Source organism: Chamaea fasciata, unplaced genomic scaffold (assembly GCF_029207755.1).
Source record: "Chamaea fasciata isolate MVZ Bird 193981 ecotype frontalis unplaced genomic scaffold, bChaFas1.0.hap1 SCAF_2, whole genome shotgun sequence".
NCBI lineage: Eukaryota > Metazoa > Chordata > Aves > Passeriformes > Sylviidae > Chamaea > Chamaea fasciata.
Genome location: NW_027094087.1, coordinates 102,009,559 through 102,295,634, shown reverse-complemented (window position 1 = coordinate 102,295,634; position 286,076 = coordinate 102,009,559). Strand labels below are relative to the sequence as shown.

The window sequence follows — 286,076 nt, the reverse complement described above, 5'->3', positions numbered from 1 at the left end:
ATGCTACCAGCTTTGCCAGATCTACTAGTTAAAATTTACCAGGAGAAAAGTGGAAACAAATGTGTTTCTTGTACATCATCGTCATCATATTTCAGTTACCAAAAACATTTGGGCAACTAGAAATTTTACACGATACAAAGCAAGAGAATATGACTTTTGGGTAATAGTGGTCAAAGCTATGATGTTCTAGAATTTATATGGGTTATATTCATAAGGCAATTTTCAGAACTTAATACAAATTCGTGGATGATGCTAACAACTCTATTAATGATGCTGTAACTCTGAAATTCAGAACAAGGTCACTGCGAGCCTTTAATGAGACCATCTCCTTAATACAAGGCTAATTATTTCTCTGTGGAACAGTCTGTGATAATAATCATCATGCTTTTCTGTGGAAAAGAAAGAGAGTATGCAGGAGTTGAATTAATATTTAGCAGCCCAGAAATGCCACAGAAACAAAATCAGCTAATTTAGATATGTTTTGTATTTGTTTCCTGCCTACTAGATAACAGCAAACATTTTTGCATGCTATTTTATGTCATTATTTAAATAACTTCATGTTATTTTTGTTGGCATAATATACAAGTAGAAACTCAAGAGCAGGTGCTTCGTTTTTTTCTTGATATTAAGAAATGGAGATTGGGCAAAATGGGAAGACATATGCAACCAGTAGATGATACTTCCTCAAACAATTTTTCTTCTGAAAAAATTGCTGAGGTTTGATACTCTTTCTACAATCAATGATTTAGAGCTGCTTTCTGTTAAAATCAAGCATAGGAATGGTTTGTGATGCCTGGTAAAATTGATAGCTCCACTGTATTTTAGATTTCTATTGTTCTGTCTGACTGCATGTGACTTGGTACCATTGCTAAAAGTCTCTGCCTTTCATCAAGTCTATGTGCCAAGTCATAATTACATGGATGCATCTTTACTGAGGGGAAGGAGCCCAAGAATAAAAATAAAACCTGAGTGAGTTAAAAAATGGATGCTGAGTTTGTTGGTTTGGGTTTTTTTTCAGGATCCTCTGTATAAGTCCTCTGATAAATCTATCTGATAGCATTTTACATCTTAGCCAGTAATTTCAGTTTGTTGGCTAAAGAGAATCATTATACTAGTTAGACTGCAACTGTAGTTTGCATATTCTTCATTAAAAATGCAAATGAACACAAAAATAGGAATTAATTAGCCAAATACTTAATATCGTGGACCCAATATTCTTACCTGATAATAAACTGTAATTTATGGAGCTAAGATTAAGACAGAGAAGCAAAGCTTTACATTGCTAAAGATTACATGATAATCGAAAGCAAAATTCCAGAAATGTATTTTTTAACTTTTTGCTTCCAAGAACTCTTATTTCAAGGGAGCTGAGGTTGTGACTTCTTGTGTGTGGATGTGCATTTTCAACTGTATTACACTGTTTGCATTGCACTAGGACATTGTGGACTGCAATGGGAAAATAAATTCTTTTGGGATGCTCAGGGAAGTTTTATCTATGCTCGTGAGGTTTCTCAAAAGGCAAAACATTTACGTAAGTGTATTAAGCAATGACAGCTTTAAAAAAACAGTTATGACATTATGCAGTGAAATATCTCAGCAGAGAAGTAAGACACATACACATTTCTGTTAACCATCAACTTCACTTTCAAAACTAGTAAGTTGTGCCAGGAAGCATGTTAATTAGACAAGCTTCTAGCAATGCCACAAAAGTCTATTTTTAACTGTATTGGGATTTTACACTTCAAATAAATGCATTTCTACTATATCATTTGGATCTCTGTACACGAGACATAATATTTTTATGCCATGTGTGTCAATGTACAGGGTCCTAACTTGCCAGACACTGAATCCATCATCTGAAATGCGCATATGCCTCCTTATTTACTTACTAATTCATCTGCTGCATGTATTTTTACCAGATGACTCTGCAAGTCATGGGGCTGTGCATCCCAGAAGTTATCCAAAGGCAATGATATGCTGCAAAATAATGCTAAGAGTGACTATTTTCGCCTTCAAAATCTACTCAGGTCTGGATTTTCTGATATTAGTGATAAAATTTAAGTTTACTCCTTTTATCCTCACAATTTAATACAGTTCAGGTGTATTAGTTACTGGGTGTTAGGTATGTTAGACAGACTCTTTTCTTGTTTACATATCACTGAGACTTAAATTACTTAAATTATGAAAATTTGTTGAAGGGAACAGTGTTGAGCTGATACTTTTTAGGCATATTTTCAAGATCAAGAGATTATAAAATCTTAACAATGGCCCACCTTGCTTAATTAATGGTACATGGAAGACAGAGTTATGTATTCAAGAGCTAGTTTGTAATATTACTACTGTGATATAAATTGAAATAAGTTAATGTACAGCACATGAAATAAAAATATACTGCCTCTGGTACTTTTGTTGTAAATATGAACCTTCAAAAGGAGGTATGTAGAGTCACTTACCTGATTCTGGCTTTATTTTAATGTGATCTCAACCACCTGGAAGGCTGGGCCTTCGACTGACTGCAGACTGCTCTATTCTAGCCAAAGAACAGCTCTGTGAACCCTCTTGGGAACTCCGCCACATTTCAAGTGCAGTAGTCCTCTCATGCCTCAAAATTTTTGGCAACAGCCTTTCTGAGGAATAGAGGTCTCCTTGGAAGGAGCTGATTGCTGTGTGTACATCCATCAGTCCTGACCTACACAATGCACATCCTGGTTCTGTGCCATCCATCTTCTTGTGGCTACTTGGGTAGGGGGTGGCTGTAAGTAGTCAGCACTCTCCCAGAACAAGTCATCAGCTTTGTCAGCTTCCAGATGACAACATTTTTGGGAAAGAGGGCAGTGGGGAGTGAGTCACAGGCTTAATGGAGCAGTCTGCATGGCCACCTTCCTCTCTGAGATACTTGAAATGAAAAGGGTCGTTGGTCAAAAGAGTGAAAGTCAAGGGAGATCCTTGAGAGTTACTGCCCATAATGACGCTGCTCTTGTGACCATTACTGTTGTGGGTCTGGTGGAGATCAGGCACAGCCGAGAAGTGAGGAAGAGGGAAATTCATTCTTGTCAGGATGCACAGATGACCAGGAATCTGCACTTCTGCAAGTGGAAACTTGAGGATATGCCCCACACACGACTTATTGTGACATCTCCATCAGTAGTCCTCACTAACACAATACTCCAGCCAGCATGAGCACAACTGTGTAATGTTTTACTTCCCTCATGAGCTATAACAGCTCTTGCTCTCTCTCTCGCTCTCGCTCTCTCTCTCTCTCTCACACACACACACACACACTCACCACACACTCCTCCTTTGGCTTTTCTTCATGCCGATGCCTGCAGGCTCAGCAGCTGGTTGCTATGGCCTTGCATGCACAGGAGCCCTTCCCTGTGAGCAGGGCTGTCCTGCAGGGGGAAAGGCTCTGCCAGCACCCCAGGGCAGCTGCTGTGTGAGTTTGCTCCCAAAGCAGCAGCAATACGGTCAGGTTGGTGTGTCATTCACCTCCCCGAGATAGTTCCTCCGAGCTGACTTCTTCATAATTATGTCTTTATAATTATTTCCTTCTCTGTGTGGCGTAGGGAGGCACACACTGCCCCAAATGCCATGGAAGGAGTTCTGTGTTACCTACTACCGCTGTATGCCTGGCACTTGGGAAAAGCCTGGGATGACAGGGAGAGGGAGAGGAGAAAATGGACCTAAAGGTGTGTTTCTTCAACACCTCCTGCTTGACAGTTGAGCCCTGCTTTTACCATGGTCAAGTGTCACAGGGGACCAAGTTACAGGGTGAATCAAACTCTATATTTAGGAATAACAACTGGAAGCTATGACAGGAATTCCCTTTTACACTTCGCTTCTCTGCTGAGTCCCACTCCAGCCTGGAGCAGCACTCAGTGCCGTCCAGGCTGAAAGCATCGGAGCTATTTCAGACACATTAAAAGGGTCACAGTCAATACCTCAGCTGGTAGAAGAAGGTACCTCTTTCAGCATCAAAAGGAGGTGTGCATACTCACTTGACGGTTTGGAACTTTTTTTATATAAGTAAATAAGTTAGCTAATCTTGACGGGGTCAATTGAAATCTTGAAAGACCCTTGTGAAAACTCTTTAGTAATTGCTGTGAGTTTACTACAATAGTTGTGGGTTTCTGCCTATTTTAGTGTCTCATGCATTGTATCAGAGTATTCAGAACAGATTACTATTGCTTCCTATTCTGTGGGGATCTAAAGATTTAAAACAAAAAGTCACTTAAATACCTCATGACTCATAAGAAGTGTGTCTGAGTTTAAGTATTGTAGTACATAGGCAGATGGTTATTGTTTTCTAGATGTTTTTTATAGTTAGTGAAATATTACATTATGGTTTTGATATAAGAGAGGTTTCTTTCACTAAGCTTAACAGGCAACTGTAGCAAAGATTATTGTGTATGTGTTACAGAAAATGTGACCACATTTGCCTAGAGCTTGTAGTAAGTTTTCGTGTAACAGGCTGAAAGCTGCAGAGTAGGGGTTTCTCTTCTTTCATTGTACTGGCTGGGTCTCAGTCATGTAGTTCCTGTCAGAGCCTTTTAATAAGATAATACACTGCAGTTCTGTCTCCAAAATGCCCGTTGTGCCTGATGCCGTGCATTCAGTGGGGGGAGAGGACAGCTTCCAGCTGGGGCAGGGGGAGGGCTCTTGCTGTTGTCTGTGTGCTACTGTACATCTCTTGTGTGCATTACAAAAGATGGCATTATGATATCTCATAGTATTTAAAGCAAATTGAATAAAACAGCTTATTATCTTGCTGCAGCCCTGTCAGAAATTATTTTTAGCAGAGAGATAGAAGATAGGTTCCTTTGTTTTACAAAGTTTCTCTTCAAAACACGAATTTCTTTCACTGCTTGTATTTCACAAGTAGTCGTGCTCATGACTACTTTCACTGCAAATCGAGGGAATTTGCAAGGGAAGGCTGCCATAAACCAGCTCCAAATTGAACTAACGTTGCCATTGCTTTCTAAGTTTGGCTCAGCATGCAGCCCATAAAAGGTAAAAGGTAAGGTGTGGGGAGGCTAAAAAGACACCGGGGGATACAGGCTGCGTGTCTGCATTTCTCTGCCTGCCAGAGATGTGAAATCCTGCTGTGGAAATGAGGGTGAAGTGGGATTTTTTTCAAGTTTGCAGAGCTGATTGGAATACCAGAAATAACCTAATACCATCAGTGTAGCACTCTTGACTGTCTCTGAGACACATGGTGAAAGAACAAAGGAATTTAGAGAAACTAAGTAATCACTTCTGTAATGGATGCTTCTGTAATCTAAGGTTTGTTGTCCTGTGATTGATGGTCAGTATTTCTTTGTAAGGAAATTCAGGGAAGGGAGGGAAAGGGAAAGAGCCAGAGATCTATTTTTACTCAGTAGTGTGCTGTTGTCCTGATTTCTGTGGCGGTAATGAGGACAGCACGGTCTGGTAGGAAAATCACCTCCTCCAAAAGCAGTCCTACACAATTGTATCATGCATCCGTCTTTAGGAACTGGTGTCTGATTGCAGTAATTTCAAACACCGACTGCTTGTGAACCCAGAGCACCTCACTGAGGAGCACTAATGCTGTGCTTGTTTTAAAGCTGAGGTTCAGGGTAAATCCTTGCCATTTATCTCTAAGTGGCCCAAGAGGTGTGTATGGGTGTTTTTACAATGCATAGGCATGCACATCTTGGCAAGAATTTCTTTGTGACAGTCCTTGGGAAGTAGATCTGCTGTGTTTCAAAATGTTTCATGTTATTTTCTGGTGCTTTTGTTTCCATTTTTCATTCTGATTAGAAAGATGAGAAGTTGATTAAAAATTAATTCAACATTCTGTATTATGACTCCTATCTTCCCAGTCAGTTGGAGGATTGTTTTGTTTATTTTGGAATACACTCACTGATCAGTGGAACAGTTATTTATACGCCTAATAAAGATTTTCTAAAATAAAGGACAAAGAGTATAGTAAATCCTTTTGTGTTTTTGAAATCTGTTTGAGTTTTGTCATGAACATTAGTGGCTGAGATTGTTTTGTCATGAACATCAGTGTCTCGAGATTGCATCCCCTAAAGTGAATTCTGAAGTTTTTTAAACTCCCTCTCATTTTAAGATTGTGTATATAAAACCACAATATAAAACTCATTAAAATAATGTTTGCTTTATTTTGCACAGTGGGATTTTTTCTGATTCATTAATTTAGTGGAAGCAATTTAAACTCAAGGCAATTTATGAACATGATTTTGCTCTGACTGAATGCTGGGTTGGTTTGGACAGCACTTTTTGCAGCTGAGAGTGTTACCAGAGGGAGACCTCTAATGGCAGGTCATTGTACTTTTAATTCTTAGTATCGTACACAGATCGAACGGATGTGAGAATATACAGGAGGAAGTCTTCAAGTCAGTCCCAAAAATATGATTTCAGGCTGATATTGCTGATATTCCAAGTTGAAGCCAAGCTATAACTCATCTATATGTTTTTTGGGGGGATTGTCTCATGTGGCAGTTATACTGTTTGGAGTACCCAAATCTTTGACACACTTTTAATTTCTCAGTGTATTTCTACTGTTCTCTCCTATACAATTTATTTCTGTTCTCATTACTTCCTATCTAAGGTTAAATACAGTATCAAAAATGTGCTGTGGTTTGGTGGTGATCAGTGACTTCTTTGGTGAATTAATTTCTCAACTTTTAGAATTACCTTATTTTATATTATAATAGTTAAATAACAAGACTTTGATGAAAGTCTAGTTCAGTTAAAATCTAACTTCTCAATGAGAGAACAAAAGACTGAGACATTGTTTCAAATAATTTGCTAATAAAATGTCTTCCTTTTTACTTTGGTGTATTTCCCTTTGCTGTTGTATGTTAATACTGAATCAGTCCGTGTTTCTCCACCTGCATAAAATTATATGGAAAAATATGTTATTTTATCAATTGCTAAAGAAAATTGATGAATCTATATGATCTAAAACTTTGAAGGGAGGCTACTTTGTGCACTTAGCAATTGTCAAGGAGAATTTTTCTGTTTGACCATCTTCATCACTTTCAGTCCACAGACATTAAAGGTTTGCAAGGATTCGAGTGTCAGAAAATGGTTATGTCTGCATTTATCAATATTTTCTAACAATTTATGTTTTATTTGAGAGAAGGCTTAAACTGAAAATTCTAATAATTCCCACATACATACTGTGACAGGGCTAATCATACACTGTTTATCCTCAAAAGCTTTCCTTAATTCTTATTCGTTTTACAGTGCTGTTAAGGTTTGAGAGATTCCTTATCTCTACTCATTATTGTTTTTAATGTGAAAGAGATAGCTTCATTTGTGGCTATGAAAGATTAATTGGTGAAGCTCAGGTGTTCTGTCTCCTTCTGATATCAGAAGGAATAACTAAGCAACTTGGAAACTGAGATGGAAACAGGAGCTGGGCAGATGAAATGGATGCCTGTCAAGAGGCAGCATGGGTTAAGTTCTAGCTTATCTTCCATAGCTATCAGAATGTCAGAGCCTGTAACACTTTCCAATTTTGCTTGCAGGGATAAGCCTCTGTCGTAAAAATGTCAAAACAACCAGCATCACATGTCAAAGCCATTCAGGTAAGAGATAGCATTTATGTTTTTAATATAATAAAATAATAAATCCCAATCTCCATTGCTTGGCAGACTGCATTTTTACTCAGACAAGGCACCACAGGAGTGCTAGCTGGGGTTATTCTGTTAAAGTGAAAAGCTTAGTAGATATGAAAGCACTGAAAAAGTGTGACCTGGGGATCATTTTTTGATCTGAGCTGATAAAAAATCCTGGATCAGATAGGTTCATTAATCACTTGTTTGCATGGTCTTTGCAGTGTTAGGTTATGCCTGTTGGAGGATGATCTAAGCAAAACATGGTAATGCATCTGTATAACTGTTAAGTAAAAATAATTCCTGCAACCATTAGATTTTCCACAAAGCCAATATAATGCTGGGAGAATTACAGGTTAAAAAGATAACATGGGTATTGTGAAGTTTTTCATGGTTGCATTTCTAAAGGAGAAAACCCCTCAAGTACAAATAATTGTTTAAGAAGGGTTATAAGAAGCTAAAGGAAAATGAAAGAAACATTGATCTTTTAATTTGAAAGGTTCTTGTCTGCCACATATCTCTTCAATGGTATATGCTTATAAGGATGGAGTTGATTGATGCATACTTGTAAAAGAAACAGCTGGAGAATTATCCCAACATCATCATGAAGTAATGTCATGAAGAATGTGTTTAGTTCATGTTACTAAAAGGCCAAAATATCTTCTGAACTGAAGAATCTTAGAGAATTCTAGTGTATTTTGTAAAATGCACTTCCAATGAAATTTTACGACGAGTTCAAGTTGCCTTACCTAAGAAAGACAAAACTGAATCTTTGAAGTCTTTGTTCTCTGTTTTCTTGAGATAATACTAATGTAATGGACTGAAGTATCAAGATTACTTACCCAGGAGCTAGGCAGCATACTGAAGATACAAGGCACTGTGAAAATGCAGATTCTCTTTGTCATCATCATCATCACTATCATCAATTCTACTGAAATAGGCATGCAAACTACTGTGCTCTAATTCTGTAGAAATTAAAAAAAAAAGTGCCATTTTGCCAGAATTGTGCTTTCACTCAGTTCAAATTTTCATCTCTCTTTTACAATGACTATAGAAATGTTTGTAGGATTAATGAAAAAATATAGATCTTTAATAGCCGAAAAGTATTTATTTACATTTTGCATTTAAACTCCATTTTTCAGGAATTAATTGGTTTACATTTTTTTCATAAAGATGTAATGATAGGCTGCATTTTATTTCTAGGATGACTTCCAACTTCTAAATGTAAACGATGCTCCTAGGTTGTTCATTAAAAAAATGCATTAAATATAAGCACTAAGTTTAATATTTTAAGAAACTTTATTTTTTGCAAAGGTAACTTGAATTGTGAGGAAAATTACAGCAAAAATTTAAAATATATCTATTAAGCATTGTGCCATGGGTGGTTCTAGTAGGGAGACTTGCACTTGAGTTGATGCTTATTACGCTTTAAGCATAAGAACTATGACTCAAAATGTCACATTACTTTTATACATTGTGATTCATATATTAAGATCCCTTGCTATTGTATGCTGGTATAATAGGACTGACATGCCCTGGGGTATGTACATCATGCTGCAGCAATGATTGTAATGGCACCTCACTGACTGAAGTGTTTCAGGGTGCTCTGTGTCTGAAATGACTTTTTTCTGACTGTACTAGATATAGACAAAAATGTTCACTTCTCAATAGCTACTAAATACAGATGTGTGAGAGTTAAGGGCAGCAACTGGTTCCCAAGAGTAGTTTGGGGCAATAGAGGACCAAAATATGTTAACTCCTGGAAACAATTGCTGACCTCTCCTTCTCAGTGTGTAAAAGGCTCTGAGCAGCTCTGACTGAAAGTTATTCTATCTTTGAACACTCTTGACTTTCTCCCGAGGTAAGGGTAAGGAGGTTTCTAGGGTTTTTTGTTTGCTTGTTTATAGATTTCGTTAAGCTTTTTCTACAGCTTTCTTTCTTTCTTTCTTTCTTTCTTTCTTTCTTTCTTTCTTTCTTTCTTTCTTTCTTTCTTTCTTTCTCTCTCTCTTTCTCTCTCTCTCTTTCTCTTTCCCTTTCCCTCTTTCTCTCTCTCTTTCTCTCTTTCTCTCTCTCTTTCCCTCTTTCCCTCTTTCCCTCTTTCCCTCTCTCCCTCTCTCTTTCTTTCTTTCTCTTTCTCTATCTCTCTTTTCCTTCCTTCCTTCCTTCCTTCCTTCCTTCCTTCCTTCCTTCCTTCCTTCCTTCCTTCCTTCCTTCCTTCCTTCCTTCCTTCCTTCCTTCCTTCCTTCCTTCCTTCCTTCCTTCCTTCCTTCCTTCCTTCCTTCCTTCCTTCCTTCCTTCCTTCCTTCCTTCCTTCCTTCCTTCCTCCCTCCTCTCTCTTTCTTTGCCTCTTTCTCTTTTTCTCTCCTTTTTTTTTTTTTTTTTTTTTTTTTTTAATTGAATATGTTTGTACAGAAATGTCTTTCTGGATTACTCATTCATCCATCTGGACAGCCAGGAACGGCTGTGATGCTGTGGAGGACTTACCCATAAAAATCCTCAACTCATGCACAGCTGCATCAGTTGTATCCTAATTTTAACACCCTCTCTCTACTAAACAGAAATAAGAATACACCAAAAAAACTCTAAGTGCAGGTTCAATTGAGTCAAGCCAGTAATATATTAGCATGTCATTTTTACAGGTATTTTTCCTTTGGTCTGTTCAGAAGGACCCCGGAAGAGTATATCAGTGCACATACCTACCCAGTCATTGCAAAAACTGCAATGGCACACAGTATGGTAGGTCCTTCAAACAAAGGAAGAGGCAAACTCAGTAGTTTTCATTATGGTTAAACATAACAATCACACCTAGAATGTCTGTCTAAAGAAATAATAATTTAGGATTTTCAGAGTCTGAAACAGAAAATTTCCTATTTAACATTTTACTGGATGGAGATCCCCTAGGGTCATATCTCGATCTCAACTTACAGGCAACAAAAGCCTTGAAACATACTTTTAAAATAAAGTTGGGTACTTGTGCTGATCACAGCAGAAGTCCTTGCAGAGCTATGCTGGTGTACAGGATTTGGCTCACCCATTACAGAGCTGCTCATCTGCGAGACAGGACCAGCATTGGTTTAAGAGAGATTTACAGCTCAGGACTTTGGTACCTATGGTCAGGAATTATTTGGAAATGTCATATTTTCATTTCATACTGGAAATAATTTAATTTACAGTATGTGTTATCAGATCCATACAATTTTTAACTATGTCTTAAAGGATACTCATTTTACCACATTTTTATGTCATGACTGCACACTTCTAGACTGAACTCTGATGTGAATGTCCGTACTGCAGATAAAAAAGTATAAACTGCTTTCATGTGACACAGATTACTGGGAAAGTGCTGAAGCAGACCAAAGAGTGGTTTATTGAATTTAATTAGCAGCCTGGGACTTAGTGGTTAATTTTTTGCCTTCTGAACCACTTTTAGTCACAGTTGTTCTGTCAGTCACAGTGGGAAATGCAAGGGCTGTAGTCTTTCGTGGGAGGCTGGCTTCTGCTTTGGCTGCCTCCAAGAGGAGGGAATGTCCAAGTTCAGGATGTGCACCACAAGGAGAGTTATCTCCTAAAGTTTCAACTCTGCAAACTTGTATGACCATGCTAGCTGTAATTTGCAGACAAGTTTCCCATTCCAGAAATCGAAGCTGCCTGGAGATACCAGAGTCTGGTGGGGCAGTTACTTAAAATTAGAAATAGCAAAGCTGTTTTCTTTTCCATTCATAAATGAAAGGATGAGTTAGGAACTGTGAAGCTGAAAATGCCCTGTCTCCTGGGAACTTACAAAGCGCAGGTGAAAAGTTTCACAATATCTAAACTAATGCCCAGTGAGAAGGCTTTATGAAACAAATACCTGGTTGTCTGTGAGCTGCAGGTATTTGGCAGCCCCACTGAAATTACAGCATCATCTTGCATAAATAAGATAATGGGAAACAGGTAAGTAGAATACAGGGAAAAGCGTTCATTTCTTGGCAGATAGATTCTTAATCTGCACGTCATTTGATTACAGCTGTCAGAACAGTTGTTGTTATTTAAAACTGTGGGCTGTTTTCCTGTGGTTGCCCAAGTGGGGCACTATCTGCAAGACCATTCCTTGAGCAGAAGGATGGGATTATTTGTCTTCATTTAGTGCAGATCAGTCAGATGGTAAAGGACGAGAACAGAGCTTGCTGTTAGAAGGTTCTCTGCTTCCGCTCCATAACATTACCAATTCACCCCCTGGTTTTATCAGTGGGAGTCATGATATTTTGATGACATTTCCTAAGAGCAGCTTCTCTTCTCAGATCACGAGATAAGAATAAGTATAAATTGTGCATTTAGTTGATCATGCCATTTGACTTTTAAAATAATCTTGGCTGGGTAACATTGGAAAGTGGATACTTTTCAGCTGCTCTTTCCTAAGCAGAGTTTTGTGCCATTCTATTCCCCAAAATCTTTACTTTTAAGATATCTATTATCAGCCCCAGTTATGTTATGGCCACTAGCTTTCTGCCCCAGAGAAAAGATGAGACTGATGCAGTTGTGTGAGTATAATTCTGGAGGGACTTTGCAGAAGCCAGGGGCCAGTGGTCTGCCCAGTGCTGGTGCTGGTTTAAGTATTTGCAGTTCGTAGCAACCGTGAGTAAATTTTGTTGTTAAATCACATTTGAAATACTTATGGCTTAAGCTGACTCAGGGCAGGCTTCTCTTCTAAGGTACCTGTGATTAGGTGAGATGAAAACTGGTGCCATTGGAGAATGCAGAGTGGTCCAGTGATTGGTTGTTATTGAAGGATTTGCATGATTTACACTTAAATGTCACTTTTGGCACTCACTTTCTGTTTGACCTTGATCAAACTGAAGCAGACCCAGGTGCCTAAAGGCACTTTAGTGTCCAGTACGAGTTTGTTTAAAGTCGAATGAAATCAGGAAGCATTAGTCTAAAATGCAGAACTTCAACAGCTTTCTAGTTTGTTTTTTTCAGTTTCACCCTTTAAAATGGAGATCAAAACACTTCTTGATCCACAGGAGTGGTGTGATGATGCATACAATGAAGGCATAGGTGCTTGAAAACCATGATAATGTCTATATGCTTGTCCCATTCCTTTTGAGTTTTGCCATTTACCAACTGTATTTATCAGTCACTATTATATGCATCACAATTTCCTTCTCACAGGCTAATATTAACATCCCAATGGGAGCATTTCGACCTGGTGCGGGCCACCCTCATAAAAGAAAAGAATTTACACCTGAAGAAGTGGAGGAGGTAAGCAAACAAGGTTTTTTGATTTTTTTTCCCCCCGAGGAGAATCCCTGTCATAAAATGGAAAAAAGCCTTGAAAAAAAAAAACCTCTGCACATCAATCTTATGTACCACAGTTGAACATACACTGATCATTCATGGAAATAAATGGCAACTTACTAACACTTAAACTGTGTAAATTGTTCTGCTTTTGGTGCCAAGGCACCTAAAGGAGTATAAACTGTTTGGAAGGTGTGTAGTTCTGCTTCCCCAGCAGGATGATATCTGCTGTCAGGAGAGAGAGCCAGGATTTCACCAGCAGTATTTGTCTAGATGGGAACTGATGAGATACAGCAGGAAAAGTTTTAGCAAGGCTTTGGAAGACTTTGCTGCTACCTGTCCCCCTGTGGTGTGACTTATTGTTACATTTTAACAGTATTGGAACAGGTTTTCAAACACAACCATTTTTGGAAGGTTTATCAACAAGAAGAAAATTAATGTGAAGACACTTTCAAGTTAAAACATTAATTCTGAACCCATTTACCTGCCCAGGGGTGAAAATACTCCATTTTAGACTGAGTTCTCTATTTTCATACGTGCATGTTACAGGAAGTGTTTAACACTGAGTTTTGAATATGAAATTCAATTTATACTTTAACTAACATTGTTCACAAAGACTATGATTAAACACAGGTATCATATTTCTGAATTATTTTAAAGTTTCTTATTTACCATTAACTTTGATAATAAATGAGACCCTAACACCAACAGTGGAAGAAAAGGTAGTGGTAGATACTCCAGGCAAGATAAAAAAAGATGTTGCTCCTGAATTCCTGGCCAGTTTATTTAGTTTGGATTCATAACCCCACAAGAGAACTCATCCTGCTGGGCCAGAGCTCCCGCTGCTCCTCACAGCCAAGGGTAGGAAAAGCTATGTAAGAGCCAATTCTTCCTTTTCTGTCTCAGTCAGATTTTTTCCTGAATTTTGCCATATTTTGATATAAACCGTGCTCTGTTTATGGAGAACTTTCCTAAAGTAATCAAACCTAGGCTGACTTGGCTCTTAAGAAGATTTAAAAAACAAACATACAAAATTACTTTGAACATATATTGTGGCTTTCCCCCTTGGAAAGAAATCAAAGCATATCCTCTCTGCGATAATTAAACTGGTGAAGGAGTGCATGTTATTAGGCAGAAACTAATATAGCCTGTATGAATTCTAGTAGTGTTTGAGAAATAAAATAAATGACTAGTGCTGATAATTACATTTTTTTGGGCAATTGAATGTTGCTTTGTTTCTCAGCTACATGAATACTCTATATGAGACAGACATAATGGAAGTTCTTGGCCTAGGTTTTGTGGCCAGTACTCAACTAAACCAATGGGATCAAACAATACAGAAACGGATCTTGTTATAGGAATAGAATAAAAATGCTACCAGTAAACTTGTCATTTCAATTTTATCATCTTATTAAGTTTTGCCATAAGTTATGCCATGCAGCTCATGATTTTTCAGAGCAGTTTGAGATGAATGCAACTTTTGATAACAGTGCATAATCACTGCTAACAGTGCATTTTCCACTGTGTTTTAAAGCCTTGACATAGGAGATGAGAGGAATATGGATTTTACTCAAAGGGGTGGTGGAGTCAGATAGGAATGTATATTTTTGAAGGTCAGTGGAGCAGACATGTTAGCATGAAAAGAAATGGAGGGAGGGAATTACAGAGAAGAACTCTTCTTCAGTCAGAGCATTCCCATGCTTGTATTTTTTAACCCTTTTTGTATATCCTAGTCACTCTTCAGGCTTCCTTCCATAAAACTGAAGGCCATAGTCTAATCTCAGCTGTGTGTTGCACAGGGAGTGAGTGATACAGAGAGTGGTGAGGTCATAAATAGGAAACACCTGAGGCTAGAAGAGAATGCCGACAGCAAATTCTGGAGCACAAAGTCTCCAAAGTGTGGGAGAAGTTTGCACCACTTGTTCTACAAGAGGAATGGTATTGCACATGACTTGAAATGGTATTTTTTACATAGTTTCTGCTATGTACTAATAAACTCTATGGGGTTCAGGGAGTGCTTGTTTACCCTGATTATTCAGATTAGCTAGGAGAACTGTCAAAGAAAACATTATAAACTCATGGCATCTTTGACTGCTGATACAATTTTGTGCATCCTTCCAAACAGCTTCTGTATCAATTTACTTATTCTCCTGCTGTGCTTTGCTACTTTTTCAGGATGTTAGATCATTAAACCAGATATCAGGCAGTACATATAGTACCTGGGGCTGAATTACTGGCTGGGATTTGAAATGATCTAGCGAAAACAATAGTGTATTGGCTAATAGTGTATTGGCTAAAATGTGAGAAAAGATAATACAAGTCTATTGAGACAAAAAATAAAATCACTTCTGTTTTCTTATATCTGGTGATCTTAAGAAAGTCCTTTTCTTATGTCTGGTGATCTTTAAAAAGATCAGATAGGAAGAAGATATCAGTTTTTTACAATACCTTATCTGTTTGCTACTTAACATTGCAGAGTCTTCTTCCTGATTAGCACGTAATCCATCACTCAGCAGAGAAAAAAAAGTGGCCAATAATATTTGACAAGTAATGTTGGACTTTTAAAAATTAAATCAAGTATTAAGAATTGACTTTTCACAGTTAATACACCTTTTCAAGAAGGGTGGCTAATAAATCTAAATCATGATTGAAATCTAAAAAGCCCATGACAAGGGAACATTCACAGATTAATCAAAAATTAAAAATAATTTAATAATTTAATTATTTGTAGTAAAATATAAATTAATCTCTAAATGTACTTGAGTCCTCCTGTATGCCAGCTTTATAAAATAAACAACAGGCTAGAACAACAGTAAACTCATGTCTGGAAATCTACTCCTTCAAAAGATTACCCAGTCTAGAGCAGAAATGCTCTAAAATACCTGCTCCACTCATCTAGAAGCAATAGTACAGCTGAGGAAGTACCAAGGACTGAAAAACTGTGGTCCATTGGGAAATTAGCTGAGTTGCTCACTATTGTGTAATTGCTGTTATTTAACTGGCATTTTTACAGTGTCAGCAAAATAGCCATGCAGTACTACCTTAATTCAAACATAAAATGACAAAAATCCTTCTGGTCTTGTAACTGAGGTTATGAAAAGTTGAATTTCAACTCATGTTGATCTTGCATAGAGCTTTTGGAGTCCATAACCTACTATCATATCTCTTCTCCAGAGCTGCACAAGTGCATGATGATCTTCCTCTCCAAGTGTCTGGCAACTGTCAAACTCTCAAAGGAATTAGATAATGAAAATGGTTCTTCTACTTTTTTGTCATCTAAAATATGAAGGACTAGAAGTCGCCTTTAATTCTCCAGTCAATTATTTTCTACTAATTGCCTGGCACTGTAAATTCTTACCCAATCTAAACCTCATTCCTCTACACTGAGCATCTTCTATTCTTTTTAGAATGTTTTTAGACATTTTAGACAACAACCAACAAAATAACCTATCTCTTCACGCCTCCACCCCATTTTCCAATGGGATTGCCTTTAGTATAAAAATATGATTTCCTGTTTTTCAAATAACTGATCTGTGCTCGTGTTCAAGAGATTGCTATTGCAGCAGGAAGATCACTGGTGTCCTTTTCTGCAGAATGTTCCTGCTTCAACAGAGGAGGAGAAAGAGAAGAAACTGCTCCCAGGAGCTAAGAAACTTCCAGGTCCTGCTGTCAACTTGTCAGAGATTCAGAACATAAAGAGTGAGCTGAAATATGTCCCCAAAGCTGAACAGTAGCTGGAAGAAGCAGGTGAGTAAAAGAGAGGTTCTCTGCATGACTCTAGGAGAAGCAGGCTGATCCAGAAACCTCTCTAATAAAGGGATGGCTTTTCAATTACTTCAGTGGACTTGGAGTCACACCCCATAATTCAAAGAAAAAAATATTAAAAGTAATAATTGGGATTTTCTCTTATTTCAAACATAGATCATGTTGGAGACTATATCCAATTATATATGGCACCCATCAACCAGCCTGAAGTAGTCTATTCAGCATATTAAGAATTCAGTGTATTTGGAATATTGAAGCCGCTTTAAAAAGAACATATCACTTCATAAGCAAAAGTTCCAGTTTTGCAAAATATAGAGCTTGTATTTTTACAGTCTAATTAGAAAAGAATGTTTTACAATGCAAATAAATGTATTGCAGTGATAGACAAGTAGGCCAGTATTTTTAAAAAGCTCCTTTGGAACATTAGTTATTTGATATTAATTTGTTTATGTAATTAAAAATTGACATGCTAATGTGTCCATGTATTTGATCACACAAACATACGAATGCTATTTGTGGCACTCAAGGCCTTGCTGTAGTCCAGCACAGGAAGAAAATGGACCTGGTGGAGTGAATCCAGAGGAGGGTCACAAAGGTGAAGGAGAATCTCTATGAAAGACAGACTGAGAGAGTGAGGTTGCCTGGGCAGACCTCACTATGACCTTTCAGTACTTAAAGAGGGCTTACAGAAAAGATGGGGGCAGAATTTCTAGTAGGTCTTGTTGTCACAGGATAATGAGTAATGGTTTTAAACCTGAGGATATTAGATTCAGACTAGATATAAGGAAGAAATTTTTTACAATGAGGGTGATGAAACACTGGACCCGGCTGCCCAGAGAGTTGGTAACTGTCCCATCCCTGTAAACGTTGAAGATCAGGCTGGATGAAGCTCTGAGCTACCTGGTCTACTGGAAAATGACTCTGCTTATTGCAGAGGGGTTGGACCAGATGACCTTTAAAAATCTTTTCCAGCCCAAACCACACTATGATTCCATGATCATTTTATTTAAAAGGAAATATTCAGCACTTCAGAGCCAACTTCCGAATAATTTATATCTGATTTCAAACAAGACTCATAAGCCTCTGTTGTTCTACATGCTGAAGCTTACAGAAATTAATGATAATTTCTGTCCATGAAATTAGCCTCTGATTTCCTTTGAAAAGCCTGAGTCTGTGAAGATGCATCAGGCACTTACAATGAAAACTTAGATGTACAGAGGAGTTTTAATACAAAAAAGTCCCCACCCTGGCTATGGTAAGATGGTCGTGTCACATAATATTCACCTGAATTGCTAGTTGTGCATGCTGATTGATAAATCCTTTTTATCCTGAAGAGAGGCAGAGGAGTTAAGCTGAGCAGGAGAAAATCATCTGGAATTTACTGCACAGAAATATAAATGAAGAACAGAGGAAAACAGAAAGCAATGCAAAGGGGTTCTGGGAATGCAGAAGTGCTAAGAACCAGGAATCTTAAAAGAAATGGTGTATAATTTGAGTGAATTACCCCAGTACACACTGCATCATTAACTTATTTTTTATGTACAGCATAAAAACGCCATTTGGAAGGAAAGACTTGAGTCTTTTCTTGCTTTTACCCTGCTGTGTCATAACGTTCCTGATATTTTAAAGATGCAACAGAGTCTTTCTCTTCAGGAAACTTAGGGGGGGAAATAACATTTTCTAAAATGTAACATTTTAGTCATTTCACTAAAGCACTGCCCAGAGAAATATGAATTTTTAATGTGAGGCTTTAAAGAGGTTTTTTCCTGTAAGAGATATTTCAACGTAAATTTAGCACCATATTTATGCTCAGATGATTGCTATTTTTAACATTTAAAAGTTTTTTGGTAGTTACCTTACTGAGAATCTGACAGAAACATTTAGGGCATGCTCAGATGTTCACTCTAAAGTTTTCTACAGAAAGGTCAGTGAAGGACATCTTGAAAGCAGTGAGGTAATTATGAAGTCATTTATGTCTTTGTCCTTCTTTTGATGTATTGGTTATCAGGTTCTGACAGTGGTACAGATTTCTAGATTTTGGGTAGCCCTGTCACAGGTCATATCTGAAAATTTAGTTTCTACAGGAGTTGCAGGTACAGAACAGGAGCCTGTGAGTTTGGATGTTGTGTAGAACTAAGCATGTGCATGAATTCCACATAAAATTGAGATGTAAATTAATCATGTGCCACATCCAGCAACCTTGAACGATATTAAATCTAAGGACTGTCCCCTATAAGAGGACATTCATCAGATCTGGTGTTTAAGTCGTGGCCTGTAGTCTTGTATAAAATGTGATATTGTCAGAGAGCTGTTTTATGATTGATCATGAAGATCAGAGAAGATTGTCTCAGTCTGCTAAAAGTTCTCACTCACATCTGCCTGATGCTGTGCTCCATCTACAAGAAGGGGTTAGAGATCATCCTTTGGATGTGATGATCTCAAAAGAGTGGTGAACTGACTGGTCAATAGAATATGCCTGTGCGGAGTGTGTACTGATAGATGAGGGTGTTCTTTGGTTTTCAGAGTCTGAAAATTTATTCTCTCTTATATCAATACTATAGTCTTCTCAGACACTCACTATTGTGGGATTTCCCTTTGATATTATTTTTTTCTTTCTTGTGGTACTCTGTAGGAAATGCCTACTTGAAACAGTTAGAATAACTCCAAATACTCTGGATAATTTCCATTATTCTGTGATCCTATAATATGATACAATAAAAAATATCAAAACTACACTTTACATGTCACAAATATCAAAGCTTTTACAACCACAGCAGTTATTTCCGCTTTACCTACTGTATTGTCAGATATCATGGTTAGTTTCAGTCAGTTGCAAGCTAACATGATTAATTTTGTTTTAATTTTGATCCATGTTTTCTTGCTCAGTTTAGCATGCAAACCCAGTGGCAAAAATAAGAAACTTGCAAAGCAGTAGGTTGGTTCATTATTTGCAAACCCATTCCTACATAATTTGTGCTTTAGAGTAACTTATGTTAAATATCTTTGGTCTTGCTCTTTGCCAAATTAGGAAACATGAATAGAATGCTAAGATCATAGTTGTGAATATAACAGTTTGTGGGAGGAATGCAATTAGGGAGATGTCATGAAGCTGGATCCACTGAAGGTCATCAAGTGCTCCTCAGTTAATATATTCCTGTAGTCATCCCTTATGGGGGTCTGGTCTATCATCTATAATTAGCTAATTAGCATACTCTACTTTGTCATAAAGACTTTTTTCTTCCACACCTGTAGATGATGTTTTAATATACAATGTGTGATATGATTCATTTCCCTTTTCTCCATCTACAATATTTTTTTTCTGCTCCCTTCACACCTGGACATTTCTACATGCACAGGAGTGAAGCATATGCAAAGTAAAATAGTAGAAAAATATCACACACTAAAAATATATGCCCTATTGAATAAGTAATGGTAAGGAAGCATTTAGTTTGTGACAAATGGAGCCTGCTGTGGCTGAGATTCATTGAGGATTGTTGTGTGATATCTCATGTGATAACTAGTATGGTGATTGTACTTGAAAATGAAGCACAAACTGGCATTTCACCTGGGAATACAGATAATTGCAGCCAGTTACTTCTGCAGCTCATGCTCATTCTTCATTCTATATCCCTTTGCTTTTTGAGTCCTGAAGTGTGGAGAGCTATGTAACAAATCTTTTTATGGTGAAGGGCCATGGAGTCTGAATTCTAGACTTTGGTTTCAGAGGACCTAAACCTTCAGCTAAAGCGGTCTAGTTCTTTCCTCTTGAGGAAGACTTTCTTAGTAGAAGAACTTCTCAAAAGACAAAAAGGGAAAATTACTGTCTTGAAGTTACAAAGCAGTCTGTCATGGACATTAGGGCAGCACTCCTAGCACCATGGTTGTGTTTGGAGAAAGGAATTGTCAGGATCCCCATCACAATGTTGATGAGATGGTTTCTCACCATCTGATGCAGTACTTGCAGATAAATTGTTGTCTTTACCTGGAGGTCTACTGGGGAGAATGGTTTGATTGTAGAAGGTAGTTCCATTGTCAGGTTACAGAAGCAAAAGAGCTGTATTTTGAAGGCTGAAGAACTAGCGAAAGCTTCCTAGGGCATCTTAGCCTTTGCATTATGCAGAGAAATCTGCCCTGCATAAAATGAGAAATCTTGCCAGCAGAGCAGCCTCTGAGATTGGCATCACTGGGAGAGAAAAAAAAGGGGAAAAACCCTAACAGAAGTCCCTTAGGGAATAAAGGTCTTATATCCACACACACAAGATGTTCCTTGGTGTTGCTATTAATTATTTACATAGAAAAATTTGTCAATTAACCCATGCTAAAAATGTACCTTATAACTTTGCCCACTAAAACTTTAATTATGGTTTAGTGCTATATATTGTATTTAAGCTGCCCCTTAGTTAGCAGCAGCCATTTACCTCTCCTGGTGTCCCTGTTCTGACACACAGTTTAGTGTTTGCATCTTATTCCTGTGCTCTCATGGATCTGAGGGGTACAGTTAAACTGCAGTACAGTTACAAGCAAGGTTATTGCTTTTTTCTCCAGAAACACAACAGCGCTTTGCTAGTAGAGGAACTCTGACATGCTGTGAGCTCTTGAAAGAGCACTGCAGTTTTAGGAAGATGTATTCATTTGATTGAGCCCCAGCAGCCTAAGCTTGTGTGAGAGAAGGGAATTCTGCATCCAGAGGATGCCAAGGTAGGTCAGGAGATAAGATCTCCTGGAGTGGGAACTATAGGGTGAAGAAGAAAGATGTCCATCAAGAATTTTGGCACAACCTCCTGCCAAAGTCAGAGGGGTTATGGGGGGATCTCCTCAGTGTGCAGAAGTACCTAAGGGCAGAGTGCAAAGAGGACAGAGCAAGGCTCTTCTTGGTGGTGCCCAGTGACTGGACATCCCCCAACATACTCATTGTGTGGCCTGTGTTAACTTCAAAGTGCTTCTTGTCCTCTTCTATATATGGTTTCCTACCATCCTGCTGTTCTTGATTCAGAACTCCCAGACCAGGAGCACTCGAGGATTTCATGGCTAGCCATCAATTTTGTCAGGTCCCTTCTTCTTGAAAAATTGTCCTAAGAAACTACGTAGTTGAAGGCTTGTAGGATTTTTTAATAGCATATTTAAAGTTCTTTCTGTCTGCCTTCCAGGCTTTTTGAGTCTACTTAAGATGTGCTTTCAGACTTTAACACAGAAGAGCTACAAATTTCTTTTCAAAGAGAAAAATGGAATGTCCAGGACATCATTTAGTATCAGAGGAACCTTTGCAATCCTGTTACCTCATCGAGAAAAAAAAAACAAAAAGCCCCCACCCCCAAAAACAAAAACAAAAGCAAAAACAAAAAAAAACCCACCAAAACTTATTCCTGTTTTTGCTTCCCAAAGTTTCTGTGATCAGCAGAAAAAAAATTAGCTCTCATAGTTTAACCCCAGGCAGCCTCCAGATACCACAGGCACTCACTGAACTCCCTCACCAGTGCTGGGCGGAAGAGAATTGGAAGGATACAAGTGAGAAAACTCATGGGTTGAGATAAAAACAGTTTAATAGGTAAAGCAAAAGTCATGCAAGCAACCAAAGCAAAACCAGGAATTAATTCACAGCTTCCCAAGGGCAGGCAAGGACTTCAGCCATCTCCAGGAGCCCAGGACCCCATCGCACATATCAGTGACTTGGAAAGACAAACTCCATCACTCCAAATATCTCCTCTTCCTCCTTCTTCCCCCTACTATATACTGATCATGATGCCATACTGTCTGGGATATCCCTTTGGACAACTGGGGTCACCTGTCCCAGCTGTGTCTCCTCCCAACCTCCCACACACCCCAAGCCTCCTCACCAGCATGGCTGTAGGAAAAGGAGAAAAGGCCTTGGCTCTGTATAAGAACTGCTCAGCAATAACAAAAACATCTCTGTTTTATCAGCCCTGTGTTCAGCATAAATCCAAAATTTAGCCCCATACCAGCCACTGTGAAGAAAATTAACTCCGCCTCAGCCAAATCAGCACAATTTTCTCAAACGTGGCCTGCAGCTGCCTGTCCTGAATTGAGTTGCTGCCCCTGACACAATGCTGTGACCAACTCCAACACTCCAGTCCTTTGCAAGCCAAGGAGAGATTTCCTTCTCATTCTCAGGCTGAATTGTGGAAGAGAGGAGGGAGAACAGACGGGAGACAGTCTGCTTTCTAGAGGTCTAAGAAAGCTTGAGGTATGTGTTAGGAGGTTAATTTTGCCAAGTAAACAACAGGGCATATTCTTATAAACCAAAATGCTTCTACATAAACTAGTTAGGAAAAGATTATGCTTTGTGGTTTTGAAAACCGACTAATAACTTAAAAAAAACCACTGAAGAATCAGAAAACATTTTGCTTCAAAGCAAACTACAAGAACAGATGATTGTATTTTTTCAAAACAAAAACTATGGAAAAAAAAAATCTTTTATTTCCAGACTGCATATTCAAGCAGACCTCTTTTTATTATTATTATTACTGGAAGAAACAAGCACAAATTAATAACTTGAAGAAGTCTCCTAATTTTTAGAAGATGAGCGTGTTACTCTATCTACACCATACACAAGAGAGTTTGTGGACATGTGGAGAAGAACAGGCCTCTACGCATAGGCAGGAGAAATATCTTCATTGACCTTCTCCCTTTAAAACATGAATGCCCTTAAAGTAACAAAATAGTCCCAATGCTAGCAATGTGGGCCCACAAATCTCTGCTCTGTTCTCAAGTGAGAACCATTTCTGGAAGAAAGGTCCAAGAATTTTGTTTGAAAGCCAAAAATTTTCAAGGGTCACTGCTATTTAATAACTGCTTCTCTGTCGTTATTCTGTTGATTACTTAGTCCTGAGTGTTTGCTAGACTCTTTTATAAAATAACCCCTCTCTTTTCATTGGTGCTGTTCTTGACAGATTTTCATAAAAAATGAACTTTACACTCAGTTGCCTGAGTGAGATGCAGTTTCTGGGGTGACATCCCTCAAAATGAGCTCAGAAAGGCAAGAGGCCTCCTGAAGATACCAGATGTTGAGGGATCAGTGAAGTGTGAAGAAGGAATACAGCCAACAGGCTTTTTCTTGCTTATCTCTGCCAGATGTGTTAAGAGTCAGCCCATGAACTACAGCATCTAACAAGAGATGGGATGTACTCCTCTTGGAAATCTTAGAACAGGATATCAGGAATTCCTAAAACTTCAGTTATTTGCTTTGTGAACAGGTGCAAGTACTTAGGAGAAGATGCTGTAACTTGAAAGATACCTATCCCAGGTCATATGCATGTAAATCCATGCAGAATTAGTTGTAACCAGGGAACTGTGGGCATTAGGAACTGGAGAGAAGGAGCAGGATCATACTGATCACTGTTAGAGAGGTATGAGTGAGATGAGAGCAATGCTGTTTCTCTGTTCCTGGGAACTGTCCTGCCAGTGTTAAGTATGCCTGGAGCAATCAGACACTGTAATGACAGAAATCATCAGAAACACAAAATAATAAACTATCCCACTAATTCCCACCTTATACGGTTCAAAATGTGTTCAGCACAAGGTTTTCAAGTGCTACATCAGAGTGAAAAGGCTAACTGCTTTGGAATACATGAAGTGTGACTTCCCACGTTAGTAACAGCTCAGATAGTTTTATCAAATCTACATAAATTGTAGCCAATTAAGCTGACAGTATGATCTGAAATATCTCAGCTCTGATGTGATAATCAAATGAATTTTCTTCTAAATTTAGTGCCTCATCATTTTGTTTTACAGTTTTTATTCATTTCATTTGATAGAAGACTACCTAATTATGTTCTCACAGCCTTGTGCCTAAAATCCCCATAAATTACTGCATTACTGTACTTTGTCATCTCTTGCAGAACTGGCTCGATGTGGCATGAGCCTTGTGACCCCTTTCCAGGAGCAGGCCATCTACAAGTGTCCCAAGCCCTGTTTTGTATTCAGGACTTCACCTGCTTTAGCCACCAAATTGCTCCTGGTGTGTCTTCTTTTGAAAAATGTAGCTTTTTTAGTGCCAAGGCTACCTCTGTTTCACACTTGTTTGAAAATTTCTTCAGAGAATAACATTTTGTACTGTTTGAGCTCACTGCGTGTTAGGTAGAACATCGTACGTAGGTAGAGCTCACCACGACACTGATCCCATGACCCATTGCCCCATTGTCAACACCGCTGAGGAAATACTAAGCTTCCAGTGTTGTTGGGTTTCGCTGACCCTATCTGCTGCTGTTTTAACCTCCTAATTCCCCTTTGATTTGCCAAAGGAGTCTCAAATACACTGTTTTTCCATGTGAACAAAGGACACAGCATAAATGAGCATTTTCTTGCAGAAATATGTATTCGTTTTACCCTCCGTGTCGGTCATAATTTCTTTTTTCAAATTTGATTTGCTGAGGGTTGTAGCTAGCTGAAAGGAGACTCAGCTGAACTAACCTTTACTTCAAGTTGGGAACAAGAATAATGCCTGTTTTTCTGTTTTGACATTTACTGGTTGTAACAGTAGGGCTGTATTTGCTTCTGACTGCAATTGACTGTGGTTCACATACAGACATGGGTTCCATAAAAGCAGAATACAGCCCTCAGCCTTGGTGCTCAGAACTTACTCCCCCACCTTGGTAAAGTTGAAGTAGCATTGCTTTCAATTTAATAATTCAGTCATTCAATGGATAAAATAAATAAATTGAGTCCTTCAGCTTTCAGCTCTTCCTGGGTCTTTGTTCTCATTTATTGCCTTGGAGCGCACCTTGTCTTAAAATTGCTGGTACTCCTAGGTGAATTTGCAGAGCCTTTCAGGGCACAGAAAGCAATCTCGGAGCCGATAATGGCAGTGGCCGTGGATGCACTCGGGGAAGGAGAGGGCGCTGGCCGGGCCAGGGAGCCCCGGCAGGAGCGGCGCCGTGCCCGCAGCCCCGGCGGCAGGAACGCCGCTCTGCACAAAGGGAGAGCAGGGCTGCTCAAATTGCTTTTACCGAGGAAACGTCAAAGAACAAAAAGCTTCCCCCAAAGCCGAACTGCTCCTGTTCTGAGGGAAGGATGATGACAATAACTGGGTACTCTTGTTTCAAAGCTTTGAAACGTGCTGCCTTTATACAGAAGATGAAACCAACACAAAGTATGTACTGAAATGGAAGAAGATGTATACCCAAAGACTTGAAACCAAATATTTGAGCTGAAATAGGCAGAATATGGGAAAAAGAACACCTTCAGTTTTTCTGTGTTTATAAATCATTCTGCACTTGAGTGCAGTATCCTTCCCAAAGATTGTTAAAGATGGAGTAGAGTATGTCCTCTGCTGAAATTAATGAAGGATCTCAGACCTCCATTAAATACTTAATGAAGGATCTCAAACCTTTTAATTTTGAATTTCTCAATTTCCTTGGTTTTGTGGTTTTGTCTGAAAAGATTTGAATTGATCTGTCTCTTCAGGCTTTGAAGGGAAGCATTTATTTTTGAAAAAGAATTCTCTCTTTTAGTTCTCAAGAAAAGAAGAGCTCTCTCTGTGAAGACAAGGCATATTTTCAATTTTTCAGTCCATTTTGCTGAAAGTAAAGTGAGTCCAGATAGGCATATCACATATGTACCCTTTTTTTAGTTTAAGCCCTTCATTAAAAAATTAAAAAAATAATGTACTACTGCACCTTTTTCTGCTTTTTATATGCTTCTAAAATTTTTATTCTGGAACAGAATTGATATGCTATCCTATATATAAATAATTACTCTGGGGCGAATTAATTCTGCAGCTAGATGTTGTCTGTCCCAATTACTACAGTTTAACACATTAGCAGACAACACCCAAGCCACTGCTGACGTTGTGAATGCTTCAAAGTCTGTCACAAACCGTATTTGTGTTCTGCCTTACATGTGTAGAAAATAAGAACCTGGCAAACCCGTGTTAAACCAGGCCACAGAACACCACTCTGTTGATATACAGTAGCTTTCTGGGCCATGTCCAAGTGTGAAGTTATCTGCAGTTTGGTTGAAATTAAAAAAACCTGAGGATGACCAATAGGGTGATCAGCTCCAACTTCTGCAATGCCTTGCTTTCACAGACACCACAGAGATGAGTGGAGGCTGGCCCTCGGAGAAGCTTGTGCTGACCTGGGGTCAAAAGCCTCATTTTTGAGCTAAAAATGAACCAACCTTCAGCAAAGTCAAGTCCCTGAGGCTCCATCTGCAGTGAGATTTTTGGCATCTTAGCCATTTTCATCAAGACAAGCCTATGGTATGAAAATCATGTGCCATGGCAGTAGAGTACCTTGAGCCAATGGAGCATTCCTTCACATCCTCCACAGTGTCTGGAATTTTATTAACAGCATGTGGACCACAGATCCATGTTGGGCAGAATGATGCAGGCAGCTCCAGAAAGCCATCAAGGATGGCAGAACAACACATTGCACTGCTGTGTTCTGATCTGCCCCAGTGAGACCTTTCACCTCTGTGTCTCCTAGTGCTCTTTGCCATGGGGGTGATCCTCTTGCATGATCTACCAGAGGGAGCAGCTGTCTCAGCTCCAGCTTCTGGAAACACTGACTTGCCGGCTTCGTCACTAAAAGGGGGAGCTGTTGTGCCTCAAACCCTGAGGGCAGGCAGGCAGGAGTGGAGGAGAGTTGGCCCACACTATGGCACTGCCCTCTGCCTCAATTGCTGTACCCCAAGGGATGGATGAAGGCTGGCATTGTCTTCCCCTGACAGGATGCTCGAGCATCGCTCAGGGATAAGTCCTGCTTCCTCCCAACAGGAAATTGGCTGCAAAGAGATGCACAAGGTTACAGAGAGAGGAAAATGGAGGTAGAGAGTCCTGTCTCACCCACAGTCCTCAGTGCCTCTGACCGCACAGGTCCCTTCAGAAACTTTCTGCCCTGCAGAAACCCACACTTCTGCCATCTCAACAAGAGGTTTTGCATGTGCTGTTATGAACCCTTGAGACTCTTCTGCAAGCAGCATGGTGAAGCTTGTGTGGAAAGCTGTTTAGACACAGCTAACAGAAAAAAAATTGAAAACAATCAGACTTTTTCCCCTGGGGCTTCAGCAATGTCCTCAGTAAAGCCAGGAGACATTTCCCATCACCCTGGATAAACGGTATGAACTGTCTCCTCCAGATATGCTCCAACTTTTTTAAAGGCAAGTAGAAAAAATTGCAAAGACGCAAGAGAAGGGATGTGCTGGTGGCCCCTCCCTTCTGCCTTGGCTCAGTTATTATCACACACATACACAGCCAGGAAGCATGAATAAACCAGGTCAGGTCCTTCTTTGCCTCAAAAGGATTAAACCCCACAGTTCTTGCTTCCCTGGAGACTGCAGACTACCTTGGCAGGGGGGCTCTTTCTAGACTTCAAGCTAAAGCTCAGCTGCTGTGCAGAAATGAATTAAAATTAATCTGTAGACAAGTCAGTCTGATGGCAGCTTAGCAATGTGGAGCTCAACTGGCAGTAGGGAAATTTGCTTCCATGTGCCTTAGCTTGTGGATTGCTGTGTACCATGTCTAAAGGCTAATTTGTGTAGCAACAGTCTCCTCAATCTGTGATTTGAAAGAAACCAGGTTGGCTGCTGCTGTTTTTTTGTATAGTCTGATGCAATTTTGTAGGTGCTGAGGAGGACAATTGCTGTGGAAACCCACCAAGCTTCTGGGTGCTGCTCAGGTTTACTCATCTCCCTGGTACTCAGATGAGCAGGGTTATTTAAACTCCGGTCATTTTAGATGGGCAATGGGCATGAGCACAGTTTGAAGTTACAGTGTAGCTGGTTCATGGTTTTCAGGACACAATTTTGGGTTTAAGTACCTGCATCCCATTTGCACCTGAGGGACCCAAATTGCTGGGACTGTCCTCCAGTGGTAAGGAGCTCAATCTCGAGGCCATTCAGTGAGAACTATGCTCATAAATCACTTAAGTGCATCTCAGAATCACACTCCAAATCTGAACCTTCACACTGCATATTGCTCACTGCTAACTATGAATGGGGCTCTGTCTCTACAGTCAGATCCAGCAGCTGTGCTGGTACAGCTGTGCTCCAGCAGGAGCTGCTGCACACATTCTGCGAGGAGCCTTTCTGCTGAGTTGAACAAAAGAAATCTTTTCCACAGAAACTGTAGATCATGGCCATGCAAATTCAAAACCAAAGTATAATTGGTCTCTGGTGCCTGTTTTTTAACAGCAGGTGATTCCTCTCAGCTTTTCCTTCTATTTCTCTGTGGAAACATATTTTCTTCCTTTTCAATTTGTTTAGTCAAAAAACAATTTTCTGTTTTGAAACATGGTGCCGTGAGAAACTTTAGTTCTCCCATATGTCTTCCAGTCAATCCTAATAACTCATTTCTAAATGCTCACTTGTCACAGATTGCAAATCAAGTATTATCAGGACAGGCAACATGTTGTAACACTTTCATTTATGCTTTGAAGAAACCCATATATTCCTTGGCAAAAGATGGGGTTAGCTTTCAAACCCTAATAAATGACAAAATCCTATAAACACAGCATATATGTGTGGGCATATACATATACACACACACACACATATATATATGTATATGTATATATATACTGGTTACTGATGTGAAAAAACTACACACGTACTGTAGATCTATGTGTCAAACACTAAGCTACTTGTCTAAAGGCAGAGACAAACTGCCCCAGTACCTGCAGTAGCTTTGAAGAAGTGAGATAATGTAAAGAATTGAGCATATCCTGCATGGACCAGATGTCAGAATACACAGTTTTCTAATGCAGTCAGTAACATGCCAAGTTAAATTAACAGCCTGTTCGTGATGTCTTGGCTTCATGCTTCTCTATCTCTGAGGAGATCCTCTGGGTTAGGTGCAAGACGGCTGTCAAATTTCCAAGCTGATTAAGAGCTCTCACTTTTCCATGGTAAAGAATCCATAAAACCTAGGATGAGACTTAAATGTGCAGAAGAGGCTGCAGAGAATGTGGGTTACGGAAAAACTATGTTGGGTTTTGAGTTGGCAATGATTTTCTTACCACCCTTTCCTTTTCCTTCCATTTGCTATATTTTTCAATTTATTTTGCTTCATACAAAGTGCAAAGAATTTCAGGAAAAGTATTTGCAAAATGCACAGAGACCACTAAGTCTCAATTTAAATGTACTGAATATAAAACCACAGTCAACTTCTGTCTCATCTCTGAGTATATTTGCAGGGATGTGAGCATTGTTTCAGGCCCTCTTTTTTATTGCACATGCCAGAGTTCTATTGAAAGAAAACAGGTGGATGATTAGTACCACATTCCGTTGTGCTGTGATATTATCTGTAGGCCTATCAGATGTACACTATATTTATATGGAACAACACTCATTCATACATTATGAATTCTGTGAGAAGAAGCCATATGACCAGGAGAAAGTAGCATTTTTAGAAGCTGTAACTAGCACAGAGAGTCAAATGTGGGTTATTTCCAGTACAGACTGGGCTGAAGGGGCAGAATTCATAATGAATAAATTGGACATTGCTGCCCAAATAGAGATAGCTGAGATTTCTATTTTCTTTCTTGGAGAGGAACTTCTTAGTGTCTTCAAGATCACAGAGCTTGCTGCTAATGCATTGAGAGAAAAGAAATGAGTCTTAGAGAGCTTAGGGATAGGGATTGCTTCAGGTTCAGCAGCACTTGGCTGGCCCCAGCCCCAACACCCCCATGCTGCCCATCCTTGTTCCTGCAGTGGAACTGTACTGAGGAGCCACCTGGCCCCACATCAGCCTCACGGTTGAGAAGAAGTAGCTTCCCCTGCCTTCAGAGCCCAGCAAGGACCACTGAATGTCACTCCAGCTGGCTGGGGTCTCTGGGCACATCTTCTCTTTCAGCAGCAGAGCAACACACAACAGCGTGTGCTGCTCTCACAGAGCCTCAAATTGTCCAAGTGCCCATGAAAAGTCCTGAAAGAGATGAAATTACAGCAGAGCTATGTTCCTTTCCTGAGGTTTCCAAACAAACACAGATCCTGGCAAAGCCCTCACTAGTGTTCAGCTCTAGGACATTTCTGAAGTGAATTCTCTTTGTAGCTTTAATTGCAGTTTAGTTTTAAAGTGGGGAGCACATCAGGCAGCGGCAGGGGATCATCTGCAGGATGATCCCTCCTCCCCAGGGTGGCAGGTCAAGGGTCAGCAGCTCTCTGCTCTGTTCAAAAAGGGTCTGTAGAGGTTACACTGCTGCCTTTTTTTCCCTTTAATTCCAATAGCAGAAGAAGGTAGGTTGTGCTGCTGCCCTTCTATGTTTCCCTGGCTACCACAGAAATGTGGTTGTTTTACTTTCCCCAGCCTCTCCTCAATAGTTATGTAAAGGAACAGTGTGTCCTTCAGCTGCTTCAGCAATCTGAAGTGCTAAAAATGCAAAAGACTCTTTTCTGACAGTCTTTTGTCTTCTCATGCTTCTGGGTTTGCTGTTAATAAAGACCATTTTTTCCCAAGCACTGATTTCCAAATGAATTGTGGTTTTGTCAACTCTATTGATAAAATGATTTAGTACAGAACATTGCCCAAAGGGTTAATGGTGAATCTAATTTATTTACACTGTTGATTGTTGGTAGGATGGGGGGTTTGGGTTTTTTTAATTCTATTTTATTTTTTTGGAGGAAAAAAAAAAGGGGGGGGAGGGGGGGAACTGTTACAGCGAGATAAATCCCAGTCAAAATACATCAGTAAATACTGCGTCGTGGCAGTAACTCTTCAGGGAAACTAGAGGGCAAGCTTCTAAAGTACTTTGAGCTCTGTAAACCTGCAATTAGGTATCTCCTCAGCTTCCCAAAGAAATGCTAAGTGCTTCACTCCTAGGGGCTTGCGTGTTTAATCAGCTAAATGCTTTCAAAACACTGCCCTGGGAGGGCTCAGGAAGCCTGCTGCATAAAAATAATAGTCGTTGCTGTGTGTCAGCAGTCAAGCAGCTCCTACTGCAAGTCTGCTGATTATTATACCCAATATAACTGAGCTGTCTTTTGCTTATCCTTCCATTTGTCTCGAATTTTCATGCCATGAATTGTGTCTTATTGTGTACTAGAAATCACTATGGGCCAAATAGGGTTTTATTATATTTGTTATCATTATTGTTATATGTGTGAGTACTGCTTAGCATCTACATGGGGCTTAGCTTCTGACCCATTCAGAAAAATAATTTTTCACTTCCTACAGGTCAGTCTTTGAGTCTGGGGGAAACTGGGTATGCAGCTCATTTTTAGAGCTTGTATTTGTCAAAATGAATCTTGAAGGGCAGCATTAAAGTGTTTGTCATCACACACCTGGATAAAGGTGCAAATCAATGCGACCAGAGGCTGAGATGAGGCAGAGGCTGTGGAACCAGTTTGGGAATGCCAAGTTTATGCTATACTGCAGATTTAGGCCCTGCCCTCAGTTGAACCACAAGGGAGCAGGAATAGCTGGGGTTAAACCATACTATTTACAATTGCAAAATCCAGGATATTTCTCCGCTGATTTGGGAAGCTGTGTCCAGCAGTTTCTGAATGTTAGGAGTGTTGAGCAGGGATTAGGGGTTTTGAGTCTATCAGACTTGAGATTGCTGACCCTTGGAAGCCCCCAAAGTCAAGGAGCAGCACCAGTCTCTTGGGCAGCTGCTGGGATACAAAACTGGCCAGATCAGTCATGCTCAGTGTTCCATGTTGCATCAGGAGAATTGCTGAAAGCCAAATGTTTCCATAAAAAGTTTTATTTTCAAAGCACAAAACTTTCCCAGTGGAGTAATGTTCCATCAGAAAAATGTTGGACCATTTTGACTCTTGGCATACTCTAAGGTACAAAAATTCATTGCATTTTAAATAAATTTCAGCAACCTCAGCCCATGCCAACTCTCAAGCAACAAATCAAGCAAACTGGTTTTTTCTCCAGTAATTATCCAACCTGATAATTCTCTTGTCATTTCACCTTTTGCTTCACTGAAGGAAGAAAGGGCATGTTTGGAGTGCACCAAGATACTGTTTGCTTCTATTTTCATTGCCCTGGAACTTGAAATTCATAAACTTTCATGATATAAATATATATATAATTTAAATCCCAAAGTAAGCATATACAAACAACCCCAAAAATCAATTACGTTCAGGATACACATGAACAGACTTTGTTTTATGAAACTTTTTTAACATAGTAATTTCTAAAATCAACATTAAATGTGCCCATTTTTCAGGGACTAACATAAGACAACAGTCTGCCTTGCCAAAGTTTGAACACATAGCTTTTGAAAGTCTAACCAGTCAACCCCCAGTGCTTAGACCTTTCTTCTCGACCATTAAAGTTGCATAAAAATAGAAAGTATTTGCAATAAAAAAATCAGTGGCAGAGCTAGGATCCTAGACAATATGTGAATTCTTATGGGTAATGAAATAAAAATCTTCAGACAATATTAAAGTCTGATAGGAAGTGAAAAATCAGGCAGTATGGAAGGTAAGGGTGAGTGTTTATGTGTTTATCATTGCACATGAATTAACATACTGTACAGTCTGCCTTATATTGTGTTGCCTGAATTTTATGATTCATAACAATTTTCCTCATACCATCTCACAGCTACAAAATTATGCGTGGGTACAAAACAAGCACAGCAATGCTGAATCATCTTTTCTGCATATCAGTAAGTCTCTGAAGTAGCCTACCTCACTTAAAGTATAGGAGAAAGAAAACTTGGTGTCGATATCTTAATATTTGAATATGAATAGCCACTATTAGGCTTCATGTTCAGTCTTCACTGATTAACTGATGCTTACATGAGTCATTTATCAACTCAATAATATTTTAATATGTGCCTTTTATCATTGAATTCCTCAATTTTTGGAGAAAGAAAAAGCCATTGACTCCACAAAAGTCAGCTGTAAACAAAGATCAGTGGCACTTTAGAAATCCTGTTAGTGATGGACTCAGGAATCAGCAGCATGCCAAATATTTCACTTTCCAATCTTTGTCCCTGCAGCTCTACCATCTCTGGCAAAAAAAAATTCTTAACCTTTTTCTTAACATTTTTGAATTTAAAAAAGACAAACAATATTCAAACCCTTCTCTGTATGTGAAAACCATGCAGACATGAAGCAGTGTTGCCTAGCACTGGGCGTGTGTCTCTGGAGAAAATGCCAGCTTATCAGGAGTTTTAAATGGCAGCCAGCGTGACAATAGCAAAAGACATGAGCATTCAGGTGTGAAATCATAGAACCTTTCCAGCAGCAGCATTTTGTTGTGTGATAGGCTGCATTTGGATTTCTGAGACTGTTTCATACATAATTTCGGGTAAAGCTTTAATATTTGATTGGAGAGTCAGCACAAATAAAGAGCCAGCGTAAAAGAAGTCCAAGGCCAGTGCCTTCCTCCAGAACCTCTTTTGTGCAAAACAAATTGAAAATCATTGTTCATAATTTAATTATGTGGGACAGCTGTGCATTTTAGAGTTCATATGGCATGAGGCAGCACAACCTTGAGGGTGATAGCCCATCCCTACAGTGGCTTTTATTACACTGTTTGAGGGACTACAGTAAGACTGCTGAAAGGATTCACCTGGAAGAGTCTTTACCCTACCATAAAAATGTCAGTAAAAATAACATCATCTTCCTCCAAATTTCAGCCTCCCCAAATCAAAGATTTTTTCTAGAAAAACAGGGTGGCCTGAGTTTTCCCAGAAAAGCACAGAATATCTGGGGATCTTCAGTTTCCTGAGAATGAATCCAAATTTTTAAACTAAACCACTTTTCTCAGGAAGCTTTGATTTGTTAGATTTCCAGCTTTCTGTCCACCCCAAATAATATTTCTAAGTACTTGCAACAGTTGTTGTTCAGCAGCTTGTTGTTCAAACCTTGATGCTGTGTGTCTGGTGCAGACACAAGCCATTAGGACCATTACAGAATTTCATGCCCAAGCAGCTGGAGGGTTTACAAGGCTGGGAGATGCCTCACCAAGCGTCCTGCTCCTGTGGCAGGCACAGCTTCTGCTCTTGGGTCTCTCTGTGCTGAGTGCCTGGCCAAGGCACTGCGGGAGACAGTGGGCCTGCCACGGGAGCAGGCAGAGAGGGCTTGAGAGGTGCAAAATGGCTTTGTTCCCCCTGATCGTGCTGTCCTACATGGGATGTGAGAGAAGGTCTGGCTTTTTGGAGCTGTAATGTTTCTGGTGGGCTCCCTCATGATCCAGCCCAAAGGCTGTGGCCCCCACACTCCCAAGTCTCTTTCGAAACAATCCAGGAATTACATGTTTTAGCTGAACAATAATTTGACCATGTTTGATCCAGGTTACAGGGTTCAGTACCAGTAATCATGTTCTCGCCTTTGTATTTTAGCTGCAGACAACCTCTGAGATATTTTCCCCGCATCATCTCTGTGGTGGCCTGCCAAGTGCTGACTGTAGGGAGCCTCTGCAGCAAGAGCACTCACCACCATATACATTTTCTCCTAGCTGGAAATTTTGTTTTCAGAGATATGCCCTGGCTGAGGAACCCCAGTCAGGCAATTAACTCTCAGAGGGTGAATCTCATGTTGCATCACTACTCTCAGTACAAGAAAGATGTCCCATTGTTTTAAATGTCACAGCTTTTTTTGACTTCCTCTTTTAATATTGTTATAGTTTATTTTGGGTTTTTTGTTTGTCTGTTTTTCTGTACAGAATATGTTACCAATCATTATTTTATTTGTATTAGTGCTTTTCCTGGTCCCTTCTGCGTAGATGTTTGTCTTGTAGACATCACAATTACCAGTCCATAAGGGCTCCTAGCAACCTCTTTTCTTTTCTATGCTATGCCACCACCCAGGTGCATTGCTACTGGCTGTTTTCCACCCTGTGCCTGCAAGCAGTTGAGTGGTTTTGGTTATCATTGGAGAAATCAATAGGATTTGTTGCACCTCAAAGGAGGTAATAAACACTTTGCAGGATCAGCCATTAGGCTTTGGCTTCCTTACTGATGAATTTGCTACAATAGTAATTACTGAAGTGTCACTGTCTGCTGTTATGGGGAATGAAAATGAAATACAACTAAACCGTCCAAGAAATCCCTCTCTAATCTCACCGACATAAACTTTTTGCTGCTTAAGGTCTTTAAGTCATTTGGCTTCATTAACAGACTATTTGGGTGTACTTGCTAATATGTTCAGGATGATACCTGACAGCTGTGACCAAGCTCTTGAGTGATGCCTACACAGGAAACAAATGCTTTTTAACGCAGAGATTGTATAGGTGAATGAGAACCACTAAACATAAACTCAGAGAACAATTTTCCCTATGTTGATAAATAATTGCACAGTATAATAATTATAGGCAGACACCTGCATGGAGTTGGCAGAGCTTACTTAAGTGCTAGAAAGGAAAAGTTTTGGGGTTTTTTTATCCTTCAGAAGACATTAATTTAAAAGGTAGAAAGTGCTGCAGCATAGTTCTCATTAACAGAGGTAAAAAGAGCCACTGCAGCTCCTTATCAACAACTTTAATCACAGCATATGGTATATGCTGCTTAATCTTTGCTAGCCATTATGAATCACAAATGGTCTCATACTGTCCCAAAGCAACTGAAGATGGGTCTGCCAAATCTTTTTATAGGGGAGACACTTCAAGTTATAAGAATTTGTAGTGAAAATGTTAATGAAAAGCAGAAAATTAAAATGAAAACTTGAATTTTATGCGGGGTAAGCATCTGTTACAGCCACTGTGCTTTAAAACCTGTACAGTATGGAGAAAAAATGTGAAGGGTAGCTCCAGAAAAAGTCATTGCAGAAGTAGTAATAATACCAATACCAGAGAACACCAGAATTTATATGGGGTTTTCTTTGCAATACCATTTCAAAGTGCTCCGCATAATCGGTCCTTTAAAATTGTCTCTTTATGAACTACTCAGATATGATAAACTCCAAGATATGCTTTGCCAGCTTAAAAAAAACTGTTGGTTTTTATCTTTATAGACAACGTATTTATATCAGCATTTGCAGTGAATCCATTAGCTAAAAAACCCCATGCTCATTAGGGTTCTACTTCATGTAAATGAGAACTGGCAGCCCAGCATAACATTTTAGGCAGCTTTCTGATCTCAGCCAAGAAATGCCCCCAAAAAAGTAAAATTATAAGTGGTAAATCTAAAGAGATGTGGAAGTTCAGAATATATTTCCATGCTCTAGAGGTTGTAGTGTTTGTAACACACTACAAATCCCCAAAGTTTGGAATTAGTGCTAGTCCAAAGGTAGGGATATTTGTTTGTTTTTCACTAGAAATGCTGATATCTGAGATGAGGGTTCACTTTTGAAACTGCAATTTATTGCAACATCTTGGACCACAGACATGTGGATCATCAGCATCTGGGTTGCACTTACATAAAAAAAAAGAATAAAAAATGACTAGTATCATATCTTTTTGGACATTAGGTCTTTCAGAGAACAAAAATTTAGAATTCATGTTGGTCTGAAAGACTTCCATTTGACAGCTGTCATTTCAGAACCATTGAGTAAAATTGTGTCTCTTTTGCAAGTTCCTTTGGTATCAAAGCTTTGTGTCGGTGCAGGTAACAAGAAATTTTGATAACAGTATAGCAGGAGGAATGTTTCCACCTGACTTTCCCTGACTTAAATAAAAGGGTCTATTGTGTCTGAGTAGACCTGCTGTTACACAGCACTTGGCTGCAGCTGCTTTGTGTGTGCACTACTGAGCTGCAAACAGTGAAAGGGTCCAAACTGTCCTTCACTCCCCATGTCACAGTGCCTGAACTGAGAAGCAAATTAGAGAAAGAACATATCTATGTCAAAAGGAACTTATGGCTTTCAATAATTTCTTCATAGTGAGGATAGCAGAGTTTGTTCTTAAAAAGATTCTTTTTTGCGTTTTGGTGGAAAATATTTTTTGCCTAGCATTCTTTGTCAGAAAAACTGAAAGAATAAAAATTCTGACCTTTCTCTTTTTGTTTCAAAACCCTGCATGTAGGTGTATGTGCAACCTACATTTCCATTTTCAACTGCTTTCTGACATATTTTTATTGACTGTAGGTTAAGGGGGAAAAAAAGGAGTTAAAACTAATTAAAAAAAAAAAAAGCATAAATGTTTATCTTTCCAATATTTCACAGGGACAATACCCAGGAAATATAAATGAGAGAAAATATATTTTAAAAGACATATGGTATATGCTCAGCTATATGAGAGTTGCTCTCATTATCCTGACAGAAATACAACGAATGTGTTGAAATATTTTTAAAAAACCATGTAGGAAAGCATAGTTTAATTTAAGGTAGGATCTTTCCTACCAGTTAGTCAACCAGATATCTTTGGAAAGAAGTCAAGGGATGAACCTCCTCTTTGCAACTTAAAACATCTCCCTGGCATTCCATCACAGTATTAATATGTTAACCTGGAGCACATTTGACTTCCTCCTGCTTCCTCTGACATCTGTGTGGACAGTGATCTCGATGTGTTATAAATATTAAAGAAGTTGCATGGGGAAGCTCGTTGTAGCAAGTGCTGCCCATCAAAGGGAAGTGAGGGGAGAGGAATAAAAGCAGATCCACTGGCACTCCAGGTCACTGTCTCCAAAAGGTCAAGGCTTTTACCAGATGTGTAGGAGAATTAGAGAGTCTAAGGAGATAGTCTGGCTTTATTTCACCTTGACAACTCACTAGAGCAATGAAAGGAGACATGTCCCTGGATTTACCTTTTGCCCAGGTTTTTACCTCTGTAGAGCAGTGTGTTTGTAATTCTAGGCTAATTCTGCTCCAGACTAACAGACGTTCATGACCTCTGTCCCCTTCTTACCTTACTGTAACTGATACCCTTTTCATTCCCAGTGTGCTGTTTGCTGGGAATGGCCAGATGTCTTTTAAATGACATAATGGGAACAAAACTCTTTTCTGGGCCTCCTAATTCCATAAGAAGTCATTACCTTCATTTCCCACTTGCACTTTTGAAGGGGCATTTTTTAGCCCTTTTTATCAATTTTTCCAAATGGTGCAGAATTTTCTTCAAGCAGCCATACCTGTTGTCCGTGTGCAATTCACATGGTATGTCATAAACCCTTCCAGTTTGGAATCTTTAGAGTGTGGATGACCTACATCATGATCCACAGCCTGGCTAAACAGAGTTGTGAATACAAGGGCCAGGTCTCCAACTCTGAACTCTCTGTCTGCTCCCAGATACAGAGCTCCTTGCTGCCTTTTTTTTTGAGGGTTGCATTTATGACTGAGATAGTGGTGAGTAAGAGATCTATAAATGGGTTCTGGTGAGGAGTAAACATCATGTGGTCCTTCACTTTGGAAGCTTGTTGAGTGGGAGGCATTTACTGAACCTTGGTGCACTTGCTATAATCATTGATCTTCTTTGAAGTGCTAATGTCTGTTTTCTCCTGTGTAAAGTTACTTCTCACAAAAGAGGATGCCTTAACAGAATTTTGGGGCTAAATATATAGGGCTGGGAACTATTGAAATGAGAAAAAAAAAATTATTTAGTGCCCAGGTGATTCATGCATGGTCTTTCATTGTATTATATTAGCACCAAATGTAGTAATTTTATTCTGTGCATGGAGATACATCCAAAATCTGGATGGATTTCATGTCTCTTCTTCTTTCACCTAGCATGCTCTCATAGAACAGAAAACACTAACAACTGGAATTACTAGTTTTTTTTAAGAATAAATATTTTGTCTGCTTGCTATTAACTAGTTGGGTGTTTTCAGAGAATAAAAGGGACATGCAGCAATTAAAACTGTAATTTTGAAAAAGGAAAAAAAATTGTGAGATTTTGCAATTTATTTCTTTATTTGCATTTTTTTTGAAGTTGCATCTGTGTTTAACAGCACATACATTAAATAATTTCCTATATAAAAACAGCTACTGCTTTTTTCTGTGGTCAGAAACCTCAAGGATCCAGTCTTTTTTATGTCAGAAGCTGACACTGGCATCCAACCGACTGCAATCATAGCCTTGCAGATTCTCAGTCAGGGAATGGAGAAGGTCTTGAGGGCTGAAAAACCCTCTAATTCCATGATTCAAAGTGTTCCTAAGCATGTGCTTATGTCCACCCTTAATCAGGACAACATTTAAGCATTTGCTCTGAAGTATATTCTTTTTTTAAATGGCTGAGTGTTGTTCAGTGCAAGGTTGATTGGAGCAGTGAGGGAGTCTGGTGATAACCTGCAGCAGCTGAAAGAATCACCAGAGAACATAGCTGTGAGGATTATTAATGTACCATAAGCAACCTATTTTTGAGTTTACAGGCTCCCATTGATCTCTGGAGGAGTTTGTGCTCTAAAAATAACGTGCCTTTGGGAGCTGGGACAGGGAAAATTGGAGCTGGCCAGTGGGAGGTCTGAGTGGATTAGAACATCACAGGGAGATAATAGAGGGTCCACTGACTGCAAAGGGAGCTCAGGTAGTAATTATAAGCAACCAGAGAGCAGAGAGTATACCTGAGAGAAAGATAGTACAGTTCCCAGGAGTTAAAATAGCACCAGTTGCAAGCAGCATGCTTTAGACAAAATTTGAGTAAAGTGGGCTTGATTTTCCTCAGCACCTGAGACCTAAGGAAAGATTTATCTTTGTGGCAATTTGATTTTTGCTTCTTTTGAATGGCAAGTGGCAGGGTTCCTGGGTTTTTGGGTTTTATTTCTCCTCCGCCTAACTAGCTACTCTTGTAGGCACATGGTCTCCTAGAAGGCTGGGTTTCCTTTGGTTAGAGCTGCTGTGTCCCAGTTCTGTCCCAGACTGAAAGAACTGGACACAGCAGGTCTTTTGTTCCATTGCCTAGTCAGAAGCCTGTGTCATGGAAGGAGGAAAGAAGGGAGGTGCTTGCTTGGCTGGATGGGATACAATGCCAGTTTGGACATTCCAGCCCTGGGGTCATGAAGGTATTCAGGGATATTTATATTGATTTCAATGGGAGCTGAAGATCAAAGGCATGGGAACTATGAAGAAACAAAGAAAAGACAAAGAAGTATTTGAAAAAATGGAGCATGTGACCAAAAGCAATCCCATCAGCCAGATTACTTGTCTTATTAGCAACACAGTAATATTGTTTATAACACCTTGCTGTTTTAGTTTGTAAACTCACTGATGGCTCCACAACCAGGCTAGGGCAAGAGGGACCTTGCACACGGCCCATGAATCCACCTTAGCCCTCATGAGTAGAGGACAGCTTCCCCTGGGACAAGCAAAGCCTCTGCCAGGCTTACAGACTGCCTGAGCCTCAAGACCACCTGAGAAAAAAAAAAAATCCAGTCAAATGTCCTGCTGACGCCATTGCTCAGGTCATTGCTCATGACCATGTCCAGTCAGGGTTCGAATACCTCCAAGAATGGAGTCTCCACAACCTTCCTGGGCAACTTGAACTAGTGTTTCACCACCCTGATGGTAAAAGAAGTTTGATTTCTTATTTAATGAAATTCCCTGCATTTCAATTTGTGCCTCTTGTCTCCTTTCTTGTCACTTGGCACAGTGAGGAAAGTTCGTCTCCATCCTTTTTGTACCCAAGGGCTTTGTATCCATCTTCTTTGTATTACCATGATCCCTGGGGGCTTGATGTGCCAAGCACAGGATGGTTGTCATTAGGAACTCAGGAAATAAGGAAAGGCTAAACTACTTAAAGAAGATAAGCATGGAGCTCCCATGCATGGCAGATGTCTCCTCCAGGGTGACACCTGCAGAAAAGGCAACCTTAAATCTAAGATGCTGAATCTGCTAGAAAGGTAAAAAAATTATTAAAAAAATTACAGCTGCCCATCATGCCACAGTCTGCCCACGATGTGTTTGAAGGCAGAACCTGTCACTGGCCTCTTGCAGCAGAAGGATCAGAAAACACTTGTGATGCTGAGGACCACACTGTGCTCAGAGTTGTCTGCTGTGCCCTGCACACTCTTTCTCCTGATCCCAGACTTGAGCCCTCGAGTTCAGTCATAGGCAGCAATGTTTTATTCACATACCACTTGAAAACAGCCACCCTGTGATACTCAGGAACAGGCACAGAAGAGTTTGAAAGAGAAAGGAGAATAATCCTGAATGCTGAAGCACATGGAGAGCTTGTGTAGGCAGGAGGTAATTATATAGGAAAGGATTACATGTACATGTGTGTCCCAGGGAGCCATCAAACACACCCCTAAAGCTGGATTTTGTTTGTGAGATCAGAAAGAGAAATACCTAAAATTACCTGACTGGAAGGAAATTTCAGCTGAAACAGAGCAGGTCATTGCCTTACTGAGCCCAGCTATGAGATGGCTACATGGTTTGTTTGCTAATGGCCACAGAGAGTGTTGGTAGCACTACATGTGGTGTTATGGCTGGTTCACTGTGGGCAATGACACCCTCTCACTTTCTTTCAAGACAAATTAATTAACATTTGACCACCTTATTTAAAGGTTGTCACCACTTTCAAGCAGTCAGTATAAGCCATCCAGGGTTTCTCTTAATAGCACCTCTCTTCTCAAGGGAAGAGTTTCTTCTGAAAGCTGAGCAATCACAGCCTTTTGAATGTCCCTCCACTGTTTGCTCAAATGTGCACAGCCTGCACGTGTTCAGGAGCAAAAACTCCCTTCGTGTAACACATTGTGAGATGCAGAAGGTGGTCATTTTTTGTTCTGTCCTGTGACTTTTTCTCTGTTTTCTAAGCATTTGTTAAAGGTTCATGAGTTCAATAAAACTTACCAAAAGTAGATATATTTCTCCACCTCAAATACTTACATCTTAGTTGATTGAACATATATGCTGAGAAAGTGTCTTGACCTTCTGAAAGTTAATTGCAAAACTTGTTTTCAGGTTTTCAATATTGCGCTGTCTGGAACTACTGATATCAATAGCAACCATGGTATTTCTAAACTTCAGAGGGAACAGAAATAGGCCCTAAGCTGGGTTTCAAACTATGCAGGAAAGAGTCACTGAGGACAGGTCAAAGGAAATTGCTCATCACTTCCCAGTCAGAAGCTAAGTGCCCCTCCCAACCTTGCTTTAGGTAAATAGATAAATCAGTGGGATTTATGAAAAGAACACAGAAAATACTTTGCTACTATGTCTAGAATATTGTCCTCAGTGCTGGTCAGTCATGAGAATTAAAGCAGAAACAGGGGAGAAGTGGAGCTGTGACAAAAGTTGTTACAGGAAGATATACGCTACCAAAAGAAGAGAGGTTGAAAATTCCCCAGGACTATTCAATTTGGATGGAATCTCACCAAACTGAGGACTCTAATGGCCAGAACAGAAAAGACAAGAGAAGATGATAACCAAAGCAGTTTAAAAAAACATTAAAAATCCACAGACAAAAATATGTACATATCCATAAGTAGTATTTAATGGTAAAATTAAATACCATTTTGATTTTTATGAATTGATGCATCCCTACACCCTGCAACATGGCCATGTGGCAGGATTTGCCTTCTGTGCCTGCTGAAGCAGTGGCAGGGCTTTCCTGGGGCTGGGTCCCACTCAGGGTCTGTGCAGGGCTGGAGCTCCCACACCCTGCTGGGTGGCTGGGGCTGAGATGGGCAGCGGGGTGGGGCAGAGCCCCAGCACCCTGAACCAAGGGCAAAACTCAAGGCTTTAAAGGCCTGAAGTCTTGACAGAAACATGAAGCTTCATCAGACAGAGGTCTGGAGAGTAAGTGGGAAAAGCTAGTGGATCACAAAGACTTGTATTCCCTGAGCTTGGCTGTAAACAAGTGATGTCAGCACAGGAAAAATTGCAGGTGTGGGGAGTGTCCTGCCCCTCACAGCTTTTCTGCATGATCTGAAAATACCCGTGGGTGCACTGATAATGATTAATTTCTGGTCTTGTATTTGTTGCACAGGTCTGACAAGTGAAACTGCATGGATTCCAATGAGTGGAGAAATATTCAAATATTTTATATATTTGTATGAAGACTATGAACTTCCCACCTCTTCAATACCCCATAGGAAGTATCTTCTTTGTACATTTATATCAATGCTTTCTTGTTGTCCATTTTGTTTAACATAGGAAAGTAGTGGTGAAATAAAACAAAACAAAACAACTAGCAATGAATATGTGTATGTGCAGGAATGATTTTGACCTGAGAGTGGGGAGTAGTGTAATTTGAAATTTGAGTAAAAGTAGAAAAAAGCTTTAAAAAATTACAACATTATTTTTGATTAATTTGGTTTCTTTATTTTTGAAAAATGTCAATGTGTACAAAGAGTTTTTAAATGACTTCTCAAAATGTAGAATAAATGAGGAATATAACATCTTTTGTCCTGTTGTGAGTTCCTAGTTATAGAAAAGGAATCATGTATCATGTGTAATAAAGGAAATGAAAATATCAAAAGCAATGGTCTTTCTGGTGAGCTGAGCTAAATTCTTCTTTTGTTGTCGAGACAAAGTGTTTCTTTTCCTCCAGAATCTAAAATGCACTGCTGTTCTGATACTTATGCATCACCTTTATACAATGAATATACAAGATGTGAGGTAGCTGACAGAAAACCTGCAACCTTTATTCAAATAAACAGTCATCCAGCCTTGATGGAACATGTTCATGAATATAGCTTGAAGGATCATTATCTTCAAAAGCTCAAATCAAAAGGGGACACTGGAATATGGATCCTGGACAAAAGTAATGTATGATCACAGCATCTCTTATGTGGAGTGATTAATCCTTGATGCTTGCATTATATGGACTGTACATAAAAGAAGACTGTTTCATGCATATTCTATTTTTGGAAATGAGATCTTATTGTTAGAGAAATTTAATACACTGTGTCTCCTTGGTCTCTTTTATGTTACTTACTGTAAAGGGATATGAGGAGCTGTTTTGAATAATATTCTTCTAATGTTGATTTAAACTATTCTACATAGTCTGAAACTCTCTGCCTGGCTCTTGTTTATTCAAATAAAATAAAGATAATTATTCTGGTTAGAAAACAGATTTCAAGTTGAATATTACTTACAATGACATCCATTTAATTATTGTTTGTTCTAACAGATAATACAAGCGCTAACTGAAATTATTTTTGGATTCTAAGTTTCCGTATATTTGCATTACTTTGTACAGGAAATTAGAAAGGAGCTGTACCTTCTGCAGCTCAATTAAAATGACATTCTTGTATTTTTGACTTTGAATATCCAGTATCAACATTGCTTACTATCCTGCTTCATCCTTATATGCTCTGATTTCCCTTAATGCATTTCTTGGAGGTGAACATCCCTGAAGGACAGGTTGAAATGGAAATGTCAAGAGATGGAATGCATCAGGAGCACCTTTCATTTACATCCCGATGAGATTAACATGTCTGTTCAATCGAAAATGAGCATTTTTTCCCAACACTGCATTATTAGTCACTGATACTGGACTGCATTGTTCCTACCAGTATGAAAATGATAAAAAGGTGAAAACACATAATCCCTTGATCCCAAACCATGCCAAAGGTGAGATGAGTCAGGGCCTTGGCTTTTCTTTACTCACTTAAAAAATACTTATGTCAGAGAACCGGGGAAAGGTAAAACCTCATTTCCTCCCTCCTTTTATAGTTAGGACACTTCATAGTGGAAATTCCAGGGGATGGAGAGAGTTGCTGCCACATCCCAGTCTTCATACCTGAATGTGTAGGTGAAAGGAAAAAAAAGCATCCCTGACAGAGAGGTGTGGTTCCTTTGCCAGATTTCAAATCCTTGTTCCAAATGGAAGGGTACCACCAGGGGCCACTGAAACATCTTCGGAGTGGGGAGGGACCAGTCAGAGGCAAAGAATACTTTTTCTAAGCTTTGTTTTTCTTTTAAATGAAAATTTTTACACTCCCTTGAGACTGACTGCTAATGGGGAGTGGGGATCAGTGAGAACCCTAAGTTAAGTCTTAGGACTACAAGAAATCCTTAATAAAACATGAAATTAGCAGCCAAGTACTAGGAAAAAAAAAAAGGAAGATGTGAAGAATCTCTGTATCTCAGCCAGAAAAAAGTTTACAACTGGTCTGAACCATCTTGTGCTAGTGAGGTTATTTTTCATCTAAGCCATATTGAAGGTGATGCCCTGGGGAGTCTGACCAGGAACAGAGACTAGACAGTGCTAAGAGAATAAAGTAGGTACTTATTAAAAGGCCTTAAAGGATACACTTTGGGCAGTACCAGAGCCTGGCCAGGGCTGCACCCAAGATGGACTCAAAACGGTCACAAAACGGACGACCAGTCACGAGGTCTCACACTTTTATAAGTTTCGGTCCATTTGCATATCAGGGTTTAATTACAGCTTTAGCTTAGGAAGTCCCATCCTTTTTGCCTACTTTCTTCAGTCCACTGTTGTTTATACTTTTGGGCCTGAAAACTTGGAACCATTGTCTTTGGTCTCCATCTGGGAAAGGATTTGCTTTATCTACCTACTCTGTGAAGAGAGCTAACACTTAATATGAAGCTCAGAACTACGCCCCTAGGCAGCACAGAAACTGAAAAACATGAAAGCTAAAATTTAAGGCATCAAAGGTTCTGACTGTAGGGCACACACAGACCAGTGAAAGATGCCCCAAGCAACTCTGCAGTCTAGTACTTCCAACATGGCAAGTTCTATCCCCCAGGTGTTAGATGTTGGCACAAATTTAGGGAAGGATTGAGGTCTCACAATGAAGAACAAGCATAGAAATACATAATAACAGATCATACTGAAATCATGCCCATTTCCTGTGGTCACATGGGAGTCTTTGTGGGTATGAGCCAAACTCGTTGGCAGGTGTGCATTAACACCTTGCTAATGACCACCCCTGGAGAGTGGAGCCAGAGGAATGGCTGCAAGCAAACACTTCCTGCTGAACCAGAGAGACAAGCTCCCCTCCACCCCTATCCCTAACCTGTTCAGGGCAAGACTCATGATACAAAGCAAAATACCTGGATTTCAGTGTCACCTCTGTGCCCTGGTCTCTGTATGGTGCTGGTGTGAGAGCAAATCAAAGGGACAGGACTGCCCCTTGGTGTCACCAAGGTGTCACCAAGCACTGGGCATGAAAGGTGACGGAGAGTTTCCTTTGTTTACTCCCTACCCAGTGCTCTGCACTGTAATTTTTTTTGGTTTTTGGTCCTAATGCTAAAGAAAGAGATATTGTTAGTTTAAGAGAAATTGCTCAACAATGTTGTGGCAATATGTTCTGTTAGAAAAAACAGAAATAGATATCATGCAGTGTCCACAGCAAAGGCTTTAGTCTAATGAGAGAGCAAGATCCCAACACATTTGGGATGAGAGTTTTGATCACTGGCCAGTCAACAGAATCACACTCTAAGGGTTTTTCTGATTATCTGCACAGCAAAATCCAAACACGTTTAGCTTAGAAGTAAAGATAAAGATAGAGGTAAAATCATAATAATTGTTACTGTTACCTGAAAATTTTGGGGAGTTTGAATATACGTATCCCCATTGGTTACTTTGGTTTAATCACTTTCAGTTAAAAGATTATATGGCTTCTGCATTTCTGAGGCAAATAGTGTTATTTATCTTAAAACTCTGGAGGCTTGGATTTATGTATTAATTTGAATTATAGAACTAAACTGGCAGTTTTGTGTTTTGTGTTTTCTGTGATGGTGTAAGCTAGTAGTAAAAGCAAGTAGTTAAAAAAAAAAGGCAGTAAAAGCAAGGCCCCACTGTACTGCTTTACATACTGTATCAGTAAAAGTGTAGTTACATGCAATTGTGTTTATAGTTGTGAGTTCCCCAAATCAAAGCCTGGAGACAGTTCACTGAGTTCAATGGCATGTCACCAGGACCATGCTCAGTGTACTCACAAGGGTGATAGAGAAGGTCCTTTTATTTATTTCTTGTTTTATGCAGTCTGTAAATTATTTATGAGAACACATTAAAAAATCTGGCACTTTGGCCATTTTTTATTATAAAAAATTGATGTTGAGAGAAGAGAATCACGGAAGGTGGTCCAAGGAAAATAATTCTATCTTTTCTTTTGCTTAAGGGGCAAAATATTGAAACAATTTTCTTTTGCCCTTGTGACTAAGTCCCAGTTTCTCTAATGTGTGCATATTTAATTTGAATGAGTTTTTGCAGATTAAATAATGCATTTGGAAGAAAGATCCTAATTTTGGTATATGGGCTGCCTGGTACTACTGGTGCATGAATAAATACAAAGAAAACTTTCCCTAAAGCCAGTTTTTCAATCCTCAAAAGATACTGCAGACCCAAGATAAAATATTCTGTAGAGACAAAAAAACTGAGGGTTGGCTATAAGATCAGTCAAATCTGGTAAAATACAGTTTTCCTGTATCTTTGGAAGAAGTTTAAAGCCATTTATAAAATAAACACACCTATCCATATGTTATATTTACTTCCCACTACATTACTTTGCAGTAATCTATGAGGTGGATGCTTTCAAAGGCATCCTGCAGAAGACTGGTGACTGACTGCAAATGAAGTGAGAGTTCTCTGGCCCTGATACCAACTGTGGGTTTCTTAAGCATTGGTGGATGCTAAATCTTGTCTGGTAACTAATTAAATTTGACTCTGTCTGGATGTCATACTGCAATAAGTGATTTAATCCTTTGCTGTATCTTTAGTGAAACTGGAATTAAATTTGTCTTTCTTACAGATGCTGCATGCATAGTAAATGTTTTTTACAAGTACTGCAATAGTTTCCACTGAGAGTAATCTTTATCTGATACACTGGTTCTTCATTTCCATCTAATACTTTCCTAGCTGAGCAACTGCAGGGTTTTAGTGGTCCATAACACGTCTCCCTTCCAACAGGAGATGACAATCCAAGCCCTGGCAGGAGAAGAAATGCAGAAGTCAGCATGCAGCAGAACTGAACACGGTAATGATGCAGTACATTATCTTCTATCCTTAACACATAGCTGTTGACCATGTGAGGCAAGTTTGGGCACAAGGGGCAGGATTCACACATTTTTTTGGGCATGAGGAGGATCCATGAGTAGATGTCATGGGGTGACACTGGCCAGATGCCAGGCACCCACCAAAGCCACTCACTCACTCTCCTCTGCAGCTGGACAGAGGAGAGAAAATATATTCAAGGGCTCATGAGTTGAGGTAAGGACTGGGAGAGATCACTCACCAAATATCATCAAGAGCAAAATAGGCTCAACTTAGAGATATAAAGAGAATTTATTGCTAACAAAACCAGAGCAGGAAAATGAGAAGTGAGGTAAATCCTTAAAAAAACCTTCTCCGCACTCCTCCCTCCTTTCAGCTCCACCTCCTACTCCAGCAGTGCAGGGAGACAGGGAATGGGGGTTATGATCAGTTCCTCTCCTGTGGCTTTTCCTGCTGCTCAGGGAGAGGAGTCGTCCCCTGCTTCACCCTGGGGTCCCTCCCACGGCAGACAGTTCTCTATGAACTTCTCCAACATGAATCCATCTCACGGACAACAGTCCCCCTCAAACTGCTGCGGCGTGGGTCACTCTACCATAGGGTGCAGTCCTCCAAGGACAGGCTTCTCCAGCATGGGAGCAGGGACCCTCTCTCCACAGGTCTCCCAAAGGATCACAGCCTCCTCAAGGCACCCACCTGCTCTGTGTGGGGCTCCTCCACAGGTTGCAGGTGGATCTCTGCATCCCCATGGCCCTCCAGGGGCTGCAGGGGCACAGCTGCTTCACCATGGGCTGCACCAGGGGCTGCAGGGGAATCTCTGCTCCAGCATCTGGGCACCTCCTGCCCCTCCTTCTTCACTGACCTTGGTATCTTTGGAGTTGTTCCTCTCACATGTTCTCACTCCACTCTTCTCTGGATGAAAATTACAACTGTACCACAACTTTTGTTTTGATTTCTTCTTAAATACGTTATCACAGAGGTGTCACTACCATCTGTAATTGGCCCAGCCTCAGCCAGTGGCCCATGCATCTTTGGAGCCACCAGGGACTGGCTCTGCCAGACATAGTGGAAGCTTCCAGCAGGTTCTGACAGGAGCCATCTCTGTGTCCCCCCTGCTACCAAAAGCCAGGCCATGCAAACCCAATAGAGTAAATCAACTCATCAAGTGCAGGAGAATAGTGCAAGTGGGATGAGTTCACAGAAAATGAGATGTGGAAGGTGGGGCTGAAAGGCAGAAGACAGCCTAGGTGTAGGTTTCTGCTTTAAAAAACAGGTTAGGGAGAAGAGTGATTTCAGATCTTCCATAAAGGCAGATGAAATATTCTTATAGGCAGCTGGGAGAAATCTCACAATCACTGGCCCTTTTTCTCATGGGGGCTGTCAACTTTCCAGCTGTCTGCTGAAAATACACCAGAGCAGAGAGGAAAGAGTTCAGGAGGTTCCTGGAGTATGTGGAAGATGACCTGACGCAGCTGGTGAGTGAGCTAACCAGGGGAGGTGCCCTGCTGGACCTGTGGCTTGTGGACAGAGAACTCATGGGTAATGTGGTGGCTGGAGGGTGTCTTGGGCAAAGCCATCACGAAACAATAAAAGTTTTTGATTTTTTGAGAAGGAGGGGGACCAGCAGAACTGCCACCTTAGACTTTCAGTGGACAACTGGTCACAAGTGGTAACCAAGGGCTCAGTTTTGAAGCCAGTCCTGTTTAATATCAACTTGGTCAGTTTGCAGATGACATCAAGCTGGGTGGGAGTATTGATTTCCTGAAGGGCAGAAAGGGTCTGCGAGGGATGTGGACAGGTTGGATTGATGGGCCGAGGCCAGTTGTAAGAGGTTCACCAAGGGGAATTTCCAGTTCTTTCACCTGGGTCACAAGAACTAAAGACAACATTCCATACTTGGAGAAAAATGGATGGAATGCTGTACAGTGTAAAAGGGTCAGCCTGAGGGTGTTGGTCAAAAGCAGCTGAAAATGAGCCAGCATGCACCCAGGTGGCCAAGCAGGCCAATGGCACCTGGCCTGCGTCAACAATAGTGTGGCCAGCAGGAGCAGGACAGTGATTGTCCCCCTGTGCTCAGCACTGGTGAGGGCACACCTCAAACCTTGTATCCAGTTTTGGATATCCCCTCACTACAAGACGGACACTGGGGGCTGGAGTGAGTCCAGAGAAGGGAAACGGACACTGGTGTTGGACTTAACAGGGCTGGGTTAAAGGTTGGACTTGGTGATCCTGTCTTTTCCAAACTAAACAATTCTATGATTCTGTGATTCTAAAATCCCTGCTGCCATACCACTTCTTTCTTCCCAAATTTTCGAACAGATAGCTCAGCAGGTTCACCTGAGCAGGTCCAGCAGGTTGCTGAAAGATATGTGCGGGACTGAACCATGAAGCTAGATATATCATACCATAAAGAGACATAAATACTTAGAGGTGGCCAAAGACTTGAGGACAAATCTTAAGGCCCTTTGTATCATTATTGTTACTGAAGTTAGGAAACCCATCTTTCTCCTTGCTTCCCCCAAACAGTCCTTGTGTGTGCTGAGGTGCTGATTTGGAGATGCTGGTGAGCAATGAAAGAAACAGCAGGATTTGAATTAATAGGGCTCTACTTCTCAGTGTTGCTGTCACCGTTGCTGAGAAATCTGGCCCTGGCCTGGTGACCTAAAATTAAAGGGTCAGGAGACTATCCAGATTTGTGCTTTCCTACAGAAACGAGGTAAAAAGCACAGATTCTTAAATGTCTTTTTGCACAGACAGGTAGCAAACGCACGCACACGCAAAGTCAAAACAAATAAAGTCCTCTGTCCTGTGAAGCACAGAGTGTCCTCCTCCTCCCTCTTTCCATGACAGACACGTGTCACTGGAGCTAGGGTATGGTTTACCGGCCCTCTGGCCTTCACAATGTTCCCAGCACTTCTCGCACACTCCCCGCATGCACATCCATATGCTCATCCTCTGTTTTTATTGCTGAAGGTTATTGAGGGCAAATGAAGGCCTCCAATGCCACTTTCTGTGGCCAATTTAGATCTCTCAGATAATCTCCTGTGAGGTCACCCACCTCTTCTAAATGTCATGTACGCATGTGATCTGAAGGCCTTCACAGTCTGTCCTCATGCCTGAATGACATCCCAGTGACTCAGCCACCAACACCTCTGAATGAGGCCATCCCTTAATTCCCTGCTATGGCTGTTTCTCCAATGAAATGTTGCTGTGCATCCTCACTCTAAGAGCAATTAAGTGGGGCAGTGCAAGGGGTATGAGCTCTGCGGAGATTGAGAAAATGACATTGGACGGCCCCACATAGCTGAGAAAATTCATTTGACATCAAATTCATATTGTCATGACTCAAATGGGACCTGTGGGCTCTTCCCTAGCACTTAAGAGGAGAGGAACATGCTCTGCCTTTGTGACACATCCAGCAAGGCAGCTGAAATCAGCTGTGTTCTGACCTAAACCCAAAGACCAGGCCAGCTGCAGGGGTAAGTGAAGCTCTGCTGGTTTGCACCATGGATTTGTCACCAGCCTCCACCCGGAAAAAAAGAGCCCCAGCAGACCATGAGCTCTGGAGGAGCCTGATTCAGAAAGACAAGAGGTGGGACCACAGCCTCCAAAACCCCTTCCTGCTGGGTTGGAGGCAAGCCAGGGAGGTTGCGCTCCTTCCCTCCTCTTCCCTCCAGCAAGACCCAGGCTCTGCTAGCCTGGTCTCTCCTGGGATTGCGCCCATCTAGCCTGCTTGGTTGAGGCTTTTTGCCCTACTGTCCTTCAGGGAGCCCCTCACATCTGTGGGGGAAGATCCCAGTGCCCAGGATTTCTAGTCCTTCCCCACAAAGCTGGGACTATCTCATCCCTCTGTTAGCTTCTTTAGTGTGACTGTGTTTTCCTCTCTGAAGTCATTCTGTCCTGCTGGAGCAGGAAGTGAACCAGCACATGAGGGAAGTGATTTTACATTGCAGGATTCCAGGAAACACAGTGTATGTCAATGTGGAGGCATAATTCCTCCAGAATTTGTCTCGTTGTATCCCAGCAATCTCAGTGGTGTTGCATCGTCTGGCAAACCTTTACCAAGAGCAGCTTCCAATTCTTCAAGGATGTCTCTCTTCTGCGTCTCTTTCAACTTGGTATGGTACAGCACGAATCATAGAGTAGAATATGGCTGTTGTTAGTCTTGCTTATTGGGTTTTTGTTTTTTTGTTTGTTTTTGTTTGTTTTTGTTTGTTTGTTTTTTTGCTTAGTGATATTTTGCATACCTTGCTCCTTCTCTTCAAAAAAAAAAAAAAAAAAGAGAAAAGAAAGTGGCATCCAGAAGTGCAAATTACTAATATCCAGAACAAAAAATATTTCTCCTCTACCAATCTAAAAAAGAAAACTACCTGTTTTATTTATCTTTATGCCATGTAGGAGAAAAAACAAGAGAAACCAGGCCTGACATCAGTAGTAGAGGAGTTCATTTCCACACTAGTGCATTCGGTTGCCAAAAATGCATTTTTTATGGCTCTATCTCAGCAGAAGTTCTCATGTCATGACATCCCTGGGAAGCAGCTTTGTAAAGAGCAGTGATGTTGGGCACTGACCTTCCAATGGCTCTCACTGTGAAGAGAGGCAGTGCTTTCAGGCAGACTCTTTGCATGCCCTCTGTCATGTACATTTTCAGCTTACAGACATGCTTAGTAAATTTTGCAAACAGCAATTATGAAGTCTCCAAAGCATCACACACCAGCATGCATCCCAGCCTTTCTCCTATTTAAAGCTTTTGTTTTTCAGTGAAGCACCTCTATTTAGAATATCGCTTGTGTGAATCACCAAGGCCTGAGGACTTGGTGACTGAACTGCTTATTAGAAGCAGAAGATCCTTAAGTACAGCCCTCAGAGGGATTCAAAATGCCATTTAGTCCATCTCTTTGCCTCCAGGCAAATTTGTAAGAAATATATTCTCTACAGCACACATAAAAGATGATGCCATGCATGATGGCAACTTCACAACCTCCCAAGGCAACTTGCCCTAGCCTTTTGTTATCTTTATTGTTAGAAACTTTTTCCTAATTTAAAGCTGTTATTATTGGCCTGCATATATATACAACATGTATCTGTGATATTACATGTTATGCCTCTGCAGGAAACATACAGCACTCAGTAGAGCAATCAAATTGGAAAATTATGACAACCATATCAATGAGATGAGAAAGCAAACCCTGTATTTCCCAAGACATGACTGACCTACATGCAAGGGGGGACTTTGGTCTCTTGTGATTTTTCTAGGTCAGATGACAAAAATAATGAGTCTTAAAGGAAAGTGAGCTGGTTCTTGCTGAACCCAAGCAAGAAGGATTGCACTCAGAACTAGTGGTTCTCAGTCCTGGGAGACTCCACCTTCTCTAATGCCACTAGAGGACAGACCAAAACCAAAACAAGGAAAAAAAGGAAGAGGATGGATGACTAAAAGTTTAAAAGTCAAACCCCAAACCACTGCACCATGCAGAAGGTGTAGCTCAGAACACATTTTATTATCTTCACAAGTGAGGACCCTAAATGAGTGATTGGTGTAATTAGAAATTATGCCATTCAAATGTAAAGAGTCATCATGGAAAGAGTCAAGGCACAAAGTTGGATTATAGCTTCCCCAGCAATTCTCCTGGTTGGAAATTTTGGTCACAATGAAATGATATCTAGGTATAAGGAATACTGGTAGAGATAATTTCATGTTTGAATAGTCTTAGGAAGTTGGGACAGGTAGCTGAGTTGAAGCTTTTCTAGAGCTACAGGTTCCCACAAATAGTTGTGTGGGGGACACAGAAGGACTAAAGTTGTTTTGGAAAACCGGAACCTCTTTTTCTTCTTAATAAAACTTTCACCACTAATAACAATCACAAGAAAATCCTTTTTCCTTCCCTCTATCCACATTTTTAAATGAGAATGTATTTCTAATTTCCTGGCAAACTATTAGCATCCAACACATCAAACCCATCCAAAAGGATAAGCAGAATGAAGACGTCTATTTTCATCACTGAACACATAAGCTATTAAAAATAACATGCTGAAATGGGCCAAGGAGAGAAGACCTTTACCCCTCCATCCTTGCACATACGTTCCATAGTGATGCCTGCTTTTATGGCAATGCAGGCTGCCACAGGAAGCCAAGGTTAAATAGTTTAAGGTTGAATAGCCTGGCTCCCCTTGGAGCTAGCATTTGTGACCTTTAGAAGACTGTGCAAACCAGAAGCTGGTAAATATTTGTTTCTAGGAGAAACCCAAACAATTAAGAGCAAAAAGATTTATTGACTGCAGTGACTCACAGAAGCGGCCTCATGGGAGGGCAGTTTCCAGCACTTTCTGAGTGTTTCAGAAATGCTCATTGCACACAGCACTGTCCTGAACAAATTGGACAGTTTGGTGTCACCTTGATAACAGAATCACTGCATTTTAGAAAGCAGGAAGGACATTGTCATGAGGAGCAATGGCCATTAGGATTGTTTAGCTGCCTGACGGGACCTCGGCTTCAACTGCTCTTTCTGCCTTTGAAAGTGACCCGAACACTTTTGTTTCTGATGTCTTAGCTATGCCAGTTTATCCTCTTGTCTTTTTAGTTGAGAATTTCAGTACACGGGAAACCACAAATGGCCTATAGAACCTGAAGTTCTCGGCAGTACTTTTTTTTCTGAACTTATGGCAATGAGTTGGATTTACAGAAGCTGTAGAAATGAAGTATTTTTTCCAGTAACTCTTTTCTGAAAAGATGAGGGAGATCAAGAGAATACCTGATCTGACTAGCAGGGGGCGGGAAATCAACCTTTTTATCATTTAATTAAACATTTCCAGAAGTGGAAGCAGTAGGAAACAATATTGCTTCTGGAGTAACCCAGGTAAGATCAGCAGGGGCACCCACATAACACTCGTGTCTGAGGACTCTGCTCCCTTAAGCATCACTGAAGGCTGCAGAATTGGAATATCCAGCAGAGATTATTGCTGCCCTTTCCCATTCTTGCTCACCAGGGTCTGCTCACTCCATACAAGACACTGGTAATCTCTACACAGAAAGAGTTAACCCATTAAAAATAAAGTGCTGTAGGTAGAAACTTACCAGACTATCTTCTATAGCAGATAAGGGGCTCAGCTGTAAAGGGTCCGATCTTTAAAATGATCTTTATTCTAACAGGACCATTGGGAGCTGATAGTACCCAGCATATCAGGTGAGAAAGTCAGCATATAAGATTGAAAATTTAAGCTGAGACAGCCTCCCAAGCTTCTCTGTGCTAAGAAAGTTGTGTTTCTGCTTGTTCCAGAGTTGATGGCAAAATTTCTGTTGGCTTTGAAGGAACCAAAACCAGTGTCTATTTCCATATAACTCTGTAAACTTTGGACTGAAAAATACTTATTCCACCACAAAGTTCATTTGAAGAAAATTGCAAAATATAGTTCCCTGCAGAAGATCTGTTAGACTTCTAACAGCAATTTTATATCCTCAAAGGCAGATAAACCTGCTTGGGGAAAAACAGAGGGGTGATTTGTATGGTGACTGCTTTCATATTCTGTTTATAATTTCAACTTACAGCCTCAGCCACAGTCAGGAGTAGTAGAAATATCAGGATGTGTGGTTTGCACGCACAGGCTGTTTATTTTACATGTACAGCTGGTGTGTGTCAAAAGTGAGTGGATATGGCTGTTTCAAGGTATGTCCTGAACCTGAGTGTTTTCTTTCCAGACAGTGTAATCTTCAAACCCTGGAAATTATGTTAGGGTGCTGATGTTGGGAAGTATGGGGGAATTTACTTAATACAATCAATTTTTTTAGAAGGTTTGACTCAGCTAGTGTAATGAACTGCTCTACCAGCAGCGCACAGTATTTGCCTGCATAATGATGAACTGAAAGTCTGCCTCCAGTCTAGTTTGTAAAGTTAATATTTTGATTTTTCTTTTGGTGCTTTTTGGTTTTGTTTTTTGTTTGGTTTGGTGTTTTTGCCAGGGCTGTAGGCATATTCATATGTTACTGTGAGCCAAATGAAGGTGCAGGCAGAGAGATTATCTACTGTTCTACATACATAAACCTTATTACCTTGTGAAATCAGGTTTCTTCTGAACACATTTGTCATTTTCACAGTGCAAATTCGGGAAATTTTCTTTGTGGTTACTTGCTTGTTGGACCGTAGTTCAGCAAAAAGGAAGACTGGAAGAGGATGAAAATAGGGAAGCCATAGGTGCACCCTTTCAAGATGGTCAAGTTGGCTTAAACTACTGTATTGCTGTCCTTGAATGACCTCCAGGAAATATGAATTATGTCATTACTTGTAAATTTTAAAAAATTGAGGCATATACATTTGCTATTAGTCTCTTCCTCCTTTCAAAGCTAGGGTATCAAATTGACACTATTGTGTGGTAGTTCCATTTAACCACATTTCTCACTGAACTTCAGCTCTCATTAGCATCCTCCCCTGGGACATGACTGCTGGGATCAGAGGAGGTTCCTTGACACCAGAACTGCTTTCTTAACCGGAGGATCAAGGTGCAACTGTACTGTTTCTTTGTGTGTGAGGACTAAGAATTTTCTGGCAGAACTTGTCATGCTGCTGTATTCCCCACCCTCACCCCCAAAGCCACTGTCTCTTTACTGCAGGAGGAGTTTTGCCAGTCCAGCCCAGGCCACCCCCCTGGCTGATTGAATTCCTGAGGTGTGTGTGTGCTTTCCCCAAGTGCACTGGGTGCCTCAGCAAGGCTGGAGTGGTGCATCCAAGGGCTGCTGAATTATCATGTCAGACAAGTCCCACAGTTCTGCTGAGAGATACCACCTGCCCTGCAGAGATGGGCCACCTGCAAGACCAATGGACAGGTAAGTCTTTGCAGTATTGGGAAGGTGTTTTGCTCTTAGACATTTCAAAGTTTGTGTTTCCCCCCAGAGAGTTTCAGGTCCATCTGTCCTCTTCACCTGCTTTTTCTTCACTTGTCTACAGTTTCCTTCCTTGGGTGTGACAGAAGAACTAACATAGAGCAATGATTTTCCTGCTTCAGGCAAAATGCAAAGGTCCCCTGAAAACTCTGCTGTTGTACCAGGAAGATGCTGCTGCACTCTCATGCCAGGTGCACACTGCTGGGACTCAGGGCATGAGTGGTCACTCCCTTCTAGAGTTGCTTATGTCAATCCATATCCTAGACAGATGAGGCCAAAATAAACTTGCTGAATATAGAACAGCCTTTCAAGCTGTTGTGGGCATACTATGTTTTTTTTTTCTGCGCAGGCAAAGCTTTGCACTTCCATGACGGAATCAATATTTGCATTGTTCCTGTCATAAGAACTCTGAATTAAAATTAATTAAAGTGAGGTCATAGTACATTAGTTCTTGGAGAGTGCCTTGGAGATGAGGGGTTTGGCTCAGTGCTATCCACAATTTATGTGCATGCCCTGTTGGCATCCAGATCTCACCAGGGAAAGAGGGGAGATAGTCAAAATCCTGCATGGTCTGCTAGGACTCTGACCTGGGGAAGAAAATTTGGCATACACAATTTCTGTGACTACCTAGGAATTTCTTTCAGGAGTGGAATTTAGAGACTATGTCTGTGTGGAGGGAGTTGTCTCTCTCCCTGTTTGGTGAGCAGGGCCACCAGTACCTTACGCCACTATGGACTGGCTCTGAGATCAGCCTGACAAGAGATCAGAGAGGCTTGCTAGTCACACACCAGTCAGTAACTCATGAAGGTTAGGGGGGTAAATAACACACATTCCATCAATGCCTTTGTCACACTCCAGTATGGCTTTATTCAGTCAGGAGTCACTGAGGAAAAAAAGCCCTCCAGACACCTGGTGGTTTGTCATCCCTCCCTCATCCTTTGGCACGTGCAATTAATTCCAGCTGCACTTCACCCATGGGTGCTCTCCCACTCTCAAACCTGAGAGCTTGTGAGTAAATGAAAAAGGATCTGCATGTTCAGGTGCAATCCTTTCAGTCCCAAGGATAGGCCTGAGACTTACATGATGTGGAAGGACAAGTCCAAGTCACCAGGTAATGTGGTAGTGCTGCTGACAGTGATCACAACGATGATGACAATAGTGTGCAGTCTCTAGGAGCACTTCTAGTGATCAGCTGAGTGTAGACATCAGGATCTCATTATCCCACGCAGTAACAGCAGCTGATTGCAGTGTAACCTTTACTTTGCTCACTAACAGTCCATGTCTTGGAGAGTATTTGCTTGAATGTGAATTAGGAAATTGAAGAGGATGGTAGAGCTGAATCCTAACAGCTTATGTGAAAAGCACCTTGGTTGCAGAGACATGCAGCTTCTCCAACACTGCAGTTTTACTTCATCTAAATGGTGTCCCAATTCAGGAAAATGTCAGTGTTCTCCTCTGTGGTCTCAGAGCACTGGTTGTTCCTTACATCCCTATCCCTATAAAAACTCGTCCTCATTCTAATTACAACTAAATGCATTCAAAGACCATTGAACTGTGGGAGGCTAGACCTATTCCCTTATGCATTTCCTAGCCCTGAGGTGTGTATGACAGTGATAGGGGTTTGTGCTGGATAAATGTATGACCAGGGAAATCAGGTCAGACTGGGCTGTGTGAGGCAGGGAAGCACTGGGAGCTCTGAGTGTGTGTCCATCCAGGGCAGAAGGGAAAGCCCAGCTCTCCTGCCATGAGGGCTCATACAGCCCAAAGCTGCAGCTCTTGCCACTACATCTACCCAAACAAAGGCTGGGAACCCAGTTCAACCAGCCCCAAGGTCTTTGGGAGGCAAGAATGACACACGGGGGGTCAGAAAGGTCCCTTTTAGAGCAGGGGGCCTTCCATACAGAAGGGACTCATGAGCAGAGCAGCTTCAACTAGGGCTGTAGATACCCATGCTGTGCAAAGTCAGCAGCCACAGGTGCCTGTGAGCATCTCTGAGCTGGATGCAGAGGGAAGATGCCCCTGGGCAGCGGTTGCAGGTCCCTCTCTGCCCCAACAACAGCACAGGCAGCACTGCTTGCCCAGGGGTGAAATCCAGGGCTCAATGCAAAACATCTCTGGTGCCACCTGACCATCACAGGAACACTGCTGTGAGACGCTGTGAAAGCTATTAGTGCATCTGCTCTGAAATGGACTCATTAAAATACACATTCTCCATCATTATTCTGTGGCTGCAGTGCCTGACTCATCCCACTGCAGTTGCTCTGGAATGGGAACCCAAGTTAAAAATTTTCCAACTTTTTTTTTTATTCACCACGGGAGCTCATGTCTAACCCACTGAGATGGCAGTGGAAGCCAGAACATCTGTCTCCATGGGAGGCAAACAAAACCTGAAAAGAAAAAAAGGGAGAGGAAATTAATGAAGCACTGTCTGATTGAAATTCTGTTATTTCATGTTGCCTTTCACAATTTGACACAGAATACTTTCTTGCACAGGTGTAGTTAGTGCAGGACTAACCCAACTGGGACATGGCCACTCCAGCCCAGGTGTGCCAGTGGTGTTTCCTCCTTTCCTCCTCTTTTTCCACAGAACTACAGAAGAGTGCCACACAGCCACATGGCTTGGCAGCCATGGTCCTGCAGCAGGCTTTGGCTGGGATCCCTGCTCTGACTCCAGACCGTACTAAACGTCTCTTCTCCCAAGAGGCAGACGGAGCCCTGCACTCAAAGGTTTTGCTGCCAGCACTGTCCCCAGACACAGACCCCTCTGAAGTGTCACGTGGATGGGTACAGGGTGCTGAGTGTTTGCAGAACTTCTCTGACAGGCTGGGGGAGGCACTGCCTTGTGCTGCCTTCCTGCTCCCCCAGCTCACAGGGGCAGTGTCCTGTGGGCACCACTCGGATGGTGCTTAAAGCCACAGGCAACCCCAGCCTCCCCCTGCCAAAATGGAAACCTCACGGCCTAAGCCCACTTCATGCAAGCTGGGAACCTTCTCTTTTGCTTTTGCACACAGACATGATCTCACCAGACATTGCTTCTAGCTGCAAGAAATTTCCCCCTTCTTACTGTTTTGCTCTTAAGGACTGCTTTCCTGGGCTAAACATCCTTTTCTTTAAATAGATGTGCTGACCCAAATACTACCGTGAATGATTATTCGAGGATGAAGAACAGACTGTAGTCCAAAGATTTTTGCAAGACAAATCAATATGATCTTTCTGATTAGCACTTCTAGGAAACCTGTATGGCTATACTCATTACTTGGCTCATTTTGCTGTTATTTGTTCATGTGGTAAATTATCATGCACCTGAAATATCTCCTCTGTTGTCCTCTGGACTCCACTGATTTCTTTTGGAACCAAATGTAGCCTGGTAATCCTCTGCTGTGGATTTTTGTAATGAATATTTCCCAGTAAGCCTCTTGTTAATAATGAGCCTAATATCACTTGTACAACTCTTTCAATAATCTTTACTCTTAAAAAATAATTGGCAAAATTTAAAATAATATTTCAATTGCTTATTAATTGATTGCTTACTAAACTGAGCATGTCATTGCAACTTGGGCCATTTTTCAATTTTGTATAGGAAAAAAACTCTGCATGGGTGGAAGCTAACAATTTTCACAGCACATATCTGAATGGGTTGTTTATTTCAGACTGCCTACTGTAGTAGAGCAATCACTTCAACAGAAAATATACTGAAAGCCTGAAATCTAAAACTAATTTAAAGACTAAATGATGCACATGATTAAAAAAATGTATTATCTACTCCCAACAAATCAGCATCATTAAATCACTAATATTTTCCTAATTTTAAGCACCATCTAGTGAGTCAGACATTAGATCTGATCTTCCAAATTATGCTTGAGGAAAATAAGATCCTGGTTTGACTGCATCCCACTTAGTGCTAGGTCTCGTGCTGAGATTTGTAAGTTAGCTGTTTAGTCACCGTCTGTTCTCTTACTAATGGACATTAAATATTCTTCCAAAGGTGCTGGAGACCTGAGCTGCTGCATGAAGATAATTTGCTTGTTGACAAAGGAGGGTCTTGGCTGAGCAGGCTCCCTAGTTAGGCAAGGTGACTGCCTGGAAGTGAAGCAGGGAAAAACCTCATTTTGATAATGATAATTTGGGGGTTTTTATCACTCCAGAGCAAGAGACTGGAAAGTATGTGGTTTTATTTCAATTATAAGCCAAAGGAAAAAAAAATCACCAGGCAAATAAACGGCTTTATAAGCATCATGATTCTTACTACTTCTATTAGCGGGCTTGCCATGAAGATGAAGTAGGTCTGAAAGGGAATAGCACAGCAAATCTGCATACAATTATAGGACCTGCTTATCTGGCACTGGTGTTAAATCAGTTCAGTTAAATCAGCACCAGCAACTGACCTGTATAAACAGCCACCCATGGATGGAATTCATTTGGAAAGCAAGTGATGCACAACCAGTTGGGTTAACGTGGAATCGCTCTGAGCACAAGCAGGATGTTCAGACTGAGCCTTGTTTGGCCTCTCTGAAATTACAGAGTTTGTGAGTGAAATTACACAACTCCAGAGTGGCTGGAGCTGTGCAGGTACTTTACACATGCTAGCCAAACTGGTGCAGGACTGGGCACTGCCTGGCCTGGCCTAGCTGGGGGTGAGGAAAAGGCACTTTGGCTTTCTCCTGGCAGTGCAAAAGTGCCTCCTGGGAGGCAGGAGTGTCATATGGGGCTCAGAAACCTGCCTTGGCTGCTGCTGGCAATACCCTCAGTCGGCCAAGTCCTACACTTAACCTCTTTATGGTACACCTGGATCCAGGGGAAGTGGGATTTATTTCTGTGTCCTCAGTCCCAGCTGTTCTGTGGTAGCAGCACACCACTTCAGCAGTGCCCTGGGGCTGGAGGCCCTGGCTCCAGAGCTGACCATCCCAGTTCTGTGCTGGGATCTCTCCTGGTGGGGCATCCCCAGCCACCCACCAGCCAGCGGGTCACCTCTGCTGTGCCACGTCTGCTTGGGAGGTCACAGAGTGAGAGGGGCTGACAACCTGGCCTGGGCCACAGAGACCTCTCTGCTGTTCTGGTTTGGGGTTTTCCCCATTTCTCCCTGTGCATCACTTCCTGGCTGTGTCAGAGCAGTTGTGGCAGCATAGACTAAGGGCTGGTAGAGGACAAGGACTTTTGGTGAGGAGGAGGTGATGCCAGGAGGTTCATATGCCAGAACTGCTGCAGGAACTCTCCTCAAAATCAGCCCTGTGCTGCAGGCACAGCCCCTGTGTTTGCCTGCCTTGCACCTCAGGCTCCCAGGGAAATTGTGATGGACAGAGCCCACCTGCTATTTCAAAACAGTGGAGGTTTATCTGTACCTTGTGTTACAGAAATCTGGTACCTGAAGGAATTAATCTGGGGAAAGCACTGTCTCTAGGAGTGGGAGCATTTAAGGCCTGGTCCATCATCACCAGGACTCATGTCTGTAAAAAGGGGACAGAGGTATCTGGTTTTTGGTCTCTACTTCCAAAACAGAGAAGTATCAAAACTGAAGCTTGGAATCAACTGCACATCTTCACTAACACCTGAAATACCTTAGAGTTATCCCAACTCAGACATAGGCAAAACCATTGGGAAAAAGAAACAAGCATCCCTTTTCTCCTTTATCCCTACTGCCCATACATGTCATGCTGCTAGCAAAGGGTAAGATCTTTTAGCAAGATCCTGATTTATGGTCTATAGTGTCATGATAGAAAGTGGATTCAAGCAGAAAATCAATTTTCAGAGCTATACAGCAACAAAAAAAATGATGTTTTTGGAGTCCTTCCTTACAAACAGAGCAGAGCATGTGCAGATATCAGTCTGTTTAGCAAGACAGTTTCAGCTCACTGGAACAGTCACACAGCATGCACAGTCCATATTGGGATCCAGTCAGCTCCAAACACTGCTCAGCTACAGGTGTAAGCCACAATTTCATGACATCACATAAATAACTATAAACAAATATAGTAAAAAGGTTTTACCTTCGGCTTAAGCAAAAAGTGAAATTTTCCAGTCCTGTGGGATCCTTCTCTGCTCCCGAGTCTGCTGGCTCACAGTGCAGCAAAATGATCAGGCATTCATCAACCCTGGTAAGGTCTGCAATTCCTGAGGGTGTTTGATTTGGAAAGAAAGGTGTCGGGAGGAGATTCCTGAACACCTCCACCCAGAGTTATGCAGGGGAAAAAAGGAAGAAATAAAAGCAACCTTTAAGAGGTCAGAATGTGTAGCCTGCCCAGATCTGTTATTCCTGGTAGAAATTAGACCCTGAAGTGCCCAGGTGAAAATCAGGGATAATCCCTGTATAAGTGCTTCTAATTGGGACAAACTGAAAGTGAGAAAGTTGAGCAAGACAGCTCTGGCTCATCCCTGGGGCCTCCGGGTTTGTTCCCAGCTGGTAACTGAGAGCACAATTATGCAAAGCCTCCTCTATAAACAGAATTTGGTTTATTAGGGCCAACCTGGGGGAATCTATTTTTGTCACCACTCTGTGCGAATGTGTTACCCTTGTGATTTCCAGCCAGGTCATTCCAAGTCAGCTGCTTTGGCTGTGGCTGTGACTGGAAGCTCCTCTGTCTGCCCAGTCCCTGGCCCCATTTCTCACCCGGCCCGGGGTTGGCTCCCAGGCAAGGGGGACGAGGGGATGAGCCTGTGGCTATTCTGGTAGCTGTGAGCTATGGAGGTGTCACGTGAAGCAAAGAGCCAGAAATGCATGTCAAATCCAACCAGTGACTAATCACGGTATTTTGGTTGTCTTAGTGGCTGCCGGGGAAAGATTTATGGGCTCAGAAAACCTCCCCGTAATAACCCCTGGGCGCTGATTTGATCTTCGGCTGAGGCTTCCCAAGACCGTGCGGAAAGAGGACGGAAAGGGGGCTGCTGTCCCAGAGGTGGTGACGTCTAAAGTGACTGGAGTTCAAAATACAAACAAGAGGAGAAAAGTCAGAGCTCTCTTCTCATCTGTGTCTGCTCAGAGCCACGCGCTGGCAGCCAGAGAGGATCCCTTTGATCTGCCCGTGGAGCAAGAAGGGCTGGGGGCAACGGCTGGGCAGACACGAAGGGCCATTAATTGGGATTGTCATCTAGCTCCCTCATCTGTCACCTGATGGCCAGCCAAGCAAGTGCTCGGCACAGCTGTGGACTCTTCATCCTTGCACAACTTGTGGAGGCAAGAAAAGTAAGCATCCTACAGCTGATATGACATTCAGCTCTTTTTTCTATAAAGGAATGAATTGAATTCACTACAAACCTACTAACTGTCCCCCTATGCCAGGCAAGAGACTGACTTGTTTTATTTGGGTTGGGCTTTTCTCTAACAGCTGGAGGTCTGGTGGGCATTCAAGCAATGGCTGTAGAGTAAGGCAGCTGTTTCAATATCTAATTGCATTTTAGCTCTAATAGCTCAAGGGGAAAGCATTGCATTGTCTGCCATGAGCTACTTCCTGTCCTACTGCAAAGCACACTGCACCGCCGTGCTCGCCCAATACCAGAGCCTGAGATCAGAGGGATTTCTCTGTGATATTTTGCTGAAAGTGAAAGAAAATGAGTTTCCTGCACACAAGTCCTTGTTGGCATGCTCCAGCGACTACTTCCGAGCCATGTTCAAAAATTATACCCGAGAGTCTAAAGCCAGTGTCATTCATCTACAAGTTGTCTCACCCACCGGGCTCCAGCACATCCTGGATTTCATTTACACATCCTTCCTGCCCCTTTCCTTTGAAAGCCTGGAGGATACCTTGGAAGCTGCAAGCTACTTGCAAGTGACTGATGCTATTGGCTTGTGCAATCAGTACTTAGTTAACAATCTTGCCTTGGAAAACTGCTGCTTCTCTGCCAACGTGGCCAGGAAGTTCTACCTGCCAGATGCTCTAGCGGCCACAGAAAAATACATTATCAAAAATGTCTGGAAGCTGCTGGACGTGGATTTGTCAGGACTTCTTGAGCTGAACTTCAGGTCTTTGCTAGCAGTGATTCAATCACCAGATACCCCCATGGTGGAAGAATGCCGCCTGTTGAATCTCGTCCTGCTGTGGTTGAAGCAAGATAAATCCAGGCTGGATCATGCAAGCAGCCTTTTAGAGAACATAAGATATGGTCTCATCCCAGTGGAAGAGCTGAGAAAAACCTACACACAGTCAGAAGTGTCCCTCTCAGCAGGCATTAAGTGCTTGATTATAAAAGCAATAAATTATCACACATCTGTATTCAAGCAGCCTGTCCTGCAGGATAAGTCCACCACACTGAGGAACCAGAAAACTCGGATCATTCTGCTGGGGGGAGGCACAGCAAGTGAGGGGCTTGTCACTGATGTGGTGGCCTTCGATGTTTACAATCACAAATGGAGAACCCTCACACAGCTGCAGGACAGGGTGCAGAACCACAGTGTGTGTGTGGTGGGGAACTTCCTCTATGTCTTGGGAGGGGAAATACAAAGTGGTACCCTGGGTGATACTAAAATTGGAAACACCTTACTGGTTACAAACAAGGTCCATCGGTATGATCCAAGATTTAACACATGGACCCAAATCACGGGCATGCTGGAAAAGAGATGCCAGTTTTCTTGCTGTGTCTTAGGCAAGGATATCTTTGCCATTGGTGGAAGGGGTGAGGACGGGTCGCTGCATTCATCTGTGGAAGTCTATGACATCAGCAGGGATAGATGGACGAAGGCCAAGGAATTGCCATGCAGGATACATGGCCATGCCAGTGCTGTTTGCAAGAACACCATATACATCTCTGGGGGCAAGTACTCGGCCCCAGCCAGCACAAGCAATGACGTTTATTCTCTAAGCTCCCGTGAAGGGCAGTGGGTGAAACGTGCCCCAATGAGCATTGCTCGGTTTGGGCATCAGATGGCAACAATCAGGGGATCCATATTCACCTTTCTGGGATTATATGAACCTTTCTCTGAAATAGAAAGGTATGACCCGGAACAAAACCAATGGACTCGGTTAAGACCACTGGTCTACGATCGATTCTCCTACGGCCTGGCAGTGGTAGAGGAAACAGCTCTTCTGATTGGGGGAAAGAAATGGCAAAACTCGCTGGAGGTTTCCACACAAGATGTGGTTGGCTATGACATTGACAATGATGGCTGGGAGGAGATCTGCAAGGCCCCTCTGCCGTGGTGTGGGCTGCAGTGTGCCGTGCTCCAGCTCTCCGAGGTGGCTGAGGAGCAGGACAGCGACAGCCAGCAGAAGAAGCTGCCCAGCTGCTGAGCTCCCATGCTGAGGAATATCCATCCCAGGAGATGAGCGAGCAGGGCGGTCCTGGAGAAGAAAACTGCAGTGACACTGAATGTGAGAGTGGAAGGTTTGCTTGGATAAGCCAAATGCTTCGTGGAAACAGGCAAGAAAATCTGGCTCCAGCACAGGAAACACATGTAGGATTTATAAAGCTGGAAGCTGATCTCACTGAGCAAGGATGTAGCAACTAGCACGTTTAGAGGCGATGAGTGAGAACTGTAATCCTTGACTTTTGGATAATACCTAGATAGCAATTAGTAGCTGCTGCAAGTCGGATTTTTCAAATATTAAAAAATATAATCCATCTTTTCTGTTTTCTTAATCAGAGGTAATTTTCCCAGCTGGTAAGTGCTATTGAGATTTTATGCTATGGCTAAGCAAAAGGAAAGAGAGCTGTATAAACACCAGAAAATTGATGCCTACAAGAATTAGTAGCAAGTATTGCCAAGGAAAAGGTATTATTTGATATACTAGGTGCTAGGTAAGAATGTCTCAGCTAACCAGCATGAAATTACTGGACAGAAACCATGAACTTTTTTTTCACTATGTAGACTCAGCTACAGCTGAAAGTTAAAACAGTGTTTGTTTGATAGAAGCTATTTTTCTCTCAGTGGCCTTTGTTGTAGAATACCTTCCAGATGTTTATTTTGTGTTATTTTAAGGGCGCACACTACTGGTGCTGTACATTTATTTTGTATCCAAACCCTGTGTTAGCTTAGATGGCCAGAGCTGAAGGGTATCCTTATCGTCAGCCTCCAAGATGCTTCTTACGAGAGTGACAAGCTGTTACTGATGCCTTGGCATTTACCTTGGCACCATATGCTGTTTTATCACACCTGTTCATAAGGGTAAAATGTAACATTGCTGTTGAACTGCTACATAAGAGAACCCTGCAGTCAAAAAAGGTTTACTTGCATCAAAGACTACAAAGGGGAGGGAGGTAACTGAAGGTTTTCAGAAGTCTTTGCTCAGTGTCTGCCTTCATACAAATCAGTAATAGGGTCACTCCCTTCTGGCCACACTGGCAGAGTCTGAAGTCACACAGGGGTACTTTAAGATACATGGATATGTGAAATGCAGACAAAATGGTCAGATGCCACAGAATCAATCTGGTATGGAGTAAAGTGAATCTTGAGCCATAAATGTTCATTTAAAAGCTAAATTTATTGTACTCCATTTTACAGTGTTCCCTTTCTAGGCTGAGAGATAATACAATAAAAATATATATAGAAGAACATTTAATAGTCTTAAAAGAAGGCAGCACAATGGAGAGGACACATGTTCTTTGTCACTAGACTAGCTTAAAAAACTGTAATGTTTAATTTTCACCTTTAAAGCAATCAAGCTAACTTTACTAATGTAAAGTGCAGGCAGAATGGCTGTTGCATAGCAACAGATCTAAGTCTTCTGAACTGCCTTGGTTTTGACAAGGAATCAACTACACAATGTGCATATACATCCATCAGATATAAAGAGTTTTTCATATGAATATATTTACTTTTGGTCCAGTAAAACAATAGCAAGAGAATCTAAATGCTTGGAACAATAGCACAATCCATTTCAAGTCAAGCATTTTTTTTAAAGAGAAATTTACAAAAACCTCACAAATTTAATATACAAGTCAGTACCCATGCAGTAAATAAATGTCCAGTTTATACAAACAGTATTCTTCTAATAGTACAAATCTTACACTGGATCCAGAATTCTATACAAACGTAAATACATGATTTGTCATCCATACGACTTGAATATAGGATCACTGAAAATGGGCTAGAGAAAGGCCACTCTTCTGTACAGTTGTGCAAAATCTGCAGAACATTTGCAATCCAAACGCAGTAACAAGAGAGAAAATAGGGGGTAGAAAGAGGAAAAGAAAGAAAAAGGGGGGCAAGAGGGACAAAGGGAAGGAAGGAAGGAAGGAAGGAAGGAAGGAAGGAAGGAAGGAAGGAAGGAAGGAAGGAAGGAAGGAAGGAAGGAAGGAAGGAAGGAAGGAAGGAAGGAAGGAAGGAAGGAAGGAAGGAAGGAAGGAAGGAAGGAAGGAAGGAAGGAAGGAAGGAAGGAAGGAAGGAAGGAAGGGAGAGAAAGAGAGATAGAGAGAAAAAGAAAGCAAGAAAACAAAAGAGAGAAAGAAAGAGAGAAAGAAGAGAGAGAGAGAGAGAGAAAGAAAAAGAAAGAAAGAAAGAAAGAAAGAAAGAAAGAAAGAAAGAAAGAAAGAAAGAAAAAGAAAGAAAGAAAGAAAGAAAGAAAGAAAGAAAGAAAGAAAGAAAGAAAGAAAGAAAGAAAGAAAGAAAGAAAGAGAAAATAAATTCATTCTTTCCTTCATTCCTTCATGGATATAACTTCCAGGAAATATCAGAGTTCGTAAAGTTTAAAGTACATTCACTGAGCTGTACAGGCAATAGTCTCAAGTTGGTTAAGAGTACAACTCACTAAAGTATAAAGGAAGATTTTCCTTTCCACATGAGCATTATTAAATCATGTCATGAGCCCGAACTCAAGCAGCAAAATACTGAAGAGCAGCAGAAATATTTTGTCATGCTCTTAACATTTTTCAGAACTAAGCCCATAAAAAGTAAATATATGATTTAAGAGTTCCCTCCCACTTTTATTTCAGGCATGTGCCTAACTCTAAGGAGCTATTTCCCCTCATATTCACTGGGTTGTCTTCAGCAGATAACAAATCTCATGGAAGTTTAAAACATTTTAATTGGCTTGTGAACTCTGCAGAGACATCGCTACCCCTTCAAAAGCAAACCACAGGCTTTTTTACTCCTTGGTTATTTTTCAGGTTCTGTGCTCAGCTCTGCTCTCATCACACATTATCCCTGCATACAATACAGCCTAATTTCACAGCTCAGAAAACACATAGGAAACTACTTGAAAAATCCTATTCACTCCTTTTCTATTGTGGGAATCTTCAAAGCATCTCAGATTTGAAGGATTTCACTGGAAACCTCTTCCACTGCTGCTGTTCTGGGCTAAAGAAATGCTGCTACCAAGGATGTTGAAAGTCTACATTTTCTCTTTTGCAAAATCTGCACATTATACTGATACCTTCAGTGCAAAAGCATCGTCAATCACAGTACCATGACTATATTTTTTTTCAATCAACCTAATGTGATTAAGAGACAACACACAATTTGGTCATAATTATAATACAAACCAGCATTCCTTTGCACTGGTGGTAAACCTTAGCAATAAGCTTTAAAAAAGCACAAGGAAATAAGACTTAACCTTTTGACACTTAAATTCACATTAGTCATTTTTTTGTCAGCCGATTTTCACCCTTTTAGGTGTTTGACAAAACTGAAACACAACCACTGCATTACACTTTTTCCCTGTTATTTAAGAAAACTCCTAGAGTTTCTCATGAAATATAAAAATTGGTTTTCTCCCACCACCAAAACAGTACCTGCACTCCAAAAATGCAATGCAATACTGGAATTATATAATATAAAATAGCATTGTAAAACTGACCTTTGATAACAAAAGCTTTAGCATGTGGAACTTCCTACATGAAGGCCACAGTCTTCCAAAAATGCTTTTAAATCCTTTTCTTCAATAGCTAAAGACCACGTTTTTTAATTCACAGAAGGTAAACACAAGCAGAGCATTGGTAGCATATAAAATATACAAATCCTCATTAAAGAAGTGGTATCATTGACCACTGAAGGTTTCACACAGCTGAGTAACATTAAAATATAATTTACTAGAGCTCTCACATATTGATATAAAAACTACTTTATGCACTTAAGTAAAGGGCTGGAGTGTAGCAAATGAACAAAAAGATAGACTTTTATACATGTGTTTCTATGTAGGAGTGAGTGTGTGCTAACGAAGCTATAAGTGCTTCAACCTCAGATGAGCCATTAACAGAGTCCCTCCGGGGGCTGCTTTCATAGATGTTCATGAAGAGATCAAGGTACATTTGTTTCCATTCTTGAAAGTCTCTGGATGTCAAGGCTGGATTATCCAGAATTTTATCTATAATGGCTACTTCTCCTTCCCTGGCCTGTGAGAGAAAAGGAACAAGCAAAGAGTTAATGCAAGAGATAAGTCACTGACAAAATCAATCACATGGGTGGAAGGAGAGAAGGGGGGGTACAAACACAAGCCTCGGAGCCCCTGCAAGCACAGGATCTATCTGCTCTATGAGCACTCAGAAACAGGAGCCCTTTCTACTGTGTCACACCTTCCCCTGTGGGACTTGGGCTTCCCTTGCCTTGCCCAGAACCCTCAGTAAGAGTTCCTATTCCCCCACCTGCCTCCTTGTTCAGCTCCAGAAAAAGCAAGGCCTGTACTGTTTAGCTTGCATTTCTCAGGATGGGTTTCACAACAAAGTGCCATCTGTTTGCCCTTGATCAGCATCAGAAATACTCTGTGGGTGTGTGGGACACAGACACAGACACGGCCTCCTGCCCGCCAGCACAGCTACGCCTCTTTCCCAGGCTTGTCATGGGCACCTGAGCTCTGCATTGCAAAGGCTTGTGCAAGGAATCCCATGGGAATGGCAACTCATCTTCACTGCAGATCTACTGCACGCCATGGGCTGGCTGGCTGCAACCTCTTCCTACCACTGACGTGGGAAAGAGAAGGCGGAAAAAGGGAAAATATAACAAAGCTGTTGGTACCTCCTTATGCACCACCGAGGCAGGGCAGTGACTGTACCATGATTCCTCTTTGGTAACTGATTCACAGTGCTGAGGGACACAGTAAGCCTCAGATGTACCCACAGCCACTCACGCTAGTTGCAAGTGGCGGAAGCTGGATGCCACAGCCATAATCCTTGGGAACACAGCTAACACACAGGTTTCCAGCACTGCTGCTCAGCACAGGAATGGCGTGGCCACCAGCAATCTCCCCTGCAACTTCCCTGTGAGATGGATTTCACACTCCTCATGGCTAACTCACATTTTCCATGTCTGTACTATGAGTATGTTAAATCTTTCTGGGTAGCATGGCAAGGGGAAATATCAAGCTGTGTATGATGGGACAGATCAGAAGGGTCAGAGACATCTTCAATAAGCAGAGCTTTCATTGCTGTGCAAACAATAGCAAATTAACACTACCTGCTAGAATACTCATTTTGAGAAAGAGAGGGCAAGCTGAGAACAAGCTGTGGAAACGAAACTATGGGAAATCCTGATCACCAGATCTCTGCTTTAGCTACCGTAACTTATTTCTCACAGATTGTGGCTGGTCCCGTACCTCTGCACTACCAGCCAGGCAGCTCATACTCAATGACAGGAGAATGATTTGCTGTTATAACAGAAAGGAGAGCACAGGGGTCTTTCATTAATGACTTAAAACATGGGCCATCAAGAGCTAGAAGCAGTTTGGAGGACTGTCCCTGGATACTATTATTTAGGATAAAATTCAAGGAGAGTTCAGAACATCAGTGCCAACAGGCCAGTGCAATTGGCTGCACTCAGGAAGGAGAAACCAAAGGCACTGATAAAAATAAAGACTAATCGATTAGGTAACAGCAGCAGCTACTGGTTGATACAATTGCCAATAGTATGGCAGAGGTGGAGCTCTGAGCTGTAATGCAGCCGGTCACAAGTTACCATGACATCACTGAAAACCAAGTGTGTGTCACTCTACACTGCTGCTCTCTGCAGGGAACAACAATTATCTGTCTTTGCTCCTTGCTGCCATTGCATTTTCCATTACTGGTCTCATGTACATAAGAACGATTTACACCAAACATAGTCCAAACAAGAGTGCTTGACAGACTTAGAAAATACAGCTCATGGACAGAGAACAAAAAGCTGTGTTTGCTTGGTCCAAAGGAAAGAAGTTCCAGAGAAGCACAAAAACAGGGACCCGCTGGATCAAGAGGCTGGGCTGTTTTTTGGACTTCCCTGAAGGAAAGCAATTTCATTTGCAGGAAGCCATTGGTATAATGTATCTCAGGTATCAATAAACACTAACTAAAGAGACAATCCAGCATGGTAGGAGGCTGCTGATGCTGAACCACAGCTGTGGTGTGTGACCCCATTGTAGTACGAAACCACACCTACAGCGTGAACCTCCTACCACCCCGACGTGTGTGAGAGCAGTGTGATTTTGTTTCAGTTTCTCATGCTTGCAGAAATCATGGACAGCTGTGAATGTTGCCCTTTTTTTGCCAGCCTTCAATCCTGCAAAGTCTCGCACGCCAAGATAATAACGCAGGTTGCCTTCAATGAAATGATAGAGTACAGAAAATTAAGCATGTGTAGGATTTTTTTCAGGATGGGAGCCCCACAGCATGAAAATAATATTGTTTAAATGCTTCTCTAGGTGATAGAAAACTAAATTAATTAATGCTGATAAAGCCCTCTTTGATGAAAGCTGTTACAAAATGCACTGTACAATTATCTGGCGACTTAAAATGTGGTAATTTAATATAGTTAACAGGGTCCCTGAGGAAATCCAGCATATTGTTTGCTGAAATCTCTATCAGGACAGAGCTGAAACTGCTGTAACAAACAAAGGAAGCTGACAAGGAGGCTAAATGAGCTGTGGTACATTTAAAATTACCATAAAAATTATCAAATCTATCCTTATCACCATCTACTTATTCAATCAATCTTACTGAATAAGTACAATGATCCTATCAGTTTACACAGAAAACAAGCACATAGTTTCTCCCTGGACAAGCTCATCAATTAGAAAACAATTAAGTGTTGCAAGAGATACTGTTCCCTTCTAAAGGCTGGCTTTGCTTAACTTTAGACTTTGGCAATTATAAAGTGAATGTGTTTTGGTAAATGAAAACGTTCAGGAACAAAAAAGGGATTTAGGTTTCCTTCAGTAATTTGGTGTCAACTTCTCTTAAACTGGCTGGAGGAAGAACTGCTGACTCAGATTAAATTCAAGAAAATAAAGAAATTAAAACTCATCCCCTGACTTTGACTGCTCTCCCAGGCACATTTTTCTCTGCTTTTTAAGCAGTGCTTCCCCATGTCTCCCTTGTTTGCACACTGGGCTCAGCCTGGACTCCAGCTGCACACAATAATCTCTGATTACAATGCAGCCCGAGCCAACCCTGGGGTAGGATTTTTTCCTCCCTGTTTTATCTCACCTTTAAAGTGCTTTTCAGAATTCGCAGCTGGTGCAGTTTTTCATTGACTACTGGATCGCTACATCTCTTTATAAAAGATTTCTTATACTCCAGCTTAGTGGAAATCCGGTGTTCTCCTAAAGGAGACAGGCTGGCCTGCTCCAAGGCTCTGTACAAATCTTGCAAGGAGTCTGCTGTTTTTTCCTCTATAGTTTCAACTGTAATGAGACAAAGGGGAAAACAAAAAAAGGAGGGAGAAATAGAGAAACCAACAATGTATCATTAATGTGATTACATGAAGACCTATCAAAAACCTTTGCAAAATGTTTAACAGGTTTAACTATACTATAAAGAGAATATTTCACACCCCTAACTTCCAGAAAAGTGTGCTGCAACTGCTCCTCTTGCTATTGCCTTCAGAAGAAACTGAGAAAAACTTTCAAGAATGTAAAATCTTGACACACAGAGAGAGGGGAAAAAAGAAACAGCACAAGGTGCTGTAATATTAGAGTGACTTACTACCAGAAATCAGATTTCTGGTATTGCAGTTACATAGTTCTGGTGACTTCCTTATTACAAGGAGAAAAAGCCCTGGAAGCATCCTGCCGAGGAACCCATCAGGGATCACATCTCAGACTGAAAGTGCTGATAACAGCGCTTAAGAATATGTCATGGTGGCCCTGGAATGACATGTCCTTTTCTTTCCTAGGAAAGTCCACTTATTTTTGTCTCTTATTTTTGATACTCAGCGGTGCTGTTCAATAGTCAGCAATGCTGTCACTTATGCTCGTCTGTTACTTTACTATGACCTGAAGGTTCAGCAGCAGACTACAGACTAAATATAAGAGCACAAGCTTGACCTGGCAACATGGAAAACCGAATCAGAGATGTTTGCATTATAGTTTGGTTCCAAAAAAATGAGTATTTATTATATACTATATCAAAATACACAAATATGAGAAGTATTTATTATAGGTTTAAAATATTTGTTCTAACTAGTATTGAAAGCATTTAAAAGGAAAAAATAAATAAAAAAGAGAAAGGTTTTGCTTCTTTAAAAACAAAACTGAGCAAAAGCTGGGGATGAAGTGTTACTCTGATATGAGCATTTGAAATGTTTCATTTAGGAAACACCAAACCACTTCAACCTTTCACATAATGTTTCCCCCAGAGGAAACTCTTCCTTGACTCCATGCTAGCTTTGCAAGCACCGGTGCAGTCAGGATTAGCAGAGTGGGGATCAGGATTAGCCAGGGCAGCCCTTGGGACAGTGTCAGCTGTGTCCCTTAGCCCTGTCCCTGCTGCCCCTTGCACACTGACACACACGTTCATGCAACAGCCAGACACTGCCTGTGCCTGGCCTCCTGGCTGCTTCCGGAGCCCTTGGGATCCTCCCAGACAGTCCTGGCTTTCACAGTGGTGCCTGTTTTCCCAGTTTAAGGTGTCTGTGTCCTCAAGAGGCTTTCCTAGAAGCTCCTGTAGGAAGGCTGCTTGGTTTCAAGCATTAGCTTTACCCTGTGACTGGCCCTGCCCCAAGACAGTCATTTCTACTGGCTGAAAGTTTACCACAAACAGAAGTGCCCTTAAATAAAGAACCTTAGTGTCCTTAGGTGATTAGAGGGCTGTTTATCAGTCACCCAGAGAGCAGACAGTTTGTGTTTAGAAGTGACATTTTTAGTCCATCAAGAGCTACCTGAGGCCACCTCCCAATTTGAGTCCATACTGTGGGCAATGACTCTCCTCAGGCTCAGTGAAGAACTTCAGAAACCCAGATCTCCTCACTCCATCACAAAAAGTGTTTGCATTTGTACAGATCTTTATACAATCCAAGAATTTTGCCATCAGCAACTAATCTAGCTTCATCTTTCATCAGTTTATTCCTTTAGCCTTTTAGAGGACAGCTGTTTAGAAAGCACACATTTGAATTTTTTTTAAGAGATATGGAAATGAAGAAGGGTTGGAGATTTTTTATTGATGGAAGTATTTTGAGTCTGCACAGAGCCCCCTAAATCATCCCATCCTGTGCTACCCTGCTTGGTGAGCTGGGTTCATCACTGTTAATGGTGGCCAGGACTGAAATAAAATGGAAATAAGATGCTTTTCTCTTGTAATTTTCCTTCTAATTAAAACATCTTATGGGCTAAGGGGAAAAACATTCAGTAGCTGAATAATTAGAGAGTGGCTAAAATCTTTTGTGGTCTTGATTTTTATGCTTCCTTAAGAAGTCTATGCAGCAATGAGATCAGAAGTTTGGGATCTCTCTATCAGCTCCTACTGCTGAATGCTGATGTCCACCGGTCTGACAGCTGTGGGAGTGATTTGCTAAAGGGCAAAGGGAAAACTCCCTCCTGGTCTGACACAGGAGTATCTGGCACCTGTTTCTCTCTCTCCCTCTCCTCATCTCTTGCTATGCAAGGCAAAAGAGATCTTTCCTCGGGTGTCTCTTCCCAAGCAGTGCTGCCAAGGTTGTACCCTGATGGGATTAGGACAGCGATGGCTTACTGAAGCAGCAGGCCAGCACCTTGACTCCACACCATCTAAATTTACTTTGCTAACGTGATCTAAAGTTTGGATTGGCAGCCAGTCACCACATCCAAGCTTGCCATCAAAAACCATGGCTTCCTAAAAACCAGAAACTCCTCATCAAGGCAAAATAAAGCATTTGAGTTCAACCCTAAGGTTCAATACTGAATGAGAAGTGTCTTTAATGAACCTGGATGGCAACATGGCCTCTGTGAGTACAAACTCTGTGCCAGGGGGCTTGTCCTGCTCTCCCTCCCCACACTGCTGGCCTGGGACCTGCATGGCTGGTGCTCCTCAGGGCTCATCCCCTGGGACAGGCACCCACAGCTCAGTGTGGGCCTAGAGGGAGCACGGACACCCTCCTTCTACCCTTGCCCAAATGGGAACAGCTCTGAGACTGCACAGGGAAGGCACAGGCCTGTGGGGGCAGGACACAGGCTGGGTTAGGCAGCAGAACACTGACAGAAGGTCTCTGGAACACATCAGCACATCACCTCCACACGGCTGGGGCTGCCTCCCCCACACTCTGTCACTGACTTGGTGATGTCACTATGAGCAGCACGTCAAAAAGGGGACAGGATTTCCTAAAGAGGAAAGAGGAGAGAAGGAAAACAAGTTCCTTAAATGCCTTACTGCTGCTGAGGCTGGGAAAGCTCTAAAGAGGGCAAGACGCCTTGTTCACCCATGGTGGGGAAGAGGGTGGTGGGTGTTATGCAAACACATCCCAAGCCCTTAATATTTTCCAGAGAAATGCTGAAGGTGGTGCTGCTGCTCTCAATGGCTGTCAGTAGGCGGGAATGAGATTACACACACATCTCCCCTCCCTCAGCCTTCTGCTAGAGCCTTTGATTGATTTCCTGTAGGTGTTGGTGAAACCCTTGGCACCATAAAGCATCTGAGGTATTCTGTTAGATATAGAGCAGAGCTTGGAACATATTTTCTTTTTTAAAATTGGTGGATTTGTATGCAAGTCATGCTATTCCAGCATGGCTGTCTCATTAAGGAGGAATAAGACCTCTGGTAATGTTTTGTTTAAGTAGAAAATGTGCTCCAGTAGGATTTGCAGGTGACCTTGGACCAGCAGCCAACACAACAGTTGTTTTTCACACTCACTTGGCTGCTGAGTCGCGGGTTGCATCTTTCCTGTTTCTCTGAATGCACTGCTAGGTCACAGTTTCCACATACTGCTGAAAAGCAGGGTCTCTTCTCTGAAGCTGCAATTTTGTGCCCTGCCCCACACAAGCCTGAACAACTCCGTAACTCAGGAGCAGAAATAAAACTGCACAAACTGCAACACAAGGGATCTAAATCTGGTGAGAACCCTCTCTTCCAAACGCAAGAATATACAGGCAGTGAATTTTATAACAAGCTCCTGCTGTCTTCAAGTGAATACAAAGCTATTTGCATTCAATTCTGGAGATAATGAATACATCTGTCTAGTAAATGTCATGTGATTATTTTTCACTATTCTGCTTTCCATAGGAAAATTTTCTGAACTTTTTGTACTTTGCCCTCAGTTCCTAGAATGCAGTAAATATTTGTAACTACTTCTACATTTTCTCAGGAGAGAAAGACAAAGATTACGGCCGAGTAGGTGAAACTCCAACCAGGTCAGGAACTGTTTGGGTTCTTGGCATTCAGGAAAAGCTGGTGGGATTTCTCATACTGTGCTGTCACTTCTGGTTGAAAAGAGCATGCAACAAGCTCTGTGATGTACTAAGTGTAATCACCTCCTGGTTCTGTTAGGGAATTCATCTTTCCATTATTTCCCTCTTTTAAACCAAGATTATAAGGGCGTAAGGTACTTATGTGAAAAGTGACCAGAGAGAAAGTTACCATTGGTATTTAAATGGATCAAGAAATGATTGGTCCGTGTAAACTGATGATTCAGGAAGATGGTACTGAATTAGAACCCTGCAGAAGGTCACCACTGCAGCCCAGCTGGCTAACACACTGCTCTCTGGACACAGACAACCTCTAGGCACACACCTCTCAAAAATCTGCTCTAAATATAAGGAGTAACTTCCAGCAGTTTTTAGTGGAGGTCCCTGCACTTCTGTGATTCACTTTTCTGCTAAAGCTCAAGCTGCCAAAATTTTGCATGGTTCTCATCTTTCAGTGAGGTACCAGAGGAGCTCATACTTTCAGGTGGGGCTGTGAGTGAACAGAACTGCCTGTGTAAGGACAGTTAATAAATTTTGTCACCTAACCTGCTGACAAGGTCATATTTTTGAAGGATCAAAGCTCTCCATTTGGGCCCCTTCTGGTCTTTGCCAATGCCTCCAGACACCACCCAGGCTCAACCCTGTTGCCTTTAGAGTTCTCATCCTGACTGACGGACCCCACTGCCACCCTGATGGAATTTTCCCACTATCCTCTTTTCTGTTTGCTGTCTTTACTGCTTAGTGACGCACTTTCCTTCGCTGCGCAACTCCTCTCACACACGCCCACTCCTCTCCTTGCAATCAGCCCTGCATTTGAACAGAAGTTCCACCCTCTGCAAATCCCCAGAAAGCCAAGCTGCTGCAAAGTCTGTGACAGGAAGCAAACAAGGCACAGTCAGACTGAAAGCTCCAGGCTCCACTGAAATTTAAACTCCCATTTTCATTGCTTTTGGTGAGCTCACTCCCTCTGGCAGAGGAACCAGCTAACCTCAGGTTTCTCAGGATATTAACAAGGAGGCAATTTTGTTAGAATACATCACTAATGACCTTATTAAACAGCTGCCATGTTATTTTATCCCTCCAAATCTCAAAGATTTGCTTCCAATTTGAGAGCTACACCTTTTAGCTTCACCTTTTGCGCAGGGGAGGCATTTACCTCATTGGTCCCAGAGAGCTTCTGAGAGTGGCAGTAAATGCAGTAAATAACTCCCCGAAAACAAGAAGCATCCCAGGCCTCTGGGAAATGGGCTCAAGTTAGATAAAAGAGCTTTGGGTGCACAAACCTCTGGGTGTTTTTTTTTCCCTTTGCCTTCCTGACCCTGACACAAGCTAACTAATAACTGATATAATCAAGGTAGCAAGAAAGCATTTGTAATCTTCCTATGCCTTAGCAGGTTCTCTCTGCCATGTCCAAAAGCAGGGACTATCAAACCCTGCCTGGGCCTGCAGTGGTTTCACTGACAGGGAGGTAGAGCTGCACACAGATGCCTGCTGACCCCTTGGGAAGCTCTCCAGGCTCAGTTCAGGCTGTGCCAACAGGCAGACAAGGGCTGTGGCCACAGTGTGAAACAGCATGGCTGGGCTTGTAAATCCCAGGGAACAGCTAGGAGAGAGACTGAAGGGGTCTCCCTAGACACAAGGTGAAAAAGGAGAAGGATGAAAGGAGATGTGGATGTGGATTTTAGCAGTGTTGCAGTGGAGGGGAGAAAAGAAATCCTCTGAAAAAGCAGTTGGTTTCTCAGTGCAAGGCCTAAATCCATCTTTGCTGCTGTTTGGGTTAATCAAGAATTCAAAACTGCCCAAGAGTGAGAACCCACACCCCAGTGCTTCTAATACAAAGATTCAGGAATTAATAATTTTAACACTATTTAGATGGCTGGCTGGCAGACGAAGCTATGTATTTCCTTTCCCCCACCACCTACAAGCTAAAAGGAACAAAGTGGTGAAATCATTGTAAGCTTTAAAGGAGATGGTGTCTGCACAGCTGTGGCTGTGCATGAGGCCACTCCTGAACAGGTATGGGGGGAGCCACAGTGATTTGGTAAGTCAGCTCCTAGTAGGAAAATGTTTCAAGTCACATCCCTAATTACTGAGAAAAGGAAGAAGCAACACAGTATTTAAGCCTGGCATGCTACAGCAGGCAGGAGGTGCAATAAAATGCAGGTCTGCATGGAAACAGCTGCTACTCATCTGCTCTGGGTAAGATAGAGCAGATTTCCCTGTTAAAGTACAAGCAGACCTCTATGCCATGTCCTATGCCACTTTAAAATCAAGGCCTGACTGGATTTGTGATTACACCTGTAAACACACACATATATTAATATATATATATATGTCTATACACACACACACATGTGCATCTTAATGCTCTCTACAAGTGAAGAAAAGCTTAAGCAAGGTGAACTAAAACTAAATCAAAAGCAAAATGTGGGCTTCTTGTGCAGTACCCAGTCTTTGCAACCCTTCTCTCTGGTATTGCCTCCATTTCCCTGCCTTCCTCTGATTCATGTAATCCTTTCCTTTCTGTCCCTGTGTATGTGAAAGTGCAGAATTTTCCCAAAAGTCTTGAATCAAGGAAGGGAAGAGCATTATTTAAAAACAAGCTTTGATCCATGTGTTTGGTGAAATATTAGTAGCTGGAGGATCATAAAATTTTATATTTATTGTATTTATTCTTATGTATTTATTCAATGCAGGTATTAAATCTGGATTTTATCCCATCATTTCCTCTAAAGTGGAAGTATTTTTGGGTTACCAGGATAGATGTACACAGTTTCTATTCTCTCCTATTATGTAAACCTGCAGACAAAAAAAGATACTCCCTGGAGAGGGTGCTCACTGAAAGCACCAACACAACAGAGTCCTGCACTTGCTGGAGTTTTACACCCAATGAAATGAGTCTGCTTCTCCTCTCACATGCATGAGCATAAATTTGGTTTCTTGAAATAAAGTGAATTGTGCAGGCAAGTGGAAAACTCATCTCCTAATGATAGATATCTGAAGATATTTCAGGCATTTTCCACTACAGCCAAGTTCAGTCTCAGAATCAGGTAGGTACCACCTTCTAGAAGAACTAGCCCTAGCCTCTGTAAGGCCTGACAGATGCCAAGCCTTTGCTGTGACACCAAAGGTCTAATTATTTTTGTGAACCACTTATGGTACTAGCAGATTTCCTTTTGGGTCAGTAGATCCCTGTGAATCTCTTTTCTGCTGAAGTCACCTTTCTGGGGATGTCTGAAGGACGAGCTGTGTGCACCCCGCCATGGCCCTGCAGGTTGCAGTGTGAGCTGGCTGCAGTGTGAGCTGGCAGGCTGGAGCATGTTTATATGTTCAACCTCCAGCCTTCATGGGACACTTGAGCTGGTCCTGCTCTGAGACTCACACGCACCTCAGCCACGTTTCTTCAGCCTTCCACGCAACTGGAATTGCTTACTGAATACAGCTGACACTAAACTGAGCATAAGGAAAACCCTTGATGTCTCTCCGTGCAGATCTGCGTTGCTGAGCTGACAGTAACACACAGACATTTCTGACATGCATTTAGCAGTGAAGTATAGGTGCCAGCTAATGGGTTACTGTGTTAGTGAGAAGGGGACACAAAGAGAATTATTGCCTTTTTCTGCTCACGCTGCCTCTTGATAGCCCTTGCACGCCTCAAATGAGCACCTGTAGCTCCCTCTTTGCTCGCAGTTCTGCTGTTTCATGAGGTTATATGGGTGGGCTGTGATTTCAGAGAGGGCATAAGAACGAAGTTACTCCAAAGCTTCCCAAAGTCAAGGAATTCTGATCAGTGGGAGAACTTTACTGCAGTAGGATTATAGTTGCATTCTTCCTTGGTTTTGGATATGGTACTCTACTCATTAAGCTGCCTATGAAGGCACCAGTTTAACCTTAATTTGCTGATTTTAGTGACTCTCTGGGAGAATTTCACACAATGAAATAGGATATCCTGACATTTTTCTGTGCCACACGCTGATGTAAGTGCTGTTTAATTTTATCACAAGCTATCAGTGCTGAAGTGAAATAAACACACCAACCACATTTTGATGGTACACTTCCACTTGGGCCCCGCAGTTCAAAAACAATAGAAAACTAGTATTTATGAGGAAAGCCAGGAGCTGGAGCAAACTGGGCAAAATTGCTAGACATGTGGGAATTCTGTAGCTTTTAAACACAATGAGGAGTTCCCTACAAATAATAATTCCCAAGTAATACACAGATGCAATTACTCCTTGAGGAAAATATTGTTTTTACAAACCTAAGCTGTTGAAGCAAAGCTGTGAAAGGTTAAGTGACAAACGATACGGACCCAGCGACATTACTCACCAGCCAGAATCGAGCCACAGTCACGCTCACACAACAGCAGTGCCTCTCAAGGTTTATGGGATTGATCCCTGAAAGCCAGCCCGAGAAGAGGGGGGCCTGTTCCTAGGGAGCAACACCCACCTGGAAAATGAACTCTACTTCAGGCTACATCTGAAATTGCTTATTTGTATGAAAATGCAGCACCGCGAGTGAAGTTTTCCAAAATGCGTCACAGAGGAATTGCAATCCTACTTTCAACATGGGAGAAACATTAGTGTGGGCAGGGGACAGGTTAATTGAATCTCTGCCTCAGTTACCTCTGTAACTCACTGTGGGGTCTGCTGGGGAAGTACTTCCCAAGGTGTTTCTGAAAGAGGTTTGAAATACTTCCCAAAATGTTATCCCAGAAGATGTCATATTTATTCGGATATTCAGATTTATTATTGGATTTATAATTGCACATTATGATAGCTGCACTGATTAGATTCCAACCTAATTAAGCTGCATCCTGATTTACATCTTATTTATGCAGGGCACACAACTGCCAAATCTTAGGCACCCCCCATCAGCTGCTGAATGCCCATCACACCCCCACGGTCTGGAAGCACCACGGAGCTCAAAGTACCTTTCAGAAGAAAAGCTATTGCTGTGACGAGGGAAATGCAATAATTCCATGTGGCTTTTCTAGACATCACTGATATCATCAGGTGTCAGAATGAACTTGTGAACATGGATGAACCTCAGCATAAAGTGCTCTCAAAACTGGCATGAGCGGTCACAGCAGAAAGGTCCATTCCCCACCCACTGGGCAGAATGTGTATGCCTCAAAAGGAACAAGAGAAAGGAACTGAACATCAGCCCTGACAGACGATAGTTACGCAAAAGCAAGACTGAAAATTTGCTGGCTTATTTCCTTTATTAAGCCCAAAATAACACCTTTAAAAAATCCTGACTTCATGAATAAATCAAATGCCTTCATTAAAGAAACATTTACTGCCATTTTCTATACTTTATTTTAAGGCATACAGAAAAATATTTAACAAATGTGTATGCAATTAAATGCCAGGGACTGCTAATTACAGCCCTTCTGAATGCCTCTGCAAAACAAAGATACTCAATACAATATGTTAGAAAGGGTGGGGAAAAGAAAGAGAGGAAGCTGAAGACAAGCTAATAGGCATTAGTGCAGATATATGCTGGCCTTTGGCTACGAGCAGCAAATAAGCCATCAATGTAACCCCAAATGGCAGCCAAAGGACATTTTAGAGTCACCCCCTTGCTTCTGCTTCTCTAATTCATTTCCAAAACATTTCACCTCTAAGTAATTATGAAATTTAATGACAGAATGTAAAGGACTGGCTGGGGTTGCAGGCCATTCCAACAAGGCTTTAATCACATATCCTTCAGGTTGCAGAATCTTTATGTACTTAGCAGTGATGTATCATTCCTGGCAGAGGCAGGTACTTCAAAGGCAACCTCATATAAAAAATAAATTCTGCCTTTGCCAAGCATTGGAAAGAGCACTAAATTAAATTTTAAAATCAATTCCTACAGACAAACTCAGTGGGTTTGTCTATCTGGCCAACAGGCAAAAAATTATGACAGTACAGTTTTGTAATCAATAATAGCAATACAGTGCATGTTTCTGATTAGAAAAAATTAAAGATGCCAAAACAACATTGCTAAATATTTAGGCTGTTTTGTGACAGTCCTATTGAGCAGAAACATAAAACATGCATTTTGATGAATTTCCAACTAGTTTATGTCATACTATACTTTTTATTTTTCAAAAAAGAATATTAAAACTATTATAAGCTTTGTCACCTGCTGTAAGGCAGAATGATGTTATTTTATTCACTGCACATTTCCTGTTTGTGAGGCAAAAAAGCATAATTTACTTCTTTATAAAAGGGAAATATATATATAACTATATATATATAATTTTATTGGTATTAACATAATGCAATACCATACATTGAGCAAACAGAAAGAAAACATTTCAAAATACATTTTTTAAAAGTATCTCCCCGTAAGATAGTATGAAATATCAAGTAATTAGCATTAACATTATTACAATACACCCTTAGCCAAATATATTAAGGAAAATCCACATTCTAATCACAGAGATAGAGGCAAACATCAACCCATAGGGGACTCAGAACATAATGATAAATACAATATCTGAATCTACTTCGAGTGACATCCAGACAAATACTGGCCCCAAAACAGCCCTCTGGAGTCTGGGTGTTACACAGAGAATACTTTGTGCCTGCTTGGCCAGGCAGCATCACTCAAATGTTTTAGTCCTAGAAGATAAAGAGGAACCGAAGAGTTTAACTGCAGAGTCTAATAAATCTCAGCGTGAGGTATCTTCTCCGTCATCATCCAAACGAGTGCCAGTGTACCCTCTGGGAATTCATTACAAACCATTAGATAAATGGAAGTCTCTGAAAGGTCTGTACATACCTCCACTTGACAGAATACACTTAGTTTAGCATGACACAGAAAGGAAACTTCCTTCACTAATGTGAAGCACGCTTAAATGACACGACTCTCTCTGGTTGGCCTGAATGGGTTCACTGGAGTTCAGTACAAGCAATGGGAAATTACAGTTACCATGGCTGAATCCCTCTTTAATTCCTCGAGGTGTGCAGAACAAAACTGAGTGACATCAAAGCCCTTCCCCTGCCAAGACCCTCTTCCCCTTCCGTTCTCCCGTGCGGGGGGCAGTATTTTCTGCAAATGTGCTCCATGTAGACTGGATCTGACTTTGTGCCTAGTCCCATTGTGGAAAGGGTGCATTCTTCAAAAGACTGGCCATGCCCTTTGACACCTTCCTGGAGGCCTCATATTCAGGCATGTGGTTGTCTATGCTTTAACAGGTCTGTTCTCTGTTATAAACATCAAAGTTATTCAAGAAGAACTGACTTTCTGAACGGAGGCCATTAGGTTGCTTGCAAGAGGCTGAAGTTGAGTCTCCGTCGTGCCAATTCTCTAATGAAAAGTTTATCAACCTTTGAGTCCAATCGGTTCAGTGCCAAGAGATGTGGTTCCCATTTGACATGGAGAGGTGCTACCAACTCTCGCAGTGTATTAGCCTAATATGATAAAGCAGTGATACAATATGTTGAAAGATCGGTGATGTGCCATTATTTCCATATCATATTAGTAAATTAGAAATACTATCATGCAAACAAGAGCAAATAGCAAATCTGGCATACAGTAGCAGCACTACAGAGCCTTTCTAATCTGCATGCAGCTATGCTCGTGAGGACAGAGACATGGCACTGTTCTGCTATTACACCTCACTCCATTAAAATATCCATCCCTGATGCAAAAGAGGTATTTAGGGCAGAAAGTTATATATTCTCTTTTTGTAGATAGGTTTTTAAAAAGAACAGAACAAAGACCAATTAAAAAAAACCCCAAACAACCCACAAATAAAACAAGAGAACAATACACATCCTAACCAACTTAGTTGGTTTTCTTCATGTTGAAGACACATTAGCTCATTTGGAAGCACTGGGAAAGGGTCACATGAATGAGGAGAATGGAAGCAAAGAATGTGCCCCAAATCCACCAAACGTGCTACAAACACAGAAAAATATCCTGGTGGCAACTTATGCATGAACTAGAAAAAGAGGTGGCACAACACAATCTGGCTCCTTTCGTTCTCCTAGCTGACAGTCCAGCGTTGTGCAATGTTGGGTGAAGGATAAGATACAGAGCTAGGAGACCATGTGATTTTGCAACCACACTGACATTACACACTTCCATAAGCTAGGGCTTGAGAACTCGAGAATCTTTGTGGACCTGTGTTAGCAAAGAAAAGAGAAAGAGAGAGGTGGAATAAACAGCATACAGCTAAATTGTTTACTTAGAGTTTCTGTGTGGATATGCAGTCTCTGCACAGGCAGTTTCAAAAGCCTGGCTGCTCTCAGTGCATTCCCTATTCTATTGCCTGCTACACTAAATTTTGCAATAAAAAATGAAACCCCATGGATCTCAACATCCATTGTCATTTTGAATCCCAGATAAAAAAACCTGGGGGATGTTTTGTTATTAAAAACAAACAAACAAACAAACAAAAATACTTTGGGAAAGAGTTCAACTGTGCATAATGTAAAGACATACAAACTCATTCCAATTTAACTACTGAGCTTTGTTTAACCCATGTTAAAGAGATTTTTTTTCCAAAAGACAGGATGGAAAGGAAGGAAAATATCAAGCATTGCCATTTTTATTCTTGAGCATATCACAAAAGGTCTGGAAAGCAGACAAGAAACGTTGTCTCAGGGACAGAAAACACAAGGTAGAAAGAATCCCAGATGGAAACATTGGTGCCATTTAGTCCACACATGGCAGCAATTGGAAAATGAGTTTCGGAGAGGCAGAGGGTGAGCAATGCTACACAGAACTCAAACCCAGTTCAGCCTCTTCTCTATTGCTGAGATTTTCTGGGACTCTGTGCATCAACAAGGAGAGGAGGAAGAAGAAGTGTGAGGAAAACAGTTTATATAACTAAATTCTAAGTATAGTAGTCAAGAGAAACTTTTACATAACCTATTGTTTAAAATAAAAAAAAAAAATTTGATTCCACAACCAAAATGAAAAAAACCCAAACCCAACCCCCAAAACCAACCCCAAAACCCCTGACAAACAAAAGGCCAAACCAGCACATTTCAGGACTCATGGGGTTGAGGAAAGGGAGACTTTATAGAGTACAAAAGGGAATGTTTTTCAGATTTCATCCTGTTTTAAATGACAAACAGTTGTAGCATTGAAAATAAGAGTCTTGGATTTATTCGGAAAAAGGTTTTAAGTGAAAGAGGATATTCCTGCCTCATCAGTATCAATCCTCCAGCTTAAGGAGATCCTGTCATCTTATGGCTGCTGTTCATACAACTCAATCACTAAGAATTCAGAAAGTTTATTTCAAAGGTCAGGCTTTGGCAAAAGAAACTTCCCTTTTTGTGAAACAAGGTGGCTGTGAAATAAAGGAGGGTTACCAAAGTTAAGGCAAGGCCATTATCTAGAAGATGTCTACACCCAGCTCTTCCTCACGCCCATCTGAGTGTGCCTGGGACATGTCCTCTATCTGTGGAAGAACTGTGCTACCTTCAACACATGGTGGGACAGGACCTGCCTTATGTACATAAAATTCAATTAGATTTTGCACTAGAAAACTATTTCTGAAAAAAACTTGCTAGTAAGACACACTTTTGTAAAGACTATTCAGTAATATTGCTAAGGTTTGATTATTATATAAACTACATAAATTATCACACTCTGGTAATTTTTCACTATCCCAGTTTGGATTAGTCTGTGCATGAACAGCCTTTCATTAACCTCTTAAAGTAAGTGGTAGCATATGCTGTCCAATTTATCTTAATGTGAATATAATTATGGGGCACTGGGGGGCTTTTCTAAGTAGATTTTCAGTATCACTTACTGATAGTAACTAAACGTTTAGAAAATCTGCTTTTTAGTAATGAAATTATTTTTCCTCATCCTTACAAACTCCACATTTTTCTTTCTGTATCACTAACATTAGCAAAATTATTTATGTAAAAAACCTCCAGCATATGGTTTTGTTTCTAGATAAGGGTTTTAAAATTTGTTTTAAGGGAGAACAAATACAAATAACAAAGAACGAGTAACGTGCTTTTGGACGGATACTTATTGACACTACAACTTATGAAACTCATGAGACTTGCAAACATTTTGAAAAATAAACCAACTGCCATTCACATACAAAAATGAATGTGACCCTGTGAATATAGCAAAGTGAACTTACTGCATTTATCAACCAAATCATGCCTGCATTATGAGAAGAGTTTTATGGTCAGTGACTTCCCCAGAATGGTTACAGACACAAAACTGTCTGCTGTAAATCTCTGCCTATTTCTTCCCCTGATGTGGTCATGTGGGATGTGAGGAACCTGATATCTGAGCAAACCTGCAGCAGTAGGAGGTACTTTGCCCATCTAAAATGGTAGAGACAGAATGCACCCGGGCTGGGATCAACCCACCAAACAGGAGCAAAGGGATGCCCTGCAACCCTTTCCAGGCCAAGTGTCAAAAGCCAATAAAAATGTAAGCAAAGGGAAGCAGTAAGTTCTCATGAGAGAAATATTTGAGTCACAATCAATAAGGTCTCAAAATGGCTATCACACAAGAAGTCCTATGTAAGGAAAGGGGCACAGGTGATACAAGTCTTTCTCTTTGAGACTGATTCATAAATAAATTTTGAAGAAACACCAGCAGTCACTAATGAGAAGATATAAAGTTAGGGTTTTCACTTTGATGTGTTTTTTTCATAATAAAAAGCACAAGATTTTACCACTGCCACTTAAGAGAACACTTTGTTATCAATCTTCACATCATATATTTTGCTTAAACAGATGACAAGATACCTGGTTATTAAATTGTATGTTTATGATAACTTTTCAAAGAAGGGGTAAGCTGAATAATAGCAGGTTAATAAGCTTACTTTTAAAATACATACTGAAGTTTTAGAAAATTTCAGACTTCCTATCTATAGTGACCAACAGTAAACTTGTACCTGCCTTTTGAAGATCTCCCCATTTCCTTAGTTTTTATCCTATTTTGTGTACATACTTCTATATCTACATGTCTACATATTCAGGAGAGAAGAACTTTGACCGGAAGCCCTTACCTACTATGCATTCCAATAATGAAGCGTATCTAGTTATGCATTTTCCCCTAAAGGTAAATACTTTGCATGAATGATCAGGCTGCAAACAAGAATGAATGTAAAGAACAACAGGAAAGAGAAAACCTTCCCCATGTGCCACAAACTGTGACCTGGCTCCTTCTGCTAGAAGCCCGCTGGTAGACACATCTTCCTCCTTACTAGAGAAATGGCTCAAGGCTCCTTGACACAGAGACCTGGGGAGGAACACTGGCAGATCTGCAAACTGTCTATTGCTCAATGGTGGGAAGCTCCCACCACCTCCAGGTCTCAGACAGATGCCATGGAGAGATGAACAGGAGCTGGTAGGAGCCTGGCAGTGAGACTGCCTGAGGAAGGAGGGTTTTGGTGATACATCTGGGGCAGACTCCCAACACTACTCCAAAGCAGGGCCACCGCACATTATCCTGTGGGAAGCCAGTTAGGTATGGAAGCAATAGCAGGAGTCACTCAGCACTCCTCTGGAGACTGCAGTAAAGGGCACTAAATCAAACGATTATAATACAGGAGTATGCTATCTGCAAATATCAAGTTTCAGCTTTCCCAGCATCACAATATATGCTTTAGTGTCCCCTATGTCCTCACTGAGGAACACCGAGAGCACAAATGTTCTATGGGAGAGCACCACGGTGAGGAACAGGGACAGGGAGGACAGATGGTGGTGTCAGCCCACATTCAACCTCCAGTGCCTGCTCCTCTGCAGGTGCTGCACTCAGTCCCAGGAGAACAAGGCAGTGGAAATTACAGGGCTCTGATCGGCAGGCATTTTTTCCTCCCACTTACCACAGTATTTCTAAATTGCAAATGTAACCCAACTCTCCAATGCACTTCATGTACTACAGCTATTGCTAAATAACCCTCTGTCTACTCAGTACTGAAGAACTAAATGAACTAAAATGTAGCACATTAAATTGCCAAATTACCAACTCTTACTATATTATTATACTGTATTATATTATATTATTCCTAATTCTGCCCCTATTTTGTCCCTCCATATTAGATATGTCTCATGGTTATCCTTATGCTGTTCAGATCATTACTAGAGTCTTACTGGAGTGACAGTTCGCAGCTTCAAGATGGAGCAGCTTGAGTGTGGTTGTGTCAGAAAATAAGGTTATTCTTCCAGAGTAGTTCATTTTGTAACCATTGCAAAGTAATACAAAGAGCTGCTCCCAGACAAAGGAAGCCCTCTAATTTGGGACAAAAACAGTGAGACACAGTTGAATAACCATGTTCAGGAAAAAAGAGAAAGAGCAGCTAGCTGAACTTCTCACAGTTTTATATACATTTAGAAGGCGTAGGATGTAATCACAACTTTAGCATCCCACTGGGCAGTTTATGAATTCTGATAATGATATTAAAATTTCCACATATTGGCACTCTAATTGCTGGATTACACGGAGACTTAAGTTACACAAGCCTATGGGACAAGCCTCACCAGGAGAAGTCTCTGTTACATCCCAAAGACAAGCACATGAGGCATGTATCTAATGGTGAGATTCCTTTCAATACAATGCTTAGTCCTATTGTAAGCTAAAATCAGCCAGGCTATGATTGTAATGAATATAAAGCTCAATTTAATCTACCAAATCTCCTGCATTGCTTATTCTGAAAACTGCTTGAAAAGCCATGTCCTTGTTTTCTGACCATAAAGCAGGAACTGTAGTTCAAGTCTTTCACCCCACGAAAGAGATAATGTACAACACAAAAATAGGAGATGTGTTTCCCGACTAATGCTTTGGACTTCAACCCTGAAAAAAAAGTAATGTTCTAATTTTTTGCATTGTTATCAACAAAGTTTTTAATAAGGAGTATTTAAGGAGAATTGGTCTTATTGTGGAAAGCTATTCTGAGTATTACTTTTTAAATTAGTTTTTCAAGCAGTGCATTTCTGGAATTTTTTTACATTAACTTGCTCGGGGGCTTTAAAAGCAGACAGAAATGTATGGAATTAATTATAGCATAACAAATTTAAATTTACAGAAACAAATTTTTAACTTCAACAGTAGATGCCCTTTTGGTCAAAGAAGGTTTTAACAGCCCATCATCAAGTAACATAATTGCTTTTTCTGGTGGTGCTTTCCATACTGACAACAAAAACATGAATATACTGACAAAATCCCTGGTGTGACTAAATAACACCCAGCCAGACTGTCATGTTCCCACTGCCAGGCTACATCCAAGGGCAGAGGATGGAGATGCTGCCCCTGGCACAACTGCTGAGAGCTGAAGCAACCTGCCAACCTGGCCTGGGATCCCTTCTCTGACTGGGTCAATAAAAGAGTCACAGATCACCTGAACACTGTAAGTTACTGACAGCCTACCATGTGGTTAAGGTAAAATGAACAGACTGAGAAAAAAGTGTTATCTTCTTTGTGCCACATTTGGCTGAAGTTTTTCAGCAGCTTCTGCTAAAACCTCCAATGGGGTGTCAAAATCTTCTCAGTTGGGGAAAATTGGGAGGGAAGATTATTATTACTGTTACATTAGTATTGATCATGTTGAGATACTTTAATTTAATTTGCAGTTCACTGGAGGGGCACACACACAAAACATGGACTCTACTATTACTCTTCTGGCAAGGTCAACAAGTGAAATGTTGGCACCACTACTGGCTGGTTGTGCTGCAACCAGCACAAAGGTATTCCCTTCTCCTCTCCTCATGCTCTAGCATGTGTTTTGTATGTCAATCCAACTTGCCTTGACTGTTCCCAGGCAAGTATTATTGTTCTGGTCCAACTCTATTTTTGACTCAGTCAGGTCTCTTTCAGGTTTGAGGAGGACCATATTTAGCAACAAAAATGCTACCAGACCTGAAATCCTCCCTCATATCAACAACTGCAAATACAGTGCACAAGATTAGCATATAAAGAAACTGCTTTTAGAAGTCTTGCTTTTAATTAGTTTGGTTCCCATAAAAATAAGACAAGAATCACCTTTCTTATTCTAAACAAATGACTGAGCTGCTTTCTTGGCTACCTATGGTGTCTTGAAAGCCCATCAGACCAACACAGAAATGACCTCCTTGTTTTCATGGAGGAAATGCATCACCTATTTGAGAGTATAAAATGAAGAATTACTGATTAAATGTTTCACACCTGTTGGATGTTGAAGGTATGTACTTTCATCTAGTAAATTTAAATTATTTTTATGAGAATAATTATCTCTATATAAAAAACTTGCACTGAAAGGTTTTATGCAAGATACTCTTCTGACAAGCCAAACATTGCTGTGCTGTTTGTTAAGAATTGCTTGCATATTTTTAATGTGGAAGAGCTACTTTTCAGAGGGGATCCAATTTTTTTTTAATAAAAAGTGTATCTTAAACCTATCATATTCCAAACAATGCTATCACTAGTGTAATAAGAGAAAATCAGGGTTGCATAGGGATTTCATTATGCTAAAGATTCCCGTTACAGGAGTCAAATGCTGAAAACCTCAGAAGCTCCTAACCGTATTTTAACTTTAAAGATAGCAACAAATAGCAAATTTTAAATTATTTAAAATCCCTGAACGTGCTAGACTGAATGAGATATAGCATGAATAGTACCTCTTGAAGCCTGCTGAGACAGTACTTCTGTATGCCCTTTAGGAGGGGAAAAATCAGCAAACTAATCAAGGGAGTATTCTGTCATATCACGTTATGATAGCACTTTTAACCATATCCTGGTTAAATATTCTTTCTGAAAACCACAAGGCTGCCATTCGTGAAAATGGATGGCAAAAGGGATTTGTCAGACTGGCCAGGAACCTAGACAAAGCTGAAGGATGCCATGCCAGGGTTTCATGATGCTGTGATGCCCAGCCATGCAGGAGTCCTTAGCCCAACTTCCCAGCCTTTTCTGAAATTCAGACACCCAACAAAGACCCTTTTGACAGGAGGACATGGTGCACTCAGTGGTTTTCAGGGAAAGATCCTGATAAGGTTCTTGGTTAACTAGTGATAACCAGTAAGGAGGTACATCTACACCCCCATGAATTCCTACTCTTCTACCGATTCCTCCACCAATTCAGGCGGTTTTTACCCTCAGTGACCTTTGCACAAAGGTACAAAGACCTCGGTGTGAAAATTGCTTCCCTTTAGCCTCTTCCTTCCTAATTCATCCCCAAGCATGTCCAAAACACACAAACGGCCCCTGTCATACACTGTTTGGTGAGGTGTAGCTGCCATACTTCTGTACTGACAGCATTGTTTCACAGAAAACATTAATCCTGCACTGAACATATTACAGCATCAATATGTGATTCAGACCCTGGTTCTCTTCCTGTGCACATCTGACCCCTTCTCAATGGGGAAGAGCAGAGCCTGCTGTCCTCCTGGAGTGATGGAGCAGTGCACAGGGCCCACCAGGTACCCATCTCCCCATTCCTAAGGCAGATCAAGATCTTCTACTGACAGAATCCACCAGAGTTGTGTTGGAGATGGGCACTTCTCAAAGTCTTTTAAGTTGTTAAAAGTGGTGGGCTTTTTTCAGGACAATGAAGACAGGATCTCTGCAGTTTTCAACTGGAAATGCAAGTGCCATCATCTTAGAATATGCATGACTACTTCCTAGCTTCTTCTGTCTCATCCAGATCTTTCGATCACAACAAGGGAAAAATACCTATAGTTTACTCAAAGTTAACAATATTCAGGAAAAGAGAAGTTTTATTAAAGTCAGGGCAGCTGCTCCCCAAAGAGCTGCCCCAGCTCTGGGAGCAGCTGGGCAGCAGGGGAATGGCTGGTGTGAGACAGTGGCTGATCAGGCTGAGGAAAAGGAGGTGGAGAAAAGCAGGTGCTGGGTGGAAGGGAGCACCCACTGCAGCTCCACCACTGACACCTGACCCTGGCACTGCTGCAGCAATCTGCTGGGAGATGGGGACACATTGCAGACATAACTAGCTTTACAAGAAACCTCTTGAACTAGGTGCTGATGTGGAGGGCTCAGCCTGCTCCCCTGGCAGTCCCCAGCAGTGCCAGTCCCCAGAGCTGCTGTGTGCTCAGCCCTTGGTCCTGCCAACAGTGGCAGAAAGGGCATCAAGAGGCTCAAAGAGAAAATCCCTTACTGTCCTCACAACTGGTGTATGCAAGGGAATCCAAACGCACCAAAACCCCCTGAGATGCTGGGGAAGGGTTACCTGTAAAAACAGCCACCTTTTGAAAGTAGTGGGAAAGAGTGCTCTTCCCTCAGAGGATGGTAAGCCATAGGACCCTTGTAAGGAGGGGTTTCTGTCCAGAGCAGTCACATGTATGAGCAAGGTTTCCCTGGACAAGCTGTAGCTCGACCCAGAGCTGTTATGCAGGGATATATTCCCAGCAATTTGCTATGCACTCCCGCTTTGGTTTGCTTAAGTGCTTTTCATCAAAATATCACCACTAAACAAAGAAAATATTAGCATTTCTACAGCCTGAAAAACACTGACTATCATGTAGCTGACTCTGTTCTTACCCTGTAACAGCAACCTCTCTTCTATGCATTTCTCAGTTAGCTATTGTCCTCTGCTATTTTCTTCAGAAGCTACATTGTCTTTTTTACTTTTCTCTCCTCTGCGGTCTTGTACATGAATAAGTATTACATGTCTTTTTACATGCATCACCTTTTTCTTTTTTCCCTATCAGGCAGAAACATTTTATACCAAACAGCTCCCTGTAGTTCTCTTCTTGGATTTCACTCATTAATTATATCAAATCAGCTTCAACAAAAACAAAGAGCTAGGGAGGTTTGGCTTCTACCTACATATAAATACAGGAAATAGTGTAGATAAAGCAGAAACAAACAATAAAAGAGACTCATTTGTAATATCTCACCTCAAAAAGCAGTACTGAAAAAGGCAGAGAAGGGCTGATAGGATTACTGTTGTGCAAAAGGATTTTCCTGCAAGGAATGTATAGTCTAGGGCTAATCAAGACTTCTCCCCTATAAACAAGGGGGATGGAACAGAAGCCTGCATAATTACAAGGATATAAATGCAGAGAAAAGGTTGATAATTGCCTCTTCGAGTAACAGAAACATCTGAAAGTTTGTTTGCTAGGTTTAAAACTAACTAGAAGAGATGCTTGTTTCTCCAGCCTGGAGTTAAAATGTGCAACTCTTTATTGCCACATGACTGAGCTCAAAGTACACCTGAGCTCAAAATCGATAAAACCATTTTGTGGAAGAATGATCCATCAGGGGTTACAAGCAAGACCCCTTTACCTCTCCCCAGAAATATGTTTTTAGGCATAGTTGAAGGCCGGCTAACTGGGTGAGCTGGGATATGGGGCACATCTCTCTTTGGTACAACCACTTGTTTTTGCAGGTGACTTTTTAAAACTCAAATAACTCACAGTCTAAGATCTGATATAGAACTAGACAAATCAATGTTTCAGACAATTTTTGCTAAGCTCACATCTGCTGTGCATAATAGAAATGTTAGATTGCAAGATTAAACAGTAAAAATAACAGGCTCAGTGAATTTTTAATCTTGCAAGGATTTGTTTTTTTCAGAAGAATGCAGACATCCCTCTTAAAGAAACTGTGCATCAGTGAGAGTAAGTCCATTAATTTTCCAGTATAATGCCAGGACTTGCCATCAGTACAACTGGCTATTCCAAAGAGTTACAGAGTACTCAAAAAGCTCAGTGTGTATTACATTATAATTTTTACATTTTCTATGAAAAAGTACATGAGAAGGTAGGACAGGCAAGAATTTATCCGTTCTGGTCACATATCTGGTAACACAACAGTTGGTGATGAAAAAAATGTTCGTGACCATGACTTACTTCTTTGTGAACTATAAGATACATCAAGAGCACAGTCAGCTTAAGCTGAAGATGATTAAAACAACACCTTAGCAGGTGTGTGCACAAACCTTGGGGGGATTTCAGAACCAGAAATCCACAGTTAGAAGTGTAAGTGCAGAGAACGATCTCCCCTGGTCAACCCAATCTGAAACTACCACAACCATTGGCCTTGGAAGGAGGAAACGGATGTCAGTGAAACCCAGGAGGGCCAGAGATGAAGATTTGGCTGTACACTTTTGGTCATTAATAACAGTGCTAAAGATGGGCAGCACCAGACTAGAGAAATGCAGAACATACAAGGACAAAATAAAGAAACAGCCTCATGAATTTGTCTCTTAAACATTTACTCTATTTCCATACAGTACAACTGAGTAAGCCATCTGAAGAAAAAGTCTCAGTTAGTACTTTCAGAAGACAAGGGCTAAGGGGCCAAAAATAACTGCTGCCCCAGCTAATTATGGACATTGATCTTACAGGGTTTTCACCTTAATAATGAGGTTATGCCAGAGTCTCCTCCTTGGAAGACAATTTGGGCTGAGAAATACTTCAATGCACTGGCATGATCAATGCACAGAACATGGGCCCAGCATAAAACCCATCCGTGTGGCTCACCTTGGCTCAAAACGCTAAACGGCATAAATCTTTGAAATAAGGGCTAAAGCAGCATAGGTGCATTTTACAGTAGGCTATGCTGCAAGACAAATGTGACACTGTAGAAACAAAATACTTTTAGCACAGTTTTTCTAACTGGGGAAAGATTTACAACACTATCATCCTCATTTGTGGCACAGAGAATTAGAAGCTGATGGGATTTCAAAAACCAATCACAACTTAATTAAACTCGTTCCATAGCCTATCCTCACCATTACAGATCTATGCCCCATTTCTAGTCTTCTACTTTTTGCTTCCGTTTCACTCCACTCAATTTTGCAATCTGCTCCCCAGTTACCTTGATGTTTCCAATTCCCAAGTACTACAGATCAGACTGCACAGTTTCTTTTTCAAGAAAAGGGGTAAATGAAGCCTCCACCACCTTGGGGGTGTGTGCTTTCCTTTGTTCATTGGGTTACTCTCAGCAACCTCCTACTCCCCATCATTTCAAGGAGCAGGGACACTCAAAAAATGCACACAGCCTTCTGACAGCCTTGGCAGCAAAGCCAAATCCATGTCGAATACAAAATCTTGCCCCTCCACTCTTGTTTTCCTCCAAGCAGAAACTACAGGTGTCTCAGGTACTGGCTGCTCAGGGCCATCCACCCACCCATCCTTCCACACATTAAACCTCCACCAAATTTTAGGAATAATGAAATCCATAAAGATCCAAGTGCTGTTTTCAATCCATAAAGATCCAAGTGCTGTTTTCAAAACAGAAGAGTCTAATTTTTCTTCAAGTGTCTTTTATACTCTCCTATAAATCCCGCTAACAGGAGATTCTGGCGTGGCCAAGCCCCTGGGTATCACACCAGGAGATGTTCCTGGAGCCTCCCCAAGCTATCCCTCCTCACTCAAAATCTGACCTCCTTTTAACCTTGAACTAAACGCACAAATATCCCCAGTTGAGTTTTCTTTCTTACTCCCATCAGCAGTGCTGGGTGAAGTGATGAGGGTAAACTTCCTGCCCTTGCCACTGCCTGATCTCTGTTCATCCCTGAATTTACAACCAGGAGAAATCTCCTAAGTGAGGCTTCCTTAATTTTGCTTCCTCCTTGAGGTCTCTAAATCACCTCATGATTAAATGAATATTTCAAAAACTGGTTGAAAGATGGTTTAAATTGAAGTTTTTTGGCAGCCTCTCTCCCCACTCTCTGATGGTGATAACAACTCAAACACTTTTAAAGAAATCAGTGGTGATATTTAATACTTCAAAAGCCCAAAGTTTACCTCTCTGGAATCCAGAAGAGAAGAAATAATTAGGTAGTATTATTTTGTACCAGCAGTATTCAAAATGTGAATCCAGAAAGCAAAAATTCTACCTAAAATGCAGCCATTTTCTTTATGTAAATGCAGGAAGATCCTGCAGAGAACTTGTTTCGTGCTTTGTTCACAAAATCATGGTATTTAATAGCAACATACTAGTACAAGGATGCTGGACTGTTAATCATCAACAACAGATTCCAAAATTTGCAAATTTGGGGCACAAAAGGAGACAAAAATATTTATCTTCTTGCTTTTGAACTATGTGTTTTAAAAACAAAGCTAGGAACCTATTAAATTAATAATGAATGAGAACTGCAAAATTGCCTGACTACAGGGCCTTTTATTTTTTTTGGTTTATTTGTTAATACTGTATTATCACATTTCTTTCAAAAGAACTGGAAATTCTTAATGTTAAAAAACAACAGAAGGTCTTACCAATTAAACACACATGGCTACTATGAACTCTGAGCATTAAACACTTTTGAGGGACGGATGGAATCCCAAGTGACAAAAGAATGAGCCTCCTGCTCCCCACTTATCTCAAGGTAACATCTTCCATGGCTATGTAGATGCAGAAGGTCTTTGACACAGGGAACCATCTTTTCCTTTGAGAAGTTCAGCTCTCTGAAGCGAACAATATTAGCCACCTTCCCTATCCAAGATGTCCTCTGATAGCAAAAGCCAAGCCCAGATGGAGGAGACACTCACTGTTAGAGGGAGGGGCGGCACTATGTGGGGTTGCCCTGAGGCTGCTGTGCATCCACAAACAGTCCCAGATGGCACTAATACCCTGAACAGTTCAAGAGAATAAACTTATTAAAATCCACAGGCACCAAAGTGTGAGGAAACATCTCCTAGACTGCTGGAGGACAGTCTCAGAGCGGGAGTGATCTGGAGGGACGAAATGCCTTGCCAAGTTTTATATAACAATATGGTAAATGTTGTGCTAACAGACACAGAGCCTGGCAAACACCACGTTAGTCTGCAAGACTTTTTTTTTTTTTTTTTTAACCTACTCAGGCTGTTAGTTCTACAAAATGTCATATATATTTGTTGGTTTGTTTTAGTCCAATTAATCTGACATTTTAATTCAGCTGAGGCTTTTATTAACGTATCTACTTAATGTGGATAGGGAAGAGGCCCAGAAAAAAATCAGAACAACTACAATTAGAAAAACAACCACTAAGCAGAAAACACTGTACAGCTGGGACACTGTACAGCCTCAAGTGAAATATGAAGTACAGTATGGTTCCTAAACAGAGGCTTATCACAGTGTAGAGCATAAAACAGCCAGGGCAGAGCAACCTTTCTGGTCTCTACCAGATGTGCTGCACTCAGCTTGGACACTGCCTTGGCAGAAGGGATGGGAGTCAGCCTGGAAAACCCAGGGAAGCTCAGCAAGAGGAGTGAGAGGCCTAGCAAACACTAAGTATAGGAAAAACTAAACCAACTTTTAAACTTCACAACAACCTTTCAGCTTGGAAGAAGGGCTGCTGTAATGGAGCAGTCTGTTTTCTGTGCCATAAGAGAATGGAAATGCTGGGCTTAAATTGAAGAGGGAACAATTCAATATCCATTCGCAGAAAAAAAAAAAATAAAATTATTCCTTCCCAAAACAACAAAGAGGAAAAAGCACTGTCTGGAGGGAATGAAGAATGCCCGCCACCAGGGGTGTTTAAGATTTGTAAGGTATGGCAGCTCCAGACTTAGATGGCAGTGCTACAATGGATAATCTTCAAAATAATTTCCAGCTCCCTGGCTCCAAGACATGCACATCACACTTAGAGCTTTGCCAGGGTCTTTGCAGGAATCAAGATTTTAGCCTATGTACACTGCCCTCCTGCACTGGAAAGGTTAAGGAAACCAGAAAGGACATTAAGATGCCAAAAATAAGCATCTAGTGCCATTTTAGCTGTCCAGGGGTATCCAAGGAAGTTGCATAGGACTGGCAGGTTAGAAACAAGATCTGTGACCCTCTGGAGCAGCAGCTAGTGACTGTGAGGAAAGGCAGCGAGACAGCCAGGCTAGCACGTGAGGACAATTCACAAAAAATCATCCTACAACATTGATTGCATAGACCTCCAGGAAAAGATTCATCTTAAATCCAAAAATTCTGAGGACTTCTTTTTAAAAAACAGATTTAACTGAACTGCTTTTTAACAAACATGGCTTTTCTAGAGTCTTCTGCCCAGCAAAAAAAAAAATTGGCAGGATGCTGACTGTTTGCACTGAAGTCTTTAATATCCCATCCCGCTTTCCATGATGAACATTGATTAAACAAGAATGCATGTTTGCATGGTGACCCTCCAGACATTCAGCACGGTGGTAGTTTAATAAAACTACATCCCTCCCATGTCCTTCCAAGCCCTACTGACTCAAGTTCATCCTTGTTTTAATGACTGCCTTGAAAGAACATGAGAGCCACACACAACAGATGGTACCACCTGGAGATGTAATGAATACATTCTGAAAAGACTTTAGCACTCCTCTGTTCCCCTAGTCCTACTGGTACTATGCCACCATCTTCTGACTTAATTGCCATTGATTGTAGAAAGGGTTTAATCCTTTTTTAGCTTTGAAAATTTCAAATTATACATTTCAAAAGAACATTCTCGTGTAAACGATAGGACGCTAACTTTTTTTAATTGTAGATTCCTGTTTCCTTTGCATTTAGAAACCTTCAGATTAGGCCAAGTCCCTGCGATATCTCAAAGAGGAACTCTCCCAGTTCTGCAAAAATCCCAGTGAGAAATGGCTTTGTCATGGAAAAATTTCAATTAAATTGCAGTAGTCAAATCTAAGAATGTCTTTAAAACAATTTTTAGTAGGTTTCAGTGAGAAGGTTTATATAAATTATTGAAAATTTATGGAATATGAAATCATTTGAAATCATGTTTGAAATCAAAATGAATGCAAATTTAAATTTTAGTACAGGAAAACCCTCTTTTCAATGGAAAATTCTGGGGTAATGAAAAAAAAAGTTGGATTTTCCTTTTCATCCATAAAATGATTTCCAAAAAAGCTACACATGTTCTTTTAGGAAACTTGATTACAGTTTCAGAATTGAAAGCACATTCAGAATTGAAGGAGTGGAAACAGCAGGCACAAAAAAGGGCTTTTTTAATATTGCTACCAAAACTTTTCAAGCCAACAAAGTAGGAAGGAACAGCAGCGGGGTAAACAGAGCCCTCCCTAGAGGACTTGGACTGTCTTCCCATTGTTGCTTGTGAAGTGTTTTACCATTTATGAGTGACCTTTTCCCAAGGAGAGCATCTCTGCAGCCAGACTCAGATAGGGCAGCAGCAGAGACAGAGCTTGCTGACACCAAGAAGTGGAAAAATTAAACATAAAATAGACTGGTTACACAACACCTGGCAAGAGAATGAATGCAGAGCATTAAAAAGCCCCACCAGAAATACATCCTCACATGTATAGATTCCTTGTTTCACCACCGAAACCAAAGGGATCTCTGCTAGGGAGTAGCATAGCTACATTGACAGCCCCGAACTTAGTAACTGAATTGAGGAAACTTAGCAAGAAAAGCAATTTGGAAGAATAGCCAGGTAAGAAATTCTCTTGTGAACTTCTTTTGCTTATAAAACGGCAATTTAATCCATATATTTCAGGCAAAAGCCGATGACCTTTATTGGCAAAGACACCCAAGGCTATTAAAACCCAAAGAAAAGTAGGAATTCATCTCTCCTTTGCATTTTTAGCAGCATGGGCAACGGAAATCAAATAAAATTTTAAATGTGGCAACAACGTATTCGTGGGCAAAATGCATGTATATGTATAAACACTAACAAGCATAAAATTAAAACTATTCTTATTTTTGTTGACAGCTCATATTGGTTTCTGAATTGCTACTCAGTAAATGATTCAATATTTGGCTTTCAAACACTGCAGGCAATTTTTTCCCTTGAACTGCAATTTAAAATCAGGATATAGAGGTTTTGTATCCCATAATTTTTGTTCAGAATACAAACTGACTCCTGCAGTGGAGTTGCTTTTGCATATGAGAATTGAAAAAGCTTTATTTAATAAATTTTAAATTTTAATTAAAGAACATGCTCAGAAATGAACATACCTACTCCCAGTTGTTTATCTAAGATAGTCATATTTTTTAACATAATTAGGCAGCATTTTTAGGTAAACTCAATCTGAGTTAACAGCAAAAAACAGTGTGTTGGAGGCAATGGGACAAGTAGACAAGGCATAAAATGCTGATGGTCTTCAGCCCACAGGAGTGAAAATGCCCAGCCAGGTGCCACGGGAAGGCTCAAATGGGAATTAGGAATGAAAAATCAGATCACAAAAACAAAGCTCAGAAAAAAGCTGACATTTCATTAACCTACTCCAGTGTCTGAGCATGCATGGGCTGCGTTGCCCAGAAGGATGTCAGGCAAAAAAAACCCAAACCAAAACAAAACAACAAACTCCAACTTAGCAAATGCTCTTATTGTACAGGACAGACAGTGGATGCAGTAAGTTAGAATAACACCCTCCTTAGTGTCCCAGAAGGTGCTGCACTTCGTGTTACTCACCAGTTTCATATGGAATACTTCTAATGTGAAATACTACCTCAATTTCTCATAGCTCTGCTTGTCTAAGACACTCCTGGGCAAAAATCCCAGAGGGGAAGATACAGTATCTTAACACTTCCTCCCTTGCCTGTCAGTGAGGATAAAACTAGGGGGTCAGATGACGGGACACCACTAATGATGTTCTCTCTAAAATGGAAAGAGCCTGTCAGAAAAGCAAACTGCCCTATTAATTTCAGCCACACATCCTCTCAACTCCAGTGTGCGCAATCCAGGCTTTATGCATTATTCATCCTGACTCCCACATTTCACTGTTGCCTAAAACCTGCCAAAGTGAAGACACTCTACCTAAAATGCAGAGAAGCTAAACCTAGAAGTGTACACAGGGTACCACTTCATAACATCGTGTTTAATTAGCAAACATTGATCCTTCTGAGACACACCATTTGCACCGTGCATTACAGCCCCCTCATTAAAAAGAGGGAAGCCTCCCTAGACCTGTATTTTAGAATTTGAAATACCTGACTTTATTCAGAGTATATTTTTCACTAGCATTAACTCCTTCTTGAAGGCAAACGCCCCATGGATACACCTTCTTGGGCACCGTGCTATGATACTTGTTGCCAGTCATGGGAGTCCTTAGCTTCTCTGTCCTGTTTTGTGAAAGCACTGCCACCTTGAATTTCATTTCTGCAACTGGGAAGTTGCAACATGGGAGAAACTGTCCTGTGTCCCTTATTCTCTTGCTGGTTTGTAGTTTTTTATTGGGGAAAAAAAAAGAAGAAAACCACTCAGGCTTGGTACCTCAGCACTGTCATTTCATACGTCTTTCAATTACCAGCCCTCCCTGACATAAAGGTGAGATTTCCCGAAACCCTTCACAGGGACTGGACATCCCTCAGAGCTGCAGAATGCCAACATTAGCTCCTGCACTCGTCAAAGGCCTTTGACAAGTGTTTTCAGTAGTTTGGGGTCAAAAGGCAAGTTTCAGAGAGTGGAGCATGAGGCTACTGTGTTCCTCTGAGGCACCATTCACAAGACTGCATGGGACTAAGCATGGGATGCCAGGAGATGTTGTAAACCTGCAGGAGAGCTTGTGGTGATGGAGCAAAATGCCAGGGAATACCTGTGAGTCTTCCCAGCCTTCAGAAGCACTGTGAAATCTTTTAAAGGTGACAGAAGTTACATGAGGAAGACTGTCACATCTTGTAAACACGCTGGAGGGTGAAACCATCACAGCAAACAAGCAGCTCCCAGCCATTAATTGCCCCAGAAGGGCAGCCACTGATTTATTAAAATTTATATGAGACTTTGTTAATGTTGTCCATGCTATATAGAAGGTACTCTAAAATTATGATGATGGGGTAGCAACAAAAAAATCCTTAAGCACACGTCAAGAAGAACTATAGTACTTAAGAGTGCAGAAAAAGGACTGAAAACTTGCAGAACGAAGAGGCAAGAAACAACACAGAAGAAAATGGGGTTTAACACTGTGAAGACAATCTAAGTCATTTCTTCCTGCTGAAAATACCCTTTCAAACTCAAACACAGACATCAATGCTTTTCTATCCACGTTCCCTGAATAGATTTTATGGAGCCAGTATAGTGGAAAGCTCCCTTCCACACTGTTGCAGGTCCCAAGTGTGAGTTCCCTGGAAAGAGGCCCAGTCAATCCTGCAGAACGTGAAGGCAGAAGCAGAGGTCCTCTCCCAGCAGTCTCACGGCAGATGACAGCACCTGAGGCTCCCACTGGCACTGCTGCTCTCCAAAAACTTTTTCAGGGAGTATGCAAAAAAGGTGCAGGTTTTTCTGCAGCTAAGTTGACAGGATCACCAGCCAACTACACTTTGCAGAGAGCTAGCTACCTTGAGATGCTGAAATCCTAGTGCACAAACAGTAATGCTAATTAAACCCTAATTACTAACAGTTACGCACAAACCAGGGAAGTCTTTGAAAACGACCACCAAAGATAATTTCAAAAAATAAAGCAAAAAATGAAACAAGCTTCCCTGGGACAAAACCTGGAAGCAGTCTCTCTAAAAGTGTTCTTTGCATTAAGAGGCAGAATCTGTTGATACACAGAGTGCAGACAGAGATGGGGCCAGAGGGAAGGGGGTGATGGTGTCATGATACACTGCTGTCTCTTTTTATTACCTCCCACTAGCAGAAGACAAACCTGAAAAGGCCCAACTTTTCCTTCACAACTGAATCACAGAAATTCAAACACTGTGCCACAGCCTCCAACCTGCTCTCTGTGTGCAGGCTGCCTCTGAACAGCACAGCAAGGGGCATGTTTGGTGCCACAGGTCTGAACATGGTTTTCCATTTGCATAGCCAGGAGCAAACACACAGAAAAGCTCAAATATCCCACAAGAGAATCCTCTTTGATTACAAAGCAAGAGACCATTACAAGATGGGGTCAATATGGAACATCTAAATGATTTACACAAAAGTCACTTGGGAAATTAAACAATCCATTAAGGATTAGCAGTGCAATGTTAATGTGATATAACAGGACAAAAAGAACACACAACAAAGTTAGGTCCTGACAGGAAAAAATAGAAAAAGACATCTCATATTTTCAATTTACCATATATATCTAGGCATTGTAGCAGAGCTGATACACAGAACTGTTTGCAGGGTTGGTAAAGTCTTGCAATATCTACTTAAGACATAAAGTGGTGGCTGACTGAGAAAAGATGTTTAATTGTAGCAAATCAGCATACAAAGTCAACAGAATTATGTTAAATTATAGCAACTGGGGACAGCATCTAAAAAAAGTGTGGAGCTCCTCATTTTTGGTGCAGTTATTTGAAAACAATTCTGCAAGAGAAGTTGGAAGAAACAAGACTGCATTTTACTATTTAATTTAAATTCATGTGGTTCTAAAAGTGAGAATGTAAAAACAGAAAGCTGAGAAAACAAACGTTTGGCAATGACATCTGACAACAGCAAAGGAGCTGCATTCTTGTCCCACACAAAAAGCAGTAGGAATGATTAAGCTTTAAAACACACACATGTACACACAAGAACACACATAATCATCCAAGAGCCCAGAACTATGTCAGGATCACAAACGTGTAAGGCAAATAAATATATTTAAAAGATTCTGAGGGAACATTCAACGTGAGGTTAAGACGTTTCTGAGAGAGAGAGGATTTCCTTTCTCCAGCCAGTTGCAATGTTTCATTTTCTCAGAGCAATGGAAACGAAGGAGGCAGTGAGGTAGCACACACAAAGTCACCCATCCTGTTAGTGACTTAGCAGACGTAAGCAAATCTCTCAGCTCAGAAACTGAATTTTGCACTTAAGAACACCACTTGCAGGAAATCCTCCTGCCTTTTATTGGTTTGGGCACTGGAAAAAGTCAGCATTGCAAACAGAAAATTGCAGTCATAGCAACAAGCAATTTAACACTTAAACTTTTCAACAGACAAGGCAGTATTTTACTTCTGGTTTTATAATTTCAAGGTCAACAATTCATCGTGCGCACTTGACTTGTCTAGTTGGTCATCAATGTCACAAAAATAATCTCCTGTTAAAGCTTCAACCAAGGAAGCCTCCTCACTCGAAATATGTGTATACAGGGAGACCAGTTCAAAAATTACACCTTTGTTCTCCTTTTCTGGCAATTAGTATAGAAGGATGGAGAAAAGCCCAAGTCCATTAAATCAAGCACTAGCCTTTAACTAGTAATTAGCATGCTATAAAATGCTAGAACCAGGTACACAAAGAGCATTGAAATTGACATTTAAAACACTTAAAACCTTAGACCTTGCAACAGGATCGGTAAGTCGTGCCCAAACAGCACAGCAAAGCCAGTGGAAAGTCTCCTTGACCCTTTCCATTTTCACTAGGGACTTTTTTAAAAAATATTTTTATATTGCTATCTGTAAAAACCCATTTGAAAACCAAAACTGAAGGCTAAAAATAGGACAAAATGTTCTGCATGGTTGATGAAATTTAACCCTGTTAATTGACAGCTTCATTTCACAGTCAGTAAGAATCTAACACTACCCTAATAAATGTATCAGTTTTTTGTAAAGTTTCATGCATGAACACAACTGAAATAGTGCCTTTTTAAACTTTCAATGCTGTCAAATTTAATATCTGCAGAAGAAACCACTGTTTTCTCAAAGCAGCAGAAGAAAGTAAAGAACTGGAGATGTTTAGAAGGTAATGCCTAAAGCATAAGGGCAAAGGAAAACTTTTGATTTCTCCCAAGTATACTAAATAACCTTCACATGAATTTTAATGTTCAACAAAGGTGCTAACTTTAATGAATCAACTTATGTAGGTAGTTAATCACACAAAGCTTTCACTACCCTTTACTCTCTCTTAACCATTTTTGTACTTCTTTACTGCAGTGAAAAAGCTGAATTTGAAGGAACAGATAGCAAAGACACTTGGAGAGCTTCAAGTGCTATCCTGCCTTCTTTGCCACTTCAGATAACTTAATTGCAGTGTAACCCCACAAATCATGAGTGCAGGTTTCACTGACTGACCTTACAACCTGGGTGTGGACTCAACTTTGCTAGCAGCACATGCTGAGAAGCTCCACAAATGACAGCGAAGGACAGAGCATGAAACAGACACAAAAATGTGTTTACATGTTCAGGAGGGGCAGGGACCTTCTCTAATCCCTGATTATTTGGATTATGTTTGACAAGTAGCACTAATGTCTATGGAGTTTATGTGCCATGTAACTGACAGTTACTCAGTATTATGATTTTTTTAAGCCTCCTGGTCACAGTTGTCCTCTACTTTTTTTTTTTTTTTGTTCGTTTGAAATGCTTTTTTAATTTCTTTATAAATCACAATGAGAGGAACTGGGGAAAATACCCTCTGTTTTTCAACTTATAGATTTTGAGATGTCTTGTGACCTGCCTGCCTGGATGCTACACAATCACAGCCTGACTCTGCACTCCAGGGTTTACCGAGAGTTTTTTACAGCTCAGATGGGGTTGGCTGGAAACTAAGTATGTCCCTGAAATGTATGTGCGCCAGTGGAGGAGAATCCTGCGCAAGCGTGAACGTGAAGAAAGCGTGGAAGCAAAATCCATTTAAACTAGGAATTACTAGTAGAAGGTGATTGGTGACCAGCCTACAGGGAAATGTCTGGTGATTGTGAGAGGTCATGCAGCACTCTGGTTATTAGGCCTCATACATAAGGCAGACCAAAGAGGTGTGCAACAAGGGGGACCTGGTAAAACATGGGGGATGTTGAAAGACTGTTGGGGATTTTTTGATAGGAAAAAGGAAAAACAACCTCAACGTTACACAAACAGGACACTTGAAAAGCCACAGAAATATCCCATACTTACTTTTATCTTCCTGGTTTTCTTCTGCTGCTTTGCCTTCCTCTTCCTCCTCCTCCTCAACCTCCTTCTGCTGTGCTTCCTCGTGGTGGTCGGCAGCCCCGACTGAGAGGCTCTGGCAGCAGTGGTTGAAGCCGCTGTCCCGAGGCAGGGTGAAACTTCGGGGCTTTCCCCCATTCCCATTCAGCGCTTGCATCCGCTCGCCCTCCACCAGCGGGAAGGGGCCATAGTGGTCTTGCAGGTGGCACTTCTGGGTGGGCAAGGTGGACTGCCGCCGGTGCTCGGGGGACACCACGGCCACCTCGGAGAACACCGAGTCCTCCAGCGGCAGCGTCTGCAGGTAATGCAGTCCCGAGCTGGTGAGCGGCGTCTCGATGAGGTCCTGCCAGGAGCGCCGCTGGCTCGCCGTCTTGCGCACCGGGGACTCGGTGGCGCTCCCCGCCACCTCCGGGCGGAACTCCTCGTGCGACGACTGCGACTGGGACGTCTCCGTGGACGACAGGCGGCTGTGCTTGGGCTCCACATAGGGGCTGGTGCAGCTCATCTGCAACGTCAGCAATGAGCAGTCATCAGATCAATGCACACTGAGACCTACTGCTGAATAACAACCTGCCACCTTCCATTATCGCCGATTCATTAATGAGTTGCAGACTTGCCTAATAGCCTGTCCTGATCCTAATTTTAACGCATACCCATGTCACACCTGTAGGTCAAATACTGACAGTTATTCATAAGTATCTTTACTATGTCATTTAATCCATAAAATAAGCCAAGAAAATTTGCAGAAAACTCTGCAAAGTAGTGCAAAATATGGCACTGTGGAAGACAGAGAAGAGATGTACCTGACTCATTCAAAAACTTAAAAGTGCTATCCAAATGCCTGTTGTTATCCTATCTTGCTTTTCTTTGGAATCATGCTTGCAGTGCTTCAGTACTGTCATTCAAAGGTCTATAATTTAGTCAGATAAAGTAATGCATTCAAGTTAAACATCATGAATGCTTTCTTTCCCCTGAATTTCCCAATTGTTCATTCCAAAAACCCTATTCAAGTAAGATGCATTAGTTAACACTGAGTATGTAGAGATGAAAGTTAAAAATTTCCAGTGGAGAGTAAGTTAGAGGTCTATAATACAGTTTTACATCAACAACTGCTTCAAGAAGAAAGAAAAAAATAACAAAATCACCCTTTTTTTCTAACTCATATTTCTCTATAAGAGAAATCTACTTTTTTGCAGTAACGGAACACCTGGTATCGCTGTTTGCAATACAAGACAGAGTATTTTTATGTTGGCATTTCTCTGGAAATTCAAGTGTAATTTGTTAGTGTAAAGCTTCACAGCACAACTGCTGGAGCCTTAGAGAAGAGTCTGTGTTGTTCCTGAGGCAATAACATTTTCTCAGAAAGTTGATAAGGGGGTGGTGAGGGATTGCATGGATGAGTAGCTGTCCATCATGAATGAAGAACAACAAGAAAGAACTCTCTAACTTCATCTATTTTGTACAGCAAGTGGGATTATAAATCCCTGTTCTCTACAATCCAGTGGAAACAGCAATGATGGCCATTGAAGGCTGCAATGTGCGTTGCTCAACAAATGCCTTAAGTCAAGCACTGGCTTACAAAACACACGGCCGAGCACTATCCTGGGCCCAGGTGTGTGCTCCTGGGCAGGAGAGCAGGCAGAGGTGGCCCTTTGGGCACACATTCCTAGGGACAGCTGCAGGTGACTCACCGAGGGTGGCCGTGGGTACGTGTCATACGGGGGCGGGGGGCTGTCCTGCTTCGGTGTGGACGGGGTGTCAGCTTCCTCCTTGTCACTCTCGCTCCAGTAATCTACAAGGGATGTACGGGTCAGGTCAAAATCTGCCAACATGTTCTGATGCGTTTTTGTATCACAGACTTGCTTTCACAAAAGCAACTGGAAATTCCTCCTTTGGTATTATTGGCAGTGAAATACCAGAATGCTGATGCTGTCATTGTTGGCTGCTGCAACTTGGAATTGTCTTAATCTGAAGAGGGAAAATTATAAACCTTATGGGGTATCCTAAACCTAATGTTCCATTACAGAGCTACTGGAAAACAACCTGAAAATGAGCCACAAATTTAACTCTTGTGCACACCTTAGAAATGCAGAGTTTATAGAATACTCTTAATACAAGTCTTGTTGACTGCAGATACCATCAACAAATGTATTTAACTGACTGGCAAATCAAAAAGGTAGGGGTTATTGCACATACAAAAAACCAGTGCTACTTTTCTACCCATTTTCTCCATTATATTCTACCAATTAGACATGTTTTTCAATTCAATTTCTAATAACAAACAGCTGTATTTAAGGCAAGACAGAAAAACTTTATATTATATATCTGCTTCATAAAACAGCCACTGCCCTGTTATCCATGCAAGAACATAAAGGTGATTTGATGAGGAAAAATATGACAATGACATTTAAGAACAGAGTGTAAAAAGAAGGATGAGACAGTCTAAAGGACACAGCTTTGTGGGCTAAGTTTAATGGGCTACAACATTTCATTATTTCAGGAAATCAAGTCTAAGTCAAGCTTATTTTGTAGGGGAAAACACATAGAAGAATATACTACATGGGAATTTATATTTATTCTATTACAAATATTTTTGAAGCAGAACAGCATCTGACTAAAAGGACACTGAACCTTAATATTCCCTACAAAAAAACCCTACTTAACTGCTGACCCAGTTCAAGACAGACAACTCGTAACATTTTTGCACATTGTAAGACTTACGCAAACATTTCTGCTGTCACTTTGTTTCTGACTCTATTACCTTCCAGTATTAGGGTAAATTATTGTACAACAGGACACTATAGCTCAGACTACTCACAGATCAATCACAGGCAATTTTCACTTCACCTCAAGTGTTCAACAAAGTGCATCATTTACTACTCTCTCTTTGATGAATAAGGAAAAAAAGATTGATTGCTGCTTCACAAATGATCTAAACTAAAAATTCAAGCTGGCACAACATGTAATTTTGTTGTTAGTGATTTTTTGTTACGATTATTGTATTGTATGATCAATGATCTACCATATTTAATCTTATTCAAGACTTAAAACATAAACTTACCTTTAAACACCACCATCTTGAAACAGGAGTCTCTATAGTTTTGTATTTTTTAAAATTTTAATATTGGGGGGGACAGCCTTATTTATCTATTTAATTTTTCCACATAATAGCAATTCTTTTTACTCCAAGGCTTCTGATTTGCTTCCTGCAAGCTAACAGCTGAGACATACTCCTTAAACAGTATAATAAATAAGTTGCATAAATAAAGTTTTTATGACTACAAAATAAAAACAATCCTAACAGTTATGTCTCTAGATATCTGCAGATAATTAATTTCTGGTGAATCAAAGACAAGATCACTGAAAACTCTTTTTTTCTAAATAAATTCTAGTTTTAAGAAAACTTATTTCCAGCAACTTAAAACACTTGAAAATACTGGCATGCAGGCATGCTTTTTCCTGCTGCAGCAAAGCCTAATGGTGCAATGTGTGGTGAGAGACCTGTCAGAACTGCATTGTTAAGTGACATTTCTGCAGACTTGGAGCTCAACTGTTTATTCTGAAAGCAAAATTTAGCAGACTCAGTGCAGGTTCCAATTTTGGCTAAAACTACGAAAGTGTTCTTGCTGTCAAACCCACATACAAGAAAACAATGATGCTTTTGCACACCTTAACTCAGACAGGGAATTCTGTTGACAGCCTATGACTTGTCTTGAATATTTCTGCAGTAACAGGGGTCAATTTTCAGTTAAAATGTATGAAAATGGCCTCCCACCAATATTTATAAATGCTCTGCTTTTGGAAACCGACTCATTAGACTCCATCTAAAACATGTATGATGCTATGAAACAGTTGCTGTATTTCTCTCCGTAGATGTGTCCAATTCAGTGATGGACAAGCTCTATGTATCAGGCATATCTTGAAAGTTTTCTCAATGACTAATAGACTGAATATATTATACATAAACCAACACTAACCTGCCATTTCCTGAATAATTATACTCTATTTATATAAACTAGGGATTTTTTCCCTGTGATTTATATGACTGGAAAGTATATAACTTCTCCATCCAAGGAAGTCCCTTGATGTATTGCTAACATGCATTGTATTTCATATGAAAAGTTGAAGGTATTTTTATAAAACTGTTCTGTACAGAATGTAACATTTTATTCAGCAGTACACCCACAATTCAGTGATTCGTGCATCTCTGAAGCTCTTGAAATATATTTATGCACTTTAGATTCAGAACCATTCAACTCTTAATTGAGACAGATTTGACAACTCCTGTTGAATTTTTTCAGAGGTATTATAAAGCTTTGTTGCAAGGGGCTGAGCCACACAGAAATAAAAGACCTTTTGTCAAATCAAATATGCAGATGACAATTGGTACAGTCACCGAATATAGAAAATTCCAGCTTCACAGTCTTTTTAATTGCAAAAATGCTTGAAGTGAGAGAGAGGTTTTAGTTAGCTAACTTCATGCCTCTGCTAATTAGGGACACTACTGGGCTGTGTAACAGCCCCTGTGCTGGGAGCCAAGGAAAATCACCAGAGGTATTCAAACAGTGCACGGCAGTGAGGGGGGAATGCCATACTGCCTCCCACACTAAACACAACTGAGCAACACAAACAGTTCTAACTACCTGCCTGCAACAAATCAACATGAGTGAACAGTGTTAGAGTGGTAATAAAGAACTCTGTCAGTGCCTGGGATGTAATTTCCATAGTCAGTGAGGTTTCACTGATTATCTTCAAAAGGGAGACATTTTAAATAATAAGCTACATGAGGCCTGAATGCACATCATCTCATGTCTAGCTGGATCATCTGCTATTTTATTACTCAGTGATTTCTTTGTAGCAAAAACATTTCTCCACGTCCATCTGGATTTTGAAAGATGTATCATGTGTAATTGTGCACTTGGACAGGATTACTATAACATACACCTTTTTCTTACTGTCCCACATGGTATTGTAATTCTAGTGCCAACCTACTGTCAATAAAAATCATAATTTGGCTTTGAAAGCCAAAACAGAGGATTTCCTCAAAGACTCTGAGATTCAGAGTTTGTTCACAGCCTCTTCAGGTAGTGACAACAGATGGTACACAGGTTCTTTCAAACAGGTTGTTGTAGTGCTGCTTAGGAAATATGGATTCCCAAACTGATTTCCAGGTTGGGTGAGGCACTAAGAACATGACTGAAGATTACTAAGCATGGTGCTGCTACCCTGGGCTGTGTGAATGCAGAGGGCTTGGTGCCAAAAATGACATGAGTTTTTTGGGCCAAAACCCAAAATCTTTCTGATGAAGGCTTCAGAGCCACAGAATTAAAAACTGGGATTTTGACTGAATGGGAAGCAGGCAGACAGGCATCTGGATAAGCTCTGGATCATCACAACCACTGCAATTTTCTGGTGCCTGCTGCTGGGTACGTATGTTAAAAAGAGCATGAATTCAAAAGTGATCTGCTGGCCAAAGCAGATACTTGGATAAGAACCCTCCTGTGCATCCATGGCACTGGCAATTCTAAGAAACAACCTCCACAACACAATTGGACTGACCCTTTCTTTTTTCTGCCTGTAAACACAGGTTCTACTGCAACAGTTCAAAGCAAAGCAATGCATTATTTTATACATGCTGCTTTTTTTAACCCATGAAATATTAGGCATAAAAAATAAACATGTAAAATGCTGTAACTCTACAACTCCAAGTGAAATGCCAAGAGGGCTGTAGGACATACTGCAATATAGTAAAACTAGCAGAAATCACAAAATTTAAGTGGCCTTAAAATTAAAGTCCTTACAGTAAATCCAATTATCTCAACAGGCTTTAGAAAAATGGTTTTGTTCCCAAGACCAATTTCACGCACTCCTGCCCTCTGTGAATTCAAACACCAAATGCAATGTTTGAAATCTTTTTTTAGCCTCCAGATTTTAACTTTCTTCGGATAAGGGACACATTCCTTGGTACCACACAGTGAAGCTTCCTGGCAGTATATCTGTTTTCTTAGCTGTCTTTTGCAGTCTTCTCAGAAATAATCCAGTGTCTGCAGATCAGAGTCTGAAGGAGTTAATCCAAACTCCTGACAGAGTAGGAATTCTCTAAAGCAACAACAGCGATACCCATATGTGATTTGCTCTCAGATGACGAGAATGAGGCCTGATACACAGCAGGGAAAAGAGAACAGATGAACTTGTGATAAGAGCTGACAGAAAGAACCAAAATAACAACACATTACCTTGCTCTTGTTTGATCCTCTCTCTTTCTGCATAGCCAGCAGCAAGCATGTTAATTCTGTTGAGCCATCTGAAATAATATTAAAAAAAGCAATGATACCGATCCAGCCTCTTAATTTTTGTATGCATTTCTAGCAAAAACAAAGCTAGAAGCATCTGAAGGAGATTAAGGACTATGTTATATTTCATATCAGACAGCTGTTCTCTTTGATACTCTTGTTCAGGGAGTCTCCAAAGATCTACAGTTTTGATGTTGAACAAACTGTTTTCACAGCAAGGATTTTATTTCAAATGGAAAACCATGCATGATGTCAAACATCTGTAAAAAAAAGGATTTAGAGATAATCAAAGAGCTGTTAAGTCTGCTGCTCACAGATATGCCATCACACAAATACTCCTGCTGTTCTGATTTCTTAAGAATAAATACCACTTTTCAGAGATTTAAGCAATATTTTAAGGCCTGAATTGGCAACTTAGCAAAGGAACAGAGCAGAAAACAGCAGTAAAAAGAACAGGTTCACTCCCAAACAGACATTGTGGTTTAATTATGCCATTATGTTTTAGAGCTTACCTACAGCGCTGTGTACAAAGAGAAGGAGGCATATCAGAATTCACTTTTGTGTTTGTGTCAGAGAAGTGCAGGGAGAAAGATAGCTGTTTCAATGCAATTCACATCTTAGGCTTTAATCTCAATTTAGCCTTGAAAAAGTGATTCCATAAACTTCACAAATTAAAAAAAAAAAAAAACCCAAACAAAACCATAGAAAAAAACCCAGCACCCAAACACAAAAAAACCTCCCAAAACCCAAGCCAAAAAAGCAAAATGAGCTATTGCTGTTGCTGCTCTCTCCTAGTAGGGCTGTCATTGCCAAGCATACACTGAACTGTCTGTAGCAGGGCAGCTTCAACCTGTGCTCTTCCCCCATGGGGCTCTCAGTGTATTCATTAGCCAAATGCTTACACTGAATCAGGTCCTTCATCAACGAGGCTTTAAACCACCATGGCAATCTCCCGTGTTGTCCATTCCATGGTAAACCTGGAATTACTTGCTCCAGTCATCCCATAGTCAGGATTTGACAGGCCTGGTTTGCCAACCTACTGGCTTGCAGTTTAACTGCTAGGGTATACAGAAAGACAACTCCAGTCAGGTTTGTGTTTTCTTCAGGAATGGGAAACCCCTGCTTCAGAAACCTGTGCCTGATGGGTTCTGTTTGCATATTGCATGCACAAAACAGGATGTTTGTTTCAGCAGAGAACACAGCTTTGTCATGACACCTGCATGCCTGTCTTCAAGACACTGCAGTGCAGGGCAAGCATCAAGTCGTAAAATACAGTAGCTTTCCTAGAAATTGACTCCTGTCATCATGGAGTCAGAGAAATACAGAATGCTTTAGGCTGGAGAGATCTTAACAATCTTCTAGTTAGAAATCTCCCTGGCGTGGGCAGGGACACTTTCCACTGACTATCACTGTCCTTCCACAAACAGTAACCATATTTTTGATCTGTAAACCAAGTTAATGGTCCATAAATCATTCTACATTGGGAAGAAAGCTAGTGATTTACTCCTAAAGTGCTTGCAGAATACTTCACGTTACCACACAATCAAAATTTCTGCCAAAAGAATAGGGAAACTGAAAAGGACACTTAAAATTTGAGTTGTAATTGTCAGGAAGTGCCATACAGCTGTAAAAACAAGCAGCACACAGGAAAAGAAATCCAACAAACCTCATCTCATACAATGATTTTATATCTTCAAAGTCAAAAGATGACCCACTACAAAGCTATCTTTTAGGCTCATATTGTTGATATGTGAAGACCTCCTTTGGGGAATAAAACTCAGCTGCCAGCTCAAATCAGAGGCACAGAGGCAGAGACCTCACCCAAAGCACTCCAGCCCCGTGCTGGAGTGGACCACAAAGGCCACAGACTTGTGTGTGTACAAAAGGTAAAGCAGCACAAGATGACAAGCATCTGCTCTGTCAAATGGCATGGCAGACAGTGGGGATGGTGCTTTGCTTCCCTCTCACCTATTCAGGATTTCACACTCCCAGTTCAACCCCCAGTTTACCACCCTCACCTGCACTGCCAGCGGGGAACAGCCACTTATGACCCCCATTGTGTGGGGCTGCTGAACACAAAGCACTAGACAATGCTGCTATAAAAGTTCTCCTGTCCTTCATTCTGTCCTGAACATGAGATAGCATTTCCTGGTAAGAGTGCTTATTAGTGAGGTAAACAAATTAATGAACACTTAACTGACAGACAATTGATGCTGCTTACAGAGAACTGTTTCCACAAAAACATTATTTCCTGAAAAGTACAGCCTAATGAGTACCATTCTCTCACTCTTGAGAGAGAGAGCAGACTGACTTCAACTTCAATGAATTCTGTGTTGAGGTCTGGACCACAACCTGCAGTGCCTGTGGGGTGAAGCAGAAGGTACTGATGTGGTTGTAAACTGTAAACTGTGAACAACCACAGCTTTTGAGTAGTTTGCCAATCTCGAAGCTAAAGGCATGGTATTGACTTCTTCTGCATATTTTCTGACATGTTGCTGCTAAAGCTTCTTCAGAAATGGTTAGAGAATTAATAATATTTCAATAAAGCATGGCCAGAGTTCTAGTTCATTGAAATTGGAATTGTATGAGAAGTCCAACACACTGGACTTGTACCGAAAGGGAAATGTACAGATCTCCTGCAGAATGCCTGCATTAGAATGCACTGGGGACAAAAGTTCCAATCATACAGCCACAGAAATGTTTCTTAATATGCATATTAATGGATACAAAGTCCTAGGACATTTATCTTTCTTCTCTTCAGTGTGTTTGTCCTGGTAGGCATCGTAGCCTTTGGAGGGCAAGAGGCCAAGAAAATATTGCTTCTTTATAGCAAATACAGCTTCAATTGCCTTGTGAGAATTATAAGATTTGTTTTCTAGGTATGACAACAAATACAGTGTCACTGGTACTGCAGAAGTCATTCAGGTTTCCTTTTTTTTTTCCTTTTAAGAACAGCACATTCATTTCTTGTCAGTATTTAATTGAAACAGTTTTATGACACATAGAACAGAAGTAAAACCCTTTGACTTTCTGCAGACCTGTAATTTCTGTAAGGAAGGACGTACAGTACTCTCACTCTCACAAACTAGTAGGAAACATTTCTCTCTTATCTCACATTCAGGTAGATGAATTTTAGTCAAATTCACTTTAGTCAGATCACTTTTAGTCAAAGCAGGGCGTCAAATTCTTCTCAATCATAAAACTTAAGGCTAAAAGATGAACTTGCTGCATAGGAATATGGATACCTTAAGAGTATCTGTGAGTATGTGAATGCAGTTTAACCAGAGTGAAGAGAGTAACAATGAATTTCCAAGCAACACGTTTCCATGACCGTACACTTACACTAGAAAATAGTACTTTGCATCTATAAAGGATAGTCTGTCCTTCTCATAGAGAAAAAGCTCGTAGGTAAAAAGAACATTTTGCTGGTGGGACCATATAAACTAAAGGGACTTCAGATGCTACAGCACAAAGTTCAGTGATTATAGCTCTTCAGACTCCTTAGCAGCACAATGGTGTGGCACAGTCATAAAAGTAGTAAGAAAATTTCAACAGTGACAGAGTTACCTGAGATTAAAATACCCATTTTATGCGAGTAGACATACACAAACAAAAACTTCATAGCTGGTAAACTTTTTTATATATAAACAACTGAATCATTTTATACAAGGGATGAAGGGATTGATCCATTTTCAATTTTCAGTCAGTCTATGTATTAGCAGTTTTCTACTGTTGTTTCTTCTGCTTCAAGTATAAACAAAACTGAAATGACTGCCTGATACATAAATAGAATCTATGTCAGAAACTTGACAAAAAAAAGAACATAAAATGATCAAAAGAATATTAATTTAACTTCATAGTTTTATTCTGTGTTTTACTTCATCTAGGCATCTAGGATAATAAAATACTTTTAGACAGGAAATATTTTATTATCCATGCATTTGAAAGACTATTTTTTAGTTACTTCTTTCCAATCTATTGAGTTAATTCAATATTTGTGAAAGTGAACTAATTTTTCTAAAACACTAAAGAAAGAGAAAAAATAAAATTCTTTGGTGAGACTCCAATGGCAACTCAAATGTAAGAATTGCAAGTAATTCCACAGACCTTGAAAGAGACTGAATTTACATCTGTATAACTCAGATCAAAAATCTGTCAAGCTCATTCTAAAGGAATTAATAAGCAGAAATTTCAAAATATGATAAAAGGACTATTTGTGGTGGGAAGATAAAAATCTTTTAATGCCTGGGTTTTACACTGTGCAATTTGTTTTTAAAATATTGATGCACATTTGCTGCTGCTTTCTAACTACTGAACAAATATATAAATTTCTATGCTTAAAAAGAAGGTGCCTTATACCGAGTGAGAACCTGCTGACAGAAATGATTTAGCTACTGCTATTTTTCAGGATATGTTGTATACAGACCATGCCATTATTCTGTTTGCTGTGCAGCAAACTGCATTTTGAGTGACTGGCTTGACAGAATTATCAGGTAAAGGCAAGCCTAAAATTTCACAAACAAATAATAAGGTTTTAAGTTTTCTAACTGAGAAGAGACTTTTGAAGTGAGCTCAGTCATGCACAAACTGCTGAAAAAAGGTTAACAGACAGCTATTTCTAAAGGAAAGCAGGCACAGCATAGTATCAGCATGCCTTTCCACCCAAATATTATCAGTAACAAACTGGCAGTATCCTGAAGGTGCTCTGCCAAGTGGTTGAATCTAGGTACACACAGGAGAGATTAAGCCATGATTATGGAAACTACTAAGTTTTATTGATACAGTTTTAGCTCCTTTTTCCTCTGCTTTAAAAACAACTTTCGTCAGTGAGGATATCAGCAGACATTATCTAAGACAGAACACTTCTCAGGTTGCAATAATAGATTTTTGTTTGTGTCCTCTGTCATTTGATGAAAATGGTATATTATTTTGAACATAATTAATTTCAGTTTATATTGCGAAAATAAATGAGATAAACCCCCTAATATTTGAATAAACATGAGATTCATATTCTAATTTACCATTCAAATGAATTAAGAGGAATTGTGTTTATTTTGTGCTGAAGTCTCTATCATTTTTCTGAAAAATTGCACAAGTGGCCAAGAATAGATACAGCAAAATTCAATACGCAAAGAACTAAGACTTAAGTCCTTGTTCTTTTCTGAAGTGCTGAAATTTTCCCTATCAAATCCAATACAAGCAAAATGTCACTTCAAAATTCATGGAAGTAGAGAGAATCTGCAAAATTCATTACTTGTAACCCCCACTCCTTTTTCATGACTGGCATAAAAAAATAGCGACTTCTTTAAATCTATCTCCAACTTCTTATTCCCTCCAGGGCAAGAAACAGAAGGACTCCCAGAGGAAGCATCACATGTGTTTGAGAGTATATAAGGAAGCAGAGTTGGAGATACCTCACCTTTGGAGGTGCCATAACAGCCAATTCCAGAAACCAGGAATTCTGAAATTGTGTTTGGATGTTGTTTCACAAACTTTATTTATTTCTTTTCAGAAACATGGAATCATGTTTCTGAAGATTTCAAATCTTTGTAACAAAAAAGAGGTAATTTTTGCATGAATTGAATAATTAACATACAAAGCCAGTCAGAAACAATGTTACTCTGCACCTATTTTCTCAGCAATTAAAATTATCTTTTTAGAGTAACAAGAAGTTTGTTTTACCATGTTATTAGTAGCTTCAAGAAGTGTCACATTAAAGGAATGGGTCCTTGAACTTTGCTAGATTTCCTTACCTGTTCATATCATCTAGATGTTCAGCAGCAAAATAAAAACTTTTGATCTTAGGATGGCAGGCTTTGAATGCACTGTAGAGGAAAAACATAATTAAAAAATGTAATGGCACAACTCTTCTTAATTTTTCTGAAATGCAAGATCACATGGTCACCAAGGAATGAGATGAGTTCATATTTCTGAGCTGCTGCATGCCCCCAAACAGTATATGAACATACAACTTTTAGGATTGTGCCAGGTTTCACCAAGTAAAGTGCTCTCCAGCTACCCTTCTAAATACTCCTTGATTCCTATGTGCATAAATAATTGTTCAACCGTCACCTGCAGTGTACTTGACTGATGAACTTTATCACGTTCATCAGTTAAGGATATAATTTTATGTATTGGATAATTTTGCTGATATGCATATAGCTGTCAATTTTTTCTGAAGAGAAAACTGACTAAACAATTAATTCAATACAAAAGTAAAATTCTCAATCCTTGTGATTTCTCACATCCCAATGACTTTGACATTACCTTTAGCTCTAATGACTGCATTTCAAGCAGGAAAATATGATGTGCTGATTGACTTCTGAAAAGCTGTCATAAATCAACAGTGTGTTCGTGAGGTCATCCTAAGCAATGGGCAATTACATCTCATCTTTCCTTTCCACCAAAGTAATCAACCTGGCTGGGCTGAAAGAATTACTGCATTTCATACATATTATGAAATAAATTACTAGAGAGAATCTTTTAACTATGTTGGATAAAGATTTATGGTGAAGTACCTGAAGACCCAGCAAATGCATTTGAAATAATGAATAATTTACAGTAGAGAAGAATAATTTTGAGAATAATCTGGAGGTGTCTCTTAGGAACAAAAAATGTAACAGTCCCAAAGAAAATAAAGAAAACTGCAAACATAATACATGATGTGCATCATCACCATTTTTCTGAGACATAATGGATTTTATATATATGCACACATATATCTATAATGTAATATAAGAATTCTCACTCTCTAATCAATTGTGTCTCAGAAAAATGGTAATGATGTTTTTCATGCTTGCAATTTTCAATATACGCGTCTGTGTGCACACAGATGTACACACATCTATGTTTTAGAAATCAGGCAAATGAAATTGATAACAGGAAAGTTACTGCTAGAGAAGGTAACCTGACATTGAGACTGAAAGGATTCCTCTAACACATGACAGCATAACAGTGTTATGCAAGTCAAAGCAGATGTACAGCAACATCTGCTCGGTTTAGAAAGACATCATCAAGTTACTGAGACCTAAAACTGGACTTCTTAAAACTGTACAGCATCTGTCATCTGGATTCTTAGAGAGTTTTTTCCTTTTATCTGCCACCCACGCAAAGAACCTTAATAACCATGTTTTATGTGCTGCTATTCAGTAGACACTAAATCAAGTAAAACTGAAACAATTTAAGCAGGTTGCAATTCTGAAAAATGAGTTGACTTTATGCTGCTGCTGCAACTAAAAAGAAAAAAATTAAGCACTTCAGCCACCTGGCCGAAGGATACAGGACAACAGGCTCAAGCTAATGCATCTTTTTTTTTTTTTTTTTTTTTTTTTTTTTTTTTTTTTTTTTTTTTTTTTTTTTTAATGCAGTTTTTATCTTCTGTCCTTTGAGACCACCTTGAAGTGTACAGTTGATCCTAAAGAGATATAGATCAACTCATACAAGGTTAGGGCTTTCTGTAGAACTGTAGGTACTACAACTCATACCATTTTACATTTGAAAATGATGTTTTGTCTGGATTTCAGCAACTACAGTCTTGATCAAAAAAATGTTCAAATCATTAGAAGGCAAGGCAAAAAAATTTTGAATAATTACTCTAAAAAAATCTCTATGGGAGCATGTACCTGTCACATGGCTATATATACTTGAATTTATCTAAATAATAAATGGATTTGTGCAATGGCACAAATCTGGATAGCAGCATAAACAGGTGAGAAGAAATCTTCTTTGAGATCTTTAGGTCATATAACAAAAATCCAACAAATCACTGTCATCCTCTTTTTGTTACTCTGCCTCAGGACTGAAACAATGTCTCAGCAAACTTGGAGATGACACTAACTAATTTGGAGTTACATTAAATATTTGATGCCTGGCCATGAACTTGGAGACTTTCTTATTTGGATGGTCTCTGTATTATGCTTAAAGCTCTTTACTGAGTATAAAGCACGCAAACACTCTCCAACCCCCAACAAACAAATTAAAAAAATAGCAACCCCAAACAGAAAGGAAAAAAAAAAGGAAAATAAAGGGACATAAGCAGCCAAGCAGTCTTCTTGCTCATAATTCATTTTGGTCTAGTCAAGCACTGTGGTTCATGATGAAGTGAAAAAACAGCCTTCTTTGGGCAAGATGACACACACAACACAAAAAATTAATTTGCTTTTTTTGTACGAGCTTATTCTGTGATACAAGCTCATGACAATTGTAACAAAGTCCATTATCTCCATTTTAAGGGAAAACACTGTCCTTTGTTTGTACTTTATTTACTGTATTACTGCATTATTTTTAAGCATGCTTACTATTTCTTGCGGCATTCACTGGCTCTGTCAATTTTAAATTCAGGTAGACTGATGAATCCTTCTGCTTTTTCATCCTGCAAAGATAGTTCCAGATATTACTGTAACTAAAGTTCCAGGAAAAACCCCCACCATGCTGAAAACTTACAAATATTTTCTCCTGCCTGATTCTTACAAAAGGAATAATAAAGTCTGCTCTGCTCTGGCAAACCTCCCACAGAAGTCACCGGGACTTTTGCCAAAGCAGCAAGATAGATCCTTTGGTGAAAAATACAAAATTAAATACCGAATTTTCTGAAACAATTTCACAGCTGAACCAACATTTGAAAATATACGAAATGACCAAATGTATTCAGTCAATTAGTTATTGTAATTAGTTAGTTTTGGGGGGAAAATGGACTAATTATCAAGGAGAAATGCAGCCTAGTGGAAGAAACAGAGAAAAAAAGCAATTTCAATGGGTGTTGTTGATCATTTTTATGTATCACAGCTAAGAGGCATGGTATCTCTTCAGCTACTTTCATCTCTCTGCAACACTCAGAATATATCTGACCTTCTTCCCCTCTCTTCTGAAGATTTACACAGTTTATTTTATCAGCTACACAATCTCCCTTGACTTTTCACAGTTTGAAAGCATTATTTATATTAAGCTACTATTACATCAATAACACAAACTCTGTTATTTAACTGCTCACAACTTTGCATGCAAAATTAATACAGGATCATAGAAATGAAGCTGGAAAACACACAAATGTATATGAAGGAATTCCACTAATATACATCTTTTCCTAACAGTTTAAATGGCTAATTACACCACATATGCAGTTCATATGATTATATATGCCTTCCTAAAAGTAAGTAAAAGGCACAAATCAGCATGTAAAACTGGAGCTGGAGTCATTATGTGGAAGGTACAGGGTTTTAACAGATTGTGCGTTAGCAGGTATTTTAAAATCAAAAAGATTTTAGAATAATCTTGCTATTTCTTTTTTGAATGGTTGCCTAGAGGAACAGAGTTCTGGCAAGAGCAGTGTTGGCCTGTCTGTTCACCTGCCACTGAGGCACCCCCTACCACCCTTTGAGTCTACTGGTGATGACAGACACAGTGCTGAGGGAGCTGAGGTCTCAAAAATAACTGAAACTCAGAAAATTCCAGGGAAACTTGGGAATGGGGGTGGACACAAAGGTGCTGAGAGCGCTGCCCTCCACACGGGAAGTATGGCACAGCTCAAAGGTTCCAGCTGCTCCTTGGACCCGGCTGCTGACCACTCACTGCACTTGTAGGCATAAATTACTGCCCCCATGAAAACCTTGTGGTAGCCAAGGGAGGGAAAATGGAGAGGAGGGAGTCAGAGTTACTGATCTGAAGTTTGGGATCAAGGCACAAATAGAATGAGTCTAAGAAAACAGGCTTCAAGAACGCTGGCCATGGAACAACTTGCTTTCTGTTTACACAGGGAGAAACTGGGGATTACTTTGAAAAGGTTATGTACAAATGCTTTCCGTGATTAAAAAAACAAGTCCAGGACAGAGTGCATGCAGATGTTAACAATGGTTTTATCTCAGCATATTTACTAATGAGTCTAATAGGATTAAAAATCAAGGTATCCTAACACTGGCAAAAAGATTTGCAGCTAAAGCTGATATAATAAATGTGTACCAATGCAGAAAATGTTGCATAATCAAAGCTGTACACAACTCAGCTGGGATGCTCCTGTGCTTTTAAGTTCAGTATATATGAGCACTGAAATCATATCAAAAGCTACAAAGAAGAAACAACAGGCGAACAGAACTGAGAAAACAGAACTATCTCCCTTAATTGCCTAGCAGGGATAAACAAGGAACACCAGGCAGCACAACATTAAAGTTTACATTCCTATGACTAACAACTAATCCCTGAATGACAGGATTAAGTAATTACCTTTTCACTTTCAAGAGTTCGTGGATAAATTTATTCTAAACTGGTGTCATGAGGACACAGAAAACTGTGTTGTTCCTCCATGTAGTAAAAGGTGAATTGGAAGGAACAAATATCTCAAAACCTTCAAGGTAATTTTGTCAGGCAGTTAGTATTTATTTCAGTACGATTATTTGGGTGAATAAAGTTATTAATATATATAAACACTGAAAGCAATGTTTTCCCACTAAATCATGACTACAACACTACACAAAGTATTTGTTGAGACAATGAGTACAGATGCTTACCTCTTCATTGATATACCAGTATAGAGATGTGTCCTTCAGCACAAACCAGTACTTTTTCCATTTTTGGGAGAAATAACTCTTGGCATCTTTCTTTTTCCAAAGCCAGCCTTCACAGTCCCCTCGACCAAGATCTTTACACGAGATCCGTCTTTTGCTTTTACCAGCAATAGGAGCTGAAAATGACAACGAGGTGATGTGAAAGCATTTGATTTGTCCACTAAATCAACTAGATACCTAGTCAGAAAGCACTATAGATCTGTTTAAAGAAAATTAATAAAAATTTCAATCTCAAATTGCCATGAAAAATTATTACAAGCATTCTATTTTGACCACAAAGCTTATGCACACCACCGTAAGTTAAAAGCCAAAGCAAATCAAACAAAACCACGTTCAGCATCTCAGAGCTCATTCTGTATGGGTAAGACCCAAAAAAAAAAGGAACACAGAAAGAGAAGACAGAAGACCAGAAGACTCTGTAGAGAAAAGAAAGGCAAGATATTTAAAAATAAGAAAAATGCTTATTTTTAATTTTCAACAGATTAATATTTCACATGAGAATAAAGTGCACAACATATAAATTCAAGTACTTCCCTCTTGGTTACCAAATATAACTATTAAAGTACTTCACAGGTGTTCACAAACCTCTCCTTGCAGCTCTTTTTGAAACTAAACAGTTCCTAAGGCCTTTGTACTTCAAAATCAAAGGAGGAAAATTTACTGTGATATAAATTACCTGAGACCGTAGGTAATGAGCAAGTGCTGCAGTGAGGCATTACCTGAACACAGCTGGAAAAACCAACCCTGGCCCCAAAGAGGCTAGAGTCTAAGTATTCAAAAAAAAAAAAAGATAAAAGCAGATACATGAAGGTAGAGGAGCATTAGGAAACTTTGAGACATCAGTAACGGACTAATACATTCTCAACATGATCAAATGAACTGAACATTTTATTGGAGCTAACAAGTTATAGCTCCTCACATACTGCAATACCATAAAATTAACCTTGGCAATTCCCTTCCTACCCATATATGAAAACAAATTTATTTTTTACCTTTGTTCTTCTTTTTACTTTTCTGCTGTAGAGAAGACTGCTGAAATGTCTACAAGAAAATCAAAATGGAAGAAGTGAAAATATGTTTATATTCAACCACATACTTATAATAAAAAAAAGTTACATGAAGTCATATCAGGTAACACCATCCAAGAGACGCCTAGGCCTAAGAAAAAAGGTAATTTTAGTTCACCTGTTTATAAGGTTGTAAAGCAAAAGCACACTGTGAAACATCTCAAAACAGATCTCCAATTAAGTTGCCAAACCAACTGTAATTTCTCTCCAAAATGGTCACTCTCCTCCTGTTAATAAAGAAGGAATGTCTCTCTTTGTTTACTAGGAAAATGAAGCTACACAGCCCATGTATTTCTAATGTATACACTAAATAAAGTATTCTTGACATCTATATGTAGGCATGCAAAATGACACACTGCCTAATGCAGGTGTGGAAATATTCATACAATGTCCATTAGACCACCAAACAATTTTCTCACAACCAGGCCTAGTATTCTGAAAGACACCAGTAAATTCTCCTAAATCACAACTGGGAAAAAGTCTCCCAAATAAAAAGTCTGAATCAGAACTTTATTTTTTCACCAGGTTTTAAGTGGAAGTACTTCCCTCCAGCTGATCACACCCACAAACTAACCCACTCCCTTGACAATGAGACAGAATGGAAATTGCTCCTTTATTTAAGATCTTAGCTTGTTAATATTATCAATAAATATTAACACATTTTATAACCATTTCTGTTTAACAAGTTTGACTCAGATAAGCACAATCTCCAGTGAACAAAAAAAAAAACAACTCTGTAAATAATCGGCCGAAATTTAAAAATGTGGTTTCACTTGTTTTCAATTTCAGTTTTCTAGGAAGGCAGACAAACGTATCAGTGTTCAAACTAAGAAAAGGCTACATTAGAGTGTCTGAGCATTAAAACATCCTATTTCAGCTTGCCAGGAATCAATCCAGAAATCAATACTTCTGTGCCACTTGGTAAAAATAAATCGAAGCAAAAGCACTGACAGCTCTGCAATCCCAAATCCTGTTCCTAGTAGGTAAGTCAAACCCTCTCCCTAGTCTAGAAGACTAAGTTCAATTCAGGGAGTAGCTTTGGTTTTGCCCATGGCACTTAGTGCTATGTCTTAATTGACATGATATTGTTTGGTCAAATGTTGGACTCGATGATCTTGGCAGTTCTTTTCCAACCTTAGTAACTCTATTCTAATTTTCTCCTCCTGGCTTCCCAACCCCATGAGCTCACGTGCAGCAGACTCAGCTTCAAAGGGATCTCTTGCCTCACAGCTGAGAGATTTTCATGAAGCAAAAACTAACACGCCCATGAGGAAAAATTACCAGCAAGACAATAATTAAGTGTAATTAAAAATTTGAACTGACTTGCTAGATGTGCTGATCCCTTGGAGAGCATATCTGACAAAAAATACTCCGCAATATTGCTACCTCAGTGGGTCAAGGTAGGCCTCCACTGGGAAGAAAAAAAGGATCACACTCGTTTTCATTCCCTGGCTCTTGTCCATTTTCTTCTGCTACCGGTACCAATTAAATCAGCACCAGCTCTCAACAAACCAAGACATCAACACCATCCTACTTATATCACACAAAATATTTCAACTTGCAAAGGACTAGAAGAGATCTTAATTACCCAGGAATAACAGAGTGGCTGAGCAGAAGTGTGTAAATAACTCCCTCTGAAAATCTTACTTAATTCAAAGTGGATGAAAAAATACACACACATACAAATCCAAAACTTTAGTGCTTCTCTCTTCACAACTCAGACAATTTCATTCTGCTGTTTGCCTTTCCTGCACTATTATTTTCACAGTGTCAAAACAGGAAAGGAAAATTTCTGCTCCATTTTCTAACAAGTGATTCTGAGAGCAGGTGAGAACAATATGAAAAGCCTTCTCTTTAGATGTTTTGTCTATAAATTGAACCGGCAAACCTCAGTTCACACCTCTTAACTTCTGAGTCAGTTTTTGGGAAGAAAGGGTAATGAAGGGGTAGCAGTTTTTAACAGGAACAAAGTATGTAATTTACATGTCTAACCATTTTTCCATACATTGTATTATATTGAAAATAGAAAGGTTTTATTAAATTCAGTTATTATTCTAAATTAGCTCACTGAATTAAATCCTAATTAAAGGCAAATTCTACAATTGAGTGAAGTTCCTGGGAACTATTTCAACTGCAGTGATTTTAACTAACACTTTTGATTATTTTATAGGGACTTCAGGTTTCAAGTAAGTAGACCCTTCGCAAATAACAGCACCGTCTTTTTTCTTAACTCAGAAAATGTATATGCAATATAAAAGAGGTAATCAGAAAACAATAACAACAAAACAAAAACAAAAAAAGAGGATGAAATCTAAAAATGCTTCTTTTGTGGTTTTTTTAGGAACTCACTGAAGGCAATCTACAGCCTCTTACCAGTTGTAAGATAATGCTTAGTGCTCTTTCCTCAGTGGTGTCAGGAGGTCAGGTCCTTCCTCCTGATCAGAGTAAGGCTTGCTTTGAAGCCAACACTGGATCCTGCTCTTCTGGGTCATCTCTAGCCTAGATAAACTATCTCCAAAGAGGTAGATTCCACAGCTTCTTTAAGCAACCTGTCCTAGTGTTGGCCACCATAACATTTCCCCTTTTACAGCTTAATTCTCTGATGTGGCAAATACAGAAGTAATACAACTACTACTTCTAAATTCCATGAGCTCTAAAAACATGGATTTATACCAAAGCAAGAAATTTAGCTGTACTAATGCAAACTTGCTGTAAGATACTGTTTAATCACTCGCCTACAAAGCCAGATCCAAAGTATGTTCACTGAATTTTGATTCTGATGCAACTTGAGGTTTTGTCACTGCTTTCATAAACATCTTTTATGCTTTGTCTCAGTTTTCAAGAATCCATCTCTTCTACTAATTCTGAGAGCAAGCATGAAATGAAACAGAAAGCAGCATTCCATATTAAAGAAAGTTCTTAGTAACTCAAAATAATGAGAAAAATGGAAACAAGATGAACACTGAAAAGATTAGACGAGTACCTTAAGACAAGTGGAAATCGGCACACCTAAAGAAAATTTGAAACTGTTTAATCATATTCTGAATGATATGCTTTCCACTCATCCACAATACAAGTAGAAAAACTTTCTATTACCCAAAAGCAAGGTGTCACTTGATGTTTAACATGTACCAAAATCCCCTTGAATACACTAAGACTCAGTGAGTTTTTTAGACACAATGGTTTTCTCCTGTAATATGTGATCTTTGTGCTTGTTCTAGTTAATAATACACCTAGACTAAGCCCTTCGACAAATGCATCTCTAAGGAGAATATCAAAGAAACATTTAGCATATATCCAAGTCTGCCTTTCCTATTAGCAGCCTCAAAGGACATGTATTTTAAGAGGAATAAAATACCATAATTATTTGGGAAAACCCCAAAAAGGGCTTTTTCTGAGCTTCTGATTTGATGTTCCGGTTTTTGTGGGGTTTTCTTTGGGTGGGGTTTTTGGAGGGTTGTGGGGTTGTGGTTTTTTTTTGGGGGGGGGTTTTTTTTGTTGTTGTTGTTGTTGTTGTTTTTTTTTTTTTTGGTCTAGGTTCTAGCATGCCTCTAGCCCTACCTTTCTGAGTTCTTAGCTGCAAATTCCACGAGCCAATGGAGATTACACTGTGCAGGGAAGAGCCATAACAGTTCCTCTCTTCCTGCAACTGTTCATTACCAGACCTGCTGTGTGGGTTGTATTTACTTTAACAGTCTTCAAAATGACTGACAGAGTTCCAAAAGGGCAGCAGACTGCACACCTGTAAAGTGCAACCTGCCCAAGGGCAAGCCTCCTAGGACTGTAGCACAGCAATGCAGCTATCTTGTAAAAAACTTACAGGTGGAGGCTCATACCAACCAAAGAGATCAGACTGGCCTGTGATTGTACTTGCTCTTTAGCAAGAAAATATTCCCGTGTAGATGGTATAGACACTGCTACCTGCATGCACACAATCACAGATCAGCATCTTTGTACATATAACACAACATTTACAACAAATGAGAAATCATGTTTTTGTCTGATTCTCAGAGTTATCCAGGTTTCTTCTGGGGAGAAAGTATTATTGGTTAGTCCTGTGACTGTTCTGTATTTGCCAGAAAGGGAAACAAGATTGAAAGTAATCATTAATGTTCAGAATGTCTGAAAATGTATTTATTATTAACTTATCTAGTAGTAATTTCATAGCTCTCTATTTGGAAAAATGTATTTAAATGAAAGTGTGAAATTATTTAAGTTTCAATGAATTTATTTGTTTCATGCCAAATAGGAAACTTAATAAACTGATCTTTCAATACTAATATTAAATTGGAGTGAAACTGCTATCAGAAGAGGAGAATGTTTGATAAAATTATTATGATGAAAGTTAGAAGACTTCTATTCCAGTTGATAGCTCAAATAAAAGTAGAAAACAAATAGACTGGTTATTGAAATGATAAATTTGAGAAGATTAGTTATTTTGACAAATTTCAAGAGTCTAAGGAAGATGTCTAAAGATTTGATGTCAAGCTGTTCCTCACAGCTTTTCTAATAACTAATAAAAATCAGATCTGTGACCAACAGAATGTTACATCCATGTCCAAAAAATAAATATATTCTAATTGCTATATAAACTTCTTCATGCTTACAGAATTTGTAGGTCTACCAAAAAAAGACCACAACTGAAGATTCTCTGAAGAAACAGATTGGCCATAGCAACTAGTACCAAACTGGACAGCTCCTAAAATTCTCACTCAAGAGCTTTTTTGTTTCTCCACTATTCTTCAGGGATTTTTCACTCACTCATTTTAAAAAAGATGGAAGAGAGAACCAGGTTATGGAAAAAATAATATCCAATCCTTCCACCGAAATCTGAGCTCAGTCTGATTGGAAGGGAAAATGGCACATATCTTTATAGCTTTATTTAGAGCTCGGGTCAAATCCAATTCTTCTCAAGCTGCAAGATTAGACACTAAGGAACTGTTTACAGGCAGGCACTGTCCCCTCTGTCACTGTAAGATAGCTTTCTCTAGTTTCAGAAGGGTAGCTTGTAACACATCTGATTACTGGAACTTTCTGCTACAGATGGAAAAGCAAGTATCTGGGAAAAAAATGAAAGCTGGTTCTGCCAATTATATCATTGATCTCTCACTTTGAGAGATAGTTCTCAGTGCTTTGAGAACACTGGCAATGTTCTATTTTCACAGTTTTGATATACCACATACATATTTCTCTGCATTTGGTGGGTTGAGATCCAAAATTTCAGAGCTAAAAGAAGAATGAAAAGGGGGAAAATGCAAACCTATTGAGATACAATGTCCCACTCTACATCAGTATTAACATCTCATGCTTAAGGGTACTCACAGAACAGGATTTTGCCAAAATCTTTTCTTACCATCTTGTTTAGTCTCCATTAAGAGCTTATAGCAGACAGTTCTAATTATTTTCATGGATACTTGTGGAAAATAAAGTTTTCAAGGACTGTTACAAAGACATGATGAGAGAGGACCTCTGTCAGATTAGAAAGTTTGAAACCTCCTGCCAATCAGCAGATTTTCATTCTTGCATTTTGTGAATGACCACAAGGAGGAAAAAAACTATGTATGTGCCTTAGGAGTTTTTTACTGTAAACAAAAAAGCTGAGATCTTGAAGGTGCCAACTTTTTATCTGCCTCTGAGGTGAGCAATGGCAGTATGAGCTGTGTAGGATGGCCTCCTTATCACATGGTCTACAAGGGTTGATAGTATCAAAGATGTCTATTCCTTTGACACAACTGTTCCTATGTCTGCTTATCCAAGAAGAATAGACTAGCTAAGGGCAGGAGTAGGATTGTCTGAAATGTGGTAGCAAGCACAGCTTATCTGCTCGAGGATTCTTATTCATTCTCCCATTTCTGTATGTTTTCTTATCGTTTGGGGGAGGTCTGTGGCAAATGTTACAGTAGCTGGATACAACTTCGCAGTTGCAGAAGCTGTGAAAATATTTTGTGTGAAGTTAGCATAAAGAATGCAAAAACAAAATAATTTTTTAAATCTTTAGACTACTTGGAAAAATAATATACAGTGGCACTGTTTTCCACCACCAGGGAAAGATTTTCCTTCCTAGCCATTAAGCCGCAGAACTCTTTAACTGAAATACCAAGCAGTAAAACTCCTAGACAGCACTAACTTTAAATGCGAGTTCTCATATTCCCCCAGTCTTTTTGACTGACATAACAAGGACTGCAGCAGTGTCATAGCTGCCTAAAGCAAATGAGAATAAAAAGTTAAACTAGACAAGTGCTGTTCATTAGAATAATTTATTCTGAGATCATTCTTCTGCTCTACATCTACTTTGAAATATATAATTTTGGTACCTCCCACACTACTTTTTATTGACAGTAAGAAATCTAGGAGAGAAACAAGAGGATTCGAAAATCCTCCTGTATGTATCCTTTAATGGCAAAAGTCCAAGATGCATCAGTTGCTCCATCACTGTGTGTTTCAAGTGCATCCATTTAAGAAGGAAAATAGAAAGTAAACTATCACCTGTTACAGAAGAGTATGTAACTCTTTTTACTTATTTCTACTCCCCATCAGTTCCCAGTTTAATTTCTTACTGATGAGAATGGGCCAGTCAGAAAAACCACTAAACAACTGAAGTGAGCCCTGGAGATCATTTTATCCAGCCTCGTTGCTCACAGCAGACTCAAGAAGAGAAGGTTGTTCAGGGCTGTGTCCAGCTGGGTTTTTAGTATCTCCAAGATGAGACTCCCCTAACTCCAGGGGCAACCTGTTCCAGTTAAACCATCTTCACAGTAAAACTATCTGTTTCGTATGTTTATATGGAATCTCCTGTATTTCAATTTTTGTCCATTGCCTTTTGTCCTTTCACAGTGTCTGAGAGAAGCCACCTCAAAAGCATTTAAGAAGCCTCATGGATACTTGTGCCCTACTGCTATGTCTCTCCAGCAGACATCAAACTCTGCCATTGTCTCCAGGAAGGATCTTGGTTTGCTTAGAAAACTTCTGTGTTATTCATAGGGATGGTAGGTTTTCCTTTTATGCTTATTAAAACAACAAGACTGTACAAGCAGATTTAAGAAACTTATTCTTGATCTATTATTGAATTAGAGAGGTGGCACAACATGTGGCACAACATGGAGCCAATCTTGGGCCTTCTCAGAAGAAAACAAACTGCTGTAAAACAGAAGTCACCCCCAGGGCATTAACAACATCTTGTACCAAGCCCATGGTCTTTGAAGAGGGAAAATCATTAGCCTAGAATAAAAGTCCCACACCATCTTACAACACCTTGGTGCTTGCTTATGGTGACAAGCACATGCATCTCCTTCTGCAGGAGGAGTGAGCAACACCTCTGATTGTGCCCCTCAGCACCATCTCTTTCATACTGCTCTGTCTGATTGTGTGACAGAAAAAAATATAGAGGATGTCTGAGAAAATAGATTTCTGCTTTAAGGAAGATACACTGTTCCAAGTTATTCTCTGTTAGCACTTGGACATAATATGCTTTGGAGAAAGAAACAGGAAACTCCTTCTGGCTTTCAATTGAGGGGAATTTTTCAGGGGGAAAAGAAGGAAAGAGTTTCTCTATATCAGGAATTATAAGTTCTGTTAAAATTAATACCAAATACTTCTACTGCCCTTATGAATTAAGGAAGGAAAAAGAACAGTTCATTCCAGGATAAAAGTCTCATTACTTGCTGGAATTCAGTAAAATTTCCTCTAAGCATAAGATGAAGCAGCCCTTTGCAGAAGGTGGGGAAAGATAACATTAGGTCTTTTCAATTCTGAGCTGGCCATGGTGACCTCATAGGTACAAACCATCTTACAAGAAGTTTTACACATAATTCTAAAGTCAGAATTCTGTAGTGTTGGAAATGCTATCTACTTGGGTTAATCTGAAAGCAAAGGGATATACTTGAGAAGTGGAAAAGAGCAGTTACTGCTTTATGAAAAATACCAGGCTGCTTTTTCCTCCACAGCACAGTAGCAGAGATGGATTGGCTGACTCAGGGATCAGGCACTAAGCAACAAGCACTCCTCTCCAGTAAAACAGAAACACCTAATAAAACAGCTTCAGTTCAGCAGCCGCAGTGCTGCAAAGAGCCATTTTCCTCCCAGGTGGAACCAGAAAATCTCCCATACTGTGTGCTAGCAACAGGCTCCAGCGGCCACCACTGTGTAAGTGGGGCAGAGGAATGGGGCAGAGCCTCCTGCGGAGTCAAAACCACTTCTTGGAAAAAATCCCTTGTTCAGAAACAATGGAGCTCTTTGTCAAAGCATTTTGATAAAATGGCACTCTGAAACCGACATATGTGCTCCATTAATTCAACCAACATTTCTACCACTCAGTACAAGTTTTTTAGAATGCCAAATGTCCATGACACATGCCAGCCAGTGTCCTTGGTTAAATGCTTTCACAGTCCTCGTATCACCCTTTCCCTTGTGCAGGAATGAGAACAGAGAAGAGCCAGTAAAGAAGTCAGGCCCTAGATCAAGGTTCTCCTGATGTGAAACTCCCCACCACACTGAAGTGGTAACTCACGAGTCCTCTCTGTGCTACCTGACATAAACTTCTCTGCTACAATGTGCTGCACTTGATTTCTTCTTTATCAAAAGGAAATAACTGAGGGACTGAATTACTTATTCCACATTAATAAAAAATAAAACTCTGCTATTGTGATTGTACCAGCTACAGGCCATGTAGCTTACTGATGTACAAACAATGCTAATACCTACAAAGGCAATGGTCCTCTATCAGGTAATAAAAGCAGGATACAATCAGGAATGATTCTACAAAATAGATAACAGAAAAAATACAGAATGGGGATGTGAAAGGAAATTAGGAAATGTTCCGACCTGAGAGATTTATTAATATATAGATCTACATCTCTAGACCATATAAAATTACACTTTCAGACCATTATATTCTATGCAGTAAGGAATAAATCCAGACTGGCAGAGCTGGACTAGATGACCTTTACAGTAACTCTCTCATTTTTAAAGAACTCCCCAGCTTTGTCATGTAAAGAAATTATGACAGGCCATTTTTTTTTTTTTTTGGATCACAATGCAAAAGAAGGCAATAGAGAAAGTTTAAACATAAATTTTCAACAAAAGATTCCCACTGGGCTTCATGATGGCCCATAAACCAATCTTACCTCATCTCTAGAGGATTTTGCTTTGGTGCAATAATTAACTCTGGATTTTAGCAATGTTCAGAGAGTATACAGAATTAGATGTAAAATCTCCCATATTCAATACCTTCAAATTTCATTTGGGCAACCACTTCCTTAGTAGGAGCAAATTAATAGTATTAACCATTTCTTTCAAACAGAAACAATGCAGATGTGAAAATATTCTCTAATCTCTGACAGGAATAATATACCTCAAGAACAATGCAGATATTATTCCATATAATTAAAAGAATTTAGCACTCCCTCCCGAGGAGACCAAGTATTACTTTTTCACGAAATATATGCTTAAACAGAACTCAAATATAAAAGCCGCATATGCACATCTACTCTCTTCAGTGTTGAGTTCAAAGGACTGAGAGTCTAGAACTGGGAAAACAGATTACTGAGGCACATTCCCAAGGTGATTTTAGGTAAGCAGCAAGAAAACAAGAGAAACTCTGCCTTGAATCCAAGCAAGTTGCTATCCTCTCAGCTATTGCCAAAATACCTGTTTTGCTGTTCATCTCCAACTTTTCTGCCACGGGCACAGACAGACAAGCAGTGCCGCAGGCTGGCTGAGAGTTCATTCAGTCTCCATCTCAGGAGGTGTTCAACATCCAGCTGGGCAAAGCCCTGAGAAGCCTTGTCTGACCTCAGAGCTGGCCCTGCTTTGAGCAAAAGACCAGAGCACAGAACCTCCTGAGATTGCTCCCAGACTGAATTATCCTATTATCTTATGCAGTTTATGCTGGTTTCTGAGGCATCTGGGTTTTGTTTTTCTGTAGCAAATTCATTACATGCCTTTCTCCTGCTGGCATCTTTCCCCCCCTCTGTCCAACATTTTACTTGGAATTATGACAACTGGCTACCCATTCAGCCAGTTTATCACCTTTTACTGGTCCCATCATTAGTAACAGCAATTCACACCACATTTCAACGTGGAATTTAACAGAGATCTGAATAAGATTAAGTGAAAGAGATTAACTGTAATGGCAGAGGACTAGACCCAGGAGGCCCCTCTATACCTCTATGTTGATTGCACTAGACTAAAAATAATATAAAGTCGTCTTCCATTAGCAAGGAACTTATACGTTGTTTCTCTCTTGCTTTTTCTCTCAGAAATGTAATTTATTTTCAAGCAAATTTTTACCAAACTCAGATGGAATAGCAAAAATTACCTTCAACCACAACAATCTCATGGCTATGCCAATCATTTTCCAAATGTCCCAAGAAAGGCACATGTCGCCTGTTCCACAAACAACACAGTTCACTTATGACCTAGGATCAAGTTCCTACACAGATTTTAACAACATGAATACTACTTTTATCACTTATTTTGTGTCTGTTACATTTGTGAAGCTGCATTCAAATGAGAGGATATATCCAGTATTGTTTAGACGGTTTCTTTTGGGCGTGTAGAAGCTGGCCAAGTCCTGGGACCACTATTCCAACTTGAGAATGTGAGACATGTTGCTCTCCTGTCTGAATCAGGTATACAAACCCACAAGTACCCAACTGAAAGAAACTCCACATGTGCCAATGTGTAGGCATTCAAAACTGCCCATGGCCAAGGTTGCTGTGGGACATGATGGCGTTTCAGACTCATGAAGGCAACAGGTAAAAATCCCCTATTATGTTTCTTTTCCCTATCCTACTTTTCCCTTACTTAATTTTTTAAGTGTTGTTCTTTCTAAATGTCTCTCAGAGCAAAGGGCTGTCTACACCTGAGCCATAGTAGATTAGGCTGATGAGAAATGGATACAAGCTCACGATGCCTTCATAGCACAACTGCATTTGCTTCTCTGCATTGTCCTATAAGAAACATTTTACTAGCACTTTTGCCTCTGAACAGACTTTGAGGCTTTTAAAATAACTCCAAATCAGATTATTCTATAACTTCATAAGCCTCTTCAGCTCAGTTTCTACTGCAATGCAGTGAGTTGCTTCCATTTCCACACATGTAGACCTAGTTACCATCACAGCCTTATTTCCTCATTACATGCTCACTGATGGAAAAGGGAGCAAGGAGCTGAAGTTGTAGAACAAGCCAAACAACCCCCTAAGGCTACAAAAACTGGGATGTGACCAGTATAACCTAGAGAAGAAAGATGTAAATGTCCTAAATGCTTCAGTCATCTCCAGAAAGGGATATCCAGGTGCTTAGCATTTACCAGCCAGGCTATGCTGGAGCTACATGGACACACAAGTGCTTGAGAAGAAACTCGGGCACCACAGCAGCTCAGTGTTGGACTTTTCTACTGAGGCACCAAGGGGCCTATTTGCAGTCCAGTCTGAGACAGTTGTCTTTGAAAAGTCTAGACATCATGAGAAATTACAGTTCTCTCACCTGTGAAATTTCTACAGCATATGTGCTACCTTTGGTTAAAGTTTGTGTTTTCCTACCTTCACAGTAGAAGCTAGAGTCTGCGCAATTATACTTAGAGTGTAAAGGGCTAACCTCCAACAAAGCAGTGAAGAAATAATTTTTAAAATAATTTCTTACTGTGGTAATTACAGACTGAGATTTTTCACAACTATTTCCAAAACTGTTCATTATATTTATTTAATTTCTGGACAGTTCCTTGAAATCCAGGGCAGTTTCTTATCTGGGAATATAAAAATGCCAAAGGCTTTTAACTGGAACACAACTATAGTTTTTTTACATTACATAATTCTTACATTTTCAAAAAAGGGTTTAAGATTTCCTTTGCTGATAATTAAAGCACATAAGTCTGTAATCTATCTGCAAGGTTCAGAATTGTTTTAATACATACCTTTAAATGGAGATGAAAGACCACAGCAAATAAGTAACATTAATTAACAAAAATTATGGAGATACTATTGGAAAATATTTTTCACTATGCACTTAGGTTAAACTGGACTTTGATACCAACTGCTAGATTTTTATTCTATAACAATTACATGTCTAACTATAGACTATTGTGAAAACAGGGAGGAGAAAAAAAAAAAGGGAGCCTTGTTATTTAAATATTGCCATAGTTGGACTCCAGACATTTTAAAGAAGAAAATGTACCAACTCCATCTGTTGTAATGGTGCAATGACATTCAAAATTTCAGACACCTACTTAAAATCTGTGCAAGTGATTTTTATTTTTTTCTCTACAAAATTTTTTATTAAGAAATATCCATAACAAAAAAAAAATCACCAAAAAATTCTTTAAATACTGTGATATTGAAAATTATAGGAAAACTTTAGTTTTTCAGTGGGGTAGTTTTGTTACGGCTGTTTCTTTGGTAAATCATTCTGCACTATTTAATGTTTTTTAGATGTCATTTTTATAAAGAAGGTTTTTGCGATAAATTGATGGGTAGCTTGTGCACAAATGTAATAGGAAACTAATATGCACATGTTCTGCACTTTTAAAAATGCTATTCATTGGGTACTATGAATAAAGGGCTTATAAATACATGCATATTTGATTCAAGAATTTTCATCAAAAACGATGTAATTTAAGTATTTTCACTTTTTATTTCCTTTCAGCCTTTCTGCAGAGAGGAACAAAAGGAGGAAAAATCAACCACTTAAGTAGAGTTAGACTTAAAGTTTTCAAAATCATGAGTTACTTTGTAAATTCTTCTCTTTATTGACAACACCTAAATATATACATTTTGAATTCAGCTTTTATGAAGCATTTTCCTATATTTTTTCTGGAGGGGCTTGTAGAAGGCAAGAAACACCTGGAAACACGCAAAAATTAAGCAGAAATTATTTATGCTAAAGGTTACTGTCTCCTTTCCAATTTACATTATTAGCTAAAAACTCACTTTTGCAATAGGTCCATAAACAAATCTTATTCACTTGTAGCATTCTCAACAAGAGCACTGTTGCAGCCAACAATGAGAAATGGATACAGCCTTGCCTGTCCAGGCTGATGCTGCCCCACCAGCTCTGCTGAGAAACCCAATGGGCTGAGCCGGTACAGCCACCTCTCTCTTGAGTGGAGAGAGGAACAGCTGCAACTATAACCCTGCTCAAACCCCCTGCCCTTGCTGCATCACCGGCAGAATGGAAAGGATAGTGCCTGGCCCTCCATGGTATTGCTGTAATTACATGTATTGCTGTTAATTACGTGATTAAGAGTCATCAGGCTGCACTTCAACCACGTCGATGGTTACACATTGCTAAAGAGGAAAAAAAAAAAGAAGTCTCCCAAAGTTGCACCAACTTAATTCAATTTGCAGCACAACAACTCCAGCTGATAGGTTTTATTTTATTTCTCCCTCATTAAAAGCAGAACTGGAATATTAAAGATAGTGCATGTGTGCATATCTACACATGTAAATTCAGCAATATCCCAATGGTACAAAACCTTGATTTATCTCCTCAACCCATAACTGGGCGACCTGTTTCAGATGTATGAAATTGAAGTGGCACATTTTGCTACTAAACTTACCTTATTTTCAAATGCAAATAAAATAACTAAGAAAATTCCTCTCATTAATTAAACAATTTCAAATAATCTGGTTATCACAGCAAAGTGGGAAGCTGTTGTTTTTCTGTCACTCTTCCTACAACAAGCAAGTCACTATATATTGCTAAGAACACATGAACAAGTAAGCATGCACTGGAAAAGGCAGAGGGATAATGGGAGGCAGTAAAGGAGAAGAAACAAGGTCAATAATATAAGTTTATTTGTGTAGCTTACAGCCTATTGTATATAGTAGGGAGTTGTACAAGAAAAAGCAATCTTGCTTACTACTTCAAACAACAACCTGTAACCTTTTGTTCACATTGCAATGCTGTCTCTAGGCTAAGGGAAAGTTGTATTGATCCAGTTAGCAACAAATTATTATTAACCTGATGCTGAACTTCTTTTGACCCATGACTCTATCTCCCTCCTAAATAACCACATTATTTTCTTTCAAAACAAACAAACAAACAAACAAACAAACCAAAAACAACCAAAGCACAACAAACCAAGAAAATTCCTATACAGAAAACATAATAAACTTGAGAAACTACAATGATATATCAGAGCATTCATCTCTTGTGCCCCAAAAGTTCAAGACAATTTTAACTGCGCTGTTTCCTACCTACAGAAATAGACCACATTGAACACCTGCTTGCACATCAGATTAGCAACAGCTCAGTTTGCCTCAGCTTAATAAAAACATTAAAACTCTCTGTTGGTTTCTTTTACAATACTGAGGAAGAAAAATAGAATGCAAGAGCAACAACTTGTCTAGAAACCAACATAACACTGAAAACAATTTCTAGGATGGGAAAAAAACCCGAAGCAGCATAAAATATTTTCTATGAGGATTCAGAAACACCAGAAGGGGATACAAGAGATGTTTAGTTCACAGAGACAACACTAATTAGTTTTTGTTTTTCTATAGTATCAGCTATCACATTAGTTATGCTCAGTGGACACAAGCAAACCCTGTTCACTTTTCAAGGCTGCAACTGAAATGCACCCTTGACCAGACAGTTTTTGATTGCAATGACATGTCAGCAATACAAACAAAACTGTTGAAACCAGTGACTTTATGCAAGTTTAGTATCCTGACAGTCAGAAAAATGTTAGACTGCCACAATCTTGTGATCACTTTAGAATCTAACAATTTGAATCTGCTGGCATTTTACAGAATAGCTTTTAGCGAATAAACAACAACCAGGCACTTCGACATTACCATGGTAATTTTTTTAACATCATCCACTTTGTTTACAGCACAAAAAATAATACAATTTCTGCTGTGGTAATTTAATTCAGCAGTGTAGTTTTTGATCAAAGATTTTTCTTTTCTGTAAAGCCATACATAAAAGCAGCAGAAGGAGCTGAAGTCAGCATAATTGTAAAAGCTGTTTTTCTGCAGAAAAGCTTCACAGTAAAAAGGTTATCAACCTGCTCACGTCAGGGGCTGCAAAATTCAAAAGGAAAGAGGCCTGGAATTGTAAGGGGAATTCATAATTAACTGGTGGGATGCATTTTAGTCCAAAATTATTTAACATTTTTATCAGTGGAGTCAAAAAAGAATGAAAACATCACTTAAAATAAAGGTAACACAGAATCAAAGACCAGTGAATGACACAAAACCTGACTGCTGAGTGAGCAGCATGGCTTTTACTCCTGCAAATTCAGTAAAAGGAAAAAGAAAATAGAAGGAAAAAAAGAAGAAATTATACGTGCATGCTTTCTATTTCACAGAATACGCACATTAAAAATATAATTTCAGGACAAGGAGACCCCACACCCAACCTCAGATTCCTAGAGCTTCAATACTCCTTTGTTATTGACTTGGCAATCATGGGGACCCAGTTTGAGGGTCCAGAGCTTTTACTCTCACATACATCATACTTAGGGTTGCTTCAGAGACATGGATTATTCAGCAAGCATACCCAAGAAGTCACATGTTTCAACATGACCAATCATATACACTGTTATTTAATTTAAGAACAAAGAATGCAAGATAAAAACTTTTAGATTGGGAATATTAGTCTTGCAGAGGAGTGATTAGAAATAATATCATTACAGAAGAAATAAAACTAAAACCAATTAACAAACATACTCTCATTCCAAGGCTATGCTTAAAAGCCATATTCAGTCCTTTAAGCATTTAAATAGAGAAGCAGTGAACAGGAAAGGTTATGTAACCTTTCCATGCAGCTCCTGGAAATTTATGTGCTCTGCTGGCATATATACTTTAGGAAGGATGCTTAAGATAGTTTAGAATTAGATATGCAGATTTGAAAGAATTATGAGAAGGAGGAAAGGATGTGAAAACACAATCTCTGAAGAAAAACCTAAGATGCTCATTCTACCTCTTGCAAGCAAGAGGAGTCTGCAAAATTATTCAATTATAACCTGTAAGATCCTATATTGAGGGATAAATTTGGTTACAAAAGATGTTTAAATCCAGAGGATAAGGGTACATTTATAACTATGGTGGGATATTGAAGCCAGGTAAACACAGGCTAATAGGTGAATACTCTTAACAACAAGAGCAATCAGGGATTGGAGCTCTTTAACAAGCCTGGTGGAGTGTTCTTTAGCACTGGGACCTTATGCAAACAATTGAGGCAATACAGGTTCAAATTCAACTAAAGCCAAGAGGTGGAAGCAACTCTTTACTTTAGGAAAATCTACTGGCTGGTGGTATACACAGCACAGAGTCACAGTATTCTCTCTTCTGATATTCCAGCATGATGGAAATACTGACTTCTGAAAAAAACCAAACCAAACCAAACAAAAACCTCCTGCTCTTTCACTACTATCAGAGCAGTTCCTTTGCACTCAACTCATGTGTATCTGGAGGCTTGATTTACAAATAATATGAAATCTTTGAGAAAAACTAGGTAGCTGCTGACTGTAAAAAAATGTAATAGGACAGCCATTTTTTAGTGATCTTTAAGATGCAATTTGAGCATAAAGTATGTTTTCATAGTCTGATTTGTTATCTATAGCTTAATGAAATTTTACTGCAAACAGATTCAAGTTCCTTGTGTGCTATCTGTACTCCACCATTCTTTGCTCACTGCACTGTTTATTTAAGATTGGAAGAAAAGTTCAGCCCAATTTCTTACCAAACCTTTGACTCTGCTATGTGGCAAAAGATGTATGCATCAGAATACTTGGGTGTCATCACCACTAAACAGAAACTCTGGTACTGATGCCAAAAGTTATAGCTTTCATATTTTTTAGATTCTGTACTGCCTTAGTGTGTGACTCTGAACTTCAAATAAAGTGTTAGAAAGTTCTCTTCACAGTTTAGTTAGACAAAACAATCCTTTTCCAGCTTGAGAACCAAGGACACCATTGCAGCTTCAGGCCCAAAAAGTATAAACAACAGTGAATTGAGGAGAACAGTCTGGGAGGATGGAACTTCATAACCTGAAGCTGTAATTGGACAGTTGACTCTAATATATATATATATAAATGGACCAAAATTTATGAAAGTGTGAAAATTTGTGCCTTGTTGTCCCATCATGGGTGTAGCCACAGACAGGTTCTTGTACTGCCCAAGGAGTATCCTTTGAAGGCCTTTTTAATAAATACCTACTTTATTCCTTTAACTCTGTCTAGCCTCTGTTCCATATCAGCCTCTCTAGGCATCAGTACTGCATGATAGCAGCCAGCTTCCAGAGACAGCATCAGCAATATTCAGCTGCAGAGGGCTGTAAATGCTTAGTAAAGGGCTCCTTTCCATTTCCCCTGGGACAAATCAATAGTCCAAGAGTCCTTTTTCTGTTTACTTCATGAATTTTGCTCCATAGCCAGTTAGCAGATCAATACTGATTTGTATTCTAAAGAATGAATAACCTTTTTTTTATAAAGGAATAAGCTCCAACTAAACTTTCAAACAGATTCTGAAGATTTAATGGCATTATAGAGAGAGATCCTTTAATGGTAATGATGGACAAGAAGGATTAGCTGATACTGATGGAATTTGGGGTGGTAACATTTTAAGTGTTTTGTGGATGGATATCCAAAATAAATGAACAATGCTTGTTGTCAATTCTATGCTTGCTGTTGCTCATTAACTTCCAAACCAGAGCCTTGAGAATCTTCCAGTTCCTGTGTACATAATTTATTTTTTTTACAGAATTTGGAAACTAGACTTATTGTGTGATAGAGGGAAAAAAAGAGAAAAAAAAAAGATGGTACCTTAAAGTAAAAGTTTTTGTCACTGCATAGTGTCAGGAATTTAACATATATTGAGAAAGAAATGTCACTGAGAGATGAGTGTTCTCTCGATACATGTCAAGTGCTATGGGGTGAATGTCTTATCACATCTAAAATATGTTGTGATATTCTAACTCCAGTTTTTGGGCACACTTAAAAACGAGCAAGTTACTGCAATTTTCCTTTTGCATCCTATCAGCAGACTTGCTACCTTCACATTTATACTTGCATTCCTGAGGGCTGTATGCTAAAAAAGTTATATGCATTAGAGCTCCTCTTACCTCAAAAGAAAAGCAAACGCCTCCCACAAGTTTTCCTGCCATTTTCAAGCCTTCCAAGTACCTGTAGTAAAGGGCTTGTCTGACAACACTTAGCATATTGCAGTGATAAGAGATGCTGGGAAGAAGGTTTCTAGCCAGTCAGGAAACTGGTGCTGCTTTCCTTTCCATCAGCAGCAAGTAAGTCAAGGCAGAGACACCACACTGCATTTCAAAAGTGCCATCTTCTAATAAAGGAAATAAAACAATGCTGTCCATCCCGCATCTTAACAGCAAAATCAAGAATTCTAAAATATTTCTTTGAGACCTAGTTATTGTCTGAAGAATAAATCAGTGCAACAGCAGCAGTCGAGAGAAGGTATGACCACTATAAAACCAGGACTTTCTATTATCACAAGCACAGAGCAATGACTTTTGTTAATGTTATCTTTACTCACATGGTACAAAGCAGTTTCTGGTCCAGGGGTGCCCATGACTTCTTGTCTCAATGACTCCATTTGTAAACTAGGCAACAGCGAGTAATGACTTGGACTACTACTCTTGTCTCCTTTCTTTTTGGACTTTTTCCCAGTATCCTTTTTGCTATTCCTTTGAAACATGTACTCTTCTTGACCTATCTTCTCATTGCTCATATAGCGAAGCAATGAATTTTCTGTTGAAAGAAAAGTAATGCAAAACATCATTTTGAACTGTTGCATGCATGTAAATCCTGCTTCCAGAGCATGCAATATTCTTGCTAAGATCTACTGTCAATTTTAAGTCTTCAGGACTATTTCATGAACAAAACCCATATGCTTCTTTGGTTTAGATATAATAAGAAAGCAAATTTTTGGAAGGGAAAATACATGACTCTTACAGTTTTCTGGTATATTTTAAATAAAGGGAACAAAATATAAAAGAAGTTGCACATCAATAAACCTTATCTTGGAGTTTTCAAAAAATGAGCAATAATGGACTTAGGATAATTTTTGGGATTTTGTTACTTTTTCACCAGGAGTCCTAATGAATATAAAGGTCAGTGGTACCATACATTTCAAAGCAATGTGCTCTGAACATTCATTGGAGATCATTCACTATATCATATATCTGTTCCTTGAATACTCTTCCAGCATGTATCAACTTGTAACTGAGACATCTTGACCCAGAAGCAATGTCTATCAATTTAGGAAACCTCAGCAGATTTCTATTTCACAAAACTGTCTGTCTTTCATTGCAGTAACGTGAACTTCTAGTATCCACAACCTCCTGTGGCAAGAGGTTCTTTAGCTTGAACATGAACTGCACCAGCTCATTTTCTTTTTATCCAGCACCCGACAGATAGTTGATCTCTTTGCTCTTGTTTCAGATCAAACACTGACAAACGTATTTCCTTACTTCATTCCACACAAGCTTTTATAAACCTTTATTATGTCCTGCTTAAGTTTCCCGAACTGATAGTGGCCAGCCTGCTTAACTGACTCCAGCTCAGAAGTTAATTCACACATCTGATTAATTTTTGTTGTCTCCTAAACCTTCTTGAATTCAACTGTATTTTTCTTAAGAGATTAAGAGACTGGAATTGCACACACACAGCATGAGCTACAACTGATATAGCAGCATAAGAATACTTCTAAATTTGGTCTTGTATTCTTTCCCTAACAATAAGTGCTTCCTTTTTTTATCCCTACTGAATATTTAGTTAATATTTTTACAGAAATAGCTATCATTACTGTAACATCTTGTTCCTGGCTGATAACAGCAATCACAGAGGTCACAATTTCATACATGTAGTTATGCATCCAAACCTCACAACCCAAAATTTTGAAGAACTTATCCTCTTTGATTTTGAAGTAAATCCCATTCTGCTCTAGAATGTTTTCCAACCATTTTCCTCAAACCTAAAATAAATTCTGCAAAAAATTAAGCATACATAATAAAGAAAATACCAAAACAGGTTCAAAAACATATATATAGCTAAGCAAGCAGCAAAAGTATGTTGAAATACATAGCTTAAAGCAAGATAAAACCCATAATGCCTTGTATAAGATGTGTGTTCAGATTACTTACCTCTCCTAGTATCTCTTTTTATTTTATTGGGGTCTTCATAATCTCCCACCCAGTTATATTCTACTGGCATAGAAATAGGCCTCAGCTTCCCTGGAAACAGAGAAAAAAATTGAGATCATGCACCGTAAGGCAGCATTAAATGAACATTTTTCAGAAGAAAGAACAAATTATGTGCTAAGCTGCTATTCTACAAGGTTGCTTATGAAAGAGGATCCAGCGTCGCCTCTGAACAAGAGGTTAAGACAGGAGTTCTGTTTTCTTTAACAGAAAAGAGGCAGCTAAGTATTTAATGGATTTTTTTTAAGTTTAGAAAAAAAATCCAGGCGCCCTACAAAATCATCACTGCAGTGACATCTGACACTGACAAACGCATTCAAATTACTTCAGTTTTCACTGAGCAGTATCTTTTTTTTATTCTGGAAGTGCCTGGCACACACTTGGGAGAACTGTTTTAAATCACATGTGAATTGTTGGTAACAGAAACTTGTGCATATCATTGAAGTACCTTCATACATAGCATATTGCTAGTGGGCTTACAAGATCCATTGGTGACCATGTAAGAAAGGAAGTAGAAAACCTCTACATGTAATTTCTTTTGCAGCATTTCATCCATAGAAAGCAAAGTACATTATCGTTCCTAAATTCACTTTGATTTCAGGCAGCAAAAAAGGAATAGCTGAAGACTATCCTATCTTTTAAATTTAGACTGGAAGATGATGAATTGATTTTTTAAAATGCTGTAAACTACGATTTCTGTTTAAGGATTGCACATATATAGTCAGAAATCAGTGAAATCAGAGTGCTATGGAACTTAGTCGGGCCACTTAGAGTGGTCTGAATTCTTTAGCAAGTTAAATAGTGTATTGAAACAAAGCATAGGAAAATAACGTATTGAAACAAAACAGAGAAGCATAGCACATGGCATATTATTTTGAAAACAAAATGTTTTCCCAACAAGATCAGCCCTTGCCCTTTTTTAAATCAACCTACCAGTCACAAACTCAAAAGGCGAGTAAATAATTTGATTTTAAAAGTAGCAAAGCTAAAAGTAAAAGCTTCAAAAGCCTTGTAAATTATTTTAGTAGAAAATCCATACATGAAAGTCTAACTCCACATTTTTGAGGTTAAATCCATGATAGGCTGAAAAAAAGAGACATGATTGCAATGAAAACGAATATTCAAACATGTCCGTCTCCTTGCTGAACTCCTGTGTCCATGGAAAACACCCTGCAGGCAGCATAACGGTAAAAGTTTTTATCATCTTTTTAAAAAAATTGACAAAAGTTGTATGTTCTGTACAGACCACAGGATCAGGTCACAAGTACATCAGTACTCAGGAAAATCACATATATTTAAAATATTCCACTTATCATTCATTTAACTATTTAGGGACACATATTTAAGTCTGACTGAAGCCAGTGAGATTTAGCGCACACAAAGTCATTTCCTGAGTGGGGATGTACTCAGCTCAAGTTTACTTGATTACAAACAGCTCTCAAGAGTTTCTTTTTCTAGAAATAAAACCCTATTTTCTTTGTGAGGCTGAACACACAGTACAGTAATAGGAACTGCACACTTAATAAAACAGGAAAGCTACAAAACTGATGGTTAAAATCTGATTGTTATGAAAAATAACAACAGATTTTCTGCAAAACCTTCAGCTGTTCAAGGTACCTGCTTTTGCATGTGGCATTAAAACTGCAATGAGCAAATTTGTTTCTTGCCTTAAACTCAAGTTTCATTTGCTTGTTACCTCTCCTAACAACCTTGTTTTTAATCCCAACAGATTCCCTAACCTCTTTTCCATGAGGAGGACACTCAGGAAGATTTTTATCTTGCATGTGAACAGAAGCTTTCCTGGCCAATTAGCAGCAACTATGGAAGAGCTCGAAGCCAGTAAGAGCATGAAAGAGAAACATCTTTGTTAACATTGTCAAAAAATGTCAAAAGATTCCAATACAGAAATTACAGAGGGCCTTATTAGCCTCTCATGAAGGAGGACTGGGAAAAATTTTGTAAAAAAACCTGACAGATCATTAAATTAATGGTAGGCACATGTTGAAAACAATTATTTCTCTAGGCCTGGGAACTCTCTTTGACCTTCTTTAATGGGTGACCATAAGCCAGAAGAGTGTTATAGTAATTTTCCAGATTTCTGTGAAACTCTGAGGTCATGCCTACCCACAAACCTTATGTTAACAAATGCCATGTGGGAATCTTTAGAATTTAATGCTGAAATGGTAATATTTTTAGAAAATATACTTGAAAATGGACTTGAAGATGTGAATTCATTAAATAAAAGTGATATCAAAAGTGAAAGACTGTAAAACAAATGTGTTAAATAATAACTGATTTTCAGTGGAGCCGTTGATCCATGCCTTTATGACCCTTTCTGCTAACAGAAAAAAAGGGCTAAAAAAGCTATCCTATAACAAAATAATGGATTCAGCACTCACTGAAGAAGAAACGTGTTCTTCTTCACTCTCGATCACCACTATTAAAATTTAATATCTGGAGCAGTGAGTACATCTCTGTTAATGGAACTGACTGCAGCCACCAATTGTAATATTTGAAATACTGGAGTAATAAAATTGATATATCCATTTTGCAAACTTAACAGTTATTTTGCATAGAATGGGCATGATTAGAAAACACTCGAAAACATATTGAAACCAAAAGGATACTGAAGATTTTTCAGCAAGATGGTGTACTTGTGTAGAAAGGGTACATTTTGTGAAAATGCAACCTTTCATGTTGTGCAAGCACATTGCTCCAGGTCCTGAGGATACTTTACACAGCTCAAGTTCAATTTATATCAAGGTTCTCAGGCTGGCTGGCTGGGGCTTGGCTGCATGATGTACTAAATCTATAATGATTCATAAATTACATCCATTTTCTTCACAAAGGGATACGATGACAGGATTGCTATAACAAGTCGAACATACAGCTTGTGCTCACTCTAAAAACTGAAGTAACGTAGCAGATAGGTTGAAAAAATATTCAAGTGTATGCTTAGTTAATACTATAGCAGTCAAAATACCTCTTTAAAACACGAGATTTCCTCTTCATTTGCTTCTATAGTGTAACAACTCTATGTCTGTACATTTTTATACTTGGCAACAGAAAACTAGTTTTCCCAGTCCAAAGCTGAAACAAGTTACCATACTAGCTAAAGGAAGAGTTCCAACACTTTTCAAGGGTAAAATAAGCTGGAGTACAAGTGTTTGAGTATCAAAACTCTTACCCAGAAATTGTTTCTGAATTCTCATCCTAAATAAGCCAAAAACCAAGATGTGGATGTAGCACAAACACACGTGTGCATTTATGTGCAAAATTCCTTCTTAAACAACCTACAATCTCAAATTAAGAGGAACAGCTATATGCAAAAAGCCACCACTTGCACTATAGGAAGTTACAGGAGGTTAATACACTATAACCAAGAAAAAGCACACTGTCATCAGTCATACATCAATTTTGGGACTAAAGAAAAATGAAAGAGTTTTAGAGAGCAGTGCAACATGAAGACAGCATGTCATCTCTTGGTAAATCTGAAGGGGTTTGATTGTTATTATACCCAGGAAAATTTTTCTGAAGTTGAATTCCAAAATTTATTCAAGTCTTGACCTTATAAAATTTCAATTCTGTATTTTTAGTAAAAAAATATGAGCTCCTGGTATATATTTTTTCAATAAAATGATACTGGAACATGGTCTGGGAAATTAGGCTGATAACAAAAACACATATTCAGAAAACTCATCAATTTTAAACTGGACTTACCTATCATAACAAGTATTTTTCTTTCCTATAACAGAATAAGCTCTTAGGCTGAAATTGCACTAAAGTAGTATTGAATTCTCAGCAAAATCAATGGCCACCAGAAATATTTCCATGGTTAAAAACAAAAGCAGATGCATGAAAATCCTAAAATCAACAAATGGTGATTATCTTTATGAGATCAATGCTGTACCATATGTCGGTGTGCTCTCCCTCCTTCCAGGACCACTTGTTCTTCCTTTCTCATACTCATAGCAGTACAAAACTGCATCTTCTTCAACCACATTAAAGCGTTTCCGATATTCTTGGTCCAGAAATGAGTTTGGAGATTCAGATCCTGTATGAACCGGTTTGCCCACTATGTGTCTGCCAACATCGTCACAGGGGAGATTTCCCTTTTCATCCCTGTAGTTAAAAAGAGACGTTTTTAATATATTGAGATAAGAGATTGATTTTTTATACTGTAAATATTTCAATAAACATGGGCCTATGTCAATATTTCATACACTGAGACAGATGAAATCCACCCCACATCAGGATCACACAGCATATATGCATATATATGCATTTATATGCCAGTTACCTCACACACTTCTGTTTGCTCAATTCTTTACTGATTTATCCACCTCATTGATTTCTCTTGAAAAGAATAACATGAATAAAATTGATGTGCAGCTACTCTTTCTATTTTTCTTGTTTTATCTGGAATCTACCTAGGACTTTGTAATTTAGGGCAGAGGAATAATGTTGGCCTTATATTTTTATACTTACATTTTTAAATACATCTGATACTTTAAAGACATGGCTACATGGCAAGCATCAGCAAACTCAACCTGGTTCCTTACACTTTATCCCGAATCAAGAAGAACCAGGCACAGAAGACATACAGACACCTGAGAGTTTTGCACAATCATTTCAGGTCTAGAAGTTGTATAGGTACATCCAACACAGTTTCACATTAACTGTGTAGCACCTGCTTATCAGCTGCTATGCCAGCTACCCCAGAGCTCATTTTGCACTTTGTGTCAAATCCCCAAGATCTTTTTGCTTTTCTGCAGCCCTGCCCCATTCTTTGAAAATGGAAACCAGTCAAAGACATCAAACAAGAGAGCAAGCTGTACTGGGTTTGGAGTCCTTTCCTGCAGTAGATGAACCAGGACTCATCTAGTAAATGTGCTGCTAGAACTACCTGGAGATGGCTGCAAACAACCTGATCAGACAGACATTTCTGGGCAGCAAATGCAGGTAGTCAAGAGAGAAGAAGGTATCCAAGAGGTAATCAAGAGACAAGCTGGGCCATATGCTCTTCTTGGAGAGCTTTAGCCCCTGTGAACTTCCATGTGAGTTTCAAGCTGGCCCAGCATGCTGACCCCTACTTCACCTGGCACCTTTAGACTCCATCTGAGGACCAAGCAAAGCCTCCTCATGGGGCCCAGGCAGCCATGAAGGAGGAGAAAAAGCCATCCTATCTCGGTGTGACAGTGCAGCATCACAGACCGCCACTGATCACCACACTTACTTTGGCAACCTGTTTTTCCAGAGCAGGGATGGTGTTGGGTTAGTGAGGGGGGCTGGTGGAGCCCCAACAGGGTTGTGGGCTCTCCTCCAGTCACAGAGAGACTTTCTGTGGTGACAGAGCTGGGGAGCCCAGCAGGTAACATGATGGAGACTGACAAAAACCAGCCAGATGCCAATTGACGCTGCAGCCACCATCAAGGGCTGGCCCAAGCAAGGCAGCAAAGCCTGACCTAGAGGGATCTTTACTGCAAGCATGGAGTTAAGCACAGAGCCATCAAGCAAACACCCTCTGTCACAGCCCTCTAGAAAGGAGGGCTCCAGTTCTCACCCCCAAAAGTACTTGATAAATATGAGCAAGCTTTAGCATATAACTAGCACGCCTAAGCAACCAGCACATGGAAAGTGTTGGTCCCTTTCTGTCATGCCATCCATGCAAGGTAAGTAAAACCCAAGGCTTTGGGTTTTACAACTCATGTCAAAATATCAAGTCTTTTTTTTCTATTCCAGCAGCAAAAGGAGGCTTGTTTCTTTGCCTTTATTCCTTTGGAATGGCAACAACAAACTGAAAAACAGACGTTGAGCAGTTTGATAATACGCAAAATACACGCAAGATTTAATATAGTTAATCATGGACAAAAAACCTCATGAAATGCCCAAACAAATTATTCAGAAACACTGCACCCTGTGTGACAGATGAAATCAAGAATTGTGCATTTGGATTAAGCTGATGACAAAATTCAAATGTACAAAGCTTAATCTCTCTACAAGATTACAGTTTGTACTAATATGTATTACAAGATTTAATCTGAATTGGTCCAAACTACTGCATTATCATCATGATTTAAGAGATATTATTAAAAGTAATCAAAATTCATTTGGAAGATCTCAATTTCTAGAGCAGAAGTCAAAAACTGGAGAATAGTAAATGTTCACCAAAAATACTTTAAAAATGAGGATATACTTCCTATAAAAGAAAAACTTGTGATGACACACATAATCAGAATTAGTACAAAGGTGCTAGTTCTTTTAAGATAGTAGAGTTTCAGGAGCACCAGGTCTTTATCATATGATTACTGCATACAAAGAGAAACACACCTAAGACTATGCCTTGGTTGGGTTTTTCTTCCCCCCGTCTTTTTTTTATGTTAATGGATTAGAATTAAATAATTGGTTCTTTTCTGTAAATTTTCTGAAAACCCTGTCCTTAAAATATTTATGTGAGCATAACAAAGAACTGTTATCAGGGAGATAAGATACATATTCGATTCCTGTGCACAAGTCAAGTGTCATGACTGAGAATGTTCTCGTCTAATTAAAAGAAAAAAAAATAGTAATAGTACACTGGAGTATGCATAAGTTCAACTGAGCTATACACGTCATATTTGAAATAATTATTTTTTTCTCTGAGAAACCAAAACCGAGCCAGGTACGTATGAGGCAAGGATAAGGAAGCAACACGGGACACAGCTTAAGGCTTCACAAAAGTCTTCTGACATCCTCATGAAGTGAAAATCACACTTCTGCCCTGGAAGGTTTTTCATATCTCTGAAGAATAAGAATTTATCATCTCATCTTCTCCTCCCCAGTAGGCAATTTAACTTGCCATATACTTCACTCTTGGACAAGCCCCTAGAAAGTCCCATCAGTATCAGGTCATACATCTTAACTGGCTAGAGGAGTTGCTGATAAGAAAGTGTAAGAAAAGCTCTGCTACAAGAAACTCAGGTACAAGAAAGAACATGCTGCCCCTATAACCTTTCCAAGAAAGGTAACTAAAAGAAAAGCAAGAAGTAATTTAAAAATATATTAACTGAACATATGATAACCTGTGTCTAAGATTATGGAAGCTTTTGGAATTCTGATTCCTCTTAAATACAATCCTAGACCTCTGGGTAGCCACTATTTGTAGACCATAATTCTCTCAGAGTTTCAAGAATGTAGTGTACATTATGGAATTATACAGAATCATTTGTGGTTGTGTAAAGGTAGGCTAATGGATCAGCAAGGAGGGTGTGCTGCCCTTCTGGCTCAGCAGGTCCAGAGACCTGGGAGTGATGAAAATGCCTGTTCCAGGTGGAAGGTCAGGGTAGCAGCTGTATTGACAGGGAACAGCATGGTCACTGCACAGTCCAGCAGAGTGGCCACACTAAGACACAAACCTGAAATTTAATCTAATGCTATCTAATCAAATATATCTGAAAAAGTAAATGCTATGGCAGAACTAAAGAGTGATGTTGTTGAAGTTGAAAAGTTTCTTGCATTTAACTCAGACCTCCTTGCTGCATCATGATTATTGGGGTCAAATATGAGCTCCTTTCCTAGTTACAGATTCAGGGTTTCAGGCAACTTTTCCTCTTCTGAGTGAGGATGAGACTGTTGCAGTCAACTGATTACCCCATATTTGAGAAAACAATGTATTGAACCTTCTTTTCTAAAGGCTACTGGCCAATTTGCAGACAAGATACTGATTCAAAACATTGTGTGTTTGATTCAACACATCTACCCTCAATAACTAGTTTACCTGCAAAATACAGTATTATTACAGGATTATCTGCAAGGCAGACTAATAAAGGTATGAACAGAATGGTCAGTTACTTCACAAACAATTTTTTTTACCACATTGTACTATGAAATGATCTTTTTTACCTTGGAACATAAGGTTCTGTTGGAGGAGGAGGTATGTAGAGATCCTGAAGGGCAGAGCTGTCTCTTTTTGTAGGTGTACTGATAGTGCTGGATGGAGTAGCAACACTGCTTGTAGGGCTTCTAGGAATAAGAGGCTGGTTCAAAAGAGAGAGAGAAATAATCAGAATTATCCTTACATATTATACATTTTTATTTGTAAAAGCCAAAACCAGAATATAGTTCAGAAAGCTAAAGAAATAGCAGCCCTACCATTTTGTGTGCTTTTAAACTGACCAAAAAACCACTCATGCTAAGAAGACAAATCTACAAATGGACATTTATTGTGCTTATAAAATTGACTCCTCTGATTATACCTTTTTCCCTTTAGCACAGCAAGTTTATTGCCAATGCCCATAAAATTATCAATCATTTGAGCAACTGGTGAAATCTAAATTAGTAAATAATATACAAAATCCAGTTAATTCCTTAATTAAACTAACATTGTAAAAAAAGGCCACTGTTTACAGCAAAAGGTGCATAAGTAGGCATTAAATTGAATGTCAAGTCCTCCCATCTGCTCTACAGCTTAAGAATTAACTGTAAAAGCTTCAGTTTATGCCTGCAGATGCTGTTAAATCAGGTACCGCATCCTCAGAGCACACACACGCTATGACAGAATCAACTGGAGATTATTATTATTCTTCATTCCCCTGGGCACACTCCTCACAAAACAACATTTATTCACAAGTAAATAAACTGTACCATCCTTGCAAAATAATCATGCATTCTAGCTATCATTCCAGTCCAGATAGAATTTTTTCACAAGATTTTCTAAGTCTCTATGCAGATGCAGAAAGATCAAATGGGAAGAAAATTTTGATTGTTTTAGTCTACTTAATAACATGCCTGTCTAAAAACAAAAGCCTTGTGTGGCTTGGTTTGTGTGATAGCTAAATTCAGGCAAAAGAAAAAGAAAGAGTAGAACAGCAAGTACAAGAGTTATCTTCATACACTCTAAAAAGAATCAAATATTAAAATACACTGAGTTTTGCTTTGCAAGAGATTTTTTCTCCTCCATCTTTTTGGAATTTTACTCCTTGAAGAAAGAAGTGCTAGGATTGAAGAGAGTTCACTACACCTACAATTTCTGACCTTAGTAACTACTTGAAGACACAAACATTTCACATTGTATTGATGGCAGAGAAGCTCTAAATGTGGACTGAATGGGTGCATAAGAAAGATCTTTCTCCGAGCACTATTACCGGCACTTTATGACAGACCAAAAGGGTAGTAGTCCTATGCAGAATAATCATTTCTCATTTTCTAGATATTAATCTTGACACTGCAGCAGAAAACCCAGAAAGTTTAAAGCAGGAACATCGCCAGAATGTCGGCCTTTTGTCAGCTCCTGATAAGCGATACGAATCTATGCCTATCAAGGCAAGGCCCCACCACTGTGTTACTTTTTTACAATCTGTATATAGAAACAATGAATATCACTTAAGAAACCTCATCCTTTAGCCAGTTACTGCCTCATTTTAGGAACGGAGCTGTGTCAGGTGCTATGTAGCTCTATAATAATAAAATGTATGCTTAAAATTTGCTCGTTAAAACTTTGCAAGTCCACCTTTAGAGCAACAGCTATAAACTGACACAAGTTTTCTGGTTTTGAATGTTCAAATTCTGTCTCCTATAAACAGTTATACTGTTTAACTCTCTCATTGCTCATTAGAGTTAATGTGAGTATTCTAGAGACAAGCCAAAGAAAGAATGCCAGTATTTACAGGAAGAAAGGGAGAAAGGGAGAAAGACACACACAAAAAACCCAGACAGGTAAAAGACTTTACAACCACCAAAAACAGGACAAGTCTGCAAAAATAAGAATAAAATTGGTGGAAAAAACAGGTAAAAAAACTCCCAAAACAACCCCAAACAATAAAAAAACACCCTAAACATCCCCCCTCCCTTTCAGGGAAACAAAAATCCTATCCTTTAAATTTTCATCTGTGACACTGTAGCCATAGTATTTTTTTTCTAGTATTTTTAAACCACTCACTAATACAACAGTGCTTGTCACCTTTCTGATACCTTGCACTTCTATAACAAGAAGACTTTGTGGCTTGCTGAGTAGCCTGTTGAATTAATTTTCATTGTAAGCCAAGAGGATTTTGTGACCTAGATCCTGTTTATGCTTGTTAAGCCCAAGCTGTTTGCTCATGGCTCATACCAGCAGAAGCACTGAGAGGAAGACAAACTATATAGATGGGTTTGCTCTTCCCCATTTATAGGAAGAAGACAAGTCTTTACCTGCATGAAAAAAGGAGGTAAGAGCAAAGGGGAACTTAGAGACTGGAATGCTGGCAGCCAATATAAGCTTATGGTTTATGTTAGATAGGGAAAATCATGCTCGAGCATAAGAGTGTTCTGGACTTACAAGAGTTTGATGTGTCTCTGATGATCCTGACAAGCTGCTGGAGTGCTAGAGGACACAGGGAAAGAATTTCCCTTGTGCTACAGCCTAGAATACCTGGCTGCAAATATTCAGATTCTAATGATATTGCCCTAATTTCTGAAGACTGAAAAATCTGTTGGTATAACACAGCCCTGACATACAAGTCAGTTTGTCCTCCAGGCAATTTGCTGGTTGATCCTGGAAATCAGTTTGGGTTTATGCATCTTTGACAAATGTGTATTTTGGTTTATCTTTTAGCACAGAAAGGTGATTAAAACAGTGAGTACAAATAGGAGGAAACAGTATTCAGTCTAACACAGAAAGCCACAAGCTGTCCAATTTACTGAAGGCAACTGGTTCCCTGTCAGACACTTCCAGAGGTGAAGACAGTGGAACTGTGGCCACTCTGAACGACTGTGGGCAAAGTGAATTCACCTTCCCAGGGCACCTGGAGCTCCCAAGGGAACAGAAATCATAATCCAGTCCAATCCAGGTGGAGGTACAATCCTGTAGGATTGCCCCAAAACATACCAGGATGTCTGATATATTTTCCATATTTCTTTTGCATTGCCAAACTCAACTCTCTGTTTATTTCCACAGAAACAGAGAAGTCGTCCAGCCAGAAAAAAGGGAAATCCTAATTTAAAAATAGGTCACCCCTTAAAAAAAAAAAACCCAAACAAACCAGTATTTATCACGACTACACCAGTAACGCAGTAACTTACTAAGAATTTTTACACAGTAAAAACATTTAAATGGTCTCTCCTGGTAGCAGCTCAACAAACTGAGACCCTTGCTGTAACTACCACCTTGTACTGTACAAGTTCAGCTTTCATTTTTATATACAGAACGCAAAAGTCTTCAGACCCCTCTGGTTGAAAAGAAAGCCTTCAGAACACGGCCTGGAGGTATGGTACATCTACACAGCATTTTGCATTGAAATTCAGACACCTCAACTGTTCAAGTCAATCTGGTCATGCACTAGTAACCAGCTCATGTAGGTCCCTATTTCAATGGCAGCCATCCTGCGGGCCACATGCAGGCACACTGGACACAAAACCACATCCAACTCCAGTCAACTGGATGCCTTGGAGATCAGTGGTATCACTGATTTAATTCTCCCCCAAGTAGAGATTCTCTTGCTGCAGTTCCTTTTGAAAAGCAGGCTGGCCAGGGCAAGTAAGATTGCTGAAACAGCAATAAAACTAAAATATTTTCAGGTCTAAAGAGTTGAATACTTGGCCCATGGGAAAAACCTGACAGAGAAAGTTTGGAAGTTACATATTAAAATTGGAACAACCTAAAAAATTGTCCCACAAATGACCCTGCATCAATCTTAATCCACACTGACAGACACAAAATCTGTAATTCAATATATTTTGGAGTACTATTTCTCAAACATTTTGAATGCACCACCCTCCCTCAGGTTCATTAGTCTTTACAGAGCCTTCCCTAAACTGTTGCTTGGCTGCAGAACAGGGAACCATCATCACTCACAGCAGCTTGGTTTCTCTAACACCAGGAACAGGGAAATCCCTGTAAGTACTGACTGACAGCACACAAGTCCCCTCTCTGCAGTAACTGTTCTGGCCCTGGTTGGCTCTGCCCTGTGGTCCCCACCTCCCTCTTCCTAAAAGGACCCATCACTGCCTTTTGCACTCCCAGTCCTGAAGAAACTGAGAAGGTGTCCCAGACAGTCAGCAGATTCTTTTTGATTCTTCTATCTAAACAATGAATGTAATCAATATTTAATATATATTCTCTAAAATTCTTTTAAATGTTTTTCAGAACTCTTTGAACCCCTCATTAACTCCCTTGGAAGCTGCAATATAAGTTTGAGAAACATTGCTCCAGAAAAAGACATTCAGTTTTTCAAAATATAGGCAAAACTAAAAAAATCTTAAATTACATTATCTTTATACAGGATTTGCATCAATAAGCAGATTTTACTGCCAATATATTTTTCATATTGGATTAAAGTTACAACAACATTGAACAAAATGTTTTCAATAAAATAAACTTTTTGTAAGAACAATCATGACATGAAACAATGAGATACTGTAATTCAGAGTTCATTTTAACAGTGCTATAAAGAATGCCCAGTTCCCAACCAGTTAAAAGACAGCTAAGTAATTTAAAAGCAAACAAGTTAGTATTTTATTCAAATTTAATAATCAAAAAGCGTAAGATCATTAGTTCTAGTAATAAGAGATGAAAACAGTATATAGCACAGTGTCTAGATGAATTAAGAAGGCAATATAATCAAGTAAAAAAATATACTGAATAAAAATAATAAAAAGTAGCATTTTCTTTCAAACAAAGGACTTGTCATTGTTGCCATTGCTTCTCAGGAAAACGAAAAGCTGAATATGTAACAGTGGAAATATGATGCACATCTAATCCAAAACAAACTCTGTTAAAAAAACTACAGATACTGAGCTGCTGGTGCTTTTAAAACAGTACAATTTAATCAAATACAAAACAGTACAGCAAACTATAAAGATATACAAAAGGTGACATTTAAAAAGGTTTGATGAAGGAGGGGTCAGAAGGGTTTTTTTCCAAGTCAAGACACCAGATGTGGCTGGCAGCTGGACCTGCCCCTGCCCCACTGACACGAGAAAGAGCCTTCTCATTGACACCAGCAGGTGCATTCCAAGTTAACTGAAGCATGGCACATGTTGCTCTAGCACTCCTTTTCTGTATTGAAAAAAAACTGGATGAAGAGTCTTCCAAACTGTAATAAAGTCCATTTTCTTTTGAGTAATTAAGAAAGCATTTTCCAGAAGGCAAACAAGGACTTCGCAGCTAGGTTCTTTCTAGTGTGCTGACAGCGACTTACACAAAATTTCACATGCTCTGAGAGTCTTCTCTATTGAATTTTCCACCCTTATTCAAACAGCACCTGAAGGGGCCTTCCTTTGAAACCTCCACAAAATAACACAAAGTGGAAAGGAGAAATAAAACAGACAATCTAGAGTAGAGGAAATTTATTTTGGTTAGTTTTTGAACCAGACACAAATTTGGAGAGTTCAAAGATAAAGCACCTCTATGTAAAACAAGGAAAAAAAAATAAAATTAAAAGTTAAAGTTAATTGGTTTGTTCACCATATTCAGTAGCAGTCAGAAATACAAATATTGGAAACTCCAATATCATTCTGGGTTCTCACACAATGGATCAGACTATCAAAAAAGCAACTGAAAGGCAAATTTAGTAAGGTTTGTCTTGCAGTCATAACATTTTAATATTTATGGTACAATATCATATTAATAAATACTTTCAGTTTTTCAAAAGGCAACCACTGTTAAAAATTCCCCAAGGCCACAGCTGCCTAATTCAACTGTTGCAAAAGCAATAATGAAAAACACAGGCTGAAAAATCCCTTGACTTCACAAATTTGGACATGATTCTAAAATGCATCATGGGAGAACCTTGATTATCAGTAAGAGGCTGGATACTGATGGATATTAAAACAGACAATCAACATACTGAAAACACAAAAAAACCCAAAAAACCCAACCAACCAAACAGCACTTTCTTTAATCAGGACACAAGAGGAAAAAAAGAGGAGTTTTTTTATTTCTGTACTGATTGACCTTAGAACTGGAATTAATGCACTTGTAAATACAAACTCATTATGCAATAGTGCACAGTATAGCCAAAGGCTCATTGTATTCTACTGTACATCAAGCCATTCAATTTCAGTTTCAGGACTCTTACACCACATGCATAATTCTTCTTCTTCTTTCTTTCTCTCCCCTAACCTTTCATATTTATTTAGGATAAGAATATTTATGAAAAGAATAAATGCAAGTGTTTCCTGCTAAAAAGGAAAAAAAAAACCCTCACAAAGAATTAATCAATAATTACATAGCTGGCATTTAATTCCTAATTCATGGCAAGACTGCAATGCGAAGGCAGAGCTGTTCAAAGGAAACAGCTGAAAATTCTAAGCAGCATTTATGCCAGTTAAAAAACAGTTAATATCTGAATGATCTAAAACCATTTTCCACACTTGGAGACTGTAAATGTTGGCTAGCATATGGCTAATCTAGTTCACCAACAGTGGGCTGAAAGCTCTGAAACACTTCACTATCAGTTTATAATTTAACTCCTAGGACACCCTGTCACCCACACACAAACCAGCTGCATACACTGGTGGTACCTGCACACTGCACTGCCTGAGCTGGGACACTCATGGAGCACGTTCTCAGCTCACAGGCATATTTATGATCTCTCCATTAAGTCTAGTTTGTCATGCATCTGCAAATAGCAAACTCCACATTCTTAAAAACAATTATGGACTGAACAAACTGAATGTAATTTACCAATAATGCCTCCACTTTATTCACTTTAGCTAAAATTGAGTTTCGAAGGTTCTCAATTTAGACAACACAATGTAAATTTTAATATAAATGAGCCTCCTAATTTAATACACTGAAATATTTACCTTCTACACCTATTGCATCAGCTGTTGAAGATACTGATTGGTGGGATGCATACAAAAACTCAGGTCTGATTTTGCGTCATCCTCCTTACATTAGGGGCAACCTCCACCTTCCCACCTCACTCATCACAATATGATTAGGTTGTGACACTGCATTTTCCTGTGTTCACTGTTTGCAGAAACAAAAAGACCTCAGCAGTCTTTCTGCTGATCCTATTTTCCATTTTGTCAGAATTTCATCCCCATATCTCACTCTATAATCTTTTGAATATTTTGCACTTTACCAGAATTATTGCTGAGTCACAATTTCCTTATATCTTGTGTTTGCTGAATAATACACATCGTTTAATTAACTTAACTCTGGGATGACAGCACATTCGTAACGTTCTCAAATATTTCAAGACATCCTGATATGGGAAAATAAGTGACCATAACCTACTCTGCTTGCAAAGTTGATGTTAAGTACTGCATTCCTTTATGCATTTTTGGTATTTGCTATAATTTTCCTCCCTCTCCTCCCCCATTTCATCCCAAGCTTTATTAAAGAATAGCCCCTTTATGTCACTCAGGAACATAAGAAATTTCAGACCAGCCAAAGTGTCAAATTGCAATTGTTACAGTTTTCCTGAAGATTTTTTTTCAGACAGTAACTTAAATAGACATAATTTGTTCATATTTTTACAGCTATAAAATTGCGCTGCACTCAAACTTCTTTTGATACTTGTTATTGATAAAATATACAGTACTAATTTCACACTTAGGCTACATTTAAACTTTAACATCAGCTGACTTTAACATCTGTTCAACTCTGATCTGCATAAATCAACAACAGAAATTTCCACATTATGCATCTTCCGAAGTTTGCACTTCACCCTGGAGCTTTGTCCACACTCCGCCTACTTCAGAAAACTGTTGTTTCTCACACTAAAATTATAAATTACAACAGACACACATATGCCCACTGCACACATAAGCACCGAATGAGGTTCTGGCCTTTTCCTGGTGTCATGTTTGATAAAATCAGAATAATGTCATCATGATACCAGAATTATATCTGCAATGCTTAACAGTATCTCTATTTTTGCCATATTAGCCTTGAAAATATTTAGATTTTTCATGCTAACAGCAAGAACCAACCCTCCCACCCCCAAATGCTCCCATTGCCCCCCATTCCCCAAATCTGTAAGATTACAAAAAAATCACTATCTAGGGTCAGTGTGATCCAGTACAGATAATCTACATTCAAGATAGCTGTCCAGATTCCCTTTATCATCAAATGCAGAGAGAGGCAAGTGCAGGGGCAAATTCACCATGCCCTAAGGTAGAGCAGTTGAAAACAGGCCAAGGTGAATGAATCACTAATTACTAATGTATGTCTGCTGGCCAAAGGGAGTTTAAATGAGATACCTGAATGACATGTAGATATTTACACAGCAGATCGAAAGTTAGATCAGTTGAGTAAGACCAATGTACCTGTCAGAAACTTTTGATGTGGGGTCTGCAGCATAATTATGCTGGTAATAAATGATAAATTGAAGCAAAATGGAGCATTTAGGAGCATAGCCCATTTCACCTGAAGAAATACCAAACTCACTCAAACTCAGGATTTAGACTGAAAGCATTTGACCCCATTTTAAAGCAATAATGTGTATTTTACATTTGTATTTATGTTCTCACTAAAGCTATGGAAAAAGTGCAGCCTTCAAGTATAGACATTCATACACTCATTTCATGCACCCAGATTTGCAATTTTATCTTCAGATACTAATTTCTGGTTGAAAGTTTTTGTCACATGTATATTCAACTCTTTATATCTGAAAGGCCAAAATATCTCAATCATTTAAAAGCTTAGTTTCAAAGACCATGATGCATTTCATTATAATACATACTTATACACACACACACATATGAAAGAAGTTCTTCATGGCATTAGTTTTTTTATGTATCTCCTAACATTTCAAATGGCATAAGACCACAGATAATGGCAGTGGCATTGCTATATCCCATTTTCCTTTTGCCCAAACTTTGCAGAAGTCTTTTCTCTTTTATATGTACTTGATTTTTAATTAGAATTTTTAGTGTGGTAATAAAAATGTCCCAAAGAATGCACTCTTTGTGCAAACAAAAAAAATTTCTAAACAGCATTCTGTCTGAACTGAATGGAAAAATGGGTTATTTGTTGGTTCCATCAGTTAGTTCATGCCTTCATAGTCTGAACATAACTTTTATTTCCTTGAGTAATCCATCACAGTGACATTTTATCCTAGAGTTAAACATGAAAGCTTTAATGAAACCATTCCACGGCTTTCAGCACATTGCAGGCTTTATAAAATTAACTGCCCAGCCAGATATCCTGTTCTATGCCTCTTTATGTGCAAGCCTTCAATCTCAAGGACAACTTTGAACACAAATACAGCTTTATTTAGATAAGGAAATTTTGATGGTCAAGTGGTTTATTGAATACAGTCACCTTATAAATTTTCCTATAACTTCATGAGTGATCAAACTGAGAACGCAAACATTTTTCTCCCCTCTTTTTTGAGGTTATACTGTACTGAGATCTTCACAAGAAATCAAACTAAAATTTATTAGTTTGTGAAGTATGTTAGTCTTTTCTTAGCTAGAAAAAATTATCTGAGTCTACTTTTCTGCATTGTAGAACACTGCGATGATTACTTCTTAACTTTGAAAAGTTCTAACAGGTTTAATTTCAATTAAGCCTATGAGAACAAATCGCAGAGAAATAATTTCAGAAACAATTTTTCAAAGTATACAAGAGTAAATCTATATGCTGCTGAGGATGAAGCACAATAAAGCATCACTGAGATAATCTATAGTTAAAATGATGGTGTATGACTTATGATTAAGCTTCATTACCTGCAGAGCAAGGGGCTTCCATCTCATATTTTTCAGTAAAGCTGGTGCTGAGGTAAGCATGCTCTGAGGTCGCTTTTTCAAAGTTAAGATAACACCACTCGGATCCTCTCGTAGTGCATTCACCAAATTTTTCAACTGCCACCCCACCTGGTAACCAGTAAAATCATTACAACAAAATTGAGGTACATTATTCAATATGTAATGTTCCCTTTTTAAATAAGATTAGTAAATAACAAAAAGGAGTGTATATATACCATAAAGGAGATTAACTCTAGAAACGTCAAAACTTAATTACTGCATAAAAATCACATTAAGTAAAATAATTATTATAATGCATTAAGATGTATATGCATCATTTCAGGTTTTAGAATTAATAAACTACTGTTACTTCACTGCAAATGCACAATTAAATCTCAAGGTGTTTTCAAACTTATCTGTGGTACATAGACTTTAGAGGCTAGAAAATTAAAAAGCCCTGGCTTTTTCATTGACACTTCATTTCAAAACTGAGCATTTTGTTGTTTACGGTAACTTTGCAGTTACTATTCAAAGTTCACCAACCACATGTGGTCATACACTACTACTCCTAGCAGCTTATGCACACACAGACCAGTTCAGGAAAACCCACTCTTCACACTGCTATAAAAATGAAGTCAGAATCACAAGGCCTTTTTGAAAATAGTGCTTCTTTCATGGTGATTTCAGAATCAAATACAGTAAATCAATGACAGAAATGAAGTCCAGTCACTATGTATTAGCCCAAAATAAAATTTTCCTAATTTAATCACAGCATTTTGAAATATTCTAAAATTCAAACCTTGATTAAAATGGAAAGCAACAAGCTTTTATTTATAAATGCAAGACAGAACTTTCTGAAGAATTTATTTTGCATTTTTGGAAAAAAGTACTTCAAATACTAAAACATTTTAAGTCGTGACAATGGTTTTTAATTGGAATAAGGCCTGATTGCAAGGTACCTATTGTGAAATGCTTTAGAATAGTAAAAGTATGCTTTTCAAGTTTGGCACCTAGACTGGCAATACCTAGAATCATTCATCCCTTCAAAATCTGTAGACTCAGAAACTGATTATTTCTGTAAATTTGACAGCTTTTCCACCTCTTTTTGCTCTGTCCCCCACCTGCGCCCCACTAAACAAACATGTAAAATTTCCTAATTTGTAAATGATCCCAATTATGAATATTTTCCTTTTTTCACAATTTGTACAAGAACACTGACAAGAAGAAAATTACCCAGCTGAGAAGAGGAAAAACAAAAATCTAGAATTTCTTTACTTTATATCATGTTAATACATTCAGAAAATCAAATCAGCAGTGTGAACAAAGAGTACAGATGTTCCTTATCATTGGTATAGAGCAACATGGCACGTACATATGCTACCTATGTTTAAGCAAGATAATCACATATAGGTTATTGCTACTTATTTTGTATCTTATTCCCTATTACACCAAGCCTCACTTTGGTTAGTATCACTTAAGAACTGCTTCTCCCGAACAAGCACCCTACTTGAGCCGAAACTAATTTTACCAACAACCTTGAATCACAGACATTGCTCAAATCCCATTCTTCAGCTCCTGTGAACCTACCTGTCCCGTTTCCACCACAGCAAAGCCCATTACATCCAGGATGCACTTCTACAGTAAGATTATTGTATGCAAAGGAAAAGGGGATTGATAACATATATCTTTATAGAGTATTTTTCAGCTTTCACAGAAGACTTCCAAACATGCTGAAATCCTTATTTTCAGTCCCATGTACTAGGCATTTGGCTATTATACCTCAAATAAAATGAAACATTAAATTAACCAACCCCAGCTCAATTTCCACATCCCACTGAAGTTTCCATTGTGTTTCAACAGCATTTAAACAAAATATCTTCAAGACCAAGCTTTGTGTGTAAGGACATTACTATTTCATAAAAAAATACCTTGGTATTTACAATACTGTTTTCTTACTTTTAGAGACTTCCACCACAGCTTAGAAGGAATATATTCCCCACAGTTACATATTGTCACTGTAGGCACATGCAGGGTTTCATTTAGTATCCAAAAGAAGGAATTATTGGCCTACAGTTCCTAGGAATTATTGGCCTACAGTAAGCTATCTCTGTACCTAGGGCACTGCACACTCCAAGTCCCCAGTGCAACAACTGAAAAGGGATTTGTGGAGCAGAATCCTTTTGCTGAACAAAGCAGCACGGGGAGCCTGGAGGAGAACATGATTTGACCTCAGTTATGGAGTCAGGATGTAAAATTCTTCCCATTTAAGTTAGTAGGACACTGCATGTGAAAACTGTACTTTAAAGCCATCTGTTTCGCACTGAAATAGCCAGAGGAATATAAATAAAATTGGGGCTCTTTGGTTATGCTTGCATTTAAAAAATTATTTTAAATGCACTTTCATACTTTGCAGAGATAAATTGCCTCGTGTATTTGAAATATGCCTTACATTGCAATAAATGGGAGATTATCTATTCTCTTTATAAGAATTAGGGGGATTAAAGAAAAAAATCACTTCAAAGCACTAAAATTTGATGTATGTAATTTAGAAGCTCATGAATAAAAACAATTTAAGGTAATTTTTCATAGTGAAATTCTGAGTTTACTATAAATTTCAAACCAAGTTCATCCTCTGCTTTTATCTAGTTCCCTGACAAAAGTTTTTTGGCTGTTCAGACAGGCCTTGATGGCTTCTCATAATCTGAACAGAAAGTACTAAACTGGCCTAAGAAGAACAAGTCACATAAGAGGCAGTCAACAAGCAATTGAAGGAAATCAATGTCCACATAGAAGGCCTGTTTTTCAGTTCCACCATAGTTCAGATCCTCTCAAAATTCATTTTGACATAGACAAAACAATTTTATTTGAGGTGGTCAGACTGGAAAGAAGAAAAAGCAGGGACTATCTGAACTGAAAACTCTTTTTCAGAAATCCACTTCAGTGACATGTAACCTACCCTTTAAGTGCAATTTGGTTTTATTCTCTCTAACATCTCCTTTCTCGGTACCACAGTTAAAAATTAGTAACTTGCAATCATCAAGATTCTTGGGCAGAATTTTCAAACGTTCCAATTATATATTTTTTCCTGCCCATGTATAGCAAGAAAGGACAGTAACAAGGAAGTTTTGACACCGGTTTGAAAATTCAATATATATGTAAGAGGACTGTATTCGCAGACAACTTTACTTATGGCAAAACAACCTGAGTAAATAATTTTGGAAACAGCGTACTATGCTGTCCAGGTGGCCATTTTTTAGGGCCAAGGAAGTTACTGTTGCTTGCTTTAAAATAATTTTACGTTGTTAAACTAGTGCCACCTAGAAGCAGCAGTCAGGACAGGCGTCTTTGATGGCAGCCTAAGCCCAGCACTGGCTTTTGCTGCCTGAATCCCTGCTGGCTGCCTGTCCTGCCCATGGCCAAGGCAGGGAGGGACCAGGGCAGGCACTGGAGCCCTGAGGGGTCACGATGAGCTGGTTTTGCCAACATTGCAGCACGTCTGCTGGAGGAGTCTGCCAGCAGGGGTAACCCACACCTAAGAACCGGTGGCCCAAGGCCAGACCAACATTGCTGCTGGGGCGGCACAGGTGGAGGCACCATGCTCCCAGAGGGGAGGGAACACCGAGCAGACACAGACCTGCACACAGGGAGCCTACAGCACCAGCACAGGCCACCTCCACACTTGTCATTCATTCCACCACTACATGCCCAGAGAGTGTGGCCAGGCTGGGAAGCCTCACTAGGGTGCTCCAGAGTCACTCAGGGACACCCAGATTGCTTCAGCAGGGCGAGATTGGTACAGGGGAGCCCTGCACAGCCCTGACACACAGGAAACTTTAGCAAAGGGGCTGTTAGAGGTGCCCAACCACCACTTGAGAAAAGAACACGCTTCCAAGCAAGTTGAGATATACTGTGAAAGACCTTTATGTTTCTTTGGCTTTCAGCAAGCGCATCTGGATGACAATATTACAACAGCCTGAAACTAAACTTTTATTTTGAATTTCTATTCGAAGTTGTCAAGAATTTAACTTTTAAATAATGAAATGTTGCCCTTATATAGTTACTTTTTTCCCCAGATAAATCTATTTCCCCCCCTTATAGCAAGCTTAGAAGATTGGAACAATCTTGCTTTTTCTGAAAGTAAGCATGACCAATCTTTTTTTCACACAGCGGCACTCATGGCAGTATTCTCATACTCCTGTGCTCATTCATGAGTACTGCTGTATGTTATGACCTAGAAACGAGATCTATAAAGTATTAACATGCAGGCAGCTCAAATACAATTGGATGGCCCTATACCAACTATTTTCAGGATGCTATAAAATAACCTACAGTCTGAAAAAATCTAGGATTTGTATAGCCAGAGAACAGCTACATCACTTAAAAGTAGTGTGCAAACCCAGTACACAGTGAAACTACATCATCAAGAGGGTGGAGCAACAGCCAAATGGTAAACAGAACAGACTTGATATTTTTACAGGAATAATTCTATTCTAAGAGTGACCAGAGTCCCATGAAAGTTAATGTAAGCTTTCTGTATCCATGAAAAATGAAAGGTTTTTTCTTCCTATTACTTTAATTATTTCCTGACTTGCAGAGTTTGAAAAGGTAGAAGTAGCAATATCTTTACACTTTTGAAGGAAAAATAACACCTTGCTGCTAAATATAAGCTGCTAAGCCATTTCCTATTTTCTAACTACGCAAACATGCAAAATCCACTTTAGTGTCTAATTTTAAAAAGTTGGTGGACTGGGAAGATAAGCAAAATTCTTTTTCTTTCAATGTTGCCTGTAATTAGTTGCATGCACCCAGAGTACTCTGACTTAACAACATTTCAGGCTTCAAGCTTTTACTCATTTTTCAGCTAAAAAAAAACCTGAACAACTTCTAGGAGGGAAAGCGTATTCACCTTAAGAAACAATAGTTTTTAAGAACTTCCATATCAAACACCATCTTGCATTTCATGAAAAAAAAAAAGCGTAAGAAAAAAAACCCCAAACACCACACTTTAAAAAACTATCAAACAGCACATTGTTAAGCAACTCTGAAACTCATAAGAAATTTAACAGCATCATGCTGCTAAACTAACAGACTGATTTCCATGAACACTGGCCAGAAGGAGGATGGTCAGCTGCTAGCCCCAGGAAATAAATGTTACCAGCAAGTATCCTCTTCCCTTCCCCCAGCTGCAGATGCCTGGAAAGGTGAAAAATTAATGGAAAGCCATAGGTCTTCTGTCTCCAGAAAATGTAACTGGTGAGGAAACGAGAAAAGGATGTTTACAGCATGGACTACCACAGAGAGGAAAGCTGGATCTGTATGCAGTAGGGAAGCCATGTCAGGAGAGCAGTAGATGCCTTTTCAGGGATTTATCCAGGTTCTTAAGCTAGCGTGATAATAGCATCCACACTTGCATAATGGTTTTCTCCCAAAGAGGAAAGGTTAATAATATTGTGATTGCATAGGCTGCAATTCTAATTAAAAAGCATCTTGGCTATAATATTTAAATCAACGCGATTTTAATTCAATGTTAAAAGTCAGTTCTGTGCACCCTTAGAATGTCACTGATCACACTGCACTGTATCATTGCCAAAAGTCGCAACAACACAGTTTGTATGTAAAATACATTGAAAAAAACCCACACCTTTTACTTGAATAATTCCTGATATTTCACAAAAACTTTTGCTTACTACCACCAAACCATTCACAAAATGAAATAAGTGATTTTTAAAATCATTTTTGGCTATGTACACTAAAGATCACAATTAAGAGACCTTCCCAAGAATAAACTAAGTTAGAATCCAAATTAAAAGTTGAGCGCAGAAATCACTGCCTCTCATTAAGCTGCCCTAAACACATTTCCTTTTCAGAAAATGTATCTGACCCAAAACTTAACTTCTGCAAAGCACCACCATAATTCAACAAACTTGACAATATTAATAACATGACTACAGAGCACCTCAGTATAGGAGGCAACCATCTGTATTATCCATGGGGGAACTAAAACTTGATTTATCCAGGAACAGAGAACCAGCTTCTGTACTGAAGCTTGGACACTGTTTAACAGCAATGCTTACCTTTCATTCTGTACTGATACAATCATGCTTCAGCTCAGAGCTACCCCATTGTTTTGCTTTTGAGTCATTGCTAGCACAACATCCTAGAACAAATAAATGAGCATATCTGTTGGAAGAGCAAAGACTCCAACTTTATGGGTTTCATTATATATTTTACAGACATAAAGGTCAGTTACTAGGTAGAATTTCTGAGGAAGAAGGGTCTCTTTTCCCCATTTTAGGGTATGGCTCTAAAAAAAAGGGAGTTGGTTCCAGTTCAGATTTGCTGTACCTCTGAAATTCAAAGCATTTTCCTTCTCTTGGGTACGTGCAGTGACCGGCTGTCTGCAGTGTGGTAATTATAAGGCATCTGTGTCTTCAACCAGGAGTACAGATAACCAGAAAAGACACTGGCAATCTGTAAAGTTTTCACTCAACCCTCCATCTAGTTTCAGAACATGGATCTCAGCATTATTTATCCTTAGAGGGACTAAAACCAGTCCTTCAGTTACTACAAAGGTGTTTCAAGCACCAAGACAAGCATAACTTCCATGGGGGCAAAGTATTGTGCTGATGGGACTGTGCAAACACAAACCCCAACCGTACAACAGGCAAGAAACCATTAGGCCCTTGCATTGGGATATAGAAATGAGGGCTCTGGTCCCAATTCCCAGAAACCACATTTTGTATAATATAAATGCAATACAAACTAACACACACTGCAGAGAACAGGGTCTGAGAGCCCTGCTGTGATGAGCAGGCCCTACCCCTTTCTTCAGCAAGGACACAGAAATTAAACTCTTATGAACAAAGGTGCTGCTACCACCGCCCTTCCTTGGCCTCATTTTCGCTCCCAGGGAGTATATGGAGACCCCAGGCGCCCATTCAATTGAGCAGGGCTTCTGGCAAAGGACAGGCTCTCCCCAGCCTAAGAAGAGACATTTCAGCATCCTTGGGTGAGTGCTAAGAAACTCAGGTGCTGATAAATATCTAAGCAGTCATAGAGAGCTGGTGGCACGAGCTGGAGGCTCAGACAGGATTTAGGCAGACTGGGTCACACCGTGGTTTCTCACAGATTAAGCTGCAGTATGGATGTGGATGACTTCCCCCTTCCTCAGGGAAGAGGAATAGCAAAGTTCTCCACATTTCATGTGGCTTAAGGAATGCGCTCCTCGGGAGTGACCCCTGCAGTATTAACCCCCAGCCACATTTGCATTACAGGAACTCGTTTTTGTAGCCCTGTGCTTAACCTCAAAATTGGAATTTTATTTATGTGTGTGTGCATTGCACAGTCTCATATTTTAATTCCCCAAATTCTTGTCCTGGAATTAAAACAATAAATATATGTAAACATACATGCTTACGCCAATATATTTTTTCATTAGATTTCATTAGATTAGATTTACATTATTAAAATATTTTAGAATTATTCTAGTGAGTCAGTAATTCCAACAGTCTTTGACACCCCCAGCTTTTCAGTGTATAAATAAACTGCTTGAGATCTCCAACCGCCCTGCAGCTAAACAGTGCTGTTATCCTTGAAGCAGATGTTACTTGAGATTAAATATAGTAAAAATAAAATTAAGATGTGTAAGAAATTCTGAAAAAAAATCCTTAAGGTCACCAATGACCAAGCAAACATAAAAAATATCCAAATCCAAAATAAGCCTGTAAGTGAGCTGCAAACTTATGCAGCATCACTTACCTAAAGGAAAGACAGGGATTTGTAGTTAAAAAAAATGTCATAAACAAAGCAGTTTTTATTTAGTCATGACAGAGTTGGTTTTTTTTTTTCCCCATTTTACTTCCATTAAAATAATCAGCCACAGACTACGCACTCTGTTCAAGCCACTGAGTTGTTTTAATCCAGTACTGAGTTTTTCTTAAATAAAAATTTACGCATTCAGTACATCTACTCAAAGAATAGAATTTCCCTTGCTTTAATTTTTCCTCCCATGCAACACAGTATGAATTTTCTTTTCTTACTGTTTTGGCCTATTTTTACAACAACTATTGCTGTCTTACACATCCTCACAGTTACCTCCTAATTTCCTCAGAATAAAACAACAGATTGCACAACAGAAGATCAGGCTGGAACCTGAAGATCAGCTGTATCATGAACGCAGCTGCTACCTGCACAAAGCACAGATGTATTCAAAATTATTCCATCCTAACTCACATGTGGTCCAGGCTGTGCACAACTATAATGTCAGTTGTGTTAATATGCACAACATTGAAGACATCCCTCCTTAAGCTTTCGTGATCTTTTCTACAGTGTACTTCAATTTTCAGCAACCTCAGTTAAAAGGAAATTATAAGCAGCAGAATAATACCTGCCTTCCGTTCCAAATACACATACCTGAACAGACACTAACAGTAAGCCTTTTTAACTTGTTCTTATGAGACAAAAAGGGTAATATAATCTGTATTCTGTTCTACAGGCATCAAAACAGTTAACAATAGAAAACTCTAATTCTAATTAGTATCTGCTACCTGGCATTAAAAAATATACTCTAATTATATATTCCAAAATAATCATTTTAACTGCAGAATTTACAGTATTCTCACTGTAGAGAACACACTGTTAAAATTTTAAACTGTCTGCAAATACAAATTGTACCAAGATTTGTAGCCAGTAGCAACTACTGTGAATACAAAAATAATTTTTGTCAGGAATATATGCAAAAACATTTTGGCAGCATATTGTCTTTCAATATTTATGTTGAAAATATTAATACCATTTACAGCACCACTTAGAGGATTTTCTTCCTATGGAAATGCAACCATGTGGAGGAAAAAAGCAAAAGAAAAAAAAACCCTCTAAAAAATAAAACCATTAAAATACATCATTTTCCAGTCTGTTCTGTGCAGAAAGATGAATTTATCAACTAGGTCACAAAAATACTCCATGGAATACTGCAGCAGTTTTTAGCAAACACATCCTCAGGAGTATAGTCCTAGGTATAGCTTGTATAAAAATACTAGGCTTGGATACGGACTTAGAAACTTGGCTATTGCCAGTGGTGACACTATGAAGAGACACACCAGTGACACTCACAGAAAAAGTCAACTGGTGTCTGCAGAGGATTTCTTACCACAGCTACACTGCTTTCAAAAGATGCTTTGGTGCCTGAAAGTCAGCCCAAACAGCAGCTGTACAGAGCAGTCTACATCCTCAAAAGAACATTTTTCCCCCAAAGAAAAATAATTCAAGAACGCAATATGAATGTTGTCTACTGAATGTTGTTCATACAATCACACAAGTGAAGTATCAGGGCTCAATAGCAGTAGAGCTGTCCATTCTGGGGTACAGCCAGGACAGAAAAAAAAAAAAAAATCTGGTTTTGAGTGAGCTCTAGGACATAGCAAATGGCATTTAGTGAGCAAAATCAAAATCAGCTGGCAGGGAATACTTCTAGAAATACAGTGTATGCGTACTGAAGCCATGTCCCAGTCATATGAGAGGATGAGCATCTCTTGTTGCATCAACTTTTGCTTGAAAGAACTTCCCGAAAGGACTCGTACAGCAACATCAGCCTTTCAGTGCTTGACTGTTCACAGTTCCATCAGTTCCATACCAATCCAACAGATGAGGTTTACCACGCCCAGCACATACTCTAGTGCACCAAACTGCAGCAGAGAGTAGGGATCAGGTGCTCTCGAGCACAGAACCAAGAGCACACTGGATGTGGGATGCCAGTGTCCAGGCTACAGGACCAAATGTGCCACTCACAAAGCCAGAGGCAGTAAGGAGCAGTTTCCATAACCATTTGTGATTTATAAATGACACTGACAGTGCTCCCTTTCCATTCTTGGGCACAGTCAACCAGGTTTAACAATTTCACCTAAGACAAGTAGGCTGACTTTAAATTAAAGTAGAAAAGCTGACATAATTTAGTTCTGTTATCATCTAGGAGGCAGGTAGCTGCTGAATGGCAGCAGCTTTCTGCTGCAACTGAAATTCCATTGGAATGTGACACAGGTGTGCTTAAGTGTGAAAATTTAATAAGGAAAATTATTTAAAGTTTGGCAGAAACATGAAGCAGCATGGGCTGGCCAAAGCTTATACTGGTCTAACACAGATGTGACAATGACTTGTTTGTTAGCTGTTCTATCCTGCCAGAGATAGAAGTGCAACTGGATGCCCACACTGGCACACCACCCTGTTTACATAAGAATGAGTCTGTGCTCATCAAAGCGTGTGTGTTCCACACATCAACTCTGAACAACCTCCAGGGATCAACTGGAAAGAGATTCCATGGACAAGAGCATCCAGCATCTGTTCCCATGGGGAAATGAAAGATCATGTTCTCTCACATACTTCATATCTGCAGTACCACACTTCCCTGACATACAGAATATAAAATAATATTTGTGTAACTGCAAATCTATGTAAAAAAGAAAACATAAGTAACACCATATAGTCTCAACACAAATTCCATGATAAAGGGAAACTGACAGGATGAAAAATATTTTTCTTTTGAAGGGATCATGACAATTTAGTTCCTTTCTTAGTACTACACAATACTTACAGAGATTTTAGAAATAGGATAGGGAATTATGCTGAAATTTTGAGAGGATGGTTGAAGGACAGACTACAATTCCTAAAAAGTATGAACCCCTTATCTTGGCAAACTCCAAAGTGTTTATGACAGAGCCCTACAGAACTAGGTTACTTCCATAAGGACTTCCATGAATATTTCTGGATAGTCCTAAAAAGCTTTTAAATGTAAATCCCACCCACCTATAAAACTAAATATTTGTGTTAACATTTACTAAACTTTTATAAACAGAGAAAGCCCAAGGATTCAGAAAAGATTAAAAGTGTGATTTGGGAGCTGTTCCTCTATCTCCTCCCCCATAAAAGCACATACATGACAGCAACAGAAGGAAAATGAACAAAAAGCTTATTTCTCTTGAACTTTTATGATCTTGCTGCACTGTTTTCTTGTTCAAGTCAAGCATCATAAGAAAATAAGAATACTGTTTTAAATAAAGATGCTGTTAATGGAAGTTGTATAAGGTGTCAAACTCCTTATGTTAAAAGCTTGGACTGAACCGGCCATCCCCTTCCTTAAATTATTCCAGCCCAATTCTCCATTGAGCTTCTTTAAAAATATTGCCTCATTAAAAGCCAAGTTAATAAGGCCTTAAGTGAAATACCTGTGTTCACAAAAGCCTAGCTGGATCTGAAATAATGCAGAAAAAAAAATTGAAGATTTGCAACATCATTTTTGCACTTAGAGATGTTTTTTTTTGGTTTGGTTTCACCCCCAGAATAAGAAGCCATCTACTGCAAACTCCATTTTGGATGCACACACTCCAGAGATCCACATGCATCCCAAATTCAGTATTTTCTATGAGCTGGAATTTACCAATTCCCAACAAATCCTAAAACATTCTGTCAACATTGAACTCTTGAAAATTGAAAAAGATTTAAGTTAGGATGAGTATCCAGAAAGGCATCACACTCTAAGTGTATACCCTTCCAACAAAGCAAGGTACGACCTTCTAAATGTATCTGTTGTGTTTCAGAGGAATTTTAGCAAAATCTCCTCTAAGTTTTTGCACTGTAAATATAAAAAGAGTTCCGGTAGGTCAATTATGTTATGGCACACTGAAGTTTCCACAGTAAGAAATCTGTTGAGTAAACGCTAACTGCTATCTACTAAAAGATGCCAAAAGAAACAATCGAAACTTATAGGTGTTAAATACATTAAACCCACCAGCTTCTACATGCAACAGATTGATAACTGACTATAGTCACCTATTTTTTCCCATCATAAATATTTTACATAAATAATATTTACCTAAGTTCTGATGAGTTTTAGCTAACAAACACAAATTTTGGGAATCCACTAGTCTATCATGTCATATCAAACATGTTCAATCCATAAGTCATATCATACTTGCATTTAAAGTATATGCAATGTGCCAAGTATGCCTCCAAAAGAAAGAAACTATTACACAAGAACTGACTGTTAATCAAGAACCCTGTACCATCCTGAGTCTGTACATCCCTGTTTTGTGCTTGGACTATTTTCTCCACTGTTTTATCACTGATGCAAACAGAAAGAGTATGTGGAGAGTATTAATTCATTTAAGCAATAATATAGTGTCCTACACCTTCAGTTGGTTGAAATAAAGACTATCTTGAGCCAAAATAGGCTCTTGAATTATATATGGGCAGAAACATGAGTACTGCAGTACAGTGCAAATTCTGAAATATCCAAGTGAGGAAGGTGTTTTTGCTTGTTTGTTTACACTGGAAATATTTTAGGCACACAGGCTTTTAGAGAAGATTAAGGATGGAATTTGCAGGGAGTTTTAGGGGAAGACATTGTCTTAATCCTTTGAATCTTAATAGAAGAGCCATAGAATCACAGAATCGTTTGGGTTGGAAGGGACCTTAAAGATCACCTAACGCCAAACATCCTGCCATGGGCAGAGACATCCCCACAAAGCCCTGTCCAACCTGGCCTTGAACATTTCCAGGGATGGGGCATCTACAGCTTCTCTGGGTAACTTTTTCCAGTCCTTCACAAGCCTCCCAGCAAGGATTTCTTCCCAACACCTAATATAAACTTGGCCTCCTTCCGTTTACAGCTGTTCCCCTTGCCCTATCAATAAAGGCCCGCATAAAAAGTCCCTTTCCAGCTCTCTTGCAGACCCTTTAGTTACGGGAAGGTGCTACAAAATCTCCCCAAAGCTTTTTCTTTTCAAGGCTGAACAACCCCAACTCTCTCAGCCTACTCTCATAGGAGGGGTGTTCCAGCCCTGGGACCATCTTCGTGATCTCCTCTGGACTTGGTCCAACAAGGCCATGACCTTCTCAGGTTGGAGGGAGTTATGACCCTTAGTTACAGAGCTATTGAAGAAGAGATCTGTCCTGTAAGGCAAAACTGACAGAGAAAATTCACATAGCTATTTAACCCCAAGAAACCACTATTTAAAGACTATTTTCTGAACCCTAACTTTTCGCTGACTGTAGGCCTAATCAATTTGCATTTTTTTAATTTAAAAGATTCAAACAGTCCAAACATCCTGCCAGCAACAAGTGGAATAACCCTGTTATGCATGTTTTCTATCAAATGGCAAACAATCAAAATAATCACTTGAAATTCTTTGATTTCACTGCCAAATGAAATACTACAAAGATTAGGCATCACTACAAGCAGAGGATGTCAATAGACAAGTTAAAACTATATGACACCCAGTATTAGGACACGCATAATGAAAATCAGTATAAATCACTTAACCATTCTCCTACTTTTGTCATGCTGCTTATTTGAAAGCCAGTGGGCTTTCTTTTCATAGTTATTACAATGTGATTCTTGTAAAAAGTATTATCTAACAAGTTGGATTTTTAAACCAATTGTATGGAACTCCTCTTCATCATATTTATATTTACTCTGATATATAAAGTACAAAAGACAGACTAACTATTTGGTAGACAAATACACTGAAATAACTGAAGATTTTAAAAAGGGCTTTAACTCTAAAAGAAACTAAAGGTTTGTTTTGTTTTTACATTTTGAGTCTTCATTTACAAGACATGACCTTAATAACAGCTACATGTGAATAACACTTCCCTACAGCTTTAGAATTAGATATTTAAGAAATTCAGTCATTTATTTCTATGGTCAATACTACTGATGCAAGTATGCTGAGTTACATACGATATGTATGATAAGTTAGAGGGAGCCAGTTGTCCTTTATTTGCAGCTGGTGAGCAGTATATCAAGTGTGGAAAAAAATCAATACTACATTTTGTTTTCAGTGTTTATCTTCAGAATTATTTATCTCCTAAGCAAGAGTCACTGTAAGGAATAATACCTCTTCCCACAAAAACAGATCCCTAGAACTGGACAGTAAATTCCTCATGACAGGGGCTGGAGAACAAAAGGATTTACTTAGACTCTTGTCAAGTTCTGCAGAATCTATAGAAAAAAATGAAATATTTGCATTTTATAAACTGAAGAGTGAATATAGTGCACTTTTGCAAAGGTAACAGGGGAGGTACTACCACATTTCTAAGAAAATCCTAGTTGATTTTCACCGTGGAAAATGAACACTAGAACACAAGAAAATTACTTGTATACACAGTATACAATATCAATGATGACAACTATTTCAACCATAACATTGATACAACAAAGTAATGCATAAGTAAATGTGTGGTTTAGTCTATTACTATATATATTCACCATTTTAAACTAAGTTTTTCTTAGCTCTCTATAGTCCTTTTCCCTAGAAATATAATTACTTTTTTCTGTGCCTCTGACAATACTTCACTTATGCAAAACAAGGACCCCAAATCCTACATTAAATATTCCATCCAGGTAGGTAAGAAATTTCATCCTGAGGCTAGTCAAAACATTACTGTTAGTGTCAGGGTTAAGAATCCGATTTTTCCATCAAATAAATATAGTGTAGATGTGCTACGAGAACTAGAATAAATACCTAGGCAACTGGAAATGTTCAAGTTGACAAGGCAACTTTACAGCACCATCAGAAATTTCTGGGAAAACTAGCTAACTAGTACTGAATATTTAATGATGTGCTTCTTCAGATGTGCGTACATTTTTAATAGCCAAAATAATAATGCTCTAAAATGATTTTCAAAATTAATTGATGTCATACACTCCCTTAGTGTAGAAAAACAGAGAAATTAGTCATCAACTGTACATGAAAAGTAATCATGGGATACAACACTTATAAAGAAGCTGTATGGCCAAAACAGTATTAAAATTCATCCTGACCTGCTCAGATTTACCAAATTACATTGCATAGCTCGAAATATAGCTTCTCATCTGTTAAGGTCCACATAAGTACAGTATATTTGATTTCAAAATTAACTGGAGGGTATAGTGAAATATTACCCTAATCAGAGGAACTGACATGATGTACAATGGCCTAATGCTGGAAGTGGAGCCCTGTGTGGAATGACAAAACACAACTTCTAACAAATGTCTGCTGCATTAATACCATATATTGACTTTCACTACTCTCAAGAAACTTCATACTTTGGAAAAAGAATAGTTGCTTTCTGTATTGTAAGTCTGCCTTTTCTCTTACAAAGCCTTACCTTCGAAAAGGTAAATTAATTTTAACAGTTCACTAATCCTAAATAAAATCACCTGGCACTAACAAGTATCTGTTCCCACAAAGGGCAATTTGCATGGTATTAATTTTCTTGACTATCATATCTGAAAGGTATGTTTAATTTTATGTTTCCAAGTCTAAAACCTGTCTTCAAATTAAGTCAGTCACCCTAGGTACCCCTAGGGAATTTCACATGCTTGTCTTTTTAAAAACTACACTCTACACTTTCTGGTATGTTTGGTAAGTAGTAAGTTTTCCAGCTTCCAGGAAGCATTCTTGATCTTAAACCCACAAGGGCACAATATTTCCAACTCCATGCATTCCTTCAACCCAAAATTTCTATTACACTTAAACCAATTGTTTATTCAGAGTGCATGGGCAAGCAGAAAACAGCCAAACACATCTCCCAAGCCACAGATATTTAGCCTAACTTGGTATCTCCTGTAATACTCAGATGATCAGGGTTTAGCAAGACTTCAGAACTATGTGGTTTCAAAAGAGAAAAGGAAAATTTAGATGTTAGAAGAAATAATGATGTATAAAAATACATTTTTCTATACAATTCTTCTCTACGCATGCTAATGTGCCCCAACACGTCTATCTCCAATTGACACAGAACATAGTTATACATACCACAGTTTGGTGGTTAACTTGAATCACTTCATCCCCAGCATGGATTTTCTTGCACCGATCTGCAGGTGACTGAATTTAAAATAAAAGAGATGATCAAGAATACAGGTCTTACCACTCATCATCTCTCTTTCAGCAGCGTGATTGCTAAGCTATGTAAATCAGGTTAGATTGATAGACATTCTACTGTGAAATAAAGAATTAAAGAAATATTTAGTAAATCAGTTTGTTCTTATGGGAGAAAAATGATATGCACTATTCTACACAATAAAATCACATGTTAAGAAAGGTATGAATATATATGATAACTGAGTCCTAAGGATTTCTTTGGAATTTCATCTTGACAAAAGGATGCTTCAAACTGCCAGACATCTCTTAAGTCTTGAAAGACAATATTTGGCTGACTTTAGAACCTGCCAAGACTAACTGGCAATTCTTCATGAACAAATTTCATAAAATTGTCTTTTTATTCTACAGCATTTCAATATGTTGCAGAGAGCCTTAGTAAATTACTATTCTGCAAAGAGCACACAAGAAAAGAGGATTGGGTTAGGTACAACCTAGGAAGAGCAAGTAAGTTAATAGTAACTTTGGTTTTGGAACATTATTAGGATGAAAGAAATGCAACCATCATCAAAATCCTATAGTGATCACACTTTCTAAAATGCAATTTTTTTTTTTTTTGTTTTTTGCTTTTGCCTCAAAAAAATCTCAGTAACAACAACAAAAAATATATATATAAAAAAACTACAACAAAAAAATACCTCTTCCATAAAGTGAAAGCCCCACAAAATTTCCCTTCTTCTCTCTTTACATTAGACCAACTGTTTTCTGAGGGGAATACCTCTAAGTTTAAAGAGAAATAAATTCCTTCCATTTTTCAGAGTCACACTTTAATTTTTCTCACAATACTGTGGCTGCCAGAAGGCACTTAATTGACTCCACAGTAGAAGGCGAGACTGACAGTTTGAAAAAGAACCTAAAGGAAACATGGGGCTCAGGAGCAGATTTCCAAAAAACCTTGCTACAAATTTTATGTTAAGGAGTGAAATGAATTTAATTTTCAGGCGAGAAAACAGGTCATCTGAAGAAAATGCTCCAGGCCTGAAAAGTGGACGTTTTGTAATAACCTATGTACTACATCCCCATTCAAAACACATGTCCCACAGCTAAGCTGTGACTTTCTAATTCAATTGCACGTAATTTTTGGCCTAAGTTAAGGACAGTGTACAAATGAAAGATATCCAAGAGACATGAGGGGCTGAAAGAAGGGTCACTCATGACTCAGTCCTAGCAGACATTGCACAGAACATCCTAAATCAAACTGGGCTGGTAAGAATGTCACTTTACTAATATAAAGAACACCAGCCTTGACATTTTGGCACTATTTAAGCAATAAAAGTATTGGCCGAGTGACCTGGGGAGAAATTTTAACACTGGTGATTATGCCCTAATAATCTGTCTTCTGTCTGCCATTTCACTATTCACATTTACTCATTCATACCTCTAAAACCTTTATAATCCTCCTTCGTAATACAGCTCTTTTAGCTCAGATGTAGTTATACCTAAGACTTTAAAAATGCAAATGCAAGTGAATTCTGTGTCATTACCCTTGACCTCTTCAGGACTTTATTATGATACATCCTTTGCTTTACAGTGTCTTCAGCATTTGCAACTTAAATCTTGACAAAACAGGTCAAGTTTGCCAAGCCATTAAAACATGGCCTGAGAATCTTCAAACTGGAAAAATCTATGTTAAAAAAAACCTCATTGCAATTATGCCTCAAACACAAGGTGAGGTAAAAATCATTTATAAAGTTACGTCAAGGCTGTGTTCTTATGAAGGGGCTGTAACTCCTGTTCCTGGCTGCTTTTTCCTCTCTAGTAAAAACCAGACCTTGCTGTAAAATTGTATCTTTATCACGGCTATTTAAGGAAAACAGAGGAGAATCAATATAGTCTTTCTCTTCTAGATGTATATGCTGATCATTAAGCACAGAATCCACTCATGAAGTCCTACTAGGAGGAACAAAGTGCGCCACACCACAACTGTATCTTCATTAGCTGGTAATTCAATTCAACAGTTGAAGAGATGGAAGCACCTCTCATTGAGGCTCACACATCAGTAACTAAAAGCTTTCAGAATCTGCTTAGATTAATTCTTTAGACTAGATTTAGTTTTGTCCTTTAGGGTAAATGTTGTCTTTTTCCTATTCCCCTGGTATACCCACACTGTCTGAAAGTCCAATTTAGAGTCCCTGGAGCACAATTGCTGCATGCCCACAGTGAGATTTTGGTACTATTTCTTCTGAAAATCTCTTCCCTGTGATCTAAGGGCACCATGCAAAGCCAACCAGATCAAAGTAAGTGGTGACACTGGGAGCACCCCTTCAATGCCACATTCCTGCTGGAGATGCACTGCATGCTATTACTTTAGAAAAATGCTTTTTTATTGGAAAACCAAAGGAAAAAATGATCTTATTCGAAGCACACATTTGGTTTATGAATTAAAAGAATCTCTCCAACATGGTCTAGATGGGCTACTCAACAAGAAACCCGAAATCTTCTCTTTGACCAAAACTCCCTTTAGATTGTTACTTCCAAACAAAAGACAGAAGACATGAACTGGAAAGCTCACGTTGCTCTAATGCTACAGAGCCACCAGAGAGAAGCCTTTACAGGGCAGTGACCTGTGAGGAACACTGCGCTCTCTCAGTCCAAGCTTCAGAGCTCAGCAGCTTTGATCTGCTTGGCAGATGTGCTGGGGGAGATGACTCCTAATGCCAAACAGCAAGATTCAAACTCTTACCAGGCTTTGCAGCTGTATATCAAACACCTCAAAGGCCAGACAGAAAAAGCAGAACTGTCATTACAAAACTAGTCCCTTACATTATTGTGGAGAGCACTAACATGATACTGTGTTTCATACAGACACATGCTCTTCTCCAGGATATTTCAGACAGAAAATTCTGTTACTGTCTCACTTGGGAGAGGAGACTTGGAAATTAAAAGGACACAAAATTTTGTTCAGATACAAGAGAATTTGGATTCTTGTTTCCTAGAAGTTAACTGTACTGCAAAGAGTAAACATGTTAAGGCTAGCAGGACAGATCACATGTGCACCATCGTGATCTCATTCTGGCCCTGCTACCTAGCTATTTCTCCTCCCACCTACCAAAATCAAAACTCTGTGTGTGTGTAAGAAAGCAGCTAGAATTTGTGTTCTTAAAAGCAGGAGACACCCATCTTTCTCTAAAGCACTACTCATTTTCACAAGTGCTTTAACACACGGCAGCTTTTTCCCTTGACAACAGAGTGCAGTTTCTTGGTCTGCCGTGAGCACCTCCAGGGTGTCACAGTGAGTGAAAGAGTCAGCAACAACAGCAGAAGAGTCATCATGACTGAACCTTCCTGACATAGCTTTAAATTATATTCATGAATCACAAAAGATAAGAGTTTTGAGGGAATGCATTAGGACTTTATTTTTATCTTTGCCCCTGGGAAATTAAATCCATTAGCAAGTTATGGTAAGAAATTGTTCCTTCTTCAATTTGAGAGATTCAACTGTAAAAATTGCTCTCTTTATCTCATATATTTTCTAGATTAAGCTCAACTGTAGTTCTGTTTGGTTTGTTTACTTTTACTAATTTCACTAATGATGTCTGTAGCTGTAGGCCTGACTTTCTAGAATTTTTATTTTCCTTCAAATTCCTTTTTTTTTTTTTAATTCCAAGACAGGTGGCATTCACACAAATTCTACAACAGGTATTATCTATTGGTTATGACCCATGGATATTCTGCCCACAGCAGAAAACAGAAAGGAAAAAGGCCATCAGATTGCAGCTCCTATGAAAGGATGAAAATAATATTCCTATTTTATTGAGATGTTAACAGAACCTTACTGCAGATCAGGTGGAGCAGCATGTAGGTAGTTTGCACTTCCCACAGGATGACACAGTAGCATGATAAAACAAACATTTCTGACAGCTTCATTTTAAGAAAATGCCATCAAAATCTTTGAAAGGAATTGCCTAAACCATTATGGAACAGTTCAGTGTTGTTTAGTGATTGTTCCACATTAATCGAAGATCATGGATAGAAGCCTTTTCCCCCAAAATTATAATTTTGCTCAACTCCTAACAGACAGTCAGTTCCCTAAATATAGTGTACAAGGGAAGGAGGTTGTATTTCAAAGGCTTTTGAAAAGTAGTATGTAATGCTTTACTTGCTCTTTAATGCCTTTAACACTGGTAATAAGTGTTCCTTTCCATAGGCATTACTCAGAAGTTCATGCAAAAATATATGGTTATTTGTCAATGTGAAGGGATGTCCATTTCCATGCACTCATTTATTAAAAAATGAAGCTTGATAGATGGAAAATATAAAAGCTGTTTGTCTAACACTGCAGCAAACTTCAGCAGAACAGCCTCAATACAATACAGGTATTTATCTTTTATTCACACAGCAAAGTAACTCCAAGACAGCTGCTTCCTGTCTTGATCAACTAGAGCATTTTAAGTGTCTCGCAAGAACAAATCAAGACTGATTCTCTAAGTCCTTAACTGGGAACAACTCTTTCAATTCTGAGGTAAACAAGCACAAGCATTTCTGCTGTCCAACATGCCATTGGTCCTTAACAGCCAACCAGCACAACTTTGCAAGCAAAATGTAGTTTATAGCAAAGGGAAAGCATTAACCACAGGTAAGGTCAGAAAGGTTTCCAGGCCTGAACATACAGTATTAACAATACTTACATTTTCTGTTGTTCCAGTAATTACATGAAGACCATCATATGTTGACTTAATGTACATACCCTAAGAAAAAGACATCATGGGAAAGAATTTTTAAAGTGTTTCACAAACCATCACCATCCAAACAAAACTTGCATATCTCTTAAAGAATCTCTCTTTTCTTTTTGCTTTCTTTAGGATTTGTGGACTTTAATGCATGCCATGAGGAATTTGTTTCTGCCTAAGAAGTGCTTTTTTATAAACTTCAAGAACAGCCCAAGTAATTATGGTCCTAATTGGCAATAGAAAACTAAAATGTTTACCACAGTTATGTTCATAATTACTCCCCAGGTTTTTATAATACACTTTAATTACAAATAGAACAATGCCTTACAAAAAGTCCCTGGATTACAAATTGCTTTAGTATGATCAATATATCCATTTTGCTTTGAAAACTACATTGAGTTTTAAAAGATCTAAAGTCTTCAGTAGGCAACACTGCAAACACAACTTTCAAACTGCTAACCAGTGCTTGGAACAGTGCCTGCAAAATGGCTGTAAGACCTTCTCATAGCCTCACTCATCCCAATGAACACTTCGGCTAGAAAACTCTGTGATAAAAAACTCAACATCAACCTTGTTAGCTACCCCACTTCTTTCAAAAAACATGAAAAAGGAGGGATAGCTTATGAACAGACAGAAGTTCCTGCATGGGTAGTCCAAGACAGTGTCTCAAATATGTCTTTTCACCAAGCCTTAATTCAAACATTTTAGCAGCATCCACTGTGACACTGAGAGAATGAGAAAGAAGAGATAATTGGCATATACTGAGCATTCAACAATTTCTGAGGAATCTCCTTTCCCTCAACCACTTTACAGAAAGCAGGTAAACATTAAGCACCTGAGTAAACATCCTCTCCATAACCTACTTTTTCTCCATTTAATCAGAGTGCCACAGGGAAGTCTGTTCCTAGCTGAGGAGCCCAGTGCACTCACTGGTGAGTAAGTATGGTAAAGAGGAAAAGAAGACATATCAAGTTGGACTAATCTACGTGGGAACCAGAACTGGCAGACTTTTGATAGCAGATATAAGGAAGGACACCTAAATTAGGAAAGTGGATAATATCCCCAGTAAAACAAGCCAGGGACTTCCTGAGTTTCTCTGGATAGGGGCTCAAAAGTGAACTCCTATTTTGTTCTGCACAATTACAAAGTGTTAATTGCATCAAACCCAGTTATAATGTTCAGCTGCCACAGATAGAAGGCAAAAAACCCAGAACCCACTCATTACTACACGGTCAGAAGCCCCCCGACATCATCCTTCAACTTCCAGCTCCTCTATGTACCATCAGCATTTGTCCATAGATTGGCTCCATCACACATTTTTTGCTTAACTCAAATATAGAATGGCTTTTTCATACATTTATCCTCACAACACCCCTGTGAGGTAGGGAAACACTAATAACATACACACATCTTAACACTAAGATACAGATATCTTACAGGAAGCACACTGAGCCACGCAAGAGCCTGATGAGATATGTTGGTATCTGTTCCTTGGTACACACAACAACCCTCAAACCACCACTAATCGGGGCTTCAAGGCCTCTCGGGCTCCCCATCTAAGTCACTGGGCCATACACCCTGCAATATGGCAAGTGCTAAAGTGACAGTGACCATGGTGACAGGAACTTTGAGTCAGGTCCCCAAACAGAGCTCAGTTTCTGAAGAAAGCCACATCTTTATTTTTATTCACAGTAAGTTACTGCTTTCAACCTTAAACATCATGGTAAAAGCCAAGGGAAAAGTCTCACACTTAATGGTTACACGGTGGTTCATTTTGTGCAAAGCTTTGTTCCAAAGGACAGTAAGTTCACCCAAGTGTGCTACCATTCCAGAGGTCAATTCACATCGAATCTAGTCTTTTTGATAAATTTAAAAGACTTTGAAAATGCAAAAGAGGAGAAAGAACTTTTGCAGAATGGTCTTTAAGGGCTAGGATCAAGATTTTGCACACATTAGGAAAGAGAGGGAAGAAGCAAGCTGAAAAATATCCACCCTAAATTGTATTTATTCCACATGTGAAAAATTACTAAATGTTATATTAGTACCATGTCACATTAATTTTACAAAAGCCAACATATTCTTGATATTAAGCAGCTTTTAAATGAGAAGTAACATTTTGCAACACAAAAGTGAGACCCTTTCACCCATGTTTCACCACTCCTTGTTTTAAGTGAACAATATATGGGAAGTGGTACAGAGAAGAGAAGAGAACATATTTGGCTTACAGCTGTTTGATCTGGAATGGAAATAAGAATACCACAGACATTTACAAGTTTTCCTCTCTCTGCCTCCTTGTGGCTGCACAATATCAAAAGTACTTTTAGCAATCAGGAATACAGGGGAGATCAGTGTGTGCTCTGTCCACTTGCACTGAAAGAATTGGTAGATACAGTCTCAGGTATTCAAAGATAAGTCCTTAAGAATTTACAAGAATCAGTTACACCAGAAAAAGGAACGATAATTCAGTTTATATGAATAAAATAACCATAAACTAACCAACCTAGTAATCAGGAATAAATATATGCCTAGATTTAAAAACAAGTAAGTCATTCCTAATTACATGAGAGATTGCCCTATCAGTCATGGGGAGAGTTCTCATTTCAAACCAATCATTAAAGTTTATCTTGGTGATTAAGTCAAGGGTTAGAAAAGAGACTTTTTGTGCTTTTTTTTTTTTATCCTTTCTTTGTTTTTGTTTATACTTTTTCAAGAATTAAACAGAATGTGATATATTTCTAACATATTTTATGTATATAAACATCTAACATATTTCTCGATTTTTTATGCAGTGGTGGATGGAAAAGAAAAGAAGATACTAATTTCATTTTATCACACGTAACTGAATTTTTACTTCCACTCCATTTTCATGGACCCCTCCGAAGTTGCATGTGCCTCTTTAACCCTAAACAGCTCTCAGAATGTTGTTCATAACTCTTTCCCAGCTCTTCCAGTATCTCAAACTAAAAAATTCAGAAGAAATATCAGGAATAGTAGTACACTGGAATCCTGGAAAGGGAGTAAGCAGTACACTTTAATCAGCTGTCACACCCTGCTGTATCTATGACTTGCATTTTATGAGCAATTTTTTACATTACGAGCTTCTTTTGTGTTTGCTTCAGCAGGCAAAAAGGAACCTTGAACAATCATTCTCATGCTCTGATCAATTTATATTTGCATTTCTCAACCCCTGAAATCATATCACAGTCACTTACCTGACTGGGATTAAAATGATTATATGAACAGGAAAAAACTGAAATTCAAGATTAACCTTTGCTACAGCTCTCTGAAATTCTGTTCTATATTAAAAACAAAAATAAAGTAGAAAGTGACTGTTGCAGAAAAGCTACCCAAGAAAAACTTGATTTTCTGCTTTTTGTCTAAATACACTTACAGTTTTCAGTAAAGCAGCAACTTTAAGTCTGTTTTCCTGGTAAACATACTACCTAAGCTAGTCAGTTTTGTCTCTTTGTAAATCAGTAATGTAAAAACATACAGAATTAAATTCTGCTTACTGATACAGATGAAACAACTTGCAAGTCCTCAAAGAAAAAAAAAAAGAAAGGATTCCACATGGGAGCATGTTGGTGATTGCAAAGTTGACCACATCAATCCATTTTAAGGCTTTTTAAATAACTTTCTACCATGACAACTCTTTTCATTCTTACTGCACAACCACTGCAAGCTATATGTCTCCCCCCAGCAGCACTCACTGGAGGACACATGAATGCAGCCAGTCATAAGAGACAAGGATAGAGGAAAAACAAAAAAGGAAAAAAAAATCCAAACAACAAAACCAATACCAAAGCCCACCCATAACATTGCTTTACTCAGTACACAAGAGGTACTCCATATCACACCCTAACAGCATTTTCTGCTTCACAGGTTTAGTTGCTCGAAAGGTTATTTAGTCATAAGACATGGTAACACGCTTACTTGTTTCTTCTGCATTCAGGTATTGGTCTGAAAATTTATATTTACCTCTGACAAATACTTACGTTTCCATACGAAAAGACTAAACACAGTGAAGGAACTATTTGTGCTGATTAAAATATCCTGGTCATGCCAATCTTCTTTAAGTTGTAAAAGCTTCAAGCATTTTCTTAATTCCACCATATATTTACCATGAGTTTAGGGAAACAGCATTGCTTTCCAGCCTTTTAATTTCCTTCTCATCTCCTTTCCTTTTTCTCTTCCAGATACACTTTAGCTTCTCAGCTGTTGAATTTGAGATGGCAGATATTCTGTTTGTGATGAGTGACAAAGAATCTTCCCTGTTAGCAGCCATCCTTGTCTTTTATCTTCTGCCTGAAGTCCTTCCATTTTTACAGAACATTTCATTTAGTGATTGGCAGAGCCAGCACAGAACTGTCATGTGGGTCAAAAATCTACAGGAAAGTTGACAATAAACCATTTTTCCACCTCCATCATTGCACAAATCCTGGAAGAAGGTCCAGAAATGATTGAGCTTCACATTTGTCCCAGCATTTCTGATGTGCAGAGGATATTCACAACTCCGAGCTCCACCATCAATTCTTAAACCAACACCCTCAGCACTCAGTGGGGCAGTACTGGATGTGCATTCACTGTGCCTTAATTCAAAGGTATTAGTTCAAAAAGCAAACAAACAAAAGCCCAAGAACCCAAAAGCATATAAAGCCCCAAGAACCACATGACAAAAGCGATCTGTTGGCAAGACTGGTGCAAAGGGAAGTGGATGATTTTCACCATCCTTGGTGCCTGCTCTAGAGAGCTCACAGTCTAGAGGAGACGGCACAATGCCGAGGCAACACAATAGTGGCACGCAGGCAAGGATGAGGGGGAAAAAACATGACTTTGTCAAAATGGCATTGTATCCTTCTAAGGCTTGTATGCTGTATGGTTGCTATTTTCTTTTTAAAAAAACATATAATTATTTTTATGACAATGACATCAAGATCCTGCTTAATTGGTTCACAAATACATAAAAAGAAAAAGCCCTGCCTTGAAGAGTTTCCATTTTAAACAGACAAGACAGACAGAGGGTATAAAACAGAGACACAGAGAGGGAAAGAGATTCTCTCATCAGCTACCCAGCAGGAACAGACCCATGAAATACATTCTTATTTACAAAAATACAATTCAACATTTTTCAGTCCCTGGGAGCTCATACCAACCTACATGAAAACTTAAATGAAGGGGGAAAAATGAAAAAAAAAAACAGTCACAAGACAGAAAGAAAAAAAAAAACAACAAGTTCAGATAAAAATGGACAGCACTCATAAAATGTGATTAAGAGCAAGAGGAAGAAGATTTTCTCATTACATGAGAAGGGTTTCAAAAGTTTGACTGCAGTGAGGTGGTGGAAGAGTTGAAATTACAGGGTAAAGGGAAGGAAAGAGAGGTAGAAAATCCATGAGAAGCTGAAATCCTGAAGGACAAGTTTAAAATGGATTCAGAGGTAAGAAAGAAAGCCAGAAGAGGAAGGGAAAACAAACTGCAGACTAAAACAAAGGATGGGGCCATACTCATTCAAGTGTTTGGGGTTTTCTACAAATTTTAATTGCAATTTTCCAAAAGAATGGAAAATTAATTTTGTGTACAACTGCTCTAAATAACTTGGCATACCAACTTTGCCAAGAAAAACAAATCAACCCAAAACCCAGCAACAACCAACCTGCAAACCAAAATATTCTCCAAAACTACAACATCCAGACAACTTCAAAAACCTGCTGCAAAGAGTAGAGCAGTCCTCCTTCAAGACTATTCAAGAATATGGAATGAGAATAAGCTTGGGCAGAAGTTGCTAAAGCTATTTCTTTAGACAAAAAATGTTTAACTGTATTCGGAACACCTCATTTTCCGCCTCCAAAAATTATGGGAGCAGACATTATTAATGAAGTCACACATCTGGAATTTTTTCCAGTGTTGGTTTTTTCCATGCAGTGGGCGTGGGATACTTGAGTAAACAAGAGATCAATGGTCAGCTCTTGAACAACAAACACAGGATGGCTGCATTAAGAGCCTTTACAAGCACCTGATTAAGAATGCAGAATTCTTGCAGTAAAATTTGATGAGTTACTCATCAGTAGTGCTGTGAAGCCCTGGAATAACTTGTAAAATAGCTTTATATCCTCGAGATACTACGAAACATTTTCCAGAATCTGACAGGTTTTGTGCATAAGCCCACGCAAAATTCTTGGTTGAATTGATCTTAGTAATTGAAGTCCCTTCAGACTTCAAGATCCTAGAACAATCTGAACCATTTTTCAGAACCTGGTATAAATGGCAAGAATGTCTTACTCATTTCTCCCTGTTCACTGAACTCTGCATACTACACTCAGCTTTAAAAAATACTTCCCTGTTGGCCCAGCTGCATGAGAAACCAAACTAGCATGAGGAATCAAACTGTTTTCAAACTTTAAAACACAAAAGGCTAAAATGTCCTATTCATTTTCCTATTCATGTCATATTCATCAATTTATTAAAAAAAAAAAAAATCACTTTCTCATCCTGGATGATGGGTTTGATTAACTGCGTACTTCTTACCAGCCCTTCACTTGGCTTGATGTTTGTAAGCTGGATCACTTCAAGATGGGCAGACTGGGAAACCAGTGGATCAGAAGAGAGCGAGATAATGTGATCACAGACGCCAGAGAGAGTTTTACACTAGGAAAGAAAAAAGAAAAGAAAACGTTCCAATGAGCATACCACCGTTAACTATTCGAATGTCAATATACAGTTTAAATCACCATTTCAAGCACATACAAGGCAGAGGGGGAAAGGCCTCAGGCAGCAATAAAATACAAAATACATTATCTGCTGATGCCCTGAACTAACAGCACCAGACCAGGGAAGACCAGGAGGCAAATGCTTTTGTATCTGAGCACAGACAAAGAGGGGTTCCCATGCACTCACACGGATAGATGCCCTGCTCAGGCACACAGGGAATGCATGGTGAGCCCCAATCCCCAGCCCAACCATATCTTTTGCAAAGACAGTAAGTGCCTCAAAGCCCACTAATTTCCACTGAATGTGCAGCTGTTCAGCACAGATGAAAATCAGGCTCTTAATGATGACAGGTAACTCTCATTAACTCTGACGTTTATTCTATATAATAAAATATGCTAATTGTCTTTGGACTGTGTTTCTCATGTTCTACAGCTGCCAAATGTGATTTACTATTGCAGACATGAGGATTACAATAAATCACCACTTCACAATGGAATATCTCTTAAACCAGTTATTGTTGGCAGCCTCTGCAGCAAGACAGAAAAAGATTCTTAAAAGGCTGAGACTGTGAAATTGGTACTGTTTTATCTCCTGATCTCTCACTCCCTGAACAACCCCTTCTCAGAAGCAGGAAAGCCGTGAGGCTTTCCTATCATTCTCTGTAAGAAAGTGATTTTTGAGAGTTTCAATGCTTTCCAGGAAGTCCCCTGTCAGCAACTGTTCAGGTTTCCAATGAATCTTTTGTCAGCAAATTCAGGGATTCGGACATTCTTTTGGTCCCAAAACTGTGAGCATCTCCAAAAGCAATTAAGAACCAGCTTAACTGCTCTGAAATTCAAAAGATGAAAGCTAACCAGCCTCCTCAAATGACTGAAACACAACTGCACACAACTGTTGCACCAATCAATCTTCCAAGATCCCAAAGTATAGTTCTTACAGTAAAAAAATCTGCAACGATGCTATGGAAAAGTAATGTAAAGCTGGATATAACCTCCTACCAAATCACCATTGTAATTCCAAACGGCAAACTACAAATATCTTATGTAAAAGGAAAATAAAAATGATTAAAAAAAACAACAACAACAAAAAAAAAAAAATCCACAACCCAAACCAAAAAACCCCCCAAAACAACAATCCAAAAACCACAAAAAACAAAAACAACTGATGACAATAACATCTTAATCCTGTTTACACACCAACACACTTTTCTCCTCTTCAAACAAACAGTTGAAAGTTTAGGTTTGTATACAGATTGTTTATTTTATTGAGCAAAAATGCTTAAGGGTGAATAAGCTAACCAGAATCAAATGGAAGATATAATAAAATTTATATCACTAACATGACCTTCTTCCAGAAAAAATACTACCTTCAAGCATAGCCACACACAGCACCCTTCTACTTTTTCATGATGCAGAATTATTACTGAACAAAGGACGTCAAAAAATATATAAAATGAGGTTAAAGAATGGTTTGTGCTTTACCTGGAGTACCAAAAAGTGAAAAAGAGAACTTTATTGAAATTTGGGCTTCTGTAATGGCTTTTGGACACATGAAAATGGCTTTGAGCTGACATTTTTAAAAGCTAAAATTATATAAAATTACATAATAAAAATGAAAGCTTGGATTTTGGTTTATTTGTGTTTTTAAACACAGTGTTGGCATGTTATTTCTCTTTCCGTCTTGGAACTGCACTGACAATTATTGAAAAATTATTTTAAAAATTACAGAGCACTCAGCTATTTGTGCAAAGTGAAGGGACCCACATTATGAATTATTCTCTGCAGATGAAAATGGAGTTTTTCATATCTCTTTAGACTTGTACTCATCCACCTATTCCTCCAGTTAATCTCCTCTAAACCCATTAAATGTATGGGGTTCTTAGCAATTTCAGAGAAACTTCTGTTTACAGTGAATTAATATTTTTTCTCCAATTTTCAACTGTTGCATCATAGAGAGATGCCAAATCACACAGAAAAGGAGAGTCCCTACCACCTGAGACAAGGTGTGACATCTCACCAGTGTGTCTCCTCATCAAAAACCATGTTCCCAGATGATGAAGAAAGGACAGGAGCCAGGCAAGTCCAGCACGGTATGGAGCAGAAGCTGGGCTGAGATGAATTGAACAGCCCTTTGGAGCAGCTGCTCTCCCTCTGCCTCCCCATGAGAGGGGTACAGACAGTCTATACAGTAAAGCCCATGGTGATCAGCATTCCAGTAGTTACACTGGTTGCAATCCTAAAACAAGGCAGTGTGAATAATCCCCAAGAGGAGCTCTGGGAATACTGGGTGCCAAAATCATCAGTTGCTAGGATAAAAAAAATCTACCACATGCTTCAATGCATTTCTAAAAGACTACTGTCTTTTGGGTCTCACAGCTTTCTTAGATATTCCCACTGCAGCCCAACAGCACATTATCCCTATAAACTATTATACATTTAAATATTTTCATTAAATATTCCTTGGTTAAAGAGTTGAACTCTAAGTAGGATCAGGTATCTGGGCAATGTTAAAGACAGATTTTCATGAACTCTGAACTTGTCCAGAGAGAGCCAGGACAGCAAGGAGCACACACTTACACAGCAGATATTCTCTGCCCACTGCAAAGGCAGGGTACATAGGCTCTCACTGGAAACATGCCCACAGGCTGACACAGGCAAAATAACGCATTTTACCTTGCCTTTACTCTCAGGAATATCTCATTCACAGTTTGTGTTGATAATATGCTAATCAGCATAAATGGGCATACAAACAAAACAGTCTGCTCACCAGGAGCATGCTTCCTAACCCTCAGGCATCCGTATGGAAAAAGATCTTGGACCTGTTCAGTGGATCAGGGCCTTCCAAGGCAAAGATGTTAGCACGTGGCAAAGCACTCAAACATTGCACTTCTTCTACTCATTTTGTTCCTAACAATTTATGAACACATTATATCTCAGCAGAATTATTCAGGATAATCTGTATCATAGACACGTTTTTTACTTCTGCTAAAATCAGATGGTAATCACCTTTTCTCTCTAATGGTCGTTACCTTTGGATGCTTTGTAAAACTACACTTCTGATTATGAAAACACTGTTAATGAGATCAGGATCTCTATCTTTTTAAAGTGTTGATTGCCTGCTGCAATGCAGTATTAGTTACAGTAAGACACACAGGAAGCTGAGGATCCAATTGCTCCCACAAAAATCAGCAGGCATTAAAAATCGCCAGCCTTCTTCAAGCTGCACTCAGCTCCCAGTGTGCAAGGTATCTACACACAGGGAAAGGATTTGTCCAAGCCAAAAAAAAAAAAAAAAAAAAAAGCAATTTACAAAAGATTAACTGAGAGAAACCAACAGATAATTACATTTTCTCCTTTTGTCCCATGGTCCCTGTTCTCACTATAAGCCTTAAAGCAATGATTTCAGTTCTCTTTTGCAGTAACTCATCACTGCACTCCAGTAATAAATTCTCCTCTCTATTCAAGTGACACACTTGTAATTGCAGATTGAAGCTACACCACAGCCTTTATGTGCAAAGCTAAATGATTCAAAGGAGAACAAAAAATATCACCACACAGCACCTTGTTGTTTGGTAGGAATTCAAAGAGAAACATTATGTTTCCCTCAGTAGGCAAATTCTTTATGCCTCAGAGCAGGAAGAATGACAGATAATGCTTAGTTTCTATCTGTATTTTTGGACTCCAAGGTACCAATTTCTAACAGCTTTTCCACAATTGCTCCTTCCTTCAGCCAGGAGGACGAGGACTTAAAGGTGACTGAATTAGATTTGCATCTGTTCTGATTCTCTGTGGCTACTTCAGTTTGTGCTGGGAAGATGTCTGCAGCACAGTGAAGAACCTATGGACAGCTTCAGGGCCCTTTCTTCAACGTGTCCATCCACTCTCTGTTCAACTTGGGCAGTTCTAGGGTCACCAAGCATTTCTGATCAAGCAAACAGACTTAGGTTTGTCTCTGTCCTTCTTTTTATCCCGCCTAGTGACCAAGTTCAAAATCTGTCTTGCCAAATATTTGCAATACTAAAACATCCTGCCTCAAACATGTTCCCAGGACTGAGGACAAGAAAAGCACTAGCCTCCCTCATCAGCACCCTCACCTTGGCATTTGAGTGAGGAATAGGATACCAGTAAGACATACGGATTTTCAAGACTAACAGTAAGAAAAAATGTCCATGTTAATGTTAAGCTCAGTCTGTTAGTTTAGTTAGTTACAGCTGTCCAAAACGAATAAAGTCCAATTAATTAATGTAAGCCAACCCAAACAATTATTAACCGATTAATTTTAGTCCAAAATAATTGTTACATTGTACAGAACGCATCTGTAACTCCAGCAGTCTTAAAACCGAGCGGGCCTGAACAAGCACTGGTGCATATGTGAATTTTAAACAGTGAACCGCATCTACTTTTGGCTGCAAAAAGGGAAGATTCTATTAAACTGAAGCTTGTTAAGTTCAATTTACAAGGCATAGACTCCTGAAAGGCAGAAGGTGGTTCCTTTTTCTTTTTTTTTAAGACTATAAAAATGATAATTTTGACAATGTATTTTTAGTTCATTATACTTCTACAACAAATATTCAGATATAGTGGGCAGGAGCAAATTATCATCACAGTGGTTTCAATAAGCCTCTTGAAAAAAAGAACATTCTGATCCACTGCTTGTTTTCTCTTTTTCAACTTAGTAACTCTTCTTAAATTTACATAGCTCATTTGCTTTTGAAAAAACTTCTGAATATTACCTTCCCTCTGCAAATCACTTTTTACAGTTTTTCAACTCAAAAAAAATTCTATCTTCTGTTTGCAAAAAATGCAGCCTAATTTTAAAAAGGTGAAACTCATTAAGAAAAGACTTTTTTTCTTATGGAATTAAACTAAAAAAAGTTAAAAGAAAAATTAGTTAAATTTTTCAGTTAAAACTTATTATTAAACTGACTGGAAGCTGGCTTCTACTTTCTATAATTAGTTCTTCTAGCTTTGCTCTCCCTTTAATACTCTACTGCTTCACATGGATTAATTTGAACTGGGTATTTCCATCAAATACAGCCTTGAACAGCTGGATGGAATCAACGAATTATTCTTCAAGTATTTTAAAGCTCCAGTCAGAATTTTGCAATGATTAACATGTAATTCCCCAAATAAGCAGATATATACTGATAGCCTTTTAAGCTGAGCAGTTTTCCAAATACTTTATCATCTCAAGTTAAATCAATAAAAAGATTCTAAACAGGAACTAGCAAGAGCACACTAATTTTCAGTTTTGAAGCCAGTACCACACCTATGGCTTATCCTTTCTGATTTAGGCCCCATGTATTATTAAAGCTATTCTGAAATTAATAATTTCTAATGCCATCTATTTCTGTTGGTATTATTTTCTAGTGCTATTTCCTTTCTGTTTATATCAGGAAATTATTATTAATATTATTTAACTACTTATTTATTACATGCTTACTTAGTGAAAGCTACCCTGGAAAAATCATACTGAGAAATGAAGTGGCAGAAATAGGAAGTATTTCTCTTTATTCATGAATATTTCAGAATTTTAATGAGCAAAACCCAACACATTATTCCTATGTGGTTTTACGCTTCTTATTTCACAAAACCCAAGTGTTTCTGTGAATGAAGTCACAGAAAAAAAACCCCAAAACTTTAAGAAATGTAGTTGTCTTTAAATTAATTTTTTCAACACTCCTACAATTCTAGGACAAAAAAATTATAGAAAAGACATTTTTCCCCAGACACACTTTGAAACTGCATTTAGAAGAAACAAACAAGTTCAAGTAGGTAATTTCATCTTAAAACTTCACAATTTTTCACTCAGACCTTTTTCCTTTAGAGACATTTTACGTGTTTACTTAAATAACACAGACTAGTTCACTGCCTAACCTAATATAAATGACAATCAAAATGCTTTTTAAAGCATTCAAAACTCAAATTGCTTGGAGCAAACAAAAATATTTCTTCCTTGAATACAAGCTGAAGCCATAGAGTTTCCACAAAATACCACTTCCTAAAATGAAAATCCCAAAAAGCTATCATGTGAATACATTAACTGACATTGAAACACGCTATCTGTGGACAAGGTGATTCAGCAATATCCACATGTACACCCACACTGTCACTTCTGAAGGAAAGAGGCATTCATTTGCTTTTCAAAAAAAAAAAAAAAATAGTGCTGTTAGAATATGAGCACGTGAGCTATTTTTTGGCCTTACCTAATTAAAGCAGTCTAATCAGTCATTTATTTGAGGATTGTGCCTACTGCACTGTGCTTTAGAGGAAGCCACGAAGACTCAGGGAAGGGTTAACTTTGGAGGTTTCCTTGTATGCCGTTCAATAGCAGAAGGATGGTCACACATCCTCTTGCTCCCTGATTTGGCACAAAGCTGGCTCACTCCCGGGGAAACAGGGCAGCATCCCCACAGGAGATCTGTGCTTACAGAGCTCCAGCCCTTGAACCACAGCACGAGTCAAAAAAAAAAACCCTTTTCATTCCATGGACAATGGAGATGTTCAACCCAGAACACAAAAATCTACTGCTTTGATCCAACGGTATGCTCCTAAGGTGGTAAATATCTTGGCGTCCTGACAAGTAAGAGCACACAATTGTCCTCAAAGTTATATTTTTTCCATTTATATTGCTCCAGTTCTATTTTACTTATGTGAGAAGGATCTCTTAAAATTTGACTTCAATCTTTAGCAAGAACAATACCTTGCAATAAGGATTTCCTTATGCTAATAGCATGAAATGCTAATTGATTGTTAATGATTTCCTTTCACTTTTTTGAGAAACTTATTTCCTTGTGTCATGAAGAGAAAGTGGTACATGAAATAGCATGGGATGAGCCCAGAGGTTTGAATTCAACTTCATATCTAAGTCACCTCAGCAAATACAGCTCTGTTTGTATCTGATCATTCAAAGGCAGCTGGATGGGATGCTGGTCAAATGTCACTTCAGATGGGAAATGGACTCTGAAAATGGACTTGGAAGAGTGTGATCTTGGAATTTAAAAAGAGAGAATTTACTTTCTCTCCCACAGTATCTGTGCACATGTCCTCTCAATCTTCCGTAGCTCTCCCAGTATTTCTTACTCAAGGTTCCTTCTATGCTTTTTCCACAATTTACTGCTTTCTTTTTGTATCAGAGAACCTTATTTTTAGTGTTGGATTGCTCCCTTCAGATTGTCTAAGGGGCTAAACCCACAACACCTTTTTCTGTCTTCCAAGGAAAAGGGTTAGAGCGAACTGTGACTGCTTTCAATTTCAATTCTATCATCAACCTTTGCATCTGCCCATGTAAAAAACTACCTTTCAAACTGAAAATATGATCTCAAATGCCAGTGTTTAATTATTTAGTCACAGATTTACCTCTTTCACCAGCTGCGTTTGGTCATCCTTTCCCCATCAAATCCCACTGATCAGCTGATATGCCACATGGTCAGAAATCATCCAAGTATGTCATGTATGTCAAGTATGTCATGTAATTATCCATACAGTCATGTATAATCGACGTAGGGTCATTTTTAACCCACGGCTTCACTAAGACATTCAAGGCTCTGTTCATGCTCATGTTTCCTTTCAAGCTTGAGCAGTGATCACAGAAGGTACACTTACACCTATGTCCACCTGTGACCACAAAGAAGTTACTGCAGACTAAAGAAATAAACCTACAAAAGTCTGAATGATGTAAGATAACTTTTGAAACCTGTCTTCATTCTGTGCACTTATGTATCTTAAATTAATCCCTCTTGGTTTCTTCAAAACTGTCTGTTGATGACTGCACAAAGTGATGCTTCCTCAGTTCTAAACTCTGGCAGCTTCCTTTACAATCTTTTCTGCCAATTTGTAAAAGGTATATAGTATATATAGAAGATTCCAGGATTCTCAGCTCTTACAGCAGACAACAAGCATGCTTTGAGAACCAGGCTATATATACAGATTTTAAATTCAATAGCACTTCAAATTTTGCCAAGATTATGTAATAAGACTTCATTACTTAAATACTTGCAGAGGTTGACCTAGAATAAATGACGATGTCAGCCCCACTAAATTTGCTAATTCTTTATGTCTCACACCTGAAAAAATGTCAGTGAAACATAAAAATACAAGGAGACTTTTTATTCCACATCACTGTGAAACCAAAGCATCAAAAGCTTACAGAATTCAGCCTGCCAAGCATTTCATATGGGTACACTATGAATAAAACAAATAACAAAAAAGAAGTATTTCAACATTTACTGTGAAGCTCACCTAAAGAAATGCTGTATTTTCCAGCTTAAGCTCTGTTAATAAGAACAGTAAGATATCAAAACCTACCTGAATGTGAAATAAATTAAACTAATTCATTACTTATATTATTATCTTCACTTCTAACTTAGAAACAAGTTGTGGGTTAACTTAATACTCACTAAAGCTCAGCCCCAACATGAAACACAATTTAATACCTAAAATTTGGGTGCAGCTCTCGGACAAGGTTTACTCTAGCTTTTGACTTTCTATGCACCAGCCTTTCAAACTCTTCATGATTTCTGATGCCCTGATAACTTTCATCTGCTTTATTTACCATAAATAGCACTAAAATTCTCAAAAGAGACTATTGTATTTACGCTGAGAATTCAAAAGGAAACATTGCATTAATTTTCCTATCACTAAGCTATCTCCAGGCTCCTATGAAGAATAAAGATGTATAAATTAAGCTATATCACTAAAACAAACATAAATTATTTCATAGGAGCCTAGCAAGCATTTTTCTCTCAAAAAATTGCTTTTTTAAAACATCACTCGTCTGATCATGGTTTACAAAGAACAGACAGGCCTGAGCCAGACAAACACAAACCTTTTCAAAAGCTCTTGACCTACTCACAAGTAGCTCCATAAATTCACACAGTCATACCCAGTGTATTTAGTTATCAAATTGGCACTGCATACAAAAAGCACAAAACACACAGTTCTAAAATTCTATGTGGTCTGTACAAACTTGGTTATCGGAAATCCAAATGGTACTCACCACATGAAGGATTTTGTTCTCAGTTTCATACACTGTGCAATCCTGAAAAAGTAAAGCAGAAAAAGCAGGTTAAATTGGTCCAATCATTTTCCCTTCCTTGACTTATCCTTAAAAGAATTCAACTGAATTGAAAAGTCTTTAGGATGAAACAAAATATTTCAAAGACTTAAGACAGAATGGAAAGAAAGTGTGAAGCTACCAGTGAAAGGAAAGGAAGTACTGGTAAATGTTTGTATCTATTCACTAGTTCTACTTGCTTCTTTCCTTGAGACAGACAACACTCTCTCCACTTTACATGCTTTTGGCACGTACCAGTCACATGTCCACCACACAAGTGCCTTCCACCAGCCACCCCTGAGCATGTACAAAAATGACCTGCTTCTAATGGTAACATTGGAAAACAGATACCAGCAACAGCCTTCAGTGACTGAGATGAACAATTCCTGCTGAGCTGAACTGATACTTCCGCACACTGCTGAAGAAGGGGAGGAACACCTTGATGGGGGGAGGGGAGAGGAGTTGGTTGTTTATAACACCCTGAACAGGAGGGAGGAGAAACCCCCCGCATACAAAGCACACAGGAAACCTGAGGTACACCCAGCCTGCTGGGACTGCGGGTGCGTTCCCCTTACCTCATGCAGCATGGGAGGCAGCTCCCATATGCAACCCCAACAGATGGGAGGCTGGGAATGCAAACGCTTCCCTGACAGGCCAGAATCTCAGTGGATATAAGGAAATGGAATTACCAAGGCAGAGAGCACATGAAAAACAACCAATATTGGTGAAAGAACCACTCTTAAGTTCATGCAGGTGCAGTAACTTTGTGGTAATTAGTGCAAACTCTGTTTAGAACAGATGCTTTCTATCCTATGTACCCAACCAGATGAAAAATGTGACTGTTTTCATGTTTCAAGTCTCATTTTAAAATCAATTTATCCTGCTAGAAAACCAACTTTTTTATATGCATATGTTAAAAAAAAAAAAAAAAAAAAAAAAAAAAAAAAAAAAAAAAAGAACTTTTAATCCATGAAACACTTCAAGTGTTACTCAGGCAAGAAAAGCTAATGTGTTCTAAAGCTTTTTATAAAGGCACCTATGCAGAAGTAGCAGGTTCATCAGGGAGTATTTTCCTATTAACAGCTGTTGGCATTCAGGAAACATTTGCCAGGAAGTACAGCCAGAAAGAAAATCTAACACATTTAATTAATTATATGCAGACATCAATGAAGTATTTGCAATCTCAGCAGCAAAACACACATTTCATTGTTATATGTGGGAGGGCATGTAACATTTTCAATCTGGATACATCTATTTTCTGCATGGTTACTCATGAATCATTTTGCAAAAATAGCAGGAAGAGATTTCAACATTTATATTAAAGGGAAAAAAGTGGTTTTAAGCAGACATAATAATATCATTGGTAAGAGGAAGAGTTTACTATAAGTTTAAACACTCAGTTTAAAGAGAATACTGTTTGAGAAGTCTCACTACTAAGGGAAGGAGGATCCTGGATTCTCAAATGCTGTAGGGGTTTATTACAAACTAGAAAGCAATGAATAACAGAGAAATACTGCTAAGTCCTCGAATTTGAAACTCTCCCACGATCATGAAGGAAGTTAAAGAAATATGCTTTTTTTCTGACAAACCAAGACTATTTGTGAAAAATTAAAATATTCAGAATCCACAAAAAATAATAAAACAAGTGGAAAATTTCTCAGGCATCCTGTCTATGAATAGATTCACCCTGAATTTCCCTCCTCAACACGATTCCGTACAAATCCAGGGTCTGGGTGGAGGAATTGCTAAACAAGTTCATAACACAGCAACAGCAGATTGTTGAAACTACATCTTCACATTCAGGCAAGAGAAAAATTAACAGTTCAGTAAACCATAAAAGACAGAAAGACTGGAGGACAGCAAATACAATGCCTAGGTACAAAAAACAATTCCAAAATACACTTTCTTCATACATGAATGAGATCCAGCTAAACATAATTCAAGCATGAACTTTGGGAAATGTGCAGGAATGTCAAGAACCATGATGGCATACCCCAGAGCAGCCCTGAAGTCTAGGATTCAAAGGAACCTAGGGAAAGGTCACCAAGCTGATCCCTCCAGCTTGTTTCCACTTCCTGCAGCCATCCCTGCAGATGAGGGCTGAGTCTGCTTCTGAATGAGCCCAGGAGCAAGAGCCACACGCCACTTTCTCTCACAGGGAAGGGTTTATTTCCCCTTTGCTGCCCTGTGCTTTATCTTTAAGCAAGGGCTGAAGACAACTGTGTCCACCCTCCACAAACACCCCTTGGGAATGGCAGGCTGACTGCTTATTACTGGGAGCCTTTACCATTTACAGCTATTGCTTTTTCATACCCATTTCGCTTCACCTAAAAAGAGCTTAAAGCACTTGAGAACGATAAAAAAGTCTCTAACTGTGCAATTAGAAATAAATTTTTATTCTTAGTAGCATACCACCCACACCTGGATAATGTCTTTTTCTTCCATACAAGCCTATATCTTACTCCTGAAAGATTTTCTTTAATATCTGTTTAACTAGGGTATCAAAACATTGCAATTAAGGTAAGAAACAGATCATATGCAAGTTTAACATCAACTTTTTTTCTACTTTAGAAAAGTAAGAACACACACAAAAATCTGCAACCATGCTTTACTCCTACACAAGCTAAAATTTTGCTATTCACTTAGTTAAACCAATACTGTGATTATCCCTGAACTGAAAGGCACAGTTACAGCAAGGAGATGTATTACTTCTACCTGTTTATTCTCTGAACTTTGCATATATATTCACTGCACGCTGTAAGCATAGCTAGGCTATGTGATGACCTAACCAACCAAACAAAACTTCAGCTGAAACACTGTAAGGTTATCTTCTAATTTTGTATTATTTTCTAAAACATTATTGACACACATTGTTAATAAAGCAAAAAAAAGGAAGTTTTGTTAATTTACATTTCCTGAAGATGTAGTAGAATACTGGCCACTACTAGTTTAAGGGACAAAAAAGGTAGAGTATATCCACAAGAGAAAGGAGAGAAATAAAAGGCAAATATGATGGAACAACTTTATGACTAATATCAGATCTTCATGAGCACTCTTTCCAGTTCTGACTTTTGCATAAAAACAGCAAAAGGGATCTCTGTCATCCAGCTGGAACTAGGCTAAAATCTAAAAGAAAGAGAAACTAGAGCTCCAAAACTGGAAGAAAAAAAAAAAAAAAAGAAACAAAAAAACAATAAGGGAGGAAGATAAAAGCAGCAAGATCAAACCAAAAAAATCAAGGAGATGGTTCTGCATTTTCAATCCCAGTACAATTTCAAAACCTATTTTTAAGACTAGCAAGACCTACACTACACTGTAACTGAGAGGCATTGCTTATTTTTTCCAGAAGTTCTGACCTTCATAACCAAAACTTCACATGGTCTCTACAAAAAAAGTTTTAAGTTGTATCTGCACAGATCCTGCCGTAATGTCGTAAGGAATAACTACTAAGGATGTTTAAATTATATCCACTGACTCAGACAGCACTGACTGGTGACAACACAGCAAATGTACACATCTCACCCAGCCCACCCCAGACATTGCTCAAACAAATCAGATATGATTTGTTTGAGCATATATATAAAATACAAATACCTGGGGACTTTTTTTTTGTTTTCAAAAGCAGTGTTTCTGATGCTTTATATTTCCTTGTTTTTTTCTTCTATCCTCAGTACTACCACCCTCTTTCTAAACAATTGTCTTAGTATCTCACAGAAGTGGGAAATGGGATCAGCTAATTACACTAGTATTTTTCTTGTTGTTTTCTTTGCACCCTCATTGATTAAATCTCAACTCAAAATGCGAAGAATACAAACAACCTGCCAACTCACCCTACTGCTCCCATATCCCTCAGATAAAAAATGTTCATGCAGTTTTCCAGAACTATAACTGTGGGGTAAATATTTTGCAGAAAACTTTTTTTATTTTTGCATCTTTTTGCAGAAAACATTTCTATTTTTGCATCTATATGATCTGGTTTACAAGTCCAAGTCGGCAGCCTGTCAAATTACCTATTGCAATTACCTGTCAAACACTTCCCTCAGAATACTTGCAGGCTATAATCTTAAAACTCTCCATCATTATTACCACTACTACAACTATTATTATTATTCACGGTTTTGCCATGTATTCCAGGCAGCTGATGCACTGCACTCTTCTTGGCAGTCTTACATTCCTGTCAACTCCATAACTTTACTTCAGAATAAAATGCTAGTTCAGAAAATGAAACAAATACGTAGAAATAGTTAATGGATTTAAAAAGGGAGAAATACAGAAATATATGCATTAAATCTCAGAGCACCCAAGAGATGGCATGGACTCCTTTCATTGTATTTGCTTGCTCAGCAGAATGCCTTAGTTGCTCATGTATATGTAGTCATCCTAATTTATTTTCTCCTATAAGGCAAGACAAATTTCTAGGCAGAACTCATACAGAAGCAGACTACATGATTTTCAGGAACAAACCCAAATGTCACAATTTTCAGGTACCAAATTAACCCAAAAATGTCCTTTGTAAATTCACATGATAGTAGCACTGCCTAAAAAAGCAGGTTGTGTGATCCATTCAACTGAAGCAATTTGTGAAGAGCAAGAGCTTGCCATTAAATCATTAATTCTCTGGGTAGCTTTTATGATGCTTGGTGGTGGTGCTTCTTCACTTATTTTTCATTTATTTTTCTCTGCAGTCCAACTGAATTTACAGGAAGCCAACGGATATGTGTACATTTGTGAATGTTGCACATAAAAACGTAGGTAATTGTGTTAGGAACACCATTTTAAAAATGGTAGTCAAATTACCTGAAAAATGCATGAGAAATCCCACTCATCTTCCATGTCTAGTTCTAAGAGGGCACCAGCTATATTTTACATACTGCTTAAAAAAGTGTCTGATAGAATTGTTGTCACCATTGTTTTTCAAGTCATGCAAAATATTCTAAGCTATGCAACTCCAGTTTTCTATTTGTAACAAAAATAATGAATTACATGATTGCTTAAAAGGGGGTTCAGATTCTCATGAATTGCCAAACCTTTGGCATAAAACTCTCTTGAGCAATGTAGCCATTGGTTGGAATTAAGCCAAACCATCCTTTAAATCCCTTTGCTTCTCAAATTGATTAAAACTGTAACAGAATACTTTAATAGCAGTGTAAGTCAAATGGATGATCTGTCTTGCTACTTAGCAACAATAAAAAATAATTAACCTGAGAATGCCCAGATCATAACTTCCAGCCCCTTCAGCCTCAGTACTGCAAAGTAAGTTGTTCTGGCTTTGAGGCACCTGTTTAAGTGTCCCTAGCTCTGGGGAATTTATGCCACTGGCTCTTGAAGGGCTCATTTGGTTTGAATTTTGCCCAATTCAGCTATAGCAAGAGAGCCACAAGACAGGTTTGCTGGAATCATGACCAAAGGTTCCCTCAGAAGTTCTCAACAATAATGATGACAAAGTCTAAAATTTGGCCAACACATGAAGGTAGCAAAAGTTTTATAACCTTTAGTGCACTTTCATTCATTATAATCCTTCATCACTTTTCACGGACAAAGACACTGGTACATAGTTTCCAAACAGGTACAAGGGTAAGACAGGTTGAGTTCATTTAGCCTTGCACTAATTAGAAAATACATGGAAAATATATCTAATAGAACTGATGGCAGTAATAAACAATGACAGCTTTGAAACAGTAGACTTAAATGATATCCTAGAACAGTTTTGGCTGGAAGGGACTCTAAAGATCATCTAGTTCCTATACCATTGCCATAAGCAGGGATAGCACCCACCAGACCCAGTTGCTTAGGGCCCTATTCAGTCTGGACTTGCCCCAGGGATGGGGCATCCACAACTCCTCTGGACAATCTGTGCCAGTGCTTAACCACCCTCACATTAAAGAATTCCTTCCCAATATCTAATCTAAAACTGACCTCTTTCAGTTTGAACCATTCCCCCTTGTCCTATCACTACATGCCCTTGTGAAAAGTCCCTCTCCAGCTCCTTTGTAGCCCCCTTTAGGCACTGGAAGGTGCTATAAGGCCTCCCTGGAGCATTCTCTTCTCCAGGCTGAACAATCCCAACTCACTTGGCCTGTCTTCATAGCACAGGCACTCCAGCTCCCTGATCATCTTCATGATGCCCTCTGGAGTCATTCCAACAGATCCACATCCTTCTTACATGGAGGTCCCAGAGCTGGATGCAGCACTGCAGGTGGGGTCTCACAAGAACAGAGTGGGGGAATCACCCACCTCAACCTGCTTTTCAAGAAGCCCTGGATATAGTTGGCTGTGGTTGGATATGACAAAATGCTGTGTTCTGGAGAGCATGATGATTAGAAACTGATGGATATTATGGAACCCTGCTTAGACCGTGATTTACAAGTATGTCTGGGTAATTACTGGAAAAATAGAATACAAACTGGCAGATATACAGCTCTGTTCAACCCCCTTCTCCAACCCCCCTTTAAAAGGACAAAGAACAAGAAAACTTAAATGCCCTAAAAGCTACAGAAGCAGGTAAGCAGATAACATTCTCCTCTGGCAACATGCTAAGAAATAAAGAGCATGACACAGTCTGCAGTTTCCTGATGTGCTTTTGCCTCATCTTATATTTTAAGAGGTCTAGCAAGGCATTGGATACAAAAGGTATGTGGCTTGGGAACACTGAAAATTATAAATGTTTGGAACAGAGAGAGGGGGAAAGGAAAGACCTTTCTTCTGCCTCTTACCTAACTAAAATGCAATAGCAAGCTCCTTTAAGCTATACAACACCCAGTGCTTGCACAGGTAACCCTTGGCTACTGCCACACAAAATTAATTTTTGAAATTACACATACACTGTTAAAATCTACACTGTATTTCTAAGTAACCCTCCCAAAATATGCTATTTCCATGACTTTCTTTCCACTGGGCTGCTCAAAAGGTCTTCCATTATGGCTATTTCAACTGCAACAGTCTCAGGGAGCTCTATCCTCAACTCTCCCCTTTTTTGCAACCTCCTCCCTATTGCTCAGCAGCCTCCTAAAATCATGCTGCTTTAATTATCATCTCAGTGCAGATGAGTCACAGATCTCTCAGCCCTTCTGTTCACATTTGCAGTTCAGAATCTCCTTCTGGATATTTGCCACCAGCCCTAACACAGGATGCTGAAGAGCTGAAATCACGTTTCTTCCCAAACGCTCCCTGTTCCCCCTTTCTTTCCCTATCTCTGTCAACAGCTCCACCACCTTATGTCCCACAAGCTCACAACCTGGGTGCCATTTTCAACTCCTCTTCGCTTCCCACACAAATCCTGTCGATTTTATTCCCACTGCCGTTCAGAAATATTTGCTTTCCTTTGCACTTATGTTCCAGTTATTCAGTTCTTGCAGTTTCTTACCACTGGGTCTCTAGCATCCTCATTCTATTATAATTAATTGCCTTCCCCTCCACACTGAAACCAGAACTCATTTGAACCTGCAGAACCCGCTCTGTCCTCCCCCTTTGGAAATGTGCATAAGAACTGAGCGAGGTGGGAGAAAGCAGAATGGTGAGCAGCCATCATAGTAAGAGGAAAAGGAAAAAATCTCTATTGGGAAAATACAATGCAAGCTACTAAATACATGCTACAAAAAAGGTCGTTTCTTATCCAACCTACGTACACATTTTAGAAGTCTAAAGCCTTTCCCTGAAAATGCAATAAACCTGCAGTACTATAAGTTCATAACCCTTGTGTACAAACTAATAGCAATTACCCAGCTTACTGAGTACAAAGAATTGCTTTAATTTTATTTAAACAATCTGTGTGGAGTGGCACCTATCACCATAGTAACAGAATACTTAATGCAGAAATTTAATACAAGTTACATAAATCACCCACAGACCAAGCAACTACTGGGAAAAATTGCCTGCTGGATTAAGAGAGATGCAATGGGTACACTAAGATCTGTTATTCTATCTTTCCAAAGTAATTTTCCATTTCCAATTATTTCTCCCTTCTGTGAAAGACATCATGTTGCTTTCCTTAGAGATCTGGTCACATATTAATTCTTACTTTGCATGTAGAGAGTTACACCTCTTCCTTGTTTCTAAAATGAGCTAGTACACCATTCAGTCAGAAACGACAGCCAATATTTCACCACCAACTAAAATCACTGATACTTGCTCATATATCCTGCAGAATCCAAGTGCTAACATGGTCTAAGTCAAATTTCAGCTGCTCAGATGATTTCTCTACTTGGTGACATTTTCAGCAGGCAAAAAAAATCCACTGAAACCATCAACAGATGAGAGATTGGAATTGATGAAAAAATAGTCCATCCAAAGGAAAAAAAACAAAGTCAAAACACTTCCCACACCTCTAAATCAGCCTCATGCATTCAAAACTATTTTATTATTGGCATGCAAGATAGAGCTTGTAGCACAATGTATTGTGCAGTTCTTAAGTTTTCAGTGTCAGTTCCAAGACAATTCAGAGGTAAATAACTTCTTAATTTTTCAGTTCTGCTTTACCTCTAATACTGTCATGGTAAATAATTCTGGTTTTAAAAGTACAACTGCAGCAAAATATTTCATGTTTTATATTTGTCTAGGTGGTTTTTTGCCAATAGAAAAAAATCTAATTAATTGAACTGGAAAAAACTAGTAATATTTAGGCAGACAGCATTCCAGGCTCAGCTACAACTTCAATGTTTCATATTGGATCATCTGAAATGTAGGTACTTGTAATGGATTCCAGGAAACAAACACACACACATTCCTGAAATAAAGATAGACACTACACTTATTTATGCTTAAGGCTCTTACTAGCTACTTAGCAACACATGGTTTCTGTAACTCACTGTACTGAGATGGAATCTTGCTTCACTCTACCAGGTTAGAGAGACTACCCTGCCTTTGTGAAGGGAGATCAGTTTCCAAAGTGAAAGAAATGCAGAGTCTCAGGCTTCACATCTACTGATATGATCAACACAATACATCATCATTAATCATGAAATTTACTATTTATAAAGAATTACACAGTAAGCATGACGTATCCTCTGTGTGCCTCTATTCAAATGGAGACTGATGCCACTCAGTGTGCATGGACACAGTGTCTACATCAGTTTAATAAAAACTTCTGTTTAAAGGAAACAAGAGATACAAAACCAATATTTTCTGTCCTGTCTACACTTTACCTCAGTCTTCACCAACTTTATGCTACTTTCTGCACGTGGTTCCATGAGTGGGTTCCATAGTCCCTTACTCCCTCACTGTCACCTTGACTCATTCAAGCTCCATTTACTGGAAAAATTTAACAGCCGCACTGGTTCACCAACATATGCCCTGTCAAAAAGACTAGTCTTTTTTCAAAAATTATTCTGCTTTGTGTTTCACTTTTCCCCCATGTTCAGAGACTGTCAATCATTAATGTGGAAGAAAAGCAAGCAAGCAAAAAGAAGTCTAAAAATAACAAAACAAGCCAATACCAACTCATTTTTTGCTTTCTGGTCACTAAGTTTTTTACATACTAAGCAACACTGAGTATTTTGGTGGGTTTGGTTTTGGGGTTTTTTTTTTCCTTCCATCCCCTAGGAAAAGAAATTACTTTCCCTGAAAATGGAAAAGAAAACAAGTTCACCTTTACAGGGTGGCAGCTTCATAAGCTACTTTGAAAATGTCACATCACAGACATACACAGCAGTACACAACTTTAGGAAGAAAACCCCATACCTCTTTACAGCATCTATGTCAATGACAACTAATGAGTCATCAAATTAGTTCTAGTAGAGGTTCATCCCAAAAGACTATTATTGATGTTTTAATCTTTCATCTATTCCATGCCTAATTTCATTTCAAAAAGCATTTCAAAACTTACATCAAAAGAGAATATATAAACACGTAAGCCATTTCAAGGGAAAAAAACCTGTATAATCAAATAGCAGAAACAAACTACCAGAATCAGAAAAACGCATCAATGCTAAATACCTTAGGCACTTTTTATATTACATTAAATTACATCTGAAATTTTCCACAGAAGTGCGCTTTAAGAAAAATAAGCTACTCTTCTATGAAAAAAACATTGCTAAAGAGCATAAATTGAAACTACTTTGATATAGCTTCTTGTAAACAAACAATAGTTTTGTGCTTCCCACAATCCTTTAGGTTTCTATTTTTGATTATATATACATTCTACAGGCATTACACATTTAAAAGTGAAGAGAACAACAGCACAGATCACTATGTATTTTGAAACACCACTACGGGGAGCTGCTTTGAAACCTATACAACAGAAAACCTTGCATAAGAGCAGCACTTGAAGGATACAAGGTGAGCCTGAATTCCTGCCGGCATTACTTACAATAAGCTAAAATACTCTCATATGAAGACCCTTTTGATTTTGTATATATAGGCAGATATTGCCTGTGAATTATTTTCAAGGGGAGCTATTTAGTTATAACGTTCCCCCACACCTATCTGGCTACCTACTTGTACACTTACCTTTTACTTGAACACTTATCAAAAATGGGGCATTTTGCATAAACAGCATGCTATGCATATATATAAAAAAACTTCAAGAATCTGGCCTTCTCATCATGAAGCATGTTTATCTAAAAAAGGGGGGAAGGAAGGGATTATTACCACAGCAGGTTAACAAAGTTTTTTTTTCTGCAAGCATTTGCTAATAAAGTTGGGGTGGAAAGAATAATGCTAAAAATGTAAATCAAAAACTTTAAAATTTAATATGCAAGTTTCTCCAGCAAACATGTGTTGCTTTGAAAATCCCTACAATCTAGAGGCACAAAGCAGCTTTAATGATGATCCAATCAAAGCTTCACACCACTAAACTATTAAAACCATTTTATTAGATAAGGATTCTGAGGTAATTAGCAATTTGGTATAACCTGAAATTTTAAAATTTTAAGCTATATTTAGTGAGTTCTTAGAGTCCTTCATAATTAGGACTTAAAAACAAAAGTGAAGAATTGTGAAAAGAAAGATTATACTTTATAGTATACTTTATGCTATATTAGAGATAATTTGTAAGACTGGTACTCAGGATATTAATTATTCTTTTTCATTCACGAATTTGATACTGTCCTTAACAAATGAATAGAACCACTTTATATTACTGCATTTGGATTCTGAGTCAGAGCAGGGGAGCTAGGAAGGTAAATTTCCATTTTATCCTTTTAACTGGAAAACAAGCCTGAACTTCGGTTTCTCAGTCAAACTTAACATTTGAAACATTCCACTTTTCAGTTTACAGCCATCTGATTACAAAACCCACAATGACATAAAAAAATAGGGCATTGTCCAGGAAATAATTTGTGCTCCTTTTCAGCATCTTTTATGTGAAAAGCAGCCATGACTAAAAGCCCAACAGAAATATCCCCTGGGATGGGGAGTGCATCCACTGGGCAAGGGATATATGGATGCTTTCTTTTTTGTATCTCAAATGCCTTTAAATGGGAAAAAAGTTGCAAGCCTCTCAGTTGAAACAGTGCACGAAGCACTCCTGTGGGCTCTATAGCACAGCTTTTAGCTCAAAATCACAGATGCCCATAAAGTTCAGACAGTGCATTTGTGTAGCATTATCTTGGTCTCTCTTTGCTATCTTCCATCCTGGCTGCCTCCCAGATTGCATCACCCAGGTTCTCACCCTGTGTCATCCAAAACCTGAGGTTACCTCCAAAAGTTGCTGTGAGACAGCTGATGTCAGAAGTGCCCTGTGACAGCAATGCAAGACAGATCCATGCCAGCCAAGTGACTGCTCTCCATCTCCACCCTGGTGACATAGCATTGCCTCCACCACAGCTCTTCAAAGAGGTCTTTAGGCAGAGAATTAAATGCAGTGAAGCTTTTCTAAAGGAGTATTTACAGGCCTACAGCTACGCTTCTACTGGAGCATACTCCTGAGTAAATCCCACAAGACACTAAAGCTGCAAGAGAAACATCAGTGGTTTTAAAACTAAATAAACACCGCAAATCATTGTGAAAGCTGCTTAAGGAAAGTAAAAAACATGTGATGAGGGCTACTAATGATCACTATTCAAGAGTAATAAAAGTAATAGTGTGTTCAGCAACAAAGTTTTCGTTAACTGTCTGGTAACTTACAAAGTCAATATAAAATTAGACTTTTCAGATATTCCCAAGATTTCCAGGGTTTCAATTCAAAAGAAAGCTTCTTAAGTGAAACCTTAATGAATTCCTGAAGAATAAGAGCATTGAGAATGATAATAAAAGCTATCTACAGATTGCCTAAGAAAGCAAGAAATCTTCTGTTCCTTAAAAGTTATCAGTATAGCTACTGCTACCTTTCTATACCAAAATGAGCACACTCCAAAGGACCAGTTGTTCTTGGCACTCTCTGAAACTAAACAACCCAACTATGTAAGTCAACAGCAAGACTTTCATGAACACCATCCAGACATTCTCTCATGCTCTTCCTGATACGCATTTGTGACTGGAACAATTCTGTTGACACAAATCGAATCTAAATCTAATGCTTCAATTAGATTCAATTCCTTCAGAATTCAGCCTTCAATTACTACAGAGGGCCAGATATGTGTAGGAGAGGAAGAGCGTGCAAGGAAATGATAGCAAAAATCAAAATAGTCTCATACCTAAGACAAAAAGACCTAAGCCAAAATAAAGCCTCTGCATAGAAGCAGATGATTAGTGCAGGCTACAGTAATAACTTGCAGTGGTCGGAGGGACCTTCTCTCATTGGCAAATATCCACTGCACACTGGCTTGTCAGGCCTTGGGCAATGTGCACCACACAAGAGAAAACTTAACAGTTAAAACAAAGCATGTGTCTTCCCACATTTTATTCCAAAATCAGTCTCTTAACTCCAACTTTTTTAACTATTTATAGGTTTAAACACAGAAACTCAATAGGTTTTCTTAGTCTTCACCCTCATAAGAGTGATGCAATACTGTCATTTTGTTCCATTATCCATTTAGAGGGGGACACAACCCAGTACTATTTAATTCTATGAAGAAACACGATATTACAATTAGCTTCAAAACATGCAAAATAATTCAAGCAAGCCACCTTAAGCTTTGTGCTTTTTATTCTTCATCTTAACTAAAGAATCTTTTTTTTTTGTTTTGGTTAATAAAAGTGAAGATTGACTGTAACTTAAACAACGCAAAAAATCTTGATGGAACTCAGTTACTGAAGTTCTATTTTCAAATTTTACAAAAGTCTTTAAAAAGTTCAAAGATATTAAAAAATGTACAGACTGTATACATTTTATAAACCTTTAAGTATTATAAGAACTACTCACTACTGTATCAGGGATAGGGATGAATTTGTAAGATGAACTGATATTGGCCCAATTCCAGGGAAATACTGCTTGGTTGCTATTTTACCCACTTTCTCATTAATAGGGGACACATGAAAATTGATCAGGTGGCTCGTTCCCTCATCTGAAAACTATCTAAAGACAGTGAGGCACAGCTACTGTGAAAAATGACCAGTCTGGAAAGCTGGGTCAGAAGGTTAGTTTTTCTTAGTTTGGAGTGACGTTTGTGAAAACCAGAAGTCTCCTCAGTTCTCCCACCTAGCCCACTCTCATTTTTTTCTCCACTCTACCTTCTCAAGTACAAACAATCCCTCAAACTTCTGCTTGGCAGCAAAGGGACTTTACAGTTCAGCAGAACAACAGACAGACAGAGACAACAGACCTAACCCACACACAGAAGGATGAGGAAGGTTCTCAGGTTTGCACTCCCCAGTGAAGCTCATTAAGCAAGTGCTTCTCAGTAACTACATACTACATATATACAAAAATATAGTCAAAATATCCTAACCCCCCCATGGGAACATGCATCAACAGGTGTCCAGCTGATACAAACTTTATGAAAGAGTGGATTACTGAAGTCCAAAAAATACAGATCTTTTGAACTAGACAGGTAATTAAAATTCAATAACAAAATAGAAGAAATTAAATATGAAAATTATCAAGTAGATATATTTTATACTGATTATATTATACTAAAGAACTCAAGATATTACTGCTGAGATATGCAGAACCATGTACACAGCACAACACCAACTAGTTCAGTAAAACCAGAAAACAGAATTTTTAAAAAGCATTTACTAAATACTAGTATTCACTTATTTTGGTTGGACAAAGATATAGCCAGTGTAAAACAAATTGTGGGAAGAAGTTAGTAGCCATTTACAGTTCAGGAAAAAATAAAACTGCTAAGCAGACTGTCTCATACCTGTTGTACTATTGTTGTTAGCTCCAGACACAGTTGTATGACATTATTTCTTGTTACTGAATAATCTGTGACAGCAGCAAAAGGTGATCTAAAAATAAAAGAAAAAAAAAAAACAAAGAAAAAAGTTGAATAGCGCTAGCATATATCCACTTGCAGTTTTTAAGTTCCTCTTTCAGAAATTCCATTTATAAAAGCATTATTTCTAACAGTTTACTTCTGGACTGCCTTTACTCCCCCAGAAGAAGCCCAGCTGGCCTTCTGCATTGGTTTGGGAATACCTTCATAAAGACAGCCAGAGGCACTTACTTCCTCCTGTGATCTGAATGGTGCGTGAATGAGATCAGAAAAACTTTTGGCTGATTCACTGGGATTCTTGGGATTTGATCTAATATCTGGTGGAAGTAGTAGAGGAACTCGGAATAAGTAGAATCTTTATCTAGACAGGGAAACAGCATTTAAACCCAGAGATGCATCAATGCTGAGAAGTGGCTGCAAAGTCTAAGCTGGAAGCACAATCCAACATGTCCACACACGCCACAGTCAGAACTGCTTAGTGAAATGAACAGTGTAATCCAACATTCACAGACCTATCCTACAGGTGTCCTGTACTTTAAAAACTTCAAATTAGGATGTCTAAAATGCTTGCCTACCTGAAAGCTGGCTTGCTTTCTAGAGGCACCGCTAAAATGGATTTGGTTAGTGAAGCTGGCAGTCATCTGATTTGTGGACTGCAAGCCCCTCAATCTGTAAGCTCATATATGTGATCTATTTTCTTTATTCAAGAAGTAGCCAGACACTAGGCAGAACTGTTATTTTCTCTAAGAAGAGTCAAGAGCTTGACTTTATAAGTGCTGCAAATGAGGATTTTATAGGCATTATTAGCATCACAAAGATGGCACTTGCCCCTAATATCCCTGCTTCAAACATGCAAAACAAAAACAAAAACAACCCAAAAAACAAACAAACAAACAAAAAACAACCAACCAAAAAAAAACCCAGTTGGTGTTGGAACCCTGGAGGCTGAGAATTTTAGGCTTTCTGTGCTAAAAGGCACTGACCCTCAAGCAAGCACGACATTTGACCTGAGGCCATGGAACAGGCTTCCAAAATTGAGTGATAGCATTGGGATTATGGGTGTGTAGTTTGAATAGAAGTGTGTGATATCACAGGGTGCAAAACTTAGGATTTAAGGTTTTAGTATATAGTAATACATAGAGAGCAAGATGGAGAATTTGGGGTGTTGGCTAAGTTCTTTCACCTTCTTCTTCATGGGTTTGGGTGGTGTTTTCTAATTGGGTGAAAAGGTCTGCATTGCAGACCATGGGTGGCTAGTTACTGGGTTAAAAGTAAAAATAAAATATGTGTCATCTTGTTATTGGAAAAATTATGATTAAAAGACCTTGGAAAGAGTTAGAGACAGAGCCATTTTCTACCTTGTTTGCTAGAACTCACAACTCGTGACATCGTGCTATAGATAAGAATTAATAAACAACTGAGTCTGAACACGAGAAAACTACATCTCCTGTGGTTTAATCCCGGCCCTAACAGAAGAAAAGAAGATGAAAACCTCACAAGGTGATAGTGTGGTTGTCTTTAAATTAGGATGTGTGACTAATCCTTTCCCCAACTGGCTTCTTTCATCACTTCACACACAGATGCATATACCTTGAAGAGTTTTACAGCACCGCTTGGTATTATGCCTTCTTTACTTAAGCCTAAAGACACTTCTAGTACAAAGAACTTTGCTATAAGCAAGTCCAAGTGATAGCTGTAAATACTCTGGTTCTACTGGTACTAACAGGTTTCTAAATTACAGTAATTCTAAACACAAAATTACTGAAATTTTAGTGCAGGCAGATTTAGAATTGTCCATTAATAACCACATGTGAACTCCCCTATCTCTGATGGTTCCATCTCAAGCTCTCTTTCTTCTCCAGGGCTCACAATCCAGCCCTGATGGTTCATAAGACAGAACTAACTCTGAGGTGCATAATTAAGTCTAGCAGCTTTAATTTTATATAATACATCACACCATGACATACGCTTTTTTCCCTTTATTTTCTAGAGAGAAAACCAGTACATTCTTTCAAAATGAAAGTACAGACACTGGAAACTAAGGTAAGTTCCAAAAGGTGCTTTATGAAAATTATTTGACACAGGCATACACTCACAATCCAGAGTCCAAGTTGTCTGCAGCATATGACAACTGTACAGTAGGTACACACTAGAGCAGGCCAACTCACAGGCACACCCAGAGATTATTTCTGAAGTTTAGGAGATATATATGAACATATTAAAGGATAAAAGGTAACGGAACTTCTTGGTTATGAATCATAACTGAGTTCAAGAAGTATTTGGACAATGCTTTCAGGCACATGGTGTCATTCTTGTGGTATCCTGTGCAAGGCCAGGAGTTAGACTCAACGATCGTGATGGGTCCCTTCTAACTCAGGGTATTCTGTGATTCTGTGATAATTGTGTTTAAGGAAGTACATTCATCAAGATATACAAAAACCCTGACTTTTCCTTCCGTAATTGTAACTGTGGAGGTTCTGAAATCTACCTGAAACCTTGATTTAAAAAGGTAATGTTCATCTAGGAACTTACTTTTATTGAAGATGAATGGAATCAAACCAGTAAATGGTATTATTTTACTTTAAGCATGGGTGTTAATACAATTTGATTCTGAAATTACACAACTGGAATCTATTTGACATTTCACAGCCTCCAGCATTTCTCTAAACAAAATCACACAGTAGGCTTTGGCTTCTAATACCACATCATCTTCCCTCATAGTTTTGTAATTTAGTTTGGTTTCACGGTTCATGAGGAAAATAATGGTATTTTTTACCATCATTACTCTTAGTGATGATCATTAGAAACGCCCCAAATAAACTTTGTTGACTTTAAAGAACAGGAAAAGAGATTAAGACATTACTCATTTTAGTTACATTTTAGTTATCACAATGAAGGCTTACTGGCAATGGCATGTCAAGCAGGCAGCAAGGGGGTCAGCAGAAGGGAGAAGAATACTACAAATCAACAACTAAGTTGTAAGATTCGGCGAAGTGCTTCACAACTTAGAAAGATAAGGAGACAGGTCCATGTTTTATATAAACTCCTCTCCTGCAGAAAATCTAAGGGATCTTCCAATTGCCTCCTCTGCAGGTCTCTGTAGCTTTTAAACCAACTGCCTTGCATCAATTTCTGCAGATGCCTCTCTGGGGTATTGCTGCAAACTGGACCAGTGAAACTGCAATTCCCTTTCTTCCCCCTTCCCAGTTCAGACCACATCCCTGGAGGCAATCTGCATGCACAACTACACAGCCACTATCACATAAGTAGCTGGATAAAAGCTAAGGGCCTCTCTAAACATTTGCCTCCAAAGGAAAGGTATTTTGGTATTCCATCCCAAGCCTCAACTGCAGTAGGCAAAGTCCAGCAAACAGTGTAACAACATGCCAGCAGTTTCAATCAAAATACCAACAGAAACTTCACTGTAGGATCACTGTCTGGATTGCACGAGACAAATACAAATCCAACAAAAAAATCTCTTCATTGGTAATATACCCATTGTTTGTAATTTTAATACAGCACAATATTATTGACTGTGAATAGATGAATCAATTTGTATAAATGCAAATAAAGCCTACATATACTATAACTTCAGTTGGCTGCTAAAACACTTTCCTCCTCAAGACATGCACCTTCAGCAGCTCCAGTGAAGAAAATTCCCTGAGAAAAAAATTGCTATTCTCAACACATGTACAGTCCAATTTGGTGCTTTTAAAGTTAAACAAGAACTAAAGAACTGCCTTGGACTTGGGGCCACATGTTGCCGCACTTCCTGCTGTAATACTGATCTCAGTGTCTAACTGTCTCACCTTTCAGAGTCGTTTCCAAGATATTTTCAATACACATTTCCCTCTTTGTGAAACATTTTTTACTGCTTCTCTTGTAATTTGTTTGTTCTTCCTTCAAAACTGATTTTCTTTGCAACACCCACATGAAAACACCTTTGTAGCTCCACAACACACCTACCTGACCACATGACCTTTCCACTCATTTCCTCTTCCAAACCTCTTCTGGTTTCTCCTTTTCATTATTTGTCTAATCCTTCTACACCTGATATCTTCACAAAAATAAATGTACACAATCACATGAATGCTTTTGCAAATGCATGCAGGGTGTTTTTGCCTTTAGTCTCACATTTTCTCCATTCTTCTCCTTTCCAACATTTGAAGCCATTAGTTATTTTCAAACCACTTCCACAAATTAGGGAAAGTGGGTAATAGGTTTCGAGGATAATTAAGTCCATAGACATTTTGTGATCACGAATACAGCTGGAAAAGTGGGAACCTGTAGATTTTTCCACTGTGCAAACCCACATTGTGAACTTTTGCCTTAGGAGACACCAGGACAAGATGAAGAGCTTCAAAACACCTCATCCACAGGGAAAAAACATCGGTGCTTACTTATTTTTTTTTTAACACTAAAGTCAATCAACTTCAATGCCCTGATCTATAGGATGTAAGGTTTTCCTAAGACAAGGAATGAAAAAGCTACTGGTTCTTCTCACACTTTTTTAAACCAGTGTTTGACATAAATAATCTAACACCTCTGAAATGTGAATTTGTTTATACACGTGTAATGTAGGCTGCAACACACATGCGTGTACACTTTAATGAATTGAGACCTAATTAGCATTTTTAGCAGCATCAGAATCTTTCAGAATGAAAAAAATTATATAATCAAACATTCATTAATGAAACCACCCTGAAGGACTGGTAGAAAAACCAGCCACATTAACACAGCACAGCTAATTCCATCACAGAATTAAGAAATAATACAATTCAACAGCTATTAATAGTCACAACTACTGATTGCACATTAAGAAAAATCCTTCAAAAACAATTAAAACTTTTGAAGGAGACGAATACCCTCCGTATTTCTACATTATCAACCTTTTTGTCCTCATGCTTTAGCTTCCTCATCTGTCTTCTTCATATAACATTAAAGGAAAATAATACATAGAAATAACAATTTCACTTTAAAAAGTTGCTATTTGGACAAATACAGACTGCTGTTAGTAAAAGCGTAACCCAAACCAAAAATTAACATTATTTCACCACTAGTTGTAGTACTGAGATATTTTATAACAGCAGACACTGTGAGTGGTTTAAAACCAACATCATGCTTATTTTAGCATCCTGGCAAATGAAAACATCCTCACAGCCTTTTGATTAAATACAATAGTTCCAAATCTTTCAAAGAGAGATGCAACCAGGTCAGTAATCTAACTCAAGTCTTCAAAAGCAACAACATATTAAGGTCAAATAAAATTCTGAATGCACAATACTGTTGTATATACACTTTGCCTAACCCCAGATTCATAGTTTTAGGCTTTCATGAAACAAACACTTCATTTGTATTTCTAATGGAATGGCTTTATGTAGAATCAGGGAAGAACGCAGTAAAAATCACACTGGATAAAGGAATTCTTTAAATGAGTTCTCTATTAAACTTTTATATCTGTTCCAGGAGCACAATACAGTTAACTACCACAGCATTCTGAGGCAGCACTTATTGACAGGTTTGGTATACCATTCAAACCAGCAAAAAAGGAAATGCATAAAGGAAACAAGATTCAAAGGTTTAAGACTAAAAGTTGACATAGTGTAGTATTAGTGCGGTGAGTAAAGAATAGCTGAAGTCCTTTGTTTCTTTTTGCTTGGGTTTTCATTTGTTTACTCCCACCATCTTGTGCGTAAAGCAGATTTACCCTGTCAGGACAAGTAATAACCAAGCACAGCTAACAGAACTGTATGAAATCTCTTATAAAGGAGACTCTAAACCAGTAACACTTTCTTTGTAAGTAAGAAGTTATGAGCTCACAAACAATGCACCTCTTTAGTTAAAACTACAAGTCACACCATAAACATCAAAAGGGCTCATTCACCAAAAACAGTGAGGCAAAGAAATCCAGCTGAACACATTCTACCTACAATGGATGGAAATGTAAGCATTGAGTATGTCACCATGGTGAAAAGAAGGACATCCATTTTGGAATGGGGAACAGTGTTCTCCTACTACAATGCTTTCATACAATGCAGACTTAAAGGGTGCACTAAATCTGAATACCTAGAATTGTTCAGTCATAAACCAAGAGCATTTATATCACTGCAGGTTGCACTTCTCTGACACATCAAAGCATCACCAAAAAAGTCCACGGTATAAGGCCTGGAGATCCTGTTCTGCTGTCAGCCACTAAAGCATTCAAATGTCCTTAACTTCAGGCGCAGATTTTACCCTTATTTAATAGGATTTATGCACAGATACAACTGCTTTGCAGAATTGTAGCAATTTATGCTTGTACCAAAATAATTTGCCCACCTGAGGTTTAGAAGTTATAAGATTACAACCCACTACTCTGTGAATGACCCTAAAAGCAGACCTAGACTTGCCGAAAAGGCCTTTTACTGTGTAATTTTACATTTTTTATTTCTGTCAGCAATTTTACCATACATTTTATATGACCAAAATTTCTATTTACAGTTAGGTTTTTTGTTCACCTTCTTTTTTCATTTTGTTCATGTACCATATGTCCAGGCAGCAGAGGTAAGTTAATCAGACTGATGCACATTTGTCAGCCTGCTAGCTTTCCTCTGAGCACAGTACTGAAAGTCTTGAATACAGAAATCTATCTCCACAAAATCTCTTTGTTCCTCCTACTTAGACTGCAGTGTAATCTGCAGCAGCAGTTTAAGGTTTTTATTTCCAAAAAGGGGAAAGTGCTAGTGTGAAAAACAAGAGCTACGGAAGAGTTGCTGTGAAAGACATATTGAATCTCTGCCCACACAGATGGCTGAGTCAAACAGTACACTAAAAAATCCAGTGGTGCTTGACAAATCCTAATTCACGACCATTAAAATCTGTGACACAACAGCAGACGCAAAATGTTGTAGTAGTTATCTCATGGGAAGTTGACTGTATTTTCTTAAATTAAGAGAAAAAAGAACTCCCACATTATCTTAGTGTCTCTTTAATGAGGACTCAAGTAAAGCCCTAAAAACAACCAATCCTTCCTCACTCCTACTCTCTAAGTCTGTGTTTATAGTTTACACAGATCTTAGTCCTATTGTTAAGATCCAAAGTATTCTATTGATGCTGCAAAAGATATATGGTATAACGAGTCCTTGCTTCAGCTAACATGGCCCAAACACTAGACTAGACAGGAAGAAGCCCAGAAGTACAACTAAGACATCTTCTCTTGCTTAGTGCAATCTGCAGGAAATACAGATTTCCAGGGGTGTTGGTTGGCAAAAACAATGGAAGTGTGGTGGAGGTGAATGAAGAGAACATATCAAACCAGGAACAACATGGAAGATAACATCACCAGAAGTTTGTGCTGGCAGAGCAAGGAGAGAAACGAAAAGAGACAGAGCTCATGAAGCTGCCATCAAATGTCACCTCAGTTCAGGTTTGCTAAGGATCCTTCCTCGTCCACAAAGAGCAATACAGTTCTTCCTGGTCAAGACAACAGTAATGAGCTGTACCTGTTAAATTCAGCTGTCCCACAAAGAAAAACATATGACACACAGTGGGACTTGAAGAGGAACAATGAGGTCCAAATTCTTTTGCTCTCAAGGCTGTCTTCACTCTGCAGCAGCTTCTGACTCATTAGGAGACAAACTCAACCCTCAAATCTGTGCCAACTTCCAAAGAAGATACAACCTTCTGTCTACCTTTCAGGTGGTCTGCTAAGACCTGGGAGAAAATGTCTTGGCTGAATCTGAGCACCCTTCCTTCAGGACTCACCACAATTTCAGTACTGCAACCAACAGGAATCAGCAAATTAGTAGGAAAGGAATGAGCTTGGAGTACAGTAAAAGACCTGGCTGTGTCCTAACCAGAAAGCTATTTACAAGCACTGGCAAATGCTCTAAACTTGGGGCTCAGAAAAATTTTCTGCGATCCCTATGATATCATTGCTTTCCAGTTTATGCTTGCCTCTAGACAACAACTGGAAAACTTTCACTGGTGCCATTGAAGATACAAGTAACATGGTAAAATCCTAACATAATTTTGTTAAAGATGGAAAAAAGTAGCTTTGGCTCTCAAAATCCTTGAGGTATTCATGTTGCTTTTAGATCACGGAAGCCATGGATTTCAATTCCAATTAAATGTGCAGATACTACTGGACATACTAGTGCACAGAAAAATGTATTCTTATGAGGTTGGAAACAGCTCTATGCCACAAAATTGCAACACATTCACAGTGCAAATTCAAAGTAGTGAATTTATAAAAGCAATCCTAATTTAATTACACATTTTTAAATATTCCTCACCAGGATGGAATGAATCAGCACTATAAAAGGAAGAAGAATTTCCAGGAATCTGACACATCAGAGAAGAAGGACAATAAAGAAAGGTGACGTATATCACTATTCCAAAGAACACAACTTTCATGAATTACAGCAGTAAAGACAGAACAGAACGCCAGTGATTTATCTGGAAATGTAGAAGATCTGATTGACTGTAATTCCTGAGACATATCACAGGAAATATTTCAATGCCAAATTGCTTTGCACATCAGGTAAGTAGTTTGTTGCTACAGCCTGAAGTGTGGGTTTCCATCTGTCTAAACTGCATTAAGCGTCAAGTAGAAACGCATCATCCTTTCACAAAAGACACAGGGTTTTTCAAGAAGTTACAGATCTTGTCAGGAAATTTGCTTTAAGGAACAGTTTTAAGATTAGGGAGAAAGTATAAAACAGAAGGTTTAAAAGCTATGAAGTCTCCTGAAAGAAGATATATTTTGTGCTCTGAGAAAGTTAACAGGAAATTAAAATTAGACTCAAATGTATCACTGTGATGGCAGTTCCCTTACAACATGTTGTTGGGCAGTTATTTCATGCTCCTCAAAATCATTAGACTTCTTTTGAAAATAGAATTCTCTATTAAGTTTTCCAGCACTTTAAATAAATGAAACTAAACCAAAAGACCTTTAAAGCCTAGCAATAAAAGCTACCCTAATTTTCAGTAAAACTCAATTTCTGACATACATCTGGAAGTAGGACTGCTCCAGGCAAAGACCTGGAATAAAGAGTGTCCTTGGATCTGCCCTGGACAGTAGCACTGGAAGACTACAGTGGAAGTTACTCAGCAAATCACAACTCTCACACTCCTTTGGATAATTGTGCTAGGCCTAACAAAGTCCTTTAAGATCTTAAGTGTCCCACAGAAACATCATAAACAGAGCACTCACTACAGCAACAAGTGAAGCACAACCTGCATGGAGTCATCACCATTCCCTATGTACAAAACCCACATCACTGCATGCCTATGCAAGCTGGAGCTGGTGCTAGCTGCTTTTCCCAGACACGACCTCAAAAACCACTGCATAGGGACAGCCTAGCAGGGCTGTTACAATGGGGTGGACAACCCTAACAGCCACTTCATTCATCCTAATGGTTTACTCTCCACTCTCACAACCAAGAGATGGAACTGGTACTAGAAAACAAACAACAAACTAAGATTTGAGGTCCAGATTTGATAGTAACAGGAGTGCAGAATAAAATTAAATCCATTTTCCTTGCTTTTACTAATCAATTTTTTTAATCTTTCTATCTCCCCCTAGTGGCCCTAATACTTTCTTATACAAGAAGCAGAATCATATTGATCTCCAGATGTTCCCACTTCCTAAGAAAAATGAAGTTATTGGCCTACCTTCATCCTCATTTGGGGTCTTCACAAATAAGGAAGAACTTTCCAAAATACCCAGATGCTCATAAATCAGGAAAGCCTTAAAATGTTTTAGATAACATTTCTTAGAACCAAGTGTTTAGATCTTCAAAAGGACTTTCCTAGAAATCAGAATCCTTCTTTGGACACTCAAGACAGCCTTCCTGAAAGCGTGATAGCACCATAATTGCCCTCATTTTTAACTTCTTGGAATTCCTGGGTCTGATCAGCAGTCACTTCATTTCAGCTAAATGCAAAAGTACATGCACTGCACAGCACTACAATGACACACCAGTCCTGAGATGCAGATGTTTTCTAGCATTAATAACAATCTTCTTTCTGAACTTCAATTATTAAATTCATATTAAGTTGCAAAAAAAAAAAAATTCTTCAGTGTGTTAAATTTATGTGTATATATATATATATATATATATATATATATATATATAAGAAATTTACTTTCGAATAACAGACTACTAAAAAAAGAACTCTAAAACTCATGAAACAAACAACCAAAACCCAAAAAAGAACTATAACTTAGTAACGAACCATCTTAAATCATGACCACAGTTCCAATGAGAAACCAAACAAGATTATTTCTAAATAGAAGTAAGTGACAAAACCTGACCTGTCTACGGAAAAGAATATGTTTTTCTACTCTTCTTTCTTTTTTAAAGCACAGTATGATATGTTGCTCTCTGCCAATAACGATTTTGCAGGGAGAAAAAGTGAAGCCTACAGGTATTCCAAGTACTAACAGGTTAGAGACAGAGCTAAAAATATACTACCAATTTTTCAAGTCTCAATACTAAATTATTTCCATGAGATTGCACTAATTCTCTACACACCTAACGTAAAATAACTAAAGAAAAATTTAGGAGCCAATTTTAGGTCCTCTGGGTTTCAGACTTGGGGAAAGGCTAGAGAGGGAGTAGAAAACAAGAAGCAATGGTAGCTGCAATCTCCTGAACAAAACAAAGAGTTTTTAGTCCGGCTTAAGAAGTGGAAAAGATTCAGGCCTCACCTAAACCGTTCATATGGAAATCATTTATGGGAGAGAAACCAGTTTTCCTCACAAAAATGAAAGACAAAACACACTGCAGTAAAACCAAATAATTCTGTTGGATTTGGAAAGCTACATGAAGATCATACTGTGAACAAAACTTCAGCTGTTGGAAACAAAATAAGACACACCTTTAAATCAAGATAAGCCTTTTGTTTTCTCTGATGAAAATTCACTGTGATGCATTATATAAAGATATACAGATAGACTAATTTCAACCACTTTAGGAATTTCGATGATCATCTTAAATACCTGTATATTACTCTTGTTATAATTGGAAAAAGTCACTACAAATGTAGCAAAGGGAAGCACTTTAGCCCAGGTCCCACATATACTTCCTAGGTAACAGAAACAGAAGTATAGAACAGTACCTCCAGAAAATCAGAGGTATTTCACTGCTCTTTAAAAACCCTAAAACACAACATACATGTTTGTACACACACACACTCTGGAATTATATATTGACACCCATGTAATGAAAAGTATGATCAGTTTTGTGAATTTGATAGAATCAAAGCAATGAATATGATTTATGCAGGTTAAATTGCTGCTTTATATTAGTTAAAAAATACATATTACCTCATGATGTCATCCTGTTGCTTTACTGCATATATGTGTAGGGTCACAGTGCATTTGGAGGTATTGTAATGAAAAGCTAATCTGAATTGCATGCTGACATTAAAAAAAAAGAATTGGTACAAACATCCCCTCAGAACACATGAATGAATTCTGCTTCCATTCAGTGTCCATGTTTCATTTTGTAAAGAAGCTGGAGCTTGTTCATGTGTGTGATCTGGTTACCTGTGAGACATTTGGGAGATTTTACCTGTCCAACCAAGCCAGAAGACTTTTAGCTGCTCCAATCAGATCCACTACTGATGTCAGAAAATCATTTGGTAATTTACGACTGGTCCTTCCATCATAGTGACCACTCCTCCTCCTCCCTGTAATGAAGTTCTGCAGGTTTTTGGCAGACGCATTCAGTTTATGAGAAAGGGTTTTTAGATTTTCTGTTTCCAAACCATAGTTCTGTATTGAAAAAAAAAAAAAAAAGAAAATAAAGTTAGTTTTACAGATGAACAGGAAGAACCAAGAACAGCAAGATTGATCTTCTACTTCAAAACTTAACCATTCCTAATAATTAAGGCAGAAATACACCCACTCGGTAGTTTTTAAATGTATAGAATGTTCTGTTTCTGAAGTGCATAAAAAGAGAACAAAAGAAGTGCAAAATTATGAGTGATCCTTTAGCTTTTTCTAAGTGTACTGAGAAAAACATCTCAAAGAGAAAATCTAGCCTGAAAAACTGTTTTTCAAAGCAGTGCATCACTGTCAGTAGATCAAAGAATGGTGTGGGTTGGAAGGGACCTTCAAGATCATCTTGTTCTAACACCCCTGCCACAGACACCTTTCACTAGAGCAGGTTGCTCAGAGCCCCATACAACCCAGCCTGGATCAGAGGGTTCTTTCCATAGACCTGATGATTAGGGATCAGTACCCCATGTCCATAGTCACGATAATTCCTGAGATATACCTGGCACCAGGGTTTGCAACCAGCAGAAGTATGGACATGGTGTGACACTAAATTGGTTTTGTTGGGTTCAGAGATCTAAGAAAGTTAATTAGCATACTTCTATTCTTTTTAGCAGTAAAGGACCACCACAACACAGACCAGAGAACACAGTGCTGCCCTGCTATTGTGCTCATTTAAAATCAAGTTCTAAGCGTCATTGCCATTTAAGAGTCAACCTCTTAAATTATGTTCCTTAGCTGTGCAGTAGAGACAGAAATAACTATGCAGAAATACTAACAAACAGTATTAAACAATATTAACAAACAGTAGCTGAAAATCCTTCAAAAGTACAAATGTTACCAAAACAGCACTCAAGAATGCCCTGATTTAATGTTTAATTAAAATATAATATAGTACCATTAGCGATTTGTCATTTCTATAAAAGATTTGTTTTCCTCACACACACAAAGAGTGATAAGAGTTATTACAAAAAGGACTTATTAGCCTTTGCAAAGGAATAAGCAATCACACAAACTTGAGTTTAATACTCCTCTAAGAGAATTATGGAATTTTGAAGGTTGCCACATCACAGGGTGATAGCATGGGGTGCTGACAGCTTATTCAGTCGACAATGGAATGGGCCCCTCATTAAAGAACATGGACCACATCCTACCACAAATAACAAAGTAGAATGCACAAAGCCCCTCAGATGCACACAGAAAAATCTACTTCCTAATGACACTCTGTGACCTCCCCAGCTCTCCTCCCATGCCCCTGGTTTGCTTCCCATGCTGATCTGCCCACAAGGAGAGATGGGAGAAGGGATATGCTCACAATGCTATTCTAAGACTGCTGAAGCTTATTTACCTTAGTCTTTTTTCTATAGGAACTGGGGGGGAGGGTGGCCAGGTAGTGATTATTTACAGCAGTTGTCATGCTCTCAATCCAAACCATTTACTAAATGAACTTAATCCTCTTTTGCTACACAGGAACGTTATACTGAAGCCATTCCCAGTGAGCCCCCAGCCCTCCCACAACATCCACTCCCATACCAATGGGGGTTCATGACGGAGAGACTACAGCACACGGCTCATCTGCCATTTCCCAGCCAGATGTGTGTGCCTGTAAACTGAACACACTTTGTCAGGGAGTCAGACAGCAACCATCCTTCCACAGCAGAGAACGCACTTTGGAACTCAAAGCTTAAGCAGGCACTGACTATATACTACGGTTGCACTTTATAAACCATTACTGGAACTTGTGTGAACATTCCTATCTTGGGCAAGGAAGGCTTTGCAGGCATGTTTCTCAGCTACACGATGTTGTCCTCTGCCACCGCATTCAGTCCCAACTAGACAAACTTTATGTTTGGACAGTGACTTTTCCACCATGTAAATATTCAAAAGCAATTATAAAACAGATAGCATTAGGTTATAAATAAAAAATTACAAGATGAAAACAGTTAATTGGGATTGAAAAGTAAAATGTACTTTATTATGCAGCTAAATGGCTCATAACTAATAACTTATTAAATCAGTCCAAAGTAAAGAGATAAACATCAGATAAAAAATATATCTGTTTTTTTATGCAGCTTTCAGTGCTTGATCTGGCTGAGGGAGCACGATGGGGATTGAGCAGTGAGTAGGAGTAAGCCGGAAAAAGATAACAGGTTTGTTCTTACTTCATTCTGCTTCTTGCGCATCTAACTCATTTTGGCAAAATTAATGGGGGAAGAAACAAATGAAAGGTATTCTGGATGAATGACAAATCACCAAAAATGTCTTAAAGACCAGCCAAAGCAAAGCCCACCACAAGCAAGCCACAACAACACGGCACTCACGTCTCCAAACGTGGAGGGTACAACCAGAGGCTGCAGGCCAGCCACAGGCCTTCTCGCAGGGCTGCCTTCTTTCTGATACACTGAAACGCTGAACTTCTTAATTCAGCAGGCTGTTACTAAAGAGCCAAGTGTGATTATCCAAATATAAAACTAAAGTGGGTGAGGCAGGGGGTGTGTGGGGAAGGTGCCATACGAGCCCAGGCACCTTCTTGTCACCCCAGCCATGGCCCACAGCCGCGGGAAACCATGCTGAGGCTGAGGCTGGATCCCAATGGTTCTCAACAACCCCAGATTATTTCAACTCCCCCTCTTTTGCCATCTCCTCTTCATCACCTTGTCTGTACCTCATCTGCTCAGACAGGCAGGTGCTGGTTCCCAGCCTGTGCAGGCGTTCCATGCCCACCCCAGTGGGAGCCCTGGCAGGCAGTGCACAGACCTCCAGTACCACCAGAAAGTGAAGCACCAGAAGAAGAGAAAATCTGCAACATTGAACACTGCAGACCAAGCAAAACAGCACTCAAATTTTTTTTTTTCTACAACAGGAAAATAGGCTGCATTTATGTATACGCTCCTTTAGAAAATCAGCTACAAAACCTTAGTGGCTTCCTCTTAATATCTAAGTGATGGCCACCTACAGCCATATTCTTTTTCAGATGCCTTTTTTCACCAGGGAGGGAAGAGGGAGCATTAGCAGATTCAAAGCCTATTTTCACATATACTCATCAAATGTGTGTGTGTGTGTGTTCTTTAGCATAAAACACCGAGCCTAAACCACATGCAAATTCAGTCTTACAAGAGAATAGCACTGACTTTGGTAAAGTCACACCTTTAAATCAAGATAAGCCTTTTGATTTATTAATTTTCTTTCTTTCTTTCTTTCTTTCTTTCTTTCTTTCTTTCTTTCTTTATTTATTTATTTATTTATTTATCTGTAATATCATACAGATAAAGCCAGAGATGGAAAATACAGAGATAAATTTCAGGCAAAATGTATTTTGGGGCAGCTGTGTTAATTGAAGCCTTTAACCAGAAGGATCCTAAAGCAGCAGCCAAGCTAACAAAATCCTCACTTTGTTTATCACTAATATTTCTGGCCCATATTAAAAGCGACCAAAGCTGCATGTTCTAATACTGGGAAAAAGCTTGCTTAAGTAAAAACTGCCAAGTTTAATCATACTTTATATTCAATAATGTACTATTAGCAATAGGGTTTTCATAGAAATGCACTGCGCTTATTTTCAAGCACTGTAAGAAGATAATTGCAGGCAAAGGAGACAGTTCTTTGTTTTCCCCTAGTCTGCATTTAGCCAGCACTACCCGAGCTGCACTTTTATTAGCCAAAATATATTCAGTCACTGAAAGAACCACAAAGCAAGCTCTGCATGCCTGTAGAGATTACAAGAAGTGACACAAGTCTAGGCTTCCACTTCCTCAATGGGAGGCCACAGAGAGTCTTCAGAGATACTCTGTCCCAACAGAAACAGCTCTAATGGAGTCTCTTCTGGTAAGCATAAAACAAGAACTTGATGAAGCTGAACTACACGGAGTAATAGCTTGTCAGCAGGTGTTGGAACTCAAGGTAGTGGGAGCTATTAATAGATATCTTACCTGCTAATTATTTTTCTGTGGCTTCACATGACTGAGTGAGGAATTGTAGCTCTTTACTTCACATGCTGATGAGCAGGAGCTCTAACACCACTGATGAGTTTTGCCTGGTATTTTTGTGAGAAGAGCCAGCCTGGTCCCTCTGCCAGCCTATCCTTGCACCAGCACCCCAAGGATAGGAAAAAAGTAGACAAACCAAACGTGGAAGTAAAGCAAAATTTTCTTTAACTAGCTTGATCAATGTTGAGTAATTGTGTTCCCTTCTTCCCTCAATTAAAAAAAATAGTAATTTAGACTTCATCTTTTTCCTGTGTTAAACTCACTTGATTCTTGTTGGCAGGGAAGTGCACCTGACAATGTTAGCACAGGTTGAAAAGTAAAGCGTTCTTAACTCATACAGTGCTAACCGTCTCTGCTGGCTTAGATAGAATGTCTAGAAGATGCCAGGACTTCAGTTTAGGGTATTTTGATACTGTCCATTCCAAGTGCAAAGCCATCTCAGCTACCTAAATTAGCCAAGCTCAGATCTAAACACAGTACAACGTGCAACCACAGACCCATTAACAAATCCAGAAATCCCTTAGAACAACTGTCTCAATCACAACTTTTATGCAAATATGAATACCTCTACGTCTCCAAGCACAAATGCTGTATCAAGTTCAGTGACACTGTTTAACTCTTACAAACACTTGCAAGACAGGGAAATGAGCATATGGCCTCTCTGCCAACCTTTCTAAATCACTGTGTCTTCTCTGCAACCCAGAAAGCTGAAAACCTTGTGGAACAAAAGGCATGAAAACTATACTGCTAGAAACCATGTGGAGCAGAAGGCATGCAGAGACCAATGTTAACTTCTACTGAGGAGACACAAGATGGGAACTGAAGATGCTACTGTAATACTGGTGCTTGTGGGCAAGAAGAAAATAAAAGCAGTATCTTCCCCAGACAGCAGAGCAGAGAGCAGGGCTGACATTGATTAATTTCTGCTGCTCCTCTGCAGAAGGCAATCATGACTGTATAAGCTAAGAAGGTGAAGGTTTATTTGAATTTGGTAAATATTTTTCTAACACACACAAACAATATATTTTAAAGAAGACAGAAAATGGTAACCTTTTGAAAAAACAAATTTTATAGTCTACATAGCTGTACTGAGTAATAAACTATGTGTAAAGTGCAACTTCTCAATTACATCTGATATATCTCAGTAATAAGGATAACTATCACAAGGATGAAATAAAAAGTTTTCTCTCTATTGCAGTAAGAAGTCATTTTCCACTTATTCACAGGATGAACATTGGAGTTTCAGGCAACAATAGCATATGGCTGCTAAGAAACAGACTTAATATCATCTCAGGTGTGTTTAACTCTTCACTATCCTTCAGTGCTTTCATCTTCCACACTTAATTCTTGAGTATCCTTTCTGTATGTATTATTTATTTGCTTTTAAAAAAGTGACCTGGAGTGAAGTTCATAGGGTCCTCATTTCTTGAAAAGCCTGAGGAAGATTTTAAATGAATTATCAAAACACCATCACATGGACACCACAGCACATGGCAGCCATTTCAAAACCACACCTGAAAATTCGTGGTGGACAAAAATTCACCAAGAAAAGTTCCACCCTTCGCATCCGAAGGTGATTTTAAAAATAAACAAAATGGATCTGAATCTCATTCTCTAAAACATTTGGCTGAACACATCCCACAAAGTATGAGGCAGATAGCTTACCAGCCCAAAGCTGCTAGCAACTGATATCACAGCTTGTCATATGGAAGGTGCCTTATGTAACTTTATACCTCATCAGATCTGCCTACAACATATATTTCTAACGGCCCTTCCTCCAGCATCTCGAAATGCCAACACTAAGGTTATCTCTCCTTCAAATAGCACTGACATATGGGGTAATTTAGAAGTGCACAACACATGATCCTAACACATCTGTTTCATAAACACCAAATAAGTAGATAAGGACAGAAACCCCAGACAGCTCAAAGGACACTTATCATTTACTGCAGTTATTAAATACACACTGATTAAAAGGCAAACGGTTTCAAAGAGTGTAAATGTTTGTCCTAAATGTCTATAGTCAGAAAAACACTCAGGTGCATGACACTTCCAGCCTTGCAGAACCCAGGAAAGATTCACAGCCATCATAATTTTCTCTTTTCTTGAAAAATGCCCTTTTTCTTCTACACCACAATCAAGCAACACATCAAAAAGCCAAGCCCTGGCCACGCTTTGCAGCACTAATAGAGCAATTATATAAACTATTCTTCTTCTCTTATTCAGTCAATAGACTCTGAAAGACCAAGTGCTCATCACCTTTTTGTTTTTTACTTTCTTTGTCTGTAATTTTGTCCCTAGCCTGCCAAATACTCTTACTTCGCCATAATTTGAACTACCAGTTCCATATCCAGTTACACGCATTTCCAAAAGTCTTAAACAGCTAATCCACAGTTTTAAACCATTTTACCAGAAAGGAAATAAGTATTATTACGAACACACTACCTTTAAAAAACATTTTACATTGTAACAACTCTTTTTATCCAGTCTGCTTTTAACTGGGGGTTTACAGCTTTATAAATGTGCCTCCCAACCCAAGCCACGCTACACCTCTATGAATCTGGGCATGTTTTATGTATTTCATACTTGCCCAAACCTCCAAGCAGTCCAAAGAGGAAAAAAAATAAAAAAACCACCAAACCCCCCAATTAAAAAAGTACCTAGGATCCATAATTGATTCTTGAGGCTGATGGGAAGAAGGATGCTCACTCTTTGCATACAGATATATTTACTGCCTTTGGCACACCATGGGGTTTACTGCAGTTCTCTGTAAAAGATTTGCTAACACATTTTCAATGTGATCTATATGAGCTATCAGAAACTCTTTATCTCCTTAGCTTTATTGATCTGGTGACGGACTTCAGGATTTCCTGCACTGCAGTAAGGTTAGCTCAGGCTGAGGACAGGGAGCCATATGATATTTGATATATGATATATAGCAGAACTTTTACTTGCCAAGGGCAATAGTGAAAAGGGTAAGTAATTTTTTGCTATGAGCATTCAGCATACTGACAGTAAATTCTACCTTCAGCACATATAAATCTCCCTTCTGAAATGAAGCCTTCCTCATTTAGCACCATAATGATTAAGTCTAATATTCACTGTTACTGACAAAACAGGTTTAAGATCTGACTAGTGATAAGTGCAAAGGAAAGTATTTCTGTGTAAGAAATGGCAAGAAGATGAAATTAAGATAAAAGGCATAATTCTTAAGAGGAATAAAATCATTCACGGGTAAAGTAGGTCTATTTTTTACATTCATTTGCATATAAATGTTTTGTGTTAGTGGTAAATGATAAGTAATTTCATGCTGTTAGTGCACACCAATGTTTTCTCTGCCAAATAATAATGCTATTTCATCTGCTGCAATCTTCTAGCTTTACAGATTCAAATATAGTGTGCAATAAATTCCTGTGCAGCCATAGCAGATTTAACTAACTAGCATGAAACTAGTACTAAAACCAGTATGCTCTATAAAGCAAAATATTTTTTAACCAAACTCTATTCTACACAAATGAAGATTCCCTGAAGAATTATTTTGCAAATTCACAGGGACTTCGTAAGTTTTTTTGTTAATAAAAACTTCAAAGCTTCCAAAAATTATTTGTGAAGCTTTCCAAATATTCAAATATTCTTATATAAATATTCTCAAATATTTCAAATATTCTTATAACAACATATCTCTTACTTTAGGATCTCTGTTCAAAAAATATTTCCAAAATCAATTTTAGCAAATTCTTAAAATAATTTCATCTTCATGCAAACAAAAAAACCACGATATTTAGGAGGAAAAAAAAAAAAAGTAATCTCCATGTGGCATCTCATTTATCAAGTCATTGTGGTAAACTAGTTAATTTCCTTCAAGATGGAAGAAGCTATGTTTGGTTGTGCAGTCTTCCATCTTTGTGTTCTCCAGGCAGCATGCAGTGTTTTCTGGGAAAAAACTGTCACACCCAGTTTTGGTAAATGAAACTCCATCTCCTGACAAACAGATCATGGAAAAAGAATCATGTCATTTCTTTGCTTTCTTCAGGCCAGTTACGTATAGCAGAAGCTACAAGATCCCCTGATGCACTCCAAACCCGATGACTGGAATAGCGATCTCATGGCATCATCTAAGTAATTTGTTCTTTATTGGGCATTTCTCTTTTCGTAAGCACCATCTCCTTTTTTCCTCAATTTACTTTCCACTGGCATTGTTCGTTCACATTCAGTTTTTCAGGCAATCATCGAAGAAACAAGGCTCCTCACATTTTGTGTGTGGATGAAGTCTGCTACACTGTTGTTTGTCCAAGGATTAGATGAAAAGCAATGTTACATTAGCTTCACTCTCACACACATACGGAAAAGGATCATGTTGAGGCTAAGGGCCTAATGGTAATTGTTAGAACTGATGAACAACTGCATATTTCACTACCTGGTAATAGTGGAGAAACATGGCACTCAACTCAGTAGTTTCTCCTGTATCTAGAGCAGGACAAAAAAACCCAGTTTTGTCAATTGTTTTGGGTGATTTTGTTAGTATGAATAAAATGTCCGCCGACATCAAGTAAAAAACTACCTGTTGACACCACCAGTGTGATTGCATGTCCCAATTTAAACAGAAAGATAAGAACAGGAGATTTGTCTCGCTGGAAATAAAGTAATGCTACCAGCATTTACCCATCATGGTGGCTTCTCAAGGTTTCTCACCTTGAAAAACATGAGACAAACTCTTAGCAGCAACAAAATGCCATCACAGACCTCACTACCTATTTCATCTAAGTACATAGAACATTTCCTTTATTGTGCCCTGTCTGACATACGGATTTTGTAAAACACAAAGCTGCACTGAGGCATAATAATCTACTGAACATGCTCCCACCTTCACAGTCTGAAGGAGAGAGGGAAGAGCCAAACTATCTTAGATTGCCTGCCCTCTCCCAGAGCACGTTCAGCTCCAGTGATGGTATGCAGGATGTACACCCCCACCATTACCAGCAGGCATGACCTGTAACAGCAGTATCAGCTGGGCAAAAACTCTATTCCTCCTTCCCTGAAAAACCACAGGAAAAGAAAACCTGTGAATAGCACCCCCTGAACACTTGCTCTGCTGTCAAGACCACAGAACGGCAGGCTGGCAGCCAAGAGAGACTCTACTAAAGATGGATAGCACAGGACACCATTTGTCCTCTGATCAGCTCACAAACACTGGAGGATCCATTTGTTGCAAGTGCTGATGACAGGAGGCGAATAATGTGAGAGACCATCGCCAGCCACCCACCCACCTTCTGTAAAAAACTCATAAAGAACATCCTTTAAATAGTGCTATCAATCATAACTGGATATTACTGTGGCAGTTTGTGTGTTTAGCACAGTTCAGCAGCCCCACTCACGGGTCCCTTGCACTCTGCATGCCACCCAGATATGCTTGTTCAGGCTTTCCACCTTCCCTGGTAAGGAAAGGTAGCCCCCTGAACTACAGCCACGCAATACAAGTAGCTGGTTTGCTGTTTGCCATACCCACAGCTGCCAGGGAACCGCATGCAGAAGTTTAGCCCCAAAAAATACTGGGAAGGGGTGGCAGGAATAGAACAAATCAGCAACCAACATTGCAGAAGCTTTCCTAAGTGACAGCATCTCTGTGTTGGAAAACCCCCCTGTAGAGTGGGAACAGAGGTGAACAGTGGGAGGGGTTCTGTCTCCTCAGCTGTCCTCAATGCCAAGAAGTGTTCAGGTGGTGACTCACCAACTCAGAGAAAGGGGGGAGAAGTAGAAGCAACAATCCTTTTGGTTTTTAATAATTACTTTTAAATCAATCAGGGTCTTATCTTGCATAGCATAATTAACTTTACTATTCATAGCTCATCATGCCACCCATCATCTCCAGCATCCAAAGAAATGTTAACTCATATGGATGTTTGTAACTCATGCTAAGTTCTATCATGAAACCTCTGTCAAACTCTAGTGAAACAGAAAAATAATCAGACAAATAAAAAAGAACAAACTTGCACAGCCACTATCTGAATTATCTCCTACATTGGAGAGTCATAGGCTTCATTTTCTCCTGAACAATACAGCTAATATTAAAGTCAAATCAGAAGAAAACATAAGCCCTACCCAGGATAGACACTCATGGAAGCAATAAAAAAAGAAAAGTCTGTAAGTATAGGTCTAGTCCAGCCAAATGGATTGCCTCTGAATTAAATTTTCTAAGAGGTTTATCTGATTGGTGAACAATAAATTCAAATTAAGTCCACTAAAATCAATATAGCAATAACATTTTGTATCCCCGAGGTGCCATCAGGAGCCAACTGTGAGACTGCAAAAACCTCAAATTAGAAACTGCAATCTGAACTCATGCCACTGTGTTTTAGCCATGTGTTTTAACAATTTTCTTTAAGACAAACTCAGAAAAGCAGACAATACTATATGTGCAACAAGAAACAGGGAGAGATTGCTACATGCATTTAAGATGCAGTATTAGTCTTTGCTAGAAATTCCTTGTTTTATATTCAACTTAGTTCCATCCACTTTTGCCTAAGATAAAGGAGCTACAAAGACAAGTTGTGTTTTTTTGTCTGAAGATTATATCTGTAATTACATACTGGGGAAAAAAGAAATTTCAGCTAATAAACAAGGGGTTTTTTTCTGTAAAAGTAATTTATTTTTCCAAGAGCCACCATCTTTTTCTCTGTGTGACTGTGAAAAACTGTCATTGGTGTTCCCCCTTAGACTTTATCCTTCTCAGTTAACTAAAATATTTTCTTGTTTTCTTTTCCACTGTCTGATAAGAGAGGTACTTTGTGAACAACACCTTTTATGTCCCCTTCTGTATCAGTAGCATTTTTTTAAGATTGCAACTTCCTTATTTAAAAAACAAATTGACGAGTTAACTTATTGCACTGACTCACATTGCAATGTTACTAGAAACAGTATTCTATAGAAGATAATCTGTGTTCAAAATCAAATGTTTTCCTGTATGAAAAAGCTTCCTCCCTTTTTTTAAAATTTTTTCAGCGTATTTTTTTTCACACTCTCTTTTCCATTACACTTCACAATACCCCAAAAATGCAACAACAAGGTATTCAGGAAAGCTGCTCCATATGGAGAACCAACAGGCCCTTCTGAAGAGCCTTTCAGTCTTTGATTGCCTCTCCCAGGATACAGCTTTCTTAAAAGCTCCTTCTGAGGCTTGAAAAACAGTATGCACTAAAAACCCACAAAACACCACCTTAGGCACTGAAGTACATCTTAACAGAGCTATTCACAATCCTTTCCACAGTGGAGAATGCAGTGTGCCCAATCTATCTAATCTTTACAGACAGACACTAGGAGTTCATAAGGAGGGTGAAGTCAGCATCGCACCCCTCACTGAGCAGATAATCCCAGTTATGCACGACATGACCTGACTGAAAAGACCATTACCAAAATCCTTGCATATGCTCCATCAAAAATTTACATATTATTTATACGTAAGATAATTATTTCAGTATTTAATCCTTTCTACTGTGAAATACAAGCAGCTCTGTTTCATCAGGCTCAAAAAATCATCTGAAACATATTTTGCATGAAAGGACTCATGAAGAATGACATGGTTAATATCAAAACACTTTGTTTGTAAAGGGCAACCAACACGCAATTACTCCATTTTACCATTGTAAAAATATTGTTTTACTAGTAAAAATAACTATTTTACATTCCAAACGAAACAGTCTATTTTCTTTGTGATTTAAGATAAATTTTTATTCTATAAAGACAGATGTGCAAGCTCTAAATCTCTGATTACCAGTTTATTTAACAAACATCACTCTATTAGTAGATTTTTTCCCTTTGTCTTGCTCCTGGTCTAAAATGCTGAAGTGTTCATACATTACAAATCAGAAGTTTCTTGAGCTGCTTAGATAAGTCTTTAGGACTAACAATTTGAATACAGAAAGTTTGTATATGCAAACACCGTTCAACCCTCCCCATTTGCCTCAAGAAGTTTACCAGTGCACAGAGCAAGTCTACAGCTTCCAAGATAAGCTCCTGATGGCCAATTCGTGTGACTCCAAGATCTTCCAGTTCCTGATGAGTAATTCGTAATAGCTGGTCACCACTAATCTTCTCTCTCTCAAAGTTCTTTATATATTGCTGCAGGCAATCATCAAGACCTGCAACAAAAGGACAGAATGAGGGAAGACAAAAGTTAGCAACATTTTGTACCCTAGTAGGAAGTAAAACTGGCCAAAAATTAAACCAGCAAAGCATTCTTGTCCTATCTTTAAGAGAAGTATTTTAACATTAAAAAAAACTTTGTTACCCAGAAAACTTAAGATTTGAAGAGCTATGGCAGCCATGGCTTTTTTAACCTGTGGACGATACCAACTGCTCCTGAACCCTGAACAAAGCCCTGAATTCTTGCAGTTTACTGTGCTATGAATGTCAATCTGGCAGCCCCTAATAACAGGTATGTTAGGGATGCCTCCATCACTTCTGGAAGGGGAGAAGAGAAAAGGGAACAATGGAACATGCAATCAAACACAAAATGGCAGTGCCACACCACAGTATCTCTTCCACTCCAAGGTCACTCACATATTGCTGGATCACCTGAAAGTTCACCAATAATGCCAGCCTCTAAAACAAGCTGCAAAGAGCTCTAGAGAACAAGAACGGCAGTAGCACTGCAAATGCAAAAACAGGGCCCCAACTGCAGCAGTAGATCCAGCTCAATGTACCACAAAGAGAACCTGTAAGGAGTGACAGTATACAAATGAGCATGAAAAGCCACTCAAGACCTTCTTGACACTTCTCAGAACACAGTAATCAGAGAACAGAAACAGACCCATTGTGCCAAAAAACATGCTAGAAAGTCATGCAGCACATTTGCTCAGAACATGGCTGAATGCAGGGTTGTACAGGTCCTGCTTCGGGGGGACATCCATATTCTACCTTTTCTTTTGCTTGGGAGTCAAGAGCATGCAGCTGACCACACATTTTCACCTGGAGCAAAGAGCACTGCAGAATGTGAGAGAATCTATCACCCAACTCTTGCCCATCAATCTTTGCCCAAGAGAGCCAGGCAGTACAGGGAAGCTCTGCAGCATGTGCACTCATGTACCAAGAGGATAAGTAAGACTCTTGGGTATTTGGTGGTCCAATTAACACTTCTGTCTGAATACTTTACAATGGATCAACATGACTGCTACCAAGCAACAGGACTTGACAAAGCTCTGAATGCATTAATTTTTCTGATTATTGAGAGATACAACCTTTCTGAAAAATGTCTTCAAACAATTCCTAACAGTGAAAAGACACCTGCTCATTAGACTGCAAGAAACCAAGAACACTCTTACTTACTAATCAAAATGTCTGAAAAATCTGAAGATACATGGAAAATAAAACATTGATCTGACTGCTGAACCCCAGTTATCTTGTAAGAACCCTGCTATACAATATAAAGCTTCTCTGAAACTGGTTTTGTTGCATTTTTGGTTCTCATTTGTGCCTTTCAGGGTGTGGCCACACCTCAGAAGAAACTCGCATGAGGAACATGTTGGTGCTGCAGGCAGGGATGCCCCGGTACCAGGCCAGCTTGTTGTTCCTGGCCAGCTCAGCCTTTGGGCAAGAGTCACCTGAACTCTGTCCCTGCTACATCAGCACAATATTCATAGGGCTTTAACCTCTAGAATTCACACACTGAAACCAAACCACACACAAATGCACTGTAAAAGAAGCGCCCCAGTATCAAGAAACAGGAGAAAGTTCTCAGTTCCAGCAGACTTCAACCGTGTCCTTCCAGAGCCTGCTGCCTGACTTTCTGCCTTCAAAACAAAGCCACTTAAAAGTCTAGGTTAATCAAGCACTTGAAGCTATTGCCTTCATTTCACTGCCCTTTCTAATCAAATAGTTGTCCCAAGCCATTCGTCAGGAAAGAAATCTTAAAAGGGCCAGAGAGGTCCCCACCATAGGCAGCTGCTCCGATCAGCTCAGCTGGTTGGAGCATGCTGCTAATATACACCAAAGTTGGGGGGCTGATCCCTGTACAGACCATTCTCTTAAGAGCTGTACTCCATGATCCTTGTGGGCCCCTTCCAACTCAGAATATTCTGTGATTCTGTGACAGGGTAAAAATTGAGCTGTCAGGGAAGATGACCAGCCTGGCTGAACAGAGAGCTTTGACTGGAACTCAGGAAAAAAAGAGAGTTTATGACCTTTTGCAGAAGGGGCAGGAAACTCAGGAGGACTACAGGGATGTCATGAGGTTATGCAGGGAGAAAATCAGAAAGACCAAAGCTCAGCTAGAACTTAATTGGGCCAGTGCCATAAAAGAAAAAAGTAAGTGTTTCTATAAATACATTTGCAATTAAAGGAGAGCCACAGAGAATCTTCAGCCTTTATTGGATGTAGGGGAAACACAGTGGTGAAGAAGGAAGAAAAGACTAAGGTACTTAGTGTCTTCTTTGCCTCAGCCTTGAATAACAAGACCAATTGTTCTCCAGGGACCTAGCCCCCTGAGCTAGAAGACAGGGATGAGGAGCAGAATGAAGCCTCCATAACCCATGCGGAAATGGTCACTGACCAATTACGTTACTTAGACACACAAAAGCCTGTGGGGCTAGATGGGATCCACCCAAGGGTACTGAGGGAGCTGGTGGAAGTGCTCACTGAGCCACTTGACACCAAATACCAGCAGTCTGGCTAACTGGAGAGGTTCCAGTTGACTGCAGGTCAGCAAATGTGATGTCCACCTCCAAGAAGTGCTGCAAGGAGGATCTGGGCAACCACAGACCTTTCAGTCTGAACTCCTGCCAGGAAAGGTCATGGAACAGCTCTTCTTGAGCACAATCACATGGCACATACAGGACAACTGGGAGATCAGGCCCATCCAGCATGGATTTAGAAAAGGCAGGTTCTGCTTGACCAGTCTGAGCTCCTACTGTGACAGGATGACTTAGCAGTGAGGGAAAAGCTGTGATATTGTTTACACAGGCCATCAGTAGAGTCCTCAACATCATTTCCCTCAGCATTTTCCTGGAAAAACTGGCCATCCATGGCTTGGATGGGTGTGCTCTTGGCTAGGTATAAAACCGCCAGGATGACTGGGCTCCAGGAGTGGTGGTGAACGGAGTTAATCCAACTGGTGGCTGGTCACAAGGGACGTTCCTTGGGGTACAGTGTTGAGGCCAGTCCTTTTTAAAATCTTTATTGATGATCTGCATGAGGAGCTCAGTGTACTTCTGCTCTTCCTGAACTTAAGACCCACACTGGTTACATAGGCTGCTGAATGAGAATAACATTAAAAGAACTAACGCCATCAGGTATGAAAAATGAATTATCAGTTAAGGCACTACCAACACAAATCCAGAATAAGACATGACAGATGCACTTAATAAACAGTTAGTGACAGATAATTCTACGTAAAGGCAATAGTCTTCCTCCTCCTGCTACCAAAGTATTTTTGTCATTCAGATGTAATCTAGTTGGATGCATGTAGTTCCTACAGGGTGAGAAAAAGCTTCAAGAGAACAGAAGTCTTACTGACAATTGTTTGACTCACCAATTTCATAAAAACTACAGCCAGGAAACAACAAAATAATTTGATCATATACTGGATGATATTTTCAGAATAGCTTGCCACAAATACGTCTCCTTATTCCCTAAACATCCTTTTCAAGTAATTTATTTCTGTCATTTTATTTCCAAATTAAAGAACAGTTCTTCTTTTAGTAAATAAGACTGTGCACAGATGATGATGATGATGATGATAATAATGATGATAATAATAATATTATTACAAAAAGGGCAGCATTCCTCTCTCACACCTTTTGCCTCCAAAGCCACAACACATCCAGACAGGCGTTGCTGCCTTCAAATCAACAGGAGGGGAGCTGCAGGGAACGAGCATTCCCAGCTGATGATGCCATTAACTTGGGACAGGACAAGATGTACCAAAAAACATCAGGTGCCTGGAGAGCAAGCTAAATAAAAATAGCAACTTTGTAAGAATACTGTCTTCTCCTAATTTCCTGCAAGTCCAATATCCACCCAACCTCAATGCAGTTAGCAGTTTTTCTAGCTGCCAAGGGCTGCTTCTTCCCCACTCTCATATTGAGGGGATGTCACCCAGCCCCCATACCACAGCAACTCCAACAAGTAACTCAGTTTGATGCACTATTCCCTGTTCCTGGCCATTCCTGGGTGAGATTAAGGTTGTAGAGTATCCAGCCATCCTGGATGTTTCAAGAAGTGGCCTGAGTCCAAAAGCCATGTTCACGATTACGTTCTGGATATGTAAGGCCCCAGAGTATATCAAAACCAAGTTCTGTGATGTCAGTACACAAGTAACAGTCTTATATTCAACAACTCTGCTCCCCATCCGAAATAACTGCAAGATTTTTCAGGAATATGTAAAGGCACAGGTGTTTTAGTAGTAAGAGGGGGAAAGTATGACACTCATCCTCTTAAATTGTATGATGACAGTCCTCTTCCTTTTAAGCCTACTCTTTAAAGGAAATTATAACCTTTTTTTTTTTTTTTTATTGAAATATTTTTGGTCTTGAGCTCCAGCAATAACACTGACCTCCAATGACGTTAACTACTCAAGAAGGACTCCCCTGTTCCACATGCTTTCCACCTGAGCTTATCAGCCATGGAGTCTGGCAATACTGCCCAGATCCCACTATACACTCATTACCTGGCCCACTTGATTCATGCCTACAAGAACTTTTAAGACGTTAATACATTGCCCATCTTTGTTAGCTGATGCATACCTGAGGTGTTATGTACACAGATGGACTATTCTGGGCATTGACAGAAAAGGAACAACCCTTACATTAAGTCTCAAGCAAGCTCTACGTCACCTGTGGGATTAAATACATAAAAATCAGCAAGAAAGTAAAAAAAGCTCCTCAAAAAGAAACTGTGCAGAAGACTCAATACTTTAAACATTATAAAAAACAAACCCAAAAACTTCTCTAGAAAAGTTTCTTTTGCAAGTAGAACATGCTGGAGCTGTTTTTTTTCCCCAACTTCGTCATCGAGTTCTACCTTGCATGGGCCTTGTCAGAGTTCATCAAATCATTAACAATTTTTGATGGTCCACAGATGCAAATCAGACAGATTTCTACGTTTCTTTTATTAGAACAGCATCATAGAAACTGATCAAGAAAGGTTTAATTTCATTTTTTTACTCATGTGATTATCTGTAATAAGACTAGACTGCAAGATCCAGCACGACCCTCCGGAGAAATCTTCCATGCTCACAGTCCCCTAACTTCATGATCATTCTGAGGTATTGTCCTATTTTGATGAGTGTAACAGGCCATCTTTTGAAACAAGCTAACCAACAAACTGGCCTGTAATTCAGTGCCACAACATATTATGCACATCTCTGGTAACTGAAACTCAAATAAGCCTCTCCATAAAATATGTGTTGACATTCTGATCTTAGTCTGCTCCTCCTCTGCAAGCAGCATAGTCTTTTCTCCTACCTCTAAGACACTAAAAAATATTAATATAGGCTTTTTCCACAGCTAGCTCTGAATTAAAAACCAACTGTTTAGATACAGTTCTAAAACAAGAAGCAACTAGGTGGATATTCTTCCCCAAAGCGGCAGTAAAAGAAATTTTCTTCAAGGTTGGGAAACTACAGTGGAAATAAAAGACCTTCTGTCCTTATCAGCCACCTTTTTAGTTTGGGTTAAAGAAAAGATGATGAACATTACAGGTTTAACTACCATACCTGAAACTTTGACAAGGGAGTATATTTTTCTACTCCCCTGGTTGTCAGAGTGAGGACACAAACTGACAACTTCCCTGAGCAGGTCCTTGTTCTGTAAACACAGCACTTACTGAAAAGCAGTAACAAACAATACATGGAATAATTTTAAATGGGAAGGAAAGGCACATAGCTTTATTTAAAAAAAAAAAAAAAAGGACAGGTTTAGGGCTTTACTTTTTTTCTTTAAATATAAGGCAAACAAATTTATCTTTCAAACTGAACAGAAGGACTACCTGAACTCCACCAGCTTTTATACCTTAACAAACTCAAGCAATGGACTGTAGCATAGAATTTACCAAGCCAGAAAAAGAAAAGTAGGCTAGTATTTAATATAAACTGGGTGTGCATATATGTAGCACTTTCCAATGCCTTTTCATATTGCAAACTATTATTTGCAATATTTTTACTTAAACTAGCATGATGGAAGTGACATCTCAAAAGTTGCAGTTGTTTTATCTCTGCTCCGTATTAAAAATCCATTAAATTTAGGCCAAGTGTTCTTAAGGACTGACCACCTTTGAGACTGCACATCAGTCTACATATGTTTCAAATTTGAAAGTTCAGCTGAGTTCCTGACAACTTAATACATTTTGCTATGACATATGCATTTGTACCTAGGCTTTACTAATCCAGGGCCGACAGGCTATTAGTCTATTCACTTCAATTGTAAAAAAAAACAAGCTTTAATTATGCCAAAGAGCAAGGCACCAAGCAGAAAACAACTCCCTCTCTTCCACCTCCACCAAGAGAGCTGTTCCTGGGCACAGACACCGCTGGCAGGCCACAGCAGGCATTTATCCCCAGTCACATTTTGTCCCCAGAACCAGAGCACAAGAGGCAAGACTAGGAAAGGCCATTTTCCCCCACAATCTGTACATGGGAGATGGACATTTGGAAACTCCACGCTCCTCAGTCTTAATGTCACCACAGAAACCGGGGCGAGACAAGCCAGCCCCTTCTCCACCTGAGAGGCAAAGATAATTCTCCTCTGCCCACAGAAGGGATGCTCACAGAAGGGAATGCTCACTGCCTCAGGGTCTTCAGCACCTCCTAGGTTTCATATGTGACAAACAGATGTCACAGTTATTAGTGCCAGAAGACGGTGCAAAGAACAGAACGTTTTAAGTGTTGTGGACGGCAAATGCCTACTGTGAACAGCATAGCTGCAAAAAATAATGCCCCATCCCAGAGGAGCACTGTGGGAAGGATGTTCAATGAAACACCAGAAGCAGCTTTCAGTACAGATTGAAAAAAACATGAAACTGGAACATTTGAAACTGGAAAAAAAAAAACAAAACTCAACACAGTAATTGCAGGCAGATTAAGGAATGGGTATTGGATTAATGTAAAAAAGAATTGCCAAATGCCTAGATTAGAGCAATATTTGCAAAAAAGCTGGACAATCATTTTGTACAGTTTCTGTGTAATTTGAGGTGAAAGCCCTCTAACTGCAAAACCTACCTGTCCTTCACTCTATAGAATTATTGTCTCACTCCCTTCTCCCCCTCTCTATGACTATAGTAATAATATAGTAATAATTATTCCTTCAAGCATAACATGTATTCATAGAATATAGTATAAGATTACATGTTTTCTATGTGCAGTTTAGTTTAGATGTATTTTTCACTACGAATTTTCAAATCTTCAGTCAAAACATTAGCTGAAAAGTACTGCTAACTAAAAACTATTTTAGACAATGAAAGAGAAACACAATTAAAAATCCACTTTATATTCACTGGGTACATACTACTACATCCAGAAAAGTGTTTTAAGTTTGTAAAATGAAGAACTCAAAAGAGAGATGTGAACACAAAAAGCATCAACATAATTCAAATGCAGCTTCTCGACTTGTTCTTAAGGTCCTTTCAGGAGAAGGGCCTGTGGTTGGACAACGGAAGGCCACAAGCAAACAAGGAGATGACTTTACACTGGGCAAGAACCTGAAAGACTGTATTTGTGATAGCAGTGGATTGAAACAGAAGTCTGAGATGAAAGATGTACTGCCTCAAGTCACTATGAATTCTGCAATTAAAATTTAAATCCTGCTCAAGGAATCCAACTTTGAAGGATCTGCTGTTTCTGTGTCTACAGATACACTCTCTTTTTCGGGATTGCACTGTTACAAGACCTGGACATATTAATTGTATTACCATGTTAGCAATACATGGCAATTTTGTTCATCAGAAAATTGCAGAAATATCAAGACTGTGTGGATCACACATGGCTCATCAAAAGCTCTACTTTACAAAGAACTTCACATTGACCAATTTTAAAAGTGTTTTACTGAAAAAAAGAAAAGGAGACAAGAGAAACCAAAAATGTACACTTAGGACTAATTACAAGCATGAATTAAAGAAATACAAGACCAAACTGGGTGTTGTGTCCAATAGGGCTTATGTTAATAAAATCAGTTAGACTACTTATAATCAGTGCTTATTATGGCAAGCTAGACTTGTTAATTACAAGAATAATATCCACAGCATTCTGTTTAGCTGTTCATAAATGTAATCATTCATATTTCTCTGTGTACTTTTCTCTTCCATTATGCTCATCTGTATACCAAAGCCAAATCTTTACACAACCACATACTAGTTCTGAAAAGTATTTAGAATCTTAAAACATGGATAACACTGCAACAACCAGTGTCGAGCTTTATTTCTATGAAATTCAAGGATTAGTATCCCTGATTATCAATATTGTTCTCAGTGTAAGGGGTTGTAATTATTGTTATATTTAGGACTTTTATTATTGGATTACAATGAACACATTGTTCAACTACAGCTGTGGCCTTTACACATGAGAAATGCTGAAGTGTGTGAAAAGTTTGTGTAGCTGATAATGGCAGCAGAAATCTCTTTGACAGTGGAAGGGAGAGGAGCCAAACAACCCACAGCATCATTAAATATCAGGAATCCCTCAAATGAAGCAAAATCAAAGGAACACATTCACTTACTCCTGATAAACACAACAACCAACTGCAGGGGCCTAGGACAGCCCCAGTGGGGACGGGAAGAGAAAGTGTGCATTCACTTTCATAGTAAAATGTATAAAATGACAGCTTTTTATGTTCAGGGTTAGAAGTTCAGCCCAAAAGGGGAGGCTTCTTGAGATAAATTGGAAATATCTGATCCAAAACAAGAAGCTCTCCAAAAAGTTGTCCAAGCATTATTAAGATTATAAAACTATAAAGTCTGAATGAAATACTCCCCTAAAATTTCAGAGGAAATTACATTATTTTTTCTTACTTAAGTCTATGTCCTTATGATTTTTGGAGCAGCTTTGACAACAGGAATGTACCATCAAAGCTTTGCAAAAAGCAGGAGGCAAAAGTGACATTGGCACTTTACATGTAATAACATATTTTATGATCCAGGCTTATGATTTTTAAGAATCCAGACAGTCTACTCTTATTCAAGGTCCCATAATGCCAGAGACTGAACAAAGTAACATACAAGGAGACATGGCCCTAACCCAAGAAACTCAATATACTTCTCTTTGCCCAAGAAATTCATGCTGGCTAGCTAATAAAGGCAAATCCCTCAACAGCTACATTTATTTCTACTCTGTTTCACATTGCAGTTTTCATACTCTCACAATGATTCTCCTCATCCTTCACATGTACTCTAGTTTGCAGAGTACCCCAGGAAAGGGAAATCTCCTTGGGTCCAATGAATGTTTAACTTCTTCCTAAAAGTACCATGTTTCTGCTCAAATTATCACAAGCAAACTAGAATGCACTGCAACTATCTTAGCACACAGGGATTTTTCAACCACCACTATAAAATTAGGGATCCAAATACCATTAATTAACACTTATTTGATGATTTGTTTCATTAAATGTTAAAATTTCAAACGCTACCATTTTTCTTCTCTAAAATGACTCCCTATACAACAGCTATCTGCATCATGATCACTACAGGGATTTGATGCTTCCTAAAAATTTGCTGCCACACATTCAACTATAAGGAGTAACTTTATTATTAATTGGATGCCCCTACAATACAAAGCAACACACAAATGAGCACAACAAGAAGTTATTCCCAGCAGTGTCCTTCTGACTTTAGAGTTTTTGGAGGCTAGAACAAAGCAACTTTATAAGATTAAGACACAGCTTATCTCCAAACACATGATATTCTGGTACCAGCACACAAAGAGGCTGCACCATGGTTTACATAGGAAAAACAACTGTCCACCTAATAACAGCATATGGCTTTATTATCTCTCTAGCAAGTGCTGAGCACTAATGATATTAAAACAGGCTGAAGTGGGGACCACCAGGCTCAAGCACACCACCAACATAGAGGTGCCAGAACTGGAAAGGAACAAAGCAAACCAGCCCTCCATCTGTCCCAGTCCTGCACAACTGCACTAATGTGCAGCACCTTCCCCCAAAAAATTCTGTGCCACGTAGCAACAACAAACTATCAAATTCCCCAGTACCACTGTAAGCACTGAAATGCAACCACCATATTCCCTAAGGATGGCAGGCTTTGTCTAAATAGGTGTGGTATTGGCGTCTTCAACAGTTTAGAAGGGGCTAAGTCTGAAACATTCCCTCAGGACTTAAGATATGAAAGCCTTAATTTTCCATGGCTTTTCACTGTCTCCCATGATTATTTGCAGCTGTGCTTCACACCATACAACTACAGAAAGTGCAAAGCCATCAAATGTGCAAGCATACACCGGACAGGAGGGAAAGTTTCTTCAAACTCTGAGTGAACTCCCTCCCATTCATTTTTCCTTCTTGCAACGCCCATGCAATTCCCAGGCTCGAAGCTCTTTCAAATGAGTTCGCACAACTCAGCACAGTGTGAGACTTGGGATGGTTTTAGAGTTGTGGGCAGAAAAAGCTGCGCATCCCCCTGCATGACAAAGAAACATCTGTAACTTAAAACTACTGGTCAAATACTTCGATATGCGTAGGAGTGTCTTGACAAAGAAAGGGAAAGCTATACTTCTAATATTCATCACTTCACACACAATGTAAGCAGTAACCATCCCACACCTCTGGAAAACATAAATGAATCATATATTAAAGGGAAAAAACAACTATAATATATTAGACAGTCAGAAGATGTTTATGCAAGCCAAGCACACCCCTGACATTAGCCAAGCAAGTAAATAAGTACTGGCTGTTCTTTCAAATGCCTTCCCGTGTCTGCATTTTTACAGCATGCTCTGGAGCAGCCACCTGAAACACGCTGTTGTTGTTACACGAAGGGCCCTCCTCTCCATCCTCCCTCACATGGGCTAATATATGCTATTATGCAAAATAGTCAGATAGCCCCTCTACAGTCTTTATTAGAGTTTTTCACCATGAGAACCAGCTTTGCTGCCAAGAATTTATTATGCCAGAAGGCATCCTTTTGGCAAAAGCTGGAACACTGAGTCCCCGAAGAAATAATACAACAGTTGTTAAAGCTTTCCTTTACCTCTGTACTTTACGCTGTCTCCCACTCACTGGAGAAATCTGCTAATGGTTCAAATAAGGCTTCAAGATTTATTTGGTGATGTCCTCACAGAGGGTCTGTGGTTTTGATACAGCCCAGCAGCATGGTTAAAAGCAAACCAATTTATTTTGCAACGGGAGCAATTCTGTACTTTTGCTATACTTCCATTGAACCTCTCTCTGGAGCAACAGGAGACAAGATGTTAGGTTTGGTTGGGAGTGCTTATACAGTGACTTCATGCATGCTTCAAATTACTCTTCCTCCCCTTACATCTGATTTTCCTTCTATGACCACCAAAATCATCCAGCATTCATTGGCTCTATCTGCCTCCTCTTGGGAAGGATTTCAAAATTAAGAAAGAACCATAATGGCATCAACCACAATTGGACCGAATATGTTCAAATTACTTTACAAACAGCCCTGTAAGCACAGCTTTATTATATTCTGATATGCACAGATATGTTAAGTAAAAACAATTTGGTTTTAAGTTTCTTGGCTAACACAATCTGCTTCAAACTATATCCAAAGCAGAGAGCTTTACATAAGAGAACAGGCAAGGATAACTTTACACGCGTGCTCTTCTCCACTCCTCCTCTCGCTCATTAATAGTGAAGAAAACATTCCACCATGTAAAATCTACAACATGGACTGCAAGCTTGTAAAGTGGAAGTGCAAATAACACAACTGGATAATGGCAAAATATATCTGTTGGGTTTTTATTTTCTTTAGCCACATACTTTTCAAAATAATGTCAGTTTTGCCGAGGTTGTAAATACATAAAAAAATAAAAATAAAAAAAAGATCTGTTGAAGTGACAAGCTAAACTACACTTTAGTTAGTTTCTCATTTTACATAATCATTTGCTTGTACAATTTATCCAGATGAGCAAAAAGCTGTAACTAGGAATCAGACCCTTCAAAGACTGAATTAATCTAGAGTGACTTATTAGTCACTTTCAAGTCTTGTCAATGTTACATCCCCAGGAAAGAGAAATTAATATTCCCATGGAAAGTAACATGTAGACACATAAAAATAATAACAATTTATTTTTAACTATTAATTGCATAGCACTAAATTAATGGTATGAAACCCATCCCTAAACTTCCTTCCCAAAGAGAGGATTAGGTACTTCATTAAATATTGGTGTTACACACTAAATACCTTTGTACAAAATGCTGCCATTTAGCGTTACTAATATTTTATAATGGACATATATACAGACACATTTACTTCACCAATTCAGAGGCCTAATGCTGGGAAATCCAATGAATAACCTGGAATTCCCACACTTTCCACTCTTGTAGGCAACACCGACAACTGTCTGTGGGGAGGTGGAAGATGCACACCACACACAGCCTTCCAAGCAATTCACACAGAAAAAGACCAGGAACATCACAGAAAACTTGCTGCCAGTGAGAGCTCTACTTTTACAGAGCCCTCCAGAAGACAGCACAAGGTACAGTGATGTTCTGCTGCATTTCTCTTAGCTGCACTGACAAACAGCCTTGCCCCAAGGCACGTGGAAGGCACGGGAAACAACCAAAGTTGAGGTTCAACTGCAGCAATAGTTTACTGCTCCATAGCTTATCAGATAAAAGGAAAAAAAAAAAAAAAACAAAAAAAACCCAAAACAAAACAACAACAAAAAAACCACCTCAGAAAACAGGTGAAATTTTCCCACTGACATGATTGTGAGGTTGCATTTCCTTTCTGTGATCTTCATCCTTTATTCTGCAATAACCCTGGCTGGTAGAACTAAATTCTTCTATCAGTCAGCATGGGATAAAGTACACCGGTTACAGATATTCCTGCCCGTTTCCACAAGACATCAGCAGGAGGTTTATGCTAAGTGCTGCTTAGCATTTCCTGTGCTAGCTGGATATAGCCAACTGTAATATACTTCCTGGTCTTGCTCCATTACCTCCTGCCCATTTAAGCATTATTTATATTGAAAAGTGATAAGAGAGCAGTATAAAAATCCGATGTATTTTGTTAGCATCTCATCCATACCTAATCAAAAGCCAGGAAAATAAAAAATCAAAGAAAGACAGAAACAGTAAAAAAAACCACTGAAATTTCACCCTGCTGAGTTTAACAGGACTTTCTATATGCATTAATTTTTCTATGAGGCATTCCTTACTCCATATTTATCTTTTAAAACACACTTCAAACTAAAGGTTGAACAGATATAATTTCAAGTACTTGTAAAACATGAAAGAGTTAATAGTTAATAGTTTGATGTTACTTCTGGCTGACTTTGCATACCTTCCTACTAGTTGCTAATAAGTGAAATTACTGTCCCTGTTACTTGCCACAAACTCCTATGGGCTCACTGAAAAATAACATTCTGAGTGAGACTTGGAGTGGGAGTTTTTTTGAAAAAGAGAGGACAACTTTATTTCAAAGTATGAAACTTATGATCTGTGTTTCTCTAAGGTACGAAACACAAAATTTCACCATCATTTCCAAATCCCAACCATGTATCTATCAGCTGTATTCTGATCTTGCACTGCATCAAATGCATCCTAGTGCTTGGGTTTTACTTCACCCCCCCATTAAGAAACAGTAATACCTTAAAACTTTCCATTCTTTCAGAATGTCTTCTTAACTTGAACTATTTCAGAAATAACAGGGCTTTTAATAATAAAGCATGCATCAAGTTAAGCTCTGGTAGAGAGGAAATGACAATTCTAATGCTTATATAGATAAGATGCAGTTCTCCTCATGACATGTTCTGCTCTGATGAAGTACCCTTCAGAGCTGGTTCTCTGCATAATAGCCAGTTTCAGAACTGTAATAGGCAGAGAAGAAGAAAATTGAAAGAATATCTGATGCTTTATACTAATAGATTACTATCAAAATTTCAACAAGTTATTAGTATAGTTTTGAAAAGAACATGCTGATTTTTGGGACAGTACTTTTTAACAAGCAAATGAACCCCAAATGTTAGGGTGAAACTATGGGCAGAAAGACACCGCAGATTTTTGACTGGAGTGGTTTTGCAACTCGCTGCTCCATCACCTCAGGCAGCCTTTCCCGCAGCCAGTTAATAGGACTCATCCCTGCAGACCACTGCCTTCTAGCCAGTTGTCATGTTTTCAGCTGAAACTGCTGCATTTTCATCTGCAGCCCACTGCCACAGTACCATGTACCATGGTTTCTGCATAGCAATAAGAAATTAGTTGGCAACACCTGAGCACCAATGATGCAATCCTTAATAAATAAAAAACCGTAACACTCCTTTAAATATCTTGCCACAATATTTTGATTGTAAGACTACATGGCCAACCTGTGGTTACCATCAGATAATAAAATCTTAACCACACAGAAGATTTTTTCGAGAACCTTAAGTGCCATCTTCAGCAGATGGGTACAGAGAGCCTCTTCGGATTCCTCTTAGGAGAACCCATCTTATCACTGACCTAGAGGCTGCATAAAGACCAGCTCTACCTATATCAGCAATCACTCTCATTTATTTCTTTCCCAGCACCATCACCAGCAAAAATTCTTCTCAGCACATCTGTTACTCTCCCAGCCCAACCCACTCCCTCTCTATGTTAGCTCCTCCTTGTAATCTTTGCACCTAAATAGGAATGGAAAAAAACATTTTATCCAAGCATCCCTTTTACATCCTTTTCTCTCCCCGCAAAGCTCCAAGGTCAGCATCTCCTGCAGCATGCAGCTTTCCTAAGTGCCAGGAGCTGTATAGCAGACTGACAAGAGCCTCAAAGATTTAGCTGCTGCATGAGAGCTGCTGCTGACATTAGCAAAGCCATCCAAAAAGGCATTGCTAGTTTTACTTCACTGATGCCACTTGGAAAATCCATGACTAGCAATAGAGGTATCAAAAGACATCTTCCAAATTCCAAGCTGGCAATGTTGTGGCACACTAGAATCAGAGAGGTCAATTGAGTTTATTCTACATAAAAATTCAAACTGTGAGCAGTCCGTAGGCTTGTCAGGAGAACTGCACCTTCACCATTTGCAGACAGAATTATATAAGCCAGTCTTTGGCAGGCAGAGCAGTGCTTTGACCTCCAAGCATTCAACAGGAGACGCCGTTAATGAAATAATTTTAACCCAAATCGTTGAGGTAGGAAGTGATTCACTAACATGTGTCTCACAAAGTCTGAGCACCAACTACTGCTGGGACCCTCTTCTCTGATACAACTTGACACTTCAGTGGTATGTTAAGCTCTGAAGCATCTGTTTCATAATAAACTGTTACATGCTTGCCAAGAACTGAAGCACTGTGTTTTCGGATGAGTACTACTAAGTTGCAAGCCATAATTTAATACTCATCTGACATTGATGGTGACCCAACATTTAATGGAGCTTAATGCTCTTCTGATGCCACTGATTAAATTATTGCTCAGTAGTCCAGTTTCATAATCTACAATTTGCAAGGAAGCAAGACAGATATACAGGCACTGTCTCCTCTCACATCAGTTTACTGGCAGGGAAAGGTTCCCTAATTGAAGTTAAAGGTAAGTACACCACAGTGCATCATTCGTCAGTCAGTACAGAATTTTGTTCAGATGCTTTAAGCCAATTATATTATTATGAAAAAGCCAAGCATGAAGTATTTCCAAGCACAAGGGGAAAATATGGGTAAAAGCCTTGACCCAGCATGTGCAATGACTTCATAACGTCCTGAGCACTGTCCAGGAAACTCATTCCTCTGGCCAACAGGAGTTTCTATTCATTTTCTCCCCACTAGGTTGTTTAACAGTTTGGTCACCGCTTAGGCACAGCTGTGCAAACAACCTTTCAGTGTTTGGCTTGATGCTATTGAATTCCATCCCAAAATGTCTCTTCTCTTCTTTCTGTGCACAGGATGAGGAAGGCTAGTTTGGACACAAAGGATTAGAGGCTTTCACAGCCCTACTTAAATCATTAGATCCTAAAATTTTTGAGTTTTGAAAGAATTTTATCAAGTAAATTAGCAAGCTTAAATATATATCTAAGACAGCTGGTAGTAATTGCACTTTCTAAATCCTCTCGAAGTCTATTCCCATCTTGAGGACAAAAAACACTCTGTGAATGCCTAAACATTTTAAAACAATTAAAAGCAATTAAACAAAAGCAATGAGAAAGCAATGATTTTAAAATGCTTTGGATGAGAACACCTAGAAAAAGTTTATGAGGGTACAGGCATAAAAAACAACAAATGCATTTTTTTTAGCTTCCCAGAAAGTAAACCTTTCATCCCAGAAAAAACAGAGGTCCTTACTAGTACAAGGGTAGTTTTACAGGACTATTCATTATTACATTATTTTCAGAGCTACCGGCAATCCAGAAACATACCACCCTCAATAATATAACTAAGGAACAACTACATTCAAATCGAATGGTAAATGCTAGCACAAATGCAGCATTAAAGCTGCAGAAATAAAGTCAAAATCAGAAAATCCCCAGAGTAAGCTTTTCAAGGTATACATACTAGAGCTACACTGTAGTTCTCAAATATGGGCTTCATTTCTGAGACCATCCATTATTTTTACTTTGAGACAGTGAATACTCCTACTGAAACTAAAGCAGATCACATTAATATTTTATATAAGTGTGAGCTTGCACATCTTCTTGGGTGATGAAGCTTTAGCTCTAGCAGAAAGTTATGGAACTACTCATGTCCTAATAATTTAATTGATAATATTGAAGGAATATATATATCAGACTAAGTATGTCCTTTACAATCTCTCCCAGAAAATTATGTCATTACCTTAGAATATTGTGAAAATCTCAAAAGCATCAGCATTTGGATACATTTTTAAAAGCCTTCCCATTAAACACACTTTACTAGACAGTGTTAAATTACAGAATATGTTTCAAAATTAATTCTGATACAGTTTTACACAACCATAAGGCCTACTGACTTTTTCCTTCATTTTGGCTTTAATACTGGCCAAGTAACTAAATTCTAACTTTTTAGGAATTCAGTCTTCAAGAATTTTCCATGTTATAGAATGGAAAACCAGAATGTATTAGAATAGATGCTAGAATAGAATACATATAGAAGGTATTAGAAAAAAATCTGCAAGTGTTTTGAACATTGGCAGCTGATAACCAAATTTCAAGGACTTCATCTCGTCTCTTCAGATCATCTCAAATCCTACCATACTGTGTACAGGAAAAAGCTCTCCAGCCCAAAGCTGCACTGAAATCTCAAGAATCAGGGTCCCAAATGTCTCCTTGTGAGGTGCCTATAACATCTTATGGTTTCTGACACCTTCAGATGCTTTGCCAAGGATAAACGTACTTTTAGGATTCTACAAGCTGTGTAGTATATACAATCCTTCTTCCCTTTTGTAAAGAAATGTCTTCTGTATTGTCAAGCCCACAAAAGTCTTTTTAGTTCTAGTAATAACTGACCTTTTCTTGTTTGCATCTTACTCTCCAATTTCACCATTCCCACTTCTTACCAAGGCTGCACTTCAGCCAGATCAGCAAAGAGATTGTTTTTCCTATCCCTGTACGAAGGAAACTAAGCTCCAGAGAGAAGATGATTCTCTTCTGTAAACCCAGTCCTCGTGACTCAGCATCCTCTAAATGCCAACAGAAAAATATACCCCATTGGCATGCAGGAAAAGCATAACAGGGTTATTTTTCATGGTCAGGTTTCACAGAAAACTTTACTATTCTGCATTTATAGGAAAAAATGTCTCTTTTTCCTGCATCTCAGTTCTTCCCGAGACCTTTGACTGCAGCAGTCATCACCTACAGTCCACTCACTCTTTCTCCAGGGGTGGCTGAGGCAAAGAAAAAACAAGGTCTCAAGCCCAGTCCCAACTCATCAGTGCAAGCAGGAACACCACAAGAGCCACGTCTCCCTCATCCCCAAATTCCCTGTACAAACCCACTGCTCTCCCTCCCCCTGTCCATGCCTTGCCATGTGAATACCTTGAGTCCCTCACAGCATCCATTCCATCTGGGGAAGACTTCAGTGTGACCATGCCCTGTCTCCACCCAAACCCCACTTGATCCCTGCTCAGAGCTCCCCCATGCTGAACAGTATTCCACTCCCCTCGGGACCAGGGGAGAAGCTGTAGGAAGCCACAGCCCCATCTTCTCTTTCACTCAGCATTTCAGCTGTCTCCTCTACTGCCCTTCAGGTCGGATGCCATAGGATGCCTTGCCACACACCACCAGGCACAGAGCTGGCTGCATGCTCCTAAAAAGCTCAGCTGGCAGAAGTCATCACAGCAGCATGAATTCTTTGAGAAGACATCTCCTGACACAGCTTGGGACAGATTTGGGCTATTTAGAAGAGCAAAGGGAAGCATAGGGGTTGATTAGCAAAGTTTCACTAGTATTTTCTACAGCATTCCCTTAAGAGTTTCCTGGAACGTATTATTAAAAATAGATCTTTCACATATTCCGTACTTCTAGAACAGAAGTAGTCATACAAAAATTATTTTGATTAAATGCTGATTCTGTGCAAAGAAACAGATCTCAATTTAAGAAGTAGGTCCTATAATTATAGACCCCTGAAAGAACCAGCTGTTTTATTTTACTGGAACCTTTTGAATATCAAGCTGCAAACATTGTAAAAGACTGTGCTTCAGTATTTTGAGGATTTCTGAGGTTTATAGATTTTCCTTTAATCTATAATTAAGAGAGCTCCTTTTTAAACTTAATCAGAAGTCTATTCCTAATAGCTTTTTTAAGAGCTAACCAGTACTAGGGAAGAGAAAAGCAATTCAATGAATGTGTCACTGCTACAGAAAACTGCTGCATCACGCTTATATTTCATTAAATAGCAGACTCTGGAATTTGAGAGATCAGCAGTTTCAATCATGACTAAAAGTTCCACCTTTGCACCACACACTAACAAGGCCCAAACATATAGAGGCAGTAAAAAGGGATCTTCTCAGCTTCTACATGATGTAGAATTATTATGCTACTATTTCAAGAGTTTAAAAACATTATTTAAGGGAGAAGAAAATGTAGTTTCCTCAGGGCAGTAATCTCAATGACTGAAATTGCTGCATCCCAAGTAAAATTGCTAAAGTACAATTTTTTCACTTAATTACAATTTTTTTAAAGCATTCCACTAGTGACTACTGCTAACAAGAAAAGACATGGTGATTAAACGTTTCATGTCCTTTAATAGCTAATCTGAAGCGCTAATGAGTGTTCAAACATAACAGAGCTGTCAATTGTTACAGACCTCACTACACAGTGGAGCAATGAATAAACTTGACTCTTTTGCTTGGCTTGAGTCAGAATCAGAACAGACCTGGTGGCTTAAGCACTGGTGACGCAGAGTGACTCCTTCCAGGACTGTCTCCCACCTGCCTTACCAGGGTCTCAAGCTCACGCCTACCTGCTGAGAAGGCTCTCACCTCCCCCTGCTCCACACAGTCCAAGGGTAGCCGCCAATTCCAGAACCTAACTCTTAAAGAAAGCACAGTATTACCACCACCCTCCCCCTGCCTTCTACAGATCAACCAACCTGAAAGAATTCTCTGCGCTAACTGTGAGACTTTATTGCTCCCTTTCTTTGGACGCAGACCTGTTTCACACGCCCAGCAATCTCACCCTGGTGAGCACATCAACAACCCAGGAACGCTGCAGGGAGGCTCAGGGTTGTGGCAAGAGATGGCCCCCTGGCCCACTGGTGGCTCAGCACTAGAGCCACCTCCAGCAGTGACCCTGCCACCCTCACCTTGCTCCCACATCAGCAGCTCAGTGCCCACACTAATAATGCCAAAGAAAGACCTTCTTTTAGTCCCTCTACCAAAAGTATGAAAGCATCTCCACCTGCTCTTCCATGTAATCCACCTTTGACCTATGGGAAATGCCATAAGCATTTGTCACCATATTTTACCATTAGGAAATAAAACAAGAAAATTGGTGTACCCTTTACACAAGACATGTTGCATTGGCTACTTTTGGTTTTCTGTAATTTACATGTCATGATGCTTTTCCTACCAGTCTTGATATCTTAATATCATGATTTCTTTTACACAAACTCAGAAACAAAAGCAGTTTAGTCTCAAACAGTAAGACAGTGTCATTTAAGTTTTCTTTGAGGAAGTTCATAAATACCCATTAAAATGTTCCTTTAAAAAAATCTCAAATACTGGTGCAAATAACAGCGAGAGCTTACCAGAATGTCAGTATTTACTATCATTATTAATAGTGAGTACTCTTGAGAACCTCAGCTGTTATTTTGAGCTTCTTTTAACACATGAACATACTGTACAGACTCACCAAATTATCGGGTACACTTACTTCTCTTTAGAGCACTTTTAAAAATCCTTGAAGTTGTATTATGGTCTGCCTCAAAATTGCTGATTTACTGGGCAGTGTGTACAGAAGCCCCACCTGCCCTTGGAATAAACAAGATGCAGATTCAGCCTAGAGCCACTTGCAAAACCATGCATCAGTATTTTGTCACAGTTCTGATATTTCTCATAAGGCTTCAAGGAACTTCTGAACTAGGTTTTGGTGGTATATTTGTTTATTTGCCATCAACACAAATTTGCTCTCCAGTGTCTCGCTTATCAGTGCAACAGTAACATGTGCCGTGCAAGATCAAACCAGACCTATAAGTTATGCCAGGCAGGAATTCTATACTGAAGAGTTTCCTGCAGCTTAAAATAATCAGATAATCTTTACGAAACAAAAAATTTGCAGCACCTTTTTTTTCTCTCTGTTCATACATTGACTCTCTCTTTTTACATATGACAAACTAAGTTATACAGGGCCTACATTTTACAGGGCCCAAGAGGCACCCATTCAATTGGTTTCTGGCACCAGGCCTCCTCCAACATACCGGGTTATGAATTACAGTCTCTTCTCTCCTACATTCAGCCAGAATAATGGTGAACCAGACAGCAAAATGTGATGGCTTGTACTGCTCAGCCAGAAGTATGAGCCATTACCACTGTGACCAGATCTCTTCCTCCAAATAAACTACACAATTATTTATTTCACCTTGTCTGGTGCCATTCAGGCTGCAACATCCTCTTTACTCGGGCATGAAGAGAGGTGTTTACTTAAGCTCTCCCCATCCCTTACTTTTGGGCAGGTGGGGGTGGTTGGTCTTTGTTTTTAAGACTCCTATACTTACAAAAAGAATCCAACTTCTTCAGTCAACAATAAACTGAATAGAAACCTCATCTGTGAAAATTGAAGCCACGAATAATGACTCTTTTACTTTTCAGTGTGCTAAAGAATCTGCATCATCATGACCTTTCCAAGGGACTGGTTGACAGCAGGGACAAAAGTTAATGAGGTTGTTAATCCTCCATCCACCCCACAGCTTTTGGCAAAAGATAGGAGGAAAAGTATGGTTTGTTTAGGAGGTGGCTCAGTGTTAACAGCTGATGCAGCTTCCCAGGTAGGCAAAGCTCCTCAGACCTCCAGTCTCAAATCAGGAGTGACAGGGAGCACAGCAGTCTTTCAGTCCCACCTGTGCATGCTCAGATTCCTGTGGAAGAAATGAGAGCTCTGCAATGAGGATACCACAAAACAAACATACAAAGCCTCCAGTAATTTGAAAGACATCAGCCACCACTGAGCGCCTGAAAAAGAATAGACAATCCTGCCTCTTCACAAAAAAAGAGCATTTTTCCCTTTAAAACGGTTACTAGAAAAGGATTATGGCATTGTAACCATTTCTTTATTTACAACACATTCCCAAACTTCATGTATCAAATTAAAGGTCACTCAACTTAGTCTCCACATAAGGCAGAGGCATTCACACAAGCAGTACAAACTGTATCTTATGAAGCTAAGCAAGACTGAAAATGTTTTCCGTGTTAATGATTAACAAAACATTGTACTTGCCAGTATTTAAAATGCCTTATTATTTCTAAGTTATACAAGTCAGAGACAACAGCATCCTACAAAACTAATATCAACAAGAAATTAATCTGTCAAAGTGCAAACAATTTCTGCCTAACAAACAGGATACATGGCAAGTAATATAACAGTGGTTTTAATTAGTTGGGCATATAAAGCTGTTACAAGACAAATTTCTTTCATTAAAAAAAGCAGACAGTCAGTTAGAAATGCTACAGTGCACCGAAACTGAAGATGACATAAGACACTAAACCTTCTCCCTCCCCTGTAACAAGGAGGAGCCAGAGTAGTCTCACCCAAGTAGCAGGTCATGACCAGCCCCTTCTCCTGCTACTGCAACACTGGTAACTCCCCAGAAATGTCAGCAATAAAGGGGGTCCAGCAGCACAGAGAAAAAAAAAATCAGCAGTAAAAAGAATCATTTTCTGTAATTTTGTTCAGACACTTGGAATAAGAGCTTCATGCAAAATTAACTGTAGGATATTCTAAGTTCCTCCAGTACTGAGTACCAGTGTTTTGTGTGTTGGCCAAAAAAATAGCATGGCACCCACAGCATACCGGGTACACATTATTTTATAATGTGTAAAAAAAAAGTGAATAAGAGTATGTGTGTATGCATAGTAGACCTTTTTTCTCCTCTCCACTTAAGGGACTCTGCTTTCCACATCATACAGTTGCATTCCAACATAAGGTTCCCATTTCCCCTCCTGCTTCGGGCTGGAGGTGCACCCCAAAGAAGGGCTGTGCCAGCTGCTCCTTTTCCCAAAAGCACCAGGGGCAACATCAAAAACATCCGTGGAAAGCCCACTGCAAATATTATTAGCAGAAGACTTAGTCTGCTCAGGCCCAAGGTGAGAGACTCAGGCACTTGAAGACAGAAATTAGATGCCTGAGTTTAAGATCACAGGGCATGATTGCAGGAAGTTTTGTCTGATCAAATTAGGATGGAGACAGACACATCCTTGCCTCCAGATCCTGTTGTTGCCAATGCCACCCTGGGCACACCAGTCAGGATGCTCAAGGCATTTAAGAGCACAGGGAACCTTAAGCTCCCAGCCCTTGCATCCACGATTATTAAAAGATTCTCGGTAAAATGAAGAACAAAATATAGACAGTCCTGGAAGCAAAGCTGGGAATCCAAGACACATCCTAGCAGCTAAATGTAGTTACACTGGACAGCAGTTTCTTATTTCTTAAAGTGGTTTTGTGAACAGAGATTACAAGATTTTGCATGAATGCTGGATTGTTCCCCTTCAATTGAAAACAAGCCATTGTTCTGGGATGGGAAGCTGGTTTCTGAAAAGACAAACATCCCTTCTTGCTTGTTTCATTAAACTGGTAAAAGAAAATTTAATTCAAATTAGGAAAACTCATATTCAAACAGAACCACTGGAGAAAAACAATTGATATTTATGTTCTGTTGCCACTTTGCACTCATTACAGGGGCTAATGTTTTGCAAGACATCTTTTAAACCTTCCTAAGCATATTATTTACTATCTCCTGACAAGCATGACTTCATTTCATGAGCTGGCACACATCCCATTGTGAGAATCTAATCTTTAATAACATATCCTAATTAAATATGCACACTTAATGCAAAAACCAATAGCTAAAATTCAGAACAAAACAAAAAACACTCATTTGACTAAACAAAGCAATTGGATTAGAGTGCACAGAGCAAACTCAAATATTAAGTCACATATGTCACAGCAAAAAGTCATTAAGGGAAGAGGAAAAAAAGGGTAAAAAAATCCCCAAAAAAACCAATCAGGCAGACAATTCTTTATACCTGACCGTATCTGACCTCTCTGAATTCCTAGCTAACTTACTCCCCATCTGTCATACGATAACTTTAAAAGAAGCACATTTAAGAACTCATCAAAAGTCCAAGTCAATTGTTCTAGGCATGCTTGATTCCACTCAAGAAGGGCGTGTTCTTCTACAGAAGCGACAAGGATTTATTCTTCTCAACACTCATGGCATAAATTCACCATTAAACTATTTATTGAGTGGTTCCACAGTGACAACAAAATCCTAAAATAGTGAGCATCAAACAGCAACAACAAAAAAAACAACAAACAAGAGCAAATGAACAAAAATTTTTAAAATTACCTCTTGAGATTTAAATACCAAAATCAAGCCAGCCAAAAAGCTACTTCCATCTATTTGCCAATTTCGGAATTACTGTAATCTGGAAGCCACTTTCCTTTGAGTGAGTACAGTTCTAACATTTGACATTATTCTAACTTATGACATTATAAACTCAAAAACTTTGAGTTCCAAGTTTGTGACTTGCTATAATGCTTTCAAAAACTCAATCAAAAGAAAATTAGATAAATTTTTAATTTTATAGACAATTTTACCATGGATTGAGCTAAACCCCAATACACACCAATCTTTGCCTTCAGAGGTCTCATTGTAATTTTTGAAGTTTGATTTAGTAAGATTTATCAAAACAGTATTCTGCAGGAAACTCCTCATAGTATTTGAGAGCACAAAACAAGAAGGTAAGGGCCTAGGGTTTACAATTTTAATTCTTAGGATAAATACAAGTGAATTACCTACACCACATTGCTGAGCACAAACAAAGTAAGAAAATCTACTGAAATGACAATATTACAATTTCTAGGTCTTTTTAAATCCTGCCTGACTTTGTACATGCACAGATGAAGAGTTATAAGATTTTCCCTTTGAATCTAAAATGTCACCATTCCCACCACAGATTACAATATACTGTCAATTGAAAAACAAATGTTTTGTAAAGCAAAGCTCTTTTAAATATTTTTTTAATAACAGACTGGGCAGCAAAGTTTGTACTCAGCTTTACCTTCTCTTGAACTAGGAAACAAGTTTTAATTAATTTTTGGGGTTTTGAAGGGACCTGTCACATACTGAAGTTCTATTTTCAGTTATTCTATTACACGGAGCACTCATTCCTCTAAAGAGGAATTTGCTCAGATCTTCAGAGGTGAAAAACATGCAGAACATGCCATTCTGCAGACTCAAGCCTCTGTCCCACAGTCACAGCAGTTGGATGCCCAGGCAGCCACCTACAGCACATCACTGCACCCCAATTTGGAAGGCAATGGTGTCAGGGACACCCATGAAACCCGACAGTCTGGTAACAGAGGCAGGCATTAATTGCCCAGTCTGCTCAGGTTTACTCATTCATAGCTCATTAGCATTAGTTACCTCCAGTTTGTAATTGGATAGTTCAGCACAGCTTACAGTGAGCTGAGCAACAACAGGTAAGACGCAAGGGAGAAACTAGATGCCCAAATAAATAACAGGAGAGGGGTTTATTGTCAAAGACAGATCAACCAAAATATTGGTGAGCTCCTCGTAAACTGACTTCATAGAATTTTAGTAACTGAAAAGAAATTACCTTTAGACCTCTGCAATAGATTTAATCTTTTGTTCATCTAGCAAATACTATCCAGTAAATGGGATTTTCGCAGAAAACTGATTTTTGTCTTGTTTTGGTTTTTCCCAAGACCTTGCACTGGTAAACTGTCAAGACCACTTTCAAATACTGACATTCCCATAAGGGAGATGGGGAACAAGAGGATGGTGCCAGACTGTTTTCAGTGGTGCCCAGCAACAGGACAAGGAGCAATGTCCACAAACTAGAACACAGGAAGTTCCACCTTAATATGAGGAAAAACTTCTTTACATTGAAGGTGGCAGAACACAGGAACAGGCTGCCCAAGGAAGTTGTGTAGACTCCCGCTCTGGAAACATTCAAAACCCAGTTGGGCACATTCCTGTGTCACCTGTTCTAGGTGACCCTGCCTTGGCAGGGGGGTTGGACAGGATTATCTCCAGAGGTCCCTTCCAACCCCAACAATTCTATGATTCTGTGAGATGGCTACCACTTCTTCATTGCCACTACTCTGCAGCTGTCTTATTCAAGCCAAGATAGTTATCAGGAACACCAAATCAAATTTATGAAAAAAATCCCCACAACAACAAAAAGCACCTCAAAAAAATCCTATCAAACCAACAAGAAAATATGGTAATCATAGGAAATACAGAAGCTTCATGATTACATATACAACATTTACTTTCCATAGTTGCCAATAGTAGCTTCAACATAACTCATTAGGAATTCAAATGCTCTCTCAGTAATGAAGTTTGCTAAAGCACCATAATTAAAACAGTTTTTGAAGGCTATCAACTATCCAGTTCTTTTCAAAAATGAATTTACCTGCTCTTGAGGAGTCCTGTCATAGACCTGCCTTATTTTTCTAATGAAAATCTGTCCTATGTCCTTCAAATGTTCAGATTGACACTTACATGGAATTTTTTAATGTGCAATGATCACACTTCCAGGCTGAACCTCTGTCATATCCACATGCAGAGCATGACAAATTATTCACACTACACTGTGCTCTTGGACTCAATTATCAGGACTCCAGAAATAGGCTTTTGACTCCAGGCTGTATTAAACAGCTAAGATCCAGACAGTTTAAAACATACAATGAAATAATGACTGAAGCAACAAAAACTACATCTGCTTTTGAAGGCCAGGCTCCAACAGTGAAATTACAGACTGGTGGTATTTTCAAGAGGGCTTGTGGGGCACAATACTCAACAGTGTATCAAAAAAACATTAAAAGAAATTTAAGAAACATTAAGCCTCCATATTCTAGGTTAAACTAGCATACATTTTTATTTGAAAATATTTGAAGACCGCAACATTTGAAATAATTGGCACCACTTGAAAAGCAGTAAGGACCATTTTGTCATCCTGCATTTACAGAAAATTTTGGAAACAAGTAGAAGTGGACTACCAAAATATAAACACACTAACACATTTGGTTTTGGCTCTTTTCATATTAGCCCTAATAAAATAAAGTCTACCAAAAAGAGCCATTCTTGATCTCTGAAGAGAAATGGAGACAAAGGGCACATGGTTCTATCCATGACGATAAAGCAACAATAAACAAGAAAGCCAGAAGTCAGCCAATGCTGAAAACTCAAAAACTGAAAACTCACAAAAAAGCCTCCAGTCACACTTCACTCAAACTAAGCAAGAAGAAAATTGTTACTTGTTTGGTGTTTAAAAGGTGTAAACAAAGCAGGACAAGTGCAGGTTCACAACTGTTGAGTGTACACAACCTAAGCTGTTTTTTTTAGAAAGCAACTTCTACTTTGTGTTCAACAGATCCCTCTACTGATATTTCTTCACACAGAAAAATCTGAAACAAAACAAGGACAACAGCACTGCACCTTGTGAATCAAACTATCAACTATACGAAAGTAACCAACAAAACTAAAAAGCAATTAAAGAAAGTAAGGCAGGCGCATGTCAGTAATGGATATCGATGAGGGGAATCCAGTTACAAAGATTTTAATTATTAACATGGAATTAAATCAGCATGCTGCAGCTAACTTTCCCACTACTATGAAGCAAGCCTTCAGCAACCACATCTGGTCAAGATTTCAGGTTGGCATCCCACTAAAATGACTAAGTTCTCTTGTCATTCCCATGAAGGGTTTCAGCGTTGACTCAGAGGGAAGAATGCCACCTAGTGAATTACTCAGACAACGCTGGCACATCCCACCTATATTTACCTGCCCTCAATATGCAGAGGAAGGATTTCTTCACCTTCTTATTGATGTGAAGATTATCAGGAGAGAAGGGAGAAAAAGAAGGACGAGAAAGCAATGAAAAATACCTATTCAAAAATAGGTCATTTATAGCTGTAGATACTGGGAACTGGTGGATCTGGCCAAACCAAAAATAAATTCTACACTTTAACAAAACCAGCAATGTTATCAACTTCTTGACAGCTGACAATCATTGTCTGTGGGAAGAAAGAGCCCTTTAGATGTGAGCCTGCCAGCTGCTCAGCTCTAAACATGGGTATGTTCATTCTTCCAAATATAAGAGGCCAAGGAGAGGTCCCTGCATTACCCACGCTCATGGACAGCCTTGGCTGCCACCCCGACACTCCTCCAGACTGTTTTGGCCAGCTCACACAGGAAGGTGTCATTCCACCAGGGCTACCAGACCAAGTGGCCTCATCAGCAATATCTGAGGCTCTGTGGAAATGGCTCGTGCAGCTCCACTGGACACTCTGACCACCTATACCCCACACCAGTAAAATCCTAGAGGAGGAGTCACCAGGGCATTCACAAAGCACAACTCAACATCACCAAACACAGAGCCTGCTCCACTTAAATCAATGGATGCTGGATGCTGATCCTAAACCATTTCTTTTAAAAGCTACTTGAACCTTCAGTTTAAAGGCTCAAATAATTCTCATCAACATTTCCCCCCTCTTCTTCACACAGCAGAAAAAGGTATCAATACAAAAGTACAGCACTTCACATCTGACTATAATAAAATAATACACTTCAGCTGAATATAGCTTAATTAAGGCTTACTCTGGTGCACTCCAATATTAATTAACAGTTTACTTGGAAATTCCCACCATATGGTACTGTAGCAGATGTTAATCATGTAAGGCCAAACACTTTGAAATTACTGTTCTAGCCACTTCACATGAGGAACCGAGTGGCCTACATTTCTACTTAAAGGATAAGTTGGAAATGCCAAACATCCTACAAGATGACATCCACAGCTATTTTCTTCAAGATAATATTATCTGGCAGATAAGTAGCACAAAATGGGGTAGATTTTTAAGCTCCAGTACTGTAAAATGACTTGCTATAGACAGTGCTGGACTCCCTTAGCATAAGAAAAATGCCTGCATTGAAAACCTCAGAGAAAAATTTATTTTGTCTCCCAAGTATCTGCTGAACCCCACACACAAGGAGGGCAAAAATGTGTATACAAGTGGATGTGCATTAAGCATTCCAGATCTTGGCTGTCCCAGACCCACGGATCTGTGTCTTCCAGCCCTTCATCCTTCAACTACAGGAAAGGAACATCAGGAGCAGCAGCAGATGCTTGCTCTTGGACAGTGAGCTATTCTAAACTGAAGAGGAACTGCCCTGCTAGGCCTACCTCATAACAAGACATTGACAGTGCTCTGAGCAGGTTCGTGTGGCAGTAGCTTTCTTATAATATGAGGCTAATATTGGGCTCCCAAAATCTTTCTTCTGAAAAAACACAACTTATCTCCATGTCCTTACTTCATCTTTTTAGAGAAAGCAAATGCATTTGAAAATCTGGAAGAGATCAATGAAGAAAATGTGGCCTTTCAGAATTTCCCAATACCCTGTTTCCAGACGGGATTTTTTAACAAGGTATTTGGGAACTCTTATTCTTCAGCATTTGTCTTGGTAACTATTCAGCCTCTAAACCAAAGGTTTAAAGTATTTATTAAGTAAATAATTTAAGTAGAAAGTGTGAAAGTACATTTTTGCTTTATTTGGATCTAAAAATCTAAAGTTGTTATCCTGATGAAGGTTAAGTGCTTGCTACAGGTGATCCTCAGTGCAGTTATGATTTAATGAGGATATTGTAACTTCTTGGGGAAAAAAAAGCAGTTACAAAGAATGGAAGCCTTGAAGAATTAGCTCTTTCTCCTTGTTGCATACCTTTCAATACAAGCCTATACAGGGAGAAATTTGTCAGGAAACAGCTTCTTATTCCTCTGGAAAATGGTAATAAATAATACTACTTGACTCTGGGAAATACAGTACAATCAAAAGCTACAACAACTTAACTGAGATTAAATGGTTATCTATACTTCTACAGATCAGACAGAAAGGCTAGACCATTTGTCAGTTTGGGGTTTGGAAGATAAAACTGCCTGGGTTATTATTGCTGGAGTGCTTAAAGACAACTACTTGCAAAGATTCTAAAAATACATCTGTATATATATTTCAATTCTCTCATCTGAAAAGTGATCTGGTCTAAATTGCTGCCTTGCAAAATTCTTGACACCCATTAACCAGAAAAAGGCAATTGTAAATTGTTTGGTTTAACACTTCACTGTGCAAATAAATTTGAATAAGATCAAAATACAGAGTTTTACTGAACTGATGCAAAAAGACACTTGAGAAAACATATTGTGAGACCATATTTAAACTAACAGATATTTCAGAAATAGAACAGTATGTTCAAACAAAATAAAGGTATAAATGGGCAGTGCTAAAAGAGCTTCACAAGTAAGCACACATCAATTTCAGTAGCAACTGAGATGACCTCATCTAGGAAAGCTCCCTCCTAAAAAGATCATAAATTTAGAACTGAATTCTGATGTTATGCTTAAAATTTGGCTGCATGAATTATTTGCAGAATGGCTGCTTATGTAACATCGCCTTGCTATGGCAACACCCGGCTGTTAGGCTTTGACACATCCCAGTTGCAATTGCAGTTTCATTTTCTGCTGATAAACAATGGCAGGAGAGGTTTTCTAATCACAAAGAAAGATGTTCTAAAAACCATCAGTGTGATTGATGTGGCGGCCATTGATACTGCTAAAACTCCTAATGTCAGAAGGAAGAAAGTGAGAGATCCACAGGAAAAATAAACAAACTAGAGAGAGAGAGATCTTCCAGCACTGCTTTCAATTCAGTTTTAAAGCTGAAGTCCTTAAAACTAAAGTTTGGAATGGTGCAGTTTGACTCTTGACTACGTTTCCCTGTATAAAATCCCCTATCCAAAAACTCCCCCACCTCGTCTGACTAAAATTCTTTTTAAGTTCTTACAGAGTAACTATCTATACATTAAAGAGTTATGTTCATCAAAATTAAACTCTAGCTATGGCATTATTTCATATTTTTCTACAGCTTTTTTTTTTTTTTTGCTAAGCATTAGTGTAAAAGTCATAAATCCATTTAATAGCATCACTTCAAAGCTAATGGAGTACCACATGTACCCTCTGATATGGTAAAATTTCAGTTTGCTTTGCACTAGAGAAAGAAAATAGTGGTTTAATGCTGACAAATTGTAAAACGCCTGATCTATTCCACATATGGCACTTAGCAATGACTATTAAGTTGATGACTATTCTGACACTCATCAGTCACCTACACACACTTGACAAGGAATCAAAGTTTCAGAATCCAAGTGTTTTTCCTGCTCTCATCCAGGTTTTTTGTTTTTTTCGTTTTTTTTTTTTTCCCTGAGACAACTATTTCAGAAACAACTATATTATTTCTAACAGTCACAATTTTTAAGGGCCCTGCCAAAATCAATGTGAAGGGAAGCAGCATAAGAAAGAACCTTTAACTTAACGACCACTAGAAGAAAAACTAAAAATGATGGACAAAACTGAAAGCCCAAAAAAAAAAAAAAAAAAAAAAAAAGCCCTTTGTGGAAGCACACCTCCTCTTTACCATGAAGTAGGTGCTCACATGCCTTTGTAGCACTGTAGTCCATCCTACACTCTGGAAAAAGCTCCCCCCTAAGCTCAGTCCATGTCAGTATTTACAGAAAGCCACAGCCAAAACTGAGGTTGGTCTGACAGTGACCCTGAACATAGGATTCACTCTTACTTTTTTTAAGGCCTAAACTGATTTGCTAGATCCCAGTACTGTGAGAGAACTTGTGACTTCACTGATGAGCTTCCCTGTTGCTAACTAGTGGTTCAGGAACTGCAGCAGAACCTGGGTGCTGCCACAGCAATCCTAGGGCTCTGCATATGCACGAACAGGAGTAGGAGGATCCCCATGGCAATATTTTTTTTAAATCATCATTAAGTACTAGAGTATTTAGTGTCAGAGCTTTCCCACAAACTGTTGCATTTTCTATATGAGTAACACATAATTCCCACTAGACCAAGTGGAGCAGAGTTGTTGGCAGCCCATGATGACTCTGCAAACACACATGCCACTGAAAATGGACATGAACTTCATACACCAAGAGCAGACAGAACCAGTTGTCAAACCCATGTAATATTCAGCCATACAGATGGGGAACTTATGCACTCTGCTAGCGCGTTCATATTTCTGCTTCTCTCCCCCCAGTCCTTCAAAATATCTGCATCCTTCTAAATTCTGGTAGAGTAGACTTTATAGAGGTAAAAAGCCCCTAACCATTAGCATTAGAAGCTTTTAAAGGTAACCCCACGCCTTAGATGTCAGTTCCTTGATACAACTATGGATACAACAGTTTAAGCTGTATGAGCCTCATATAAGCCCCATGAGCTATCATTCAGCAAGAAAAAAAAATATTTAAGCTTTGTTAGATGAATTAATATTGATTTTTTTTCAGGTGGACTGCCTTTTGGAACAGATTTTGCCATTGAGAGATTGGTACTGAATTAAAATTAGAATACTCTTAAAAGCAGCAAGGCCTTATCAAAATACAGCAATAACCTCTGACCAAAGAAGTTAGATTAGAAGACTTAGTTAAAAACATCCTAATGTTTGCTAAGTAACTGAGTGTCTTTAAGGGTTCTCAGAGCCTCAGAAATCTAAAACACATCTGGCATGTTTCCCTACCGAGTGAGTGAAAGCCATGATGCTCGACGACGCTTGCCTATGTAACGTGTCAACGCCTTGAGACACGGCAGTGGAATCCACACGTGTCCTCCAGAGGGGAGGCAGAGGAGGTGGCTGACACACTTTAATCTCACTGATCCATACAGGACCTTTAAAATTAGTACTAAATATATGAGAAGCACAATAATACATTGTTTGAATCAATTTAAATACTCATTTTATCCTCCGTGTTCAATATGCCATCCTGTGGGAGAGATGAGCTAATCCATCTACGCTTTTCCCAGCTCTATGACAGTTACTCTTCTGGGTTCACTTTAAATCCTAGAAAAAACATATGCTGACACAGGCTCCCCACACTTTTTCCATTTCATTCGCAATGTTTTAACAGGTACTTTGGTCTACAACTTCTTATTGTACACATTTTCACAAACAAAATTTAGATAGTTACTTATGTGTACAACCAATTCCAGGTACAATTCTGTAGCTCAGCAGCATTGGCATTAGGCCATTACAGGGATCCACAGACAATATGTATGTCAAGGAATTAAAAACTGACAAGATACTGGAGAAACTGCATTGATTCCATGAATACCCAGTCTTGAGCCTGCTCCTTACAAAGACATCCAGCCCAGAGCTTGGCACTTCTATCTAACCCCTTTGAGTGGAAATACTTTCCCCACATTCATTTCCCACATCTTGTAATTTCAGGCCCAATGCTTTATCACTACTCCGAGCAAAATGCCACTGAGGTAATGGTTCTTCTGCCTAAATAAAGAATTCCAGATGAGGCCTTTTACAGCAAATGTTCAGGTCATACCAACAAGACCATCACAAAAACACTGAGAGCAATAAAATCTAAAGTGTTTCATTTCCCCTTACTTTCAGATAACTGTAGACAATGGTGAATGGTAGGATTTTCCTTTGTCGGGAAAGATTTTGCTCTGAACATCGAAATCTATTTGCAAGAATTCTCTTTACACAGCTGCTCTGAGCAGGCATATGATATAGCAACCCCTTCAAGGAAGAGGTTAAAACCAAGTTCAACATTTAAAATTCTGCAAAATAACCCCCAGTAAGTCAGCAAAATATTCTCATATCTTGAAGTTCAATGCAATTTATGCAAACCAGATTTGACTGCCGCTAATGCAAAGACCACTACTGCACTCCTCCCAAACTTCTTAATGACAGACACATCCATGTTTAACTCATCAAACTGTCTTGGGTACCTCTTAAAACACAAATAAGCTCTTTTGGGGACTTTCAGAAACAGAATTTGCAGGAAACAATGCACTCAAAACATTAGAAGAACATTTTTCCATACGGATTTCAATACCAATGTTTGCAACACTTCAGATTATAAGTAAGGAAAACAAAGTTGTTGCAGCAAAGACCACTTGCCCTTATCCACTACCATCCTTCCTCCAAACTCAGCAAGGTGTGACCCACCAGGCAGGAGCAAACCTGCCCCTGTTTACTGGCCATACTCGTTTCCAGGCTCAGCTTTTGAAACTAGACTGGCTACCTAGGTGATTTTCCTCCAAGACTGCTAGTCACAGGCAGGTGCTTTATCTTCTTGCACCACCTAAGTGAAGATTCACCTGCTACACAGAATACAAAATGAAGAAATGGAAGCATGAAGCAACATATACATGCATTCACTCCGTAAAAATGACAGTCCTCCAGAGAAACAATCAAACATTCAGGCCAAGAAAAACAGGTTAAATACTAAAAAGCAGGCTTCGTATTCCAGAAAGTGAGCACAACTGCAGTAACTTCTTTTTTTTTTTTTTTTTTTTCATAAAGTTTACATGATTATTTCTAAAAGATTTACAGCTCTGAGTGTTCGTCACAGGTTTCTAACTACAAACCCTTACCCAGCAGCACAATTTCTAATGGTACCATTTAGCCTGTTCTTTTCAAATTACTGATTTTATAATAATGTAATACAAAAGCAGAGTATGCAACACCCTTCACCTGCCATTTATGCAAAGTATTTTATGTATTACGTTTTCAGGTGTGTTAAAATGCATTATCTGCAAATTCACTATTTTTATGCATACCCTAAATTATGGGGAAGGTATCTCAGACACTGATTAGAAAAAAGTTCTACACAATATCTTTATTTTAAAGTAAAAATGTCGGAAGCTAAAGTGCTGCAAAAAAAATTTTGAAGTTGAAAATGGTTTGCTCTTAATACTGATCATCTGTAGCTCCTTCAAGTTTTTTATTAATATTTACTTATTTCTCAGGGTATGAAATATTACATCATTCATTCAATTTGATTATTATTCTATAGAGTGAGAATGCTTCCAAAGCTAAACTATGTATGTTACTAAATACAATTACAACTCGCCAGCTATAAATGCCAGGATTGAATAACTGAAAACATATGCTATATGCCTGAAATTTTAAGGATGATGAAACTGTCACATTGGTAGCACATAGCATGTTATAAAGAACTCCCACAATGTAGCAGTTGTTCAAAACTTGTACCCGTCTGGTCATTCTATCTTTATAAAAAGATCTATAACACTAGATGGTGATTTATTCAAAACACAGCTGCAGCCTAACTTAAAGGTAATACGAAAACAAAAAAGAGGAACCCACACACAGAAAAACCACACAACAAAATACCTTTTTACATTACAGCAGTAAAGCCATGTCAGAATGGCACCCACACAGAATAAAAGAAAAGCGTATCCAAAAGGTCCAGATTTTATTCCCGTCAGCGTTTATTCGAGGGGAGGACAGGTGAGCGAGCGGGAGAAGCGGAGCAGCGGAACAACCACACTCAGCACAGAGCCCAGACTGTTCGTGCTCCCTTCAATCACGGATCTTGAAGTGTAGCCCCTGGGCAGGGGGACGGCGACGGCCAGAGGCGCGGAGCCCCCGGCCCGGCCGCAGGAGGCCCTGGCCCGGCACGGCGGCTTCCCGGCAGCGGGGGGAGCACCGGCACCGCCGAGGGCGCGGACCGACCTCCGGCACCGCCGAGGGCGCGGACCGACCCCCGGCCCCGCCGCCCGCGGAGCCCCCCGGGCCCCTCCTCGCGGGGTAGGTCGCAGCCGTGTCCCCCCGTCCCCCAGCACGGGCGAGCGCCACGCGTTCGGCTGAACTTTTATTCGCGAGGCGTTTCGCGCCGCACCCCTCGGGAGCAGCCGGACACTCTCCCCGGGTCCCTCCGCCGCTGCGGAGCGGCTCCATCGCCACACCGCGGTCGCCGCCCGAGAGCACCCCGGGCTCCCGCGGGCACAGCCTCGCCTCCGCCCCCGGCCCCCTCCCCGGCTCCATGGGCGGCCGGGGATCGCCAGCCGCCGCCCCCGCTCTGAGCCCGGGGCAGGGGGGCAGCGCGGCCCTCGGCCCCAGCCAGGCGGCCCCGACGGCCTCCCGCCTCCCTTCCCAGCCCCAGCCAAAGCGTGGGGGCAGCCGGAGCTGCCGGGAGGCGGGAACCCGGCGCGGGGGGAGCCGCGGAGCTCCCCGCACCTGCGGGGCGGGCTGGGGGTGATGGCAGAGGGCACCGCGCAGCCCCGGCACCGCTCCTCACCTTTCATCCAGTCGACGACCTGGCTCGGCGACCACTTACTGACGGGTTCCATGATGAGGGCCATGGGCGGCTCGGGGGCGCGGGGCTCGGGCGGCCACCGCTCTCCGGGCGAGGGGCGAGGCTGTGCGTGGCGGAGGGACCGCGCTGCCCGGAATCCCGGCGGCGGGAGGAGAGAGCCACTATATCCCCGCTTGCCTCCGCTCCGCTCGCTCGCTCGCCGCCTCTGTGCCTCTCTGGGGATTTCAGTTCATGTTGCCGGCTCGGCGGGGAGGGGGAGGAGGAGGAGGAAGGGGGAGAAGGGGGCGGCACGCTCCGACGCCTCCCGCCTCCGCGAACCCGCGGGCAGCGGCGGCGGCTGCCGGCCCCGCCGAGAGGTCGGTCCTGAGCGGCGGCGAGCGAGGCAGTGGCCCGACTCTGCCCGCTCTGGTGCCCGGCGGCTCCCGCGGCTCTCCGCGGCCGCGGCTGCTGCGCCGGTGTCTTTTTCTCCTGGCGGAAATGACGAGGCGGCTCCTGCTACCCGAAAATATCTCCAAGTGAAATGGGAAGCGACACCCGACGGCCGCCTGGGGCGGGGGGGGGGGAGCCGGGATGACTCGCAAGGTGCCGCCGCCGGCGGGAGGGGGGTCTGGGGCGGCGGCAGCTCCGAGCACCTGCTCCCGGCGGGCCAGGCAGCGGGGGAGCCTGCGGGGGAGCACAGCCAGCGGCACCGAGCTGGCGCTTGGGGTGTGGGTTTGTTAGATTTTATTTCCCCTGAATTAAGCATCGCCGCGTGGGCGGAAAAGTAATTTTTTTTTTTTTTTTTTTGAGAGTGAAACGGCAATGATGGACGGTGTCGCCAGGCGCCCCGAAGGAGCCGTGGCAGCTGCACCGATGGGGTGGCGGCATCTGCCCGCGGTGTGCGGGCGGCTCGGGGATGGAGAGGAGAGGGAGAGGGAGAGGAGCTGCACCTTGTTGTTTGCCCATCTCACGCCGCGGGTGCGGCAGTGAGGCAAACTGGAGCGAAGTCAGCCCAGCAGAATGGGGGTAGGACCTTGGCGACTACAGCATGGAGAGGGCACCGCAGGTGCTCGTCTGCCCTCCCTGTCCTGCGGGTTGCCACGAACGTATGGAGGCTGCAGGTGTGAAAATCCACCACCCCTGCAGTGGGTCATCGTTGCTGGAGCTGCTCATTTTCTCCTCATCCTGTCTCCCCAGGATGCATCATCCTGGAAGTTACCCCAAAAAAGGCGATTCCCTTGGGCCCTGTGGCGCAGTGTCTTTTAGTAGGAACCCTTCCCAAGTGCAGGATTCCTCCTAGGATGGCTGTGGCACCCTTCCTAGAAGCCTCTGCTCTGAGTAGGTGGCATCTCCCTCCAGAGCTCCAGGCAGAGGATAGTGCTAAAGGTTATTTTCCTGCTGGTAAGTTGGCCAATGTATGGCTTTGCCTACATTTGCATTCGCTCTGCTTCTTCTGCCAAGGCTGAGGCAAAAACCATCGAGATGTTTCCTCTGACGGTGTTGGCTGCTGAATGCCGACTGCTGATACTGACATTTAATATCTGTATGTGAGGAATAAAGAGGATTCCCTCAGCCTGAAGAGGTAATAGCAAAGGAATCATTTTCTTTGTGCTGTATGGGCAGCACCAGAAGCTTTCCCACTTTGATATGTGAGGCTGAAGTAGTAGTGACGAGGGGCAGTAAAGCACCCATAGGGTTGGTAACACCTCTCTCTGGAGACCCAGGAAGAGTTTCCCACCAGTGTTAGGCAGACTTGGCTTTCACTTTAAAGGTTGTACATATTTATCTTTGAGAAGCATCTTCTTTTTTACTGAAAACTGGGGCTTGCACGCTGTAATTTTCCTCGAATTTAGCTCTAGACTGGTGTCTCCTGTGTCACATTCCTGCCAGCACACTGACGAGGCCGTCTGCTTCTAAAGAGGTTGTGTTACTTAAAGCCACAGAAACAATAAACTCACTTGCAAACTGAGGCTGACTTTTTTCTTGGTGAAAGGTTTGAAAGGTGTGCAGGATTCTTATATACTGAGTTATTGTTGTTGAAAGAGCATGTCATAATTTTAATTAGAAACCAGTAGTTAGAAAGGTTTAAAAGTATAAATATGCAAGATCAGACTGAAGCCTAGCTTGTAATTTATAACGTCATCGTGTAATTCTCGCTGGGCGGAAAAGTTCTTTGTAGGTGAGGACAGGGGAAGTAGGTTCTCAGTAAATATGTATGTAGTCCTATAATTCATAATTATGCATGCCCTGGGATTCCTATAGCTTGCCAGTGTAATTTGTAGCAACAGCAAGTTTTTCAGTAAAGCATCTGTGACCCAGGACTGTCCCCATGATCAGTATCTATTACTTTTAAAGCCCCTTTATGGAGGTTTTATGAAATTATGGGGTGGTAAAAGGGAGTTCACTCTTCCACTTCAATAAACAGATGAAGTGCTGAGCATGGAATCTAATTACCTTTATTGTTCTTCTCGCAGAGCATAGCCATATCATAAATACTTGGGTAAATCCCACTGTTTTACACAGATCTTGTTTCAGTTTCACTGAAGATTGTTGGCTGGGCTATGGTAGGGAGGACTTGGCTCAGGAGTAATGATTAAATTATCCACTCCACGGTATTTAACTTGGTGACCTATTACAGCAATGAATTCTATAGTCAGGACATGTGCTACATAAAAGTATTTTTTTTAATTTGCTCTAAATTTATTGCTGTCTGATTTTATTATTGTTCTCTCTTTCTAGGGTAAGAAGGAGAGCTGAATGACTTTTTATGTTGACCTTCTAAAACTAAAGTGTTTCAGCCAAAATGCCTTAACCAACGTCTTTTGGCTGTTTTCATCTTTCAGTTTAGTGGCCTTCATCTTGCTATCACACTTGTATGAGTCAGGCTTTTTACGTAAAGCGCATGGGACAGTCTCCTGCAGAGACACCACACTACAGACTTATGTCTTTAACTCATCTTTTAGAATTACTCTGATCCGTGTAGTGCATAAAAAAATACTATGTTTAAAATTATGTCTAAATATATGTGTTCTTGTTAGGAAAGCATTTATTAGGTAGTAAATGTAAAAGTAAGTACACATTAAAATTCAATATTGAAAGAAAAAGAGAAAGAACAGGAGTAAGTTTAAAACTGAACTATAAGTCTGAACTCAGAAGTATGAAACTACATATATGCTTAGATATCTATTCCCTGAGCAGCCATGGATATGGATGGACAGCTTCAGCAGATAAGTCTGAACACACACACCTCCTGGATCAGCACCTCAGACTGCAAGCTCACAGAAGATACTGCTTCTCTGTCATGATACATTATCAAATAAAAAACAACCTCCCTAGAGCTCAGCTAGCAATCATAGCTGCTACAGCAATACAGATGGAAAATAATACCAGTAAATAGTTCAAGTCTATCCAATAATGTACTTTTTTGTGCATATTTAATCAATAGAACAACTGAAGTAGAGCAGTCCTCATCCTGAATAATGGTGGCAGCTAGTTCAAGGTTCTAACACTAGTTAGAATAGTACGCTGAATAGTCATTTGTTTTTTATATATATAAAGCCAGACTCTACAATGGGTATCAGTGATAAGTTACAAGCACAGCCGTGGATTCCTCAGAAACTTCATGGACTTTTTGCTAGGGTGTCGAGAAAACATGCAAGATGCTCAGAAATGATAATTTGAAATCTTGCCCTGAAGTTAGGGCAATAAATTTAGCTCTCAAAAGATGTTGTTTCTGGTGCTGGATATTAAAGCTGTTTCTTAGGTGGGAGATGAAAACAAGTGGAAGCAAATTAACAATAACTATAGCTAAGGTCTAATAAAAACAGTTGGAGTAAAATTAAAAAAAAAAAAGGCAAGCAAAGTGGAAAAAAACTAATACTTTATTCACATTAATAAAGTTGATTTGTCTTTTCATAGCAAATAAATTCCTGATTTTTACAGAAGATGCTTTATTTGATAAGAATCGAGCTTTTCCCCTGGTACTAGCTCAGGCTGCAAATCTCTGCTTTGGATGCCATATCTGCATTCTAGAGAGTATTTTATTCCACAGCTTGAAGCAAGGTGTAAAGCAAGTTGCTCTTGCTTTTACACCTCCTTATGGGGAGGGCTGCTGTCTGTCCTCTGCTCCGCAGAGCCTTTTTGCCTTCAGAGTGGTGCCTGCACTGGTGCCTCAGGTTGCTGCCCCAACCAGGGCTGGCATCTTCCAAGGGGAAGGGGGGAAGACATTTAGGGGGAGAGAAATAACAGATAGCCTTGGTTCCGGGGTCCATGGGCAAGCAAAGGAGGAAGAGGAAGGTTCATGATCAGAGGCAGAGTAAGGTAGTAAGCCTCTGAGAAGGGTAGACATGGGGCAGAAAAGAAAGTTTAGAGAAGCAAAGGGGCTTAGTTGCAGTTGAAGACCCAATCTGGTTTAGACTGAGGTCTAAATCTGAGCAGTTGTCCCTTGCAGTGGAGCATGGAGATTTGGGAAGGCGTTGGGATGGGAAGGAGGTCTCTCACAGCTGAGAAAAGCAGGTGGCTCTCTTGCCTGTGCCTTGGGGTCTGCATGGCCCACCGTCCCCTGGCAACTGGCCACTGCTTGCTCCAGGGGTAACCTCTACTTATACAGCAAAGGTGACTAAAAGACAATGAGCCTCCAATGACTTAGGGTCCACAATGGGTTCTTGCTGTTCCCTCCTTTGTTACCAATCATCTTCTTCAACAAGCTTGAAAGCAGAAGTCTTTTACAGTGTTTCAAATGCAAATATCCTGGTCTTAAAGTTCGGGCCTTACTCCCTGGTAGTTTTATTTGACATAAATGGGGGGGGGGGGGGGGGGGAGGGGATGTTGTTGGGCAATTGATACTATTTTGTATAATCAGAAATAGAAATCATAATCCCCCAAAGATGTTTAATAATTTAAAGTATTCAGAACTCAATTAAGGCTATTAAGAGATTATAAATTAGATTAAAGGTGGCTAAAGGGTAAAAATTCAAGGACTTCAAACACCTTTTGTAATACAAAGGCTCTTAAAAAAATGAAAAGGCTGAGAATTTCCCCAGGAAATTCCTATCATTTTAATTAGGTTTCTTCATTTGAAATAAAAAAAGAAACCACACAATTTGAGTCCCACTTCCTCTCTCAAGCAGTGGACTCAATTAATTGCCTGCTGAGACCTCCTCCTTTCCCAGGTTTGGTGGGACATGTAAAGGTTTAATAGGTTTTTACTACCAGGAGGCACCACCCCAACCATCTGACATGTTCTCTTGTATTGATGCCTGCCAAAGAAATTCTCTCAACCTTTCCTGTGGTGGTGGGAATTATCTTTCCTCTGATCATGTTTTCTCTGGCCCAAACTTTATCCATTTCTCATTTCCTTCCATATGGAGTCAGGTCACTGGTTGCTTTTGTCACTGAAAAGAAGAGGAATCCCTGGAAAAGTGGAAGGCTCTTGTCTTTCTTCATCTCATGGTTTCTCCCAGCTGGTGCTGCTTCATAACAAAGGGAAGGATGGGAAAGGGCGATGCTGCCATGAGGAAGGTGCAAGCCAGTGGTAGAGGGGCAACAGATATGTCCCTGCAGATGCAGAGGAATTTTCAGGAGCATTGGCCACTGAGTTGGAGCTGTGTGGGGAGCTGCCATCTAAAAAGGACAGTTTTCTCTTCCTTTGTGAAAATAACCACACATAGGTTGTGCTATGTGGGACTTCTCATTTTCTGTTTTTCAGGCACGAGCTCATGGATCCTGTTTGCTCATCAGCTTGGCTAAAGCTCCACCTCTACTACTGCCACACAAAAATGCCCTGCCCCAAACAATAAGAAACCAAAGGGAAGAGTGCTTCTGTGCTAAAACCATATAGAAAAGGATTATAAAAAGAAATCAGCAACTAATTATTAACATCAGGTTCCTACTCAGGTTCCCACATTATTAGCATCACAAATGTAAAATGGTTGCCAACAAGATTCAGCTTGGAAATCTCATTAGAAGGAAATGTCACAGTTTATTCTTGGTGAGAAATGCCATTTTATTGCCTTTGGAATGGTTGGCTGGTTTGACTAAATGCAATGGATGTCTCTCCTTGAGGTATATATTTCTACTGATGAATTCATATTGTCTGAAGAATAATAAACATCCGATAATTTTCTAAGCAATACTGAAAATATTTAATGCTGCCAAGGAATGCAGTCGTCTGAATTGCACACTGAAGTAAAAAAGAAAAAGAATAACGATATGGTAATACAAAAAAGGCAAAATCATAATGAGGTGGGACATTTGTCAGTATACTCAGAAAAGCACAATCTGTCTCCCTGGTAATTTGGTGGAGTACAGAAAGTATTACATGCCATATTACAAGTACTACATTTTATTTCTGACTTCAAGAATCGTTACCATATGTTCAAAGTCAGACATGACCTCTTAAATATAGCATGTTCTTTGTTCGTGCTGTGCGGGCTTCATCCTGCTTGGACAGTATTTATTCTGAAAAAAATTAAAGAGAATATAAATCTTCCAGTGCCAGAAGACTTCGTATCAGCCAGCTTTTGTGGATGAACTGGACAGCAATAATCTGGCTCCTATTGACCAGGGAAACTTGACAGGTCTGCTTTATTTCTTATACCTACAACTTTCTCTAAAAACTATTTATATGGAAATAGTCCTGAATTTCAGGAAGTATTTATTGCTTTCAAATGCATTTTACAGGAAAACGAAAAAAACACATATTTTCAAATATTCCTGGTGTGCAGCAGCTTATTGATGTTACAATTAAATATGCCCTGATGTGCCCTGATTAGGCTATGATTAGAAGTTATTTGAGATTTAATGCATGCAGCTTCATGTTTACAGAGAAAGAAATTTATGACCTAAGGTCCTCTAGTGTCAGTTGTACTCCTCAGACTCCAAATTCTTCCTGGAGGTCTGTTTGGACTATACACAGACCTAAAGGTCCATCCATATGATGTCACATTGAAATCAAAGGGAATTTTGGGAGTTTAATGGTCAGATCAAGAGAATGACTGCGGATCAATTTTTACCAGAGTGCATGTTAGACTTAAATATCACACAGTGTTCATATATCACATCATTACTATGGTTTGGAGTTTTCTATACCATCGCCATCTTATTTTTCTTTTTGTGCTGCTGTTTACAGCCAGACCTGGTTAAAGCACAAGAAACAATGATAAGGTAAAGGACTATTGTTATTATCAAAGGGAAGGATAAGGAATATTTCTGCAAACTTTTCTAGTATTAAATAACTGTAATAATGAAGGAAAAGTATCAGCAGAGAAAGTAATGAGGGGTAAGATGAAAATGTGGTATTATGAAAGGAGTGACAGGGAATACACTGCAGGAAACAATACAATAATTAGAAGAAAATATTACAAGAGATTGAGAAAACCAAGAAGCATAAGAGGAAATGAAAGTATATATAAGTATGGATCAGTGTGTAGGTACAGGTAGAAATAGGGGCAGGGAAGGTTAGAAAGAGTGAGAAAGAGTGAAGTCAGAAGATATGGCAGAGTATTAAAACTGGGAAGAAATAAAAGAGAAAATGTTAATGTCATCAACACTAAGAAGTCAAAAACATGAACAGATTGTAGAAAAAAAGCTATTTTTAAAAGGCAGGTAGATTGGACAGGGTGTATTTGAAATACCTAAAGTGACTCAGTAGGAATTCAGCCAAGGATAAGTAGTTAACACTAATTAATCAGAGAAGAAAGCAAGCCCCTCCCAAAACATGCCCAAGAGCTCAACAAAAGCTTTTTGTGTTATTTTTCTTGTTCATTGTTGTACAAGAGCTAGTGAATTGAGCTCTGCTGGATTAATTAAGCCTGTCTCATTCTCTGCCACTGGTTTCAGCTACTACAGAGTGGCTTATGTCCATAGCATTAAATAGCCTCTACCTGCAAAACCAAGTGGCTGCATGTAGCCAGCGTATTTTGAATGGTTCCTGACCATGTTAACACCCCAACAGAGCTTGAGTCTTGCCTGGGGGGTGTTAGCTGTGCTGGGCAGCATTTGAGCAGTTTGGTAGCACAAGCATTCTTATGCTGGGAAATATTCCAGGATCTAGATAGATTTTCTCATAGGGAATTAAGGATGGAACCTACATTTATACCACAGGCTCAGACATTGCTTTCCATGTCTTGGTTCATGCTCTGCTCTACTGTGTCTTGAAGGCAACATCCAGTAGAAGCCTGGACTGGACAGGGGGCTGGACAATTTCCATCTGGTCTCACAATCCTTGTACTTTGGCAACCAAAGATCAAGGATGTCCTGGAGGTGTCATAAATCCCAAAGGAGAACCCTGGGGTGCTCTGGAGGTGACCTAGGAAGGTAATCTAAGCTCTGTCTCAAAACAGTTTAGAACCAAATGGAATTATCACAATAGCTTACTTTCCCACAACCAGCCCCTCTTTACCTGTGCTTGAAAAAGCAGTAGAATGAGGACAAGTAGTCAATAGCACACTACAGTGAATAAAACCACTTACTGTCATTTCTTAGCTCCCTCTATCTTCAGAGCCTCAAAGTCCCGACAGAAACTTGGCCATCCTCCTACCCTGACAGTCTGATGTAAGTCATGGTTCTGCCCCAGTCCTGAGATTTCCAGAAGCTTTTGTTTCTGTAATTGTCAAAGGGTGAGCAGTGGGAAGTCAGGACATAGGAGTGACAGATGAAAAACTTTGGCAGAGCTCTCAGCCGCAGTTTGAATAATTGCTCAGAGAAAATGCACACCATGGTCTCATTTCAGATTCCTTTAACCACCCTAATTTAAAAAACTCTATTAATCCCAGTGTCACCCAGGTATCACACCTATCTAATCTCATCTTCCAAGGCATTTCCACTGTGCTCCTCTCAGTATTATTCTGAGTGTTTTAGAGAATTAAACGAGTCTACCGTATAACCTAATTAATATAGATTTTTGGTTCTCTTCTTACACAACATGGGAAGGAGGAAAAGGCACATAATTCATCTAGTTTAATTACTACTATTAAAGTTATTACAGTGGGGAAGCAATGACAGAGAGGACTCCTGCATTTTAGCCAGAGAGCATTGATAACTGTGAGACTTCTAGTCTCTCGAAGGAGGGAATCCCAGAGAAAACTCTCCTTTTATGATGTTGAACAACACAGAGAACACTGCACTAGCATATCCAGATTTGTTCAAGTAGCCTTTCAGCAGCACATATGTAGCAGAGGTGCATGTTAACATTTGCACTGCTGCAGCATATATGGTTTCATATCCAAAATGGGACTGTATCCAGTTTAGGGCCTGCCCTGCGCCTGTGCATAGGGTTTGTACCCAAGTTTGCATAATGCATTGTGCTGATGTGAATTCCTACTGTGCAAATGTGGCCATGTGGCTTTTTAGAAATAAGTCATCTTGCAAATAATCTGCAATGAGTCTGTTGGGACTGATGAAGGTCAGGTCAGAGTCAGCAGACAACACAATGATTTATTTGCCCACTTTCATTCTCATTGCAGGTCAGCTGCTGTCTCTTGAACCAGCCTTAATTTTATATTCTCTTCTCCAGAGCTGAGGTTATTTCTCAACTGACTGGATTACATCTGTCCACTTTGGAAGTCAACAATGTTCAGAACCCAGTCAGCATATGGCAGCCATGGACTGGGTCTCCTGCCATTACCAGATGAAAAATACTGTTCTATCAATCTTGACTAGTGGAAATAGAGACCAATAGAAATAGAAAAGCCCATGGTGATTCCACAGTTTAAAATCCTTCCCAAAGCCCTTATGTGAAGTCAACTTTTTGGGATCATGCTCAGTCTACCTCCACGGCCACCTGACCAGTTCTGGTCATTTGGCATGGGTGACATGCTATGCCAGCTGGTGACAGAGAGAGGGACAGAAGCCTTTGTAGTCGTTGCTTGCCCACTAAACCCTCTTGGTTTATATCTGCTGGGACTTGGACCCAACCTGCAGCTGTAGCAGGGTAGCAGTCACACTCAGGGGTCAAACAGAAGAGAAAAGCTGCTTGTGTAACTTCACAGGCAAGGTCTATAGAGGAGGAAGTGCAACTGATTCTTCAGCCTTCAGAGATAATTTTAGGATGGCTCAAATGGCTATTATGGCCTAAATGACCATGATGTGTCTTTGTTTTTATGAGAGACTTTTGGCAACCAGCATCAGTTATTTGCCAAGCAAGAACGTGAACAACCAAAAGTGTGTCCTTTGTTCATAGTTCATATTAAAAGGAAAGGTGTTTCCTGTTGGCAATGCTAGCAATGAATCTAATCTGAACTCAATGTGGCGTATTTGAAAAATTACCAACTGCCCGTTTTTTCCTTTCACTCCAGGAGTGAGAAAGTAACAGCCTCACAGGGGAGAATGTTGAGCAGGTTTTACCTCTGACACTTCCTCCTGCACTCTACAGAAAATTGCCATCACCAGTAATTACAGAATAAATTTTCCACAAATGTATAAAGCAACATGAATGCATCCCAATTTCCATGGCACCTGTCTTATTGTTAGTGCAAGAAATCTTTCTTACAGCTGCCAATAGTCATGGAGAAAGTCAATAGGTTACACAGTGATCCTTTCTGAAGAAGGAAATGAGTCAGTATGGGAAAGATAACACCTTGCTAGTTAATATGCATTTATTTGAAGGATATAAAAGTCTTAGGAATGAATTTTATTTGGGGCACTTTCTGTGGGCTTGCATACTGTAATGTAAATGCAATTACTATGCAAATGCACTCAGTAACCATGGAAGAAATTTAGAGTATAGCTGGTGGCACCACTCTCGGTTTGAGATCATAGAAACTATTTTGACCAACTGATCAATGTTACTGTGAGAAGCTAGAACTGATGTTGTCTTTTAACTTGGGACAAATTTTCAAACAACATGCGATAAAGTGTATTTTCTGGATCTATTTTTTTCAGCACAGTTGCATGTATAATTTCAAGGCATTAGATATGATTGACTAATTCTGATCCTTGTAACCAGACCTGTGCTAACCACTTTAACAGTTCTCTTTTGTTCATCGTACACCATACACATCACTTCTGTGGTGAAGAGCCAAGGAGAAAATTGATTGGAACTTGTGGAGAGTGGTGCTGAGTGCCTCCCCAATACCATATGTGATACAGCTGCCAATTCGAAAGAGACGGCAAGTTTCCTCTGCATCAGTCTCCTGTCTTTCTTGTTTTCTAAGAGGTTCTTTTCTGCTGCACCAGTAATCTCTGACCAGCAATGCAGGCCGGCATCCAAAGCCTTTTGTATTAGTGCTCATTCTAGTGGGTGCAATTTTTCTCTGAGTTAAACCCAATTAACTCCAGAGTAACGCCATTACCTTCAAAGCACCAAGAAAGTGAGTATTAAGTGTATAAGAGAATTCAGTGTACTGACTTCAGTAGTGCTGCTTTCTCCTGAACACCCTGGCATGTGAGGAGAGAGCAGGAACCTTGTTGTTCATCACTGCCTATTAATATCGAGTATCTGGAGGCTGTTTTAGTCTCACCTGTGGGACAAGCTTGTCAAGGAGACGAGTAGTGGGGGTTTTTAATGTTTTCAAAAGTTGTATCGTATTTCAATTTTGTTATTTTGTTATCATGGTGTTTTTGCCCACAAAAAGATATATAATTCTAGGATATATTGTTTTGCCCTGTCAGTCACATTAGCTCTTTCTAAAGTAACAACTGCAACAGAAAAACACATACCAAACCTGTGGAAATACAGGCATATAACCAAAAGACTGCATATTCTCTTATTTTGTTTTCAGAAAAAAAAGAAAAGAAAACTCTTAGGGTAAGAAAACACTGGAGTTTTTCGAAAGTTAGTTTTCCACAGATATTAATTCAGGATGTGCACTGCTCACAGTTTGAGTGAAGTTTCAAAATGTCTCAAGCTGTCCTTTGAGTAAAGTTTCAAAATATCTCAAGCTATCCTTTATATGTGAAAAGTCAAGTGTGTTATAATTTGTAGTCAAGTGACTACTTATACAAGCTCAAAGCATCAGAGAAAACTATGCCAGACTGTAAAACAGAATTGTGTACTTTTGCAAAGTCACTCGTAGAACACAAGAGTTAAAAATTGCAAAAAAATTAGCATTTTTCAATCATATATTCATTAGGTACTAAAGGAAAGTTAATCTTTTAACGTGCTATGTTGGGGAAGGATTGACCAGTAAATTAGTATTCCTGTACTCCAGAAGCATTTTTTTCACTACTACATATCCAAATTTATGCACCTAATCTTTTGATGTGACATTTGAATGCAAACAGCATGTAGTTTATGTTTCTGCCACAGAACAGAGTGGGCAGACTCTTTTAACTGTTTCCAGTCTATACTGCTTCATGATAATCCTATGGGTAATTCCATTTATTTACATTAACTCTCAAGAAATGCATGGATGTCTTGAGCAAGCTGGTATTTTCTTTCCCTGCATGCACTCACGTGCGCATACGTGAGATTTGCCTTTTAAAAGCTTTCCCACTCTATTTATCCTAGTGCTTGACAAAGCCACTTGTCACTGCTTTTGTATTTATGTAGCATGTCTCACTCGGGGGTCTCAAGGCAGTATGAGTATTAAAACAAGGAAATGTGTAATATTGACCTGAAATATTTATATTCCTCTTCTTGCGAAGGTCAAAAATTTGGCACACAAAGGCTAAGCAACCTATGCAGCTTGCACTGCTGGCAGTCTAAGAGCCCTGGCTCTCAGCCTCATAGCCTCAAGGCTTTTTTTCCTTTTTGGACATTTCCAAAATAAAGCCCAGAACTCCCAGAGATGTTCCCAAAAGACTGTCCCACAGCACTCCTGAGATTTTTATCTCACAATATTTGGTACAGTGAGAAAC

At 39.4% G+C, this 286,076-nt stretch overlaps 3 protein-coding genes across 8 annotated transcripts; 2 read left to right on the top strand and 1 right to left on the bottom strand.

Moving 5' to 3' along the window:
• Positions 1-3,858: 3,858 nt before the first annotated feature.
• On the top strand, positions 3,859-43,848 carry SMPX (small muscle protein X-linked). 2 transcript variants are annotated; one of them, XM_066177511.1, is made up of 5 exons: positions 3,859-3,984; positions 7,521-7,580; positions 12,759-12,848; positions 16,478-16,631; positions 43,357-43,848. In XM_066177511.1, the coding sequence occupies exons 2-4, from the start codon at positions 7,542-7,544 to the stop codon at positions 16,616-16,618; spliced, it is 270 nt and encodes an 89-aa protein (XP_066033608.1). In that variant the 5' UTR covers positions 3,859-3,984; positions 7,521-7,541; the 3' UTR covers positions 16,619-16,631; positions 43,357-43,848. The 2 variants fall into 2 exon arrangements, with proteins under 2 accessions (XP_066033608.1, XP_066033609.1); XM_066177512.1 differs by having other exon boundaries at positions 3,859-4,004.
• Positions 43,849-64,023: 20,175 nt separating this feature from the next.
• Positions 64,024-67,816, top strand: KLHL34 (kelch like family member 34). The gene has a single exon (XM_066176937.1). It carries the CDS (start codon positions 64,636-64,638, stop codon positions 66,421-66,423), a length of 1,788 nt encoding a protein of 595 aa, XP_066033034.1. The 5' UTR covers positions 64,024-64,635; the 3' UTR covers positions 66,424-67,816.
• A 619-nt stretch (positions 67,817-68,435) lies between these two features.
• Positions 68,436-273,824, bottom strand: CNKSR2 (connector enhancer of kinase suppressor of Ras 2). 5 transcript variants are annotated; one of them, XM_066176932.1, is made up of 22 exons: positions 273,282-273,824; positions 237,340-237,503; positions 225,177-225,379; positions 213,544-213,631; positions 199,307-199,348; positions 190,127-190,246; positions 183,560-183,619; positions 178,809-178,877; positions 163,000-163,146; positions 153,244-153,377; positions 149,273-149,484; positions 145,306-145,395; positions 143,697-143,911; positions 125,125-125,173; positions 124,076-124,248; positions 121,874-121,947; positions 119,330-119,401; positions 113,520-113,587; positions 108,975-109,075; positions 107,251-107,788; positions 73,520-73,716; positions 68,436-70,462 (listed from the first exon to the last, which is right to left on the bottom strand). In XM_066176932.1, exons 1-22 carry the CDS (start codon positions 273,343-273,345, stop codon positions 70,247-70,249), a joined length of 3,096 nt encoding a protein of 1,031 aa, XP_066033029.1. In that variant the 5' UTR covers positions 273,346-273,824; the 3' UTR covers positions 68,436-70,246. The 5 variants fall into 5 exon arrangements, with proteins under 5 accessions (XP_066033029.1, XP_066033030.1, XP_066033031.1 ...); XM_066176933.1 differs by lacking the exon at positions 163,000-163,146 and having other exon boundaries at positions 273,282-273,823; XM_066176935.1 differs by lacking the exons at positions 68,436-70,462; positions 73,520-73,716 and adding an exon at positions 82,888-85,803 and having other exon boundaries at positions 273,282-273,819.
• Between the last annotated feature and the right edge of the window lie 12,252 nt (positions 273,825-286,076).

Excerpts from the sequence above, each read along its gene's own strand:
- KLHL34 (XM_066176937.1), top strand. The coding sequence starts at position 64,636 with ATGAGCTACTTCCTGTCCTACTGCAAAGCACACTGCACCGCCGTGCTC.
- CNKSR2 (XM_066176932.1), bottom strand. The coding sequence starts at position 273,345 with ATGGCCCTCATCATGGAACCCGTCAGTAAGTGGTCGCCGAGCCAGGTC. Across the intron at positions 213,632-225,176 it reads CTTCTGGCTTGGTTGGACAG|ATCACCTTTTGCTGCTGTCA; the intron begins GTAAAATCTCCC and ends TTTTATTTTTAG. Across the intron at positions 73,717-107,250 it reads AGAAAACCAGGAAGATAAAA|TTGAAACTATAGAGGAAAAA; the intron begins GTAAGTATGGGA and ends GTCTCATTACAG.
- SMPX (XM_066177511.1), top strand. The coding sequence starts at position 7,542 with ATGTCAAAACAACCAGCATCACATGTCAAAGCCATTCAG. Across the intron at positions 7,581-12,758 it reads CACATGTCAAAGCCATTCAG|GCTAATATTAACATCCCAAT; the intron begins GTAAGAGATAGC and ends TCCTTCTCACAG. Across the intron at positions 12,849-16,477 it reads CACCTGAAGAAGTGGAGGAG|AATGTTCCTGCTTCAACAGA; the intron begins GTAAGCAAACAA and ends CCTTTTCTGCAG.